We start from the raw sequence: 258790 nt of genomic DNA, 5'->3' as shown, positions 1-258790 counted from the left end.
CAACCACCTTTCTTAGCACTTTCAGACACTAATTTCAGTTTGATTTCAGTGCACCAAGGTCAACGCATAATCTTGACATGAAATAAATGTGAACTACTACCTCAAAGAAATAGGAATTAAAAAGTTGCCTGATTTGATGGAAAAAACGTTTCGATTACAACTTCTTTTTTTTCCAAGGTGGTTTATTTCAAAGTATTGAAATATGGTTATTAAAGTCAACATTCAACTAGAGAAAAAAGTCACATTTTAACAAATAAATTTAAGGCAACTATTAATTTTCTAAATAATAAAAACAATTGTACGTTGTTCGAGCCAGGATGTCAGCTTTATGTGATGATACGTCAACCAAATCAGAGCTGTCAATTGCCCCCATGCTAAAATAGGAGGAGTAATAGTTTTAGTGTATTTGTTTTATAAACATTCCAGTCCGCCAATGTAGTTTTGCGTTTTTACCCTAAATACTACGACAGAACTTTTGCTAAATGTTTTGGTCCCCGGGTTTGAGAACCACAAACTTAAATCACCCCCATCCCGGGTGTGGCTTGCCTGCTATCTCGTCAAAACCAAAAGGTAAGCACAACTGCATTGGATTTTGTAGGATACACAGATAAGCACCAGCTAACAGTGTTTGCTCCTGATAAGCAGCACATAATTTATTGTACTATATAAATAAAGTTGTTGGTTGTTGTACAGTGAAGTTGTTGACGTGGTGACGGTCATGGGTTATTTGCTTTTTTGCTGCACATACACAAAGTGTAGTGTATAAACTACTGTCTCCAGGAGTAACTTAACTTGTATTGTCTTTATGGGAAATTGTTCTTTTTCCACTCTGGGCTTTACTTATTTGATTGGTTTTAGCATATTTGATTAATTAAAGTTGACAAATTTCAAAGTGGCTCTTGCATGCATCCATTTTTTCTAAGTGCGACAAAAAACAACAGATATGGAGCAATAGACTAAAAACGAGTGGGTTGCATGCCAGCAGACAGAGGCTGATAACAGTCTCAGATGAGGTCCCGGATTGTAGTCAGCCGCAGACGCTATATTTACCAGTCTTGTCTGAATCTATGCGTGCTACCATCGTGGCGATGGTGCCGTCGCTGCATTACGTCTGCAAGTGCGAGATTGGTGCACCAGGTGTGAAATTGAGATGAAATATTGATTCGGAATGCCTTCCCTTAAGCGGGGGAAATGGGACGCAGAAGTGAGAAGGGATTCATGCATCAGATTACTCCATCGGGCAGCAGATGTTTGGTTGAAATGTAGATTTATCCAGTTTTAAGGGAACCTAACTTCTGGATGGAAGATGGAATCACTTGCACACTTGAGGCAATTTTTTTTTATTCTTTTTGCTCATTAAAGCTGTCACTTTGGAAGTTAAAGTCTTTATACTGAGCTTCAAAATGTTCTTTGTATAAATGAGTAGTAAGAATGGAAATGCCTATTAAAGTGAGTCATAGTTTTGATTTAAAAAGGTCTTGAATTCCACTTTCTTCCAGACGTACTTTTTGGTCTTACTACTTGTCATCACTGGAATTAAATCATATTTTCTCATTAAAAGTGAACGTAAAGGCCATTAATCTGTTCAAGCTATTAAGCCTTTCAAGCTTTTTCTCCATTGCGCTCTATAATACTGTACGTTATAAAAACAGTGCAATGACATCATTAAATGAGACACAAATAAATTAACAATTTTTGCATTATGATTTACTGCTGCACTTCATTTCATTGTGCTTTTCCCTCGTGTGTGCACGTCTTGGCCACCGCGATGCAATATAATACAGTCATGCAGACATACATGAAGAAGAATAGTCTTCTACTAAAACTGTAAGTAACTTAGTAAGATGCTGTAATATTACCAATTTTTCATAGAGGATAAAGAATATATGCTTGTGAGTATTGTTATATTATCTGACCATGAGTGTTGCTATGGATTCTAACTATTTGCAAGGCATTTTCCATTTGTTAGCATTAAAGTGGTGGACTGTTAAGGAATTAATTGTTTGGTTGTTTTAAAGACACAACTTGTAATTTTTCTTTGTTTAATGTTTATTTTACCAATAAACCTCAAACGAGAGTTGCATTAAACAGCTTGAAATGTCACAATGCCAGTCAAAATGGGAGCTCATAGCTCAAAGAACTCAAAGTTCAGATCACTCGTATCTCAAGGCACAATTATGTAATCTCGGTTCGAAATTCTGCCGTTAATTCCCCACTACGGTCGTCCAAACGTACAGGTTATGTATTAATGAATGCAAAGCATGATACACACTTATGAATTAGCAAATGTGTTCCACTTGCCTTCAATTATATTTATTTAATTTACATTGTTGTTATTATTATTGTGCCGGAGCTTAGAGGACTGTATGTGTTTCACCTTAGGGGTGTTGCGGATGCCTTTACTACTTACTTGAATCTCCCAAATTACTCAAACCGAATTAACTCAATCCAACTGTGGTGTAGAGAGAGCAAGAGGAAACCAGATTCAACACTTAACACAATTTATTACAACCAAATAATTGAATAATCTTCACTTTATATGACTAAATATAGCAACATAAATTTAGTTGGGCGCCCAAATTAATTTTACTAAATGTTCTGGCCAACGTTGCCGCGGTTACTGATATTGAGGAGGAGAAACTGCTCCTCCGCTGGCGAGTGAGCGAGTGCACCTGCTTGTCGAATGGTCGGGAGGAGTCCAAATGGCGAGGGTGGGTGGCTGCCGCGATGACGGTGGATCCGGAAGACGCTGCCCAGTCCAGTTAATGCTCACAGTCCACCGCTGTTGACTGCGACACACCGTTAATGGCTTCGGGTGTCCTCTCTTCTCCGTCGTGTGAGCCAGCCTAGCTTGCCAACTCACGCTCGATGTCTCGACCGGCTGCCGTGCTGAGAACGCGCTTTCTCCTCTCGAAGCGTGTTCACGGTCTCCTGATTGCGGTCACACACTCGCCGTGGTCTCGCCGACCAACTCCTCACTTAAACTTTATCCGTGTCGTCTCACTCAACTGCTCCGTACTCGTAAAATGTCTCTCAAAAGTTTAACTCGCCGCGCGCGCAGTAACATTCTGTGCACTGTACACTCTCGCGAGACATACGGGAAACACAATCACAGTAAACTGCCGCAAAACAAACTAGTGCCTATTTAAACAGGTGAATTAAAGGCAGTAAACAAAATACAGGAAATTATATTAAACAAACTCCCATATATTAAACAAACATGCCCTCTTAACCCCTTACAAATCGCAGACCCTTCAGTACAGCCGCCCCCTGATTTGCGGTGCAAATCAGCAACTCCTAAATGAGGGTCTGCAGTCGAGTTGTCAGTCAGTCAAGTCAGGCGCGTCAGAGTCAGAGTAATGGGGTAGCTGGATGAGACGTGCCACTGGTCTGTGGTAAGTTCTTCCTCCAATGTCTACGACCGCTGAGCGTACTCTCCCGTCGTCGCCTTTCATTACTTTCTTCACCCGTCCGATGAGCCAGCGAGCACGGGGGAGTGCCTGATCCACGAGCATGACCGGGGTTCCTGGTTCTAGGTTGCCTCTTTCCTTGAGCCACTTGCGACGGCTTTGCAGTGATGGGAGATACTCCGTAGTGAACCTCTTCCAAAATTGGTCGGCTAAGGCCTGACTATACCTCCATTGTCTCCTGCCGATGATCTCAGTGGAGGCATAGACCGCAAGGGGGAGGGCTGCGTCTCGCCGCCCCATCAGAAGGCTGTTTGGGGTTATGGGGTCGAGATCGGCCACATCGCTGTTGACGTACCCCAGTGGCTTGGAGTTCAGTATTGCTTCGATTTCTACCAGCACGGTGTTGAAGACTTCTGATTTGGGAACCTGAGCTCCGAGCACTGCGTTGAGGGCAGACTTTACGGACCTAACTTCTCTCTCCCACGCTCCACCAAAGTGGGGTGCATTTGGAGGGTTGTAACAGAAATTGACCTGCTGGCTGGCCAACTCCTTCTTCAACTCCTCACTCATCTGGTTGTAGCTCTTGAGGAGCTCAGCTTCTCCTCCACGGAAATTCGTTCCGTGATCAGACCAGAGGGTATGGGGTCGCCCTCTCCTTCCAGTGAATCGACGAAACGACTGGAGGAAACTGTCTGCTGTCATTTCAGCTAACACCTCGAGATGGACAGCTCTCGTGGTGAGGCATTTGAAAACGATTCCCCATCTTTTAGCAGTTCCTCTCCCAACTTCCGCTCTGACGGAAAATGGCCCGAAACAGTCCATGCCCGTGTTGTAGAAGGGCGCTTCATGGAGGCGGAGGCGGCACGGTGGAAGGTCAGCCATCCGTGGCATGATAGGCTGAGCTCTCAGCTTCTGGCAGCCTGTACATGACCGTTGGTATCGTCGCACAGCCTCCCGGCCACGAAGAATCCAAAACCTCCTCCTGATCTCAGCAAAGAGCCGCTCTGCTCCAGGATGAAACAGCTTGGTGTCATAGTGGCGGATCACCAGGTGGGTCACTGGATGTTTCAAAGGGAGTAGGATGGGGTGTTTACTGTCCTCTGTGAGGCCCTGAGCCCGTCGCAGACGGCCTCCGACACGTATAACGGCGTCATTGTCTAGCTCAGGGGCCAGTAGTCTCAGCTTACTATCTCGTGGGAGCTCTACTTTGCGTTCGAGGCATGCCATCTCTATCGAGAAAACTTGCTGTTGCACCCTCTGCAGCAACATAATCTCGGCGGCGGCGTAGTCGTCCGCGCTGAGTGGGGTTGCGTCTCCCATGTCTGGGTTCCTATGGTGGAAGGTGCGTTCTTGAAGCTCCTCTAAGGTATGGCAGTCTTCAACCTTTGGACCATCGGTTGGAGTGTCTTGGAGTCCGGTGAGACCACAGAAGATGGGTTTCTTTAATTCCGCCTCGACCTCTGCGGTATCCGGATTTGGGGGAGGAGGCCACTCGCTTTCTGGCTCTCGGAGGAAATCCGGTCCTCGGTGGAAGATGTTGGGACAGGCCAATTGCTCGAGAGTTGCACCTCTGGTGATGAGGTCCGCCGGGTTCACATTGGTTCCTACATAACGCCAGCAGCTGGTGCCCACAAGTTCTTGGATCTCCGTCACGCGAGTCCCTACAAAGACTTTATATTTACATGAGGTCGACTGAATCCAGTGGATGACGGTTGTGGAATCGGACCACATCCAAACCTCATACAGTGGCAGGTGAAGCTCGTCCTTTAGCAATTTTCCCATCTGAGCTCCACTTAGAGCAGCGCAGAGCTCCAGTCTGGGGATTGATTGTTGCCTTTTGGGCGCAACTCTTGAGCGCGCGAGAATGAAGGAGACGTGAACTGTACCATCAAGCTCTTCCACGCGCAGATATGCCACGGCACCGTATGCCATCTCGGATGCATCACAGAACACGTGGAGGGAGATCTTGCTGCTGGTCAGACTCACGCTCTGTGGAAAGTAGCTCCTGGTAAACTCAATCCGTTGGAGGGTGGGGAGCTCTTCCGCCCATTCCTTCCACTTCGCCCCAAGCGGTTCAGGTAGGGGGTCATCCCATCCCCTCTTCTCTGTCCAAAGCTCTCTGACCAGAATCTTGGCACGGGTTGTGTAGGGGTTGATGTGACCTAACGGGTCATATTGACTTGCCAGTGTACTATAGATTGACCTCATGGTGACGTAATGACGAGGTTCGATCTTCTTGAGTCGGTAGCACAGGGTGTCGGATTTGAAGCGCCATAGGAGACCCAGCGTCATCTCTTGGGCATTGTCACTGGACTGAGACACCCATGTCTCACTACTGTCGGACTTCGCTTCTTCTGGGAGGTCTCGGATGACCTCAGGGTCATTACTGGCCCACTGGCGGACATCAAAGCCAGCAGTGGCCAGGAAGGTGCGCAGTTCATGCACCAGCTGGCGGGCCTCTTCTGCAGTCTCCACGCTATGGAGGCAGTTATCCACATAAAAGCTGTGGTGGACAACATCTGAGACCCCAAGGGGTGCGGTGCTGCTGTCGACGTGACGCTGCAGGGCATAGGTGGCGCAACATGGGCTACAGGTTGTCCCGAAGGGCAGCACCTCCCATTGATAGATGGACGGTTCTGAGTCGTCTGGGTTTGTTCTCCACAGGAACCTCATGAGTGGTTTGTCTTCGTCGAGCAGACAGACCTGGTGAAACATACGCTTTATGTCACCACTGACTGCGGTCTTGTGCCTTCGGAAGCGCACCATGACGCCAAGGAGAGGAGGGGTTAGAGTAGGGCCAGGCAGGAGGTGGAGATTCAGGTTTTGCTGGCGTACTTGGAAGCTGCAGTTGAAAACCACTCTGTTCTTTCCATTGTGTTCAACATTGTGGTGGGGAAGGTACCATGACTCAGCACTCCTTTCTGCCTCAGCAGGTTCCAACTTTCTGACCAGTCCCGACTCAATGAGCTGGTGCATCTCCTCAGCATAGGCGGTAGCTGTGACAGGGTCCCTTTTTAGTCTTCGTTCGGTGCTAAGCAGGCACGGCATTACTATGCTGGGGGGAACCTTGAAGATTGGCATGGGCTCTCTTCTCAAGAGCGGCGTAGCAAATCTAAGGACACCACGCACACAAACACGCTTGGTTTTCGATTGGAGAAGATCCATAGCGCTCTTGTCTTCCTTGGAGCGAGTGTGCATTTTCTCATTCTAGTATGGAGTGACGTCCATCTGCCACAATCTCTGGACGTTCTCCAGCAGTGCCCCGTCTTCATGTCTGGCTCCTATGTAGAGGCAGTGGGTCTGACGGGTCTTCCTATTTTTCAGGCTGATGGGACCCTGGAGTGTCCAACCCAAAGGGGTCTGCAGAGCAACTGGACATCCAGGTGGACCCTTAATGATGTGCTTGGGTAATGTGAGATGCACGTTATCAGAGCCGAGCAGGAGGGTGGGCTTCACCTCTTTTGTAGAGTCAATCCCCAGGTTACAGAGATGAGGGTACCTCTTCATTAGGACCTCCATGGGGTAGCCGTACTGGGAGAGGCACAACTGGGCTGCAGTAAACACGTGACTCACTTTGTAGGCATCCTTCGGTCGTCCGACCGGTGAGATGGTAAGGGCCACACTCTCTCCACTAATGGTTGTGTGCCCTGGTTGGACGGTGAGGAGACCCATCTCCTCTGTGTGGCCCCTGAGTCCTAACGCGATGGCAGCCTCATGCATTAGCAGAGTGCGCTCTGAGCCATCATCAATAATCGCGTAGGTCTCCAGGGTCTTGTCACGGTGTCGAATGACCACTGGCACCATTTTCAACAGCACGCGGGGATTGCAACCCCTGGTGGGGCCCACATAGTAGGTGCGGATCCCTTCTGGTGGCTCACTTTGGGCTTCCACGACGTCAGGGTTAGCTTTGACCTCTCTGATGTTGAGGTCGTGGAGGGCTGTGAGGTGGGTCTTTCCACATCCGGTCCGTCTGCAGGGTCCCTTCAGGGTGCAGTCCTTCGCAAGGTGTTCACGGGCGCACTTCCAGCACCGTTTATTGTCTAATATCCACTGTTTCTTCTCCTCCGTAGTCTTCTCCTTGAATACGGGACAGTTGTCTAGCCAGTGGGTCTCGGTACAGCACTGACACTGGGGAGGAGGTTTCTTCCCTCCTTTCTTTGAGGAGCCACCCTGTTTTGCTTTCAAGGGCTCTTGTTGCACCTTAACTGGGGTTTCAGCGATGGTCGTTAGTACGTGGGTGGATCGTCCCCTTTTGCTTGAGTTTCGGTCAGACTTGTCTCGTCCACTGCACTTCTCACCTTCACGCTTGGGGAGGCGGATGTGCCTCATCTCAGATTTCAGGAAGTCAGAGAACTCTACTAGGTTAGAGAGTGGTTGGTTGGGGTAGAGACGTTCATGTTCCCGCCGGAACCTTTCTTCCCTCTCCTTTGGAATCTTCCTCACAAAGCGTTCAACATTGGAGCCTGCATGTAGTTCTCTATGACCAGCGGCTCCCTGGAACTTCAGCATGCTCACCAGAGCCTGTATCTTCAGGGAGTATGCGTCCAGGGCCTGGTCATCCTTAATGTCTGCCATTTCTCCCAGCTCATAGAGCTCATCCAATATGTGGTCCCACGGGCGTCCCCAACGCTCGTCTAGAGCCTGAATGGAGGAAGTGTAGGGAGTGGGGGAGTAGGCATTGGCTGTGCAAATGAGCTTTGCTGCTGGTAACTTGCAGTGCATGGACAGCTCAAGGAACTTCTGCTGCTCACTCTGGTTGGCGCCACCCAAGAGGAACTCAAGGCACATTCTCATGTCGTGATACTGGCTTCTAGAATCATCTTTAAAGAATGGGATGGCGCTCCCTGGAGGGCGTTGTGGGAGTGGGTCATAACTGAGGGCCACTGGGGGATTGAGCTGGCCAGAGGTCTGATGAGGATCTACTGGTGGTGATGAGGGGATGGCACCGTGACTTGATGCCTGACACGCTTCTCGCAGGTGAACCAGTCGGCTTTCTAGGTCTTCTGAGTCAACCTGGACCTTTGTTAGGGGTCTGTGAGTCCTCACAGGCAACTCCTCTCTTCTATGCTGGCAGCGCGTGGGTGAGTTATCCCTGCTGGATGCTCTTGACGTTTGCCTGGAGGTAGAAGCAAATTGTAGTTGTGCGGCTGCGAGCCGAGTGTTCTCCAAGGTTTGGGCTGCTGCTCGATCGCGCTCCCTCTCCAATGCTTCCGCAGCTCTCCTTTCTCGATCGAGTGCATCCTGCCTGAATCGCTCCTCTCTTATGAGTGCGTCTGCCCGTTGTTGTTGCAGGAGTTGGGCTAGGAATTCCGAGCCTGTGCTCCGAATACTTGATTTGCTTGAGTGATGGCTGCCACGGCTTCGTTGGGATGAGCAGGAACCTCTGCTGGGGGGCCTACCATTTTTGTGGGTGTCTTGGAAGAACTCGCCTGGTTGGAAGTGATTGAAATCTTCCCCTTTGTGTGGCTTTACACAGTGAGATGGGTTGGATGATTGGCTGGATTCTGAATCGGTGTCTTCTGAGTCACTCTCCTCCCTTTCTTCCTTCCTAGACCTACTTTGGTTGGCAGTATTCAGTGGCAAAGGATCAGTAGAGGTTAGTCTGGGGTTACTAGTCTGGCCTGCCATCTTTTGTTGCCCATCCTCTTCAGGCAGCAGGGAAGCGTCAGCTAATTTTGCATTAGTAGTCGTATCTGCCTGCGGTGAGGCTGTAGCACCCTCTACTAACTGGGGTGTGTCTACAGTCGGTGTGGTATTAAAGTCCACTACTGTCTGGTCAGCTGGTGTGTTTAGCACATGCCGATTGCTGTCTGGTGTACTAATGACATAGTCATCTAGTCTCAAGGGCTTTCTACGCTCTCTAACAGCACGTGTCTTCACTTCAGCAGGGTAAATAAGACTTTTTGCTGGAGACCTTTCGCTCTCTCTAGACATCCTTAAGTCTGATCGAATCCGGCTCGAAGGGCCAGATTTTGTGCCGGAGCTTAGAGGACTGTATGTGTTTCACCTTAGGGGTGTTGCGGATGCCTTTACTACTTACTTGAATCTCCCAAATTACTCAAACCGAATTAACTCAATCCAACTGTGGTGTAGAGAGAGCAAGAGGAAACCAGATTCAACACTTAACACAATTTATTACAACCAAATAATTGAATAATCTTCACTTTATATGACTAAATATAGCAACATAAATTTAGTTGGGCGCCCAAATTAATTTTACTAAATGTTCTGGCCAACGTTGCCGCGGTTACTGATATTGAGGAGGAGAAACTGCTCCTCCGCTGGCGAGTGAGCGAGTGCACCTGCTTGTCGAATGGTCGGGAGGAGTCCAAATGGCGAGGGTGGGTGGCTGCCGCGATGACGGTGGATCCGGAAGACGCTGCCCAGTCCAGTTAATGCTCACAGTCCACCGCTGTTGACTGCGACACACCGTTAATGGCTTCGGGTGTCCTCTCTTCTCCGTCGTGTGAGCCAGCCTAGCTTGCCAACTCACGCTCGATGTCTCGACCGGCTGCCGTGCTGAGAACGCGCTTTCTCCTCTCGAAGCGTGTTCACGGTCTCCTGATTGCGGTCACACACTCGCCGTGGTCTCGCCGACCAACTCCTCACTTAAACTTTATCCGTGTCGTCTCACTCAACTGCTCCGTACTCGTAAAATGTCTCTCAAAAGTTTAACTCGCCGCGCGCGCAGTAACATTCTGTGCACTGTACACTCTCGCGAGACATACGGGAAACACAATCACAGTAAACTGCCGCAAAACAAACTAGTGCCTATTTAAACAGGTGAATTAAAGGCAGTAAACAAAATACAGGAAATTATATTAAACAAACTCCCATATATTAAACAAACATGCCCTCTTAACCCCTTACAAATCGCAGACCCTTCAGTACAATTATCATTATTATTAAATTAATCATAGTCATCTATGAGAAGACACTGATCATGTGAATAATTTCACAAAGAAATGCGAAAAGATTATTCATCCATGTGTAATAAATGCAACACTCTATAAATCTTGAACATATTTACATTTACACTTTTACTACAACATTCCTAGGAAATTACAATGTTCCATCACGTTCGAGTGTTTAGAACAGGCCCAAAGGCAACTCATATGGTACCTGTGGGCATCATGTTGGAGACCCCTGCTGGAGACAAACTCACATTCAGCCTAATGGAGTTTAAAGGCCTTCAATGAACATGCAAACATGTTTTGGGGGATTTGTAACTCCATTATTGTGCTGATCATCATGTGGACTGTATTTTTTTTTTTTTTGCGCACGGACATTTTAATGATTATGTAACTTTACACGTCCATTTTCACTAATGTAATGTAACCTCTATGTGTTCTCCTGGTGAGATACTACGACTCTGAGTAAAAACATGCAAGTGTTGCCCTCTACTGGCGACTCTTAACTCTCTTTCAACTGTTGTGCTGCTCTCAAATGACTTTTTTAAGGCAAAATTAGAGAAATTATGTCGCATTACATTAGTGGCTCAGCTGCATAATAGCCACGACATAACGGATGTCAAATCCAAGCGCTCAAACCTCTGTACATCTATGATTTGCCAGGTGAGATCACAATTTTTTTCAATACTTTATTTCCTCCACAAATACAGATGACTTCAGACTCGCTGTTGTGTCTCAAGGAGGCATAAGTTCCTTTTTACAGACTATTTTTAAATAATTGGACATTCAGGCGTGACTGGCATTGGGTTTTAAAGTTTTATATGCCATGCAATTCTATAAACATTACATCATCCGTCCGTCCTTTTTTTAGGACCTCGTTAGGGTTGTGGGTGAACTGGAGCCTTCCCGAGAGAAATCGGGTATACGCTGCATTGGTTGCCTAATTGCCAGTCATCACAAGTCACATGCAGCCATTTGTCTATACAGCTTGTCCTCATTAGGGTGATCTGGAGATTATCCCGGTTGGCTTTTGGCGACAGAAGCGGGATACTGATTGGAATGGCCAACAATTAGTTGACAGGCATGTCCATCCATCTACTTATTTTCTATGTGGTTTGTCCTCATTTGGGTCTTGTTTGAGCTTCAGCCTTCAGCGAGCGGAGTTGGGTACCCTGGGCTGGTCACCGGTGCCGCCAAGACAAACATCCAGTCACACTCACATTCGCAACGACAGACTTCGTTTTCAATCACCTTTTTTTTGCAAGAAGGGACGAAGTTGGAGAAAATTCCACACTGGAGGGCCTGAGCTGAGAATCTCTCCACTGTGAGGCTGGACACGAACACACTTAGACGCCCATTGCATTACATGTTAACATGAATTTACACGTTATTCACGTTTTGTTGTGGATTGTATTGTATCTGATGAGTGCAAGTGTACCTAATGTTGTGGCCGGTGGGTTTTCGATACTGTGCAGTCGTTGCCATATGAAGTCATGCTTTTCTCCAAAAGTACGCCCAATGCACTCAAGTGTTTAAATACTTTCATTACATTTCCAAATAATCGTCTGAATTGTTATTTTATTTTTTTAAGAATCTCCGAGGAGCTCTCAAGAATGCCAAACAAAGAACTCCAACCAAATCCAAGGGGGCAGGACGTTATTGTTCCCGCCCATTTTCCCTTAGCTCGTCTCTCATTTGTCATTTCCCACCGCTTCGTTTCCCCTATTGGCCAGCGTGGATGCCTGTTCAACGATCCTTCCATCCAGCTTCAGGGTTCCGCTCGCTTCGGATCAAGACGACTCAACTCAGGGAAAAAAGGAGGAGAAAAGTTCATGTTGGACTTTTTCAAGGAGCTCTAAGGACCACATGAAGGTAAACCGATGTTTAAATGTCGCCGCAGGGGTCCAGCGCGTGTGTTTTATCGCGTGTTCTCTTCGATTCATTTGGTAAAAACTACTTTAAAATTTAGGCGAATTTGTGAAGTTTAGTAACGAGGCAGGCCGAAACCGTTTGTCGGCGTTTGCAGCAAATTTCATCCGGAAAAGCCGATTCCAACGACAACAACAAAATGTTGAATTGGACAACGTGTCACGATAAGTACGGCCAATTGTGTCCAGTTTCTCCATGTGGACGTCAACAAGTAGCCGTGAGAGAGTATAAGTCAATTATATTGTCTAAATCCAATTGAGCATGCAAACATCTGCTCAGGCCTGCTGCACACAAACAACAACAAATAATAACAACAACACGAATGTAATGTATGAAAATAACAAAGAAAAGTCAGACCTGAATTTATCAAACGTTATTACAATGTTACAAACAAAAATGGCATAAAGGCTTCTAGCAAAGTTGAACATTGCTTATTCTTTGTACCAGCATCAAATACTTACCGCCAAAATTACTTAAAAATTGTTAACATAAGAGGGAAAATAATAACATTGCCCCCTTGCCTGAGGTAATCACTTCATAAAACTCATTGGGAGGTGATTATGCCCCTGTTATGCAATTTTTCCTGAATGTGCCAAATGCAGAGGGCACCATGGTGAAATATTGGTTTAAGTGTGGTTGGGAATTTCTGTGATTGAATTGTTGGAATTGGCTCTTTCCTCTTGGGCGTGCATGGGTTTTCTCCAGGTACTCCACTACTTTGTCCCACCCACATCCCCAAAATATGCATTTTCAGTGAATACTGTAAAATGTCACATCGGTGCGAATGTGAATGGCTGTTTGTCATTATCTAAGATTGACTGGTGGTGGACCCTGGTTCTCTTACCAAAAGTCAGATGGGATAGGCTCCATTTTTTAAGGTGCATCACCATGTGCTGATTTGCAGTCAAAGCTGTTGTGTGTGTTGTCAGTGACCCGGCCTCAAACAACCCTCCGATTAAAAGATTAAGAGTAACTTGGTGAGGGCTGGTCGGGCGGAAGTGAAAGCTGAGAACACAATGCAATATTTGTGTTGATCTGTTAAAAAGAAAATCACGAGATTGCCTGTCATGACCAGGGAGGCCAGTGAAATTAGCAATCGGGACCTGTAAAAGTCAAAGCCAGGGGCCGACGTGCAAGCTGTGGTTTAATTACCATTTTGCCCTGCGGTTGAGCCTGAGTGATGGCAAGAACACTATGGGCCTTCTTTGGTATGTGGGATCAGCCTTTATGGCGCAAAAGACGACAGGGAGACGGCGTGTCACTCATCGTTTTAAAGCAACTATATGCAGTCATCCGATCTTTAAACTAACAGCTGGCTAATCATCTCCATGCTGTGCTTGGCTTGTAATTAGGAGCAGCTCTGTCATTGACATGGTGGTCATGGATTGCTCAGAAAATGAGTGGGTTAGCTCAGACACCTCGTGATTGCGTAAAATGCCGAAGATTTGGGCATGAAAAATTTTAAAAAAGTGGAAAATGTCACAAAAATGTGTGAATGTGTGGGATTAAAAATACAATTTAACTGAACTCAACTTAATTTAAGTTGAAAAAAAAAAGAATACATTTTTGGGAGGAAAATAAAAGGACTCACAGGGTTGACAAAAAACAGAACATGTTTCTGATTTTTTGTGGATGAAAAGAAAACACATTTATATGCATTTGATTTTGAAGTATGAACACTTTAAAACGTTTTAGACGGGTTTTGGCATGCCCATTTTTTTTTTAAGTTAAAAAAAGAATTGACAAAAAATCGATATTTTTAAATGTATTACACTTTGAGGAAAAACAATTTTAAGAAAAAAACTGAAACAAAAAATGTAGCGATTTGAAGAAATTACTACAAACATGTTTAAGTTGTTTTGTGAATGTTTCAGGTTAAATTATGATTTAAAATGGTTTCAGAACATTTTGGGACAAGAAGAAAACATTATTTTCGTATATTTTTGGGGAACAAAGATTTTTTTTTTTAATTGTTTGAAAATTTATGCTGATGAAAAGTCAAATGATTGAACTGGGGCTGTGCAAGAATCGGCGGGAACTCGAAGTGAGTTGACAATTGGCTGTTGAAAACAATCATCAAATAAGAATCTTCTGATTGGAGTCACAACGTGTCGTAGCATAACATCTCCAGAGAGGAACATTTGAATGACACTCATGTCTCCGTTTCTGTGATTTACCTACGTGGAGCGTTTACATGCGTGAAAGCTACTTACGCGCTTACGCTTGAGTGGACGCCTGTAAGTATTTGCGTGTATAAAGGAATATTTGGCCAGCTAAAGAGCATTAAAATCAGCTGTTAAGAAGTCATTCAGTAAAGCACAGCACTTTGCTGTTGCCTCTCTGGTCTTAGCAACAAATGAAAGAGATTTTTGAAAACTTGGACGCTGGGCTTGAAAGACGAACCAGCTTGGACGAGACTAGTAAAGGAATGGAAATGGAACCAAAGAGGAATAAAACATCCTCGGTTCTGCAGTTGAGGTTAGGGTAAGTTATTTGCAACTAAAAAGGAAAACCTTTCCAGGGGTTGATACGCTGTCTTAAGACGCTGTTTTAAACTACATTCTGATACTTTTGTGAACATGGATTTGAAACCTAAGATAAAGCACCATATAAAGGTACTACGTTTCCCATTAAGTTTTCATTTTTTGGACTATGATGATTTTTTTTTGGCAAAGGTACAATGAGGAACCCATACCAGCTAATTCCGGACTCATTGGTCAATGTCAACGTGAATAGCAAACACAGATTGATTGATACTGTGTCGTTATAAAATATGCCTGGGAAATCTTGCAGCTTTTGTCTGAAGCGAGGCCGGTTGCCGCTGCTGTCTCTCATTATTCAACCGCCCCCTCCCACCTACTTCAGATGACTTCATGATGTGGAAAGTTGTGGAGAAAGGCCTCGGCCCCAATCTTTGCCTGTCATCCATGCGGATCCGTCTCAAGTGCCATTCAATGATGTTTTGAACCCAAGCCACCTGTTACAGGTGTCACGTACAGTCAGCGGTCAGGTAGTTGTCATCGGAGAAGACGCAGCTTTCATGGATGGTCTTTAGAGGGGAAAAAAATGTCAGCCCGCACATGTTTGACAGGCCTGGAAGCCCGGCGGGACGTTTGGTCTGCAGAGGCAACACAGCTGCGAGATTACAGCGCGGCCACGCTACAAAGAGACCACACGGCATTTTCACACACGCACACAAAATTGTTACTATAACCATTTTGAATGGGCCAGACAAACCAAAACGATGTGATTTACAGTATTTTCTCATACAGTGGTTGTGGGACGTTTATTTACACTACTGCACATTGTGCCAGGCATCTGTTTGAGTCAAGTTGGAGGCCAGCTATAAGACATTGTTAATGTATCACACGATTGAAAAATTTGTCAAGGCAATGTGTGTTGTGAAAATGGTGGTAATGGCATATTGGAAGTTAATTTCAGCACCACCTGTTACTTCATTTACCCACAAGGGCCACAGGGAGCGTCTATTTGTGGTACAGTGTGTATTTATTCAAGTGGATGACACATCAGGCAATTAATCGGTGCAGTTCGTCTATCAAAACTGTTTTGCCGTGGCGGTCACGTCGATCTGTCAGTCATCATGCCGTCATTGCTTCAGGCCGGCCCTGTCGAGTCGTAGCTGGTACTTACTACTTTACCGGTACTGTGCCGCACGTATGTGCGGCGCAAGCAGAAACCTAGCCATATGAATAAAAAAATCAAAATAAAACTGTTTTTCATTTCACGAATCACTACAGTGAGTGTTGTTGCTTTTCCATTTTTCTGTATTTGCTGCATGTTTGTTTGTTAGGCACGGCACGGTCGACTGGTTGGCACATTGGCCTCACAGTTCAGAGGTTGTGGGTTTGATTCCGGCTCCGGTCTGCATGTTCTCCCTGTGTCTACGTGGGTTTCCTCCGGGTACTACAGCTTCCTCCCACATTCCAAAAACACGCATGGTAGGTTGATTGGACACCCTGAATTTCTGAGCGCAAATGGTTGTTCATCTTTGTGTGCCCTGCGATTGGCTGGCAACCAGTTCAGGGTGTCCCCTACCTACTGCCTGAAGAAGAGACGCTGGGATTGATTCCAGCACGCTCGTGACCCTTGTGAGGAGAAACGGCTGATATAATGGATTGTCTGTTTGTGCGGCGCCTGCATGTGTTGTAATGAGCATATTCTCGATGCCGATTGGCTATCGCTGATGAGGTACGAACTGAAGTGGCGTGATCCGTCCTGAAATAATGAAGGCATGCTGACTGACAAATTGACGTGCCTACCACTACCGTTCACCGTATTTTCTCAGAAAGTGTCTCGCGACTGATTGATTCTATGTGAGTGGTTTATTTACTCAACTGCAGAGAAGGCCAAATGTCTGGTGTACAGTGCGAGTCCAAAATCTTGGGTTGCCGATAGTCATGGACCTGACTTTTAGCAATCATATCAAATCAATCACTAAAACAGACTTTTACCAGCTGAAAAACATTCAGATGGAGGGATTGAATGTCCAAAGCAGATCGGGACAAACGTATCCATCGAGACTTAATTATTGTAACGATCTTCTTCCTGGACTCCCTCAAAAGAGTTTCAAACAACTGCAGATAATTCAGAACGCCGCAGGACCAGAACAAAAAGATCGTAACATATTAATGCAGTCCTAAAGGCTTTTAACTGGCTCCCAATCAGCTGTTGAATAGATTTCAAAATACCGACTGGTTTTGCTCCTGAATACATCTTGATTGAATATAAACTAGGGCTGGGCGATATGACCTAAAATCAATATCGCGATAAATTGGGTAATTTTACCTCGATAACGATAAATGCACGATAAATTCCCCCTGAGGACCAAAATCTAAATAAATGCAGGAAATGCATATTAACTGCTTTTTTTATTGACCAACTGGTACACATTACTTTCAATGAAAAATAAAAGTACAAAAATAATTTGAATAAACATTCAAAATAGCTTGCTTTGCATGACTTGAACAATGTCACAAAGAACAGGAGAAAAAGGGTACCTCTCACAAAATCTTTTTCTGCAAATATATTGTGCCGAGATGCTATAATGCCATTTGCAAAGGCCTAGATTTGTGTAAAGGTATCTTGTAAACAATATAAATAATGCCATGTGCAAAGGAGCTAGTCGCCTGTAAACAAAATGCTAAATAAAATGAAAAAAAATGTCAATGGAATGCCAATGCCAAATAAACAAGTGTGCATGATCAGGAAAATGTGCCGTCTTGAGTACTCCGGTGCGCGGTCGCCACTTGTCGTCTATGTACTGCACATTCAGGCTCAAACAGGTATCCATGTTGCGACTCGACCACAAGTCGGACGTGGCTGCAAAATGCTCGACATGTCTCCGCTCCCGTCCCGATGTTGTCCAAGTGCTGTTTGCGAAATATTTTCGTACCTCTTGTTGGCTACGTTCATGAGGCGTTTAAATCCTGTGCGCTCCACTGTAACTAGAGGTGCTCTATCTTTAGCTATGTGCTAGGCTATCGCGTCCAGTTCTGAGACGTTCTCTCGTATGATGTCGCCTCCGTTATGGGCTGTAGTCACTTGTCGAACCTTGCTTCTCACTTTGAACTTTTAGTACAAGCTCCAAGTCAACAGCATGGTTGTGTTGTGGGTGGTGAAAAAGAAAAGGTTGGACGCGCTGTTTCAGGTGCTTACGAAGCACTTTGTAGTTCATGTTCTTTTGCTCAAACATCGTCTTTATGGAACCCAAAACATTTACAAACGACAGATGTCGAATTTCTTTTCGGGACAAGCGCGACAGGAACAATTTCGACTTCGTCTGCAGCCGTGTCAGCCGCTTCAGGATTTGAATCGCCAGCTACGAACGCGTCTTCTGTTTCCATTCTTCTACAGCGCATGAGTCACGTGACTACATGCGCTGTAGCCGTCTTAAAGGGGCATGAACATCGCCGTAGACAGAAAAGACTTTTCTTTTTCTTTTCTTTTTTTTTTAGACACCGAATTTACCGACATGGGCAAAATGATGTCGGTCATTGTAATACATTTCGGTAACGGTAAATTTTCGGTTTATCGCCCAGCTCTAATATATACCCAATACGGCTCTAAAATCTACGGACCTGGGTTAATTAGTGGAGCGCAGAGTTCAAAATGAACATGTAAGCTGCATTTTGTTATTATGCTGCACACAAATGGAATAAGCTGCCAAGAGAAGTGAAGTCAGCCCAGAGTATAAATGTGAATTTTAATATTAAATAAATTCACCATATGTCCTAATTGTGATTCTTTTTCCCCAATGGTGAGAGGAGTGCATCTACTGGTGGCGCGGTGTTTATCTGTTTGAGTGAATGACATGTCTGGTGACTAATTGTGGCACAGCTACAAACTGAATGAAGCAGTAAAATTATTTTTCAAAGTAAAATGACGTAAAAAAAACCCAAACAAACCCAAGTGTCTTTTTCCTTGCTAACAGTCCAAGCTGAACATGGAGAGTTTGACCAAGCCGGAGCTGCTGATGCTCTTTAGCATCCTGGAGGGAGAGCTGGAAGCACGAGACATGGTCATTGACACTCTTAAGGTATTCACGCCCGCTTACATCATGACGACCAGAGGTGTGCCTGAAGTAAAATCCTTTCCTACAAAACTATTGTTTTAAAATGAACAATTGTTGTATTTTATTGCGCAACATTTATTGAGATATGAATCGTCTTTTATGAGATTTGCACCAGCTATAAATTGTTATATATCGGTTTGATGTTGCTGATGTTCACGAACATATTGCATTTACTGCGTGTAGATTATATTATGCATACTAGAGAAGTCAAGTGAAATTTGTATAAAGTATTTATTTTAGTATTTATAGGTAGTTTCACAGAATTAGTGCAACTCAGCATAGTCTATTGTTTTTGGTTCAGTTTAAAATAGACAAAACCTTTACACGTCAATGCGAATTGATTTTGTGGATGGCTGCAGCACCACATTCGCACGCAGAGATAAGCATGGCAGCGATTTTAAAAAAAATTGAATCGATATCGGGTACTGAAAATCAAATCGAATCGAGGCTCGATTGAAAAATACTCTCTCCAAAGTACAAACGTTTATTTTAAAACTTTTTACAATCCAAAATGCAGAGGTTTTTGGCAACAAAAAAAACCTCACAAAATCACAATTTGGAGATGAATGTTTTTCAACAGACAGTGGTGGCATGATTATTTTACTTCCAGTGAGTGCCAGTTGAAGTTGAAGCAGCGTGCTTTTAATAGGCCCATTTCAAAGACTCTGAATGCCTGTTTAAATACGTTTCAACACCCGCGTCCGGTTTATGCTCAGCTCCAGCCAAGACAATTAGGCTAAGTAGCCGTACAAACTGCCCCCACTTCCTGCTGTTCCCTATGCATCGCAATGAGAAGCTTGTCCAATCAAACCTGTGTGTGTATGTGTGCATCCTTTGGGATTTTGTCTCATAACCGCATAAATCCGCCTTCTTATGAGCTTTAATGAGCAAACACAGTCCAGCTGAGTTCAACAAAGCCTCTGTCATGTCTGACGCATAGCGGCCCGCCCTGACCTTGCTGTGTCGTACTTGAGCGGGATTAATGCTGTGTTTCAATTAAAGGATTCTCTGGTTATTTCCCACAGTCCTTTGCTGTGCCGTAGGCTCACACGCTTGTGTATTTAAGAGGTTTTGTTACCTAATAAAAAGGAGAGAGAGAGAGAAAGTGCGATGGAAATTCCGCAAAATAGTGCCCACACCTCTGCGGAAACGTTTATTCTAATCCACCGTGCTCTGCGAAAGTGTTTGAAGCGTTCCAAAGTGTTATGTCTAGACCTCCAGACCACATTCCTGCCTCACTCCTGGGACGTGGCCATCTAAGGCAAGAAGAGATCCAGCGCACCGGGTGTCCGATGACTCCAAGTGAGCAAATAAACATCAGCAAAACTGTTAACCCATTCAGGCCCGGACTGGCATCAATGCGCCACTGTTGACTCTATGGAGGGTCTAATCACTCCCAAGAAATGCTCTCTTGAGGAAACATAGTCACCACTTAGCCTGCTGCGTGGCTCTTTAGCATGGCGTTGGCGCTCGACTGAAACCAGGTTTCGACTCCTGTCAAAGCCATAAACCCAGTGATTTTTAATCATAGTAAAAATATGGGAGCTGTATGTTATATAGCTGCCAGGTGACCTAACATGGACTCCAGACATTATCAGGGGCCACTTAAGTAGTTATAAAGTCATACATGTGTTTATAAATATGTTATGACTGTGTAGGGTAAATTGCTTGGTTCCCAAACACTACTTCACTGGCAAATTTGGAATTTGTGATTGCTGAGTTAGTCTACAACAAGGTCAGAGGCGGGTAGAGTATCCAAAAATTGGACTAAAAAAGGCTAGATAAGGGTTCTCAGTGATTTTTCTTTTGTTGTTACAAGTTTAAAAACAATTTCAATCACTTCAAACACAACACACAAAAAAATCTTACATGATTACTGCTCCCCCTCCTGCTTATCATCCCGAACTTCCCCTCCTTGTTGCTTTTCGTGTTTGTGACAGCCAAAATCCGCTTCCGTTGGCGCTTTTTAAAGTTACTGCCAGTCGTCAGAATGCCAGCGAAACCGTGAGTCCGTCAGTGATTTGGATGCCTTTTGTCAGTACTGACCAACAGGTGACGACAGTTGTAAATCTCCACCTCTGACTGCACGCCCGTTCTCCAGAAGAAGAAAGGTCGAAGATTGAGCGGTTGTCTGGAGGTTGTGGGTCTTTTTAAGCAATGACGTCGCTCCCAAGTGACGTTGTGTCTTATGGCTCCCCTGCCTTTGTCATTCAAATCAGCTCAAAATGCAATGCTAGGTAACAAGTGCTCTCCTTTTTTGCTTCATATACCTGTAAGCGAAAAATAGCACATTGCACAACATACCTTAGCTGCAATCCTAATAGTGAAACTGTGTCAAGGGATCTTTAAAAACTTTGCACAAGTGCGACCAGAAAATTAGGGGACTGTACAATACATCTTGAGGATAAAAAATGCTTGTGAAGGACATTTTTGGAGGGGTTGTATTATATTCGAGAGGGTATTATCCATCCATCCATTTTCCGAACCACTTATATTTGAGGATTTACTGGACTTATAATAATACTTAACTGATTCATTGCCAGTCCTTTTAAAAAAGATCTTTGACGTCTATAGCTGTCAAAGGCAGTGACGGAGTTCATTTAAGTATTCAGTGAAAAAAAAAATACTTGAACACTGAGTATGTGGTAACATTTTTTTAATCAGTATACGAACATCAAATAGATGAAAATATAAACCAGGAACTTAAATAATCAGATAATTTTCAATAATATGACAAACTAAAACATATTTTTTAAATATAAAACATAAACATAAAGCCTTTTTAAATTCAGGAAAATTAAGCCCCAATAAATGTTCTTTTAGTAACTTATATAATATGAATAAAAGTAGGACGCCGTATGTAGCTCTGGCTAAAGTAAAAACTATCTTGCATTAAAACGACCCTGACAAGACCATTTTTTCCAAACAGTTGCTCAAGGACCTGTATTTGCATTCACCTTGTTGTCTCTATAATTCATATTTTTCCTCTCCTGATTTAATGTTTGTGTGGAGATTTAAAAAAAAGGAAATGAAAACAAACTTCCTGCCTTTTTTCTGCTTAAGTGCCATTAAGGAATGCTTGGTGCTCATTGTGCTCACAAGGATGACTATCAGGAGAACAACATCAGCCCAAATTCTTTTAGGCCGTCCCACACAGTCACAAAGTACTTTGCTGAAAGCCAGCGTAGGCTATGTGAGAAATTTAATCCACAAATCACCACAATGACAACGGCTTCTTTTAGCTGTTCTCTTCTTTCAACATAAACAAAATATCCAGGATGCACTGAAAATAGTGAGGTTTGTGTAAAAAAAATGCCCATCATTTTGCACAACTATTAATGGAATTGTAAAACTATGGCTTGCTTTTTCTTTCCCCTTTTCATGAGTCACTCCTGCAGCTGCTCGTCTTTGAAAGGGAAGTTGTTGTTTTTTGTTCCTCCTCCTGGCAAAGCTCGTCTTTGGCCCACTGATCTGCAGTAGCCACCGGGAGGGAATATTGGACTCATTTTTGCAAAATCCCAAACACGCAGATGAAATTTCACATGTCAGCTATTGCTATGAGGGATCCAGTGATGAATTACTGCGAAGCTGTCTATTAAAAAAGCACTGAAGTGCAATATATAGTCAGCTTTGTAGTTAATTCCTTGTGAGATTCCAAGAGCAGACGCACAGAATGCAGAAGCATGCCAGCTGCTTTCACTCTTCAACAAAACACGAGGAGGAGGAGGAGGTGCTCATGAACCAGCCAATCAAGCACTCCATTAAATAATTTTTAACGATACCTGGCACAAGATTACCCAAGATTTTAAATTTCAAGGCTCGAATGGGTTGGTCCACATCATGCTTTTCAAACACATCGATTGAGTTAGAATCGAGCAAATTAATGGAGACGAGTGCAGACAAGGCATTGATTTAGTCACTTTTTAATTTTTTTTTTTTTGGGGTTTGTTTTTTCTAACCAAAGCCGCCACCGCCGGAGTGATGAACACCGGGAATGACTAAGTGTGTCCTTGTGCAACACAAGCACCCAGAATGGAAATTCTGATCTAAGCGCTTTGCTAAAGTTGACACATAAGCACACTGACGGGAACGAGAACGGGATGTGGGCCGTGTTTGCAGAAAATCAGTAAATTAGTCATCTAGCTTTTTTGAAGTGACCTCCCTGACTAATTGAAAGGAAAAAAAAAAATGACGTACTCACCCTGCACTTTGTCGGATCTATAGAAAACGAGGAAGGAGTGCTGCATGTACCTGAGAGGTGAGACTCTTCACAGTAGGCTAGCACAAGGTTCATGTTCAGTCATTGGATTCTTCAATCAGTGGCGCATTTCTGTTGCCATGTCACACAAAAAGTAATCCTTCAGATCCGCAAAGCTTCTTCAGTTGTGTGACATCACGGATAGAATTTTTTGTGCGCCTTTTTTAAAACATATTAGGCACCAAGCCTTGTCGGAAATAGTGAAAATCAGAAAGAGGGCGTCAAAGAACTGCTTTTGTCTAGTTAAAACCCTCCACTCACTCACAATCAAAGCAATAGTACACATTACACAATATGTTTTGTAGAGTAAAGTTTACTCTAAAAAAGCCAATATTTGGTCCCAGTAAATAGAGTTAAATTTGAGAGTAAAATATTCAGCGTAAAATTTACTCCGAGAATTTTACCCTGAATATTTTACTCTCAAATTTTAAATATTTGTCTTTTTGGGGTAAAATGTACTCTTGGAAATGTAGCACAAAGAGGGGGAAAATGAACATTTGTCAGCAAATAATGGACGATAGGTTCCCAAAAAATAGACAAATGCCAAACAGAGGATATGCAGGGTTCACTGTAGTTGTATGGTAAGAGCGGCAATAGCAAACTAGGTTATACTTAGTCTTTTTAGGTATAATTATAAGCATTAAACGAGTCATCACCAGCGAAATGCCTAACCTCAGATGCGCCACCCACCGTCCTGACGACGCTGTGCACTTATCGAATAATCTGGCTATCAGTCGTCAGGCGCTCTGTCGGTACGCTGCCAAAGAGGATGGCGTTCTCTCTAATCTCTTGATCCTCTTTTGTTGAACCTCCCCACACTCGCTCGCCCTTCCTTTTCACGCCACAAACCATCTTGGCGCTGCGTCACCTGCTTTAAAACATCTCCCCTGGCTCTCAGCCCAGAAACAGGCCCTCGCCATCTGTTGCGTCTTCCACGTGTCACGGGTGCTGTTGTGCGACGTGTCAGAACTGAAATCATCCTCTTGTGTGGTCATCATCAGGCTCAGCGCAAGGAGTTCTTCGTGCAGGAGCGCTACGGCCGCTACGACCTCAGCGATCCCTTCCTAGCTCTGCAGAGAGACGGCGAGGTCGTGGGGGCCCACCGGGGCAAGGAGCACCCGGCAACCTCCAACCCGCTGGTGGTGCTCAAGTTGGTGGTGAGCCACTGCAGGAGGATGCAGGAGAAGATGCTGGCACAGCTGGCGGCAGCGGAAAGCAGGCACAGAACGGTGGGTCTGTCTTCATCAAAAGTACTCTGCACTTGACAGCAAATTGGTCGCTTCTGTTTAGTGAGAATCACGTTGCCACTGTCGTCACGAAACACCCTTGTAGACCAAGACGAATAGCTTAGAACATTCCCCTTACAATTTTCATTATGACACATGCAGAAAACACAATTTTGTTGTTTTTATTATACAGAAAAAAAAAACCCAAATAAGTCATCCAGTCCTGTAGGTGGCGATAATGTCTAGCACAAAGTAATTCACAACTGCAAAAGTTGATAAATGCCTGGTTCTAAAACGGACAGCAACAAAAAAAAATACGTAACAGAAAACAGCATAAAAATTAGTTGCATGTTTGAGTTAGTTGTGAGCTTCAGCTACAACGCTGCTATGATAGCAGTGAACATCACAACACACACCTGCGTAAGGACACAGTCGCACTGAGCCAGTTCGGGATGGTGTTCATGACAGAGTTGTTCTCGCCTCTCTCCTTCTTTTTAGGTGATCATGGACCTGGAGGAGGAAAAGAGAAAACACGCTGAAGACACGGCTGAAGGTGACGATGTCACCTACATCCTGGAGAAGGAACGGGAACGTTTACAACAGCAGGTGAGAGCTTTCTCACATCACTTGCTGGGAAATACCATCCTGTCCGTCTTAAAAGAGGTATCCGGCCAACTTTTTTTCCCTCCATATTAAACCATCTTAACAAAGGTTTTCTGACATTCTTCACTCCAAAAACACATAGGATGAAGAATTATATTATAGTGAAAGCTGTTATTAACGGTGGTTATAAACTTGTAATGCCTCCCACTAAAATCAGAATAATTTCCTTTATTAATAATTTAAACTAGGGCTGAGCAATTAATCAATTTCACATTCCAAAGGATGCAAGCCAGGAAGTTTCCACAAAGTGAGAGGCTGCTCATTACTAATTTGCTGACTTTGTGGCGATATTTGGGAACTTTTAATACCCCTCTTTAAAGAAGCAACTAGCTACTAATCTTACCTCATTTAGTGGTTTTATTAAAGACTCCGAGACTCCCTCCAGAGCGAGAAATATTCACCTGTCCAGCCTGCAAATTAATTGCACTTTTACTTGCCCAAAACCTCCATTGGCTAATTTAACCATGTCGCCGGATAAGAAAAGACTGACTTGGTGGTTTAATTTCACACTTGATGGTAATTTGTATCCAAGCAATTAAAAAGTCAATTTACCATCTTATGTCCCCTTTAACAATTTGGATCATTCCGTGTGGTTACGCTTCTCTCCATGTAGCTGGAATTTGAGCGTGGGCAGGTGCGGCGCTTGGAAAAAGAGCAGCGGCGTGTCACGGATCAGTTGGAGGAGGAGCGAGCGCAGCACAAGCAGCTCTCTTGCGCCCTGGCCAAAGAGTGCAAGTGGGCCAGTGCCAGAGCTCTGGAAGAAGGCCACCGTCTCACAGAGGCCGGCCGCAAGCTGGATAAGGTGGCTATCATTTTCAATATTTTATGAAGGGCCCAACCGAGCCATCTGTTGGCCGATTTTATTGGCCCATATTAGCCCTTTTGAAAAAAAATCATAATCCAGCAGAGTTGTGCTGATGAAAAGCGCATATATTCTTACTTTCTCACGAACAGTAAAAGCTCTTAAGTATTGGAGTCACGCAGAATGATGCCCTTGCATACGCATCCACTAGATAGCGCTCTGACTCAATTCAATGCAATCATCATCTTGACGTGGTTGTAGCAGTTATCACCTAGCTGGGTGTAAACCTCGCCAACATCTACAACAATGTGGCGGATTATCAAGATCCCGAGCTGAATGTTACTTTGACAGAAAAGTATTTTGCTTCTCACCATCAGCAACATGTGGTGGAGATGGAAAATAGTATAACGCGTTCTTAAATCCACCACATATCACATCCAGAAGAGCAAGAGGAGAAAATTGTGGATGTTTCCGCTTTTGTGTGATTGTGGAAGGACATTTCTCCATGGAAAACTTTTAAAAAACAAAAAAGATTGGCTTTCGCTTCAGTTGAACCCTCGCTCTCTGTACGACATAAATTTAAAATGCAACTCTGTCAAAGATGACGTTTTGACCTCTGAGAAAGGCATTTCTGATTGCTCTTTTGAAGTATTCAATTCACGGCAAAGAAAAACAAAATGGAGTAGAAGAATTGTTATTTAACATTAAAGGTGATCATGCAGGCATTATTACCACTTTGGGTGTCGCTCAGGAGCGGGAGGCCTGCCAGGCGCTGAAGGAAGAGTTGGAAGAGGAGAGGAGGCGAACGCTGAGAATGGAGGCCAGGGTGGAGGAGCAGTTGGCCGAGTTTGATACGGAGCGAGAGCAGCTACGTTCGCGACTCAAGAAGGAGGAGGCGCACTGCGCTAGACTGCAACAGCAGGTGGGTTGCGCACATTTCGTATGTCAGCAATCGCTCACAATTACATTTATTTTAGCGTAAGCCTAACCTAATAAGACCAAGACGTTTATGATGAAAAAGAATCTCATATTAAATCATCTTTGTTGTTTGTTTGGAGGTGGAGGAGCTCCAGAGGAAGCTGAGTGATAGCAGCGTGGTGGCAGACGTTCGCGAGGAAGGTGAGCAGTGGGCCACAAAGGTTCCTTTAATAAAGAAGATGACAGAAGCAAAACTGGAACACAATGAGGAAGAAGGTCACCAGGGAGCCGTAGAGACAAAAGTCAACGGGCACAATTTTGTGACGGAGGCCGACGATCCTCCTAATGGTGAACACCCAAATGGGAATCCGACTCAGCAGACTCTAAGTTCCTCCCCATGCGCTTCTCCCGTCCTCACCAAACGTCCCAGCGCGCCGGCAGCTGGCAGGTCTTCCTACCAGGCTGGAATCAACCAGCGCTTCCACGCCGCCCGCCACAAGTTCCAAGCGGCCCCCACAGACCCCGAGCCAGCCCAGCCGGCCTCCAGCACCTCCCCCACTCCTCCTGCAGCCGATTCCAGCAAGCAGATGGCCCGCAGTACTGTCACCCAAGCCCTGTCGCGCTTCACCACGCAGCAGGCACCTAAACTCTCCGCAGCCAGCCATTCGCCCTTCGGGACCGACTACCGCTGCTTGGCGGCCCCCTTGTCCCCAGTCGCGGGCCGGGCGGCAGGCGTCCGCTCGCCCACAATCCCCAGGGCAGACAGGGGAAACCCACCGCCCATTCCGCCCAAAAAACCTGGCCTGGCTCAAGCTCCGCTTTCGCCAGCCGCCGTCCCGAGGTCAGGCAGCCATTTTAACGACGGCCCCCTCTCAGGAAGTTGCGGCCTCACGTCCGCCCAAGATGGCGTCAAGGAATTGGATGTGGTGCTTTCGTCTAATTAACATCAAACACTGTTATACGTTAGGATTTGAGTATTTATTACGGTTGTTATAGAAATATGCATCGGTTGTTCAAAGAGCAATACAATAATCCCTCACTGTTTTTGGAGTTAGGGTCCGAGCCACGAAATATCGGCAAAACAGTTTATGCCACAAGACGGCGTAGGCAAACTGCTACAATGAAGCTTCTCAACTTACTTCAACATAGTTTCTGGTGCCAACGCAATACTTTTCTATTTAGATGAAACAGTGCTTTGGCCTGAGCACAAAGAAGACTATACTTTCACTAAGGTTCTACTCCCTGACTTAACAAAGCTTCATATTCAGTCTGAATGTCTTCAATATGCATCCTTGGACCAATTAGTGTGCTATTTTTTAAGGTTTCTCAGTGCATTCCGAAATTTGTTAGTTTTAGCAAACCTCTGAGGATAGACTCCACGGACAAAAACAGGATTAAATTAATTTAAATTTAAATCATGAACCTTGAATAGCTGTGGGATTTCTGTATTGTATGTTCTATTAATATCTGTCATAATGTATTTGTACTCATTTTATTATTTGGAAACTTGTATAGTTGACTTTTTTTCTGATAAATGTTCCTTACCTGCTATATTATAGAAATTATAGTTTTCTACTACGACTTTAATGTACATATAGTTATGAAGATCACATTATTATACGCAGTCACGAGTACAGTACAATTATCCGTTGTATATGTATTTTGAAGAGATTAATATTATCGCCAAGTTGCTATTTTTGTGCTCTCATTTTATCACATTCCTCTTCTGTATCTGCTGGAAGGTTTATTAATAAATGAAACACAACAATGGTGAGTGTTTAGTTCAATGTGGTCTACATATAAAAATGTTTAAAATAATATTTAGAAAAGCTGCTGCTACTGAATAATATACACTTTTGTCACATTAAATCACGAGTAACACCATACGGTCCGTCATAGAAGTGAAATAATTTCTACATTTGCAAATGTAATTTATGCCTCTCATCCATCCATTATCTGTACCACTTCTCACAATGGCCGCGGGCGAGCTGGAGCCTATCCCAGCCATCTGTGTGCAGTAGGCTTGGTGCACCCTAAACAGGTTGCCAGCCAATCGCAGGGCAGACGTAGAAGAACAACCATCCACACTCACACTCATACCTAGGGGCTATTTATAGTGTCCTATCAACCTACCTTGCATGTCTTGGGAATGAAACCGGCGTACCCGGAGAAAACCCACACAAGCACGGGGAGAACATGCATTCTCCACACAGGAAGGTTGGAATCGAACCCTGCACCTCTGAAATGTGAGGCGGACGTGCTAACCAGTCGACCGTGCCGCTCTTTCCACTTATATAAATACAAATAATGTTCGAAAGAAATATCTCGTGTCCAGTCAGCTTGAGTACATTTTAGCTGCACCTCTAAAGAATGTCCTCTAGGAGTCAGTATTGTATTTTTTTTAAGTGATGATACCCATTTTCAACAAGGACACTACTTGCCCTAAAAGGTCACGGATCAACAGGAGCCAACTGGACTGGTCTCACCTTCAGACAAAAAAAAAAATCATAATAACAAACAAAAAAAAATTGAATCTATCTATGTTTTGAGAACGTAGGAGGGCGGAGTGCTCTCACCACGCTGCCGAAATACACTTGGATTTTAAAATTCTAATCAAATAATCTAATTATTGTATGGCTTGGTAATATTTCATTATTCTGGATATTGGCAGGAACTAGAACTGCATATTTTAGAGTGGATTTTAATTATGGGCAGCCAAAAGACACCTATTCAATAATCAGAACATCTTATCACCTGCTTAAAATGGCAGGACTGTGAGGTGGATTGATTACTTTGGCAAGGGAAAAGTGCTCACTCAAACATTTTTGAGGGGAATAGACATTTGGTCAATAGAAAAATTCTGTCAGCTTATGAAAAATGGGGGCAAAAATAAATCTCGTGCATTCATATTTTATTCAGAATACTCCTTCGAATCTTGTTGCAATACTATGGCGCCAGTCTGGGAATAGGTGATTTTCTTTTTTTTTTAACAAGATATTGAGTCCAAAGTTCCCACAGAGATTGTACCCTACTTTTTGTAAAAAATTATACTACAGTATATGATCTAAAGAACACAGTCATTTTTTCCCCACGTAAAATGGATAGGAAAAAAGTCTACACACCCCTGCCACCATCACGTTTCACTGTAAGCCAATATGGTGTTCTTTTGAGCAGTGTTGTGCTTGCGTCATTGATACCTTTTGAGATTATGGCCAAAAAGTCTCCTCATTGTTTGACAACACACTTGAGATGCCCCAAACGCATGCAGGAAAATGTGGATGGTTCAATGCTTTGGGGCTGTGTCCCTCCATCTGGAACCAGGGCCTTAGTCATGGAGGTGGGAGTTATGAACAGTTCCTGATAGCAGTCAGTGATAGCATAAAACTATGAGGCTTCAAGAAAAACTAAAACATTAGATAGGGAAAGCCTACTAGAACATCTGAACTTCTGCATGTAATCACCAGCACTTTAAATGGAGTCGGATGATCTCAGTTGTTTATTTTTATTTTGCCTTTCAAATAGATTTCTTTTTCTTTAATGAGTTACAAATGGAAAAATTATTTTGAGAAAGTATCTCTGTCTTTTTTTTTTTTTTTTAATTACAAACCCTGACATTTCAAGAGGGATGTGTACACTTTACATCCGCTGTAGAAAAATTCCCCTTGCGGTCATGGGAGGCAGTGTTATAAATCAAGACCCTTGAAGAAGACCACCGTTGTCACCATTTTGCTTTCCGTCTCTGCACAATGACTGGCCTACAATGAAGATACACGATCGCACGGCGGTGAGTTCAAGGGGGGGCTTGTCATTACTGTCCCCCACCCTCCACCCCTGTCTGACATTCCCAACATCCGACGGGTCTCCCTCCGCCCTCAAATTTAGCTCAGGGCCATGAGAGCAGCCCAGAATAGGAACTGTGGACCCCCCACCCGCCTCTGGGAGCCCCTACAAGAGCGCAGCTGGCGGGCGGAATGAACCAAAGATAGACATCACGACGTCACATCATGTCAGTGACATCACGAAACGTTGGGACAACAAAATTGGGATTGCAGAAATGGGAAACTAATTATCTATATATTTGTTAGGTTAAAACAATGGTTAGCTTTTAATGTATACTCACATTATTTATTTTATATCATTAATATATAGTTTTTCGTTTTGCGTTGTTTTGATTTTATCTTGCTTATTTAATTTCCATTACTATTGGAACACAATATAAAATATGTGAGAGAAAATTCTATCAAGTTTTTTTTTATCCATTTTAAAATGTTACATTCCAAATGTAATTTTTAATAATACAAATTTTTCATTATCAAACACTTTTCATTCATTGATATTTAGGTTTTTGATTATTTTTATTTGGGATGGGCAAGTACCGACTTTTGCAATTATTTGTCACTGTTTTGTTTCAAAAGTTAATCAGAAATGTAAAAACTGACAGTATTGTAAAAACACACTATCGGTCGGAGAAAAGTTGGAATAAATTTTTTTAATCAGAATTTAAAATAATTTTAGCTTTTAACTTCTTATGATTGTCATTTTAAAATATTTTTGTCATCAATTCCGACTGAGATTTTTTTTAATTAAAGATAATCACTTGTGCAGTATTAATTGTTTGGTCCCAACACTTTGAAAAATATAATTTGTTTTTTTATTACTTTGTTTTGTTTTGGAATTTTTTATCTTAATGATAGTTGCATTTTTTAAATTCTCCATTCATAAAACGGACAGACGGACGGACGGACAGACAGACAGGCAGGCAGGCAGACAGACAGACAGACAGACAGACAGATAGATAGATAGATAGAGTTGAACTAAAAATAGCCAGATGATTTCTTACTTGTACCATTCAAACTATTAAAAAAAGGAGGAGATGGGTGGTGGGCTTGGTTCTCATGTGGGGTGGTCGTAGGGGGAGGAGGAGAAGGTGGGTGTGTCACATCCCATCACACACGTTTTGACGCGCAGGACGAGCGCGTGCGTGCATGCGGAGTGTTTGCGCATCTTCAGTCGCGCAAAACGGATTATATTTTTGAATATTTTCCCCTCGGTTTTCTATATTTCTGCTAACAAATCGGATAACTTTCATGAATGAATTTCGCTGTCGTGATGATTTGACTCGGACGTGAATTACGCGGCACCCTACCTGAGACTACTCAATCGAGCGGAGGCGCAGGAGACACTGGGACTCACTGATGGAGCTTGACCAGAGCGCTTAAAAGTATATATATATTTTTTTTATCATTAACGATGGACGCCGGACAAGGACCGAGTCGCGACCAAACATGAAAGCGCAATCTCCGGACTCTACGATGGCCATGAGGACGTTGCGTGGAAACTCCAAAGCCAAAGTATACTTGCTCATTTGGCTGCTGCTCGTCTGCACGCCAAGAGTGGATTCATCCTGGTGGTGAGGGAATATTCACGTCTAGTTCACGTTGAACGGGGTTTCATAGCATCCAGTATACATTTTAGATGCATTAGAACAACGACTTGACACTTTTCCCGCTGCACGGGGACCTGAAACTGTACAGGAACACTTACGTCATTGTATTTGCATGCTGAGAAGACAAACACATGTGGGAAGTGAATTAAATTATATAATAATGACTTCTAGTATAGAAAGGAATAATTAAAAAGAAAAAAAAAGAAATATATTCAATCATTCAAAAAGCAAGACTTAATTGATTTGATTTTGATTAAACTATAAAAACGGTTCTAACATACATGATACCAAATAAATTATAAAAAAATAAGGTGTCCAAAATATAAAACAAATTAAAAAAAATAGACTAAGGAAAATGAAATACAATTTTGATTTATGTGGAATAAAAATGTATCTTAATAAAGCAAATTCAATATTTAACCAGAAAAAATAAATATTTTCTAAAGCAAATTATTACAATTACAAATTAAAGAACTGATAATAATAATGAATCATAATTTATTTTATGAATAATACAAATTAAATAATCAAACTAATAAAAATACTAATTGCTAAATTATTATTGCAAATAATAAAAAGTAAATATGAATGAATAAATAATGGTGATGAACCAATTAATTTTCATATATGTTCCCATCAAATATAATTCAAAAAGCACACATGAAGACAAATCAGAGCGTAATGCTATTTTAAATCATTTAACATAAAACTAAAAAAAAAAAAATCAAATTAAATAACAGACAAGACAAAATGATACAACATAAATTAATTGTAAACGAGAAATATCGGAGGCATCAAGCCGAATCTCACAATTTGGTAAAGTCTCTATTTTATTTTAACAAATGTATACTACATTGCTCAGTCCACACAGGTGGGTGTAATTTTCATAAATTAATGACCAATCGAAAGTGTTGAATAAGGCTTGGATGCTAGGATTTTTTTTGGATCTCCTTGAAAGTGATGAACTTGGAGGTGGAAGGACTCTGCCAGGCGCAGGCGGGATATACATAATGAAAAATGAACATTATGACCCACAAATAATAGTTGAAAAACTATGCAAATCAATTATATCCCAACAAAAATTATATTTAAAAATAAAACTGAAACTGAGGGCTGTTCCGAATATTTTTCGTATCTCATTGAGTCCCATGAGACTCAATAATAAACACATTCATAAATGTTAGTAAGAGATTGTTCAGGTGTACCTAATATTTTGGCCCATGTCTTGATGAAGATGAATGGGTTGGTGGGAGGGTGTACATCATCTCCCCTATCCTGTCCCATCCATCTTTAACGGGGACTTAAGTGTCAGGTGTGGGCGCTGGTGCGTGAACAAATGAGCCTTGAATCAGTTCTCTTTAACGGCCTGCAAGGAAGGCAAAAATGCACAACAGTTCAGCGAGCATCAAAGCTAGCTGCAACTCTCTTTGTTCTTTGACTTTTTGTCCACATTTACTGCCAAATGATCAACCGCCGGCGCCATGTGTGGCGTACTGCCACACTTTGGACCGAAGGAAAAATTTGGAGGTGAAATATCACAAAATGACACATCAGTGTTTGGCTTTTTCTTTGGCATACGATAACCAGGAGTGAAAATACTTGCCAAACACTGAGTCAAAACAAGAGACTTCATTTATAGTAATAGCGAGCATTTGTACGCGTGGAGGCAGCACTTCATCACTAAGCCACCAAATTTATATATATAAAAGTTAATGTGCTAACTTTGGAGATTCATTTAAAATTTCTATGTTAAGGTTAGTTACGGCTGAATGCAATGTATGAAAATATACCAAAACTAAGAAAAAGAAAAAAAAAATGATAAAAACAGCTTTTTCCACACCCTGGCAACCATGCGTGGCGACTGAGCCCAGCGTGAGGAGGGCAGGGGAGAAAGCGAGCTTCCTGTAAAGTCAATAAAGTAATTTACACTCATGGAGGTCACACTTCAGACACGACAATTTGTGTATACCGAGCGATCAAGTATGTGTTACTATCGCTGTTGGTAAACGCCATTATGTGCATCTAGTAAAATTCAATGCAGCTCTGCTTACCTTGTGACTTTGACATGCTGGCAGGAGAGTCGCACCCACATAAATGGACGATTCGGACAATGTACAGTCACTTGAAAGTGGCTCTGGATCTTCACTCATTTGAGCTGTCCAAGTCATAGGCAGAGAAACTCATTTTGAGGGCTTTTTCAGATCGTGTATAACGATTTACTCGGTTGTTTAATTTCACACTTGGATGGTGGGCAGGCACTTGTATACAAGCTATCCACCCAGTCATTTGTCACCACCATTAGGCGCCTCTCTCTGTCTAAGTGTGCGTCCTAAAGTGTCTTTTGGCTCAGCTGCTGTGAACAAGACAATAAACACAAGTAGCGCCCCTGCTCAGCTTATAGCTCTCTGCCACACCGCTACACTCCAAGGAGCCACGGCCATAACGGGAGTGGAAACTGGGCGACGCACAGCGATTACAGGGACTCTTGTGAGGATGTAGAATTTTGAAATGGTTACGCATACCGTCTATGTGATCGGCCTCCTTCAAGCACTGCAATAAAGTGAGCGAGTGAGTGAATGAGTGAGAGTGTGATTCGAGTAAGAGGCCTGTCACAACCAACTTCCAAGGGCAAGGAAACACAAGTGCAAGATTCCAGTATAAAGTCGGCGATAAAATAGTTTGTGTTCGTTTTAATGTAAAATTTGTTAGTGTTTTAGCACTAACTTTTAAAGGGAGATACAATGGGAGCTATTTATGACAATGTTTAAATGTTCCAGCTGTTCTGACCTCCCCGCCCACGTCACAAAACTAATTTGCAGTTTTGTCCATTTTTGATTTGGCTGGGTGAAGATCCAGAGGCACTTTTGAGAAACATCTATAGGCCCATGAGTGTGATGGCGGATAGAGGGGTGAATGAAGGCGGGGCGGTACAAGTCATCCAACTTGAGGCAGGTGGGAATTCAGTGCCCCTGCCGCCGTTGACGATTGGTAAAAGTTTGTTCGCATAAGCCATTGATGATTGGCCTCTGATTGTTACTCATGGGTGCCGAATAAATTTGTGAACATATATATATATATATATATATATATATTTTTTTTTTAATTACAGAAATTGTCATAAATTGTTTTTCAAATGGAAACATTTCAATGCTTTTTGCAATAACGTCTAATAATGACCCCGGCCCGCGCAGGTATATCGGCGCCCTGGGTGCTCGGGTGATCTGCGACAACATACCGGGTCTGATCAACAAGCAGCGGCAGCTGTGCCAGCGCCACCCGGACCTGATGCAGTCCATCGGCGAGGGCGCCAAGGAGTGGATCAAGGAGTGCCAGCACCAGTTCCGCCACCAGCGCTGGAACTGCAGCACGCTGGAGCGTGACCACACCGTGTTTGGCAGGGTGATGCTGCGAAGTGAGTCGGCACAACTGGGATGGGGAATGTGGCTATTTTCCAATCTGTGTGAGACACTCCAGTTAATCACCCCTGTAAATGTCTCCACCGCCATCAGATAAGCACATAATGAATGGATGTCTCATGAATAATTCTGCCGTACAAACACAATGTGGTGTTTTTTTTCTCCTACACGGGGATAAGGGAAAGTGAGAAAATGGATTTTGTCTTGGTAAAAAACAAGCTGCGCAATTGAGACATCCACAGTGGTGATGTATAAACAGTAATAGGAGATGTAAATATTTGGGGAGATGTTTCTGGCAGCCGGACAAAGCTTGACGGCCTGACATATCGCCTGTGTTCTGCTTGGTTGCGTGAGCGGGAATGAGGACAGGAGGTGGAGGTGTGTGTGTGGTGGGGGCCCAAATAACCCCCCAAATCTCCACATCTCTCTCAAACAAAAACAAGGGCCAGTGTCTGAGAAAGCCTCAAATGTGTACATGAGGAAAAAGGTGAAAGGAGAGTCGGCCGGGCTGCGATGTCATGGCTGACGTGCCGCTATGCCTCCACCATACATGGACCGATCTCTCCTCCATGTACTGGACAAAAGCTGCTCGAAAGACCTATGGCGAAAAATGTACTAAACCATCTAAATCTGATATTTTAACCATTCTGACGACTCTTATCATCTGTATAACGTCTCAAGGCCCGGGGGCCAGATCCGACCCGCCACATCAGTTTACGTGGCCCACCAAGGAAAAGCATGCACGTTTCTTAGCAAAATAGCCAAATTGCAAATTGTGTTCACATTGATTAACACCGAGATATTGCAAGCATTTTTTGTTTACAAAAATTTGAAAAGTACTGGTAGCAGTTTTTTACTGGCTAACAGTAGTTATGCATTAATTTGTTGTGTAGATGTGATATTACAAGACAATCATACATTTTTATGGGTTCACAGTCATAATGGCCCTGCAAAGGAAAACGAAACCATGTTGTGGCCCGTGACAAAACATGAGTTTAACTTCACACCACATTTACACCATACAAACTTACGATCCATACTTTCTCATCCAAAGAATCCAAACAACTTGACCATTTTTAGTTGATTTTGATGACTACTTCAGCTACAGTCCTCTCTCCATCTCATCCATTGAAAAGGTACAAAACCAATCAAACAGCAAGCTCATGAAGACCCCTTTGACAACTATTTACTTAAAAAGGTACTCACAGGTAGATCTCCTGCTTTGAGTCACACTTGTTCTTCCTCTCACCAGGCAGCAGAGAAGCAGCATTCGTGTACGCCATCTCGTCGGCCGGGGTCGTCTACGCTATTACCCGAGCGTGCAGTCAGGGCGACGTCAAAATCTGCAATTGCGACGGGCACAAACGTGGCCAAGCCAGCGACCACCGGGGCAACTTCGACTGGGGCGGATGCAGTGACAACATCAATTACGGCATCAAATTTGCCAAGGACTTTGTCGACGCCCCAGAGAGGATGGTGAAAGATGGCCGGGCACTCATGAATCTGCACAACAATCGCTGCGGAAGAATGGTGAGTTGCCGTATGGTTCTGATATACCGCTGCTATGTTTGGCGCCTTCAATAGTAGTCCTCCAAGTCAGGGGCTGGACACTTAGAAGAATCAATCTGCGTGGTCTACGCAGATGACACTGCATGTCGACAGTCGTTAAACGGATCGGGTCAGAGTTGTTGTCCAGTTTGGTTTTAAGGTTGCATAAACATAACTGGGAGTACAGGTAGACAAGCCTTGACCCTTGTTCATCTTGTGGGTCTCGTGCTTTGGAGAGTGCCAAGAGTTCCCGGTCCCGTTTACCCTCGCGCTCTCATGTATATGCCCCAAAGACCATAGTTTCCTCTCGAAAGAGGATCCCTAAAAGAAGAAGTGACCTACCTCCCAGGGTCATTCACACCTTGGCCACGGGCCAACATGGCAGGCTTAACGCCCCGTCAACTCTGACCTCTGCTGCAGGCCGTCAAGCGCTTCATGAAGCTGGAGTGCAAATGTCACGGTGTCAGCGGCTCCTGCTCCCTGAGGACCTGCTGGCTGGCTATGTCAGACTTCAGGAGGACGGGTGACTACCTCCGCAAGAAATACAACACGGCCGTGGAGGTGACAATGAACCAGGACGGCACCGGCTTCATGGTGACGGAGCATGACTTCAAAGGGAGTGCCAAGAATGAGCTGGTGTATGTGGAGAACTCGCCGGACTACTGCCTCATGGACCGAGCGGCAGGTATAAAAAAAAATGCTGCATACACTTCATTGGGCACATTAAGAAAACAGATGATATTGTTTGAGGTGGGCTATTCTGATGCTAATGAAGAATAGCGGCTTGAGAGTGGAGGCGTGTTTGGAGGCGTATTTGAATAGTAAACTAGTTATGCGTGAGATGAAGAGTAGCAGCTCGAGCAAAACAACCAATGTGGATGGCCTGTAAGCTGATTTGATTAACGGTATCTCAGAAAGAAGAGTTGCTCGAGTGCTGCACAACAAACGGTGTGGATGAATAGGGAGCTCATTTAAGTAGGGGTACCCCAGGAAATTGGAGCTGATTTAAGTACCTCGAGAAGCAGACTTGTTTGGTAGCAAAACCTCATGAGTTGCTTGAGTTCTGCGCAACAATCAGTCAACGAATGGTGAGTCGATTTAAGTCGGGCTACCGCAAGAAGGTGGAGATAATTTTAATAGGGGGGGGGGACCTCCAAGGAGTTTCCATTGAGTTTGTCAATATTGAACAAGATAGTTTTCAGGAATGCATTTTGAGCTTTAGATTGATATCTGGATGTATTTTTCGCAGTTCACCATTGATCAAAAAAAAAAAAAAAGACTCGCTGGATGCCACGTCACCTTCGAAAACAAAATGAAAACCAGAGGCGTCAAGTGAAGGTTCGCATTCCATCACAGCTTAAAGTCCACCGATTTGCCCTTTCCCATCCGCTTTAATTCCCGCCGTTTGCTTTGCCTTGTTAAGGATCCGTCTCCCTGCTCACATCCAGCCTCTTCAACAGAGCGTGAAGGCGCTCGCCAGTTCTTTTTTAGATGACGAGGTGCCGTTTTAAACCGAATACCTTCGCTCCTCCTTGGCTTTGGGCTGATACCTGATGTAATAACTCAGAGGACAGGTTGTTAAAAAGTGATCTTAAAAGGAGCTTATGATGCCTCCTCGCTGCTAATCTTCATTGTGTAGGAATTCACGGCCCGGGGATACATGCCGGCTTATTTTTCAAATCCTTCCTTTGGTCATTTTTAAGCAGTGATCCCTCTCAGCCTGAGGGAAATATCTTCTCTTATCCCTTCTCTTCACATCAGGGACGCTCTGTCATTATTGGGGGCATCTGATCTTCACACCTGAGCACAGCTTTGGATTCGGGTCGGAGAGTATTCAAATGAGCAGTCTGGGAATGTAACCTCTGTGGGAGAGCAGATAGCTCATTTGAGTCATCAGATGGTAGAACGTTACGTCATTCTTTCATAAATTCACAAACAGTTTGAAGGAGATGTTGACAAAATTCACTGTAAAATGGACAGAGTTGAAACAAATATGTGAGATAAATCCATGAAAGAAAACGCAGAAATTTTAAGTTCCCTTCCTGGTCTGTCTTGCGTAATAAATCATTTAAAATATGTAGAGTTCTTCAAATGACACGGTGAAATAAAAATTTGACGCAAGTCAGAAACAGACTTTGACTGTAGACCTCAACAACATGAGCTGTCTGGTGTAAAATAGTTTCAAATATAAACAGAAATTCCATGACATTTTGAAGTTGAGGATGGTGACTACTAGTGATGGGTAAATGAAGCTTCAAATTAGCTTCATGAACCAGTTGTAGTATTTTTCGACTCCAGTAGATGGCGCTTTCTGTTCAACATTGAGCTGGAAGCACACTGACCATTTTTTAACCCGATATTTAAACAAAGAGTGCCATCTACAGGACTCAAAAATACAACAACTGGTTCATGAAGCAAATTTGAAGCTTCGTTTTCCCATCACTCGTGACTACCAGAGCGCCGACTAGACTCACGACCTACTTTTTGGGTTACCTGGTTTGAAAGCTCTTCCAACGTACGGTGAATAGGATTCTTGATATGACATAGTATGACAACTCCCTGACATTCTGAGGAAGATTAGGTGAGAAATGCGACTGAGCTGACTCGAAACAGGCATATGAGAAACACAGTCAAATGAGAAATCTCACGTGACACATGAACTTCCCAAGCTGGCATGTCATGTATGACATTTAAAAAAAAAATTCAGGGCTTGGTGTGATAAATTAAGATATTCCCATTCGAGTTTAAAGAAATTTAAGAATGATGACGGCTACAGTGCCAACTACAAATACAGACTCTGAACGTTGACCTCAAGTGACTGGGATATCTGGTGGAACATATCTTCCAGCATAAATAAGATTCTTGATTTGACGTAGTGATTTGATTCGACTAAACTCTGAAGAGGTTGAGAAAGAAGACTGGTAGAGAGCCAGCTAGAAACAAGCGCTGATTATTTCTTGGGCTGTCTGGTGTGAACTGTCTTACAATGTAAATAGGTATCTTAGTTGGACAGTAAGTAGTTCCACAAACAGCTGAGGAAGATCAGTTGAGACTCGTGTGCTGACTCGGAGATAAACACGCAAAACTGTAAATTGACAAAACTGAGTGTTCAAGTGTTCACAATAAATTCTGAACTCCTCAACCTGCTCTGTCTTGCGTAATAAATCATTCAGACGTAAGCCGTCCTGGTATGGCTCAGAGAGATAATATCGATAAGCATCAACTGGAAACACTTGCAGACTGTCTGTTCACTAAAACAATCGTTATCACATTTATTTCCGTATAAACAAGATCGTTGGTCTGACAATTCCGCCTGGGAACAATGACAGGCACAGTGCCAAAAAGAAACACTCGCTGATAGTTATTTTAAAACGTCAAGCTGGAGATGAGAGGATACGTCGCCACGATATTAATCAACACATTTTGTCTCGGTAGGCTCCCTGGGCACGGCGGGCCGCGTTTGCAACAAATCGTCAGGGGCCACCGACGGCTGCGAAGTGATGTGCTGTGGCCGAGGCTACGACACCACGCGCGTCAAACGCCTCAGCCAGTGCGAGTGCAAGTTCCATTGGTGCTGCACGGTCCAGTGCAACCACTGCGAGGACACGGTGGACATTCACACCTGTAAGCCCCACATAAGCCCCACAAGCGACCCGACTGGCTGGACCTGACCTAAGGCCGTCCCCGCTGTGGTGTATTGTGGGACATTTGGCCAAGGATGACTGGTTGACTGATGGTAAAACTGGAAAATATGTCCAGGTGGTGATCATGAGCTTCTGGAATGTTTCTGGGACGTTTGTCGAAAATCTTATAGCACATACTCCAGCAGAGACAGTACGGTGAACACCCAGACTACGAAAAGCATTTTTTTTTTTTTCAATGAAGACAATTGGAAATACTGTCTAGATTAACATGCTAACAAACAGTGTCTCTCTTTGTAAAATAAGAACATTTGTAAGTGTCCGAACAGATTTGAATGGTCGTCTGGTTTATTGCAAATGCCCATCTGTAGATGGGCTCTTCTGTACCTTATATTGAGGCGCTAGCTAGCAGCTACTCAAATGGTAAATTTCACCACTTCCAATAGCAATCTGTCACTTTCTCCGCATCATCTGGAGAGTTTTAACACCCTGCTTTCTTCGATGTCAACCCCACAAGGAGCCTCACTTGCTCGTAAGACCTCGACTGGAACCTTCCGTCGCACTGCTGCACAGTCAAGCCAACTAGCTATCAGTCACAAAAATGCATTTTTCAGTGAATAGTTGTTTGGTTCGACAGAAAAAAATGCAAATAGTGACTCGGGAACAGGCGAGATTTCACTTCACTCATAATTGAACTGATGTTTAGCAAATCTTTTTTTAGATAAACACTGACAGACTTTCCATTTAATAAGCAATAGAAAGCTTCTGAAAATGGCTGCAATTGTATCTCCAACAAACGAGGACTTTTCTTGGCAAAAATCCCCAGAGGAGAGAGCGAAAAAAAAGCACTTGTGTTGACGTTGGACACTTGTTGTTTTCGCACATTCACTTCTGCCGCCTCATTGAAAACCTTGTTCATTTCTACCTCGGGTCCCTTGTCTTTGTTTCCATCTTTGCTTGTTTTGATTCGCACACACAACCTCAAGCTCCATTTTTTTTTTTTTTTTTGCTCCCTCTCCATATTTGAATGTTTTCGTTGTGGTCACAAACTAAATTTCCAAATATTCAGAGTATTCAGGTTGAGAAAAAACTGCAAAACCTTGGCAGATGGCTAAGTGTCCGACGATGCAATTTCTGCATCGCAGTGAGAAAAAACAGCTACTTTTGTATCCAGTAGAGACAGAATGGTTGGGACACTGGTGTGAAAGAAAGCCACAACGGGACTGAAATAACTTGAAACTGACAAAACTTGAATTTGACAAAATTCGTTATGACAAACCACAAAGCTTCTGGGAGTATGTCATCTGGACAAATGGGCCAGAACTGGAGCGTTTTTGGCAAATGGCTTTTCTGGGGCTGCGTTGCTACATCTGGCACAGAGAAATCTCAAAAGACTCCCAAAGTATCCTTCTGGAGCAAAGTTTTGCTGCCCAGTTTCAGTTAAGTTTTGTATCTGCTTTGCTGCATCAAACACATTGCGTCTTCAGACTATTCCAGGTACGACAAAAACTTGAGATTAGCAACGTATTTCGAAGCAACAATGTGCTGCCTGGTGTCAAAGCTTGGTCTGGATTTTGTCCTGGGGCTGCTTTGCTACATCAGGCGCAGGGTGTACAACGACATGTCAAGACTATCTAAGCATTCTGGAGTGAAATTGTGCTGTCTAATGTCAGAAATCTTATTCACAGTCACGTTCTGGAGCTGCTTTGCCCCATTTTACACTTGGTGTACATTGAGATGCCAAGAATATCAAGGCATGCTGGGAGGAAATTGTCCCCCAGTAGTCGACAATCCTACGCTCAGCCACAAATCATCCATCATCATAATTTTCATTCAATTTTTATTTATTATAAATTTGTCATTTTCAAATTATTTTAGTGACCATTGTGGGTTTCTCATTTTTGAACATTAGGGTATGAACACATTTGTACATATAAATAAACACCTTTATCTCATATATATATATATATATATATATATATATATATATATATATATATATATATATATATATATATATATATATATATATATATAGTGTTAAGTAGTTATTTCTATTAAATTAAAAACATTCATGTGCTATGTAATGACCCGTCATTTAGCCTAACCTGAAATAGTCAATAAATGTACATTTTATCATTTGATGTTGACCCTCAACTACCATCTTGTGCAAAGCAAAAATCAAATCGACCTCTCAATGTAGAACGATTATTGTCACAGTTTGAACGTTAATTGGTTTTAGAAGAAAATGACGAACAAATGAACAATAATTAGGTCCTTTTGTTGATGCAGTGTACAAAACCAATGTGCCAACCAAAAATAATAATAATATAAAAAAAAGACGATTATGACTCACTATTTGCCGGAATGTTTTACAGACGGCACATTCCTACTGGATTACTTTGGTTAAATGTGACCACTCATCTGGCAAAGGAGAAGCCATCTGAACTACTTTCTGTCAAGCATGAAAGCCTTTGCCCATTTCAGGATTGAAGACAAAAAGCAAGTCATTCATATAAAAATATATGGGTTTTTTGCTCTCAAATATATTCAGTATTATTATTATTATTATGGCCTGAAATTGGTAGTTATTGGCAAAATCTTGCATTTTTGTGGTAAATGTGCCTTTTTGGGGGGGAAATACATAATTTTTAGCGCAAAATATTTTCTAGTTGAGTATAAAGATGAATGTAGTTGTACAATGTCATTTGGATTGCGTAATCTATTTTTAAAATTATTTACTTTTAAATGTGGCACTTTGGTTTTCTCGGCTGAATATAAATCTCGTGTTTGAGACTAAATATGTCCATTTCAGCAATAATAATGCATATCTACTGCAATGCTTTCGTGAAGAAAAATACAGATTTTAGTGTAGAATGTGTTATCTTGCGAAATCTAGTGTTTATGTAGAAAAATATGTAGTTTTCAACAACAAAGTCGTTGAAAACCGTCCCCCAGGACAGTGCATCGGAGCATACATTCCTCACTCTCTAAATAGTGTAGAAGAAATGAAGTATCACCTGAAAGTGAGCCAAGACGGAGCCTCAAATTGGGACTTTTCAACATCTGGTTAATGCAGCCAGAAGTCATGTTAAGCCCAACGGATATTTAATCTCTCAAGGGGTTTTGACAAGGGTAACTAAATGAATGTGACAAAAAAGCGGCAAAATGTGGAGCGTCGACAATTTTTCCGGTGAACAAGAGCCAATGTAAAGTGTTTTCTTTTTTTTTTTTTTTTTAAGGAAGCCAAAACGAAGAGAAGAGCATGGGTTGTGTTTTTTTTTTGTATAATAGGAAGGCAAACTCCATCTTCAAATATAAAAAAAAAAATAATAAATTTGTTATGGTATAATGGGGTTCGACAGAATCACTCATTGGAAAATAAACAGTCGCCAGGATATATAAAAACAATAATACTCTGTTGACGGTGTTTGACGAGACAATTTAAAAAGATTAACTGTCATGCAAGCGTGAAAATAATCTAACTTTAAAAACAAATGAAAACGACAAAACGTCATCTCATAGTCAAGACATTTTTAAGTGTGAAAATGGGCAAACCGCTAATAGAATTAGGATGTAATGCCACAAGTTCTTAATTTTAGGATGAAAAAAAAAACAAAAACATGATTCTAATGATTCCCCCAAAAAATGACATTTGAATGGTTGATAAACAAATAATCGGGTCTTTGGAGTGCCTGCCCACCCCTCAAGTGTGAAACTACACAACGAAGGTCTGCATATTGTTTGTAAGCTGTCTGTTTCTTAAAAAGTGTCCATGAGCAAGCCTTTCTGAATTTTAAGAATTGCGACATCACAAGTTGGCTTATATATGGACTGAATCACTGAAGGCAAAGGCCACGTGGCGGCCAATAAAAATCCATAAATATTAAAGGTGTGAAATTTAATGAGCCTGTAAATCCTTATTGAGCATTCTAAAAACACGTCTATAAAGCCCGTATCCCACTGAGACGACTATTGTGAGTGTTGGCGAAGGTAGCAAATGTCGGGTTCTCGTCGGGGCTTGTTGAAGGTCACAAACGTTTGCCAAACATATTGAAAATTTCCTTGAAATACGAAAAAGCATTATAATTGTTGGAGATCGTCTGGACAACGTTAGGCGACCTTCAACGAACCCTGACGTTGAACGCATTATTTACGACCTTTGTAAAGAGTTGGAAACGTTCGCCCCTCAGTGGGTTACGAGCTTAAGCGAGAAGTTTTGCACTTTTGCCCCACTGCTCCGCACCTAATTTACATAAGCATCACCACACCAACTTCCTTCATCTATGACAGAGGATCCAGAGCCCCTTTCAAGTGACAGCTGGAGTCCACATTAACTGAGAGACACCAAAATACACAAACAACCACACCCCTGCTATTTTTACAGAAAAACTAATAGGTAAGCAGAGCTGCTTTTGAGTTTAGTTTGACGTAAACATCAGCATTAGCCAATAACTTCAGCTTGCAAAAGGGGCACAGGCTTGGGTAACATCACTTGCCCGACATGCCGACATCTCGCTTGCTGCCATTTTTACGGCTCAAGAAAGCTTCGACTGCACTTCAAAGCTCCCACTGTGCATTAATAACGCTGATGAATATGTTTCATATTTTGATGGCGTGACACTGGCTCACAGCCTTTTGGCGGTGCTGGCTGCCGTCCGGGGAGGTATTTTCACCTCGGCAATGCAGACCTTCCTGCGTCTATATTAAACCTTGTTGATCCATCCTGTGTCACTCCTATTGGGAGCGTCTGCCCCCCTCTCCTCCCACTCAGCTACTACATGCCATGAATGGGATGGGGACAATGCGAGCACCTACAGTAGGTCGGGCCGTGCTAAATAAGTTCAGCGGGTTCAGTGTCAGGTGACTTTCCAGCGACATAGTCGACAGACGCCGCATAGCAACAGCGTGACAAAGTCAAGTGAATGACTGGCACCTTCAAACTTGGTTCTTAACTGTTGCGCAAGTGTTTCAAAAAGTTAACCACTGCTGAAAATAATACGTTACTTACCCATATCTTTGAGGATGTGCCACGAACACTTGAAAGAACCGTCTAATTTGACGTCATCGTTGGTGTTGGTGAGTTAGGCTTATTTTACTGAGCAGCCTGGACAGAAATGAGTGTACAGAGCAAAAGACGGACTGAGGAACTCATTTGCTGTGCTTCGTAGTCACCATGGGAACAATTTGTAGCTTTTATGCTAAAAAAAAATTAATAAATCAAGATTTCAGTGGGAAAAACATTATCAGCCAACAAGCACACCTACCCAAGTAAATTTTTTTAAGCTTTCCTAAAACAAGAAAACCCCTCACAATTTTAGCAACATTGTTGATTTATTTATTTATTTATTGATTTGGTAACAGTAAGTTAGATGATTTAAGCAATTATGCTATTAGGCTAACGATATGGAGTTCGCAAAGATGGGCATTTCGTCCCTGGGAGGGAAGGGTCTGACCGGCTGTCCCGCACAGACAGCCATTTTTGGGGCGAAGGTTGCAGGAAGACAAATTTTGTAAAAAGGATGGATTAAGCAAGGTGTGTTTTCGTTCGACCCGTTAAAGCACCATGTGCATTGAATTGAAAGATTTGCACTTTGAGTTGAATGAAATCTGTAATGTTCTCTCTCTCTCTCTATCTCTCTCTCTCTCTCTCGCATGCGCAGGCTACAGCGAGTGAGCAGCAGAGGGGGTGTGTGAAGAAGCAATTGAGAGCCAAAGTAAGCATAAAAAGTTGCGTTTAAATTGAGCAAAGTGTGACCCCGGTCGAAGCTCATCAGTGAATTTTCCTCATGTGACAACAAAAGTCTAGAAACGTACAATGCAGTCTCAGCATGCTTTGCGGCACAAAGGTGTGTTTTTTCATGTGAGTATGCTATTCAATTTGCTTTTGTGTAACAATTTTAGTTTTGATGTGACACCGTCATCCACAAAAGCGCGTTAACAAGTAACTTCCATCCATCTTGTGATTGAATGAATGTAGCTAAATGTAAGCTTCATCTGTTGCTTACAATAATAGAAGTGCAAATGTCCCTCACTGAAACGTAAGCATCACAATATAGCAGCTAAGGTAAGTACAAATTCTTTTCTGTGGCTTAAAATAGCCACAGTGGATTTTATTCAGAATTTTACATGCACGGACATTTTATTTTTATTTCAACTATATAATTTTTTTTTTTTACTTTTAAGATTAACAAGACTCCCACACACCCACTGAGCTGAAGCCTTGCTTGGCATCACCAAGGATGACGGCTCAACATTTTGAAGTGACATTTTTCCGAAAATTCACTTCAAATCAAACCACTATCGTGTATTTGCAGTGAAAGCAGTAAAATGAAATAATCTGACTCTTCTAAATCACACAGCGATTTAAATGAGGGCTCTATGTGATATCATGGGTGTTTCGAAGTTCAAGAAAACTAAATTCACTCCCAGTAGACTTTATAAAGAAGTATCTGGAATATTTCTTCTTACTAAGCAAATGTTTAAAAAAATAAGTGATTTAGCGTGTCACAATAAAACCTAAAACGAACATGTCCAAAGAGCCGAAACTACAACTCTATCACATGATAAATAGCTACCGGACAGTATATACTAACTTGGAACAGCATTGTAAAATAAAGAAATGTATATACAGGAAATGGAGAAATACCAGGACGCAAATCGGCAAAAACTTGTTATTCTTGAAGGTGCAGGAGGCCCATGTGACCAAGCACTAATGAAGACATTCATTTCAGCTGTAATGTAAGTTATACAAGTGACTGATGGTGAAGGTATTGACCAATCATTGCCATGACGCACAATGAATGAGCAAGGTGGCGTTCTGTGAGTTCGTAGCATGTGTGGCTGTGCGGAATGAGTGAAGGTTGCTGCTTCCTTTGTTTGCTCATCTCACTTTGTTGGTTGCCGTGTTTGCCGCAGTGTTACTTTGTTTGCGTTTGTATTTTTGTAGTTTTGTGTTGTTGCGGCGTGACGGCTAGCGCTGTAGTGTTTCGTCGACAGTCAACCTTGATGTGGTCATTCTGGACTCAGAACTGTAATCATATAACTGTCGTTTTCATCGCACTATACAGTGTTTGGTAAGACAAAATTGAGATTTTCTACAAATGATTTAATGCTGCAATCCAATTCGTGGTGGGTTGCTTCTAAAACTAGAGCTATTGATGCTAACCACTAGCAGGTCAATGACATTTTGCATTTTATTTTTTTTTTGCATGAAGCTGTGTGTGACAGTGAGCCTAAATTGGCGTGAAATAGTTAGGTTCTTTTTTGATGAATTGTTCAACATTTGCCTATTGTGAAGTGAGTTCAATTGAGTGTATTGTTTTCATAACAAAATCTAAAGTCGTCATGCTAATAGAAAGCGAGACTTTTGTCTAGCAGAAGAGAGGACATGAAGCCGTTTGCTATTCTTAGCAGTTTTTTGAGTAGGTCTAATCACGGAGGTGATGGAGTGACACAGATTTCACACACTTTGACAACAAGCACAAACACTCAGACGGCCCTCGAAGGCAGCCCAGTGTGAACACAGCAGCGATAAGTTGGTTGAAAAACATCGGCTGATGGTTCTAAAGTGGTATAATCAAAATGATGAGCCCGTGCTGGCGGCAACTGGGCTGCACAGCAAAAAGGAAGTCTTCGAACGCAAAAAACAAATCTCCCGTCAAAAGATTTGTTGATTCCGACTAGTAGATAAATGTGGCGTCATGTGGATGAAAAACAAAAGGAAGCCCAGAACAACACCAGCATAATAAAAACACCCCAAAACAAATATTCGACTTTCACAGGAGTCATTTTATTGGGAGTTTCGTTTCAAACGCTTTTCAAACATGAGAATAGTCTCCTGTCTTCAGCATAAGGTTTCACATTTCTTCTTTTTTTTTTCACAACGAAGCTTTAACATATAGGCCTCATTTTTGTGTTTTGTCGTTTATCAACACCGATCAACAACAATAAAATTAAATTAGTCTTCGATGGACACTAACAATGCCAGGTTAAGATTGTTTTAAGAGGAGATTAAAAAAGGCACTTACCACTTTTGATTGTAACCAGCTATGAAATGATACAATAGTACTGAATGGTCATGGACACCTTACGTCGATTACAACCTGCAAATGTAATTCATTTTTGCAATTCAAAATGTGCTCCAAATGCCCACCGTGGTGTCTGAGACACTCCTGGATTCGGTGTGGGAACCACAAATCACAGACAAAGTCCAAGTTGACATCAATTTTCTGAAATCATCCAATTTGGACCCATTCAACTATAAGAGCAAAGTTCATTTGGGCCTGATCTCGTTGACCCATCAGGAAATCTGAGTTTTGTTCGGGTCACAACTGGAACCGACCAGCCACCAAAGGCTCTAAGCAGTAATATTTTCGCGGCTCAAACGTGTAGTTATTTGGAGGCATAGGAAAGTCGTAGTATTAATTCCTCAGGTCGTACTCGTGATATTTGATCGACAGTTAACAGTTGAGCGTGGCGAGGTTTCAGCAGACATTCACAGAGGTTTGAGAGCAAAGACAATGGAATGATTTTTCACCATTTCCAAGCCTCATATTAAATACATGATTTTGCTTTTTCAATTCTTTCAAATTCTCTGCATCGTGTTGAATTTATATTTATTTCCAATTTGCATGGACTTTGCATTTAAGTCATCTTTAATTAAATGGGAGGCATTTTTTCGGGGGGACCAGTATGTGTGTGTTGGGGCGTGCAATCAATTACTCAAGTAATTGATGGAATAATCAATCGGATTATCGACTCTAAAATTATTTGTTAGTGACAGCTTTAAATTCCAGGGCCAATCGGTTGTTTTTCCCGTTTTTCCTTATTTGTCTTAGCGGATGATAACCAATTGGGGCACTTTTTAAAGCAATTGAGTCATAAATCAATATTGGGATGTAAATGCTGTAGATAAATTATCATTATTAATATACTACCATTCTTACCCCTACCGATGACGACACAGTTTATTACTGTGCCAAATAAATCATTTTGAGACTCCATTTTTGGCTACATATGACATAGTGTACAACAACCATTAGCTCAAATAAAACGCCCCAAACCATTTCAAATTCCCCTTGTAACAAATAAATGTAAATGTCGAGTTCTTGGACTCGCAGCAGGCAGCTGGAAGAGCGAGCGTCTTAAGAGTGGTACTGACTGCTTTGTTGATACGACCCGGGCCAATATAATCAGAAACAAAGCAGCAAGTAGACAGTAATGCTGAGGACAGGAGAGCAACTTTGTTTTTCCCACTGTGTGTGCGTGTGTTGGGGTCAGATCCGAGTCAGTTGGTGCCAAAAACTGGACGGCATGAAGCTTTCCATCTTGTCCGCGAAGAATCCCAGTGGCGCGAAGAGTGTGCTGAAAAACTGGAAAGGGAGGGAAGCTGAGACAGTGACATTCTAACCACTGTTGGATGTCCAAGTGCCTAAGTCCGAATTAATATCTATGGAATTTCACAAACCTATGTACCAGTACACCACGCATATTTGTATAAATATTTGATTGCAAGATTTCATAAGACAACACTGAAGAAATGCCACTTTGCTAGAGTGTAGTCAGTATACACATTTTATGAGGTTCCATCTAGCGACCATTCAAAGAAAACCTGAGAGCAATCACACCAAATTTAGCACATTTGCTCCCTGTCACACCTGAGACCTTGGTTTTAACACAATACATCACATGTCACCAGGGTGGGAAAACTGGGACATTTGGACATTCTCACTTAGGGGTGCACCCACTTTTGTTGCTAGCGGATTAATTGGCTGCATGTTGATTTCTTTAGAAATGTACACTGTTCTACAAGCTGTACAGCGACTAATTTACATTTCACATATTACAACATTTTTTGGAAGAATAAATCAATCCCAAAGGATGTGGCTATTTTAAGGTTTTTAAATAGAACTGACAGTTATCAAATTAAGTCAACAATAAATAAAAAAAAAAAATCTACTACTGAGCTTCAAAAAAATAATTATGACAATAGAAGTGTTAGATATGAAATTATAAACATGGTTAAATATTGTTTTATAACACAATATACGTGTACTGCATATAGTGTATTTTTACAGCTTGACAGCACACGGCTGTGTCTCGCTCGCTTTGGACAGTGAAATGCGTGCTTGCTGCACGTCTGCATTGTGTGCGTGCGCGCGCAGGTGTGTGTCCCACTCATTTACTCCCGTCATCAGATGATTGTCATTGGCTGACTTTAGCTGTAGATCAACGACAAAGGAGGAATGTTGTTGTGGTTGGCCTGAGCTGCACATGCACCGCGAGCATGGAAAGTCCACATGACTGATATCGTCTTCATTTTCAAGATTAATATCCATTAGGGCTGCACAATATATCGAACAAAAATCAATATCACAATCATGGCCTATGCAATATGCATATCGCAAAGACTTGCAATAACTGTTATATGGAATTGTATGCTTTAATCTGAATTTGATAAGCCAGATACTTAAATGCACATCGCCAACAAATATTTGGATATTATCTAGGGGAATTGGAATTAATTAGCACATTGAGATTGGTTATTTTGTCGCATGAAAAAAACAAAATTATTTCATTAGATAATAAAAATGACAGTTCTTAAGGTACACAGTGAATATTGCAATATTGATATAGTTTATACAGTCAACATCCATCCATGTTTTTCCAATAGCATGCAGCTCTAATATCTATTCAGATATCAATATTGCAACATTAGCCCAGCCCTAGTGGCAAAGTATAATTTCATCATTGTTCTTCAAAAAACACGATTAATAGTTAACAAAAATGTGAGTGGTGCAGTGGCTTTAGTGGGATCCTGCCAATTATTTTTTTTTTCTCTTGCCATTTATGACATAACCCATATTTGAACAAGTCGGAACTTACTGTAGCCTCTCACTATTTATACACTAATTCATTAGTAAAGTCAAAATTAGTATAAATATTGATACAAAAAATACTTTTGGCCATGAATAGAAAAACAATCAAATGAAAAAATAGCAAGTTTGGCAGTAACTGGTTGTGCGTTCTTTTACCATCGCAGCGCCGCACACTATTGCATGCAATCTTGATAAAAACCTTTTACTGTGACGACATAATGTTAAAAAAGTAGTTGAGGGGACAGGATACAGAAATTTCAATCTCACATTAACAGGCTGACGTGGAGTATTATAGATGGATAACGTTTGAATCCAAACGGATTAAACCCAGAATTAGCATTATCAAGTAGTGTGATAACTAAGGGTTGCAAATCAGTGGATAATATCTGGTAAATTTCCAAGGGAAATTAAAGCAGGGGGATTTGGGGAAATATTTCAAATTGAAAATTTTCCATGGGAATTGAGAGTAATTTAATGGGAATATATCCGAATGAACAAAATGTATTCACAGAAGATCCAGCTCATTTTGATGGAAAATTTCGAACTTTAAAACTTTCAAAAATGAAACAAGTGAGATTACAAGCAACTTCTGCCCTCACTTGGATGTTCTCGACAGGAGTATCTGAAGAAAAATGTGTTTTCGCTCAAAAAGACCTCATGTCTTTCCCAACCTTGCCGTCCCCCTTTGGTGGTTTTCATGTACTCCATCTGAACATTTACACAAAAGTCTGCTTGCCAAACTTGAAATCCCATCTGCGCTATCTTTTCTCAAAACAAAACAAAACAAAAAAAAGGAGTACTCGATGTTCTCGGGGACCACGTTTTCGGTCTCATGACGGTCAGACTAATAAACATGACAGCCGTGAAGTGAGGTGCTCGCCAAACAACACCTTAGCTGTAAATAAACAGCACACGGAAGTCACGCACGCACGCACGCAGGCTATCATGCGACTGTGTTTGCAATTGTCCGGCAGCGATACCTTCGCTGGACTCGAGCTTGTGTTGGCGGGGGAAACGCTTTACACTTTACGGGCCTACGACTCCCATGAGCCTGACAGTAATGCAAGGCGGTAATTACCGCAGGAGGCTCACATTGCAAATAAGATTATTTAAACACTTAACAGAAAAAAAAAAGTGGGAGGGGGGGTCAAGCGCAGATAACTTGAAGTGGTCGGGAGTCGCGCTGGAGGAACCTTTTAAGGTGAAGAAAGTAAGACGTGAGGATACTTACTGCTTTGGCGAAGACGCCCATGAGCTCGGGGAACTGATGTGTGAGCATGGCCAGCATGGCGGTGAAGGAGCAAAGGCCCGCGGTGAAGAGAATGAAGAAAGGAAGCTCTTTCTTTGGGTACACAGACACCTCGTGGAATGCTGGAGGGTGACAAGAAGGAGCCGTGGTGTAAAAAAGCCACAAAACACAGAAGGTTCCATGGAGACATGGTGGTAACTTGACTTTCTACCAAGCTTGCAAATCAATTTTACCCGTCTGTCAAATACATTTTCCGTAAAATTAACTGAAATGCTGTTAATCCATTTCAGCCCACACAAGAACCACCACATACACACCAACAGAACATTGTTATGTTATTGAGTGCCTTTAAGGGGTGTGGCCTAGTGAGTGCCTAAGAAGCCTGGAGTCACTCAGTTGGTATTTGAGCATGTTTCGGTTAGTAGAAGTTAACTGATAACGTGTAGACACCGCAGCTCCACTTGCAACAATTATGTTTTGCTGTAATCTGACAGTGATTTGGAAATGACGGCTCTTCGCCCAGTTTAGCTGCCAAGTCATCGGCCGGGAAACTATTATGTGAATTATCCGCGCTGTTACTTCGATCTGTCAAAATCCAGAATGACACGCATTTTTGAAAAATGGCAGCTTATTCGCTCAGTTGTGTAATATCGCACTTAAGGGTTGGGCAGACATGCCAAAGACACAACTATTTGCATACAAACAAATTAACAGTGTCAATACGTCCGTGTTATGTCCTCTATCATGGTGCTTCTGGCTTTTGCTTACATGGTAACAGCTCCCGATCTGCCGTTTCTGTGCATCCTGGGTAAGGGTAGAACAGGTGACCCTTTTCCAGTGGGTAGGGAATTATCCGGAAGGCTGCAAATACATACAGTTTCAATAATTCACATTCTATAGCTCAATTGTGAAAAACATTTTTACACTGAGAAAGAACCGAAAAAAGAAAGAGGTACTTACTGCCCTCCCATGTGCAGTGGAGAAGGTTTAAGGCTCCTTCTGCCCTCTTCCAGTGCTGCAGGTGGAAGAATGCGTACGCCACCGCTTCGCTGTCACCCCTCTTCAGGATGTGCTCCGGCGGCAGTATCAGGCTCTTCATTTCTAATAAGTACTAAACAAGAGGAAGATGACACCAAATATATTAAACATTGCTGTTTCGATACACAAAAAAAAACTCTTGAAACATCCACATGAGAAATGCTTCTCATCTTTTAAAACTCCTCACTTGTATTCAATATTTTGTTGTCAAGCCATTTTGTCCATTTCGAATATAGTGCATATTGGTCAAATTGGCCAAAGAATGTTAAAAAAAAAATAATAATAAAAGTCCCCATAGCAACATACAGTTATTATTTCAGTAGTGACACACCCTTGTGGAAAACACTAAAAGCTGTGAAATTATGCTCCAAGATTTGAATGTGAACTAAGTAGTGGTTTTTTTGGACGAATTGAAAACTGGTAGTCACAATTAAACTTTTAACATAAAAGCTTAACATAAATGGATGAGCGGCACGGTGGTCGACTAGTTAGCACGATGGATTCACAATGCAGTGGTCGTGGGTTAGATTCCGGCTTGGGCTTTCCTGTGTGGAGGTTGCACGTTCTCCCTGTGCCTGCGTGGATTTCCTCCAGGTACTCTGGTTTCCTCCCACATTCCAAAAACATGCCTGGCAAGTTGATTGGACACTCTAAATTGCCCCTAGGTATGAGTCTGAGCACGGATGGTTGTTCGTCCCTGCGAGCTCTGCGATTGCGTGTGTGCATTTAGGTCTGAAGTAGTGTTGAAATATAGACGCAACATTTTGGATTGCGACAGGTCCTAAGGAGAACCGCACTTCATTTCATAAAATGAATACTGTAAAGCATCAAATCATTCTTGATGAAGGATCCCTCCATCGTCCCCAAATGGGTTTCTCTTAGTTTTCCTTGCATTTGGGACCAAACTAAGACAACCAATACCTCGTTTTGATATCACTACCGGAGCACACATAAACTAGCAATAAAAATGATTTAAAAAGCACACACAGAGGAATCCGGTTTGTACAGTGTTTTAAAAAGCAAAGCACCCGACTGTGAAAGTCTACATTCTTTTGGTGGCCTCCATTGAGATGATGCAATGTGGTTCCATATCACGCTGATGTGACTTAGCTTCATAAAAGAAAAAAAAAAAAATGAAAAAAATCTTCTCTTTGTGGTCAAATCAATCTCTTTCGTTTATTCCACCCCCCACTTCTTTTCTTTCGCCTCACTGACTATATCCTATTGTGCAATTCCCTCTGGCAAACTCCCAGCAGACTAAAAACATACTTTGCTCATGTGAGGTATTTAGCAAGAGCCTCCTTTTTTGCAAGGCGGGAGGGTGAGGGTGAGAGAGGTGTGTTATTGTTCCACTACAGAACAGTGACTTGGTGCACGTGTAACTTCCCACCCAGCCACCTTGTTGTAACTTAGTCCTAGTGACACAGTCGGCTCACCAGGCTGACAAACGTAAAGCCAATTCTTCATGTAGACCTTCAGCCCATCTTTGATGAACACGCCAGGCTCGATCTCTCATGTCTGTGGTTTCCAGAGTGGCAGGACTCCATGTCAAACAAAAGCCGCATTGCAAGCCCCCCCCCTTCCCAGCCGACGCCATCTCAGCCCAGCCCACCCCGGGGCTAGATTCCCGGGCGGCCAGCTTCACAGCGCTCCGGATCTCAGACACTTTGGGAAGGTTGCCCCCCTCGCCCCTTCCCGAGCTAATCCTGTCTAATCCCCTCCCATGGTCACAGGCTCATCCAGCCAACCAGCCAACCCGGGCGACCGTGCGGCCAACGCTTGGTCATCTCCTCCTCCGTTTACCATCTGACTCTCGTTCATCCATGTCAGATGCGTCCATTCGCCTTGATTTATCCCCTAGAGGAATCCCATGTCAGAAGAACCAAAGCGGCAAAGAAGAGCCTCCGAAGTCCAACCCAAAATAAATTGGAAAATAAATAAATAAATAAATCCAACAACGCTTGAGTTCAACGGGGAAACTTGGCCTCAAAATAAACCATCATCAGGTTACGGCAGCAAATTTCGGAAGAGAAGTTGCAACTTCAAAAACATTTTGCTTTTCATTTGACTTTTTCATGTTTTTTTGTGATGCCTCCACGGGAGAGTTAGAGAAAAGTATGGCTGAAATTGAGAGTGAGATGACGTATTACATTCTATTTAGTTATCTGTTCATTTTTTTAAAATAAAATATTTAACAAAAAAGTTCCATACCCAAAAATAGTCATACATTTGCAAAATTTTGTGTTTTCCAAATGTACCCGTGGTTATCGTTTTTGTTTTTTTTTTTAATGGTGCAAAGGTTCTCAAAATTCTCAGACGAGACCAAACATAAGAATCATCCTCAAGAAGAAAATGGCCAATCATTTGTGTGGAGTTTACATGTTTCCCTCCAGGCACTCCGGTTGATGTTCGATTCATGGTCTCCTCTAAAATGTCCACAGGCGTGATTACGAATGTGAATAATTATACATGTGCCCTGTGATTGGCTTGTGACCAGTCCAATGTGTACCCCACTTCTCTCACCAACAGTGAGAATGGATAAACTCCATCTCACCGGCTAACGAGGAAAGGTGCAAAAAAAAAAAAAAATTATGACCGGATGACGGGTAACACTACACATATGCAAGTTATGTGACCTAAGCACACACAAACACATAAACAAAGAACATGCATACATGTTCACTGATTTATGTGTTATTTTGTGCAGGCTTTGTGTATTAGAGTGACAGGGGTGTTGTTTCTAGTTGCATATTATTACTACATTTGGTACTAAATTATTGTGACTTCTGCTGACACCATCAGTCACAATGACCTGCTTAAATTACCGTCCAAGATAAGTAGGTGTAGCTGTAATGAAGAGGAATGTCAGTATTAATCCATGTAGCATTCATTCATTTGATTTTCGAAACAAAGCAGAAATTGAAAAAAAAAACTTGTTTTCTCAATATTGTATATGTAACCACACGTGAATTATGTTTTTTTTTTTTTTTTTTTAAATGTGCTCATGCCTGTAAGACTCAATAGAAATGTGAAGTTCCTGTTCATTCTGGATCACGTGACTTGCGTCAGATGAAATATATCAGAATTTAATGAAACGTTATTTGTTTTTTCCATTTTCCATTTGTAGAAAAAATGTGAAATTGGAAAATGAATCATTTTCGTTTTGTTTTTTTTTTATTTTGTTTTTTTGGAACGAATTCTGTGAAAACAAGTCAGATTTTTTTTTTGCTGTTTTGTTTTGAAAAACAAAGGAACGAATGATATACAGATTAGTATTAACATAGGCGCTTTCTTTGCTGATTTAAAAACGAAACTGGCGAGCAGTTTGAGATGCAGAAACAGGCTGTTACAGCGGTAATGATAAATTAAAAAACAAAAAACAAACATATCATTCAATGCAGTGCACACCAAACCGTAACCACTGCACCGAACGATTTAATACAAACATGTATCGCTGCAGCCCTTCATTTATTTATGTATTTAGTGCCTCGATATGTTTAGTGCTTAAGAAGTGAAGTCCACGTTTACATATCATTTCATGTAGCATAATAATTGCTGTAATCTGATTTGATTTACTGATTGATGTTTACATCTCAAGAATGCACATCTATGTGATTTTAAAATTAGCAAAGAAGAAAAACTGTCTTTCATATTAAATTCAGGTGTCAGTTGCCTTTATTTTAGCACAAGCCTAACCTATGACCTCTTATTCCTTTACTTTTAAATGTTCTGAAAGTTTTCTGTTAATGTGCTTAAATTGTGTCAATGTACGTTCTTTAAGAAATCTTTGTAAGTTTTTGTTTTCTGTGCTTTGCTTCAGAATGTCGTTAATTTATGCGTTTGCAAATGCTTGTAGGTGTTGCATCTTTGCTTTTGTGAAACGCAGTGAGTTGCCTTGTGCATGAACTGCACTAAATAAATTCAGATGCCTTGCCCAAGATCAAAACAATGTATAACACTTCAGATATTGTTTATTGTAATACGGATAAATGTATTGTTTGATTTAACAGTCATACATCATAATATATTGGAAGTGCACCTTGAAAGAATAATTGTAAATTAAATTGCAATTGCAATATTGGAAAAATTTCAAATAAAATCACAATTTGTAGACTATTTTTCAAAACCGTTCAGCCCGAGCCAAAACGCGGAGAAGAAAAAAAGCCCACCACGCTCAATGCACATGGCCCAAGATTGATCATCGAGAGAGGCTCAGCTGTCCCTGCTTGCATTCCGCAGCATTAAACCTGGTGACACCTCAGTTCTCTGCACTGGCCTGCACCCCCGCCCTCCCTCGCTTCTCTTGTTCTCAGATCTGCCTCTTCGCTCACTGTCGCCTCTTTGATGAAGGGATTGAGTTTCATGTGCTCTCCTTTTATCCCTGGGCACTTCTAAGCCCGGAGCATAACTCATAAGCCGCCTTCTGACTCTAATCTGCAGCCTCTTTTACAATAGAACACGCTGAGGAACAATGGCATCAGGGCATGTAATTGGCTCTTTATGACTCGGAATACACACGCAAAAGTGAATTTTGTAGATTGAGTAAACACCTTGATGTAACGTGCCAGAGAACTGTCCTAAACCAAAAACCCTTTGGTTTTAACTCGATCCGTCTTTATCCTGAGCGCCGGCCTGTTACTCCGTGTCCGTTTACAAGTGAAGAAAAAGCCAATCTTCTGGCGGTAAACACATCTCAGCTCTTGAATCCGGACGGGAGACTGTCAGCTGCAATGAGGTGACATGAGAAACTGTCAACCAAAGTGGAGCAAACTAGCGAGGTAGACGGGGGCTAAATTGCAACGGCTTTGGAGGCCAGTGTAATGTAAAGCAGAGTGGTGTAGCCACGACACTTTATCAGCTAAACCAGCAAGCTGCGGGATGTCAGCTTCCAAACCACGCAGACAAACAGTGGCTGATTGAAATGGTTGGAGGGAAGAAAAGATGAAGGGAAACCGCGTCCTTTAGAAGATGAGTACTTTTTGCGGTGTGACCCGGCCGGTTAAGGCGATTGAGACAGCCTTTAAAATCATTACATTTCTCGCGATTACGTCAAACAATTGGGTGTTTAAAGTCCAGAATTTATTCCCAGTTGTCTAAATAACACGTCTGTGACATGCTTTTCGTCCAAAAACTCCAAGGAGCAAGAATGACTTTGTTACCATGATAACTGGGAGCAGCACTAGGGAGATGGCAAGAGGAAAACGGCAACTACTGTAATTGGGAAAAGCATTATTGTATTTTCACTCACATCGGTAGCACATAAATCACCCAACCACCGAATTACAAATGTCAATTAGCATGCACATGGCTGTGCCCTGCGATTGACTGGCGACCAGCGCAGGGTAGATGGATCCTGCTCCTCTCAACTCAATTCAGCTGGGACAGGCTTCAGTTACCCGAGAAGGTAATGGGCGTAAGTGGCGTGCTGCAGAAACTGGACGGATGGGCCCTGTGATTAATTGGTACCCAGTTCAGGGTGCACCCCCTCCTCAGGCCAAACAACAGAAGCTCCAAGTCATTCACAACTCAAATGAGGACAAGCAGAACAGAATACTCATGGTTCTGACCTGAACGGGATGTCCCTGAGTGTTCTGTTCCCAGTCAATTTGAGCAGAATCAAGTTGGGGCTGTACATTATGAAAAATCATCAAATTGCAAATCTTTGCCGCAATATTGCGATTGCAATTTAAAATTATTTTAGAGTTGCTCTTTCCCATGTATTTGAATTATCATATATTATTATAAATATTTCAAAAAAAATGTGTTACAGAAAAATTCATCAGATTTATTATACATATTTAGAACCATAAATTAATACGGAAGGCATCTAGTGAAATTAGAGTTGTTAACTCACAAGACGCTTTGTTTTGCAGTCTGTAATGCATTCTCTACGGCAACTCACAAAATTGTACCAAACGAGAGAGGCATAAGTAAATCATAAATCAGATTAGATCGGTAGCTCTGCTTTATCACTTCAACTTTTCAAGTTTTGGGAAAAATGACATGGAAACATGTGGATTGTGCTTCTTAAGCGCTCACATTATCTAGACACGATATAGATTTTATCCAGCACATATCTACAAAAAATAAAACACAACCAACTTATGGAAATAAAGTGGTTATCTGCTTAATTTATCAAGACACTATATAATTATTTAATCAAATATACATGTATAAAATAATATAAAGCCTACGAACTGCTCCAAAAAAAAATTTTTGCGATTTGAAAATGCATGATACTACACTGCGTTGTCGATTTGAATAATTGTTCCGCCCTACTATATGTTATCCTCATCTGAAATGCATCCCTTTTGTTATGCAGTTCCACAGCTAAAAGATGCCAAAGGGGTCAGTTTGTAAAGCCGACACGGTTCTGGTAGTTCAGTCTGTCGTGCTTGAGCAGGTGACGAGTGGGGGGATGAGGGAACATGAGAGGCCAAGAAACGAGATGAGGGTGTCTGATGAGAGGCCTGTGGGCTCACAGTGCTACGGGGTGGAAAGATGATGAAGATGAGGGTCCTCACACTAAAATCAAACGTTGGATCAAAGCGCCACAGTGATGTCGCCAATCCCCCAAAGCGCCCTCACCCAAGGCACACTAATACACCGATTACCTTTCTCTCACTCAGATATGACATCCGACCGATGAAACCACGCCTTGCTGCGCTAACGAGATCATTCGCCATTTTATGCGAAAGACAGGAAAAGATTCCGTTTTATGACTCATGTGCACGTCCGATAAAAGTCTAATCAGTCAACAGTGACGTTTTGTCCCAAACACGATTATGCTTTAGTCATCAACAGCCAGAGCTGTGCAAGTGTGAACCCAAGTGGCGTCACACTGCCCTCTGCTGGAGTGAGAGTTCAGTTCCAACAGCGTTGACTTGCTAGAATGTCACTGTAGCTATAAATGTATTTATTACGACATTAGTGATTGACTACAGCCCTTAATAATATTTTTGTTATACTCTGGTCATGTTGCCACCACAGAAATGGAACTCAGTCACAAATTGAAGACCACAAATAGCGTATTGACTGGACTACATCTCAGTGCAGAGACGACTGACCTTGGGCACATGTGGATTGAACTCCACAGCTCTGTGAATGGCCTCTACGGCGTTCATCTCGGCGGTACTAAGCCCCCGCCGCGATGCTGCCTCTGGGGAGAATCTGATGAAACAAAAGTATGCATATGACGCAAAACGGTCTTTGATATTTTTACTCCTCGCAGTGAGAGGGAAGGAGACGTACTTATCTGACACGGCCCGCGCTTTCAGCAGGGCAGACGTGTAGCATATGGTGGCCGATTTCGGGAGGCTGATGTCTACGGTGGAAGGAGAGAGGACATAAAAGGATGTAAGAGAAAACGGAGGTGCCGCTCGAGTGCATAGCGGTCGTACCGTCGTATTTGGCGAGGACAGCCTGGACATCGGCATATGCCTGCAGCTCAAGGAGCGCCTCCAGGAGGTTTTCATGTATATTTAACATCCCTAACAACGGGAACTCCTTCATTAACTGTCGAGGGGATACAAATGAACCAAAACAGTCAGCATTCTTTGATACAGCTCTTGTATTGGATGTCTTTTACACTTCATAATGTTGTGAATGTTGTGTTGTCCATTTACATCTCTCATCATTTTCACAGCTTCTTTGATGCGTCCGAGCTTGCGCGCGCACATGGCCAGTCGGCGCTTTATGTAGACCAGCAAGTTGATATCTTTACCTGCTACAAAACACAACAGATCAGTCGATAAAACATGGCAGTCCGCACGGCCAGGTGAAAGCACTGAATGCAACGGTTGGTTGCAATTCCCGTGATTCATGTTCAATGCCATATTTTGGTGAAACAACTTGAAAGGGACACATCTACGGAATCGGACTTTTACTGCAGATCAACTGATCCTCTTCAGTAAATTGACAAGTCAAATTCACCAAATTGGTAATTAAGTGGTGCGCCCATGAGTGAAAAATATAAATGATGCTTTTACTCTGTCCACGGCTCATGTTTCTTCTCAGACTGTGGGATTACTTAAGAACTCGCCTGGTTGGACAAAAGTCTGGGGTGAGCAATGGCTTTTTCGAATAAGACCGAAGTGCCCTCCTCAAATAATTTCAATAACAATTTCAAATTGAATGTGGTGTTGATAAAAGGAAAATGGAACAAAGCAGCGCAATCCATTCAAATGATGATGAAAGAACTGGATAACTCCATGCGTTATAATTCTACACACAGTACACCATTTGTTCACATCCGTTTCTTACCTATGCTTAGAGCTTTTTTAAAGAGGCGCTCGGCTTCTGTGATTGTTGTGGCTTCTTCCTCGGCAAGAAGCACGTAGGCTGCGGCACATCTGCAGGAAAAGAAAAGGATTCTGCTGAACACTTTTTAAAAATGTTTTTTTTAAGATGACTGCATTTCCTCAAATAGTGCCCGTCCCTCAAACAATTGCAGTGCCACTCACCCACAGCAAACAAACGCCCATTTTAATTGCATTGCTAACTAGAACAGTTGCAAAAAAAAAAAAAAACACCTGAAGGGCATCCTCAGATTAATTCAGGTGTGGGGTTGGAAGCAAGAGTTCAAAAGATGACCCTACATAATAATGAGTAGAAAGTGCTTGCATGTGGTCCCTCTACAATGTTGTGTGATTCCGCCCTGTCTGTCTTTCTCCAAAATAGTCCACTTTCACTTCAAATCCAATGTAATATATCGTGTATAATATTTAATGTGATTCCAAAAAATGCTTTCACACAAATTAAAGGACACCCCCGCCCCAGCTACAGTACATACAATACAATTTAGGAGTAGGTAGGACTCACTCGTGGTTCAACTCTATAGCCTGGTAAGCTGCTCTAATCCTGGCTTGAGGATTTCGCTCCCTCCAGGCCTTCTGCATGACTGTAGGGACAAAAAGAAATTCATATCGCGGCACATTCAATGAGTCACTTGTGGGTGTGCTAAAGAATGACTTGACACACACCCGAATCCTCAGGCCTGAACTGCTGTGTGTCTCCTGTGAAAAAGGTCTGATGGTCTTGGGCCGACAAGTTCATGTCGTAGTACGTCAGCGGTTCTTTTCCCGTCACCCACGTGTACCTGAAAAACCCAGAAAAATGTTATTAAATAATTAATTCTGGATCACTCCGTAATAGCTATCATATGTGAGGTGTTGTTTTTCTTTACCTGTTGTATTCTGCTCCTCGGAACAGGTTTAAAGGATTCCTCCAGACTTTACACTCTATGAAGAAGAACGCATCAATAATATGAGTGGGGTTAGTATTACAGATGTTACTGTTTAAATGTGTGTCTGCTTGTTACCTGACACGCTGGGTCTAGGCTCGGCCTCCCCATTGACAGACGAGAAGAGGCCAGTGCTGGAGGTGCTCTCCACTCCGCCGAGGAGGGGACGCAGGTGGCTCACAGAGACCTGCTCGATGAAGGACGTTCCGTACTTTCGGAAGTACCACCACTCAAATATCTGCGACGGGGAACATTTATAAAATTATCAGGTCGATGAGTATCCCAATTTTGCAGTTTTCTTAACCTATGGTTGGTGATTCGCTGAATCAGGCCAAAGCAATTCAAGTATTTTCCTCAACATCCAGTGGCAGCTTGGTGTTGTTGTTCAGTTAAAGTGTTTTTCTTCTTCTGCGTTTGCGATGCAATTTGCGTGGATTTCCTAACATGTATGAAAGGTCAGTTTAATGACCTAAGGCCACTGTACACAGCAACAAGCCTAAACACAAATGAACTTGACAATCACACGCACACTCATAAAAAAAAAAATAAATAAATACAGACACACATACCTAACAATTTTTTTGATAGGTTTGTAGTAATGCAAAAAGCAGAAACGTCTGAGAAATAGAAATAATGGAGAAATGTAGATATTGAAAAAAGTAAAGTAAAGAAACTTTTTACAACAGTTCTGGCATGTATCCACCCAGAAAAAAGGCTTAAAATGAAGGTTGGTATACAAATGCAACAAGGCATTATGTCGGGTTTAAAAGTTTTGACAAAAAGAAAAACAAAAAGTCTAGTATGATCTATGAAGTACGTATATAGTGGTAAACACGCATCACATAATATATATTGAAAACTCTGTTTGGCTGTATACTGCTTCAAATTTCCCCATTGTGGGACTAATAAAGGACATCTTTATCTTTATCTTTATCTTTACCCTACTATGTATACCCATTAAAAAAGTAATAACATTTTTTAACTCACAAGGATGAGTCCAGAGATGAGGGAAGAGGTCCCAGTGAGAGCTACGTAGAACTTTGGGGTCAGCGTATTCAAAAACAGCGACGCTGAAACAGCAAGTTCATATATAGGTCACATTAGTGACAAAAACACACACGCACACAATTAGACAGCTGGGCAGACAGAAAAACAGGTCAACAGAAAGAAAGCTATGACAGACAAATATAATAACACCATTCATAATACATGATAAAAAAGTTCCATATTCAAATACCTACAGAGGTAATAATAATCAACAACATGTCTGTTATTAGGGTTCAATCATTACGCATACAGATAAATTGCACATTATGGAGTGCCAGCAAAGTGTCACGAAATTCGTGACATGCTGTCTTCAAAGCGAAAGTAAGCACTTAAAGCAAACCAGAAAACAAGAGCGAAAGTACCAAAAGTGTTAAACAAGCAGGTGTCAAAATCCTGCAACGTCTGATTGAAGGAAGCTAGCACTGGCTAGCGGAAGGCTAACAAAAGCTAACGAGCAGAGGCGTCCATTCACCCGAAGTGAAGCTCTCCTGCAGTTTGAGGGGGCTCCACAGCACGTAGATCATGATGAGCACCATGCCGAACCACACGAAGCACACGTACGTCCACGACCACGAGAGCCACGACTTTAACTTGTCTGTGAAACCGGGAGATTGGGGATTACTGCCAGTGGAGTCCTCCATGTTTTGTCCCCCCTCCCTCCCCGGATGTCTGTAAACACAACACTCACGTGACCAGAAATAAAGACGGTCTTTCGGTTCTTTGGGTTTTGTTTTCAAATTTTATTTTTGTTTTTGTTTTATTTAATTGGCCACACACAATTTATTGCAACAAAAACTACGTTATATTTAAAGAGGATCTATCCTATTTATAGATTTTAAAACAAACAATTTAAACGACCAAAAACGGATAGAAAATACATTGATTCAGTCCCAATATCTCATTTTAAAATCTAGATCCCAAGAATAATAAAAATAAAAGAAAAATATAAAAATATGCAGTTATGATTGCAAATGTCCCACCATTTTTTATTTTTTTAATTAAATAAACAATTTAATAATGACACATTGCACATGTGATGAGTAACAAATACAAATAAATGGATACAAAACACACTGATGTGATAATAAGATATCACATCAAATATAAATATATGTAATAACAATATTTGCTGTAGAAATATATTTGCATATTTTCTTTCTTGTGTTAAAAATGTTCAGAATGTTTCCAAATATTCTTTCTTGTATGTAAAATTAAAAGTTTTAATTAAAAAGACTTGCCCCCGCCCCAAAATAACCCAGCAATATTGCACACAAAATCCCAAAAGAATACAATCAAACAAAAGGACATAATATAAATTGCGCTCAATATGAAAAATAACTTTGTTTAAACATACATATTTGCAGTCCCATAAATCCCATATAAACTAAAACAATCCATCCATCCATTATCTGTACCGCTTCTCACAAGGGTCGCGGGGGGTGCTGGAGTCTATCCCAGCTATCTTCGGGCAGTATGTGGTGTACACCCTGAACTGGTTGCCAGCCAATCGCAGTAAACTAAAATAAAAGCTTTAAAAATGTAATCGATAAACAAATTCGGATTACCTTGTATAAATATTCGCATTTAAAGAATAAGAATTTTTAAAAATGAAAACATACATTATTAAAATGCAAATAAAATATTGAACATTTTAATTATCCAGGTATTTATTGTTGTTCGCCCAGAAATTAGATTAAAACCCCCAAACGCATTTAATTATTAGGTTGATTCTTGTTTTACTCTATTTGCATTGCATTTGGATGAACGTGTGAAATGTATAAGCCCATTGAGGTTGATACTTCCTGAAATACTGTCCCCCAGGAAATTTCACGAGGATGTGCTGTTACTTACTGCCAGCAGGTGAGGCTATTGCATCTTCATAACATTCACTCGGAGTGCAGTTGTTTGAGTTAAATGTCTCTCTCCCCAAATGCCCCAACCCTTCCATTTGCTTGCTGTATATAGTCACAGATGAAAATTATCTTAAGAGATCATACAAATGGAGCACAATTTGGGGAGGATTAATTACTTGATCCCCTATTGAGTAAGTAAATTTCCCCTCTTACAAAAAAAAATCTCATTCTCTCTTTAGCTTACTTTATATGGTTGTTTGTTCATCACTGTAATAGACAGAATATCAGTCAAGAATCCATGAGTATTTGATCCCCAAAGAAAACATAAATAAACACATCGTGGAATAACCCTTTTCAGCAAGCAAGGCAATGAAATGAGTATTTGGCCATGAGCTCTTAAAATCCTTCAATTTCTCTGCTGCTATTTGGAAACTCAAAACTTCATCTCCCACCACACCACAGGTTTTCTGGTGGGTTGAGGTCTGGAGACGGACTAGACTGCTCCGTGACCTTAATATTCTTCTTCTTAAGCCACTCTTTTCCCCGGCAGTGTGTTTGTGTCTTGGGGGTGCTGAAAAACCAATTCACAATTCATTTTAAGTGTTCTTGCAGAGGGAAACAGGTTTACATTAAAAGATTTCCATTTATTGCCCAAAACATCACATTTCTCCCTCTATTCCTTATTGTGAGGATAGTCTTCATTTAGGTCATACTCTTTTTTTCCCCCCTCCAAACCTGGTGGGTGGAGTTGATGCCAAATAGCTCAACTTATGTTTCATCTGACCACAGTACTTCCACCCAGTCTCTGGGGCATTTGGATGTTCTCTTTCTAACTTATGATGAGAAGGTGGGCCTTGTGTGAACTGCAAGATTTCAGTCCACTGTCTTACCAACTGATGTGCCAAGGCCTTCAAATCATTCATTCCTTCCTGTTGTCACCTTCTCACTAAGCCTTTTGCTGATGGTTTTGTGAGTCATTCAAGCATGGTGCACTTTTACAATCTTGTCCCCGACATCTTTCGATGACTTTTCCATGGTGGCTTTATATACATGATGAATTGAGATCAGGAGTATTGCATTGTGGGGGCCAGAATTCTGGCTGGCTTGTACGGGATCAAATATTTCTTGTAACACTGTTAAACTGTTATTGGCTGAGGGTGGTGGAATTATGTGCCCAAAGGTGCAAAGTGTATTTGTATTTAAATGTATTATGTATTTAATATTTAATTTTCATTATTTTATGAATTATTCAGCTTGACGGAAGGGCAGCGCCCTTGCACTTTCAATGAATGAGCCACCACGACTTCTTTGACACTATTCTCTTTGACCTATCATGATTCAAATAGGTGTATTCAAGAATAGGCGGAGGCTCAAATAGATCTTTAATATCAATAAGAACACTGCTTAGGTAGCATTGTGAATTGTGCGCTCGTAAGAATAAAAGGCCAACTTAGAAAATGTGGAGCAAAAATGAAAGCTACTACCCGAGCACACGTTCTGTTCCAAGTCACAAGCAATTTGGTCAACATTCGCCCGCTCACCTGTGTGCTTAAGGTTCATTTACGATTTTCACATCTGGTATCTATCTAGCAGTTTAAGTCGTTTCTCATAGCTTTTAAGAGTCCTCCTCTAAGCATTCATAATTGATCAGGGTTTGCACTTGAATGCATTCACTACTTAAGAGGCCGTCTCTTCAAGGTAATAAAAAAACAAGGCAGCATTGTCCAATAGAGATGTGCATAAATACATACTGTGACTCAAGCAGTGACGTTAACACTTGAGGTCCATTTTGTTGAGATTACAGGCCAAGTGTGTATCCACATGCCCATATGTTTGCTGGCCTACTGCAGAAGGAAGGGCAAGGGGGTGGGGGCACTTGGGGGAATCAAACTTTCTGAAACTGCTTCTCGTCTCTCGCAGCATTTCCACTCAGCAAGTTTACAAGATTGGTCCCTCCCCCCTCCATTACATCCACCACACAACTCATTTCTCTCAAAACACTTCATTTAAAAAAAAAGAGAGAAAACAAATGTGTGCTTTTTTTCTATATTCACCCCCTTCTTTTTAGTTTTGACCACATCTGAGTGGAATGGTGCTGCAGAAAAATGACTTGTCTCCAGGGCCTCTTTCTCTGTAAAGCTGTAAAAAAAAAGAAAAAAAGAAAATGCAAGTTTATATATTGCCATATTGCTTATAATTGAGCACAAGGGACGCTCCAAAAAGCAGCCAATACCAGTTCTTCAAAAAACAAAACTTGTCTTTTTATATAAGTGTATGTATAAACACATATATTATTATTCTTCTTCTTCTTCTTATTATTATTATTATTAGTTATTAGTAGTACTAGTAGTAGTAGTAGTAGTAGAAGTAAAAGTAGTCACAGTAGTAGTAATTTTGTGAATGCCTCTATTTTTACATTATATTTGATATTTTTATAAACCCATTATATAGTGACATTAAATAGTATTAAATACATCATATTTGATGCAACCAATCAATACACACTTAGCACCTATTTCCTTATTATACTGTTTATTTACTCAAATGCACCAGGTGTCTATTATGTAAACTGTCGGGCATATGTGGTGAAGCCCTTATTTTTACAAATTCATTTGAAAGCAACATTTTAATGCATGTTTTAACTCACAATAATATGAATTATAAGCAGGAGACCTTTATTTTCTGTAAATGCCTTTATAGTCATCTTTAATGACATTCCACATATTTCATACACATTCATTTATTTACTCAACTGACCGTTTCTTTTAAACTCTACTGTAAACATCAGCTTTACAGATGCCATGTCTGCCGTGTAGTGTGAGGACGTCTTCCGTAACATGTGGTAGAATCATTCACTGGGGCGCGGCATCTATTGGTGAAAAGATGGTTTTACATACCTTTTTACATACCTTTTGATGTGTTTATTTTTTTTGGGTGTAGGGTAATTATGCATCATGCTGCAGTAATGTATGGGTAGCAATGCAGCACGGAGCATGCTGTCACTGCATACAGTGTCCGCTAAGCATAAACGGCTGAGGCAGAAATGATGAATTATACATATGCTTTACCTTTATGCAGTCAAGAGTTCTTTTTTCCTTTCTTTATTTTTTTGCACTTGCCCAAACCCTTCTGGAGAACATTCCGACTAACAATAGAACACAAAAGATAAAGACAAGTCAACAGGAAGGATTTCAGAGTAAACTGCTGCATTAGTAGTGGTATTAAAAAAAAGGGTGTCAGAATTCTTTCCAGGGGTGTTAAAATTGTTGCACACACAAACACACGCCCACACATGCACACGCGCACACACACTCGCACAAACTCGCCTTTATAATGTTAATGAGGCGGCTAATGTTGTCACTGCGTCTGGGATGCGGTTGATGCGCATTAAATGTTTAACATGGTTTGCTTTGAAAGGCCAAAAGGCAACACATGCGCATAGAGATGTTTGTCATGCATTTTTCCATAACAAAATCAAAAGTATACACCTAAGAGTGAAAATATGTCTGCAACTATGGACCTCCATTTCTTTTATTTATTAAACATCAGTATGTTCATTTACATCTAAATAATAACCAGCAGGATTACATTGATTCATTTGCTTTCAATACGGTATCTTTGTCGTTGGCATGGAGACCCTGGATAGTGGTCCTTATATACTCGGAGTACAGTTGGGCAGTCTTTACTCTGATCCACCAGAACACACGGAACACAGAACATAAATTGAGAGCGTCTCCATTTGGCTCAGCTCCTTCATGAACAAGTACTACCGCAGCATCCCCCCACAGAACTCCTCAAGTGGGACAAAAGCCTGCTCCAAGACAACAAAACGCATGTAGACTGGGTGGGTGAACTCCCATGCACGCACAAGGGGTCGAGGTAGCTGAGACCATCCTGACCATAATGTTCCACCTGAATCTGTGATTCAACCTCCCGGCAGACCATCCTTTGCACAACACTTGAATAAACCTTACCAGGAAGACTGAAGAATGTGATCCCTCTGTAGTTGGAACATATCCTAGTGTCCCCCTTCTAAAAAGGGGTACCACCATCTTGGTGAGCCAATCCAGAGGTACTGGCCCCAATGTACGTGCGGTTGTTCTAAAAGCATGTCACCCGGGACAGACCCATAACATCCAGAGCTTTTCAACTTCAACCCCAGTGATTGGAAGATTGTCCAACGTTTCTCAAGAAGACTGGTTGCAGAGTCCAGGCTGTGTGTGGCGCATGCCCATCTATGTCTCGTCGGAACTTCTCTGCCCCGCCCACAAGTGCAGGCTTCCCGCAAGAAAAGTGACATTCCATGTCCCAAGAACTATTTTCTGTAGCTGCTGATTGGACCACCAAGATTCTTGCCTTTTGCCACCGCTTAGCTCACAGGGCACCCGACCACATTGACCCCATCGTCAGTTATGAGCCCATGGGCAGTGCGACCCATGTTGCCACCATCGTCATAAACTGTGCTTTGTCTCGTACCTGTTTACCATGGGTGACTCTGCCAGGGCATAAAGCTCCAACTTAACTTCCTGGCTCATTGACACATATAAAACGGTGACGTAAGAGGAAAAGGTAACGTAAGAGGACCTATATACATGTCTGTAAATATTTTCATCCTTCCAGGTTATTTCATTCTCTGGGAATTTCATGAATATTCTGGTTGTGTTAGATGTTTCACCTCTCATATGAACAGGCTTCATCAGTTCATTAAAAATGACTTGGTTAGAACAAGACAATCCTGGGTTGGTGTGGAAAAAGCATACCAAGTATACCAACTTCAAAAACAGACCTATATGTGTACATAACACAGCCAATGGTCTGAAGGGTTCCCGTCTAATTAAACCAAAAAAGTGAGTAAATGTAAGTAATTAAGTACCACCGAATGCTATCAATATTTACAGTACAAGGACAAGCTTTAAGCCCCGAAAAGATTGGTACAGTAAGTCTATGATTTATGACCCACTTGAGTAATAATAAAAAAAAAGCCACCGACACACGCACACACGCACGCCCACACCCGCACACACACAACTTCTATACCTTACTGCAGATATTGTATTGTTCAAAACGCAACCATCCACATCCATCATGAAAAACACAAATATTGCACCTCTCTGATTGATGAGCCAAGAACACACGCATGACTTACACGCAGTGCAAGATTTATAGCATGCATGTGAACAAAAAAACAAACGATATATGGGATTTAACCTACAGTATGTAATCACATAGGCAGGTGATAACAAGCATTGTTTTTGTTTGTTTGTTTTTTTCCTTTAATTTTTTTTACTCTAAATTTATCAATTTTCCAGTGAGCATACATTTGCAGTCAATGTTGCACAATCTGAGAAATTTTGTGAAATAAATACATATTTCAATTTATTTTATATTTTAAAAAACACATCTAATCTGATTTTAATCTCATTTCCTCTCCTACTTCAAATACTCTAGAGGAGCAAACCTGGTGCAATTGCTGGCGTGTTTGATAAAAATAATGCACTGCATCTGTTTTACAGACAAAGGATCGGTCATGATATAAATTGTAGCTAGTCTTTGTTGTGCAATTTGCATGATGGAATATGAGGAGTTGAATGGATTTGTGGATTATATCAAACATTGCTTCCATGTCTGCTACATAGTACCCAGGGAAAGATTTTGCTTTGGCACGGATAGCTAGGAATTCTATAAAGCCATATAAGTAGTTTTTGCGCATACAAGAATATGGAAATCATATTTCTATTCTTGTTTTTTTTCTTTTTTTTTATTAATAGAGATTTATTGCTTATTAATCGAGTTATTAAAATTAATTAAACAGATATAGTGTATAACAGAATACAAATAATACAATTACTTATCTGGATTCTGGAAAGTTCCCTTTAACAATAACAAATTAGACTATAAGAACCTTTAAAAATAAATAAATGAACGCTAAAATTATTATCATTGAATTCAACCTGATCATTGACAGTAACGGGGCCTCACATTCAAAGTATAAGATTAGCATCATAGTGCTAACAACATCATACTTTTATTCTAATAATATGTTAGTCAATCAATGGCATGCATGTTGATTCTTTTTTCAAAGATTCAAACAAGTACCGTCTAAGTTTTATACATAAGATGAATTTATTCGTGGTAGTTTTAGCCTATCTGGTTAATTCATCGCACAATAAAACATTTTATTAATGCTTTAGATAGGGTTTATGAACTAGCTTATTACTATTTGCCGAATGAGTTGTCCGTGTGGCGGTGCTAGCTGTTGTTAGCATGCCTGATACTGACTTTCATGGGAGTTTCCATTGGGGCCAGTCTGGAGTGAGTGGATGTCTGTTGCGGTTAGATCATCACTGAGGTCAGTCCAGTGAACATTACTGCATGGCTGACTTACATCCTCTCATCAGTGCACAGCCAACTAACTGTGCTCTGACACTAATGTGTGTGCATAGTGTGCGCAGGCATGGACAATAAATCCTTATTTGAATAGAAATGAGCTGCCTGATTTAAAAAAAAAAAAAAAAAAACTTGAGTGGGCTCATTGGATTCTGGAAGGAGATTCTGTTCTTCATATTTAGGACTCAAGTAAGGAACTTTAGGAATTAATGCTTCTACTTAATATAACATTTTTCTTTATTAAGAACAAAATAAAAATGGTATTTTGGGGCAATGCTAATGATTAATAACATTTTAATTAATCCCAATGGTTAAAAATGTACTAGAATTGAAATAAATGAAACAAATCAACACAATGAGCACACTCAAGCAGGACTTCCCGTCTACCACAGCACACGCCTAGTAGACATTCCAGGACTGGCTTATGTAAAAAAAAAAAAACAAACACTCCACTAGGCCCCGCCTCTTAAAGGCACTAAGGCATCTAACACCTAGATACAAATACATAGAGTATTTTGGGTGCACTTTATGCTTGCAATTTGTTTTGTGTGTACTCAAAATGGGTTTTTATTAAGGTTAAGTATACGCGTGTTTAAAACATGTGAGTGGGATAAAATAGCGTTTGTAAAACTGTATACCCTCCTCCACTCTAGTGACGGATGCGCAACTTAGATGTCGTGGAAAACAGCTTTTTTAACACTTTCTACTTTAGTGATTAGTTTTGTATTATTATTCAGAATTGGTAGGGCCTGACTTCTCCTGACAAACGTTGTTGCTAGGCAGCATGTTTATTATGCTACAAACCATCACGTGAACTTTGTCCCAGTATGCTGCTACTAAAGGAAAAGTGCACAAACTAACATACGATTTGGACTTTTTCCAAACTACACCTCATTTATGCATCGCGGTACAGTATACGTGCCCTATAGTTGCCGCACATGTGCTGACCTCTTTGCTCTAAACACAAGCCCGTGTGTGTTCGTGTGTGCGTGTACCGCATGCCCATGAGTGGACGTAATGGATTTCATTTATCATCATCCGAGCAGCAGAAATTATGTTAAACAAGCCGCATACTGTGTCAGTATTGGAAGAGTTGAAGCAACATCTACCTGAGCGCATTAGCTGGAATTTCGTCTCAATCCTGCTTGTGAAATTACATTTGAACGCCACTAACTGTCATTTTATAATAATTCTCTTTTTTCCACACAAGGAGAATAATGGCCTGGCTAATTAATCCTTATTTTGTGTCTTGATACAAAACAGAGAAACACTTGTATTGTGTGGGTCTTTTGTGAGAGTGACAGCAAAGAGAATGGAGGCGACCCCTCAGAATAGACAAGCTAAAACGTTATTGTGTATAAAAACATGCGAGGCAGCAACTTTAATGTTCTAGTGTGTATAGCCCGACTGTTGTGACTGGTGCACAACTTTCAACTCCACATCACTCACTACAATGTATATCGCGACAGATATTGCTTCCCTTCCTTACCATCTTGCTTTTTTGCATTTCGAAATTCTGACCAGCCTCATTAAAATCATGAATATAGAAAATAAAAAAAAAGCACTTGAATCACTGTCTGCTGTAGTGGATGAGGCACAATGTTGACCTTCAAGACTGTAAAACAAAACTGATTTGGAATTGCTGCATTCTGTTGTGATTTATGTAACTCACAGATATCAAGACTCATGCACGTTTTTGGAAAACCGCCTTTGCGTTCATGATATTGACGCTAATACACAAATGGAAAAAAAAATGTTTTTGCATTATTGTCTGCTGTTGCCACTGATGTGTAATTTGGACAGCATGAATGACACATGCGGAAAAAAACGATTTGAGTTGCTCTCTCCTATGGTGACTGATGTGTAACTTTCACACCAACACTCACACATGCAGTCAACCCACGTGATTTGCAGGGGATAAGGACCGGGCCATACCGTGATTAGCGAAAAACTGCATATAAATGACGGCCTGTTTGAATGCATTAGAAAATCAAAACAATCAAAAATGGAAAAACAAACAAAAAAAAACTTAAATGTTGAAAAAATATTGAAAAAAAAACCGCTTCCATTGGCTGGGAAGCAAGTCGACGTGTTACTCCCACAGTGGCGCAAACACCCGTTTCTAACTGCGAAAATGCCAAAAGAAAGAAAACTCCACCCATGCGCAAAGTTAGAGTGCGCTTTGCGCTACAATTTTGCTGGGCAGGAAAATAGGGCCTCAATAAGACTCAGACATATGGGAAAAAAAGTATCTTGAATCCTGTTATGACAATTTTTTTTTTTTTTTAATTATACAGATAAGGCCTTGACTTGGACTGACAATGCTATTGACATTTCAGTGGCCTTTGCCAGGGTTCCTGATCTGCGCGACAGGGTCGACTCTCCCCTCTCGCGTCTCACATAGAAGAAGTGAGGGAACGGTTGGGAGGAAGTGATGTGACCACAAAGACATGTAAGAGATGTAACAAGCGAAAACACCAAACACTGCGGTACCCTGACCTCAAACGAAGACGAGCAAGTTTTCGCAACACTCTAAATGTCAGCTTGGGACAATTAGAGCACATTTTAAGTAACATAGCAGTTTTAAAAATAGTCTGTATAAATACTAATAGTAATCCAATGCCAGTTTGCCTCGGGCGCTGTAATAAAGGCCGCTCAAGCAAAGCTAAGCATTTTTGACGGTTTTTCCCTCGTCCTGAATGAACTGTCACAGTAGAGGGAGGAAAGCAACCATCTTGTCAGATTGACTTTATTTCAGGATTCTCCTGTCGTCCGGCTCATGTCCGCAAAAGCTCACCCAAATTTAACTGCGCTCGTGTTCCAAGATGAGTGCGTGACACCTTGGAAAGTGTGACCCAGGAAGACCTGAATCTTTGGGTCTCAACTCAGGTTGCTATATTGCGTTAGCATTCGAACTGTTTTCATGTTTTCAACTCACATTTGATACAGCAACCGACAAAACAATTACTCTGTTGCCGTATTGCCATATGTTGCTATATAGCATGCCAACTGTTAGTAAATTAGCTCATTTTTCATCGAGAACGGCTCTCATCAAAAGAGCAAGATTTAAAATCCTTATCAATTTGTTTTCGCATTTTCTGTATGCAGGGTGCTTTCTCGGCAGTTGTTGGCCAACCAACTGATACAATTTTAGAATTTAATCAACTTTTATTCTAAATATTAGTACTCGACAGCATGATTTAAAATCTTCTTTTATCAAGCTCTCTTGGTGTCGTATTTTCCCAGATTATTATCTTTGGTAGTCATACCAACTGATAGCAATTTAGCATGTTATGAAACATAAATATATGGGCAAGACGCAAACATTCTTTTTGATATTCCTTATCATTCAGTTTGCTATCTTCATCAATTCTCATTTGAAATAGCACCTAAAGGAAAGTCGTTCTTATGAATCTCCTTCGGTGCTGCTAATAACGCTGCTCTTTTGCTTTATGTTAGATTACAGAATGTTAGCATGTCTGCACGTCATCAGTTCTCATTTGATATTCCGCCCAATTGTTCCCAAATTATCATCAATCTCTCATTGCCATTGCGCTATGTTAGCATGTCTAATCCCACACTCAAGGATGCTACATTGCTATATGTTTAAATAATTGATCAAATTCTAACATACTACCAATTATTATAAAGTCCGTAAAAGCCTGATTTGATTTCAGTACTCAGGTTGCACTTTTGATGTTAGCATACTGACTATTAGCATGTTAGCATTTGAGGCATTCTCTATAAATAATACTGCCTACCAGACATGATTTTAAATTGTGGTGAGGAGGAAGTGATATAGCCATAAATATATGAATCTGCAGTTTGTAGTGTTTGGGTGATGTTATCTGACTATGATGTGCTGATAATTGTATCATCTCAAGTATGGACCTCAAATAATAGTGTTGTGACTTAGCCTTTCAGATGATAACATTTCACTTAGAATTTGATTTGACCTTTTCTATCTAGAACATTCACAAATGTATGTGATGTGATATATAAATTTAGAAATTCAGCTTGCCGGCTTCTTCTCACATTGCAAACACATGCCTGTTAGATGTTTGTTTTCGGGTGAATCTTAATTTTCTCGCTGAAACAGCTGGGATAGGATCCACAGAACCTGTGACTAATAAGGACAAGCACTATAGAAAAGAAATGGATGTGTGTGCCTTGTGATTAACTGGCAGACAACCCAGGGTGCCAAACGGTTCCCTCATAAGTCAGCTGGGATAGACTGTATGTAGCTCACCTGCAGCCCTAATGAGGACAAGTGGTATAAAAAAATTGAAAATTGAAAATGGATGAATGGATAATCTTTTAATCCCCATGTCTTTGGCACATGGTTTTCAATGCCCCCTAAAAATGCAATGCCAGCAAATTTTCCAGTTGCACACATACTGTCATTTTATATAACACCATCATTTTCTTTTGGATGTGGCAACTGTGTGAAATATTTGAATATTTGGAATAATACATAATATTATATTTTTATGTTTTTTAAATATTTCTTCTTAGTGCTACTTGATTGGTACCAACAAAACGAAAACAATAAGCGTCAAGTGCAAAATGAAACACTTCTGTTGAACAATCAGACAATTTTAGAGGCTTTTTAGACCGCCCACACAAATTAGTCATCTTGCAAATAAGGGAGCCATTTTAACTAAGTTTCGCTTTATCGAGAAGACTGACTTTTTCAGTCACTTTGCGGTTGCGATGTGCTGATCCAGGGTTACGGCAAAATAATAGCAGACAAAACTCTTCATGTCTATGACAACTAGAACTCCCTCCTGGTGAATATGCATTAAAAGGAGATACAGTTTGTATTTCTTTCACAACTTGAAAACAGTTCCCAGGTGGCTCAATCTGCTAAAATGCACAAAGGTTAAAGAATTGGGGCACACTTAATATCAAGTCTCCACACTCTGGTTCAAAGCAGTTCTGTCTCATGTAAATGCGGAGTACGGTTGCCATGATGATCTGGCAGCAATTTAGCTACTTTACCGAATCCTCTACAGTCCAGGCGTGGGCAAACTATGGCCCGGGGGCCACATACGGCCTCTTAAATGTTTTAATCCGGCCCACCGAACTTGAAAAAAATTAAATGAATAAACGTCGTTAATGTTTTATATTTACTTATTTATCGTTGTAATGCTTTTGTTCACTTTCATTTAAATTTTTTTTTTTTTCTCTGATGAGGTGAGGTGACCAAAACACTCCATCCATCTGCTCCTGGTACGGCCCCTCTGTCAAACTTTAGAACCCATTGTGGCCCGCCAATCAAAAACTTTGCCCACCCCTGCTCTACACTGTAAAAAAAAATGGGGAGTGATATTTACTTGAAAAAAATCTAGTACGTTTTTTTTCACTCAGTAAGTAAATTTTACAAGGAGAGTTTCTGAGTAAATATCACTAGTATATTGAATTAAAAAGAAGTCACTCAATGGAAATTACCTCTTACTTTTGTAATGTGATTGAGGATTGAACTGACAACAACTGCTCTACACCTGAGCTATGGATCCGCACCTTGGGATGAATATTTTGATGGTATTTCCAACAGGAGGCCAAAAAAACGTCGATTTTGAGGTAGGATTTTGGTTTGCACTTGACATCAATCTACTTACAGACCAGAGCAGAGTCACGTCTCAGGTGTCGAGTGGCCTTCTCCCTGTCTTGAAGTCGTCGGTACGATCCTCTACCGCATCTTGTGAAATTTGCTTACAATTTCTGAGTTAAAAAACTTTACTAGGATTTTTCAAGTAAATAACACTCCCCATTTTTTACAGTGATAAATATAGACTATTTAAAATAAAAAAAGCGACAAGCAACAAATCAACACGTTGTGGTGTAGACTCAGACCCCCCTCTGCGTCCACACTCGTGTTTGGCTGACGCGACCTTTTTTTTTTCTTTTTTGCTACATTTATGCGTCTATGTACTTGCAAGCTGGCCCAAAACATTTTCAGCATTTGTTGCACTGTAAGGTAACATGCTAACATGCGATTAGAATTTGTTTAAGTTATGACATCATTTCTCAAAGTGAACGTTCATCTTTCTTTTCTGTACATTAGCGTTATTTTTGTTCCTTCGATGCAACTGCAAACAGAAAAAACATTGTCAGGAGCTAAAGCAGTCAAGAAAGTGCTAATATTCTCACGTCATTTTGTGTTTGAGTGTCTAGCTTTGAAACAAATATTGTAAACAATGGAGCGCTTGCAAACACTGCACACAACTCTGAATTGTGTCCGGGCTTGTCCACCCTTATGACCAGCCCCTAAAATAGGTGGCTGATGGATTTCACAATAAAAACACATGCATTCCATTTGTTGCAAGTCAGCCATTTTATTATATTTCTTTTTTTTTCTTAGAGGGCAGATGTCCAAAGCAGCAATAGTGTGGCATATGGCTTGATTTTTCTCGATTTTGCAGACTCACTTTATAACCATTCCCTGTGGGGTGTCATACTTACAGAAACATTTATTTTCACTCTGCAAGGACTTTAATCATTTTTAATCCATATAGAGTGGAAAAAATAATGGACTTCGAGGGTTAAATTTGCACAGTCACGCTGGAATACAAAATGAGAGGGTTGAAAATGAGAAGAAAACCTGTCAATCACGTCACTCCTCTTTGAATAGTGCGATAATCCCATGCTGAAAGCTACCACATGCAGTCGACCTGTTGCAGTCAGCCGTGGCGGAAGTGAATGATAATCTATTTTCCAGTGACTGAAAGGTTGGAAAAAGAAATAACAGTATTTGCGACTACGATTCATCCGTGTTGAACATTAAAAGTCTTTTTCAAAGAAGTGCTTTTGACCGACCGAATTAAGCGATATTTGAAAATAAACAAAACAAAGCAAAAAAACCCCCACAAGAGCCAAATATTGTGACTGTTAACATAATACAACAAGGATCTTATGTAAGGCAGTCGTCGCCATGGAGACAAGCCAGAGATTTGTGTATGGCCACGGTGATGTGGTCCATTTGAATTAGGCTGCACCTGTACACATTGTGCATGGAAATAATGGGCTGAAAGTGGATGACGCACAATGAATGTAACTACGCTTCAGTACTATGCTTTCACATTACTAATTATATCAGCTCAACATAGAAAACAGGCAATTATTTTCTTATTACATATGATGTATTTTAAAAGCTCATTGTAATCTAAAATTATTTATTAAAATGGTTAAATATTTGCAGCACGCAGCACCCAAAGTCAGTGTGACATTTTTTCAAGCATTTTTTTGCAAGAGTTTAACGGGAACACTGGTCAACAATTGTTTTCCTACATTTTTTAATCAGGGATACAACCAAACCTATTTCAATTAATTTTCGTCTGAATCTGAATCTGCAATTTTTTTTACGACTAACAAAATAGTGGTATATTTAGTATTTTTTATGAATTAATGTTTAATTTTGTTGCTCAACCTAAGGTGCAATTTTCTTCTCAACATTATAACGATAAATTAGAGCGCAAGGTAAAATCTGTATTGTATAAGTTTTTATTGGGCAAACATAAAAATGAAAAACATTATAGTATTTTTAAAACCTATTGTTTTAGAAAACAGTAAAGACATTTTTTAAATCAGTTAATACTACGTTTCGGTAGACATTAAGCCATCTCTGATTAAAACATCCTTGACCAGTGTAATTATCGCACAAATGAAAAAAGTATTTAGATTCTTTCTTCTTTTTCTTGAAATTATTAAATGTTATTTTTTTGTTGAAAGTTTCAAGTTAGAATTTGTTTAATAAATAAAAAGAGATCAAGAGACGAGAACTGCAACTGTAAGATGAAGCTATACTCACACAAACAGGGTGATTTATGGCATTGCCAGAACTGCCAATACATTTCTTCAGAGCATATAATCATTGCGCCAAATTAATATTTATGTCGTATACTATAATTTATCTTAAATATTTAATGTTACCTTACTCAAAAAGGTTCAAAAACTTTGGACTTTTTTTTTAATTCAAAGTGTTGATGTTTCTGCTCGCTACCGCATGTACGATATGTTGAATGGCATATCACTTAAATTAACTGTCGCGTCCAGTGTAATCATTTCTCAGGCGTGAATATTTGAATTGTTCTTTGTGTACTATGCATGTACTGACCACATATAAAGTCGCTTCAAAAGTGAGCCATTTCTTTTATTTTCAGATAGACTGAAAGCTTTGGGGGGGTTTACATAATACCCATTTTCTTCTTTAGTCAGTAAAGTGCATGCTCTATCGGGTTTGAGTCCGGAAATTACCTTGTCTAAAATATTTGTTGTTTTGGGATCTCCTTACTGATTTGCTTGTCTCTTCATTCAAATTGTTGAGCAAATGGTTTCTTTGGACATTCTTTGCTCCTGAAACTTTCCTTTTGTATCTTTTTTTTTGGGTTAGGCAAAATACATCATCTACAAGGTTGGATGTAGTCACTTGCACAGTCTTAAACTTTCCAACTCTTGACGAACTAGTTTGCTGTTGAAATGATCAAAAACTGTTTAACACACTCATAAATTTTCTAGTACTACATGTACCGGAAATGTTTTCTAAACCAATGTAAGATTTCACTTTACAGGGTCTTTAAATTACCAGACAAAATGTTTCTCCAGTCATCTAAGTACATTTTAACGCTGCCGGTGACACCAACAAATTTTTGCATTCTTATTTTGTGATGCCATTCTTTCCGTTTTTGTTTGCTTTGGTGCCCTGCAATTGGCTGGCAACCAGTTCAGGGTGTCCCCCGCCTACTGCCCGAAGATAGCTGGGATAGGGTCCAGCACCCCCCGCGACCCTAGTGAGGAGAAGCGGTACAGATGATGGATGGATGGATGTTTGCTTTGGGGAGGTTAAACCCCTTTAGGATCCTCACCAGCAGGAAAAGTGACAGGAAAAGTTACATTTTGAGTTTTGTGAGAATGAAAGACAAAAAACATCAAGGGCTATCTGCCTGTTCTGTGCGTTGTACTTAACATGACCAACAAAGCACACCCATCCTCAATTGTAGGACTCGGTATTGCGATTGTTGGTCCTGTCTTCTGGCCAGGTGATCTGAAAAAGTACGCTTAGACAGCAGACAATCAGACCGACCATGAGTTGTTCACTTTGATTAAAATGTTAAAACTCTGTGCCAACGACACTCGTAGGGATTGCCATTGCATATAACATTTCGATATTAAGCCCAATCGGTTTCCGAACAGTCAGGAAGGAAAATTAACTGGTCAGAAGATAGGTAAAATGCTCATATGCGGGCTGATTGTATATCTACACCCAAGAGATAATCAGGCTTTTTCTGTATTTGGGAGGAAAAATGTTGTTGTTCTTACACACTTAAGAATTTGCTGTCATAAATATTGCACAAGTTTATTATTTCAGATTCGTAGCCTTTTCTGTGCTGATCAGGAAGACAAAAAAAATCACTCAACCCACCACACCCAACAGGACAATCACTCAGAACCATTTGGAGATATTTGCCAATTGGGCTTTTGCTGACTTAGAACGAGAAAACGCTCAAATTCAGCCTGATTATCGCTCCATGTGTACCCTGCTTAAATTGTGCATCCTCATCGTGGATCTTCGGCGAGCAGTAAAACATGGGGGTGAGGTGGTGGGGATAAAAGCAAAAGCCTGTAATGTGCGGCGACACAAGGCTTTACATGTGCAGCGGAGAAAAGTCATCGTGAAAAAAATCTTGCTCTGATAGAAAAAAAAGCCATGTTGGCTGTCAAATATTAATGACCCCGTGAAAGGCTTTGCAGTGCGTTTGAATTTATAAACAGAAAAAGCACTAAATTACTTTCCCATCTCCTTACGACCACACCCGAGATCATACTCATTCACTCACACACACACACACACACACGCACACACGCACCCCCACACGCAGTTTCAGAAACTATGTGAGTGCGCGTGGCCGTGCACGCTTTGTGTTTGTGCAGCGCTTATTATTCACTTTTCCACTTCCTGACGTGAGTCACCATCAGTGGAGGAAATTCTTTACAGCTGTACCTTTATGTTTTTTTTTTTTTTTAACATTTCAAAACATATCATCAAGCATGCCCAGGACAAAAGCAGGAATGTGTGAGTGTGTGTGTGTGTTTTGCTTGACTAGTAGATTCCTTCATTTGCTTTGTTACTAAAGCTGCATTATGGAGCAGTTACATAAGCACCTTGCTTGTTTAAGTGTGTCATGAGCTGAGTGGCTTATGCAACGTTACAAGACAACGATCAAATGCGACACGCCTTTGTTCCCGCTTATCTTCAAATCCAAGATGTGTCGTTTGCGCTGATTAAAATTGCTCTCCGTGGGGGAGGATCTTAAAGAGACTGTCCGTGATTGCGGCGCATAAGAAGTGGCTCGCATCTCATCAGACGGTCAATGTGATACAGTCTAAGTGTTAGTAGTGAAAATCAAGTCGGAAATACACAGAATTAGCAAAGAAACAGATCCATGATGGCATGGAAACGCATGTCGTTTAGACCATGTAGAATTTACACATGGCACTTATATGTGACAATTCCAGTGGATATTAAGAACATATTTTACTAAATACATATCTTACTTCCTAATGTGTATCTGGATTACCATATTTTACTAACTATAAACCGCTACTTTTTTCCGGGATTTTGAACCATGCGGCTAATACAAGGGTGCAGCTTTTCTTTGGATTTTTCTTTCAATGGTAAGGACGCTCTTTAGTTCCGAAAATACGCTAAATAAATCTTGATTTTTTTTTCTCTTGGGTCTGTTTTTTTTTAATTAGCAAAGTTGTTGCCGTGTTATATGGCTCTGTTTTAAAAATCTGTTCATGTACCTTTATGTGCATTCACAGAACAAAATCGTTGTGTACATGTAGTAAACAACATTTTTTTTTCAACATAGAAAACTGCGGCTTATAGCCTGGTACGGCTTCTATATATATATATTTTTTTTTTTATCAATTTTTTTTTCCTCCAAAAAAGTGTTGGCGCAGCATATCTACGGGTGCACCTTATAGTCCGGAAAATACGGTACCAACTTGTTTGGTCTGTAATGCGAGTGTGAAAGCCAGGACTTCCCCACTTGCTAAAGTAATCAAATCAATGACTCGGTAGATAAAAGTATATTTAAAGTATATAGTAACTCTCAAAATGTGACTTAGTTCTAGTACAATTATCTTTTTTTTTCTCGGCAGGATACCTAATTTATTATGAAAATATTGAAAATGTTCCTTTCATGTGTCGTACATTCTGAATCTATTTAGGTATATTGCAAAATGAAATCTTTCCATCGATGACTAACTCATTTGTCGATGACACGGCAACCAGCATTTTGCTCAGCATGAGAGCCAGCGATCATGTTGTTGGAGTGCTGAGTTGCCGAGGACTAAGCGTAGCCTCAGGAGGGATCGTGCCTTTTCTGTTGCCGGTCCTTCCCTATGGAATGAGCTTCCATTAAATGTTAGGCAAGCCCCCTCACTGTCAACTTTTAAAACCCGTTTGAAGACACATTTTTATTCTTCAGCTTTCGACTCAGCATGAGACTGACGCTGTTCTGCTGTTCTTTTGGTATCCATTGTTTATGTGTTTCTGTGTTTTAATTTGTGCTCTAATTTCCCGCAAATTTATATGACACCATATGGAAAGCGATTTGATAGCGCACCAGCGGTTGTTAAATGCGCTATAAATAAAGATATATTCTATTGTATTTGACTTGATATGACTCGAGTCAGACTCAAGTTGCTAGTTTTAGGAATTGCAACTTGCTTGCCAAAAACTTGATTCACACTTAAACTACATTTCTTGACTTTGTCATCTTGTTGATAGTTTGAAATCTGCATTTGAACACAATTGACCTCTTTAGTAAGGAAAGCAAGAAAGAAAAGTGTTTGTTTAATTCATGCCAACCTGGCAAGCGAGTCAGCATCACTTGATGGTCTGAAGTGGCAACATAAACACCAACAGCATCGGAGCCACAGATTAATAATTTGAATTAGTGGGAGACTTGTTTGATGACATTGAGATACATCGGATGGCAAAAGTCATGGTTTGCACCTCACGAAATAAATACACAATCACGACAATGTCGAACTTCATTAGTCATTCCAAAAAAAATCAGAATACCTTTTAGACCAGTGGGGGCAATCGAACTGTCAGACAATATTAAAAATAAGTTAACCATTATTTGTGAGAAATGTATTTAAGAAAAGGTATTGATCAAAAAGAGCTTTTGAAAACATACAGGATGTACAGTATATCATAGTTTTAGGTCATGTTCAAAGTGACTTTCAGTGGAGCTTGTTAAAAAAAAAAACAACAACAGGATGGACATGACAAACGTATAGAAAAAAGTTTACTGATCTCTTTTTGTCAGGAAAGTGCAGCATTAATAGTTCACTAATTTCTAACTTTGAATTACTGCATGCTGGTACCATCGTAAATGCTGCACCACTTTACTTTTCCACAACCTGTCTACAACTCAGTTGAGTCATTGTTCTAATTTGCGTTAGCCACTGTAACGGTATTCAGTCACAAATCAAGGACGCCCTGTGCAAGCAATTCAGTTGGATAGCCGCAACATGTTGTCCGTCCCAGGCCTCAGCATGCTCCCCGCTCCTGCGCCGTACCACCACTTCCATGCTGGTGACCTTTTCTATTTTATACAGCATGTTGGATAAAGGTCATTACTGTTTTTGCGATTGGAAACTGTACTAGCTTTCGCTTCCTGACGTATATGTTCCCATTACGCTTGAAAACGAACATGCAAATAGAATGACCGAGAAGAAGACATGGTTCTGTCGGAACACAAGGGGACCAGCCTGGACATCGCTGCTTTGCACAAGCATACTCAGCCTTTTACTGTCACTTGGATTAAAGGTTGACTCTGATTTGTCAGGAAAAAGCCAAGAAGAAGAAAGACTAATAATAGAAGAAGTAGGTCAAACTAGGCTCAAGGTTCGCTTTGCTCTGGTCCAAACTCTTCTTGACCTCTCTGAAAGGTAATCCAGACCAATTATTCTGGAGTGTAAGGTAAATAGCCAGAATTGTTCCCTCTTTGCTCTGCTTGGAAAATTGTAATTACAATTTTCGATATTTATGATTGCAAATCATTGTGTATGTACAGGGATGTGCAGCCAGGGTAGGCAAGGGAGGCAGTGCCGCCCCTTGGAAGTGAAGAGTAAAAAGAAGATAAAAAAATAAATAAATAAATACATAAATAACTTATTAACTCATGTCCCATTTTAATTATATTGTCCGAGTAAGCATCTAAAAGGAAGTCAAAATTCTTTTTTTAAAATTTTATTGCACGTCACTGCATGTGTGTAAAGTCCCGTTTATTGGATCCACCCATCCATTATCTGAGCCGCTTTTCCACTCAAGGGTCGCAGGCATGCTGGAGCCGATCCCAACTGACACCGGGTTCACCTTGGACTGGTTGCCAGCCAATAGCAGTGCATACAAAGACGAACAACCACTCGTGCCCACATTTGCACCTGGGCCAATTTAGCTCACCACGCATGTCTTTGGAGTCTAGCAAATGGGAGTGGCCGTAGAAAACCCAGGCAGGCACTGGGAGAACATGCAAACTCCACACAGGAAGGCCGAACCGGAATCGAACCCACAACCACTGCACTTTGAGGCGATCGTGCTAACCAATAGTCCACAGTGCCACCCGTTTATTGGATGTCCAAGGCCGACAATTGTTCGTTACTACGACTCTTAACAATACTTGAAGGATATTTTCTTTATATTTGGTACGTTCGCTTTGCACCGAGAGAAAATTGGATAATCATGCCGAGAGTGAATCGCTCAGCTGCTACATTAGTAGCAACGGAGCTAACCCACTGTGTAAATGACGTCAGCTTGTGCTGCGTCAGCGTACGTGATTAATCCTCACTCGTCAGAGACTTCAAAGCTACAGACTATGCGGCCCGAGCTCGGTGACGGTGACCCGAAGCAGTGGTGTGAGATGGCTCGCCTCTGATTGTGAACATGCATCGTAGATGACTGTATTAATTTTTATTGTTAATTAGAAAAGAGAACAAAGAAAATAATGTTCATATTGCCTAAATCAATGGCAAATTTGATTAATTTCACTCAGACCGTTAACAGAACCGTTGAGGGTGTAGCTTATCAATACTGCAGTTTTTCATAACTCAGCCCCAGAGCGGTGGGCCGGTTTAATACCTGATCTCGGTACCCAGCGTACTTAAACCTGCTCAATATTTACGATCAAAAACACGTGTAACAAAATGGCCATTTAGGAAGAGCAGAAGCAGGTTTAGTATAATGTGCCTCACAAGTCATTCACCTCAATAAAAAAATATGACAATCGGGGCCTTTCCTGCCTTTGATTGCAAGGGAGGGAAATTCTTACAATTTGCCCAATAGAAAGTTTTCCCTTGAGATCAACTACGACCACGCTGGCGGTGGACACATTGGTTTGTTCCAGTTTTTATTATGTGTTTGAACTGAGGCTGACTAACAATTCATTACATGATTGAAAGAGTAGTAATAGCGGAAGCTCAGCTAAATGATAGGTTTTCTCGTAACTATATTTGATTGCTCCTCTCCTATTCCCGTTGAGCTTCAGGTCCCTCAATCAATGAACTGGTCATTTTCGATTGTTTATTTTCTAAGCAGGTCGGGAAGGAAAAAACAAATGACAATTAACACACCCCATCGCTCATTTTTTAAAAAAATTGAGACATCTGATAATTAGGTCCTTGTTTATCCATATAGCAACAGTATGAAGAACAGGTTCAACATTTCGGATTGTTGGCATTGTGCACTGACACAAAAAACTAAATAAACATTCATTACACAGGCCACATGTCAGGATCGCCGTACGGCGAGAAGGAGGTGGAGTCGCGATCGCCGTACGGCGAGGAGGAGGTAGGACCCAAAATGCGAGGAAGCAGTGAAATGGGTAACGTAAGGGGAATTTATTAAGGAATCAAACAAGGAAAAACAACGTGGCCGGGAGCAAGATAACAAAAGGGGTAACCAAAACGAAACTTGCAGGATCGGAGGGCGAGGAACAAAGACAGGGACAAATACTGGGGGAACGTAAACGAGAACGAGAACGAGAACGAGAACGAGAACGAGAACGAGAACGAGAACGAGAACGAGAACGAGAACGAGAACGAGAACGAGAACAAAACGCGGTCGTGATAGTCCATAAGGAGCGGCAATGACCCGACACTGTGTTGTCGGCATGGGAAGCTTAAATAGTCCAGTAATTAGGCGGCAGATGGGGATCAGGTGTGTGATGGTTCACGTGAAACAGGTGCGTGGCTGGTGAGGACGAATGCTGAGGGGGAACGCCCCCACTCAGCTGACAAAACAATAACACAAAAACATGAAAACGTAAAAATAATAACAAAAACCCTGCCATGCCCGACACGGATCATGACACCACATCACAGAGTAATTGCTCAAGATAATCAGAAGAGAGAGAAAAAAAATGTCCTTACATTGTCAGCACGTATTTAGCTAGCTTTTGAAATGATTTCATCACTTTTGTTTATATTAGAATGATCTGCGACCTTCAACTGATTTATTCAATTTACTGCAATGTAATACTTTATTTCATTTCAATCTTCTATCTTTCATTCTGTCATGCCTATCTCGGTGTGTGTGTGTGTGACTCTTCTCTTTTTAAGTCTTGGGCAAAGGGGATGAGAAAGGACTCCAGTTAAGCTGCCCTCCCCCTCGCCTCCCCCTCACAATGAGATGGAAACATTAATCAATTAGGTGGCTCTGAAAGGAGATGAAGCTGCCTCTGCTCTGGAAATGAAATACCGTAGACTTTTAAATCCAGTCAAAGGGTGTCCCCCATGATTCACCAACCATCCACCCCCCCACCCCCCCGATCTCGTTCGTTTCTTCCAAAGAACCACCCCCACTTTCATTCTCCAGTCCCATACAAGTAGGTCGGCCAATGAGAATATGATGAAGACGAGAGGGGTTTATTTACATGTCAAATTGAAGCGCCGTGACCTTGGAGTGAAAACATTTTAAAAAGGCATCTGTTGTAATTTTCTCTGTCGGAAACATGACTTTACTGGTGGACTTGTGCATGGTCGTAATCGAATCAAACACACATATTGTTGGTGGCAAAGCAGCTCATTGACAGCACGGAATATGGGGTCAGAGGAGGAGGGAGGGCCCTTGTTTGAATAGAGCATTGTGCAGTGGAACAAGAGGCAACATAGTGTCATTATGGGAGGTCAGCAGCTAGAAAAGGTTGGCAAAGGTTCACAACTGAGCTTGCTGTGCTCACTGCACCTCTGCTAAAAATAAAAAAAGAACTATCATTTTACAGTACATGATCAATGAAACCATGACATAGTCAGTATCGCCACCTCTCAACTTAACATAAACTATTCAAAAAGAAGTTGGGGATATTGGGCTTTAGAGTGACATTTCAGGATGAACTTAAAACGTACTATAACCTTTAAAGGTGAATTTACGTTGACCTTCTTTGAATGTTTCAATGTTTCAGTACTTTTTGCACAAATTAATAGCAGGTGTTTATTCCATGAAAATTTCCAGCCACGTCCACTTCTCTTCACCATTTTGACGGAAATACTCACCTATTGTATTTTTTGTTTTTAATAACTCTTAATATTTATTTTTCATGGCACATTACTGTCTCTAGTATGTTTCTAAACTTCTCCTAAGTCTTTTGTAATCAATTTGTGGTAAATTTAAACTACTTATATAAACAGTTATAATCACTTGATCAATTATTCCATTGGAACTTTGGGTCTGTTGAACACTTGAAGAAATTTTAGAACTAGTGGCCTTTACGCATGAAAGTAAAAGTTTGAATGATATTTTAGAATGCACAGTTATTTATTACAATTATTATAACAATTGGTAAAATGCCAATCTACAATGACTGAATATTTAATATGGACTGTCTCTTCAAATTGGGGCAGGAAATGTGATGGTAAAAGCGTTCAATATTAAAATCATCTTGTTTTAAAAAGGAACAAATCACCTCATAAACCACAGGGGCTGGGGATCAAATTTGCTTTCTAAGTTATGTTGGCCTTTAAAAGTGCTGCACAAAGCGATTATAGCAGGCTGTCTAATGTGCTTCACCTGTCACCACAATTTTTAGCATTATCTATGACGATCATGGTTTTTGCAGAAGAAGAAATGCAAGCGTCAAAATTGCATTGTTGTAAATACTGTTTAAATGATCTCCCTTATACCATTAGCGTCTCCCCTCATCTGTGGCAAACATGTAGAGTTATGCAAGTATTATTTAATGTCACTTACAGTCCTGCATATGACTTTGGGGAAATGAAGCTGCCAAGGAGTGCTGTAAAGTTCAAAGTTCGGACATGTGCATACAAAATGAATCCCTTTGCGGTTCATGATGCAGGTCCAAGCTTTTACTTAATTTACTTTAATAACTTTACAATTAGTCACTGATGGTGTAGTGGTACACTCGCCCGAGTTGTGTGCGGGCAGCGTGGGTTCAGTTCCCACTCAGTGACGGTGTCTATGTCTGCCCTGTGACTGGCTGGCGACCAGTTCAGGGTGTAGTGTGCCTTTCGCCCGTAGTCTGCTGGGATAGGCTCCAGCACCCTCCCGCGACCCTATACAGTAGAGGTATTCAATTAAAAGTCACAGAGGTCCACGACTAAAATTTCTTCCAATGAAAAGGTCTGAACTAAAGTCCAACTTTCCTTAATGTCTAGCCTATGTTTACATTTTTAGTTTCAATATTTAGTCATTTTCAACTGAGCGCACTTATATACTAAATATTTAGCAATGTTCACATTAAACACCTTTGCCAGTCAATCAAATATAAGGCGTGTATTTCACATTCAAGAAAATGTGGCTCCAGAAACTTAAGTTTGCCACTTCCAGAAAAAAAACAGTCAAATATCTCCTGCAGAAATATATCAAGTGCTAAGCATTGAGTTAACATCTTTTACCTTTTTTTTTTTTTAAATCAAAGAGTTATCAGCCTAAAAAAAACGGAAAGCCTAATTATCCAAGTAAAACAGGTCAACATGTTCAGTACACAATCAATAAAAATGGCTGTCCTCATGAAAAACTAATTCAAAATGAGCTTTGACACCACCTTTTTTTTTTGAATATTTTTTTAACATCTCTTAATGAGAAAAATGAGTTTGTGACTGCCCTGCCAGTGACTTAATTCTGGTTTGGAACGGAGTCAGGGCCATTGGGATTTGGTAGATTATTTCTCACATCTGGGCTTTGTGTTTTCCTTTATAAATAATGTTTGTGCAACCGCATTTAAGCACTCCTTCACAACTTCCCCATCACTGAATGTTTTTTTATGTTTCCCCAAAATCCATGATACTTTTAGTGAACATTCGTTTGCATGCCGCTGGGCTGTAAACGAAAATGTAAAAATCTGTTATACTGCACTCGAAGTTCGATGTTTTTGCGTGCGCTCACCTCAAACTTCAGCGGATAACTTTGCAAAAAAGGGCGGTGCTTTGTTTCGTAGTGGCGCTTCGCAATGTTGCGACGGTTTCGGAGCACACTGGTTTCGAATCGGCAGGAGCCAGAACAAAACTAAATTTCTCCATCCATTCATTTAAAACAACACGCATCGACCTTGCTAACTTTTTAGCAAGGCATACTGTCAGCAGCACTCTCTTCCGATCTGCTGCGCAATTGGCAGTGGATCGTAAACAAAAGATTTGAATGGCTCAAATCAGTGATGCCTTTTCCGTATTAACTAGAATTGCAGAACCAACGTTTGCGAATGCGCCCTGAAAAAAATTCATCGTAGAGCGGGTCCGCCATTTGGTGATGCCTGCTGTACAGGATAATGACATGACTTTATAATTATGCTAAACGAGGATCTCAATATTCAGATGCTGATGAACGCAAACGCTAAAAAAACGTCAGCCTCAGCGCTGCGCAAAACTTTGAACTTCAGTGCTTGTAGTGTCCTGCCTGGTACACCAAAAATGTAGCCCAGGAAATTTGCAGGTTTATAGATGTCGTTATTCTAATCCAAACACCTTTACATGTTGCACCTGGGTTCCACCTACATTTGTGGAGTACAAATGTAAGCCTCTATGGGAAACGCAACAACTGGTAAACTTATATAGTGCAGAGTATGGTCAGATGCTAATGTATGCTAATGCTAGGAGGGCTGTTTCTTTAAAAAAAATGTCTTTCAATTCATCGAAAGCAAAAATGGGTGGTAAACGTACATTTTCTGTGCGTAATGGGTGAGCTAGATATGGTCAGATGCTAATGAATGCCAACAACGTAACCGCTAATACAATGTGTGCTGTAACATAACATGGCTCTTCTGACAATAGTTGCAAAGTTAGTACTAGCTAGTTTGTCATTAGCTCGAACACGTGTCCTGGTCGACCACCAAAATTGTAGCCCAGTACAAGAGAAGATGGCTAGCAATAATAAATTATTATTAAGGCCAATCTAGCAGAAATATATTGTTATACTAATGTAGTTAGAAAATATTATTTTTAAAAACTGATTTTTATTTTTGTCATCCAGAGTAAAAGGAAACAGAAAATGGTAAACAGTAGAAAGATGACTCATTCATGACCATAATTTAGACAAAACATAATCATTCACAGTGGTTCCAAATATGCCCCCAAAAGACTCACTTTTTGCCTTTTAGCCATTAAGGCTCATGAGTTGCCACAACAGCAAAGAGGCTCATCAAATGCTTTCTGCCTTTTTTATATGAATGACTTTGCTTTTGACTTTCTCCGCCAACGAATTTCTCTTTATATCCGTTTAAGCTCAATCAGAAGGCCATTCAGCTCTCTTTAAGTTTTCACTTTCGCATTTCCAAGCGACTCTGGTGAGCTAAATGAAAAGCACTTTCACTTGCTGAAGCCGCTCGTTTTATTCTCAACCGAGCATTTTAGTTATTTTGACTCCGAAGTCCAAGCGATGACAAATGGGAGAGACAAAGTGGATTTAAATGCTAAAGGTATTGCGCAAAGACCAATGAACTGAATGTGACCTATAAGAGGGTTTTAATGACTTTCCATTCCAGTTACCAGGAAGCAGAGAGGCTACTTCTTTGTAATGCCGAAAATACACACGCAAAGCACACTTTAACAGGATATAATTGCGTGTTGTGTGTTTCGCACCACTCTTCAGATGTAATTTGAGACTATGATGTTCTTGTAAGGCGTACATTTTGCGCCTTTTTTCCTCTCCCTTGCATCAATTATTGTGTGTGAAGCAGTCGTAGAGTGGTCCTTCCAGAAACGTACATTTTCAAATTCATATTTATTCAGCTCCAACCGCCTGAATTTGTTACTCCCCTGGTAACAATGTTCCCAATTCTGACAAGCTTTACCCTTACCTCAATGATCTCGTCGATATGGCTGACAACATTTTGGACAACAATATATCAGTGCTGAAGTTTAAAATGTTCAGAAGATTTCAAGCGCCCTACTGTGTCGCTTTGGGTATGCTCTGCAAATATTTTCTTATACCACATGGTGCTCTTATATGGCATTTAACTGAGTTGTAAATTTTAAATCATGACTGCAGCTAAGCCAAGTTGTGGTATTTGATTGCTCAGACTGAAGACACACCTGGCTCTCAACTTTCCTTTGAGGAAGAAGTACTGGGACTTTTGATCTCCCAAATTGAGCAAAACAAGAAGTAGGAGGCAGGGAATGATGTACTCAACGTTGTGATTGACCATTCCAATGAAGTGACACAATCCACGTAAAGAGAGAAAAGCTCCACAAGGAGTTCAGGAATGTCAAATGAGACAAGGGGTGAGGAGCTGCTCAGGCCATTTGTGAGCAAGCCTTTTTGATGTCAACGCTGCCAACGCCTTGAACAAATGAGGAGGATTAGGCACTTCTCTTAGTTCAACGTGAGCCCGGACATTTGAGGAATATAATCAGGAATTTAATCAACTCAGGATAACGAGCTACTACAATTTCTCCCTCAAGTTGCTTCATGACATACAAAATTCCCAGACTCCAAAACGAAGACATCACAGTCACATTTTCAGTTTAACAGACATTTTAATAGTTTTGATGTTAACACTTTCATTTTATACAAATTTTATTTGTCATATGTCACTTTTACAACTGGACAAAAACCGGGCGGTCCTCGGGGCAAGGTTCATTGAGGCAGGGGTGAGGTTTCACCAGGAACATTTTTTATTTGTAGTATTCCAACAGACGTAAGGGGGTTTGCGTTTAGAATGTGCAACTTTTATTTTAAAGGTCCAACACAGACCCAAGACTTTTACACAGTGTATCCCAAATGATTTGGCGTCATACAAGTGTAAGGGCAAAGGCAGAAATTCATTGCGGAAGATTGTTGTCACATGTGGTTGTCATAAATTCACAGCAAACATGTTGATGAATTCAAACAGTAAGAAACAATTAATTAAAAAAGATAGTATGGGAGATTGTTGTCACGTATAGGGCATTGCCAGTATTTGGCAGAAATTTGAAGCAGACACTTTGACATGGTAAAAGTAGGACAAAATATATAATATGGGAGATTGCTGTCAAATGTAGGACACAACTAGTGATTGTCAAGTTGATGTGATAAAAAGAGTGCAGTACACACCTAGACATTTTAAGTTGTCATGTCAATATGATAAGAGTGAAAAGTGCGACAGAAATATAGTATGGGTGGTTGTTGTCACATGGATGGCATAGCCAGAAATAGCCAGAAATCCCTTCAGCTCTTTAATTGCTGTATTCAATATTTTCGCCACTTGATGATGATTGATGATGAAAGCAGCTAAACAGAATATATGAATAAACTATCCAAAATATAGGAGACTGTTGTCACATGTAGGACTTATATTGCTGCATGCCGTACTTTCACCACTGATAACAATACTGTGCGCAAGTCAAGTGGTCATGTTGACATGGCAAAACTTAAAAGCAAGACGGAAATACAGGATGGGCCATTGTCACATGCAGGACACGAGCAGTACTTGCCAGAAATTCCTGAAACCCTTTTGATGTTGTCTTTGCCGTATATAGTGTTCTATTTGACAACAACTTTCTTCTATTGTAAAAGTTGTACACAAAGGTGAAGCAGTGTGTCTATAATGTGAAATACTAAAAAGTTGCACGCCAATTAAATATAAAGAACACAGTAGATTGCTGTCACCTCACCTTTAATCGTGCCATCTGCCGCATTGTCTCCACTTGATGATGATTGTCATTACTGACAACAGAACTGTGCAACGGTCATGCAGTTTTGTTGAAATGGAAAGAGTAAAAGATAGGACCGAAATAAAAGTTGACTAATTGTTCTCCCATGGTGGACACTTCCTGTATTCCTACAGCTACCTTAATGATGCTGTCATTTTGTCTCTCAAAATCTGTCTTCACTGATTACTTTGCAAAAGCAGTTATATTGCAGTGAGTAATAAGCATTACATAAATAGGATCTGAAGAAAAAGGGAGATTGTTGGCATGTCAAGACAACATCCAACACTGGCCAGAAATCGCTGCATCTCCTTTGACATTGCCATGAGTGACATTTTAAAGTATTTCTATGTGTGTAACAATGTAAAAGTGTGAGGTCAACATCAGGACAGCTGGACTATGGCCCGAAGTGTGTCGCCCCCCGTGTTGTGTAACATGTATGATGTGCAACAAAAGTGTCATGGAAAAATATTTTGGCCGTAAGCATGTTATTTTCCTTCTTGGGCTCTGCTTGGACATTGTTCTGCACTTACATCCTGTTGTGTCCACCACTGTGTGTGTGTGTGAGTCTGAGCTCTGTGTGTGTGTGCGTTTGTGTGTGAGCAGTCAAGATTGAAGCAATGTGTGTAACATTGAAGCCACCAGAGGTCAACTATGTCAAGCACGCTGGTTAACTCTTTATAGGGCGGGGAGGCAAGTTAGTGTCTAAAACGGATGCCGAATTCCTCAACTGTAAAAGTCTGATTACAATTAATTTCACAATGTCACACCAAAAATATTGACGAAAGCATGTCTGTAGTTTATAATAAACGTAGTCCCCTATTCAAGTTAACTGCGAGTTGATGCATAAACATGGACTGGATTTGGGGTATTCTTTTCAGTGGGCTCAGAGGGAAACTGAGCTCATTAAAATGAACGAAGTGTTACTTTGATGATGCAAATACAATTGTTGTATTCAAACCTTAAATTATGGAATAATATATTTTACACAGTTGCAGTGCAAATTGTTCAATCCCCATTGTGAATGATATTTATTTGCAAAGGTTACAATGAGCCAATAAATCAAGGACAATAAAAAAAACTGTAATATTTCAATTTCATTTTTAAAGTAGTCATCTATTGAAAGTTTGCACAAATCGCAAATGCAAGTTTTCCTACACATATATATTAAAATGCAAATAATTAAAAAAAAGCAACACAGATATACATACATGAATATGAACATGAATGACAATGACATATTTCCCCATTTCCCCAATTTAGCTATTCTTTGAAGTACAATATTTGATTATTATCTCTCAATTATTTACTGCTATTAATTTCTATAAGGGAATTGTACATTTTGATTCATCATTTTTCATAATTTAAATTTGGAATAAAAATGCTTATATGGTTACATTTTTTAAATGTTGTTCTGCATTATTCAACCTATTTTGCTATTGTCTTATAATACAATTACGTTTTAGCCCTCAAATTGGCTCATTTCTGTCTCGATTCAAATGAAGAGACGAATTCCCAATTTTGCCGCACGAGGTCGCAGTTCTTCCAGGATCGTCGAGGAGGAAGGCGCGCTCGCTCCAACTGCATCAGTTCAGAAAGAGAGAGAGAGAAGAAGAAAGAGAAAGAGAGAGCGAGAGAGAGAGAGAGAGAGAGAGAGAGAGAGAGAGAGAGAGGTGCACATTCGACTGGATCTCGACTCTCGCCAGTCCCGCGGACCCTGCTATGGACGTCAGGTTCTATCCGGCTCCCCCCTCCAGCGTGGGTGCGTGCACGTTAGCGCCTGACTCCACTTTGGACTATTACCACTCCAACAAGGTAAAAAAACAAAACAACTCTTTTCACTTTCCGCCTCTTTATGCGTGGCATCCATCGCAACCGTGACAAGTGCTCCACTTTTATTTCTCCAAGAAACAACTGCGAAGGGCTTGCATTGGCGCCATAACTTTGTATTTAGTAGAAGGTTAAGTAAAAAAAAGCCTTCATGCACCTGTTTTTAAGCGTTTTATCCGCTGTGAAGTGTTTCAGGGATCACGCAACCAGCTGCATTCAATTTTCCGTTACGATCCCGAATGCATCTCTTCGTATGATTTTTAGTTCAAGTACTGAAATGCATTAAAAAGTGCACAATTTCTTGCTTTTCTAACTAACTTGGAAGTTTATTAGCCAACCATTTGTGCAATTAGTTCTGACTGAGGGACACGAACGTAAGCACTCCCACTTTGTGCTCCAGGGTGGGCAACCTGAAGCTCGAGGGTCATACAGTATCTGGAATTACTTTAAAAGACACAGAAATAAATGTTCAGTGGTGCCTTGAGATACGAGTGACTTACCCGGAGAATCTTTCAAGGTGCCATCATTCAACCATTCAACCAATTTCCCATTTGAAGTTAATTTTCAAACTAAACGACACAAAGAGAATTACTCACTGTGTATTTGAAACAAACTCCCCAAAGAAAGGTCCTGCTCGCTTATCCGCCATTAACATGTTGCAGTTCTTTTAACCTTTAAGCAATAAGTAATTAAATCTTTAAGCAAGGCGACTCCTGACAATATATTCTTCAATCTCAGCATAGAACCAATGATATGAGTGCCGTACTGATGATCTGAGAGAGGAATTGAGATGATATAATGAATTCTACTTGAGTTTTAAACAGGAAACGCCCAACTGCAATATATGTGCCTCAAACTGGTGGGATTCATCATAACGCCTGAATGAACAATAAAGTCGCCTGTCTGTCTTATACTGTCCCCAAGTGGCCAAGGCAGGCACACCACATTCTATTTAACGATGTCATTACCGGTTGCTTTTATAAAGCAAGATATTATGGAGTGCATTTTTTTCTTAATAAAATACACATTTCAACAATTTGTTGTTTGTTTGACGGCTGGAATATATTACAGATTTTCCATTGATTACAATTGGAAAATATGATATAAGATACAATCGTTTTGAGTTGCAAACGTGTTTATAGAAGATACTTAAATTGTATCTCAGGGCACCACTGTCTAATTTTTATCGCTGCGTTTTTTTGTAGTGGACCCTCTGATAGGAGAACAGTTGCTTTTGATTGTGTCTCATCTGGTGTCACGTGGTTCATGTATTACAAGCCAGTAAACAGGGATTGACTCCTATAGATATTGTTTTACAGTTTATGTTATTTGTTATCCCGTTTGTTACTTTCACAATATACTTTTGCGTGATCGTTTACTAATGAGACCTGAAAGCATGATAACATTTTTTTTATGCCCCGTTGTGCAATATGTTATTGATTGAGGCACACAATAATTAAGATTTATATTTATTGTTGCATCATATTTTACATTGATTTGGTACGTCACTCAGAGGATCTTTTAAGTGACCCGTGGTTTAAGCATTCTCTATGCATGCAACCAATCGCTTCTAGAACCAGTAAACATGACCATTACACCTCGAGATATTTTTGTCGGGCTTTTGTTGCTCCTTTGATACTTTGGACAAAAAAAAAAAAAAAAAAAGATGAGTGTTTCATAGTATTTGTCTTCATATAAACACAAATAGAAGGTGTGCTTTTTTATTTATTATTGCACTTTGATGACGCACAGAAGCAGAACATTTACTTTACAGGGCCCTCCGGATGCCATCTTGAGTGGTACTGACAATCACAGTATGTGTAAAGGTGATTTAAAGCACCCTGGGGATGACGGATTGCTTATCCCTCAATGGCAAATACAGTTTTTGTAGGAGGCATCAAAAAGTAAATGCATGGTGCTCTTCCTTGCATGATGGTTCTGAGCCATTCTTGTATTTAAAAAAATAATAGTAAAAAGAAAAAAATAATTCATTATTTTTTTTTTTTCTGTACTGGTGTAGTTACATAACAACCTGTGCAGTTGCTGTTATGAGGGAGGCAGGCAGGTACACGGCAGTGTCGTATTACTTGAAGTAACAGCTGTGACTGTGCCTACAACTGCGTAACTGTTGAATAACGATGCGCCCCGGCTTGTTGTGACCTTTCACTGAGCGGAGATCCTCTATGCAGAGGGGATGATGTTGCATCAGGTTGAATTGAGTGGAGTCAATTGATAGGATTTATTAGAATAACATTTTTTTTTTCAATAACGATGGGACAAACAGGCAACATGAGGATGAGTCGTGAGCTTCACTGTTCTCAGGTTGTGAGTTCAAATCCTGGCTCAGTCATTCCATGCATGGAGTTTGCACATTCTCCTCTTTCTTGTCGTAGTGAGCGCTTAAAACTACAATTGAAAGCGTTTAGTCCGTTCACAATTCAAATTAAATGACATAAATAAAGTGGTGAATTTGCCTTTGTTTGAAATGTAAAACTAACCGACAAAACCTAAAGATGTGTAACAAATCCGATTTGCTTACTAATACAAATTAATTTACTGTTAGTGTTTACGAAAAAAATGGACCTTGAAAAAAAAAAATAAAGGCATTAAATTGTAATCGTAATATTGAGGGGAAACAAAAAAATCACGATTACATTATTTTTCAAAATCGTCAACCCTATTATAGGTCGTGGTAGTGTATCTAATGCTGTGTATGTCGTGTCTGTCAACCAGGATGTGAGCATGATAAGGTCCACATTCCATATGTCTCCATGCATGTCATAATGCAGCCATAAAAGCCCACAATTTCTTTTGCACTTTCTTTTTACACTCACACATTGTGTTTCATGAAGGTGGGCATAAAAGGAATGGGAGTGCATGATTTCTTGATTGACAATGGTGATAATCAATATGCACTCGGCCTTACTATTTTATGCCCGTAAAATTCTTTTATTTTTAACCAGAGGGTTTTCTAAGCTCCTCTCAGTTGCGTCCAACTTGTTCGCTGCTGCTCACACAATCACCGTGAGTCATCTTTACATCGGGCTCTGAGATCCCTCCTAATCTTTGTGAAGCCCCCGCGTGTCCTCCCCGAGTGGGAGGCTTGTTTGCCAGCGCTGAAGGCCACTTTCTCTATAAAAATGCCTGTTTTAGCAGCGGGGCTGACTATTTGTCAAATGCATTATGACTTGTGCATATACCCCCCCATACACACTTCCCCCCCCCAGGCTCAATCATTCGACTGCGATGTGAAGTTGGATAGATTACAGGAGCTACTGCACCCTCGTTCTCTTGCTCTCTCCAACCCCCAACCTTCTTCTCTCCAAGAGAACGAGGCCCTCTGTAATTACACCGCTGTGCAAATGTGTGTGCATAATTGAGTGTATATATATATATATATATATATATATATATATATATATATATATGCGTGTAAATATATGTGTGTAAATATATATATATATGTATGTGTATGTATGTATTTGCTGTAGCTAATTGTATCAATATCTACAATATTTACGATAAAAGTGCAAATGCTCAAATTTTTTTTGCGTTGCCCGTTTGTCCTCACTGAGTCTGGAAGTAGCCTGCTTCCTTTTTTAAAGATTCCTCTGTGCTAGCAATACATTATGTGACCATTTTAACGTTACAATGACAACTATTATTTTGGATTGTGCTTAATTTTTCTTTTTAATGTGTGCAAATATTTATTGTATCGAGCCTTGTAAGAGAAAGTGCTAGTGTTTGCCTTTAAAATAAAAACAAGGAATAATGAAGTATTTTGTTGTTCAGAAACAAACAGGGTTAGTAGGTAAAAGACTATTTATGTGAATGTGTGTGCTAACGTGTGAACAGACGTCATCTGTGTTTATAGTCATGACTTGAAATAAACAGAATTCAAACCAGTTGAAAAAACACTGTGCACAACTCTGAAAGCTAACGTTAACATTGATGCTCGTGCTAACAATGTGAGACATGTCCTGTACACTATTCAATGAGACGTCTAAACTCCTCTCAGCTCATCAGTACGGCTAATATTGTTTGTTCTCTGCAGAGGAGAAAGAATATTCTACTTCATATTGTTAATGTCGTTTCACATGTGTTGCTGCACCTTTTGTGTTCAATCCATTGCTTGAAGGATTATAGCACCGTAACATAGATGGTCATTAGCAGCCCTATTTTGAGGCAAACTTTTTACATACAGTATCATTGCTTTTAAAGCTCTGTATCCACCAGTCTCTGTATCACTGCATTAGTCATGCTTTACCGGAGATTATGGCCCAAGCCAAGTCTATATATGCCCATTTAATGTGTGTGTGTTATGTTTGGAGCCCAAACATGACTGCAACAGAAACAGAAAATTCCCAGCAGCGCCTCGTCGTGTTCTCACAGATGAAGAAGTTAATTACACGAAGGCGAGCATTCTTCCGTCGGCAGCCTTGGACACAGACGTTTTGGGGGTTTTTACATTGTGCCCATTCATAACATTCTGCTGACTGTCCACAACTGACTCTACTGGCTGAATGTTAACCCATGCGTGGATGGGTGCGGAAATGACAATGTGGTGCGTTTGCGGAGGCGTATAACGATGCGTTGATTATAGTGTTTAGGATTTGTAAAAGCTTTCTAGCAATCGGGTGCGTTTATCTTTTACGTTGCCAGATATAATGTGAAAAGGTCATGTGGACAAGCTGCTTGGTCCTGAGGCTCACAGTTAGTTTTAGTTCATAGGTAGTTGCACAAAATGTGAAGCAACACATGCAGACAGATAATATAATGTTCGTGTTAACGAACATTGAGCGCAACATTCATCTTAAGGCTAACAAACGATGCTGATTCGCAATGATTGTCAATGACGTAGTAGGGCTTACATAGCACTGTAACCACATTGTTCCTTAGTGCAACAATACTAGCGCTAAGATTTAATGTCCTGATTGGTCCACCACAATATTAAACAGAATGATCTACTGTATGGTCACCATGGCAATGCTAAAAGTATCATTCACTTAATTAGAGGCCTGCGTATGGTTACACTAGGAGTGTATAATTGCTGCATACATTGCTTTAACGATAACACTACCGTGTGTTAAATTATAAGAACACAGGTTGTGTTGAAACATGTTGGCATAGTTGAAGAAAAGGAACACTGTAATTTGTAACAACAATCGCTAGTGCTTTGCATGTGGACGAGTAATGATTGAAATCTTGTTGGTCACACCCTCTGTTTGTGATTGGTAGTTTTTCCTAGGGCGATTTGGTTTCTTAAGCATCAAATTATAGGTATGTTTTATATATTTTTCACAGATCATTTTGCTCTACTATTAGATCATGCTCACAAATATGACAAAAACTGATTCTTTTGAAAAGTACAGAAGTACCTCTTAATGAATTCGCCAAACAATAGCGTTTTAAAATAGATATTTAACAACAATGCCAGTGTTAAAAAGAGAGGTCCTGGCTGCTCCACAAATATTCTGAAACAATAAATTAGGTGATGAGGGCTGCTGCTGACCACAACAAAGGCCATTGTGCCATCCATATGGCTTTGCCGTTCTTATTTTAGAATACAACTGTTACATTGTTGCTTTGAAATGTCTCCAGCCACTTCGGTGACTTGGAGGCTCGCAGACTCACAGGACAACCTACCGCATGCAAAAGCAACACGGCCACATCGCATCACATCCTCGAACGTCGGCGTAATTACAGTTTTGACGCTGATTGCGAGTGGGAGCCTGCCCTGGCTGGCCTGACTGGTGGACCTCATTAAATCACATTAACCCTAATTACCATCGCTGACCCCTCCCTCGAAGCCCACGTGGTACAGTCGGCCTTGATTCTGGCGTCCACGGTGCCAGGGCTGCTCTTTTACAGTATATGTTTCTGGGCCGTAGTGAGTCGGGAGAATGGCATGGTATATAATGTCATTCATCGACGTGGAAACGAAAAAAATAAATACAACAACCACGGCCGCCAGATGTGTTCCAGCCTCGATAAGGTCTTGAAAGACAGACGTTTATTATTCTGCTGCCTTTGGTGTGGTTCGAACCCGACTTGCGGGAAACGCTGAGTGATGCCTTTCACTTAGCAATGAAAAACAAATAGGAGAAGTACAGTGTGCATGCTTCGCTGGAGATAAGTGCTGCGAGGCTATACACAGAGGCAAGAGACTATATACATTTGTAATGACAACATATTCAAAGTGCTCTCAATTTGTGTTAAGTAACTTTATGGCCAGTGCAGGATGGCTGACCGCAGAAGTTATTGTCGACATTTAACATGCTCATAGGTCAGGAAACTTTATTATAATGTTTAAAGCAGGCTTTTTCAACCCTTTTTTTCAGCTCAAATTAGAAGTGGATCCTCCCTGGGACCAGAACGACGACAATATCTCATGTATTGCCATAACAGTGACATGTACTTTACATGAACTAATTCTAAACACAACAGGCACAAACCACAAAGTCTTTTGCCAAGAAATTGTTGCAGCATGAAAAAAAAAAATCATTTTGTGGTTAATCCCACACTGGCGCAAGCGTGGATGGAACCAAACATGATAAAGATGCTGACATATATTTGGAGTCACCTATGGGGATAGAGGTGATAATGAAACCTTAGAACCTTGGAAAAAAAACACAACTAGAAATAAGTTACAGTCATAAAAGTTGCACTCTGATGCTTGATGATTCAAAAGCAAAAAGTGCCAAATGGTTACTGTCTCTTAACACTAAGAAAAACTCACCATCAAAAATTGTCAATGGCACGGTCAGTTTGGTCACACCTGACCATATCTGATAGATATTACATCATGTATAAAAACGGTGATTAAAATCCTATTAATAGGTGCAGTAAGAATGCACCCGGCGGGTGTATTAGGCGTGGCAATCGCAAGCCTGGGCAAACGCCAGCGGTTGGCTTAGCGTCCTCAGGCATGCCCTGTGCAAACAAATCTGATTCATGATCATGCCGGGTGCACACTCACTCACTCACTCACTCGCTCGCTCACTCGCTCACTCACTCGCTCGCTCACTCACTCACTCACTCACTCACTCACTCATAGTTGTGTACAGTTTCTCACAGGTAGGCCTAAAGTAGATGCAACTTGTCTGCACATGTGTGATAAAAATTAACCATTCCCATGTCATTGTGGAGCTGGAATTCAACAGGTTTAATGGTTAACACATTTTTGTCAATAAATGAACTGGGACGTTTTTGCGTCTGCCTTTCTGTGATTGTGTATGCGTGTGTGGGTGTGTGTGTGGGGGGGTGTGTGTGTGTGTGAGGGAGTGCATACCATCCCTAAACCACAGCCCCTTGCCCCAGGGCCCTGTAGCGCCCGCCTCAGTCTACCAACCGCACCACTCCGGGCACTTTTGGGCTTTTGTTCACCAGGTTTTTCGCCGTGGCTTCGCTGCATGACTCTCTTGGAATTCCATTTGTTGTGTGCTGATAGTCGCTGAGCCGCAAAGTCGGCGTGATTCACAGTAATAGCATCAGGAGAAGGCAAATTCAAGCGCTTTTGAATTTTTATCTGGAACTTTATGCATGTTTGTTTCATAGCCCAAGTGTCTTTTTGTTATTTTCTCAACTTAGTGGTCACATGATGATATTGTTGTAAATAATGACTGATGGCAAATTTTGTATTTTAAATGTTTTTTTGACATTGAAACAATTTTTGTTGCTTACATTATTATTTACCTTTATTTATGCCTTGCTGGTAACCACTTAGCTGTGATGGGTCAAGGAATTGAAGGGAAAAAAATGATGCATTGATAAATCAACTTACGTTAGAATTTAATTACATTTTTTTAAAGTCGAAATTAAAAAAAATAATAAATAATTAGGATAATCCAGTTCAAGTGGGACTTGGCCAATAGAGACAGCAACACAAACTGAATAACCAGTAAAGCAGAACAATAGGACTACTGTATAGACTGTAAACACAGTAGTTCTGTATGCGCTATATGCTGACCACATATTTCCAGATGATCCATAAAGATGCCTTCATATGAATGTTTGCTTTCACAAATGTGTAGCAGTGCTGGAAGTGCGTTGAAAATCACCCCCCATTTCCCGTATTGATCATGGACGCATAAAAAAAGGCTTTGTCTGACGACGCGATGTGTTCCGCGTCCTCACTGTGCAAACATAGCACACGGCATTGACACACAGCCTCTGCACAGGCATGTGGCCGTGTGAGCTAAGTGTACATAAACAGTGGGGTAATTGTCCAAATGGTACATACAGTGGAGCGTGGTGGCCTCTCTGACATTTTTTTCTTTAGCTGGAACTTGTGCTTTAGTTAAAGTGGAGGAATTTATGATGAGTTCCAACGAGCGGTTAATGTTAGCACAAAACCATGAGCCTTCTGATAGAAAAAGCAAAAAATGTGAGGAAAGGGCGAGCAGAACAGCTGAACTTTATTTGGGGTTAATCAGAGGCTCGTTAAATGGTGGCCGGTGTGCGCTGACTCACATTTCTGATTTGTTCATTATTTACAGTTTTAAGAGGGCGTGCACAGTTATACAAACATTTTCTTAATTTACTTACAGTGCTACATCCCCTCATGATGAATTTTTTTCCATTTGAGTTGTATTGCTTCTAGGTCACATTAACTGCAGAGAAATTAGTCTATTTTTTTATATCACAGTTTTTAACATTTTGGCATTTGAACAAGGGTGTGTAGACTTTTTAAATCCACTGTAGCTATAGTTCACTCAATGGTTAGATATTACGTTAAAATTGCTGGCTGTGATGTCTGCTCGCCAGAGGAAGAGCTACATTTTGTTTGTTTGCAGAGCAGTGTGGTGAGCCACGATCTCTTTTTCCTCCAAGCTTCCATCTTGGCACTTGATTTTGGAAAGTTATAACGTTGAGATGCAGATGCACATTTTGAGGACTATCACACGCATCAAATGAAGCACTTGCATGTTTTTGGACGGCGAGAGGAGACTCAGTCGTAGCTAATCAGCAGCTTTTTTTTTTTTTTTTTTTGGCGCAAGTTAATTCTTTTTCGGTATGTATCACCTAATACTCTTTTAATGGACTTCACAGGAAGTGCTGATGGAGTTACAAATTGGCCAAAGTGGCTCATTTGCACGGCCCTGTCAGGTTTGCTCGCCGGTGGGCGAGGAGGAGGTGGACCCAAAGGTGCGAGGAAGCAGGGAAAAGGGTAAACTAAAGGGAATTTATTAAATTAATCAAATGAGGACAAACAACATGGCGTGGACAAACAAACGTGGCAGGGTGCAAAATGACCAAGACGAACTAAACGTGACTAAACAGAACAAAAGCCGAGGAACGAAGACAGTGACAAAAACTAGGGACAAGAGCGGGAGCAAGAACGGGAGCGAAGCGAGAACATGAGCGTGAACGAGATCAGGGAGCGGTTGTGACAGTCCAAACAGAGTAGCAGGAGTAATGTTCCGACAATGAGTTGTTGGGATGAGGTGTTTATATAGTCCAGTCAATAGGGGAGCAGATGGGAATCAGGTGTGTTGATCGTTAATGGGGAGCAGGTGCGTGGCTGGTGAGGGCGAGGTGCTGAGGGGAAACGCCCCTACTCGGCTGATCAAAACAAAAACAAAGTGCACATGGCAGGGAGGTGACGAAAACAATAACAAAAACACATGCAGACGAAAACAATGACAAAAACCCCTGTCATGCCCGACGCGGATCATGACAGTACCCCCCCCTCAAGGGACGGATTCCAGACGTCCCACAAAAAGAAAACCATGTCCAAAAACGAGGGTGGGCGGAAGGGGTCGGGCGGTGGGTCAACGACCCGTGATCGAAACCGGTCTGGCGGATGTCCGGGAGGCCAGACCAGCGAGTCCTTTCGTGGCCATTCAGGCGGCCGTCCGGGTGGCCGAACCCGCAAGTCCAGTCGTGGCCATTCGGGCGGGCGTCCGGGAGGCCAAACCAGGGAGTCCGACTGTGGCCATTCAGGCGGGCGTCCGGGAGGCCCAGATCGCCACATCGAGTGCGCCGCCGAGGCTGAGACGTGAAGCGGCGGTGGGTCGAGGGGCTCAGCCGAGGCAGAGGCTTGGAGCGGCGGCGGACCGGACGCAGCCGAGACAGGAACTTGGAGCGACGGCTGGTCGTCCAGCCCCGCCGAGTCAGGAACGTGGAGCGGCGGCGGGTCGTCGAATCCCGCCGAGGCAGGAACGTGGAGCGGCGGCGGGTCCTCGAGCCCCGCCGAGGCAGGAACGTGGAGCGGCGGCTGGTCCTCGAGCCCCGCCGAGGCAGGAACGTGGAGCGGCGGCTGGTCCTCGAGCCCCGCCGAGACAGGAACGTGGAGCGGCGGTGGACCGTCGGACGCCGCGACGAGAAGCGGCGGCGCATCGTCGAAGGCCGCCGAGGCAGAGTCGAGAGGCGGCGGCGTGTCGTCGTCCACCACCGAGGCAGGAGCCAGGAGCGACCGTGGGTCGTCGAGCGCTGCCGGGGCAGGCCTTTGCAACGGGCGCAGGACAGGCGCCGTCGGATCCTTGACCGGAAGCGGACGCGGGACAGGCTCCGCCGGAACGTGAACCTGGGGCGGACGCACAACGTGCTCCGCCGGAACGTGAACCTGGGGCGGACGCACAACGTGCTCCGCCGGAACGTGAACCTGGGGCGGACGCACAACGTGCTCCGCCGGAACGTGAACCTGGGGCGGACGCACAACGTGCTCCGCCGGAACGTGAACCTGGGGCGGACGCACAACGTGCTCCGCCGGAACGTGAACCTGGGGCGGACGCACAACGTGCTCCGCCGGAACGTGAACCTGGGGCGGACGCACAACGTGCTCCGCCGGAACGTGAACCTGGGACGGACGCACAACGTGCTCCGCCTGAACGTGAACCTGGGACGGACGCACAACGTGCTCCGCCTGAACGTGAACCTGGGACGGACGCACAACGTGCTCCGCCTGAACGTGAACCTGGGACGGACGCACAACGTGCTCCGCCTGAACGTGAACCTGGGACGGACGCACAACGTGCTCCGCCTGAACGTGAACCTGGGACGGACGCACAACGTGCTCCGCCTGAACGTGAACCTGGGACGGACGCACAACGTGCTCCGCCTGAACGTGAACCTGGGAGGGACGCACAACGTGCTCCGCCTGAACGTGAACCTGGGAGGGACGCACAACGTGCTCCGCCTGAACGTGAACCTGGGACGGACGCACAACGTGCTCCGCCTGAACGTGAGCCTGGGACGGACGCACAACGTGCTCCGCCGCCACATGGACTTGGGCCATCGGCAGGGCGCCGGAACGGGGCTCAGCAGCTGACGAGGAGCCGAGACGGGGCTCAGCAGCTGACGAGGAGCCGAGACGGGGCTCAGCAGCTGACGAGGAGCCGAGACGGGGCTCAGCAGCTGACGAGGAGCCGAGACGGGGCTCAGCAGCTGACGAGGAGCCGAGACGGGGCTCAGCAGCTGACGAGGAGCCGGGACGGGGCTCAGCAGCTGACGAGGAGCCGGGACGGGGCTCAGCAGCTGACGAGGAGCCGGGACGGGGCTCAGCAGCTGACGAGGAGCCTGAACGGGGCTCAGCAGCTGGCGGGGAGCCTGAACGGGGCTCAGCAGCTGGCGGGGAGCCTGAACGGGGCTCAGCAGCTGACGGGGAGCCTGAGTGGGACTCTGGAGGCTGCAGCGGACGAGGAACCGGCACGGGGGGCTGCAGCGGACGAGGAACCGGCACGGGGGGCTGCAGCGGACGAGGAACCGGCACGGGGGGCTGCCGCGAACGGGGAGCCGGCACTGGAGGCTGCAGCTGACGAGGAGCCGGCACTGGAGGCTGCATCGGACGAGGAGGCGGCACTGGAGGCTGCAGCGGACGAGGAGGCGGCACTGGAGGCTGCAGCGGACGAGGAGGCGGCACTGGAGGCTGCAGCGGACGAGGAGGCGGCACTGGAGGCTGCAGCGGACGAGGAGGCGGCACTGGAGGCTGCAGCGGACGAGGAGGCGGCACTGGAGGCTGCAGCGGACGAGGAGGCGGCACTGGAGGCTGCAGCGGACGAGGAGGCGGCACTGGAGGCTGCAGCGGACGAGGAGGCGGCGTTGGTTGCTGCAGCTGACGTGGAGGCGGCATGGGTTGCTGCAGCTGACGTGGAGGCGGCATGGGTTGCTGCAGCTGACGTGGAGGCGGCGTGGGTTGCGCAGCTGACGTGGAGGCTGCAGCGGGCCGGGCGCAGCAGCCGGGCCGGGCGCAGCCGAAACGGGGGAACTGATCCCTATCAGCCTGCCGCCATAGGGAGTCAGGGGAACGGGAAACATGAGGGACCGTGACTACTGGTGCTGGTGAACGTGAGCTATGAAACGCGAGGGGAACGTGACTAGGAGCGGAAACAGACTGTGGACGAGGTGAACGACGCGAGGTAACGTGGGAGGTGGTCTCAAAACGGTCAAAAGAAAAAGGTGACGGAAATTGTTCGGGGGGAGGAAAGTGACGGATCCTAACGGAATCTGTGTCATGCTGGGCATACAACTGGTCATAAATGTATTCAAAGTCATCCTCGTGATCTGAGTCTACTATAATGTGAGGTGGTGTAATTGCATTGCGCTCAAAATCTTCTTGGTAATCTGAATCTATAATAAAATGGGGAGGTATGACAGGTGGGTAATCCTTAACATTATCATGAAACGCAGGGGAGAAAACCGGTGGGGAACGAAAAATAGAACCTACGTGAAGGACGCGGGATTGGTCGGCAGGCTGAGGGGGGTAGTCCGAGCGGCGACGACGATGACGTCGCCGAGAGCTTCCCGCTGGGTCAGTGGTTGGTCGGAACATTCTGTCAGGTTTGCTCGCCGGTGGGCGAGGAGGAGGTGGACCCAAAGGTGCGAGGAAGCAGGGAAAAGGGTAAACTAAAGGGAATTTATTAAATTAATCAAATGAGGACAAACAACATGGCGTGGACAAACAAACGTGGCAGGGTGCAAAATGACCAAGACGAACTAAACGTGACTAAACAGAACAAAAGCCGAGGAACGAAGACAGTGACAAAAACTAGGGACAAGAGCGGGAGCAAGAACGGGAGCGAAGCGAGAACATGAGCGTGAACGAGATCAGGGAGCGGTTGTGACAGTCCAAACAGAGTAGCAGGAGTAATGTTCCGACAATGAGTTGTTGGGATGAGGTGTTTATATAGTCCAGTCAATAGGGGAGCAGATGGGAATCAGGTGTGTTGATCGTTAATGGGGAGCAGGTGCGTGGCTGGTGAGGGCGAGGTGCTGAGGGGAAACGCCCCTACTCGGCTGATCAAAACAAAAACAAAGTGCACATGGCAGGGAGGTGACGAAAACAATAACAAAAACACATGCAGACGAAAACAATGACAAAAACCCCTGTCATGCCCGACGCGGATCATGACAGGCCCGGCTCTGCCCGTTGGCTCTTCTTATTTGTTTTTGTGGGGAGATTTCAATAAGCGATCCGTAGAAGTGTTGTTGAAAGCTGTTGTGAAGACTGCACCTATTTGAATTGTTGTTGAATTTGTTCAGCTGCTTGCCAATCAGTTGTTTGGTTGCGCTTTACCTGGAGGCTGGGTGTGGAATATTTTTAATGTGATGCATGCCATCAATCCATTTATTATCTATTTTGACTTTTGGCAAGCAAACCTCTTAAATGATCCAAACATGTATGTTTGTGGAATGCGGGAAGAAATCAGAGTATCCTCTCTTCTGACGGTGAAGCATACGTGCTCACCACCAGTCTACCATGCTGCCAATATGGTGCGGCTTGAAATGAGTTTTGATGTGACTTTTGTGTTGCGGTTTACCCCCGTTTGACATTTGAAAGCTACACCGCTTTTGAAGATTTACTGCAGTTTTTTTTTTTTTAGGTGGGGTTATATAGCATCAATTGGCTTCCCTACCGTAGGCTTGACTGGCGGAGCGAAAAATGCTTTGCAATAATATTTTTATAGAAATCTTGTTGTGGGGTGTACAAACTTGCACAAAGTTTATACGTATGCATGAAAGAAAATGCTTTCAAATGTTCTCGAAACAGTCGACAGCAGTGAAATCAAACCCGCCAGTTTGCACATCAAACGTTTCGCAGAGAATGTTTTCACAGACATCAGCCAAAAATGAGCTTCTCTGGCAAAATAATTACAAGATGAGAAATGTGCATTTGCGATTTAAAAAGGGTGAAGGTGTGTCTTCAATAAAACACAAAAATTTCTTGTAAATAAAGTACAGTTACATCAAAATAGATTTTCAAGCCAAGTTTAGGATTTGGAGTTAAAGGTAGGCACTGCTTCCTCCACCATATCTTTTTGTATTGACACAATCAATGGTCCGCTTAGGTGAAAGCTAAAAGGTATTTGTAACTCTTAACCGACTCAATTCGAAACAGAAATTATTATTGATCCTGGAATTAACATTAAAAACAATCTTGTTAATAGTTTAAGCACTCGAGCTGTGCGGGTACTCATGCCATTAACTTAATTTTAAGAGGCCAAGCACATTTATTGTTCAATCGCCCCTGACCGGACACACCGGAAATCACACACACAGACCCATTCTCATACTTGTCCATAAGCCAGCATCAACCATCTTATACCAGCAAAGAATCCATACAGGTTGATGCTGTTTTTGTTTTTTTAAGCAGAGTAGGCCTAAATAGTTATTTAAGAACCAGATTTATTGAATCAAGACAGCTAGCAAGTTATCTACTGAGCGCATGTCAATGTAAGCTAATGATCTTGTTAGCTAGCTATCTGATTGATGGATGGATTTTGACATGGACAGAAACAAATGCCTTTTCAATCTATTTCTACTGTAAAATACCAACTAAAGCTAGCTAGCTTGTTAGCTGGCAAGTTTCTAGATGGGAGATAGCAGAAGTTAAAATTGTTTGTCGAAATAAACTATGTAGCAAATCCGTGATAAGTGGCTATAAACTGATGGATTACGGATAGATAAAATGAAAAAAAAACCCTAAAACCAAAAACTCCCTTGTAGTTATTCTTTGACGCTAATTACAGCATCATGTCGCCAATTGCTGGTTTGGAATGCTCACTACAATGCTGGTTCCCTGCGTTCAGTCCAATGCCTATAAAAACAATGATGTGATAAAAGATTTCTAAAAAAGGACAAATCCAACGTAGGACCACATATTGCATGCCAAGCCCAACCAACCCGGACGTAATTACTGTTGTCGTGATCGTAATGTGCCGTCAAATGCCAGCTCCGGATTTCTTCTGATTCGTTTTTGACTTCCTCCTCGTGTAGCTCGGTGGGATTCTCCCTCTCTTCATCCTTGTTCTCCCGGGGCTGCTACTCGTCAACTCGCGTTAGTCGCCCGCGTACAACTAAGTGGCTATGACAATACTCTCTGATGTTCCAGCTGCCGCAGATTTATAGCGTTATTAAAGCACATGTCGTGTGATTAAAAATGCTAATTCTTCCCCTCAGTCTCACGCCGTTTTCATGTTTCTTCTTTTGGCGGCGCATTAATTTACAAGGAAAACTAAACAAGGACGGATTATTCAATCTTTGCAGTAACCATAATTAAGAAGATTGTTTGGGCGAGGGGGGAAAAAATGACTCTTTATGCAATAGAGGACAACAAACCTGTTTATTATGAAGTTTCACCCACCTAAAAAAAAGATTGATTGTACCTCATTGCTTGGATTTGATTGTTGATTATGCTCCAACCATCAGAGTTGGTTCCATTCATGCTGTCAGAAAAAAAGTTGTAGTTTAAAGGGACCCCAGTAGCTTGGCAAAAATTGCCTCAGAACGCGTCAAAAGCACCACTATTAACTGTTTGTGTGTGAAGAAACGTGAGACAGCAGTGAGCGTACAAGTGTGCTTGTATTTCCGCCTGCCTGCTTCTGGGGCATACCATTACAAGGGGCGGGGGCAATACCACAGAAAGAGCGAACAGACGGGAAGTCAAACCGTTAACCCACGTCGATTTGGCGAAACACCACCATAATAAGTTAAGCGGATTTGAATAGTAAATGAGCCAGCTAATGATTGTTGTCGGGATTGCGGGGGCGTAACGGGGTCAGTGGCCAACAATTTTTATGAATAAGGCCGTAGGGTTGAGGCTGGATGGGTACAGAGATAGGGTCAAGTGCCCAGCTTTGTTTCAGACGCACATTCAACAAACTATGAGCATCCTATGACAATAATGATCAACGAAAAAAAAAGGTTTTGCATGACGCAATCCATCAAACAAGAACCATTGTCAGTTGGTTTAAAGTGCACAAAGTGCAATAAATTTCCCATCCCTGGTTTTGATTTACTTCTCGGAACTGCTTATTTCTTAAAATTGCTCTCCTACAATGGTGGGCTTCTTCGAAACACATTCACACAGGCCAAGTGCTTGTTCGTACCCTCACATGCAGACATAAAGGCGCAGAAAATGTCCCTTAGCTTTTGACCATTTGTGTACCTTCTCTAACCATAAACAGTACCAAGAGGTTCAAATGAAAAAATTTAATAAAATAAAAAATGTACCGTGGAGAAAAATGGTCCTCGACAGTAGTCCTTTTTTTCTGAGCGTGCATTATTTTGCTCACCAACCATGCAGGACATTCAAACACTTTGTATTAATAACTACTTTCCTCCAATTTCCTTCCTCCAAATTTCAGGTATGATTTGTTTTCCAAGCAAGAGCAAATATAAATTCAGTCAACTAGACAGTGCTTGAGCCACCCAAACCGTAAAGTAGTTTTTCCATCAAGTAAACAAAAAAAAAATCTTATTAAAATGTGTTTATTTTAATTGTAAATGTAGCCACATAGCCGGCTTTCTTTGACATTACCATAACTAATGAATTGTTTCCTCTCCTCAATAGTTCTCTTTCTCCCAAATGAATGTGTTCTGGGTGCTTTCATTGGCTCACTCGTTATGAATTCGTTTATGTAAAGATAACACAGCAGCCTCGTTGGACCGATCTCCTTCGCTAAGAATCTGTTTTCTCAGATGCTTCGCCCATTCCAAACAGGCTATTGCAGTGGAATTCTGCACACAAGTACGCTTGGCCTGAGTTGAACCTCCCTGGCTGGAAATTATTCTAGCGCAAAAGTAATTCTCATTAAAATAATGAGAGAGAACTTTTTCCCCCCTTGATCGCTTGATCTTTTTGAAGAACTCTTCTGCTGAACAAGCTGCGGCGAGATGACCAGCATGCGGTATTTCTCTATGTACTTTTAGTGGCTTCTTCATGGTCTCTGCCCGGGATTTAGGAGAAAAAAAAAATATGCATTGATGTACGTTGTAGTAGCTCAATTTGGATAAATCTGTAAAATTTGGAGTGAATCACAAGGTGTCGCATAAATGAACTGATTCGCATCATGCCGTAATTTGAGGGACACACATCATAAGTGGGATTCATTGAATTTTAGCGTAATTGTGATGAATCATGTCGTAATTAAAGGGATTGCTATCGATATCGGGCTCGATTGCAGATTGAGTGATTGTATTGCGATTGAGAATAGTATTTCATCGTAATATATTGAGTGATTTATATCGTAATTAAAGATCATTTAAATTTGTAGTCCAATGAATCACATTCCGTTGCATGGGGAGTGCTTTTTTAAGCATTGTTGACAAATCCTCAAGATTCGCAGTGCATTAGCTTCAGTGCACATCCGTCCATCGGGTTATGGCATGGCAGTTTCCAGATGTTGGATCATTTCACAAATGGGTCCCCCTCACTGGCATCACCACATCCCAGCATGTCAGCCGTAACAAAAGTGCCGTGTTTGCAAACATATGGACACAAGGCTGATGTTTGATTGGAAAGCTGTATTTCAACCTCAAAAAGTTGCCCCATCCCCCTCCCATTTCTTGTACTTGTCTAAGTGATGACTTTATAGCTCTGAGTGGCTTTTAAAAACGCACAGCACAGCATAAATTTCACAAGCAGCAGCTTTCATGAACATCTTGAAGGAGCGCAGTGATCTGTTGAAGACTTTTTTTTGAAGATTTTTTTTCGCAAGCTCTGATAACGCGAAACACATTTTTCCATTGATCTGCTATTTTATTTGCTGGTAGAGCAAGATCTGCAAGAAGATCTACAGAATCTGTAGACTAATGTAGTGTCAAATTGACCATCTGAAACATATTAGCTCGACAAGCAAGTTTTAAAGTTTCATTTTAGCATTTGTAATGTAAACTAACGGGTAGCCTAGCTTCTTCTACTTCATCTTCCACAACCTTCGCTTTATTCTAGAGGCCCTTTGCTGCCACTCACTGGTCAGGCTTGGTACTACTATTATTACGATTGTTGGTAGCAATATTGTTCTGTGTGCTGCACTATACCACATTCTATAAGTGCAATTAGAACAAGTTTTGGGAAAAAACTGAACTCTCACATTGTCCAGGATGCTAAATTTGAGGCTTCAAAATGAAACAATTAATCAACAACAAATTGACTAATTATCAAATTAATGGAAAACTATTTTAATAATCATCATTGCAAAGTAAAACTTCATCCAATTATTCAATTGAATGAGCGGATTCTAAAAACATTTGATTATGTCATCTCTAACACCCAAAATTGTTGTTGGGCAAGTTAGCCAATCTGTTGATTTTTTTTCCTTCGTCATGTGCAGTTAAGAGGTTATCATGTGCAGTGCTTTGGGTCTTGCAATAATGATCATTTGGACTATAAAAAGACAAATTCAAAACCACATGCCCGGAGTTAATTCTTTTCTCATTAAGGCATCGCAAGATTCTCTAATGTTAGTGGTCAATGTTTACCCAACACCGAAGCACATTTAATGCCTCACATTGATGTTTCACTATTTTTCTTCACGCCAGTCTGCCTTTTGCCACAGCGGATGCTCTTTAATAATGGACCTCAGACTGAGAGAAGGGATCCACAAGCGTAAACTATTCAGACAGACCTGATCAGAATCCAATAATCAGCCTGTTAGAATGATTGAGAGGCCAAAACAGCACCGTGTGCCGCAGCCGCGGCTACAAGTCGAAGAGCTGCATTCCATTAACAGTGTCGGGAGTGATTAGACCTTGGCGACGTCCGTGTTCCCGAGTGGCATCAATCCGACTGCTTTCTCGGAGCATGCTCGCGTACGAATGTGATGGCGAGTCACAGTGCCGTGTCTCTAAGTGTTACTCACCGGGCTTCACAGTCGATGCGTTCACCTTGTCAATCAGCCCGATTATGTAAGGCTTCGAGTGAGGTGGAAAACATGTCAAAAGACCACACTTGATGTGTAACTCGCGACAACAGAGAAGCGCTGATAGCTTCATCGAACCATCTCGTTTTGAATGTCTGCACGAAGGTGGCTGAAATAGTATTGCCGTGTTCTCAGGGCAAAGATGCGATCGGGTGATGAATGGAACGTGACGTGTCAGGTGGTTTGAACCCCAACATCAATTTCACTCATCAACAAGAAGTTGTGTGCTCATGTCCATCATAACATGATGTCTTAAGGACTCATGTGGGAAACTGATCAAGAAGCCTGCCATTTTGGTTAGAAGCAACAATTTTGGGGCGAATTCCAAGGTTTTGTACCAACTCCTACTAGGAAATTAGCTGAAATGAGCCCCAGGCAGAAGCTTATACTTAGAGAAATGTGAGATGCGAAGGCTGTCTATATATTCTATGTATATTTGCGATAAATAATTGAAAAACCACCAGGTGCCTATACTTGTGAAAATGTACGCATATTAGCGATCCAAAACCTAAGCAAATGAAAAAAAAAATCATCAGCCACCTAGAAAGTTAGAAAAAACTAGCCATTGCACCATTTCTCCAATCAAGAAGAAATAGGGTGGACATGTCCATCATAACAGGACTCATATTAAAGCCAAAGTGAGAACACTTTAGCCACCAACACAAATATCATGACATCATCAAATTTGGTGACCATGTCTACAATGACAGGATGCACAGATGTCTCAATACCCATGCCAAAATGTAGCAAGAATATTACCAGCATTGATTTTGGGCGTATCCAGGAACCTTTAGGGAATATGCTCAAAAGAGGCAAAATCAGAATCAGGTCAACTTAAGAAAATATAAATCATTTCTTGCCATCTATTGTGGGAAGAGCATGGCATCTTAATTTGATTATTTGTAGGATTTGCCATGAAAAACGTGGCACGGGAATCTTTTTTATTATTACTACTCAGCGGTGGTTGGTAACCTCACACCTAATTAAGCGTCTTGTAGGGGTAAATTACTTATAGCTCTGCCAATAACTTGAAGAAAAATGAACTTATCCAAGGTTTAACGATTTGCTTTTCATTTCCCTTCTGCACTTTCATCTGACACCGTGGATGACACAATCAGTTCAAAGCATAATATCAGACAGGCTAACTACTCCCTGACTAACCTCAAGTCAAATTTGAATTTGAACACCCCCGACCGGAAAGGTTATGACCTGCATAGAGGGGTACCGACCCGAGCCGGGGGAGAAATATCAGTGGGAGAATGGCAGGAAACATGTTGGTGACAAGGGAAAAAGCTGCCCGTGGTATTCGAGAGCCCCGAAGAGTATAAATAGGGCATTGGGCAAGAAGGCAGGAAACCAGCAGAGCGAGGCCTCAAGTCGGAATTTCTTCTGGGGAGCAGAGATAAGGGACTTAACTCCCTCCTGTCTGGGCCGCCTGACTGCAACATGCCACATGTGATCACTCGTCATGCGCATAGCCATTGACAGAGGAAGACCCGATTGAGGGATTGGATACACTGATTTGAGTGTACAGTACATTTGATGTGTGTTTTCGGGTCCAGTAACGACGACCAAAGAGCTTCAGCAGCAAGTTGGTTTTTTGGTACTTAACTGCACCCGTCACCGCGCTGGAACTAGTTTAAATATAGGCCAAGTTTCTTTTAGGGGTGGCCGCATGTTGGTGTAGTGGTTAGCATGTCTACCGTCAGTCGAGCGGTCTTGTGTTTGAATCTCTGCTCAGGCGCTCACGAGAGGAGTTTGGCTTTGTTTCCCTCGGCTTCCGACTCCTTCCCAAATTTCGAATAATTGGTCGAGTTCCATTATGGTTGTTTCATTGAGACCCAAAATACCTGAAACCATTTACAACCTAATGCTTCTGCTGGAACAACTTTAGAAACTAAAACTGGAAGTTCTATTGTTTCACTTTAAGATACAATGTGAGCATGACTAATAAACTTTTTTGTTTGTCCCAAGACATCCGAGTATCTTGCAGGTCGCCCCTAAAATGTCGAGTTTCATTGAAAGTGAAAGTCTATTTTCATCAAAGCCCATGCGTTTTGGGAAGTGTTACACTTGAAATGCATTACCCAGTGAAGATAGATAATAACACTAAACAAACAAGACAGTGTGTGAGCCCCATTGCCACGGGGCCAAATACAGCCCCAAATTGTGAAAATGGAAATGTTTGCGTAACGGTCATGTGAAGACAAAATTTCGTTTTGCGTCTTGCAAAACAGCTTTGCGTCTTGAAGTGACCATACACGGTTCCGAAAGTGAAACTTGGGAAACTGGAGTATTTAAATGCTTGTTTGTCTACCTATGCCCTGTGGTTGGCTGGCGACCAGTCCAGGGTGTACCTTGCCTCTTGCCCAAAGTCAACTGTGATATGCTGCAGATCACCCCTGACACTGTAGAATCTAATTGAATGGGCAATTTCATTTGGTCAGGTGTGAACGTAGTGAACAAGGGTGTGCAGTCGCGGTGGGACTGCATGATAACTCAAAATGTTGCAATATTTTAAGAACAGCATTAAATTCAACAAAGTAAAAAGATTTTTGACTACAAAATAATACAAGAATTTTGGCACATGATGGTACTCTAGTCGTAAGAATAAGCGGATTCCTTGCTGCTGCTCAGTCAAACCGGACAAACTGCCGCAGCTTGCCACACTTTCTGGTCTGAATGAGGACAACTTGAAGTTCTTTTTGACCTTTTTGAAGAGAAACTTGCGATCAGTTTCAAGTGGGAGGTGACTCACCAGTTTCACAGGAAGTCTTGGAACTGACAAAATGTTCACTCTCAAACAGTTGCGCTGAAGCGGCCCAACAATGACTGCAGGACCTGAGAAAAAAAAATCACAAACAATGGACACCAGTAGCATTGATATTCGAAAGAATTTTTTTTTGTCCCAAGATGGTCCACATCACCAAAACTAAATACTGTACATCCCACCCCCTCACTCCCCACCAACGCTTGTATTTCTGCATGATTGTGCCTTGTGTACTCCTTCGAAAGTGGCTCTGAATATTCCCCCTGCATAGCTGACATGGGTGAAAAAACTCAGTGTGAGGACGGTTATTATGTAAATTTGCCCCACTGTTAAGTCACGGGAGGGCTGAAGCACTCGCTCACAGACACATTTTCAGAAATAGGCAGTAAAACAAAAGCTTTATTTACTCAGTTGTTTCCTTTGACAGTTGACGGGTGGGGAGCCACACCTGAGAACCAACCCTTTGTATACAAGATAGTCAAAAGTCAATTTTCTTTTTCTTCAATTTAATTTCTGAGCATTCATTTCCTGTGATCATTGAGGTGGAAAATTTCATTCAGAAGCCCTTCAAAATCACTATTGGTTCCTCTCGTCTGTATTTGGGATGGTTTTCCACCTCTTAAATAGTAATAATAGGAGTAGTAATGATAATTTACAACACTTGGATCTCAAATTATCATTCCCAATTGAAATGAATTGTATTGTCATTAATCCGTTCCAGCCTCGCCCCCGCAAAATCATTTTAAAATGTGTTTTTAATATGAAAAACAGCACTTTATTACATTGTATTATAAAAACAGACAGTAATGGCATAATTAAACAGAATGTAAAGACTGAGCATCATCACTATAATTCAGTGAGCGACATATATGAAGAGTTTCACAACTAATTCAGTCAGATGCAATCATATAGTTGTGTTTTTGAAGGATAAAGATTATACGTCAGACAATGTTGTTAAATTGTCAATCTACATGTGTTGCTCTGCCGTTTGTGTTCAAATATCTGTCACTTGAAGGATAACATAAAGTGTTAACAACATGGCGTTCCATAGATTGTGTCCAGTCAGTGGCGGGCCGTGCATTTCACACGCAGGTCTTCAGTGAAGTCCTACTTAGCCCGACTGGAATAACTCCCTCTCAAAACGCAGTCATTTATGACACAACGGCTGGAGGAATAAGATATAGAAAGATATCTCACAACACTCACTCACTACTGAATGAGTGTTGGGCGACCTAGCTTCTCTTGAAAGGTCCTTCTTGAAAATGGCCGCGCCAGTGTATCTGCAATTAAATCCACACTTTTCCCTCCTTTGGCCATTGTGGTTTAAAAGAGCGAGAATATATTTTAGACTTCCGAACGTCGCCAGTTAGGACGTTCTGGTGTGTTGATTCGGCATAGTGTTGACCCTTCACGAGTGAGTATCCAATCACAAGACACGTTCATCACCTTCATCGTAAAGCCTGCGAGAAGGCCTTACTGTCATCAACTCGTGATCTGATTGGCTATCAACTGTAAAAGCTCCCTGAGACACAGTACAGACGCTTGCACGATTCTATCTGAAGGCCTCAGACGAACAGTGTGTGCAACTGGAATTATGAAATCTGCCTGGCAACACGAGCTTGCTGAATTCCCATTGGATAAAAACTCTAACCTACAAATTCAACACTAGGATATAATATGACATCAATGTGAAGAATATGATCATGATTTCTTGATTATGTTATCCCAGCAGAGAAGGCCTTGAAGGCCTTGACCATCCACCACTGTGTACAGTTGGTGCATCCCGTGTAAGTGGTTATTTGGTTGCGTCAGTGTAAAAATAAATAAATAAATGAAATAAATCAGTGTGAGGCCGGCCATTTAATGCTCACATTCACACAATTTTCTGCCTCAATCTTATGCCCACAAATAAGCACTCACCGCCTACCCAGGCCTTGGTCACTCTCTTAAGTGATTGCTGATTTCATCATCCCCCATTGAGGTATCATTATACAAATGATGGGCAATTCCGTTTCACTTGGCTGTATGAGGAGGAGGGTGATTCTAATTAGGGCGAGGCACTCGAGATGGGGAGAAACACTGGGAATAGAAAGAAATAGAGATGTAAATGGATGGAAGAAAAGCTGAAGTGCTCCTTTAAGAAATTGCAATTTCAGCCATCTTGTAGCAGATTTCACAGAAAACCAATTGCAGTCTTGCTCTGAAAAAATAAATCATTCGTGAAATTTTGATGATTATTTGATTTTTTTGAGAAAGCTATTTTGCTGGCAGGCGCAGGATATCACGTTGTAACCTCAGAAAAAAGCAAACTGAAGACGGTGATGTTATGAGCGTTGTCAGATATTTTTGGAGAATTTCTGTATCTTTAAAAAGTGAGTGAATAAATATCATGTCATCAATATAAATGTCAAGATAGCTTGGACTTAAACTTTTTCTTTTTAAATTACCTTAAAAAAGAAATATTTTTTAGCTCTCTGATTTAGGTATTCATGTCAGTTTTTGGAGATATAATGTTGAAAAAAAAAATTTTTTTTCACTTGAAAATACAACTCAATTGTCATAATATAATGAGTTAATTTTTAACACGTACTTTCTTCAGTGGGCATAATACGACAAGGAAGTCATATTTTTGAAATAAAAATTGTTCAATAAGATGAAAAGTTATTTAAATGAATTGAATGTAAATGTATTTTTTTACATTAAAATAATTTCATTTGGAGATTTTTAAAAACGGTACTATAACCTTGAAAATATATAAAAAAAATACGACTATTGTCATTATATTAAGTGATATTAAGTTTAATGTTATGGTGTATATTTTTCAGTTTCTTTCACTAAAAAAAGATGATTTAACATATTCATATTTCTTTTATTTTTCATTTATCTGCACTACGTACTGCATGTGAGAATAATATAAGAGATGAAGCGTGCACGTCCGCACGTGCTCTCGCAGAGAGAGCAAAGAGGATTCAGCTGAGCTCAGCGGCTCCAGTCAAATCTCACAATTGGACTCTTTAATTCAAAGCGGCGTAACAGTTCTCTGTGAAACCAAATCAAGTGACTGCCGTCAGCACATCAACTCTTCCTCCTCCACGTCGTCTCTTCCTCCTGCTTGTTATCCTCACCTCAATCACTCCGGCTTCTCAACATCGCTTCCTCTCTTTATATATGCAATTTCAATTACCAATGCCCGCCACCAGCAGTAATGTAGGGCAAGTGTTAAAGTCACCATGTATAGAAATTGTCATTAAATATCTGAATGTCTGTATGACGCCATGCAGATGGTGTGCGATGTGTTCAAGGAAATGAGATAACATTACAGTCACAGGATTTCCTATTCAAGTCATTTTCTCCAAGATTCATTCTCTCCAGATGCTGCAGGTAGTTAAAAAGAAGAAACGTCTAAATCTCCTGGCAGCCATCTGCTGTCTTTCGGCGCCGCCCGCCCGCTAACCCGCCAGCCAGCCAGCGGCCGAGGTTTTGTTTGGCTGTGCTGGGCGGTTGTTGCGCTGTTGTAACGGCGTTGTCGGCAAACCGCCTTGTGAAAAACAGACGAGCGGTTTTCAACGCCACACAAGTGAAAATGAAAAGTCTAGCTTCTTCTCTTTAGACTGTGTGGGAGAGACTTGGGCAACAAGTAGAATGATATTCAGTTGAGAGCCTAACTTGACTCCTAAAACGTGTCCGTTTGACGGAAAAAAAATTGTCTAGTTCCGCTCCAGTCCTGTAGGTATCGGTAAAGCGCAGTAGAAAGCGGAGTTTCACCTCGAACACGCTGCAAGCTTTTTTTCACCCTAGCTGCATTGCTTGATCGCTGGATTTTCCAGGATGCTAACTAGCTAACAAACTAGCTAACTATCTAAACTCATGAGGCGTTTCCTCTCCAGTGCTGTAGGAGGCAGTAATGCAACACTGAAAGTTTTTTCCATCTGCTGGACCTGGTCTGTCACTACACTTGACCTTTTGGGGCCCAATGCATGTGCGCTAATATCACTCTGCTCTGATTTATGTACTTTGTTTGCAAAGTACTAATAAGCGATGCCATTCTACTCCAGTCCCGAAGGTGGTGATAGTGCCACACCATAAGTTTTTTTTCCCTGCACCTCCATCTGCTGGATCTGGTGGGTCACTATGTCCCGTGGTCCCCAATGCAAGCGGACTGTAACTAACTAAGCAACTCGCAATGCTGTTGCTTGTGAGGGCTGTAGTTGGCAACGTTTAACATTATTAAGTGGCAAATGTCACCTGTAGCACACCTTTTTCACCATAGTTCCCTGCATTTGCCACTTGATCGCAATGCAAGCAGACATCAGAAAAAAATCAATATCTTAACTGCAACTATTTTCTCTTGCTATGTTTCATTTAGTCCGCTTGAAGTAAAATGGTCAATTATAGAGGTGGAGTGACATCTTTTCACATTGACGTCTTGCTAATATTGTAACATAGGTATCCTATGGCCACCATTCTGCATGTCTTTATGACATGTATGGTGGAAACCCTTGGCCCTCAATCTGTTCTATAGCAACTGCACAACATCCTCTGTTTTATTTTCTCACATGGCATCATAACATCTGGTTACATTTAAGAACTGACAGCACTCAACATAGGAAATGTATTAATAAAGTGTGTAAGTGCTTGTTGTTGTAAATATGTAGATATGCATGCATAAAAAGCGAATTCTTTTTATCTCACGCACATATATATATATATATATATATATATATATAATGCTATTATACTGGAATAATTTATTTAAAATGCATGTTGCATTTTTTTCTACCAGTCTCTTTAGGATGATATGTACATACAAACAAAATAAAAGAAAATGCAAAGTACATGTATATAAGTAAGTAATAACAATAATGCATTCATATAGCATATAACACCTAAAACAATAATATATTATTTTAAAATAAATTAATTAATCATTTGAGTTTTAACAAAGCCAATTTCTTCACATTTCATAAACTCGTGCTGTTACATTCTGCAATGTAACTAGCAGGGTAATGTGATTTATTTTCATAAATATCAGCAATGTTTTCTACTCTTGCGCTAATGTCATTCATTGGTCATGCATTGCTCAGTTTATACTGTGCATACAGAGCAGTCTCCATAATGTATACACACAGCATGTATACAATCGCTGAGTGATGGGATTTCCCCTTGTCTGGGGCAGCACATTCCTCTCATCAGTCCAGTGTGATGTGTGTGAGATTTTTTCTTTTAGTTAAGCCGGGAAGAATGTTGCCTAAAGAAAACACATGTGTTGCATTAAGTGCGCCACATCTGCGTGGCGCGCACTATAATGTGAAACGGCTAACGTTACAGGTAACTATATCCCCTCAGCTGTGCCTGGCGGCTTTACAGTGCGAGGCGCAGCCATTGTTGGAATTGTTAAAGCGTTACACTGCTTACTATATGTTCAGAGAAATGATTTTTGTATGCAGCATTACAGTGAGAAGAATTCATTTATTAAGTTCTAACCAGAATTTATCAAGAAAGTGTACAAAATCCACGCGTTCACAAATCATCAAACATGCTGCTGGTTAAAAGAGCAAAATACTGTCGTTACAAATGTAAAGAAAATTCAAGATCAAGGCCGACGGCTCAGCCCTAGCGAAGCCTGTGATGGCTGCTAAAAGGCAAGCGTGGACAGTTCGCCAACACGCCATCAATGTGGTATGCCAAACATGCAAGGAAATCTTTCATTGTCGTAAGTCCACTTGTAGTGTACGATGGTTGAGCTCAGCTCCATTAGATCAGCACATCCTTTTAATATGCACATTATTCCATCATTGCTAATAGGTTAGTGTATATAGCATGCTGTTGCTTTTATCCCCTGGCCCATTATCTTCCATGCATGGTATGGGAAATAAGCTTTGGCATACATTGCTTGTGGGTTTTGCTGCACAGTAATTGCATGGTAATCACTGTGCATTCACAGCAGGGCCATAAACACAATCTGTTTATAGCACATATAATATATACTGCCAGTGTGGCTGCTTATGCTTGTGTGTGGACTTTATTCTCTCTGAAAAGCAATCTCAATGCATGTGTGTTTATTTTATTTTATTTTTTATTTTTTGTGTGAAACATCCTGTATGTTTTTGTCGTATAAGTTAAAGTGTTTGCGATCCACATAACGATTGCATTAATCAAGAACAAGCAAGCTGCTTCTGTGCAAGTGCAGGATGCAGCTCGTTTGAAATGAATGTATTCAGTTGTGTTTACAGTCACTTGCCTGTGTTCCGTGCAGGCTGTTTGGTTTGGTTCTCCCACTCAGTGACAGCATGAGTATGAATGCTTCTCAGCTTCTTTATGTGCCGCTTGATTGACTGGTGATCAGTCCAGGTTGTAGTCGACCTTTGTGGGATAGGCTCCAGTGACCCATGACCCTAAAAAGGACAAGCTGGTTTGGATAGATTTAAATTGTATTTATTTTGATTTTATTCATGTTATTTCATGTATTTATTAAAAAAACATCATTTACATTATTTTTTTATTTTTATGTATTTATTTTGTAATTTCATTCATATTTTAGTTTTTAAAATTAAAAGTTTCTTTTAATTTTCATGTATTTATTTTTTTTATCAGTATTTGTTATTTAATTCTATTCAGATTCTGTTACTAATTCGTGTTCTGTTACTTCTGTATTTGTTTTTTGTATTTTAATCAATTGTTTTAAAAAATATATAATTTATGTAGTTTTTATTGGTGTTTCTATATTTCATTTATTTCATTTGATTCACACACAAAACAACTTATTTGTTCAACTAATTGTTATGCTAGCTTTCGGCGCATACGCACAAAGCCTGGATAACCTTCTGTGTTTGGTCACGTGACGTTCCACATATAGTGGGTTAGCCTCTGCGTATGCTAGCAACCTCTTGCACCCAACAACATGTAGCATTGGCTAGCCATCTTAGCGTCATTGCTATATCTGTCTATGCCCCTCCTGTACTGAAACCTTTTTAGCATGCAATCAATCAAACCTCACTTCCCGGTAGCAAGCCACTGAAGGCAGTATGCATGGATTTGAACTCACTGCTCTTTAAACTACAGAAAGAAGACAAAAATGAACAAATAGCGCCATGTTCTACAGAGGTCCTGAATCAGGAAGGGTTTCCTGTTCTTCCTTTTTCAGCTTGATACTGTGAGCAAAATAGTAGCCTTCGCAGAACTTAACAAGGACTTCACATAAGGTGTTGTAACAAGTGTCGGACCTCAATTGTTGGTTGATGAAAGCTGTGATACTGAAAACGTATTGTCTGTTGTCTTGTTCTCTCAGAGCAGATACGGCGGTGCAGATCGAGGCGTGAGGTTCTACAGTTCTCTGCCCATGCGCCCCAACCCTGACGGCAAGAGACTGCCATCCTCAGGGGTAAGTCTTGACGTATGCTGCAGTTTTCATATCGTCTATTTGTAGACTTGAGATCCTGACATGGGCCAAGAACTGTGAACAGATTCTTCAATTTTGGTGTTAAATTTGGAAATGTTTCCCTTTATAGATGTGAATACAAAAGTCAATTTAAAATACATGGGAAATAAGACTCAAAGTATTTTACTAAAATCCAGGTTAAAATCACAAACCAATTTTGGGAAAAATGTGCATTGAAGATCAAACATTTCAGCCACCAGGAAACTGGACCTCAAGGTTAAAATATTAATCATCTGAGTCAAATGTCAACCACAATTGAGGAATAAACAGTAAAATGATCGAATAAATACACCTTGAAGTAAGAAAAACAAAGTCAAAAACACATTTAGAAAGATACGCCAGAATTCAAACCAAAATTGTGGTAAACATCTACCCAAACGTTGGAATTGGGGTGGTATGGCGGAATTGGGGCGGTTCGGCACGAGCCATTTCCTGGCCAACTATGGCGGCAACACTCATTTACAATAAAATTCAATCAATCAAATAGACCAATATCATGTTACACCACTTGCACTGCACCATAGCTCTCCTTTTAGCTAGTCTCAAATTGGGTCAACTTTTTGTAACCAAATTGTGAGATGTCTACCAAATTCACAAACGAGGAGATCATTGCCGCTGGCACAAACATGACAATGCAGCCAATTTTACACCGGCGATACACTAGACTACTTTCTGTGACCAAATTGTCAAATGAGTTGTTAGCGAGGCAACTCCGTGTGCCAGAATGCCCAAACACAACCAAGTCTAGATTTGCGCTGGCAGGAAAATTAAGTTCCGCCCATTTTGCACGGGTGCCAATCTACCAAAACAGGACCCACAATGTTCAAGAACATGTTTTTAAAGTCAAGCAAAATTTCAGAATATAATGTCCTTTAACCAAAATTCTTGAGAAAGTGATTATTCAAAATAATCAAAATAAATATTCTGAAATATTTGTTGCCTAAATAGATGATACCTCACTGGCAGTTGCTTCAAGAAACACGCTTGGCCTCAATTCAAAGGAAATTTGCATTGACCTTGTCTGATAAGCTGCGGTGTATCTTGCAATCGTCAGCCAATTTTCTTTCTGTGGCATTTTCTGTGAGGGAATTGCAATTTATCGCATTTTCAGAGAAAATCCGACAAAATTCTCATGGAACAAGCTGCCAATCCCGTAGCATATTTAATCCATTAACAAACTAGTGAAGCCGCATTTAAAATGTTCAACTTTGTGAACTTTCAGCACCGCGAACTTCCCCCTTGCTCGGTCGGGCTTCCCATGGTCCGCCGCAAGCTGCCATCTCGACTTCTCTTTGGGTTTGTGTGGTGTCTTGCTTGTTGGCAGCTTTGCATAGGTGTGAAGCCAAGAGGCCACCAACTGTTATGTAGTCTATTTTTTTTCGATCCCAGCTGTTTTGAGGGCATCGAAGCGTGAAATATTTCATTACAGAGTTTTTCCAAAATGGATTGTACTGCCTCTCATTGAAGTTTTAGTGATGCTGCACTTGCAAATACTTTGACTTTGACAAAGTGCTGCTGCACTACTTTCCGCTCTAAACACCACCACTCTCTTTAGGACATCTTTTAGTATTGCGTGCAAATCATAATTACCATCTAGCTTGCCTTGCTTTTATGTGACAAAGGAGAGACAATGGCAGGAACAATAGAGCAAAAAGAGACAATTTAATTTCATCTAGCGTTGCACTCGTCGCGAGCGCTTTTTGAATTATCTGCCGGCTGCTTCGGGGAATGTGGGGCGGGGGGGCTGTGACTGCATCAATACAGATTGTTAGTGCCCACCTTTTTTTTTTTTTTAATTACAGAAGAAATCGTATTGATGTTTCATGCCCTACATTATTTATGAAGCGCGAGAGAGCAGGAGTGCTAACAAAGCATTTCTAGGAAAGCAACCTGCTCCATATCTAAAGTGAATTCTGTTAGTCGTTAAGACCGGGAGAGTCGCTCGCAAATCACGACGATGAGTTCTGTGTCAAAGACATGCGCGATGTTGTAAAGATGTATTTCCGCTCGCAGCGGATTCTCAAATCCTCAAAGTCCGCATGCAAATCAAGCGCACGAGTGAATCATAACGCAATGCATCTTCAAATCTTAAACATTGACAGATACAAATTTAGTGCAAGGTTAAAGACATGGCATTGGTGCTCTTGTTTAAAGCCTCCCAGATGTTTTTGTTTCCAGGGGCCAAAGTTATATTAAATGCAACACAGATTGGGGGAAAAATGCTGACATCAAAACATGCCCCCAAAAAAATATGCACCAAAAGTCAAGCTATTTCAATTCGTCAAAATGAGAAGAAGCACTGAGGCAAAAATATCCAGATAAGCTTAAAAATTAAAGAAAAAAAAAAGGAAACAGAAATTTTAGGAATATAATAAGTTAAACACTTTCAACCAAATTTCTGGAAAAAATATCTACCAACAATTTCAACCAAATTTGGGGTAAAAATAATTTTTTTATTACCACCCAGTCAATTTCGACCCAAAAAGATCCCACAAACTATTTTTTTTTTTTTTACAAAATGAATGACTGATTTTAAAGCAAAAATATATTTATATATTTGTGATAATAATTATTTTTCCAAAGTCCTCTTCCCTTGTATTTATATTATATTTATATTTTTCTGTATGCATCTTAAGCCACCAGTCTGTCCCCCAAAAGTCAATGTAAATGAGAACTTAAGCCCAATATACCTCCAAAATCAAACAATTTAACCCAAAATTTCTGGAAAAAAATGTCATGAGCCTGGAACAAATGAATTTACTTTACATTAGTATTTCCCCTACCACGAATATGTATTTTGAATTCAGAACAACTTGGAAGTCAACCAGCCTCACATAATGACGTTAGTCGATTAAGTCAGCAAAGTATCAACTTGCGTGGCGTCCGCTTGCAGAGCAATGCAAAACTCTTAACATGCAAAAGGAAGCGCAGACGTTTTTCCATTGCACTTAACTGTCGCTGCAGAGAGAGCCAGTTTCAAGGTGCACTCGCTGCACTAGGTTCCTGCGCCCGCCACCCCTTCTCTGTCCTCCATTGAGCCCCCTCCTTCCTTCCCCTTTTGTATTTCCTTGATCTGGATCTCTTTCCACAACCACCAGCGCGAACACCAACCACCACCAGTTCAGTTAAAAGTGGGCTCGGCACTTCCGCCGCAGCCGCCTACTTCGTTTCGAAAACCTCCATCTCCAACACCTCCTCATTTCCTGTCAAAGTGGGTGAAACCAACCCTCACCCACTGAGTGCAGATGCTTGACCTCGATGTTTCCTCGTGAGAAAATAAGAACAGATGGATTTGAATCTGTGTTAAATACAATGCAACCTTCAAAGTCAAACTGGATTCTTTCTGGGACGCTGGTCCACCTCCTCCTGATCAGAAGAAATTACAATTTTTTTTTTATTGGAAATAATGGCTTTTGAATAAATCAGTTACATTGTCTGTCACCATCTGAGAAAAAATGGAACTGTCCATTCACTCCAATTACATTAAAAATTCCTTTTGTGACAATACATCCATCCATCCATTATCTGTACCGCTTCTCCTCACAAGGGTCACGGGGGGGGGGGGGGTGCGTAGGGGGGGGGGGGGGGCGCTGGCCAATCACAGGGCACACATAGATGAACAACCTTCCGCGCTCACACTCACACCTAGAGGCAATTTGGAGTGTCCAATCAACCTGCCATGCATGTTTTGGGAATGTGGGAGGAAACCGGAGTACCCGGAGGAAACCCACGCAGGCACGCGGAGAACATGCAAACTGGAATTGAACCCACGACCTCTGTACTATGAGGCCATCGTGCTAACCATTCGGCTACCGTGACACCCATTACAAGTCAATTATGATTTTCAATTACGATAATATATGAATGACCTCAATTACAAAGGGATTCCCTCAGATAACAATATATGGTTTACTTTCATTACAATACGATTCCTTTTAATTCCAATAGCCTTCACTCTATCGATGTTGGGTCTGCTTTTCCGGCAGAAAGTGGACTCTAAAAACGCAGACTCAGAGAAGAGAGATTCGTGATCAAGGAATTTATTACTCCAGTAGCAAAATCTATATACAAAAACAGATCTATACAAACAATCACGCGGTACCGAAAGTGTACCATAAATTGCTGGTGGAAAAATCACACCAGGAAAACAACGCGGAAAACAGAAAACGCTTGCAAAAGGCAAGGAACAAAAACCGAACGAAAATCGCTTACCACCAAAGGGTAAGATGAGCCAATTGGCGCGCAAACACGGCCGTGAAGGACAAAAGCTGGGTGCATAGTCAATGGGCGGAAACGAGGTCGAGAAACACGTAAAGCAGTTAACAAGACTGGCGGGAGTAAACACTTGGAACATGGACATGAGCACAAGGGAATAATCCGACGCTGAGACGTCAGCGCGGCGCGTTTAAATAGCAAGGTAATCATGGGATCAATGGGCAACAGGTGCGTGGCAGGTGAGCGCGTCTCTCCAGCCGTGACGACAAGACAGGAAGCAGGTGCTGGAGTGAACGCCCCCACGTCAGCTGAGCAGATAACAACAAAAACATGAAGCATGACAGAAACGGATCATGACAATCGATGATATGATACTACAATTGCAGTAAGATATATTTCATGCTATGACATGAATTAATGTAATGCCAATGTGATTCCACTTCAGTTGCTTTCCATTGGATGGCCGAGGCGTCCAATACCGGTTTTTGTGGTTGTTGTTTTTTGTTGCTGTGTGTTTTGAAAACAACTTCTTCGTGCACAGGTTGATTGTTCATATACTGTTGTTGTTGTTGTTTGGGCACATTTGATACGCGGGGGTGAAAGTTCGCAATGTGCTGCAGCGATAAGAGGACGGGATCATCTAAGGATTGCTTTTCTTGCATTGAATCCTACATATGCCGCTCTCTTGCTGTCTCTTTCCAAGATGATTTGGAGCCTTGCATAGTCAATTATGTCGAGGGAGAACGAGAGCGAGAGAGACAGTTGGGGCACCGTATTCCATATTTTGGTGGGATATTAATATTGCATGAGAGCTGTTCTGTAGCGAATATCTAAGAGAGAGAGCCTATTAAGGAGGCTGGAAAAATGTGACACACATACACGCTTTGCTGGAAGTGCATTTCTCCATAGCACCCATAAGCAGGTTGTTTTAATTAGTCTATACCAGATTAGAATAGGACGTGCCTCAATTTTCCTTTTACTCGGCCAACCCGGCTGAGTTATGTACTGCTTTAATTGCGCTAAGAATGGAGTATTTCAAGCAGTTAACTGTATAAACAAACAAGGCAAAAAGAAGACAATCCACCATATTAAATGATTTTACGGTGGCCGAGAAAGGTCAAAATAATTGCAAACTGTGCAACACAACAACATTGAACAAGCCACAACCAAAGTCACCGACACTCCTGCGGGATGAGAAAAGACGCAAAGCTGAAATAGCAATGTTAACCCTTAACAATTAGAACGTTAAACCTAACATTAACTCAACATTAGCAACATCTAAAACGTGGCTGGCAAGTGGCAGCTGCCTTTTCATACAAGATGAACCTGTCGTATACCAACCTGGAAAAACCACGGGAATATCCCAAATAAAAAATTTGAAAAACACAGAAGAAGTCATTTCTAATATTGCTCCAGTAACACAAGTTTCAACAATAAAACAACAACTTTATTTTTCTTACTTTTCCAGCTTTGATTCTTTTCCCCTCTCACGTCCGTTGTGGCTTTTGCAATCGCACTGTAGTTGTGTTGTTGTGCTGTGGAGTTTGCAATTGTTGTGACCTGAATGTTTTGTGCACTACAACAAATAAATCAAGTTAAAAATAATTCTGCAAAAAAATTTGTCATACCGATGTGAAAATGACCCAAATTTTGTGGGGAATTGCGCTTCAAATGTCAAACAAAAAAACATTGTGGCGAAATTATGCCCCATGAATTCATTTAAAAAAAAATTAATAAAAGAAACACAGCTTTATGAAAAATATGTTTTATCTTATTTGTCACATAAAACTCGCAAAAAAATGAAACCTTTTCACGTAACATTTTATTGTTTACATATTTTATCGTATTTTTATTTCTTATTTTACAAAATAATTTCCTATCTTTCAAACAATATGAAAAACATTTACTCTTGTTTTCACAAAAAAATATTAGGGAACACATTTTGGTGCTTTTCATTGGTGTGCAAGGTTTTTTTTTCTCTTCACCACAAAATGGATTTTTTAAAATTTTTTTGACAGATAACAGAAAAAAAGTGCTATAAATATTTTTTTATGTTAAAAATGTTTTATTTAATTAAATTATTTTATTTCATTTGATTTAGTTGCAATATAGTTTGATAAAAAGGTTTTTTGATTTTAACGGTATGGAGGGTGATCTTCATATTCATTGAAATATATTTTTAAATTCATTTTTTACAATTCATTATTTTATTAAATTTTAGTTCATGCATGGTTTTACTCATTATAAATGCATATTGACATATTTTTATTGGGTAAAAAGAAAATAGTGATAAATAAATTGCCGGCCTAAAGGCAATCCCAATCGGCAAATGATATATTTCCCACGGCAAACACCAAAGATCTGTTCCTTCACGCTCTTTTCCCGTCTCAAGGCAGCCTTATAACCAGCTGAAAACACCCCCCGAGAGCCTGGCCTGAAGTCGACACAGTCAGTTAGCCCTGGCACTCGGAGGGGGGGGGACACACTGGGCCTCCGACACTGAACAAGTGCATGGTGACCTCACAGCACCAGCTGGGCCTTGAAGACTTATTTAAACGGCCAATTCTCTGCGGTGGTATCATCGGCCATGCTGCAAATAGGGCCCTGCGAAATACTGCATGGAGGAAGCCAATGAGCATAAAGGATGAGGGGGGGAGCAAAAATGAACACACTACACACACACACACATCCACACAGTCCCTGCCATATCAATATAGTTGGCTCGCTCTGAAATTCAAATGGCAAGAAGCGAGAGAGGGAGGGAGGGTGAAGAAAAAGAGCCAAAGATGATGAAAAAGGAGAAAGAAACCTCTGGCTTAGAAGGGGAGGGGCCTTCCCCAGAAAAAGAAAAGCCGCCATCTATGTATTAGTGCTCTGTAAATATTACATGAGCTCTGCATTCGCTCACTTGTTTGGCATTACTTCCACTGGATGGCTATATTATTTTAGAAACCATGCCTTGTTTATGGAGAGGCATGACCTACTTCCACTTTCCTCTCTCTCTCTCTCTCTCTGTGTAGTGCCTTTCACTTCCTCTCGTCTCCAATCTGAGAAAATCTGCGCCGCTCGTCCCCGCTGAACAATTACAAGGCAGCGAGACTCAAATGGAGATGTTTGTAGAAAACAACATGTGTATAATTACGCTTTAATGAGCTCTTGTCAGGGCCAGCGTGCGCAATTAGATTGGTAATAGAATATTCCGGCTGGATGCGAGCGTGGCAGTGATGGAGAGAACGTCGAATGTATCCTGAATGCCGGAATGTATTCTGTTGACACAATGGAATGCGGCGTTTAGACTACACAGACATATTGTAATTGCACTTGTAGAATAACTTATTTATGGCTTCAGTCAATGCAGAATTTGTATCCAAATGAAAATGGATACGTTTTAAGGATATGGGAAACAAACCCCGAAAATTCATTCAGTTGCACTCCGTGGAAAAGTTTGTCCTGAGTTAACATGAGCGGACAACAGGATGGATGAAAAAGTCTGAAGGATCTATTTATTAATTATTATAATCTTTTAATACATTAACAAAAATAATGATGTTCAAACATCCCCTCGTCCCAAGAAAGGAAATTGTCAAATAAATTAAATGATTTTGCCCGATTTCACTGTTGTAAAGCTAAATATGCAAATGACAGTACAAAGTACTTTAATAGTCATATTTTACACCTATAATTCATATTTTAATTGGTGTAAGCGTTAAAGGACCAAAAAAGAATTTACTTTTGTGTGTCATGTCATCATCAACAAGGTCGCGGGAGCCTATCCCAGCTGACTTTGGGCGAAAGGCACACTATACACTGAACTGGTCGCCGGCCAGGCGCGGGGCACATAAAGACACCGTCACTAAGTGGGAACCGATCAACGCTGGTCGCGCACAAGTCAGCCGAGTGTACCACTTACTACACCATCAGTGACCTCGTTGCTTTAGTCATTATGTTTTTTTTTACCCAATTTATCAGTCATTTCAATTTTATTCGACCAAATAACTGAATCATCATTGGCCTAAAGAAACAACAACATATCGGTCGGGCCCTAATGAGAATAAAATCAAAATCAAGCAAAAATAAAATATATTTTCTAATTGAAATGTACCAGAGCGTTGATTTACCATACAAGAGGTGCAGATATTACCAGTTGTTGTACATGTTGATTTTAAAGACGAGAAAAGCAAGATTGAAGTCTGCCGCAACCAGTAGAGGGCGCCAGGATCACAGATGTCGATAACCAGGACACTGAAATGATCTAATCTTACGGTCACACTGTGCATGATGTCGCTTACATTTGCTACCATTTTAAACGTAAACAAGCAACTGTAATGTTTTCTAACATTAGGTAGTTCATAGTGTCGGCTTCAGATCCACAATGAAGCACGAAAAAAAACTCACAGTAATAGTGTATGGTTGAATATAGTTACGGGTCGCTTTCTTCATTCTAGCTTAACAGAAGCAAATGTCGTCATCGTATCCAGCGAGTCTTTGTTAATCAGGTTGTTGTTTAGCTATGTCTTCTGTCAAACAAAGCACTGAACAACTCCTTATCTGAAGTAAGTCCAATTTATTATCCAGTGAGCGAACGTTGGCTTGGAAGAGTGACTGTAACGGTGGCTTGCTAGCATGTAGCTGAGCTAGCTATCAGCCATTTTGTAAATTGGCTTAAACCTACACGGTCCCATTTTGTAACATACAGTAAAGTATTCACAAAAGCAGAACGCAATGTAATTAAAACTGTATCCTGAGTTCTGCACACACAATTCAGGTTATTAGCAATGCTTCAAAGGCAAATTCAATGATGGCCTAAGACTTCTGCACAGTACTGGACATTTAAATGAATGACAAATAACCCAAGTGCCTTGAATTTATTACGGTTTAAACCGAGCCAAGAAAACGTGCGCCTGCTGGACAATCAATAAAACAACATTCAGCGTTTTATTCCGACAGCGGACAAGCAAATAAAAAGTGACCCCAGGTTTGTGGAAAGCACACATGAATAATGGAGCTGCGAGCTCAAATTCCACGCGTGACTGTGACTTCTCATTTCAATTTCTCCGTCTTGCGCTCACGTGACGACTTGAGCCCATGTTTCATTAAATCCATCCAATCCACTTGCATATATCTTCACATCGGGCACACAATGGGAACCTTTCAAGGGTCGCCCCCCCCCCCATTCCCCAGGAGGATGCCGACAAAGCCCCCCCACACCACACCACCCATTTCTCTCTTCCCCAGTGAAGTCCACTAATTCACCCAGAGCCCCCCACGTCATTTTTTGTTTGACTGTGTGCGGATCAGTGTGCAATCAAGTCGAGATGAAACCAAAGCAGAATAAGAGAAGATGTCATGTTTCTTTTCTCTCTCTCTCTCTCTCTCTCTCTCTCTCTCTTTCTCAAGGTCTAGTGATGTAAAAGAATTCGTCTTCAGGATGAAAGAGCACAGACGTAGAAAGAAATGGCATTAGGAGGGAGTAAATGAGGGCACCTCACATTCAATAAATACACTTGTTTGTGTGCCTTTCTGTTTCTTTGCTACACCAGCATGGTGAACTGTGATGTTATGTTACAAATCGACGTCTTATGAACAAAAAAGAAGGCATAAATTCGAGTATGGGGTTCCACGGTTTACGGTTTTCTAACGCCACTCACAAATTAAGTTTGGAGAATAACATTAACATTCTGGTGAGTAGGAGCATCGCATTTTTCTTTATAAAATACATTGCTTATCTTGGTGGGCTTGTGATTAAGAACATCAGCCTCACCTTCAGCAGATTCAGGGTTTGAATTTTTAGGAACACCAGCTTGCTACCAGACGCCAAAAATGTGAACGTTAGGTTCATTTATGACTTTACATTGTCTAAAGTTGTGAATGTGAGTATGAATGCTTGTTCAGGGGTCACTAACGTGGACCACATGATTAGGATGCGAGCCTGTTCTAACAATAGTTGAACAGTGATTGGTCATTGTGATTTTCTAGGAATGTTCTTGATGTGATCGTTTGGACATGTAAACATTGGAAGGGATTTGTGGAAATAAGTATTGCATATTGTCGCCGTCATTTTTTCAGCTTTTTCCAAGAAAAAAATAATACTGATTGTATTATGATTATTAAAAATTTTAATTTTCGTGGGGGATTTGAATGATCGGTTTAACTAAGGATGCATCCGATTTTAGCAGAAGTGGTCAGCATTCTGAGCTGTTCGGGCATAAATAATGTTTTTGGTAGAGGGTGAAGATAATCTGTTTCCTAATCTTTGTGAGAACTTTGAGCAATTATATGAAATAAATCACTAAAACAACCTTTTACCAGCTGAACAAATCCAGACTGATGGCTTTCATGCTCAAAAGAGACCAGGAGAAATGTCTCCGTGGTTTTACCTTGTCTCCATTTGACTTGATTATTATAATGATCTACTTACTGGACCCCCTCAAATGAGCATCAAACAGCTGCAGTTCATTCAGAATGCTGCAGCTCAGTTTCTGACCAGAACAAAGAGATCAGAACTTATTACTAAAAATAGGCTTCAAAGTCCTGCCCCTGGTCTATAAATCACTGAATGGCTTAGGTCCTTAATACACGGTACCGTAATTTAATTTAAACCCAGTGGGACTCAGAGGGCTGCAGACTTGGGTCAATTAGTGAAACCCAGAGTTCAAAGTAAACATGGTGAAGCAGAATTTTGCTGTTATGCTGTATGCAAATGGGATAGGCGGCCAACAGAAGTGAAGTAAATCCAGGTTAATTATTTATTTATTTTTTTATATTTCCCCATGTCTTTGAGTAAGGTCTTTTAAACATTTTAAATACATTTCACAGGACAGGCTTTAATTAATTTAAAAAAATGCATCTATCTTAACATTTATGACTGAAATGTTTTTAAAGTCTTCCTTTAATGTGTTTGTTGTCAATGAACGAACAAATTTGTATTTCGCTACTTTGCTTATAAATGTCTTAAATTTGTTTGCCTTAAGATGTTGTATATTGAATAGAAATTTAGCTTTTAAATATTGTTTTGTAACTATTTGAAGCACATCGAGTTACCTTGTGTATGAAATATGTGATATAAATAATATATTACGATATAAATTGTGCCTATATGGGGTATGCTAAATTAGGTTTCGGACTAACGCTATCCTGTGCACTGTAACGCAGTCATGCAGACACCAACGAAGAAGAATAATACTTCCTCTGCTAAGAATGTAAATGAATTAGCAAGATGCTCCTATCATTTTTCGTAGAGGATGAAGATCATTTGTTTTCAAATGCCTCTAAAACTGCGACTATCCATGCTAATGTTAGCATATCAGCGACGTTTTGCAATGTTTGCGATCATTAAGCTAAGGTGACGTCGCAACGTAAAGCATGCTGTTGTTTTTAAATGGAATGAAGGTGAAGCAGAAGGCATGTTGAATGAGAGAACTTTGGAGAAAACCTGCACCTGAGTCAAGGTTATGCATGAATGCGGGGACGGTGGAGGGTGGGGCGCTAGCTTATTTTCAGCCGTGCGTTAGCTTTGTTTCCATTATGTTAACTGCAGCACAATGGCACGATTGTGCGACCACGTGAAACACTACACCGAGCCCAGCCCGGGGGGGTCACCGTTGTGGGGGACGCGCACGCCTCTTAGTTGAAAGAGCCAGAAAGCGTCAACTCGTCCATCAAAACAATGTTACCTAGCCTACTCTGATTCCTTAAATATAATACACAAGCCCCCCCTACCGCCCCCGTTCCCTTCTTTGGCTCTGTAACCTGCCTCATTATGTCAAGGCGTCATTTGCTGCCTCTTGAAAGCCCCCTCGACGTGATGGACAAGACCATAAAGCCCGGCAATAAAGCGAAGACGAATGTTACATCTTAACACTGATAGAGGCAATTAAGTCCATCATAAGCAAGAGGGGGGAAGGCGACTTCTCCGGGGAGTCGTTCACTCGCTTGCCTTCTTTTCATTTCTCCTCTCAGCTCTCAGCTGACAGTCCAGTACAAATGGAGCTCATGTTATTGTTTGATTTCCTGTTTGCTTGCGTCTCCCTCCCTCCTTTCTTAATTTTACGACCTCTACTTGCCGAGTGACACGTTTCAAAGCCATTTTATTAACTGTCCTTTGTTAAATTATTTTTTTACTGAGAGACAGAAATTGGAATTATTTACTGATAGAAGCTATGTATACATTTTTCACATCTGCTTCTCTTTACAATTTTTGTCTCGTAAAATATAGGATTAATACGACCCCCAAAAAAATCATCTTATTTGTTTGGATTATTTAATAAATTGTATTTGTTTATTAGCAGAGGCAAGTTATACAAATCACTCTTTTTGTACAAATTACTATCTCTTGACAATATCTGGCATATGAACTATTGGAGGACTATTTTGTTTAAATTATTTTAAGTTTTTCCTTTTAAAATAATCATCATCATCATTATTTTAGATTTTTGGGGATTGTTGTTATTATTTCCCTCTTTTTTTATTTTTTTTTTTTACTGTTTTCTGTAATCATTTATGTAATTACTCTTGATATTTCCCCCCTCTGGTTTAAAAACTAATGAAGACCATATTTCTCTGCGCTCCGTAAGATCTGTGGGTGCGGTTTTGGCTTTGGGGAAAAAAATAAATATCATAGGAAGTGTTATCTTCATCTGGCAGGGATCAGCGCTGTGTATTATTGGTCAGGTCCTATTACACAAACAGTGCGGTGGTGTTTGCAGAGAATATATCACATTGAACATGAACATGAGGCACACACACACACACACACACACACATGGAAGTGAAATGCAGCAGTGGATATATTCACAAAGGCAATCCATATCTACTGTGCAGTGCACCATCCCCCATTACTCTCTCTGTTTGGTTATGTATGCATTTGTGTATGCGTGTGCGTGTGTGTGTGTGTGTGTGTGAGTGTGTACAGACCATCACTGTGAATGCGTTCATGACCACAATCCTGACACAGGTATTTGGACTACAGTCACTTTTCATCATATTGTCAAGTAACGGCAGTACCGCATTTTGGGGGGGGGGGGGGCAGATGGGGTACACATGCCGTTCTTGGCCAAGAGATTACTGACCAAGCCCACTTTCAAATGACAATTACGGTTGCCGGTGTATTTTTCTTCAATTTCAGCTCAGTTTTTACTCCCCTAATCAACATTTTGTCATCAACCTCTCTAGATTTTTTTTGTCGTTCACAAATCACACATCTGCCATTTTATTATTTTGCGCTCCCTCACATGTATTTGCACTGCTACTATGCAAACAAGCATCTGCGGTGTCGTTTGTTCATGGCCTCGCTTTAAATGTCTTCACTGGAGCGTTTCACCTCCATCCATCCATCCGTCTATCTATTCAGCCATCCATCCTTCACCGCATGCCTGTTTTCTTCCCCTCCATTGTGTTGAACGCTGTGATTGATGATCTCTAAGCCCGAGGAAGGCAAACACACAAAGAAACGACGAACTGTGCCATTCGCTCGTTGCCGTGCGTCAACAGGTTCACAGCGAGTATGTTGGGACGACTGGAGAAAATATTTTTATGCTACAGTTTTGGGAAAGATACATAAGACACATTACTCTGTAAATTAGTATCAATTATTGAGGTCATCCAGTCACCGATATGATTCAGTCTTTTGTTGAGGAATAATATTGTGAATGGATAAGAGTTAGAATTTTTGCGTAAAAAGTTTCATTTGCTTTACATTTTTTTTCTAAAAAACAAGACAAAGTGTAAATAAAGTTAGAACGTGAGGAACTCTAAGTTATCTCATAAGTCAAAAATATTGCAAGGAAAAACTTTTTATTTTATTTTAAAGTCTCTGTAATTTTATTATAGATAGACAGTTTTGTAATGAATAAAGTTTTTATATTACTAGGAAAAAAATCCCAAATAATATTTATTAATTGTTAAACTTTTTTTTTGGTTAAAAAAAAACAAAAAACTTTTTCATAATATTCCAACATCTCCTGGGCCCTATTTTCCTAGACAGGCACCTGTGTATGGGTGCATCTTCATTTTCATGCCAGCACTAGTCAAGTTTATCGTGTTGGGGACCGTGTTGCGGCTCACTGGGCGTTCCGGCGGATGGAGCTAGCAAATTGGGGACAGAAAGTCGACTAGATTTTCCGCTTGGAAAAAGCAGGTCTAAGTGGTGGTGCATTTGATGTAACACAATTTTGGTGCATTTGATGGAGGCGCAGGCGGACACATTCTGAGATGTGTGGTGGATGTCATCATATTTCATTCATAATTATGCCAACAGCATGAACAAATTTTGATCATAACCATTTTAAAACTATTTTAATAGCACCCCTTGACTGCACAGCACAATTATGAAGTGGGAGGCAGTGTCAGACATGGATGCGCAATCATGCGTGCAAGAGGGTCTCCAATTATACACGTCACAAGCGCAGCTGAAAACATCTTCTTGCAGTTTACCTGTATAACCGCACTTTTCGCCCACCAATCTCATGCAGTGACCCCAGCAAGTCAATTTATGCTTCCACAATGTCAAGCACTGAGTGCGCTTTGATCACCGTGATTTTAAAGGGAGCCATTTGATTTGGCCGAGAGTCGGCTGCGTTCCATCCCACAACGGCGCACAATGCCGCACACTCCCTCTTCCAACAATAATACACTTGCTTTCTCAGATATTTTCATATAATTATTTTTTTCCATCAAAAATATCATACTTTTCTCAATGGAAAAGAAATATTTTCACATTCTGCTCTGATCATCCACAGCCCTTTTTTATTGGATCTCTGGATGCCATGTCATGTCTCGGCCAAGCCTTTTTGGAATTTTTTTGTTTTCTGCGTTAATGCTCAGCTAAGCTACTTTGTACTTGGAGCATGTGGAAATAAGAGAATAAGCCATTGGCCTCATTGACGTCAGACTATTAAATTCAATTTAGCAGCGGGTAAACACGACTAACCTGCGCAGCTTTCATTCCACGCAGAGATCCCGACTGTATCCGTACTGTAACATAATTACAGCCCACTTAGCCCAAATGACCGCTTTATGACCACAGAGAGGCAGGCACATTTTTTGGACCCCTCAATGTAGATATTGTGTGTTATTCTGCCCTCGGTGACTCCACTTTGCTCTTTGCCGTGCTGTATAATTATCTGCTACAATTTTATTTTTTTTTGTGCATTGCCCATCGAGCGCCGATTCGCAGGTGTGAAAATAGGCCATTCACAGACACTGTTGGCTCCATGGCCACGCATTAAGGACGCTGTGTGAAGTCGTTTTTCGAGAGCAACAAAAGAAGTGATTTCCTTTTTTTTTTCCAAACCCAATGCAGAATGTGATGATTGCTCCTGCCGCCAACGAGCGGTGCTCTCAGAATGAAACCATTCGCTGTTCACGGAACACTTCCATCACAGGACCAATGATAACATGGAAATGAAATTGGGGATTTAATTTGAATAATGTTGCAAGAAACTGGGCTGCTTGTTTGTGGCTCTGACTGCCTTTGTAGCTTGGCATCACATTTCCTTGTAATATTACAATAGAAATTATTCAAAGCAAACAAACCACCTTCATATCAGGCCCTTCAGAAGGATTAGGCAGCGTGTTAGCCTAAATACTCCGTCATAAAATGACACACGGGCAACCAAATATGCGAACTGGCACGTAGTCATTGTGATGTACAATTATTGTTCTTAAAAAAAAAATACATCTTGATTCTTGTAAGGTCATGATGCATGCACTTTTTGGTTTTATTCAACGTTATTTTGTTTTGTTGCATGTAGAGGAGTTTTTCATGAAAAAAGCCCTTTTTGTAATATTACAACATGCACAGGGTTCTTTTGTCGAAAATCAAACTTTTTTTGTGTAATTTTACAATAAATCATCTTAACTTCTTCCTGTAATTTTGCAATTCATTCCATCTAGTTTCTTTTTCTCGAAATATTGACTTTTTTCGACAAAATGTTTTCCCTCGTATCACTCATGGAAAAAAATTTTTAAAAAATTTCCCCACTAGTGTAGTCACATTTTCCTTAAAATATGTTTTGGACTTTGTGGGTACAAACAAATTCTGCTTTTTTAATTTTTTACAAATAGATTTCTCATTAATGTTGTTTTTTTTTTAAAGGGTTTTGGTCTCCTCTTAAAATTACAAAAAATTATATTAATTCCAAAAAGATTACTTTACTTCACACATTTTTTTTTTATTGTATGATTAATTTCTCATAGCAAGGAGCTTTTTTTATGTACACAAAAATACTTAATAACATTAAACCCTTTTTCTCATAAATTTCCCACTTAATTCTTGGGAGCTTTGTCTTTTTCTCCTTTTTAAAAGAGCTTCTTTCTTGTATTGCCATTTTGGATTATTTTCACAGGAAGTGAGCACAAGCACCTCCAAACCTTTTCCAACTCGCCATCTAGCCAAAAAAATGTGCGAGCAAGCCTGAAACAATTTTTGCACTTTGACATGCGGATGACAAAAGGCCAATGCTGCTGATTCACAGCTCCCGATCAAACATAACTGAGCTTTTAGGTCTTACAGAGAAGACAGAGGTTTACCCCTGAGCTAAATGAAAAACCAGCGAGTAGGTGAATGTTTAAGTGGGTGTGCTGCGTCAACGGAGCGGAGACGAAAGTGGCGACGGTGCCCTGCGGTTTATTTGGCTATTGCACGATTAACGCCGAGGTCGCAGCCAGAGGCACGCAGCTTGAAAGACAGACGCAGCAATACAAGGCAGACATTGGACCAGATGTCCGTCCGTGTGTCTGTGTCACAATTTTTGGCAGCCGCCACTTACAAAGAAACAAAACGCAACGCCCGTGAAGGCTTGTAGGGGCTGAAATGAAATACAGCTGCTACTGTTTTGAATACTACGTGTTTGACTCAACCACAAACACTTGCAGAGGCATTTTTGGAAAATAAAAAGCACTGCATTTAAGCTGTCGAGCCATGTTGAAGGAAAAGGTGGCGCTATAAGTGATTGGTCAGTTTCGCCAAACGGATACAAGAAGAAAATCATTTTGTGGGATTTTTTTCCCCTGCCATTTTAATATTTTATATTTTTTCAAGGACTACTTCTCATGTATTTCCTAACAAACTCAAGCAGTAAAATAATCTGTATTACAATAATCAAGATTCAGATTGATTATAAGTGAACGTTTTGCTCATATAGATTAGTTAATGCTTCATGAAACACGGGGAGTGCTTTGCTTGAACATCAAACTTTTCTGGACACTATATAAGTACATATTTAAATAATATTATGTATGAAAAAGACTTCATAAACTTAAATACTAAGCAAAAGTGTTTTTTTGTTGATCATTTTATAATAACAAACTTGTTTTTTATAATAAGACAAAAAAGTTATTTTTTTATAGTTGTCTTTTTTTGGAGAAAAAGAAATCATGAGAAATAAGTTTATTTGTTGGAGAAAAAAGCTGTCTCAAAGAATAAAAACTTTAAATAAATATTTAATATTAGAATAAAAATGTTTTATATTTCATATTACAACAATTAAATCTTAGTTTTTTTTAGTTGTCGTATTTATAGAAAGTGTCATTTTTGTAATGAAATGTCATGTGAGAATAAAAACACATTTCAGATCAAAATGTTGAGAATAAAGTCATAAGGTCTCATTTTATATTTTGTAAAAAATACAAATATAATAATAATGATAATGATAATAATATTAATCATAAAATCAGTAATATTATGCAAAAAATCATACAAGTTAAATTAAAAAAAAGACCTGTATTTTTCCCCATCAGAATGTTATTTTACTTTTTTTAAAGTGAAAGTTTTACTGGACTAAAGTTTTTTTAAGAAGTTTCACAGAATGGAGTTATACAGTATGTATTTTTTGTACCCATAAAGGGGCAAAAACTGTATCATGTGAGAGGGGAAAAAAATCTGTATTTTTTTGGTGAAATACGTGACACGTTTTCTCTAGAAATTTGTTTTTGTGGTATGCGCTCAAAGTAACTTCAAATCCTTTATTGAGAAATGAAGCTGAAGTGAGAAAACACTGCAAGCGGAGTGAAACTCGATTTGAAAGCTTATCACTCTGTTATGCCTTTGTCACTTTGTAACGAACACACACGCACACGCGCACTTACACGCACACACACGCAGTTTGAAGCTTGAGGGCACACTGAGAGGAAAAGTGTGAGTTACACAAGCTTTGACAAGGCCTAATTACGCGTGTCTCTAATGAACTGTAATTACTGCCACGCACCAGAGCGGCGAGGTCCGTAAGCCGACGACTTGTAGTCATTAGGCTGCTGTGTCGCCATTGTTTCTCCGCTGACTGACTGGGGAGATGTTTGTCACTCCCTGTTGGATGCCTCAGCCTCCCGCTTGTCTAATTGTTTCTTCCTCTCTTTGCAGTTTGATGGTGACAACATGTACATGAATGAAAACAGCCATGAGTTCCTCCCGCCCGGCCAGGTGAGTTCCCGCACGTCTCGTCGTCTGCTACAACATTGGGAACAGCTGCACATGATGAGTGGGAAATAGTAATTGGTGTCAAGGAAGTATGTGGAGGTGATACTTCTGGATGACAGGAATCGGCTATGGAGAGTCTTCACCACCTGTGTGTGTTCTTGCTGCTGCATTTTTTTCAATCAAATTGTCCGTGAAGTCCGTATCTCACTGAGCAGAGATTTGCGAGTGTTTGCACATGTAATGAATCTTTTTTTTTTCCCGGCATGGTTTGTCTGGTTGCAAAAGGTTGCAAAGGTGCTCACAAGCCATTCGCAAACGGTTTTAATGGTCGCAAACAGTTTTTCTTGTCACAAAGAAATTTTTCCAAACTTGTTCTACTCAGACGACAATAAATACCTTTGCTGCATTCGCTAACACTAGCAAGGCTTTGCCGCTCAGTGAGGTACATGTTTAAGACATTTATTCAGAAAACACTTGTATCTCCAAATACAAGTGACATTATGCTTCACCTGGAGAGAGTTTTACACCGAATGCTATATTCACAATTCAGAACAAATCAAATTGTTTGGCCCATATGTGACCCATACTAATTATTTAATGGAGTTCAAACAGTACAATTTTGAATGTTTCAAATCCAAACCTGGGCCTCTTTCATGTATGTGCGCGCATCTCTTCAAATCTGACATGTATGTCATGAAAAGCCCAATAAGTGTGCAACACGGGCGGGAGAAACCGTTTGAGAGGGAGTCTACTGACAATTGTCCATTTTTACAAAATATCTCTACCTCCTCCCACTTCGCTACCTTGACGATGTGAGATAATGAAAAAATTTGCTCCTACACGTAGGACCATATTTACTTCTGTAAATGTTTTTATGTGCACATAAGATGACGTCGTGCTTTGTGTGCTCGCGTGTCACATTAGGAGTTGCATTTGTTTTTGTAATGTGGACACGTAGATAAAATGATGGGATTTAAAAAACAAAATGTGAATTGGGCATCACGTCTTGCAGTGTGAAGGTAAGATGCAGGAACATTAGTCGTTTTTCACAGAGGATAAAGAAGACATACCTCTGAGTGTCCCATGTGCATCCATATGAAAAATCCTTAGGAAATCGCAATGTCACATCACCGCTAAGATATTTTTACATGTTATTGCATTTGTCCTTGGGGGGCTACGTGTTGCTTGTGGCTACCATGTTGGTAATAGTTTAGTAATATACCACGGATTAGCATTTTACAGCTGACTTTTGTTAGGTAAATAAATAGCCAATTGCACGTTATGAGTAAACAGCATTTTGCGTTATATCACTTTTGCTGTATTGTCTTTTAATTCATTTTTTTCAGAACCCCAAGCAGCAGTCACTTCAACACACAAAAACACAAAATACGAGCGGCAACCATGGCTCTAACGCTGACTCTCACATTCACTTCATTTGAATTGTTTCGTCGTCCTGAAGCATGGCTTCGCTTTTGAGTGATTCGGCCCTTATTGCAGTGGCAGTTACAGTGGAGGGGGGTAGCGGGGGGCGGTGGATGGGTGTTTATGTGCATGGCAACCCTGCTTGGCTAGAATCTCTGCAGCAGCACAGCTGGTCCCGAACAACTGGGTGAGCATATGGTTGTGTTTGGACAGGCAGATTTGTCGGCGTTTGGGAAATAAGCCCATCTGACATCCACGGGGAGTTGGGAATTTGTCTCTGTCAATTGTAATTACCGCAGCCGACTCGCGGCCTCCACGAGTTGTACGTTTCTGTTGAATTTACTGCTTTTTTGGATGGTTAATTTCTTAATGCGACGCTTTATTAAAAGCATGGCTCAGAGCCCGGAATGAGACAAGAGAGTTGATTGCGCTGCTTCATTTTTTTTCATTGCATATGATTTATAAAGTCAATTTGGAGATCCCTTGTAATAAATAGACGGATGTCAGAGTGTGATTTTTTTTAACGCTGTTATCCGACACATTTCCCTGGCTGTCAAAGAACTCTTTGGATCCGCAGCTTTTATTATCCATTTGGAATTCAGCTTCTTACAGCACTTGCCACTGAGTGATTACAAGATGTGCTGATGTGCACTCTGCGTTTTTTTTTGCCATCTTACTGGTGAACAGATAAAAGCCTTGCAAATGTGGCGCAGATGATTGACAGAGACAGAAAAGTGGGGGGGTTCACCCAGCGAGTCAAACGGCGTGAAACCGACGACTTCGCTCTGCCGCGTGTTATTCTCTGTTTACTCCCAATGACCTCATATTTGACATATGCCTTGCTCTGTTTGCTATTTGGCCAAGTTCTAGCCCTTTCCTTCCAGCTGACAGCTCAAACCGGAGCGGGCCTTTTGAGAGGCAAATTGCGAAGAATCCCTGACATGTAATCCACTTGCTACTGCGTATATTTTTTTGCCCAGGTGTGATGTGACGTCAGTTTGGGCAAACATGCTATTCACACTAGCTAATACTATTTAGGAGCTACACGTGAAGGTGGTTTGTTTGTGTTGAATAATGTAACTACTGAATCCAGTTGTTCATGTAACTTTGGTTCATTATTGTGAACATGCTAGATCGGGGGTGGGCAAACCTTTTGATTGGCGGGCCACAATGGGTTCTAAAATTTGACTGAGGGGCCGAACCAGGAGTCTCATCTCATTGGAGAAAAGAAATACATTTGATTTGAAATGAAAGTGAACAAAATCATTACAACAATATATATGTCTTTGAAAAACCACAGTATTTTGAAAATAAAACATTAACAAAGTTTATTCATTTAATTTTTTTTAAGTTTGGCAGGCCGGATTAAATCGTTTAACGGGCCACATGTGGCCCCCGGGCCGTAGTTTGCCCACGCCTGTGCTAGATGCATTGCTGTTGATGCTTTGCTGATTATTCTTCTTTGCCTGTGTTGTTAGACACCACAGTAAATAAAACAATCCAAACATTTTAAGTGCTTTGCCCCACCCTGTAGCATCTGTAAGTAATTAATAAAGCTTTCTGGATTTGCCCACAAGGCACCTAAAATAAAATAAAAGGCTAGATTGTGTTTTCATTCACTATGGCAGCACTTCATCCTCAAACCATCAAATAACACTTGTCAATTAGTGTGTGCAATGATTACTTGCAAAGTTGTAACAGTTTAAAACAGTTGTCTGTCTCTTATCAAATATTTGTGACGTGCTTTTGTCACAATACCACAAGTATCAATAATTAGACAATTTGTGTGACCCTCATTTTTGCCCCGAGCCGTTGTTGAACCAAACAATCAAGTATGCGTCGCTTAGTTTTTCCCCCCAAAATGTTGTGATAGGTTCAGACCAAACACGGAATATCGCATCGCCCTGTCCGTCTAGTGTGCTTTTGAATGCGTGGAAACTACACAGGGTTTGCTTCAAACAGTGAAGAGGAGGGTCTCCTCCGACAGAAAATAACAAGTTTGAAGATTGCTAGTCAAGATGGTGGGATGGTACTTGTGCTACTTTGGCTACAAAATGCTATCTTGATTCACTGTTCAACAGCTGTAAACAAGTCAATATACTCACCACCAGGTAGGCCAACTCCCTCACTCCCCATTTCTGCTCCTTTTTGGCTTGGTCCCGGCCGCTATCGGAAGCTAACTGTGTTATATATCTCTCGGTGCCCACAGACTAAATGATTATATGGTCATGCATTGTTTATTTCACCATGCTGTGGGTGTGCACGTTGTGTGTGACATAGAAAGTGCATTCTGGACGCCAATTGGCTGATTGGCTATCAGTGATGCAATGGGGTGAAAAGTCACATTTTGAAATGGTAGCGACCACCCTTGTGTTTTGTGGAAAATGCGCCATCAATACCACCTGGCGCCGGGTTCTGCTTATCCGCGTGAACGGCATTGACTTCATATGGAATTGCAAGAAGCGCTCAACTCAACATTTTGTATGTGATCTGTGATATGGTTAATAATAGTTTGGATTTTGCGTTAGCTCCTTGCTTAAAATCGCTTGACTCCACCCACCCTAGCTACCGATCCATGGGTGGAGGGCGGGATTATGTAGATTAGCTGCAAAAATCAGAATAGCTATTTCACCCCCCCAAAAAATTTAGATTAGCAGCTCACAAACGATTGACGTGTGTGATTTCACATTAGATGTGTGGGCCAACACTCAGATCCAATGATTATTTTACAAGCCATAAAAAAAAAAAAAAAATCCTGAATATGCCTCTTAATTTCGTTAGTTCCTTTGCTATTTTTTTTTTTAAAGTATGCATGTCTGTATAAAAACATGACCATGTAGTGCAAGTTAGCATGCTGAAAAAATGAGAGAGCTGCGGGGATCAGAATCAGAATCAGAAATCCCTTTATTTCTATATACTCTATATACTCATTTAATTTGAGAGAAAAACACTACTGCATGCACAGCAACTGTATTCCTGACATGCAGCGGCTGAAAACAACAACAACAAAACCAAAATCATAGCGCCTAAAGCTCACTTTCCTGTGTTTGCTGCTTTATCTTCTTCTAGTTCTTTGACTCCCCCTCATTTGCTCATTTTTTTTTCACTAGTTCCTCTCTTTCTCCTTCACACCTCATTGCATTGAAATGCATTTGGGTCAGCAGCTCGGCGTGCACATTGTGTAGAAAATGTGAATGCGAATATGCGCTTTCGCGCAGGATGTTCAAAGCTGCACCCCACTTCGTGAATCTGGCCACGCCTTTCTTTAGTTTTTCATTCGTTTTATCTACGTTGGCGTTTGCTGTATTTTGAACATGGGTGGGCAAAGTATGGGTCGTGGGCCGCAACCTGGCCCACATGTTATTTATTACCTTGTAGTCCTATAATATTTGTTGATTTCAATTCACCAATTTTTCTTCCTAAAATTGGTCCATAAAAATATACGTTTTGTCATTATATTAGTATTTATTCATCATTTGTTTACTCTTTATTATTATTGATCTCATTAAACACCGCTGCACGCCACTACCCTGCTTTTCTCACTAAAAGTCAGATAGAATTTAAGAAGTCAATTCTTCGTAGATGTGAATAGATTGTGTTTTCCATGCCCTGCGATTGACTGGCAACCGGGCCAAGGTTTACTTGTTTCTCTTGTCAAAAGTCAGCTGGAGTCAGGGCCAGTTACCCTCAAAACTAACGAGGCCAAGCCCTATTTAAAAAAAAAAAAAAAAATGGGTGGATGGATGGAACAAACCTGTAACTGGATTCCAATCCCCCTTCACCCTATCACAATGTGAAGACCAAGTGGAAAGCAAAAATGGTCGGACATTCTGCGTATTCTATGTCGGGTATTTTCCTCAAGTTCATTCCCTCTCATGGGCATGGGGTGACAAACAAATTCATGGATCCGTTCTTTGTCTTCCCTTGTGATCATTCAGCCTCTCCAGACAAGCAGGAAAATCCCATCCCCCAAACCCTTAAACATAAAAACCTCATAGTTGACGGTTTAATATGAGCAATGAATTTGGAGTGCCTCTTTTTCCCTCCTTGCGAGACCTTCGACTGAAGTGGGATTTCACTTGCTGATTGTGAGCAGAACAGCAGGCACATTCAACGGTTGCGTTCTCATGGAATCGCCGGGCCAACTGGAAAAGAAACTTCATCAGCACTTTACCTTGACGATTCTTCGCTTTGATGTCTTCCTCCCTGACTTATGAATCCGTTTAACAAGACGGCCGTTTGAGAGGAATATGTCATAAGGGGTGGGGGAGGTGGAGGAAAATGAGCAAATGGAAGGGAGGAGGCTGAGCGAGTCGGATGAACTGCACGTGGGAATAATTCCGCTAATGGAGTGACTGTTTGGATATTCAGCTGAAGTAGGAATCGGAGATTATGATCTTGCAATTAGTGTAACAAGGTTTTATTGATTGGCTGCCGCCGTTGTGTCTTTGCAGCCAAAAAACGCCGCATGTGGTTTTAACATGCACTACATGTGGCGTGTTTAGCGCAGCCAGCCAACCAGCTCACTGGTTTGGAGTTAGCATCCGGCTCGCGGCATAAAAGCTTGAACATTATGGATTGCCGAGTTGAAAGGATTGCATTTGCATATTTCTTTCACTTTTAAGTTAATGCGTTGCCCTCCAAGTAAAACACAGGTACAAAAAGGAAACATCTGGTTGTGAAGGAATGAATTTATGTTTTAGTGGTTCGTTTGCTTTGATTTTTGTCTTTAATTACTGCGGCAGTAAGCAGATGTGGCATCTCTCAGTGATGCTTTCATGTATATTAAAAGACCCGGTAAGGAATCATTTTGGTCATATGGAACAGTAATCGGCGGACGTATAGCTGCCTTTAGCGATGTTTTCGCGTTTTAGTTGTAACGAATCCTGCTGGTTTTGATACCGAGACTAGTCCTAGTTTGGTGAAACCATTGTGATGTCAAGCAGACATGGGCACCACCATCTTGTCGCTTCCTCTGATTGCCATTCACATTTGTGCATTTGTAATTGGATGAGTGGACCGGACTTCAACATTCACACACGCCAACCTCCTGGCTTCCGGAATTTGGGTTGAGTGGCACAAGTTTGTTTTTTGGACGTTTACAGCCGTCAGTTACCGTTGTTTGTTTGACGCCTCAATAAAATGAATATCATTCATACTGGATAGAGCATTTTGCCATGAAGATAAAAGAAATTGCAGAAAATCATGAACTAGCTATGAAGAATTTAGGACAGCTTCCAAAAGAAATACCGAACCGTGAGTATGTTGGGGTCCACTGTACAGGAAACACATTTTGGAACATTTGCTTTTTAATTGTTTGAATACCAATATTACGGGACTCATCCGTTACTCAGACAGTTCAATCAAAATGGGATTGATCACATAAACTATTGATGGCTCGGAGAAAAACTAATCAGAACATGTGTCACCACAATGTGAGGTGAACGGCAGCAGTGGCTTAATAATTAATCGTGATTTAATAGGCGGCTGCATGGTGGTCAAGTGGCAAGCACGCCTGCCTTACCGTTAAGACGTCCTGAGTTTGAAACTCAGCTCAGGACCTTCTGTGAGGCAATGGCATGCACAAACGTGCATATGAGATTCATTGAAGACTCTTACTCGTGAGTGTGAATGGTTGTTTGTCGATATGGACCCTGGACTAGTCCAGAGTTTTACCCAGCTTTTCTCACCAAAAGTCAGGTCGGCCCAGCTCATCCTCAACCCAATTGCAGACAAGCAGTGAATAGATGGATGAATTTAACAAGCATAGCGTGTCTAACTAACATGTCGAACATTGCGGGTACACACAAGCCAATAGGATGCGAGGTCCTGCACAAACACATTAAGGTTGCCATTCGTTTCATCTCATCACCGGGGTTGCAGAGGGGAGGGTTCGAGAAGAGGACCTTACACAAATATAAGCCCATGTATGGTGCCATGCAGGACCAGTATATTTTTTTTAAGGGGACCTTTTAAATGAACATGATGCATTGAAAGGGGGCTTGTAAATGACTGCACCAAGGCCACGGAAAAATGAGAGTGAGAGAGAGTGCTTTCCATCTCTCTGCTGCTGCCACAAATATGCCTGCGCATCTTTTTGCTTTGTCTCCCTGTCCCTGCATTGTCAGCACGCGGGCTATAGAAATATTTTGGCAGGCTGCTGGTTGTTTTCATTTTCACAAAAGATGTATCTGAGGGGGAAGAGATGCGGAGGGAAGGCAGGGGAGGGAAGGTGCAGTCGCCGTCGGTGGGAAACGGTGTGGCGAACGCGTCAAGTCAGGCGGACGTGAGCGAAAGTGGGATGGAAAGGGGACAGAATTGGTTGTGGGCAGGGTGAAAATGAAAACCAGTAGATGGGGAGGTAAGAGATCAATGTGCAGATGAGGTGAGTCAGGTGAAGGGAGGAATTCGGCTGAGGTATCACTGAAAAAGAGACGGGGGCAACCACTCCAGATCTCCCCCCTTTCCAATCTAAACAGCAGGAGGAAGCTGTAAATCAACCTAATGTGGCCGAGCTGTAATTCAGACCAGCAGGGCCCGGATGCTGGTGCGGGGCGCCGAATGGCGGGAGTTTACAAAACGCAAGCGCTTTAATCAGCACGCCGATCCAAAGATACCAGCGCCCCCCTGCTCCAATCACTTCGCTTCCTGTCAGTCACACACGGCTGAAGCTGGACCAATCGCGGCACATGGACGTATCCAGACGTCCCCGGCTTTTTTGGGACTCTGGGCGGCTGCCAACGAGAGTATTACTCATCACTACTGGAAAGGTTGGAATGGGACTTTAATTCGGAACATGGAGGCACAAATGTGATAGATTTGTTAAAGGTTGGACATAAAAGAGTTCAGGGATCATGTTCTACAATGGCTCATCAGAAACATATGGTGGGAAGATGAGACACACACGGGGGAGGGGAGACCTTAACCAACACTGCGAGGGCAGAAAAACTGTGAGAAACTACCAAGTCAGCTAACAATTGTTCCTTGTCTTCTAAATCAGACATTGCTGGGAAATTCTGAGGGCGAAAACTGTGAAAAGGATAACCGCAACATATTAAAATAATTCTATAGACAGGAAGTCAGGAAAGGAAAAACCGAGCGATGAATCTGAAGCTTTGTTGAGTGTCATTTGAAATGACTTCCAATTGACAAATTTACAAATATTTATTTTGATTTGTTTGGCTGCATATAACTGGTTTGGGTTGTAAATATTCCACAAAATGTTTAAAAAAAAAACAAAAAAAACTGATTGAGGATGAAGAACAAAGTGGATTTTCCAAATCAAATCACAAGACTATGTGGTGCCAAGTGGTAGGGTTGTCTTTGAGTAATTTTGCAAAACATAATTACTAGCCTGCTCGTAGATGACAGTGCGCTATCCATTTCATCGTCAAAAAAGGTCAGAACTGTGCCGTTAATCCGAGCAACAGAAGTCATTTAATTAGACAGTCCCGCAATGATCGTGTTCACCATGTCGGAATTGTCACCACATGTGATTTTTTTTTTTTTTTATCAGTTGAAGTAGGACGTACTGCGTTTTATGGACAAACGCTCGATATCATCATCAATATTGCTGAGATAACCAAGCGAAAGACTCATTTAGATTCACAGCAGCACAAAACCAAAACGACTTCACCAAAATACACGTAACACGGTTCACATATGATCACACACTACAGTAAAATAAGAATGCGATTACATGATTACACACCACAATCACAAAATCCGATTCTTCTTATTTCTCTGGCTTTTTTTATTTGCCTTTAATAACCCTAGACATGTCATTTGCGAGTTCTTCTGCACATCACTCCAGGCAACAAAATTTGAATCCCTTTCAGTTCTAACTCTTGGGACCTGCACGATGATGTCCTGTGAACCGAGGCCATATCACCTGATGTTTTTGCACTGGAACACAAATCTAGTCATCAGAAGAATACTTATATAAATAAGTCAGCCAAAGTTGACGAACATACGTGGAGGGTTCACCCGATCGCGATGTTATCGTCTTCAGTGATAGGGATCAATCGTGTGCGTGTCTGTCAAAACACGCAAACAGGGGAGTTCATTGACACCACCGGCGAGCTGTCCCCTCCGCTCTCCGCCAGCCCCGCGGCCAACAATGACAACCAACAGCACAAGGGCACAGATGTTAGCGTCCTGCTGGCACCAGCTCCGCCAGCCTCTAATACACAGCTTCATGGACTCTCATCCTCAGAAGGGGGAGTGGGGGGGGGGGGCACTTAAGCTCACAGTGACACCAGAAAATCAGCCAAACACTGCAAGTTAGACGTATACCAGAAGAGGGGAAAAGAAATTCCGGCATATGTATGAAATGTGCATGCACAAAAGCCTTTCAAAGGCTATTACGCTCACAGGAACGGGCTGAGGATTTAACACCCCTCCGTTTGTTTAAAGCACAGTTATTTGTGGGTGACAGGATCCTAACAATTCTGCGAATAATGCCGGTTTGTCTGCGTGACTGCACCATCAGCGCTCCCTTTGTTATTCTCCACATTGTTCCAGTCACTCAGTCCACACGCAGTAGGCTTTTTTTTTTGTATATTTTTTTGTATTCTCCATTTACCTTTTCTGGCAACAATAATTTGTTTTGTCATGCACACACAGTAGCGCTATTGTGCGCATTCTAAAAGCCAGTTAGGCGGTGGGAGGAAGAAAAGCAGATGACTGAACTTGCTTAAAAAGAGTCGCAGTGATTTTTATTATTTTATTTGGGTTGTATATTTGAGCGCTAAGTTAAAGAAATAGAAGAGGAGTAGAAGGAAAGGGGGAATCAAATTGTACGTCTGCCAGTGTAATCCTAAATGCGCCATGTCAGGCAGTGACTGTGATTATGCTCCTCATTTGAAACACTTCCTTCCTGTGCCTGCCCGCTAAACACACCGCAGCCTCAAACATGACCGTCACTCTGCACGACAGAGCCCACTCCTGGTTTGCTTTCATCACAGTTAGGTTTAATAATGGGAACACTTTCCCATAATCAAGCCAAATTTGAGCTTTTTCACCCTTTCCGATCAAATTCATCAAAGGTCTTATCCGGAGCTATTATCTTGTCATGCCGAATATGTTAATAATGATTATTCAGAAAACAGACAAAGGTCCTAATTAGCAAGAATCTCTAAAAGATCATTCGTGGTGATTATGTTGTGGTGTGTTGTGCGTGAGCATGTATTTCTCCTCCACGGAGAGGTCAGAAAACGGTTGGGCTGACAATCATAACCCAGGGAAGTCTTTGAGCATTTTTCCAGCCCATACGGTTAAAGTCAGTAAAGGCCCGATTGACAAATGTCGCTGATCTTGTGATAGGGGTTGTGTGAGTTATTTTTCATTTCTGCTCTGATTGGAAAATAGTCAGGAACATCTCCACAAATAGTAAATGTGTTCAATATTTCTGATTAAAAACCGTTGCGTGTGGTCAGACCTAAGGACTACCACCTAGAAGTGTTGTTGCATTTTTAGTCGGTCTTGTCTCAGTCTCAGGCGAGACTTTGGATTTTTGATCAAGAGTATTACTGCAACCAGTGAGTGACTAACAATGCAGGTGACAGGTGTTGCACCTCCTTCAAGGTGAGAATAGATTGGTGTGGAGAATGAATGGATGCATATTATAAATGTCTGTTTTACTGCTATCCACTAATCACTCAAAGAGAGAGGAAGCTAGAGCAGCAACAGAAGTACAGTTTGTGTTTATTATTTGATAAGGCCTCTCTCGTAACCTCGGCACATGTTGGGCAATCGCCCTGGCTCGGCTTCAGCTCGGCTGCGTGCCACTTTAGATTACTTGCTGGCGCAGCGAGAGATGGCCCGCCCTCATCTTTTCGCAACATGCATTAGTACGCCACTCAGAGCCTCGTACCGCCCGAGGTTAAACACAAATTATATCATTTCTGTCATCCAATCAAATCACGCCGACCCCTCCTGACTCGCCGGACGCATAATGAAATATGACATGGCGCAAACGCAGCTGACGCTAATCTGCCCTGACGCGCCATCAGATGGCGGTGACCCCGTGAACCTGTCTGACAAGTGAGTCGAGCGGTGGGAACAGGATACGTCACCCAGAAGACGAAAAGAAGTCGTAAAACACAAAAAAAATAGGTGACGGAAGATATATGAAATCAGAAGAACTTCTTTTTTGTCACAGGGACCTAACTGCGGTATTCATATCCAAAAATCTTGTGCTTCTCATCACAAGTTAGAAAAAAGCGCGATTGTCAGGTGTCTAGAAAAGATTACCTGGAGTGAATATGTACTCTGAGATGTGGTGCATTAAGAGTGATTTTTCCTCCCGTTCACGGTTGTCAATCGTAAATGTTAAGCCTTTTCACTATTTACCGTTCCAATCCTTACTGGTGTAGTGAACACCAAGTTCACATGATTGGCTCCGTGATGGTGACAAAGCTGAACGTTATCCAATTAAACAGGGTACTCCCGGATAGGTGATGGGGCCGAATTTAAGCATTTTCCCTTACGATCAAAGTCAGCAATGGTTAGATCCTCGCATGTCGCTAAGAAACTATCCTGAAGATCACATTGCCGGACAGAAAAAGAGGAGCAACTAGTTGCTTTAATTCAAAATTTGAAAAAGCGGTTTCACATCACAGTTTGTGGGATAAAATTTGCATTTTGCACCTCATTTAAACAAATTAAATAGCAAAATTGGGAAGTGATTTTTAAGTTTTCCTGTCTGTGGAAATTGTCCCCAATACTTTTGATGGGTTGAGAAAATAAAGTTAACTAATTTAATCCAAGAAATTTTCACGAGAGGAAACCCCTCAATTCCAGGGTTTTTCTGGATTTTGACTGATTTTGCGAGGCCAACAGAATATTGTTTTCTGCTGCTATAAAAACACAGAGCTATGACGCAAAAAAAAATAAAAAAAAGGCTAAGACGTAAAAATACGTCTTTGGGAGGTGGGGGCTACACTTTTGAAAAGGTATATCTATGTTTTATGGATTGAATGAGTTAAGAAGTAAAAACTCTTGAATTTATATATATATATATATATATATATATATATATATAAAAGTTGACTTATTGCTCATTTGTCCTATTCTTATTGTGTAATAAAACCCTTGCTTCAGGTCCCTTGGATTAACCTGCAAAAAAATAAATAAATGAAAATAAATAAATAAATAAATTCGCAAAAAAGTCAAAGTCGCTCCTCCAATGAAGTCATTGCTTTGCAAAACAGCTCCCCAAAGAAAAATTATTATTTTACGCCTTGTAATTATTTGTATCAGGCAGCTCCCCAGTTATTCACCACAGTAATAATGACATGCAACCAAAATGTACTTTCCAGATAACAGACCAATTTGCCAAGCTTCTTCTCTTCCTATTTTTCCTTAATTAGTATGCGAAGGAGTGAACGTGGACATCTGCATACTTGGATCGTTCCCTTTAATTATTGCACCATTATTGCCTTCACATGCTCCCTCTTATGAAACCACTCAAGCTACGGGGCCACATCACTTCTTCATGAGGCCCTCGTGGCCAGCGTTGGAGCGATAGCGGCATTTCCGTGTACAACAGGCACCAGAAGGGAAGCAGGAGAAGCAAGGAAGGTATAGAGAAGCCGTAAGCGGACGCCTGGCGCTCGTCACCCGTTGCTGTACTCCTGCCAGGACAGCCTTTGTAGTGCCTCTGACATGATCGCGTGGCAGAAGATCAGCTCTGGCATTAATTAAGCCCGACTTGACAGCGTACGGAGATGGATGGTGTTGTAGAATGGGCCTCTCTGTGTTCCATGTAAAGTGGGACTCTCGGAACACTATAAACAAGACCATTTGTAAATAAACGGCAAAAAAAAAAAAAAAGAAAAGATGAGATAAAGAGTGCCCGACTTTGTCTGGTTGCCGCTTTGGAAGCTGGTAGCGTAGCATCAGAGGTAATGGAAGCGTGAGTGGGGTTTGAAGTGTAATTCAGCAGTGTGACGAAGCCTTTCAATAGGCAGAAAAGTGCGCACGAGGGTTAAGGCAGATCTGTCCCACTCCCGGCACAAGTAATGAAGGGTACTTTATTTTGTCAAATGTAAAGTGGAGAGCAAAATCTGTTGTGTGCATGGAACCTAAACGCAAAGACAGAGCTTGCTTGTGTTGCCACCTCGGTCAAGGGAAGCAGCTGGAAGAGCCGTAAGATCGTAAAACATGTATGGATAATCGGGATCATTTTGATCCTGTCATGATTCTGTTTTGTTTGTTTAGATGCGTTTTATTTCCTCGTGTGCTTTTGTCTTCCTCGTTAAGTTTTGCCTCCACCTGTTCTCATCATTTTGGTCTGGTGCGTTAATCAATCAGCTCCCGCCAACTCTTTGTGCCTTGTCCAGGTGTTCCTTTTTGTTATCAGTTTGCTTCCTTTCAGTTTTGTCGAGTCATTGTAACTTTTGGTGCCCCTGTCACTTCCTGTTCATGAGTCCATTTTCGTGTTTTCAGACTCCTATTAATTTCGTATTTTTTGACCCTATATGCCTTTCTTAACTTTGTGTTTTATCTTTGAAAAATAAATACATTTTGTTTTGAGTTCGTCCTGCATTGCCTCCCTGCGTTCGGGTCCAACCTTTTGCAAACACCACAAATAGTGATGGATGCCGATTCACCGTTCCCATCAAAGTCAGCAAATGCCCAATTAACGAATTTGATGAGCCTGTGTTAGGATGTGTTAAGACTAACTGTCAATACCTGTGTTAAGGTAAAAATTCTGATACCTTCAACATTCGGAATATCCCGTTTACCCATGCTTGAGCGGACAGTTACTCCAGCATTTGAATAACTCGATTTAAACAGCGATGCACGGACATTGTGACGCAAATTGACGTCATTTCCGCTTGTTACTTTCTACCACAAATAAATAAATTATATTCATGCCAGTCACCACAGAAATAAAGCAGCCAGCTTTCTCCTCACTCCAAAAGTGTGCTGCTGGGCTGCGTCTCTGAGATTCGCCATGATTGTTTACCTCTGCTTGTGTATTTCTGCCGAGTTGCACGTGTGTTTGTATGTGTTTCTATATACGCACTGTGCTTTTACAAACCCAAATAAGAGCACAGTTGGGTTTTTGTGCACATTTCCATGGCCTTTAGAAACCCGAATATTGTCAATAGGTTTTAAAAGGGTTAAAAGGGTTATTGACAGCATGTAAACGTGTCTGTCTGTCTGTCTGTCACTCAAGCTCTCTATCGCTCTAGTGCTGTGCTCCTTTTCGCTATCTGTATCGCTGCCTCTCTATCACGCTAATACTTTGTATCTCTCAAGTTTTCTCACTGTCTCTCTTTCATTCTCTCGGTCTATCCCACTCGCTTTCTCTATTGCCCCATTTCTGTCTGTCTCTATCATTCCATCCCTGTCTATCTCTCTTTTACTATCTCTAAATCTCACTGTCTCTATTGCTCTTTCGATCTCTTTTTGCTTTTTCTGTCCCGATATTTAAGCTCTCTCTCGCTCACTATCTGTCCCTCTTTTTCTCACTCCCTATCGCTATCTATTCCTCTCTCAATCTTTCCATCATTTCCTCTATCAGCTCCCTCTATCCTTTCCTCCCTCAATTGCTCCATCATGAATTCTATCTATCTATCTATCTAGCCAGCCATTTGTACAGCACTTGACAGATACAGTTCAAGATTTTTATTTTGCTTGTGCCAACATGTAAATCTATTTTCAACTCAATCTTTATACATTATTGCTGTAAATATAATTAGATATAATTATTAGACGGTGTAATCGCATTTTGTCCTGGCTGCCGGTACGTGCAAGCATCCTAACAATAATCTAATACGAAAAAAAAGTGCAGCTAATGAGCCATTAGCCACAGTCAATATCATCTCCAGAAGGCCTTGACTGCGCAGGCAAGGCTACAAAGGGAGGATTAGACGTGTGCCAAAATAAAAAGACAAGCTGGAGCGCTCCCCAATCAATGATATTTCCTCGCTAGGTCCCACGCCAACTGTCTCTTCATCTGTTTCCCTCCGATGGAAGGTGCGCTGCAATGCTACTGTTACGGTCCAGAGACGCGGCGCTTAATTAAAATGTTACAAGCGGCCACTGCAGCTCCCACTGTGGTAGCCAAGTTCCCCAGTCTGCAGTCAAATATTAACCCATATCGTATATAAGTGAACTGTGCAGGAATTCTTTATTAATTCTTATTTTCATGTGGGGAAGCAGACATAATGACTTTAAACTCACCGTTATAAGGCTTACTCAATTAGCAATCCTGGTTTTATCATTAAAAACGACGTCCAAAACGATTTTAATTCTTCTTTTATTTGTGGAGTTTGCATGTTCTCCCCGTGCCTGCGTGGGTTTCCTCCGAGTACTCCGGTTTCCTCCCACATTTCAAAAACATGCATGGTAGGTTGATTGGACACGCAACATTATTTTTTATATATATATATATATATATATATATATATATATATATATATATATATATATATGCCTTTCTATATTTATTTCTTTTGGTTTTATTAATGTCCGTAATTTTTATTTGAAATATATATATAGACATATAGAGATAGATATATAAACATATTTCTGTGACCTACTAAAGTTGAGAATTATTTACGATTTCAATATAATTCATTTTCGTATTAAAACACTTCTGAATTGAATTTGTATGTATTATATTTATTTTATTTATGTAAACCGATATCTTCATTGAATATTTTTCTTTTTTGTATTATTGTATTTTTTATTTATGTCATATTCTTTTTTTTTTTTTTAAAAACTGGATATTCACCCTGCTGCAGATCTTTAAATCAATAATTTCATCCTGAATCCGTATCATTCCTTCCTGAACCTCAAATAGAATTTTATTTAATTTAATTTATCTTAATTCCATTGCAAAATAAAAATAATGACTTTCAGAATAAAGCCATGACATATCCAAATGCCTTTCTTTTGTTTGCCGTATAGCAAGCTCCTTCTGTACACTGTACAGTCTAGTATTTGCATTAGAGTGCAATGTTTTATGCAAAACAAAAAGAACATACATGCACAATGGAAACGTATGAATGATTTATCCAGCCACAATCCAACTGGAGCTGTCCTCGGCATATTTACGTTTTATCATCAAGGGCAATAGATGATACTTTGTGGTGGTCCCCATCTAAAGCAGGAAACTATCGCTGGTTTTGAGGATACACACATTGACAAACGGCAAACATAGAGGTTGGTGAACATGCTCCGTGATCATTCAAAGACGAGGGACACACACAATGGCTTGAATGTTTACAGCGGACAATCCCATTTCCTTCCAACAATTATGAGGAACGTTGAATCTCAGGAAATGTTGCTTTTCTCTTCCATTAGACCAAACAATAACACAAGTAATCCCCAAAGGTTTGTACTAAAAAAAGAAACATCTTTCTTCAAAGGACGGCGGCCGAAAACTCATGTCAACCTTTCTAGAGACTAGAGGTGATCACCTTGTTTCTTACTCATTAAGTGTCCAATTAAAAGGTTGCTTCAAAGGATTTCATTTGTGCTGAAAGCGACAACATGCTCTCTCTGTCGTGTGTGGAAAAAGATGCGGCTGTTCTATTGGCTGTGTTTTTGTTTTTTCATTTTATGGCCAATGAAACATAACCGAGTGTGCAATCACTGTTGGAACGCTCACCTTTATTTGTGTTTTTTCATATTATTTGAATACAAGAGTGCAATGATTTCATTTTTTTAAATTTAATGTATATTGTGGCACTATTTCAAACCAACCAAATAACAAGCCTTCGAAGTCTCTCCGAGGCTATTTTTTGTTTTGTGACACGTTGAATAAATCAAAATCAACTGAAAATAAAATTTAAAGTGTTGAATTCCAGTCTAATTTGAACAGTAATACTGTAGTTCAACATAACTCAAATAAACTTGTGACTTATGAACGTAAAACAACGGTCAGCAGAAAATGTGCCTTGAGCCAGCTATCGCCCTCTAAATATGTACCTGACTTGGTTCCCTCAGCTATGTTTGTGAAATGCCCCAAAACCTGAATATACTGGATTCATGTTTTAGAATAAATGAAAAATCTCATCTCATACATATATTATGAACATTATTTTGATTTTATTTGTGTTGATGTTTTTTTTTTATTTGATCTTATTTATTTATTGTTTATTTTTATGTTATATTTATTTATTTACTTAGTAATATTTTTTTCTGAAAAACTTTCATGAGAGGTATTATATATAGATATATATATATATATATAGAGAGAGAGAGAGAGAGAGAGAATTTTAATTTTACATTAAATTTCAATGTATTACATTGTGGAACAGTTGAACCTGGTGAACAATGCGCTCACCTTGAGAAAAGAAAATGACAACACATCACATTGCCCTCTCTCTCTCTCTCTCTCTCTCTCACTCACTCACAACCATCTTCTTCTTCTTCTCCTAAAACTATCTGCCGCAGAGATAAATGACCACTCTGCCGCCGAGCATGACAGGCTACACAAAGATGATATTGAATTGATTTGAGAAATGTTGCTGGACTGACTGTTTGATGTATGCCGCATGACGTGAATCATAAAAATTCTATTAAAAAACCCTTGAATGGCTGACACCGGAATATTATTTGTGATGATTAATTTGACACAGTCATTACAATGGGAGTCGTTTCAGCTCGAGATTGCTTTTTCGCTCCCTGTTGACTCCCCTGGCTATTTTTTCTCTCCGGGTCTCTTTGTGGAGCTGATTGGATACACCGTGTTAGCATTCAAATACGTTTTGTTTTTTTTTTGCTTTGTTTTTTTGCGACAAATGACATGAAACAAAATTTTAAAAAGAGTGACCAAAGGTTTTTGCAAAAGTGCAGCAGTTTTCAAAATACCCCAGAGGAAGTTGTACGGGACCATGCAAGACTGATGAATAACTGAAAGAGTTAATTGATTGCATACCGATAATCTGAACAAATCTGAGCAATTCCCATCAAAGTCAACCAATGCCTGATGAGCAGATGTCTCTAAAAGATTATCCTGACCAATTATCTTGTAGTGTTGCGTGTGTTAACAGTGATTTTTTCCCCTACTTTATCTGCTCGTAAAACCGGCACAGCAGACATCCATAGATGGTAAAACGGTTCAATATTTAACCGCAAATCCTTATTAGTCTGGTCAACACAGAGGAGGCACATTATGTGTGTGGTGTGTTGCGTTGGCCATCTTGAGTAAATCACGCGATTAGAGCAGAAGTCACACACTTGCCAATAAAAAAATCCCGTCATGAGTGAGGTCTCTTACATTTTGAAAATGGTACTCACGTTCCGATAATTACACCGAATTTGATCCTCTTCCTGATCTGGTGGAAAAAAAGGTCGGTGGATATACCGTCAAGTGTGTGGTGTGCTATCCTGGTAAGTATCGAGTGCGATGAGAAAAATATCTGATCTTTTCCCTCAAATATCATTAGCCTTGTAGCATAGTTGCCGAAATCCTAGGTGTGTGCATCATTCCCAAAAAGGTGATTTGATAGCTTACGCGACATGGGTAGCGAAACAATTCAACGATGGTTACATTTGAAACGATTCGACTCCATTCGACATGACATAGGGTATGATGTAATGAGCCGTTTTGTTGTCATTTTAAATACATTTGGATGAACTATAACGAAAATGTGGCATTCCTTTCAAGATATACATCTCCAATAAAAAATAATTCTCTACGCATTAATTTGGTTCCATTCAATGTACTCGCATTGTTTGAAATAGAAAAATGTTCTGATTCAAACCGTTTTTTGTTACACTCCTGCTAAAGCATATTGAATCTTTATGGAAAACGACAACAACAAAAACTTTAGCTCTCATGGAGTTACTTTTTATTAGACAGTCCATTTCTCTTGATTTGATTTTCTGAAATCTGCAGTCCATATTGGTTAGTTGAGGGGCCGTTTAGACTTTTCTTAACTTAAAACGGATGAAATAGAGTTTATTTTTGTCATAGAGTTGAGGGAAAACTGGAAACATTCAAAAATATCTTATCTTTAAAGGTTGCATTTCCATTTACGCCAGGTGGTTAGCAACTCTGCCTCCCAATTTGGGTTACGATTCAGAAAACTCATCTCATCTCAGCTTCTGCCTACTTTCAAAGAACTTGCATGTCTGGTTCATTGAAGACTCTAAATTGCCCAAAAGTGTGAATTTATATGTGCCCCGATATTGATTAGGGAGCAGTCCAGGGTGGATCCAGGTTCTTAAATACGGTCCAATTACACGCAACCCAAATTTCACGAGGACATGTGGATTTGAGTGGAGTTTGTTGTCATGTATGAGTGTTTTCTCCGGGTACTGCGATTCCATATTAACATCTTGCATAGATTCTAGCGAACAGTCCACTGTAAACACCGCTTATATCGCCAAAAGTCAGCTGGAAAAGGTTCCAGCTCATCTCTTACCCATCTCTAGGTAAAAAAAAGTCTCAAATGTGTTTCTGTCTTTCTCAGAACTACACAGCTCAGACTGGTGGCGGTAGTGGCAGCAACCCCGGAGGAGCGGGAGGCGGCGGCGGAGGCAGCGGTGGCGGTGGTGGCGGAACGTCCAGTGGCAACGGCGCAGGGGACGAAGACTACGAGATCCCCCCCATCACTCCGCCCAACCACCCGGAGCCTCCTCTCTTACACCTGATGGAGCACGACTCCACGGGCTACCTCTGCCACTCGCTGTCGCACAACGGCCTCATCAACCCTTATTCCTACCCGGAGCTGCCCACCCTCATGATGTCCAACATGCTGGCGCAAGACGGCCAGCTGGTCTCCGGCCAGATGCCCTCGGTGAGTACAGCGACATGGACTCAGACGCCGGATATACCAGTAATACCCAACCTCAATGCATCGGGAAACTGACCAAACTTTCACACTTAGTCTAATTATATATTTCTTACTACTCACGGCTAAATTCAACTATCTATGGAAGGAACTTATAGAAACAAGTTGAAAAAATGGATTTCTCTTCTGAGCCAGGGTATCCACGTGTTGCCATTCATGCAATGAAATAATGTGCTCTGTGGTCAAATCAACAGATTTGTCAAAGTTGTGAGTAAATTGAGACAAGGTCATTTTTATTTAAGTATATATACTTTTTCCAACATTTTGTGTCTTGGCTCATTACAGGTTGAGAAACACTGGGCTAGACGGTTCAATTGCAGCGATCACATTTAAAACTTCTTTTGATCTCATGCAAATGAGCAACTGCCCATCCAATCACCCTCGGGTGCAACTAGTGGTTTGAGACAAGCCAAACATTTGAGCATGTTCTTTTTAAAGCTGCTAAAGTTAAGATATGCTTCCAACCACACTTGCTGCAGCTCTTATTAGCTTTTGTTTCTTATTGTCCAGTCGTGGTTTGGGATCTTACCCAAGCTTAGCTGCCAAGTCATGGGTAGGCAGTGCTCTGTTTACATTCTTAGAAATAACACTTTCCTATTCTTAATAGACCTTTCGCGAAGCAAAATCACAGAAGTGCAGTGGCCACATTTAGTGTAAAGTTTTGGTTGTATTTCCGTTATTTGTGACTCAGTCGCCCATTAAAATTCCAAGGATGTCCACATCTACTGTATGCCTTTCTGTTACTCTTACAGTCTCTCTGCAACTCAACTCTGTTGCAATCTGCTGATGACACTAGGTGAAAAAACACTTATTGCAAGTGTTTTTCTGGGCATACCCTTCTGTATAGACAATTTTGCTTAAATTCCACTTCTGTGGTATCTTCACATTTTTTCATCACTGACCACCTACTTTGATGGGATCCCTTAAAAAAAAAAAAGCCACACACACTGTTTTGGCATTGCATCAAGAGTGGATCTGTACCACCAGGATTGACCGGGAGTAAAAAAAAATAAATAAATAAATCTTATATGATGACGCTTGATTCTCAGGCTGTGCTATCAGTTTATTGGTTTAAAGGTGCTTCATATTATCCCAGGCAGCATATTGTTTGGAGTGAGCAGCCTGTTAATGAAAAGAAAAGAAGATATATTGTACAGTATATATACACAGATTCACATCAAGGTCAAGCAGAATGTATTGGCGCGTTTATCACGAGCAGATGCGATATAGGGCCAAACAACAGTCAGCACATGGCTTGATATACATCTGAAATATAACTACTGGGCTGTAGATTGTGTGAAATATCGGTAAATAGCCCCCTCTACCACCTGGGGAATTGGATTCATGTCATTTATCTTCATGGACAATTCACATTTTGGTCATGACCTTTACCACAGAGGCAGTGCTTGATCAGCCACTCAGGGTATTTTTTTAACGCCCCGAAATACGTCGTGCAGGCTTTTGCACTAAAGCTCCGCTTCATGAATAATGTTAAGATTGCATTTATTAGTAGGAATAAACCACAAAATTGGCTTTGTAGCACCCACTGGATTTTTTTTTTTTTTTTTAATCCAGCCCCTGGACCCAGTTTCACAAGCGACATGAAATTGGGTATGCATATTTATCATGAGTAGATGCATAATAAATCTCAAGGAGCTATGCCTAAACAGATATCTGCAATTTTGGTTTGTAGCGGTCATCATAGGGTGGACATTTCCAAGTTTGATGACTTGCCATTCAGCTCAAAACGTCACGCTTCACTTCCAAATTCCGCTCCCCAAGCCAAATTCTCTGAGCGACATGAACTTTTGTAGTCATATCTAACAGGAGTAGATCTACAAAAAGATCTCAAGAAGCCCGGAAGTCTTCCGTTGTGGTTTGAAGCGGCCAATTATAAGGTCATTTTGGCCATTTCCGAAAAAATAAATTTACCCTAGAGAATTTTTCCGTTTGGAGATACATTTGAAACATGCATAGCAGATAGGTGCTCAAGGCTGAATTGGGAATTACAAGAATTGTCGTCATTGCATAGAGACAACGCTTGTCATAAAATACAAATCTCTAATAATGTCACTCCAAAATTAGGTTCAGCAGGATTCACTTGTTTATCAAGAGTAGATACAAAAAAAGGAAAAAAAAATATCAAAAGAAGCCGAATATAAAAAGAAACAAGCCGGCAGTTTGGTTTGATTTGGTCATTATAAAAAGTCATCTTGACCATTTCCAGGCATCTTTTAAAGACAAATCCTTCCGAGCGATTTAGTCCGATTTCCGTTAATTATGAACCATGCACACTGGTCTCGCGGGCAATTGCAAAGAATTTGAATTTGACACCGAAATACACTCAAACATCATTCCAAAATGTAACCTTTGGAACCAGTTTAGATACCGTGCTCCAGACTTCCCTCAAATGGTGGCATTTTACTCCTGGATGTTTTATAATTTAAAATGTGACCATTAAGTTTGTAGTTTATTATGATTATTTTTTTTTTTTGGATAATGTTGCTGGCAAATTTCTGCTCCACACCATTCATATGGTGAGAATCATTAAAATGTGTTTTTATATTTACTTTGTAAGTACATTTCTAATTCATCGGCACCCGTATAATTTTAGGTTATTGACGACTGAACTACAAGTAAAAAAAAAACAATTGGTCTGGAGCGCTGTCGTGACATGAAATTGGACAGGCATGTCTATCATGCGTAGACATAAAAAGTCTCAAGAAGTCATGCTTAAAAAGATTCATGAAATCTGCCATTTTAGTTTGAGGGTCATTTGCAACATTTCCATGTGTCATCATGTATGTCGTCAGTTGGTTTCCGTTTAGAATTCAGTTTGTTTTCCCTGTCTTTCTTTCCCTGTTTGTCTCATTATGTTATTGGGTCCACCTGTGCTTGTCATGCCAGTCCCGAGTGTTAGCCAATCAGCTCCCTCCAAGCCTCTGCATCTTGTCCAGGTGTTCCTCGTTGGTTCGTTGATTTGTCTGTATTTAGTTCTCTGCTTTCTCTCATTCCTTGTCGGTTTGTTGTCAAATGTCATCTGTCCTTCGTCTGCGCCACATCTTGTTGCTTTTGTTTACCTGCAGTCCAAGTTGAGTCATTTTTTTCCCCCTTGTGTTTTATCCCAGTTCCATGTGAGCCTTGTTGTTTTCTTTAAATTAAATTAGTCCACTCTGCACTCCTGCTTCCTTACATTTGGGTCCACAAACACCTTGAGTCCTTCTAATGAATGTGATTGCTACCAAAACTTAATGTAAATTGGACACATGCAATGCTCAACTACGAGAATTAGATTTTTTTTTTCTTTCTTTTTTTTCTTGAAGTGAGGGCGGAGCATAGGAGGGATTGATGACTCGCCATCAAACACAAAGCTCCAAGTTCGTAATCCAAAATTCAGCCCCTAAAAGTAGTTTGATCATGGAATTTGTTGTGGATGCACAAAAAGTCTCAAGAAGCTTCCTCTAAAAAGAAATAGTTTTTTTGCCATTCCAAGTGCCCTTGAAGAATGAGCTCCTCATTTTGACTGATTGCTACCAAATTTCCAACACGGATACTAGATAAATGGCTGATGCTAACTTGCGAGACGTTTAGATTTTTGTCATGGTCTGTGGGCAACTCATCGCTGTAACTGTAAGTATCTAGATACAAATAAAAAAATCCAAATTAATTTCCGTATGTTTACGGCATCTGCGGATTTGTCATTCTCATATCCAGTGGTAACCATCATTTGTTTGGCATTTTTAGAGATGGATTCATCCAAATGAGAGGACGGTATAGCTGACAGCAATTTAGATACTTTAAATAGCTTCTCTATGTTTCCTCGGCGTACACTTTTTTTTTTTTTTTTTTTTTTGCTCTTTCAAGCTTCGCTGCTGAAAATCAGAAAGGTCTAAATCAAATAGTCTGCTGCCTGGCGAAGTTACCAAAGCGTAGCAGAGCAAGGTTCATTTGCGCGCAGAAGGAATTTCTATTAAATCTCTGCCTCACCTTGACACACTCTGTCGACCGGAGTAATTAAGCAAACTCCGAAGTTCAAACACAAGACGCCGTCGATACGAATCGCACGACGGACAGTAAAGAGGGTTAATTCTTAATTTCGGTCTCTCTGAGATGAGATCATTTCATTTTGCGGAGGTGGATGCTGCTATGCGCCCTGGGTGTGCGTGTGCGTGTGTGTGTACACTATAAACAATATCTCTGCTGTTGAAATACATCTGGAGGTCAGGGGCTTATATTCAATCTTGAGCACGTTGAAAAAAATCCATTAGGGTTCATCTTTCCTGCATCAGCCATTCTATTGTGGTGCTGCAGTGAGATCTGTTTTCATCAGGCAGATTCAATACGTGAGCTGGGCAATGAAAAGAAGAGTGCAATAGACTTGGATGGAGAGAGTGGAGATGGAAGGGCGGAGGGGGGTGGGGGGAAGAAGAAATTGCAAAGAGGTGACTCTAAATGAGCATACGTGGATTTCATCATTGTGTATTTTAGAAGTAATTCACTTGAGTGAAATAACATCTAGCTCGGTGCGATCTATGTACAAGGGCGAGGAGAGTGTTTCGGCGCAGGTGCTCGCATAAAAGCATAAAGTAAATGGGCTAATTATGCGGAGAAACGAGTGGAGGAATGAGTGGAGACCTATTGCGGTGATAGGTAAACATATTCAGGGGGCTATTTGGTACACAAGAGGCAGCGCGTGTTTAGTTTGCTCAACTAAACAGACTTGAGATTGAGTTTTCTCTGGCTGGATTTACACTCCCTGGTTTATGACACAATCACATTTTTTGGACTCTCAAGGGGCACTATTCGGATATGCGTTAATGGTGAATGGGTGAAATGAGATATCTTCAGACTGGAATCTAGCCTCTCCCAAATATGGAGAAACAATGTGTATCGGATGCCTGCCAAACAAAGTGCAGGGTGAAACATCGCACAGGATATATGACAGTAATGTTAGCATAGCGGCTAACACACAAGCCCTGGTGAAAATGTATGTGTTTTAGTAGTTCAGTAAATGATCCCCTAAAAACTTACTCAGTACTGCTCAGTGGAAAGTTAGGGAAAAAATATCACACAGTTTGACCTATCAACACAAAAATGGTTGGACATAACCAATTGTACAACATGGTCATCTCTATTATCCCGCTTTTGCTAACGCTCATAAACAAATGCAAAACAACAAATGCCTTCATTTTGTTAATAGTTAATTTTATTTTTTGGGGGGGTTAGAAGCTGATATGTGGTCTGCTTCACCGTGTCGCTCCGCTGCCCTCAACGGGGGCCTCTCTGTCCATGCCCCACTGTCATTGCATCTGCAGATTCCAAAACACATTAGACATTTAATAGCCATGCTCAGGTTGCACTGATCTTATCAGAGCAGTCGGAGATGCTCATCTCTGCCGGACTCACCGAGCGGCCTTGTTTTTTGGCTGTTATTCCGGACTTTGCCAACAACAACAAAAAAAAGAGAACACAACTCATATACATGCCGTATGGATTTGCATAACCTCACAATTGTGCTGGCCACCATCAATTTGAATGGGAGCGCTTCATTTTCTATTAGGCGTTATTGAAAAAGACGCCACTGAAATTTAAACGACCTCGGCCTCTTTTGCTCAATGGCGCGTGAGATATTAGCTCTCGTCAGAGTGCCTCCAGTGTGCTCGTTTGAATACGGAGCAGATGATGAATGTATAATCATACTGGGAGACGTCCACACATAACCTGCTACATATTAGCAGACGCCATCTATGCAGCGCTGTTGAGTTCATGAGCGTCATCATGTTTTGTTTATTTGACTTTCAACAGAGATGCCAAGTGTTCCAGTTTGGCCATATTTGTTATAGGTTGCTGCCATTTGTTCAAAAATAGCCTGAAAATGACAAGACTACATACATGTGGTAGATGTCGGTAACGTGCAGTTCACAAGTGAGTTTGTAAGCATCACAACTCGCAATTGGCGGACTTTTTGACTCCGCCAACCAACCAGTTGCGATCACATTTCTTGACGTCGTCGCATCTTTTCACAAGCCTGGCTGGCTACCGTTGCAGCTATACAGCAGCCACTTCTCCCAAAGACCCTAATTACCGCCTCTATAGTGGCAAATTAGCGACAGGCAAGTATTGTTTACACGAAAGCAGAACAAGTAATGTTTAACAGGAGAAATGCCAACACGAAGTAGGATTTTATGATTGTAAATGGCCTCAAATCTAAAAATTAATTAACATTCTTTAAAAAAAATTATTGTTGTGGTAACACAATCTCAACTGTGGAACCAACAAAAGAGGGGACTCTGAAGATGACACTCTGTCATTAATGCAGTGCTTCTAAATTATTTTCTGTTACGCCCCCCCCCACCCCAGCAAGACGAAAAAAAATTGTGCCCCCACACCGCCACCCACTCTCCACCGCAACTATAAATCATAGCATTTTCGTTGCAAAACAAACTTACACCGTAGAGTTAATACTTGCTGCGCACAATGGGCAAGGAGAATGCCACTGCCAACTACTGGAGAGGAAGGGCAATTACACTTTTTTTTTATTTTTTATTACGGCCTAAGAAAAGCACATTACACCAGGCTCACACACGCCCCCCCCCACTATTTGATTTGAGAAGCACTGCATTTATGTCTAAACGTAACAACTTAGGACAACGTGGGACATTGGGAACATTGGGAAGTTAGAATTCAATTGAATTTCAAATGGAATCAAAAATGGTTATATTGTCTTTACGGGCTCTCACTTTTGTTGCCCTGCACTCTCAGAACTTTCCCGCATTAGCACGCCGCTCTAAGACGCTGTCCCCAGTTGTCATGGTAGCAAAAGCTAGACTTGCTGTGGGCTTGGTGGCTCATATGTTGATGTTAGCAAGACAAAAATAGGATGTGTAAAATATGCTGTAATGCTTCATCATTGTGTATTTTGCAAAGGTTTCCATACAGACATCATATCGGGACAACTTGAAACTCTTTTTCTGGGCTTCGGTGGAGGGCGTCACATAATATGTCACTTTTATATGTCACAATTTGTCTTTGTTTGACCGTGAGAAATAGTTCAGTGACGGAGGTCACTCATCATAATTAATCCGGTCTTGATTGTCGTGCCAAATTGGCCCGTGTTTTTTTTTTTTTTTTCTCTTCACCACAATGGCTTTGTTTTTCCTAGTGAGCAATGAAGTGATCCTGGCAGGTGTTGGCGGCTCAGATGAGCCGGCGCGAATGAAATTTGAGCGGCGATGTCAAGTGAGCTTGTCACAGACAAGCTGCTGTGAATTAATGAGCAAAAAAAAAAATGGACAGAGGTGTGAAACAGTTTCTCCTTCACTATAAATGTTTCTGCAAACAAGAAACATGGTGGATTGAAGAGAAGCTTATGACATAAAAGTGAGAATTGCATGTGAACATTTCCAATTTCAAAGTACAATATTACTTGTTGGACTTTCTGCTTTTTGAATCTTCTTTTTCTTTTTATGGACTTTCTTTTCCCTCCTTTCAAATGGGAAATGGAAAAAAAAGATTCTTTGAAGTCATTTGGTGTTGGGGATTAGTGAGCATATGCAGAAAAATGATGGTGAACGTCTGCTGCTTTTCTGTACAGTTCACCGAGTCTCTGCGTCAGAATGGAACTTTATTAGTTATTCCAATGTTGATTCTTCTCTTGGAATAACCCACGTCTGGGCCACTCCTGGAGAACAGTTGTTGTATATATAAATACTTTTGATATTGTGCAAACCCCCCAAATAGCAACATAAACTAAGCAAAATATTTTTAAAGGTATTATTTAAATATTGGGAGAAATGTTGCATGTGTCGAGTTTGCGCGTGTCAAAAAATATCAAATTATATATACTGGAATTTTATTGCATTATATTATATATGATATATATATATACATATATATATATATATATAACAGATTCTTAGATTGAAGATTAGATGAGATAACATATATATATAAATGTATGGTTACAGTACATCTGTATCTCTATCTTTGTTTTATCATATGTTATTGTATTAGAGATTATATTGTATGATGTATTAAATATATTCTATATCATATGTATGCATAATCCTAAATATTGTATTATTTATTGTTGCGTGTCCCTCCCCCATAAATGAAGCTTGAGTGGCCAAACATCGAAATTGTACAAACTGTGAAAGGTTCCCTGGATTTATGTAACACATTCATGTTTTCCACTTCCTCATTTTAGTACTGCGCTGGTAAAGCCTGGCTAATAAAAGGCTCCTATTAATATGTCCTGTTGCCTAGCGACGGCAGGCAGCGAGTAATAGCATTCTGTGGAAAAATAGATGACCGATAAGGAAGAATTCAATTCTTTTCTCATCTCCCGGGAGAAAGTGGCTTATTTTTTTTTCTTCTTCTTCTTCTTCCCGGCAGTGTGATATGAAACTGTAGTTGTACATTAAGAAATAGCGGTTATTTTCCATTCTCATCATTTTAAAGGGATATTTATTGCCGCTTAGGTTGGCGGCTCATCTTTTTTTGTGTTATAAAAGTCAATTAATGTCTTAAGGCAATCAGAGGCTATGGGCCCTGACTTCATTTCTTCCATTTTAATCAGAAATTCTAAAGAGACCGTATTAAATTACGCAGGAAGCCAACTTTTAAATTGCATTTCCTTCACATCACAGGTGTAATTTCGACCTATGTACAAACACGGGCTCCAATATGGAAGCGCCACTCCGAAAAGAGCACTTGCAATAATGTTGCTTATCTGGGCCATCGCGGATAATCTCTGTGGAAGAAAATGTTCAATTTAGATAATTCATCACCTCACATTTCAAAAACAACAGTGCGAAAGATGAGCTACCGCACACCTGTTGTTGTTGTTTTTGTCGTCGTCGTCGTCATCGTCATTCCGTGCCGCAGATGTGATCAACGGCGGCACTCAAGTGAAGAAGAAACAGATGCGGCCGCGGCAGATCGCCGGCATTATGAGGCAGATACATGCCGCAGATAAGACGTCTCATATTGGAGCCCGTCAAGGGCCCCCGCTGGGCGTTATCATGCCATGAAATCATGTCCATATTGCACTGTGGCCTATCGCCTCATTCCGCTTTCATCAGCGGGAATATTCTGCCCCCGGTGGCGGCCAATAGCCGGCCCATGTCATTTCACTCAGAAATGAGCGACCCGCTGCCCACCCCACCAACCTCTAACTGCTAACTTCCGCTACCCCCGACTGTGCCACCAAACCTTCTCACGCACACACTCAGTCTGCCCCAAGGTACAGCATAATTCAAGATGTACATTTAGGAGAAATCTTCTGAATGGCTTTGATGGCCTCATGGCTCAGTCCGTACTCGTACTGACTAAGAATTTGGGGTACTGTGCCTCAAATCCCTGTCAGACTAATAAACTAATACGAAGAGGCAAAACGTATGTCTGATGAGGCTCGTCGTCTTTTGTTGTGTTCATTGAACTCTGCTTAGTGAGTTTTAAAAAAAAAAAAAGAATTTGCAAGTTGACCCCCACAGAGCCGAGAATGGACAGAGAGCTAATTGGCTGTAACTAATAATGTAATTAAAATAATAAATAAAAAAATAAATAATAAATAAAAATAATAAAAATTTAATTTGAATCATAAATATACATTCTTGTCTGTGTCCAAAGATGCATCACATCAGCCCTTCTGTTTACATGAAAGATTTTCTGCTTATTTTTTTTGTTTTGTTTTGTTTTTGTTTTCCCTGTTCATTACTTCTGCATCGATGCTCACTTTTGTTTTCTTCGTTTATATCTGAGGGGTGATGGTGGGAGCGTGTCAAACTCAAAGTGCGTTTGACACGGCAGTGAGGAGCCTCATTATCCGAGCATCCTTTTTTTTTTTGCCGTCTGCTTGTCAGGGCTGCTGCGTCCTCCTCACAACTGTCATGTAAGACGGGACATACGATTCTCTGCGGGAGGCGCGCCCCGCTTTTTTGCGAGGTGAGTGTCGAGACACGCCCTAGGCTGGGGGAGGGGTTTGGGGGGCACAGAAGAAAGGAAGCGAGGAAGAGGGGAGAGAAATAAAAGCTAAGGAGGTTCTAACATGAGCTGTAATGAGCATCATGGAGGATGTTGCCGAGGGGGACATCATGACATTACTACCTGCCTTGTTGTCACGTTGCCCCAGAGCATTTTCTTTTTTCCTCCCTTCTAAAGTCTTTAGTGGCAAAGATGGTTGGATACAATCACCTGAAGACATATTCTACTTCAATCAACATATTTAGAGGGGACATATTATGCATTTCTACAATTTAAAATGGGTCCCAAGTGTGTTAATAACATTTCTGGGACGTAACGTCATCAAAAGAACCCATGGATCAAGAAACATAGTACGCTTTACACACTTATTTTTGTCAGGTTGAAATTAGGCTTCTTTTAGGGGTTGCTGGCTCCTCCAAGTCAGCGACTTCATACAATGGCTTTTGTTGTCATGATGACCTGGAGCTGAGCTCGAGTTTTGCGAGTGGAGTGGCATCAACAATACTTACAGGAGCAGAGCCTAGAATGAGGAGAAAAAAACGAGTATTTTCACTTAAAGAGGCAGCGCTTCAGTCGCTACACTACGCCAAACACAAATATTGTCTAACGTGGCATGTTGACAACTCACCGAGAAATCCAGTACGTTTGACTTATCAGAAGCTAATGCTCCTAGATAACGGTATTCTGTGTGCATCCAACAAAAAAAAAATCAATAATTGCAGCTTTGCTTACCTTTTGTCTTTGACGTGAGCGCAAGGGTATCACACCAGTGGGGGATTTGGGTGTTTCTTCATGATAGTATTTCTTACAGTTGAAAATGACTCCGGATCTTCACCCAGTCTAACTGGGGGAACTTTGGGGGCAGTTGCAAATGAGCGCCTCTGTTACATAACAGTGTCACATTTGATGGGTGGCAGGCACTGCATAGGTCCAACTATTTACTTCCTAGCCTGCGTAGAACAACGTGACAATTTAACAAACGGGATTTTTTTTTTTGTCAGTGGTACCAGGTCCTTTGTGACTGATATCAAAACAAAAAAACACAATAATATAAAGGTTTACGTCCAAATTCATGCCAAAATGTAAATGTTTTGAATGTCAGTCTTTCTTGTTGTTACACTGCTTGACAGAGGAAATAAAATCATTTAACAATAACAAAATTGCATCGTGATGAAACAAGCCATTCATCACAGCCGTGACCAACAGCCTCCTGTACAAAAACAGCACAACAGACACAACACTGAAATAACCACCAGTACAATAGCTAGTAAAAATAAAAAAAAAAAGAAAAGGGAAAGAAAGAAAAAAAAAAGTCAGCGTTTGGGTGTCTGGCACATCTTTAAAGCCAGCCGTCCTCTACAAAATGTTGGCATGTTATCGACTTGGCTGTGACTACTGTTGTGTCAAGGTCCATTTCAGCAGTGTGGCTAGTTGGAGATATACTTGGACTAAATTGCCTTTTCGGTCCAGTTTTCGCTCGTTTGCAAGGTATTTCTGTTTGCCTGCCAGGATGATGTCATGTGATCACATTTGAGCATGAGTAAAAGAAGTGTTTTATTGCATTTTGCTCTTGGCTGTTTAACTGAACTGCAGTCCACATGTAGGAAGCTGATTTGAAAAAAAAAAAAAGAAAAGCCCAAATCATGAATATTTTCTGTCCACGTTGACAGACCGCCAATGCAGTACAATACAACTTTATTTATATAGCGCATTTCACAACAGCTGGAGCTGTTACAAAGCGCTTTCCATATGGTGTCATGTAAATTAGCTGGAAATTAGAACACGTGCATGACGCCCACGCAGGAGGGATGCTAACAGCAGAGTTTTATTTTAACATCATTAGATAGCTAATTTACTATTCAAATCTATTTTGTTTACTTTTTCTTTTTCGTCTTCTTCCTCGTCTCATTCTTCTTCTTTCTTCTCCATGAAAGTGCTCAATGCAAGTATGTACGTGCTGTTGATGTGATAGAGATTGTGCTTTTGCCCCCCTCCCCTCCAGTATCAGGTGGGAGGTGCAGATTACGTTATGTCCGAATAAGGAAATACAGGCACACTTGAACGCACACTGCTGTCTCACGTCTCTTCATACACAAATAGTTGGTAGTGGCGCTTTTGACACGTTCTGAGGCAATTTTTGTCGTTTGCCCATTTCACGAGCAGGATCATCACGTATGAGGGCCTTTGTTAAATGAACTTTTTTTTTTTAATTCGTCACCCCCACGCCCCAAAAATGGGCGATTGGCCGGGCCGCACTGTTCCGCCCCCAGGACGGACTGTCCAGCTCTGTGTATATATTGTGCAACTCTCCTATTTACTGTCCAGGAAGAAAATGGAAGTCCACTTGTCTGAAACCTGCACCATATTCAATGCTGAATGGCCTAATATATACAGTGAGAGTGAAATCTATCTTCAAATGGCCTCCAATTAAGCAACCAGCATGTGCTTCCGATGCTTTTCTTGACTCAGCATCTGCGTGATGTCACATGGAAAGCGGCATTCGCTTCCAATGATGATTCATAAACGGGCTGGCGGATTAATTTAGTGTAAATGACCCCCCCGGGCATGCAAAGCTTGATAAAGCAAAGACACGATGGGGAGAGGGCGGGCGAGGAGGCGGCGGTGGCGACTTGCTGTCGTTAGCGCGCCGTGCCCTCGGGGCGAACGACGAGTAGCTTTGAGGAGGTTGCGAGGGACCCCCCTAACACACACACACACAGCTTCCCCTCTACAACCCCTCAGCCTGCAGGCTTGTGTTTACTGCGCTTTTTGAAGGATGGCTCCCGAGCGCGCCTCTAATTAAAGCCGTCACGGCTGGGTGCCTGCAGGGATAATGTTCTATTATTATAGTCATTTGTTTCAATTAAACGCTGGCTGATTTTACAATAGCGGCCGTGAACCTGCGCGAGTGAGCCATCACTCTAAACAAGATGGCTCCAGTCAAGCAGCCAGGAGGAGGCGGAGGACGCGTTTGTGTGTGTGTGCAGTCATATGATCCCCATGTATTTAAAAAAAACAACACGCGGGATGGGACGGACTTATTAAAACCGTCCAAACAGTGAATAACGTGCAGTTTTATCATGAATGGACTTCATTTTATTCTCTCCATTGATTGGTCGTAGCTTAATATCGGTGCACTGACCGGGAATCAAATACGCGCCAATTGCATGAAAGGCAACAGCATGTACAGTGCTGACTATTTGCTGATTTCTGTGTTTTCACATATTTATCACTCACAATGGTTTAATTTTATCAAACCAATTTTATTATCACATTGAGACAACCCACGGATATATAAAATGCAGTTTTTAAATGATTTTATTTACCAAGGGGGGAAAACAATGCAAACCAATCTGGCCCTATCTGCCCCCTCAACATAATAGCGAGTTCTGCCAACTTGGGCAGCAATAACTGATAACAAACGTTTGCAATAATTGGTGATGAGTCTTTCACGCCGCTGTGGAGGGATTTTGGACCACTCTTCTTTGCAGAATAGTTTCAACACTGCCATATTGGCAGGTTTTTACAATTTCCGTGTTGATTTTTAATCCTCTCGGCTACCTGTGGACAGGCTCCTCCCGTGTTTATTTTATATTTTGTTCCTAACTGGAGGTGGATATTCCACCACAATTTCAGCAAAGCTCGGCAAGCCAAAAGTAACCGGTATCAGAGCGAGGCTGCGGGATTGTGCACACTGCGCGTGGACACTCAGGTTCATGGGAATGATTGACACCTTGTCACAGACACGTTCTGACTCTGACTGGTTGTTTTTCCTTGTGCACCTTTTTTCATTTTTTAAAAATTTTGGTGAAACTACTCCAGGAACATCCAAGGAAATGGTTAAATCAGCACCATGTAATAAAAACCCTCACAAAATTGGACAGAGCTTATTAAAACAGCCCAAACAGTGAATAATTTTCAGTTTTATCATTAATAGACTTCATTTTCTGCTCCCATTTTACAGTTAAATGCGGAATAAAATGATTGATTGAGGCGCGACAGAAGGGACTCCAGTCAGTAATGAATAAAAAGTATATGACGCTAATAAGTTGGAGGGGGATAAAGAGAAGAAGCGACTCCTCAGGAGGACACGCCAAGGTGAGGTGTTTTAGCCTCTGCTTTAAATCTCTCAGCCTCTTGTATCTGAATGGCGCCCTGCACCCCGCCATCTCATCTCAGTGCTGCTGGTCAAATCCCCTTAGCTAAATCAAATGGTGCAGGCAATTGGAGGTGAGGTCGGGCGCGCGGCAAAAGGGAACAATGCTTCTGTGATATTCCATCTCGGGCCTCCAATGTGCTGCACATAATTGGAAAGCCTTTTGTTATTTGACTCCCATTTGACTGTGATGTACAAGGCAAGAATGCAAACACGACAGGCGTAAAGACGGCGGCGGCGGGCGGAGGAGGAGGAGGAGAAGTGCGCTCACCGCCCGTTTCCTGCCTTTACATCACACGTTTAGCCGCACCAGGACGTTCGACATCGCAATCTCCAAACGATGGGGATGGATTTGACGTCATGTGGTCTTTTTTTCTGTCATTTTTCTGAGAACTTTGTCGACTCTCTCTTCCATTGAATGAAACCACTGTGAAGGAAGTTAGGTTTTGGTTGTGGGTTTCTTTGTGTCTCGTCTTTCGGTTATATGAACTTGTGTTGTAGGATACTAGCTACTTTCCCAAGGATCACATTTGGGTAAAAAGAAGAAAAGATATATATTGAATATACCGTAAAGGGCTATAAAGACAGTCTTAGTCTAATCTTAGTTTTATTCCTAGTTAGTTGATCGTCTTCAATCGTTTTAGGTAATTAAAGAACTACTTTATTATTTTTGCAAATTTCCGCAATCAAAATGTCTATCATGAATTTGATACTTTAAAAATAAAATGTATATCTTTAAAAACACTTTTTTTTCACTTGTTGTCGACTGAAAATGAGATCACGTGTTGAGGGCTCAGGTTACAACCAATGTACGCCCCACCGAACTTTCACAAGCAGAGACGTGAGTGGTTGATACCAAAGACGGCAAGTGGAAAAATGCAGTGGATTGTACAAGAAAATAATGAAGCAAACAAATTCATTATTGACACAATATTCACATGTTACTGGTAAAAATTGCAAAATTAGTAAAGTATCACTTTAGGTAGGTTTTTAAAAAGTGTTTTAAAATCAGTTTAGATATCTTAAATCTATTTGGAAAATTCCAAGTTTTCTACTTGTTGGTTCCTCATTCCAATGTAACATGCTTAATTTAATACTTAATCAGATCAGGTTTTAACATGTTGTGTAGCAATGTTTTCCATGCTGCCAGTAATTATTTTGATAATCGATTAATGTGTCAATTAGTTTCCCGATTAACTAAAGAATCAAATAATCCAGGTTGCTCCCACATTCCAAAAACATGCATGCTAGGTTGATTGGATCTAAATTGGCCCTAGGTGTGAGTGTGAGCGCAACGATGGTTGTTCGTCTTTGTGTGCTCTGCGATTGGATGACCAATTCTGCATCCGAATTAAACTTCCACTCCTTATTCTAGCCATTCACCGAGTGATTTTACAGTAGCTCGAGCCTTTGCAGAGTGCTGCTCATGGATTTTTATTTGATGTATGTCAATAGAAATGTATTCAAAGCACTGCTGAAAGGGGCCAGCTTCATTGTGGGATGTTTGCTTCCGCTATGAGCGAAATCATCTCAGTGCCAGAGAGTCATTCATGCTAAAAGCCGAGAGCGCGCTGACCGATAAATTCCTGTAACTCAATGTTCTCCCTCGTCTCCTCGCTCAGAAATAAAACCATGCCATTATGAATTAGCATACAGTACCTATGGCAACCGGCAACCTCTGTCTCAGTCTTTCATAATGTTTGTACAGTCGTCTGTGACTGGCTTGAAATCACTGCCGCTCAATGCCACGTTTTATAATGATGCACCCTTCAGTCAAAAGTAATTAAATGCGGATTATTTTAATTAATTACACTGTGACAGTGATTTTTTTTATTTTTTTATTCTTGTCTCTGACTTGTGATGATGTATTACACGAAAACGGACTACTGTCGTCTTGTCTTCTAAATTGGCATTGACCCAACGCACCTAAAAGCAACAAACAACTTCGCAGGCAGAGTTGAGTTGAAAAATGAGGAATTCCACAAGGCTCCTATTATGAGCATGTGTGTTTATACCCTCAAATTTAACATAGTATTTCCATAACGTCATGATTCTGAGCATGTATTGCAAATGGAATTTTGCTGGCTGCTTGCCATGTTTGCAAAATAAAGACTGGAAGTTTTCTGTAAAAACATCAACTTAATTAGCCATCCACCAGATCTATCAGGCAATTACATGACCCGATGGTAGGTTGTTGGAACTTTGAGGTGTCTGTGTACGAATGTTTCCATGCTGGAAGCAAACCATACCTTCTTTCTTATCGGAGGGGGAAAAGCCAGTCAAGTCAAATTGATTTATATAGCCCTTAATCACAACGAACACCTGATCTTAACCGCCCCAGGTAAAAAGTAGTAGTGCAAGGTTTTTTTTTGGCTTCTTTGCTTTGCCCAACTGAAATATTTTTCCAAGAAACGTCCCATATATCAAACAATCGAGACGCACCGCCAATGCCCGTTTGTGTCGAAAGCAATTGTCAGCACCTCAGATGATGATGTCACGTGCGTCTAATTATATGAATGTCAGAAGCCTCAACAGCTGTGGTGCAGGCTTTTTGATAGTCGTAACAGCAACACTAATTGCCAGCATAGCAAACATGGCGTCTGTAAAGCTGACATTTACAATGGCGTTTCAAGAGTAGAAAAATGCCTTGAAAAAAACCTCACCCCTGTTTCTTACTCCAGAACGTTAACGCTACTCCGTTACTCCGCAGTTGAGCGAATCAACACCCAACCAGGTAGCAAGCTACATACCACAGTTTCTCGCCTCCACCTTAAGGGAAGCCGCAATTAAAGGCCAGGTGCATTATCCTGCTGAATAATTAAACGCCAGATCTCAAATAAAGGCAATTTTACAATTATAACAATGACCTTAACAATAGCGATTTTCACACTGGTCATCAAACCAGAATTTGTCTGTCTACTTATTTTTATTTTTTTTATCTTTACCAGAACACAAAACAGCTGCGCTACAGATGTGGCATCTGTAAAGCTGTCATTTTCAGTGTATATATATATATATATATAGTGTGTGTGTGTGTGTGTGTGCCGTACCTGAAATAAGCAGTTTCCTTTACTTTTGCGCCTCTCAAAGTGGCCGTCGCAGCTGACCTTTTTTTGCTCCTCGTTTCCACAACACAAACCATCTGCACAGCATACATGACACCTGTAAAGCTGACGCCTACAGTGAAATTAAAAGAGAAAATGCAGCTGCATGCAGTTGTTGCGTTCTGTTTTATTCCTCTACCTGTATTTGACTCGCAGGCCTGTGACACACACACACACACACACAGAGTCTTGTTTTTCGGTTCCACGGCGACTAACCGCTTCATTAGTCGTGGTGCACGACTCTCAACTGGAATGTAAAAACAGTGTTTGCTGTGAGCTATGAGGACCAGCATGAATGATGATAGCGGGGGGGAGGGGAAATAAATGTATGTACGATTCACAAACCAGCAGCAGCACAGTGAACGGGTGTGTTCTGCTTTCAGTGTGGAAAAAATATTGAAGCCAATCAAACGTAATCCCACGTCAAACATGCTTGATGAAGACGGTGATGAAAAGAACAATTATGCCGCCGTGAATATGCGGTAACGCTGGTTTGTCCTATTACAAGTAGCTGCTTCCCATGTTGTTTACATTAAACATGGTGGCTCCCATTAAAGGGTGACCATTTTTTCTGTGTGCGCCAGGAGGCTGTTGCTATGGAAATAGAAGCACAGCGGCAATGATAGGCCATTCATGTTTGATTAATTGGTTTTTCAACACTTCTTGGCTTGTGAGGACCCATAAAGAGCAAGCCCGTGAAAAATGGAAAATTAATGGGTTTCTATTTCCTACTCCCCCTTTACTCTTTTATTCACTTATTTTCATGAGGCTATTTCGCCTTGGTGAAAAAAAGTGTTTTGAATTATGATTGGAAGTTATTCGAAATGCAAAAGGAATGTCTTTGTTCATGGCAGCAAACACAGAAAATGATGAGTTTGAGCCTCGTGCAGCATCACTTTGTTATTGTGCTTTTCTTTTTTCTCCTTTTTTTTTTTTAACTCAGGCAATCCGCTGGAGGCCTATTATGATTAGAGAGCCTTCATCTCTAAACCTCTACTCGTGTTTATCAAGACCTCATACATGCCGCGGCCCTTTCGATTTGATCTTTTCCAGCTCTGGCACTAATGTGTAATGTATTATTTAAGTCATAAATGTTTAAAAAAATGTAAGAAGTGCAAACAAATGCTGGGTCATCACTTTCTGATCGAGTAAATTGCCAAACGTTTCCCCATTTACGGCCGCATTAAAAGCATCCCTCTCCCCTTCTGTCTCGACGCATCTCGGAGAAACGCTTTTGATGTGCTTATTGTTCGGGGTCTTTTATAGGGGTCTTTTAACTCATTCATGACCTGCCGAGTAAAAAAAAAAAATCTTTGACGTCTTTAGCCGTCAATGGCACTCAATGAGTTAAAAGCGCTAAGAGCACGACGCGATGAGAGTCTTCCGTGAGCACCCTTGAGGGGAAAGTGGAGACTGAAGAATCTTCTCCGTTGCGCTTAAGTTCAAGCTGTGGACTGAGCGATCCTGCCGAAAACGATGCTCACTCTGCGGGGAGTCTATCAGCATGCTGGTTTTGCTGCAATTCAAAATTTTACTCGCTAGTGAACAGCGATGACACAGCCAATCAAAAATGCACTTGAGCTTCCTCCACCCTGCCCCAAAAAAACAACTTTCTCAGGTTTTAAGTAAATTGAGACCCATCAACCATACCTTTACAATATACTGTAGCTCAATAATTTGTTTTACAGTAATATACTGAATTTTCATTTAGAATTTTATGTGGACTTGTGGTTAGAAAGCAAAGCGCAGAGAGTCTCCGTCTCCAAAAAGCACGAGTGCAGTCTGTGAATGAGGTGATGAATCATTGTCGACAGCTTCTCAAAATATTTAATCTGCTTCTTCCTAACAATCACGTCATGTTTTTGCGGTTCATTGAAAAGTAGTTCAATCCATTTGATTGTATGCGGAACCTCGAAACCCGGTCCTGGGTTTTTTGGCCTTATGTGAAGGTCAATGAAGAAAAACATTGCGATAGCAGCGCACAGCCTCTGTTCAGCGACACTTAGAGTATCGTAAGGGGGTTTCTTCCCTCTATACGCTCACATTATTTGATCATATTCACCATCGAGCCTCTCACAAATTGACAAATGCCATCTCCTCGTTCATTTGCATATTTGGCTGATTGGCATTTGCATATTCTTGGGCTGCAGAGAAGATGATACTGTAGTAAAGCTGGTCTTCTTCTCTCACCCCAGATGCACGAGATGGCTTTGCACCACCACCACCACCACCTCCATCAACAACAGCAACAACAACACCATCACCACCACCAGCAGCACCACCCGGACGGCGTTCGTTACGACCCCGCCCGTAACCACCCGCTGATTAACCGCTCGCCTCCAATACTGGCCAACCCAATGAGCGCGCTGTCCCAGCTGAACCCTCAGGTGGGCCGGAGCACGCTTCCACACGGTTCCCCCTCGCCTCCCGGAAGCAAATCGGCCACGCCCTCCCCCTCCAGCTCCAATCAGGAGGAGGAGACTGATCCTCATTCAAAGGTACTGACGTGGCAAACCAAAAGATGTCCTCGGGACTTTTTGTCCAATTCCATTTTTTTGGGCCGGGTCGGTTCAACGCATTTTGGATCTGTCGAATGAATAAAGGTCCAGTTCGCCGGAGGTTATTCATTTTCTATTATCGGTAGAATTGGCCAAGGCTACACTCCCAAAAAAAAAAAACATCACACTGAAAATGACATTTTGGCTCCTGCATTTATCTTTAACATAAACTTGTACAATCCTTTTTTGTGAAGATTTTGGTTATTTTCACTTCTTCAATAGTCAACTATCAACTTCATGTATTCATCAATTCACAGCTTTTACTGTTGAGTGCAAGGTGCATTGCTGCTGAAATGGTAACCTCGTGTCACTACGGATGTTTGATAATGGTGTGTTTGGAAAAAGTGAGTGGATGTGTATCAGATAGAAACATGGACGTACACGCGATGCAATGTTGTAGCGTTTCGCACTTCTGGCCCGTTGTCGGAAATTGTGTGTTTGAGTTTGCATGGTTTCTTAATTCACCGCCAGTCCGCCACTTCTCACTTGCAACGACAGCTCAGCCGTAACATTAATGAGGAAAAGTAGTATAAAAAAAAAAAGGATTGATGGATGGATATGCCTTGTGATTGATTGTCAACCACTCCAAGTTGTTCTCTGCTTCTCTTGCTAAAAAGGAATCTGGGCTGGACTCCATCTTGACGGATGATGCAAATTCTGATCATATATTAATGGGCCCAGATGAAGAACTTGAAATGTATTTTGCATAACCTCGAAGGCTGATTTTTTTTTTTTAGCATTTATTACAATGCAAAATTGTAAAGCTGATGTCGTAAATTGCCTGTTGGCCAACATGTGTGAGTGAAAGTGCTTTGTTTTCTTCCGAGAACACACTGAGCTTCACATACATGGCCGGATGCAAATGAGCGCTTTGGCGCTCTTAAAACTATTAGATATTAGAAGAGCAGACTATCCCGGAATATTTCCCCTTCTCGCGTGTGCGAATAAAAATGATTAGCATCTCTCTCGCTCTCTCTATCGGTAAGTAATTCCATTTGCACTCTCCACTCCGCTTGTGAGACCACTATCAAAGCTGGAGAAGATCCAGTAGGTGATTTAAAATTCCTCTTGCCCAGAAATGTCCAATTTTTTTTTTTATAACTTGTTCAAAAAGATTTAATGGATTCAGTTATTGCGTCATGCTGGTATAGCAATAGGAAAGTGCTTCTCTTCAGAGTTCTTCAGAATGTTTTTTTTTTTTTTAACTGCGCTTTCAATTGCCTTGTCTTCCTGCTTTTTTCCAGATGACTGGTGAAAAACGGCCATCCTCCGAGATGATGAAGCCCAAGCCTAAACCGCAGAAGAAGAAGAAGAAGAAGGACCCCAACGAACCCACCAAGCCCGTGTCGGCCTACGCCCTCTTCTTCAGGGACACCCAGGCGGCTATCAAGGGGCAGAATCCCAACGCTACCTTTGGGGACGTGTCCAAGATCGTCGCTTCCATGTGGGACGGCCTCGGAGAGGAGCAGAAACAAGTACGTTGTCTTAGAACAATAAAGCATCGTGTCGCATTCCAGAATTGGTTTGGTAGCAACATCTTGGAATTATTTTGGAAAATCTATCCACCTATTCAGCAGCCGGAAATTTGGTACGCATATATGAATGGACAAACAAAAAAGTGTCAAGAAGTCGTGCCCGAAAAGACAAAGGAAGTCGGCCATTTTGGTTTGCAGCGTCCATTTCAAGGGGGATTCTGGCCTTTTCAATGGATCTTTTAAAAACAGCCTTAAGCGAGCCACTTGCTATCTATTGAAGCACAATTGGTGCCCAATATAGGGCGAAACTTGTTTTTCATTGGATGTTTGATGACACATAAAACACAATTGTTTTGAATATTCAACCCCCAAATCACTTGTCACTAGCCGACCCACAAAAAAAATCAGGTTTGAAAACACATTGAAAGTTTTCCATTTTGACAATATCCAGGTTCCAAATTTGAACCTTGCATCACGAGTAGACCCACAAAAAAGTCTCAAGACTCATGCTAGATAAAACATGGGAAATTCTGTTGAAAGTGACCATATTAAGGTTCTGTTGGCCATTTCCGTGTAAATACGAAGTTGGTGACTCTACATAAATCATAAATATGCCTTTGAAACATGCATCCTTGAGCACATTAAATTCAGTTGGCAGGACTATCATGAGTGAACCCACAAAAAAAGTATCAAGAGGGCAAGTCCAAAAACCCCCAAAAAACTAAAAACATGTTTCCATTCGATGCTCACTGAGATGAAATCCTGTCCAAAATGATGATTTGACTTGTGGGCGCATATTTGTTATTGGCAGTTTGGGTAAAAGCTCTCACCTGGCTAACAAAAGGCATCAAGTTGGCTGTGTGTTAGCGTAGCACCAAACACATTGGAGGTGCTGGACTTGGGAGGCTGGCCGTCACTTTTATTCGCAGTTAATTTTTGCCACCTCCACCGCTTCTCCTTGCCATGAATCTTCATTTGGGCGTCTGACACCCCTGAATGTGAATTCCTCATTTCCTGTCCTTTTATTTATATGTGTTGCTGGGTGATTTGATCACGCCGAGGGAATACAAGATTAGCAATTGCATCCGCGTCCTTGCTTTGGCCTCAAGGACATCTGCTGCTGAAATGTTATTGTTTGCCACCATGCTTAACCCACCACATGCCGGATGCTTCCAAAACATTCACGGCATTACCTGGCAAGAGAGAGAGGAAAAAAAGGACAAACATGTCATTTAGCTGATAGGTTGTTTTTTTTTTTTGTTCCCATTTTGTTTGCTCATTTGTCAGTTTAATCAAATGTGTCACCTCGTCGTTGAGTTAATGGTGTTGTTCTGGTGAGAAAGCGCTCTGGCCAAAGTTGCGCTGATTGCTCTCTTTGCAGAATTGACTAATGGTTAAAATCATTTGAATTAATAAATCGCAAAAAGGAGCATAAAAATTTCTGTCCAGTGGTGCGACATGACAAATGATTATGGCATGAGCCATTCAAGCTAAAATGTACACCCACAAATGATGCTTATTGAATTTATTTATAGGTAGGTAGGTAGTTAAGTAGATAGATAAAATTTTCTCAGTTTAATCAAAAAGAAAAAATAGCTACTGTAATAAATAAAAACAAAGTCAATAAATCAACGGCATATAATTAAGTACATAAGATTTGCTAGCAATGTAGCTCTTTGGTGCGTTCAAGGACACTGTCAATTGCTCTGTGTTAACAGCCCTTTCCAATTAGCTGCATTGTGCGGTTATTTTCATTCAACCACGACAAATGTTTCTTTGTTGTGGCCTTTTTCTATTTGCAATTGTGTAGTCGACAGTGTTGTCCTTGAGTTTTCTTTTAAGCATGTTTATGTTTATACCTGCCTTTTTATTATTGTTAAAACATCATTTCCTTCCCTTTAATTCCCCGAGGCTTTGCAGTGCGAGATCAATGCTTTATTTGGGCTGTTTTTGTCCTCAAGGTGACATCATGTTAAAGCCGCCCCAGAAACACGAAAGCACTTTCTTTTGTTTTGGGTTGAGCTTAAGATATGTTTTTTTTTTAATTATTATTAGTAGTAGTAGTAGTATATTTGAAGCACAGGAAAGAACACAGCTAGTGAAGTCTTATGAAAGTTAAGAACCAATTTACAGAACACAGATATTAAACGTCTCCTCACTGGATTTGTCTCCTATAACTACTTTCCCTGTTTATGTCAAGTTATGTTATTTATATTTATAAGATCATCAGATCATCGGCATTTAATTGGCTAAACTCATTTCTAATATTGGCCGATATAATTGGCCAGTCTATTAATCAATCAGGTCCTGTTCGATTCTTTGACTAACTCCAAAGTGAGACCCAAATGGAAGCAGACATCCTAGACAGATGGAATGTGCTAAATTCTGAAGTTTTGAAAGTATCACTTGATGATTCGCCAAGCAAAAGCGGGTGCAAGGGCCTTTTCGTCGCAGCTTTACTCGTCAGTTGAAGTTGTTTCTTCTTCACGCCCAGGGCTCATCACTCAGCTGGCTGTCAGCAGGGTGCAGCGTTATTGTCTCCTGTAATTAAGTGCTTATCAAACAAGCACATTTCATTAAGCTACAAATAAGGGGCTAATTCGAGCGGCGCACCTCTGTGTCGGGGTGGCGACGGTGGCGTACGTTCGCCTCTCGCCGCTTTAATTCGCGCTGACCTGCAGCCTCCCGACATCGGTTAATGAATCCGCTCTTTTTGTGTTAATTAGACATCCTTAGGCAAGGGTAATTCATTTCAAAAGTCAGTGTCGCTGTGCAAATCGTTAGCGCGGCTGAAATTAATTTGAAACGAAAGCTGCTGGGAGTTGTTTGAGACGTTCGTCTTAAGTGGCTGCAGCAACATTTTTTTTCCACTACTACGGTCCACCTACAAATCTGAAGTGTCATTTTCATTGAAGGCAATGTGGTAAATATAAATGAACACGCCATGCCTGTACAGTAACTTTAATATAATTTCAATTAACATTAACACTGACGCTTTATATATATATATATATATATATATATATATGCAGAGTTTGCATGTTCTCCCCGTGCCTGCGTGGGTTTTCTCCGGGTAGTCCGGTCTCCTCCCACATTCCAAAAACATGCATGGTAGGTTGATTGAACACTCTAAATTGCCCCAAGGTGTGAGTGTGAGAGTGGATGGCCGTTTGTCTCGGTGTGCCCTGGCGATTGGCTGGCAATCCCGTCCAGGGTGTACCCTGCCTAACGGCCAAAGTCAGCTGGGATAGGCACCAGCACCTCCGCAACACTTGTGAGGAAAAAGGGTTACGGATAATGGATGGATGGATGTTACTCTTTTCTTTATCAATTTTTTTCTCAAAAATATTCATTCCATGCGTATGTCATGGAAGGCAAAGAGTCATGTTATAAATAGAGCCGAGTGAGAGGATAAACATCAGGTTCGGGCGGGAGATTGTATCCACCTTGTTTGTCGGAGTGTGTCCGTGCGTGTTTGTTTCCGTGTTAGTAGTGGCTGACAGCCTACACGACGTGCAGTCGTAGCGCATGAATGCTTAATGGTTATTCGAGACCACCTCTTGGATAGAAAATGACCCCCCGCCGCTTGCAGAGCTCCAGAAGAGGATCACTACTTACCTCTGACAAGTTCACTTCATGGAACCATCCTGAAAAAAAATACATTTGGGTGCAAATCTGATCAAAAAGGTTTTCATTTACCACTATTGCTAACGTGATGTAAATCATTTTGTGACAATTCTCAGTAGATAAGGCAGGAATCTTAAGAATGACAGAAATGCTTCATGCAGGAAGTGAGAAACTTAAAGCCGCAGTCATTCAGGAAGTGTTCGCTGATTAGTTTGACCCGTTCAAGCCAAATGTGGCATTATGATACATTTGTAACACTGTGATCGCGTTGACCTCCCGATGAGTGCCCACCTTGTAATCAGCCGTCGCTGTTGTTGTTTGTTCTCGCAGAACTACAAGAGAAAAACTGAGGCAGCGAAAAAGGAGTACCTGAAAGCCTTGGCTGCCTACAGAGCCAGTCTGGTTTCCAAGGTAACCGTGTGTGTGCATGCGTGTCAACGTGGAGGTCACGTCTTTGATATACATGGGTCGGCAGTGATATAAAGGATGACAAATTAGACCGCAAGAAGGAAAAGGAAGCTTTTGCTGCCATGTTGTATTTGTATTTGTGTGTGATGGGACATTCGGGTGTTTGTTCGTATCTTCTGCTCGCCACACTTCATTTGAGTCCAGAAAACAAGAATGTCTTTCTCCATGTTTCCATGCGATATTTAGCGAGTTAGTTAAATAAATGTCAAATAAAGACGGAATATACAAAATATTTAATAAACATAAATATACACAATTATTTTAATATATAGCTTACTCATTTTTTTAATCATTCCCGAAAATTATCACATGCCAGGCATGATAATGCGTTTGTTTGTTGTTTTTTTTTTTTAATCTGCGTTTCCATGTGTGACTTCCTCACGTAACATCTTCAAACCTTTCCTTCCGAAGCGCATTCATTTCTCCACGTTCCTCCTGCATTGTTTCCTTTTCAAACACGACTCCAAGTAACATTTCCATGTTAAGCCCCACCCGTCTGCGCCGCGCCTCATTTCCTCTCCCCGAAACAAGCACCTTGATTGAAACATGAATAGTTCATTCATCAGCCTCTTGACGGCGGGCGCGCTTTCGACTCAAAGCTGCTTGTCTAAGCTCAATTACGCCTTGATTGACGCTATACATTGACGAGATTGCCAGTCAAAAATAAAAACTTTGTCAGCCAATCAAATGGCGGGATGATTGAAATGAGACTTTTGACTCTAAGTGGATAGTGAGGTAATCGGGGCTGCGCATCCTCGCCGTGCACCTGTTGCCTTCTTTTTTGTTTCGTCAACAAATGTCGCTAACTACTTTCTGGCGTGAGCAATCTGGAGAAAGAGTCCTTTCACCATCACTGCTTTAAAAATGAGTCTGAACCTCGGATGGTTTTCCTCGGATAAATCAGATATCGATTGAATGACCGATCCTCCTTTAAGTAAAAAAAATCCTCTCTCCATATTTCTAAAGCAACTATTTCATTTTGCATTTGGCCCGACTATCACCTCTCCATCCATCCATCCAGCCCTTCATCCCTTTGCATTGATTATTCCAAGCGAAGGGAGTAGGGGGTGTACATCACTCCACCCCATTTGACATTTAATGAGAAGGAGCGCTTGTCTGTCACACACACACACACGCACGCACGCACACACACCCACGGAAGGTTTGAAGGAATACATCAGAATGGACCTACATTTGCGTGTGTTTGTAGAGCTGTTCATTCATTCCTCTCTCAGTGGAAAGACAGCTTTGCGTCTTTTGGTCATTGCATTTCCAAACAATCTTCCTATGATCACAAATTTATTGTACCATTAGAACGATTTAAAATGTTTGGGGGGGGGGGGGACATGAGTTCCGGATTATAAATATGATAATTATTGATACTCTGTATTAGCCCTAATTGTGAATAGCATTTCATATTAATATTATTATTACCGTATTATTACCGCATTTTTCCTAGATTTTGAACCATGTAACCAATACAACGGTGCGGCTTGTCTGTGGATTTTTTTTTCACCGTAGGGGCGCTCTATAGTTAAGAAAATATGCTAAATAAATCTCGATTTTTTTTTTTTTTCTTTTGGGTCTGTTCTCTGTTTTAATTAGCCAAGTTGTTGCCGTGTTAAAAGGCACTGTTTTAAGAATCTGTTTATGTGCCTTTATGTGCATTCACAGTCCAAAATCGTTTCATTTTCATAATTTCTTTTTAATTAATTTTTTTTTCAAAAAGAGTTTCTGCGGCTAATATGCATGTGCACCTTATAACCCGGAAATTCACTATTATATATTCAATATTATTCACTAATATTGTCTATTATTGTAATTGTTTAATAGTAATAGTGCTTTGTTTCAAAGTTTTCATATTAATGATACAGTATAGCTTCCGAATGGATCTTCTTTAACTACATTACTTGAGCGAAAATTTGCAAATGAAATATATTATGATTTCATTATTTGAACATGTCTTTATTGGGGCCATATTCAGCTCCATTACCAGGCACACCATTGCAAAGTAAATATATTACTAATGTTTCATCCAGTGAGTGAATGTGGGCGTTGTATGATTAGTTAGGTGTATATATAGAAAGGAGAAAAAAAAGGGGGGGGGGGGGGCGAGCAGCAATAGCGCTGGCAGAGAGACGTGATTGTTTGTTGGAACAATGGAGCGTGCTGTTGGTCGCGCTTAGTCGCCTTATGCTGGCACGCCGCCTCGCGCTAGCATATTTCACACCATTGAAACTTTGCTGTTACAATATCACACACTCGGGCCGTTTTGGCTCGCATGAAGCAAGTCAAGTCAAGACAATTCGCTCATCAGCTAACTTGGACTTTGAACGGGTTGTGTAGAAGAAGCCAGAGCTGCAGAATGCTCTTAAAGACAATATGCAGAGTAGGAAGGAAATCTGTGCACCAGATGCAGAATTTTAACATCAACACTTTGTAAGGGGGCGAGACACAAAAGTCATTTGGTCAAGTGCTCACCTTGTGGAGTTGAGGTATTAGAATTTTTGTCGCATCATCAAACTTCAAGGAGAAGTTCGTCGTTGAGGTATGCGTGGAAAATGTCTCGAATTTTTTTTTTCTGTGTGACTGTGAGATGTTTCATTGGATCTGAAGGTGACTAGTTGACTAATTGACTAGTTGACGACTCAACTTTACCACTGCGGTTGATTCATTGCCAGTCACATTTTTGTTGGTGCAGCAAACCAGCAATTTTTTTACTAAACACAAAATCAAAGTTCTTTGAACGGCCTTCTGAAGAAAAAAAAGCCATAATGGAAGGGTGCAACAAAGCAATATACTCCAGCATCTGCTTACACAATGAAACAGATTTGATTGCAAATCACCTTTTTACTGCACAAATGAACAACAATGAAAAAAAAAACCTTTCGATTTCAACAAGAAAGCATAGAATAAATAAGAAAATCGGTAAAGCCTACTAGAACATGTGAAATATATCCGGAGTAAGTCAGCCGGAACTGAAGCTGCAGTCAAAGAGGAAGGAATTATGAACAGTGTGAAATAGCAGTCAAAGTTAGCACAAATCCCAAAGCGTTAAAATAGCGTTTCATGTTCTATGGTGAGTCATCAAATTTCTTTTCCATGCTCCGCCAACATCCACTGTCAAAGTGACAATTATTTGCACTAACAACTAACACTAACTTATAATGTGAAATGCCATAAACTGGCTGACGGAAATTTGCATACAAGTTGCAAATGCTTAAACACACATGCTGCAGCAATGCTTGCTGATTACTTGCACTTATGAGGAAGAAAAGCAAGCAATTCCAAGTGTTATCGTTGTTGTCCTCCGCAGACGTACAACGACCCCGTGGAGCCCAAAAGTGCACAAACAAGCCAAGCGTCTCCTCACATGCTGCCCGCCAACCCCTCCCTGTACAGCGTGCCACCCGCTCCCCAGCCTTCGTCCCCCTACCTGGGACCGGGGGCCTTCCCCCTTGCCGACCTGCAGAGTTACGCCGGCCACGCCCCCCGCCACGCCCTCTCGCAGACGCTCAGCCAATCGCAGATGCTGCCCAGCATTAGTGCCTCTCCGCCCTCCTCCTTCCAGATAAGCCCGCCGCTCCACCCCCACCAGCAGCTTTCCCTGCACCAGAGCTCGCTGCTCAACCAGCCAATTCGCATGCAGCAGGTCCAGTCCCAGCCAATCATCTCTCACCAGATGGGCCTGCAAGCCTCCCTTCACTCCCCGCCACCAGGCCAGCAGGTAGCGTTCACCTCCTCGCCGACATTCCTAAAATCTTTTTTTTTAGTTCAATGGGCTCATTTAGCAGAATATAATTTCGATAAGCAATTAATTGGCCATTTTTTTTAATATATAATGAGCAAACTATATTATTTTTTGTTCATGTAACACAACAGTAAAAACACGAATTACAGGAAGGTCATATAAGTGTACTGAGTCCTATAGTATTTGGTGGAGAGAAAAAGTACAAAAATCCACCAATTTTTGTGGAGGCCAATGTCTTTCGTTGTAATGTGTAAAAAAAAAAAATCTGCATCAATTTGGCTAATTTCAACCGATTGATTAATCAGTTGGCTCCTAACTAAAATGTCCCCAGACATATATTCAGCAAGTTCCTCCATCATTATTCTTTAGGGCTTTCCTCACCTCCAGTCCGAGTATCAGAAGAGCATTGGGGGGCCGCAGTCTCCAGGAGGGTCTGGGGGTCCGGGTCCAGGTCCGGGTCCGGGTGTTGCTCCGGGCCACGAATGGGATGGGGAATACTGCAATCGGGAGTGTGGCAACCACTGCAGGTAAGTGGACATGGGCGAAACACTTTGGGAGAATTCCTCATTTGTTGTGGGGGTGCCGTCCCGACTTCTTGATCTGATTATAGCCAATAGTGAATATCCACGAGTAATTGATGCCCCCCCCCAAAAAAAAAGGGTTAATACAATTTTCTGCCAGTCTACAGTGGTGCCTTGAGATACAAATTAAATTTACTTCAACTCACTGAACATTGGGCCGCCCCTACTGGTGTACGTGCCTTGGCCACCTGGGGGCAGTATAGCACAAACATGTGCATATACGGAGACAGTTTCAGCTTCTCTTTAGTAAGCTGCAGTAATATTAGTCAGTCCACACAGAGGATCAAGAAAATATACTTGTAAGTATTAATCCTGGACAATCCCAAATCGCTTGTATTCTTGCCGTTGTTTTCTCGAGATTTGTTTTGCTTCTGTTTCTGCTTCTCCGTCTCATTTTTTGCTTATGATGTCTTTTGCAGCGGCAGCATGATAGGCAGGGACAAGCCCCTCTACCTCACCTGAGCCCCCATCGGGACGTTAAAAGCGGCCTCCCGTCGGCTCAACCGACCGTCTCCTCTCTCCCTTCCCTCCTTCCTTACATACGTGTACATACGTGTACTTAAAACATACAAACATGCCGCTCCACACCATCGTTTCCTCTCGTGATGGGACTTTTTGGGAGGGACCGGGTGAGGGGGCGGGGCAAGCGTGTGGGGGCAACTTCATGTATAAGCACTTACGAGGCCCCCGTCGCCCATTTTCGGTTGCTGCGTGGCAGGCGAGGACGGGTTGTGGAGCGCTCGTCCTTTTTGTCCCCTCAGGGACCCCATCCAGCTTTAATTCGAGAAACTTTGTTCTTGTTGTTGATGTTACTCGTTTTATTTATTTCTGCCTTGCTCCCCCTCCACACCTCTGCTCTCAGAATATATTAATCCCACTTCTATGTTTGTTATTGCTTAAAGGGGACATATTGCAGCCATATTTGACTTTTTAATGGTTGTATACAAATAGTTGGGCCTGTGCTCCCACTAAGTGTGAAATGAAACGAACAAGTGAATCTTAATTACCTCCCTATTTTCCAAAATGTGCATGGGCGAGGCCCAGTGTGATGTCACAAAAGGGCCAATTTGCATAAAAAAAAAAAAACACCCAAACTTTACCACCAATAAAGTAGTAGATTGGCATTAGCACACTTTAGCGTTTTACACACTAAAAAAATGCTGGATTGTTTCCTAACCTGCTCGCTGGATAGCTGTGAATTTTGAGCTGGTTGAGTTCATTCATTTGACTCATCTGATTGGGTTGAGGAATCGATTTGGTTTAACTTTAACCCAGCAGTTTTAAGAGTGTACATAGCATGGCAAGGAATATGCTGTAAAAAATTGTATAAATCTGTAATTAAAGATTTAAAGAAATGTTTAGACTTCTCAATTCTTGGGGTTAACCTGAGAACCATTTAAAATTGTCGGGGAGGGTGGGATGCATAATATGTCTCCTTTAAGGGCCTGCAAATTGTTACAAAAAAAAGGATCGTCTTTTTTTTTCTATTTTTATCATTATTTTTAAATATTAAAGACCCGTGGAGGTCCAATGAGCTGTCACACAGTGTGATTGTAAATACAACTTTTATGGGATCAAATGAGGAAGTTCACGTAGGGTTCCTTGTCTTTAAAAAAAAAAATACAAAAAAATAAATGTGTAAGTCTTTGAGAGCGCGCGTGTGTGTTTATTTTATTTTTAATTTTTTTAAACAGAATTCAAAACGCATTTCATTTAATGGAAGGACATGAAAAAAAATTAACAATATCAATAATAATATTAACTTAATAATGCATTGCCTCAAGTAATTCATATGAAAAAAAATATTATTTTGTCTCCCGTGAAGTCAATTCTAGAATTTACAGTATTGTTAATTTCTTTTATTTCTTGATGGGTTTTTTTTTGTTTTGTTTTGTTTTGAGTTTGTTTGTCTTTTTTTTTTATATATAGGTTTCTGGTTGTGTGAATATTTTTATCGCCTGTGTGATGGTCATAAAATGCATTTTACTGAATAACCTTTTTTTAAATCTCCTGAGCATTATAAGTTCTGTAAAAAAATAATGAAATAAAAATAAAGACAAAAAAGCCAATTGTGGATATATTATTTGTAAAGTCAGTAATGATAAATATTTTAAATGGTCAACGTTACTTGCCAATTGCCCATCAGCCAATTCCAAATTTTATTTATGAACAAATTCAATGACTTATTTTTTTCTATTGTAAAATAGGTATCATTTTGTTTTCAATATGCTTTTTGTTCTTTTCAATGGTTTTATTTTGTTTTGCTTTACTTTGATTTTTTTTCTTATTTTGTAGTCTTTTATTAGCTTTATTTTATATCAGTGCTTTCTTCATTGTTTTATTGCTGTTTTTGTTTTTAGTTTATTTAGTTTTTTTGTGTTTAATTTTGTTTTGTTTTACTTTATTTTTGTTGTTTTAAATGTATTTTCCACTCTACGTTTTATTTTGTTGTTTTTTTTGTTTGCTTTATTATATTTGTTTTGTATTTTATTAGTTTCATTTTTGTTTTAAAGTTCAACCTTTTGTTTTGTATTTTTATTTTACATTGTTTTGTTTTTTTTTGGTTGTTTTATTTTGTTTCAATGTAATATGCATTACATTGTTTTTTTAATTAACTTTATTTTCCAAGTTGTTTTTTGTTTGATTGTGTTTTCATTTTCTTTTTGTTAGATATTTTTTTTCATGCCCCGCACTTGGGGTCTACCCAAAGCGAAATGTTTCTTTTTCTTTCTTTTGTACATTTGTAGCTGCTGCCGCATCTCTTTTGTGTCACAATACTTCTTATTTTCCCAACCTGCATTATGAAGATGATGATAATAATAAAAAAAAAATGTGAAAAACGAGCATGAGATCGCCTTGGCATCTTTTCATTTATGTACTTGATTACGGCATATTTAGTGCTGTGTGGACACAGCTCATCCAAAAAGCCCCCCCAAAAATGTCGGCTTGTATTCTTCCATTTTCCTCTGACTCAGGTTGCCCTTTAGGTGGTAGGTGCCTGACTGTCATTGAATGACAGCTTACTCAATATTCAATCAAGTGATTGGGAAATCAGCATGCCAATATGGCTGATAACCTCGATAGGTCACACTTGTTTGATAAAATTTTGTCAAGTGGTCATTGTGAAAGCTTCATAGACTGCAAGTCAAAGTGTTTCGTAGGTTACCATCTCAAACGGAAGTCGATCCGAGGTGGGCAACTTGGCCCAAATTGTGGAGGGGGTTACCGGAGGGCTACGGAGGACGAAGCAATTTCGAACCTGATGTATGACTTAAACAGATGTATGAAAAAAATCACTATTCAAGGAAGGCACAAAACTGTTAACCAGAACACTAGCTTAATTTTAGCATGTTTGTGCTTAATTTATAGTATTAGACTGTGCATTTTGTATGATTAGGAAATACTATTCTTATATAATTTTTCGTTTGAAGGCTACCGAAAAACATATAATTTGTCTTCTTTTTTCATTCAGTTTGTTTTCAATCAAATTGGCCTACTCTTCCTGCTTTGATGATGAAACATTTTCAATTTGCATTCGCGATATGTCCCTCTTCTAAAATTATTTTTCTTTAACCTTTGTTCAGTAGATTCTCTTAGCTTGTTTTTCCGGGAAGAGAGAGCAACATCATGCCTAAAACAGCATTTTTCACATTTAATTAATCATCAAGCATTAGGGTCTAATTAAATTTCAAATATCCTGAACTTTGTAACACTCTGCAATTATGATCTGATCACAATTTATTTTTGATATTGAAGTCACTTTATTTATCAAGGTGTATGATACCCCCAAATACTCTAAATGACAATATGACAAGTATATATTTTATTTCAGGTCATTCATACCTGCATTTATTTTGTCCAATGCAGGTCAAACAGTAACTACTGTATATGAAATTCACTTAAAAATCAATTAAAGCGTGAGTTGAGAAAAAGTTTACACTGGCGTCGCCTTGAAGGACTGCAAGCAGGCAAAACTGTTCCGGTTGCAAAGTTGGTGCCACAGTGGTGAGAATGTCATGCACACAGACAGAAATACTGGCAGCTTTGACAAGAATTCAGGTTGCACTTTCGTGTGCATGATAAGTTTTGAGCAAATCATCAAGTAAACACCATTAGCTAATTTAATATATTCTACCACAGCAAGTTTGAACAAATTATCACGGGTAGTCTTAGCCACAATTGGTTGTAAAATAATAACAAACATTTAACAAGTACGTTTGCTGGCTAGGCTAGCTTTGCTTATTAGCTAACAAGTAGATCTTTAACAACACCACTGAAGTAAACAATGAATAAAAATAAACTATTACACAATCTAAATACATTCATTCAAAAGTCAATAAAAAAAAAAAAAAATCAAAATCCTGACCACGCGCCTTTTGGGTACTTTTATTACCAGTACTTTACAAAGCAAAGTAAACACATGCGCTGCTGTGGAAATATTTGATGCATTTATACATCATCAACCGTAATCCATCCGTTTACTGCCACTTCCATATAACTGTTTGTGTGCGTCAAATATGTTTTTCAACAGGCAGACTTCTGACGCAGCTTTCTGAAAAATTCAGGTTTGTAAACTACTGTCATGACGAACAGATCCCTGGAGATGGTGGCAGTGCATCGCTTTCAGATCAGCCGAGCGAGAGTAGAAAGTAAACATTTGGGGTGAATCTCGGCTTGTCAGGTTGATTATAAGCGAGAGAAATGCCAACATGTTGAAAGTTGAAAATGACTTTAGCCTACCATCTTTAGTTGACATGAAAACAAATGATTGTTAATCAGTGCTTCATTCATTGCTAAAGTTTAAAAGTGAAAGGCTTGCTTATGTTGAGAGCGATTACATCTAAAGTACTGCTACGTAAAACAGCGGATCCACAAAAGAAATGAACTGTCAGTCTATTGAAACGATCTTACTGGCCTCCCTTACGGCAGAATGCTGCATTTTCTTTCAAGCTCCGATGCTAACAGTAAAAGCGGCGCTGTGATAAACTCTTCACAGCATTAGCATCAACCCAAATCAATCCAATCGCTCATTAGTGCACTAATTGCTTTCGTTAACCGCTCGTCGCTAATGACTGAAATCCCGTTTTCCTCTCACGCCCACGCTGACTTTGTTTCGGCGCTTGTCACTGTCAAACATTCTGGAGAAGGCCCATTTAGATTTTTTCTATTTTTTTGGGGGGGGGAGGGGGTGTCACATTTTGATTTTATTTGCGGATTAATCAAATGAATGGAAACGGCACTGAGGAATGTCTATTCCTGTCTAATTGAATTAGTGTCTGTGGCGTGTGTTATTTTCTGTGTTTGTGTTTGGCAGCTGCCATCTGTTTGCCTGAGAGCGGCTCTATTAATAAGCCATTCACATTGAGATGGGCCTCTGTTTTTCACCCCTCTCTCTCTCTATCTATCTTATTACCATGGAAATTGTCAGAAGCTGCCAAAAGCCCAGAAAACAGAGACAAAAGAAGGCCGTTTTCAAATTACACCTGAGCCAAAAAGAACAGAACTGCGGTCTAATTACGAAGGCGAACAATTAACGCTGCGCATATTTATTGAAGGGGGAATTCACAGGGGAACATATGCTCATGAATAGCCTGGGATAGAAACAGAAAGCAAAGTGTGAATATATCTCAATGTGGCTATGATGTTATGCAAAGTTAAGTAAGTATGAAAGTATGCAGGAGAGGCGTGAAATGGGCTTTGCTTTGGCCCTTTAAAACGCCCCCTCACTCGCTCGTTTCTTTAACCGCTTCCTTTTTAATCACGGGCGCACATCAAGGTGATTTACATTGATTTACATGACACAAATAGCGGAAAATTTAAAGTTAAAAACAATGGAATGCATTCTAACAGCTTTGCAGAGGATAATGTAACTAACGATGCGCTTTTACGGTTGTCATTCCTTCCTAATCTTTCAAGCAAAAGGCATTCCGACACAAATGGTGGAGCAACCCATGGAGACATATAACGATATTCACAGGCATGCATTCATTATCATCTGAAAACAACAACAAACAACAAATAAATTCATGTTCAGCGACTAACTTTTGTTTTTCCAGTCCCTTGGCCTGGTGGATGGGCGGAGCCTCCAGTACACACCTGGTTGTTATCCTAATCAGCTGGGTAGAAAGGTGCAGGAGAAGTGCAAGTTAGTCGCCGGAATATTGTTGCTGCTTGCTTAGTTTTGTTAGTCAATCGTGTGCTTCTGTCATCCGCCAGATATCTTAGTCTCGCAAAAATAAATTCCGGTTTTAGTATTTACTGTCTTCTTTGTTGTTGTTCACTGTGCTTCCGTTACATTCATTTCCGCTAGTTTTGTTTTCACATCACCCTTGTGTCACTGTTTTTTGTCACTTATTCCGGCGTCAAACTTCCACTGTGAGCCACTGTGTTAGTTTTGTTTTTGCTTCAGCCTTATGCTGATGCAGTTATTGTTTTGATTAATTTGCATTTATTTCTTGCTCAAGTTCTCTCGTTTGAGTAAAGTTTTGTATTTGCTCACGATGGTTTTTGGGTTTGAAATTCTGTGTGCATGATCGTGACAGTTTCAAGAAATAAAAAGCACACATCTCATGTTGAAGAGAAAAGCAACATTTTTCTGATCTTAATTTGCAACATAAAGCAAATTTCTTTGCTGTTTATTGGTTGAGGTTGCCGTCTGGATTGTAAATGGTTGAATGGGCTGCTCCCTTTAAATTGGAGGTCGGTCTCCGGGGGAAAATGGAGGAAAATATTAATTAATTTGCACCACATCAGCCTCATTTATCCATGGATTGACTATTCCAAGTCATTTTGATACCCATTCAAAAATTTTCATCAATGGGGGAGTGGATACGCCCACCTCAGGTACATGCCTTAGTGCCCGCCCCCTCGCCCATCTTTTCTCAACACTGCCTGTACTTACACACCAATAACTGTAAAACTTTGCCTCCTTGTCGGAAGTAGGAACAACAAAATAGTGTTCTTGTCATCCTGGCAGCCAATATTAACCTCCGCCCTTTTTCTTCCTCCACCTTCCTTGTTGACAGCCCCCCACTCCCAGCCCCTTTAAAGCCGCCCCAAGAACAAGGAATTCCAATCTGGCGCTTTGTGCTCAGTATTCCGATCACACACACACACACACACACACACACACACACACACACACACACCTCTCTCCTGCAGTAATACAAGTCTACTTTAAAATTCATAACTACATTTAGAGGGGGGCGGGGTGGGGGGGGCATATGGGGGTGCCCTGATGGAATATTTCCAAGGAGCTTACTTGTGCGAAAATACAATTTGCTTTGGCATATTTAACAAGCCGCTCCCCATAAGACACACAGGAGTAGCAACAAACCTTAAGGAATAGTCTAGTGGGGACAGGAAAAAATGGCAAGCTTCAGTCTGTAATTATGGGGTACAGAAAGTTAGCCTCAGCATTCATTTTATGCATTTTCCCCCTTTCCTCCTGTGCTCGATCCCATCCACACATTTGACACGCTTTTTGGGGAAGGTAATGGGAACGTGCACCTCACTCACGTTCCACCTGCACATAAATGCCATCTCTATTGTTGTTCCTGGAAAGTTCCCCACAATCCTGCTTTGAAGGGGGAACAAAAAATGTCAGTATGGAAGAGCGCATGTGTGTGTGTGTGTGTGTGTAAAAAAAATAGATAACATGCTCTTTGAATTGGAATATGAATTGCTCATCTCATGCTTTGGTATTAATCCCGCGGCCTCTTTATTCGCTCCAGTCCTTTTGTGTTCAAGAAGGAAAAGAAAGGAAAAAGTGGGGGAGGGAAAGGAGGAATATTGGATATTGTAGAATGTCCTGTTCGGAATTAGGTCAGCTCCAATCAAATCTTAAATGTTATCAGCCCCCCCCCCCGTCCAATCTACCGCCCGCCCCCCTTCCATTCTTGCTACACTTCCACTTGAAGGAATAGTCATGTCTTTCTTTGTGCTTCCTCTCAATGGAGGCACAGAGACCCCTACTGACTACCACCACATACTGACATGCCACTCACGCGGCACACGACTGCCCTCTGTCGGCCACATTAATAAATTACTCAACTTGAATTATAAATGGAAAATATTCGAACAAATAAATACATGAATAGAAGTACAATTAAAAATAAAAAGATAATTAGAAATAAAATATTAATTAAAATAAATAAGAATAGCAAAGTATTGGTAACAAAAGCAAAATACAAATGGCTGGAATAATTTTTTTAATTTGTCTTATTTGTATCTGGCTGGCGCCTATCCCAGCTGCCTTTGGGAAAGAGGTTGGGTATCCCCTAGACTGGTCGCCAGCCAATCACAAGGCACATAAAGTAAAACAAACAATTGCATTCACATCTATGGACAAATAAAAGGCTTCAATGAACCCTGTCATGTTTTAAGAATGTGAGGAGGAGCCGGAGTGCACACAGAAAACAAACAACAACAAAAAGTACAGGGAGAACATGCAAACTAAATGAGAATTTATTTGTAACCTTAAAGTAAACTTTAAAATTAATTCAAAGATTTAATAGCAATGTTCTCGATGAAAAAAAAATCCAATATGTGAAGCCCCTTGGGAGTAAAATGTACTTCAGCTAAATATTAAGTCAACTTTTTACCTTTATAAATGTTTCAAAACAGACTTTTTAAAGTTCAAATGCAAATGCTTTCAGCATAAAAGTTAAATACAACAGAAATGTACTTAGTGATTCGTTCATGCACCACTAGAGGGCGCATCGGTCTACAATTTTGGATTACTGTGCTCAGTGAGCGTACATAACTACATATGTGGGTGTATGTGAAACATTTATTAAGTTTGCGCTACAAAAAAAAAGTCTTTGCACACACGTATCCTAAATGTAATTTTGATTCAAATGAAATTACTTGACAAAGTTTTTAATAAAGCAGCAATGTCAAACTCAAGGCCCGGGGGCCAGATCTGGGCCTCCACATCATTATCATGTAGCCCGTACATTGACTTGATGTTTCTTGCGAAAATCACAATTTATAATTGTCTTGACTTCAGTTATATCTCAATTTCTTGAAAATATACTAGGCAATCATACATGCAACAACTCTCTGAAGGAAGCCGTAAATACAACGTAGCCTGCGCCAACAATGAATTTGACATCCCTGCTCTACAGTAATGGTAAATTTGTACAACCGTACTTTCTTTCAGTACCGCTTTCTTAGACACACTTTGGCATCTTGCAAAAAGTCTTCTTGTAGGACAGTGGATGATAGCCGCATTTTCTTCCATTGTAACTTCCTGTTGGCATCCCAAAACCTTTGTCCACAGCCCGCATGTATTATTTGGCTGTCATCTAAAGAAGAGAAATCACATGAAGCACACAAATGGAGGCCTGCTCCCTGAGGACTTCTTCTTTTATGTATCATTTTATGTGTTGTTATATCACATGTATGTCTTTATTTATTTATTCGGTGGCTGTCCTTTGAGGATTCACAATTACGGAGAATTGTAAGTTGATTGTGGCCATGGATTTAATTTGTATTAAAAAGGACAATGCAGTCTTTCTTTTTAGTCAGCATACAGCCATTAACACTAAGTGGCAATTTGTGTGTGTGGGGGTGTGTGGGTGTGTGTGTGTGTGTGTGTGTATAAATAAATATATATATATATATATTTTTTTTTTTTTTAACATTTGAAACAAAATGGATACCACGATGTCTCTCTCTCTCTCTCTCTCTCTAGCGCTCTGTAATTCTCAACATATAGTAATAAATTATACACTATATAACTTATTGATAGAAAATATGACATCTGATTTTTTCACCTACTAAACAGAATTAAAAAAAAAACAAAAAAAACAATGGTTACATATTTCCCTAAACAAGGTTAAAAAAAAAAGCATTTTTGGTGAGGTCCTCTATCATGGCTATTATGTCATTAATGCAGAAATTGAATTTAAACACACTAAAACATTGAAACATTTCCATTAAAATAGATGTCTTGTTTTTGCTTTTTCGCCTTACACAAAAAATGTTTTCCCCACACCTTGTTCCACATTCCTCTCCAGCCCAACATACATTGTCTCCACTGCTCCTTGTTCATCAAAATATATTCAACCGCTGTGCACACACAACCCCCCCCCCCCCCCACCCCTTCAGCAGATCTGACAGACTGATTGCCAATTTCACCGGAGTTCAGCAGAAGCCAATGTGAGAGGACCCCTGCCGTTGCCACGGTAACGCTGCAACAAGAGGAGGGCGAGCAGAAAGGAGGGGGAGAAAGATGTGATCAAATGTGATGGTTTTGATATATGCGCAGCTCGCATTATGCTACCACAGATACACACGCAAATGCACGCGCACACACAGACGCACACACACACAAAGCATCTGTTCCATGCTTGATAACACATCCTTGTTGCAGTAAAAGCATGTAAGAGGGAAAACAGTTGGCGAGCAGCAGGCCTAATTGCCTCCATCACACACCACGCTGACTTAACGCGGCCTACCATCATCATCATTGTACACATCTGTGCGCATGTCATAAATGCCCGCTTGTTGAATAAAGGCCGCACGACAGGAGCTTTTGTTTTTGCATGTTTACGATGATGAGATGGGGCATTAAAGCTTACCACTGTTGCATGAGAGGAGCATTTGTTGATGCGAGACCGCAGGAACCCTTCGAGGTGCTCGACTGACCGCCAGGCCGATGCAATATGTTCTGATAGTCACAGGCTGGCAAAAAAGTCCGTGAAAAAAGTGGGAGACTTTTGCATGGGAATTGTAGGAGAATGTTTCGAATCATCTTTCCCCATTGAAATGAATAACAGATGAGTTCCAGCCTGCCTCGCCAAAAAATTAAATCTTAAGGTTTGTGTTTTAAATAAGGAAAAATATCACTCTATAATATTGAACTAAAGAATTAACGACAATTTAATGCTGCAAATCAATTCATAGTGCTGCCCCTGACCACAAGGAGGCAGTATAATAGTCATGCAGATAAAAAAAAAGAATAGAACTTGTTCTATGTCTCTTTAAAACGCTGTAAAATTAGTCAATATTTGGCGAGGATAACATGCCTGTGAATATTGCTTTATTACTCGTCTACATGTGTGCCTCCAATGTATGTATTCAAATATACGTTGCTTAAAGGCCAATAAAACAGCGACTATCACTGCTGTTAGCATGTTAACAGCGTTTTGCATTATGTGTTAGCATTAAGCTAGCCAGACATTTTTAAGCCAATGTTTGGTTGTTTTAAATACACAAGGTCAGAATCATTTTAGTGTACATAATTTTTTTTTGGGGTGGTGTTAAAGTGGCTCAATAAAACTTTGAATTTTCAGCTGTGTCAACTCAATAACATTTTTAGTAATATATTCAGTAAAATGTCAAATATATTTTTAAAACTTTGCACCCACTATTTATTTGTATTAATTTTTAAATTGTGACATTATAACTTCACTGCATTAAAAAATATTTTTTTTTTTAAAAGTTTCTATTTAGTGGGGTGAGGGGACACCCCCTTAAATGTGAATCAGTCTCCATCCATCCATTTTCTTTAACCCTCGTCCTCATGAGGGTCACAGGCAATTTAGAGGTTTAATTAAGATGAATTATTCACTCCAAACGTTAGAACGGTGATACGTGCCAATTCGATAAAGAAAACAGCCGGGCAACGTATGTTAAAAGTTACCAAAGTTTATTACATGGTTATGTACAAACAACCCTTAAAAGGCACACCTTTGCTTTTTTTTTTTAAATAAGAATACACATTTTATTTTGGAGAGCGTTGATGCATATATTATGAATACAAGTCCATTTTTAGTGTTGCAAAAGATGACATTTTAACATGACAGGTTCATATCTTGTGTGAATACAACAAGTATTTTGTGATGAAGGCCATTTGTGTGCTCCAGTGATTAAATACGTGTAAGTGAATTAAAAAAGTTCATGAATACAGATTAGAAACATACGTCAAACAGGTTACACACATACCGATTTTTAAGAGAGGACCCACATATCAATCCATCCATTTTCTATACGGCTTACATAACAAGGGAAAAAAAAAATCTTGCTGCTCTTATTGGATGGTGTACTGAGGTTGACACACAACACGCAAATGATCTCCTCTGTGATTTTCTTTCCTAAACCAGATGTCTGTCATAGTACCAAGACTAACCTGTGAGGGGCACCAAACCACCGAAAAATACACAGGAGAAAAAAACTGTGAAAAAGGAGGATTTGAAGATGCTTGAGGTCGAGTTCGGGGCTCATCCTAACTCTGTGTTGACCGTTCAAATGACGATTTGCCAATGGCAATATTGAGCTGCTTTAACATTTCCCATTGTCGGTCCTGATGCAAGTCTGGAAGGCAAAATCCCTCTTAACACGTCCCGCACAATAGCACAATCACTCAAGATCAGTGATACATTTGACAATTGGCCCTTCGCTGACTTCACTCGTAACGCTCAAATTAGGTCTGATTATTGCTGTGTGAGGGACACACTCTCGATCAGGGGTGGTCAAACTTTTTGATTGGCGGGCCACAATGGGCTCTAAAATTTGACAGAGGGGCTGGACTAAGTAGCAAATGGATGGAGCGTTTTGGTAGCCTCACCTCATCAGAGAAAATAAATACATTTGATTTTAAATGTAAGTGAACAAAAGCATTACAACAATGTATATGTCTTTGAAAAACCACAGTATTTAGAAACTAAAACATTAACAAGGTTTGTTTGTTTAAATTTTTTCAAGTTCGGCGGGCCGGATTAAAATGTTTAACAGGCCGCATGTGGCCCCCGGGCCGTAGTTTGGCCAAGCTTGCTCTAAATGTTCAATGTGAGCGACGCCTACTCATGAAAAGTAAAACATTGTTTTTTGCTTACACTCTTATAGCGTGTGGTGTCATCAAGATGACAAAAACGTCATTCTCACACATTAAGGGCATTCTTTTGGTAGACTGGCTCCGGCGTAAAATCAGACGTAACTTCATTTTCGGGCCAGCACAAATCTAGTCTAACGTGTTTGGCATCGTGTTGCGCTCGTCTGGGTGTGCCGGTGCACGAAGCAGCCCCGCCCTTGACACACCTGATAAATTTGTGATACAAAGTAGTCTGCGCTTGGCGTTAAAGACGGTGCATTGCCATTAAGTTAAAGATAAAGATAAAGATAAAGATAAAGATGTCCTTTATTAGTCCCACAATGGGGAAATTTAAGCCTCACTGGGTGTTTCAGGCTCGTCCCCCAGGGCTTCTGCAAAAAAAAAAAAACAGCGTGGGCCAATCCCTCTGAATTATTGAATGGATCATAAGCATCATCAGCATCTTATATAGGAAATCAGCGAGCCAGCCGATGGATCCACAAGCTATTTTTTTCCCCTGCAATGTTAGGCACGGCGTACTCGACTTTGTGCTTTGGCCACCCTGATATTGTTACAAAAGAGGGACGACACACGGGTTGGCTCGGAAAAGTGTACTTCCATCCCATAACAGCACAAATGCCCCGTTACGTCCTAATTCGGTCGAGCAAAATTTACTTATGCGCACAGTTGTGTTAGACTTGCACCCGGAATAAAAATAGAAGGCTATGTCTGTCCAAGGTGTTGACCAAACAAGGATTTGACATTGTAAATAGAAACAAGTTTAACCTTTTCCCCGAAGAAGATTTAGCAGGAAACATCTCTCTTAACATCCCCCCCCCCCACCACCACAGAATCGGTCAGGACAATCTTTCAGCGACTTCCAATAAAATGATGATCCTACCTTTGATTGGAATGGGTGGAAAAATGTCTCAAATTCAATTTGATTATTGGCATGTGTGTATCCTTTATCAGTTGAAGTCCATCTATTTACGAGATCCTCTTTGTTAGTAGCCTTAAATTGTTTTAATTGAAATCTGCAACTAAAATTATGAATCATTTTTTGTCATATAAGCTTCTTATTTAGTATTATCGTAAAAATGGGACGATTTTTCTATTTTATATATAAAAATGTTTTGTTTTGTGAGAAGGCAACTTGGACATCCACAAGTTTATCACTTAATGAATCCTTACATTCATTTTTGATCACGCAGTGATCAGTCTCCCGTCATTCTGCTAAAGCTGTCTTCTTTTAATTAAATAGAAATTTGTCCAACATCAACCATCAAGACATTCATCAAGCAGAGATACTGAACAATGAATCAAAAAAAGGTGATGGGTTGCTTACCAAAACTGGGGGGAAAATGCCAGCGGCTGCTGCATATTCAATGTGTGAATCATGAGCTCTGCATTTGTGAAAAAACCTCAAACGCCCAAATGTCCGCCGGCCCTCCGTCAGAGACCAGGACGAGACGGAAGAGCTGAGAAGACGTTTAGTCATCACTTGCTGCTCTCAAGTCAGTCTGGGTTGTTGTTTTTGTCAATTTGTCAAATATTCCTAATACAAATGTCGCAGACGTCATCATGCCAGGAGGCCGAGTCGCTTGACCTTAGCAGAGAGAAACGAGTGGATGATGAACACAATCGTCTTCGGGCAAGAATGAAGGTCCAGTTGCTGAGAACAAAAACGGAGTGATTAGTTTTACAATAAACCTTTTCAGAAGTTTACCTAAATATTATATATTATATACTAAATTGTAAGAATTTATTGGGATTATTTACTTTATGATTTTCTTTTTAAAACAATATTCCAAAGACTTAATTCTTAGTATTTCCTGTGTAATTAACATGATTAAATTTGCACATTTATTAGATTAATGTATAATGTCTAATCGTTATGAAAAGTATTAATCGTAAAAGAAAATGCATTTGCACAAAAAAAAAGCTCTGATGTCTAATATTATATCACTTACTGTTATTTAGAACAGTTATGTCAATGTAAATTGTGTACTTTAGGAGTGTCAAATTCATTTAAAAAAAAAAATACAATTAAAAACTTACTCTAATTAATAACTTACTATTAACGTAAGATTAGGAGTTAATTATTTTGTACTCAATTGAGAAACAATTTTCTTTTACAATGATGAGTTTGTCAAGGGGCAGCTACGGACAAAGCAGAGACATTAATAGTCACCTTGTACTCTCTTCAGTTGAGTAAATAAAACACCTGGCGACTAAAAGAGGTGAGGAAATACAGTTCAAGCAATTTGCGTGCTTGACTCACAATTTCGGCCTCGGGCCCTCCAAAGTCGAGGAACATCATGCGGATGCCGTCGTCAGATGACATCCTCAATCGCTCGAAGGGATGCTGCAGCAGGACGCTCTTGCGGACGCCCAACTCTTCTGTGAATAGCGTGAAGCCCTCGTCGATGTGCACACCAAGGGTGCACTCCTTTCCGTTCCAGCTGCAGGCTACCGAGATGGGAGGTACAGAGTGTTCACACCCGTTAGAGCCACACTGCTTTTATTCTATGCTTTTTAAGTACAGCAGACTGTTAAATAAAAAAATAAATCAAAGTTGAATCTAGAAAGGCCTACTAGAACATCTGAACTTCATTTGATGACAAGCAGAGGCACTTTAAATCGTGACAGTTGTGTGATGACTTCCATTTATCTTGGGTTTATATGTCAACACCGCCGCATCCACAACATTAGAACAGGGAAGTAAACTTTATACACATTTTATAGGCATTGTATATGAAGCTACTGTTGTCCAAGTAATGAGATGCAATTCAAAAGTCATTCATCCATTTTCTAGACAGCTTGTCTGTTGCTTGTGAGCCGAAACCTATCCAAGCTGAATTGGGTGACACAACCTATCAGTTGATCACATGGAGACATTTACATTCCCCCTTACAAGCAATTTAGAATTTTCAATCAACCCAACGTACATGTTTTTGAGATGTGGAAGGAAGGAGGTGGAAACGGAGAAATCCTATGGCAGTGAGCGTGTTGCAGTACCACATATAACCACTAGAGGACACCTTAAGACAACAAAAGTGAGTTTCCATGAATTTACAAAAAGCTTTACGTAGAGTCGTAGACTCTTCTTCATAGTCACTTAAAACCAAGGGAACTACTGTGTTATTTTTTTGCTCTAAATCTTTTATTATTCTCTGCAATATAATGTCAACAACTTCTTGACGTCAGTATCTCTTTGACCGATTCATAACGCTGGCTGGTTGTTTATGTTTCCCAAGATGGCATGTGGGCTGTGTCAACAGCAAACACGATATGGATCATTTTAAACATTTAATGTAAAAACTGAAAGTAATAATCAAATGTATGTGAATGACATTTTCCACCTTACTACAGTGATAGCATCATCGTTATCCACACCGCTTATCCTGTACAGGGTCGCGGACAACGGGCGAAAGGCTCACAACACCCTAAAAAGGTCGCCAGCCAGTCACAGGGTAGACATAGACATCGTCACTGAGTGGGAACTGAACCCACGCTGCCCGCACAAGTCAGGCGGATCTTCCACTACACCATCGGCAACACACCACAGTGACACTTTTAAACGTAAACTGAAATTATGTTTCTCCATGTAGCACTGCGGCTACTAATGACAGCCTGCTTGCTTTGATAATTTGCCCATGTTCCAAGACATGTATTAATGTGCGTAAGTGCCAATAAGTAGTTGAAACAGGATATTCTGATTGAGATTTGTTTAAGGAATATGAATAAAGCAGAAAAATCCCAAAATGGCCGCTCCACAAGATATATTAAAAAAAAATACTTAATTCAGATTCCACAAATTCAATATTAATCAGAGTGACACATTTAAAATTTTTGGGGCGCATAAAACATTGTTCGGACAATTTTTGACTTGACTTCTCCTTTAAATATAAAATGCAGATGTTTATGTAACATTGGTTCAGGATTGTGTTTATAAAATATGGTGTTGGTGCTTTACAATCCTCTCCGTTTTAAGCTCTTTGTTTCCATCTTGTGGCACCTATATGCAATTCCAAGCCCATTTTGGAGGGCGTCATTTATTTGTGGATTTTTGGGTATTTGCGGCAGGGATTCACAGCAGTGTGTGAACTGCTGCACACACGTGCTAAATTACTTTTATTGTCTTTATGTGTGCTGCCTAATGCTTGTCACTTATGATGAAAATGGACAGTTGTGTGTGTTATGTTTTAATAGTTGATTTCATTTTAGTTAATATAAACTAGGCTGCTGCAAGAATGGCTATACTAGAATTAATAATACATTTTCTTTACAGGCACCTTTGACGACAATGTTACTATTATGTACCTGTCGTGACCTCTTTGATGAGCTCGGCTGCATTGTGGCAGCCATCAACTAGGAGGTGAGTCCACGCCGACAGCTCCTTGGACGAATCCACCCGGAACACGTGGGTCTCCACACCTTGTTTGGTGCCCGAACGCAGGCCAAATGAAAGCTCCGATTCCAGCAGAGGAGATGTTTTGCCAGGGCCAGAGTGGACCAGCCTAGGGCAAGATATGTAGATTGCGGAGACAAGCACAACAAGGACATACCGGGTTAAAAGGATAAAAAGGGTGGAACTATAAGCAGTATGACTCATAGGTTCTCATCTCACGCATGTTTTCCGAATGAAACATCTGCTGAGGGAGACATGGAAAGAGTGAGAATTTGACTCCATCAATCACTGAATTGGACTCGGTGTGGCAATATTTTTATATTATAGTGATACGCCAACATTTGTCTTTTTAATGTATTCCTTGCAAAAAGAGAATTGTACAGTGCAGATGCACTGAATGCAGTCTATAATGTCTTTAGCCTAAGTAGACAGCTCATAATCATAAACATATGGTTGTTTACAGTTTCCTATACTGTATGTATACCTGGTGGTGATGAGAGGGTGACTCTTAGCGGGGCTGCAGATGGCGTCTTTGCTTTCGGGCAATGCGGGGTAGAGAAGCAGCTCTCTGTCAGTCAGCACAGCGAGGATGGGCCTCTCGGGTCCCTGCACCGCCTGCACACATCACACATTTGTAGACAGCCTCTTAAGGAATCAGCAGGCACAACGCAAGGATGACAGCAGGGATAATAGAGCTTATCCAGTTTTTGATACAAGTTGCATATACATTGGCCAAACAATCAATTTGCATTGCAACCAAAGTAGACACTTCCATCTACTTTCTGAATTTGCATGTTTTTTCCTATTCAAACTTTGATGTTAAATGTGCCGTAATTATTTATCCTGACTGTATTTTCACGTAGGAATGCCGGAGACCTTTTATTAAGACTCAAGAGAATGGCTTTAAAGTGGGAGGAAATCACATGTCACCTTTAAATAGTTCTAAAGGGATTCTATTCACGAACAAACAAATGGTCATAAAAACTCCTGATAGAGGAAAGAGGAGCAGGTGATCCTATCCTTACCTGTTCTACAATCCAGCCCAAGTGTTTGACTTCCATACCCGGCTGCAAGATCTTCATCTCCTCCTTGACTTGTGGTAAAAGGTTGGCAGCACCGGCCTGGATGGCGTTGTACCAGGACTGGGCCATGGCTGGGTCTTTGGCCCGCAAGAACACAGAGTTCTTCCTGTTGGGCGAAACCACCTCGAAGTACCTAAGTAGGGTGACGTGAGGGGTCCTTGAGTCTTCTCTCCAATTAAAACTGACCAAACGGAAGGATCCACTTGCGTGCGGTACGTACCTGTTTTCTGTGTCGGGGGGGCATTGCTTGCGGGACACCTGGCACATTTTAAGCGGAATGCTGCGAGGTTCCTTCGCCTCGGCGGACAAGAAATCTGCGCCTTTTTGAGGAGTTGGAGGAGGCGAGTCCCACGGGAGCGCTCCGCCAGGGGATCCCGAGCTCTTGAAGAAGGCCGACATCTCCTTGATGTACTTGACTGAAACACATTCAGGGGAGTGGTTCTTAAAAAAAAATGCACTATTTAGCTTTTATGAAGAGCGAAGAATGCCATTTTGCTTTAGGTACGGCGATATTGGACTTTCAGGTGAAATTACAGGATGAGCTCAAATTGGACTATAATTAGAGCCTAACCAATAAATCAACCGTACGATTTAATACACATTACAACGTAAGACAAAAATAATGACCTGTTTTTCTCCCTTGTGTACATAATATGCAATTAAATATACATAAATAATTTTAAGGGCAAACTATTGTACAACAATCAAATATTCTGCCTGTACTTTACATTTCCTTTGTTATAAGCATTAAGGGAAATGTCAAAATTCACATGTGACAATGTGCCTTTGTATGAATGATGTGTAACAAGATTTTTCTTTTTAAATAAAACGCTATCCCTTCTTCAGTTACGTCCATATTGTGATACATCCCATACATGGATAATTGGAAAAATCAGTGTATCATAACGCTGGATCGGTGTGGCAGGCAAACCACATCTAAATACCATTCTATTTAGAGCTACTTTTCGACCACACCCTTCGTTTCCAACTGTCACCAATGGAATCGTTCAAAAGAGAAATTCACGATGAGGGAGCTCCACTGCATTACTGACAGTGAAGACAAATGGCTTCTGCGTATCCATAATTACAGGGAAAAATCGATGTTAAAGTGGCCATAACTACACGATGTGGGCATTGGCCTTATACTCATTTGCACAGACTTTCCCAGGAAGTCTTGATGCTGTCTTCCTCCAAGAGCAATTATTCTTGACTCATGTACTTATTCCACATAAACCTCAATTGAAAACGTGTTATCTAGATTAGTCCAACATTTCCCCATTTGAACTCTTCTTGCAGCTCCTATTTCTTTGTTGTGTAGTGAACTTGAAATGACCAACACTACACACCAGACCAGCAACGGCAAGAACTCAAGTTGCTTCATAATTGGCTACCGTCAGTCACGGTGGCCATCTCGGCCAACAGAACACCGCAAACGAAATATCGCTTTGATCACACCCCACACCAGAGGATAATCGCTAAGGATCATTTTTTCCTCACATCCAATGCATCCTTGGATATCAGTAAGTGCTTGTATTCAGATTGCTAAAGGAAGACCTCTCTCATACTATCAATAATCAAAGCTGAGCATCTCTGAAAAGACGACATTTTTTGATACAGCAACACAAGATTCGTCTTAAGAGTTATTTAGAGTTACGCTGAACCTGAGGCAACTTTTACTCTTTAACAGACAGAAACACGTTTGTACACATGTACAACACACACAGGGTAAGCTCTTGTGCAGCAGGCCAAGTTCTGGGATATGAGTTTGGCAGCAAGTAAAAATAGCCCGCGGACTAAATAAGAAGGCTGAAGGTAGAGATCTGGTTTCACTGAAGAAGTGTGAAAGCGCTCTCGTCTTGCCGAGGATAAAAAGTCATGTAGCTCGGAGCAAAAGAACCCCCAGGATAGGACAACGGGAGCGCGCGAGGGGGGGCTTCCACCGTTCCCAAAATAGATTGCATTCCTGACGCTCAGTCGACCAGGCAGCCTCTCATTAAGCTATTTTGTTTAAAAAAAACATTAAGCTGGAGGGCAAATGTCGACAACAAATTCAGCTGGTTATAATATGAAGGCGCAGCTCGAATGGCTTGGCTGACCACTGGTTTCGACCAAGTTCACAAACTCAATTCAGTCACAGAGGAGATGTCTTGATACTACAAACAAGGAAGGCTAGGAAAGTATCTCAGGAAGTTGTCTATCGTGTGCAAGGTCCAACTTTATGTGTTGTCTTTGGCATGGAAGAGGAACAGTTAGAGTTACATCGCTGCACTCAACCAGTCACGTTGGACATGGCACTACCTGGACACGGATGAGCTGCTGAAAACAAGATTTCTGAATTTTCGACCACACATCTCAAGTCCAACAATTCGGATTTCTAGACCAAAATATTCTGGATGAGAATATTATGCCTTTGAAGTCACACAACACCTCAGCGTTTGAATTGAACAATTGTAATAACATGAATGAAGTGTAGTATTCACTCATTCTCCAAATTCCTGTTTTGCTGGAATCATCCATGTCATTCCTTATAGAAGACTCTCACATTCATTCTTGTCTCGACACTGTGCAGGCATGCAGGGGTCGGAAGGTTGTGAGATAAGTGGCAAAAGACTAACAGGTACCTGCTACATTTCTCAAGTAGCTATCAACTTGTGTACTTAATGTCTCAGAAATGACCTTCTGTCAATTTACCCTGGTGCCAAACGATGAATGTTTGCTGTGTGCGGCAGCCAACATTGCGGGGGGAAAAAAACACTCGGCTTTAATGTATGAGGTTAAACAAGAGTGGATTTAAGTGGACTTTTATTTTATTTCACAAAGCGGCAGTTAGGCCAGATTTGTTCATCATTTACATTCCTCCAATACGTGATGGCGCCATGTAGCCAGACATCAAGGCTGGCGCTTTGCTTGGTGAGGTTTGGCAAAATGTAACAAGTAAATAGGGCTCGTCAAAACGAAGGAGCTGGAAGATCTGCAGGGGGGCAGGGCCATTGGTTTTGTGACATATGTGCATGGACATACAAAGAGCCATGAATTCAAATTTTATACGGCTCTAAAGAAGAGGAAATTGAAAGTAAGAGAATAAGAAAACAAGACGTGGTACATCCAGCAAAGCCCAGCCAGAAATGTTGCCATGAATTCCAGGGGCGGCACATTCAATACAGAAGCTAAAATTAGCTGAGATGGCACTGTTATTACTTCAGCTTATCTGGCAGCCAGTGAGACCACTTTTGTACAGTATTTGTGTGTGTGTGTGTGTCCAAGTGCGAGCGTATACGAGTTGCTTCTTCCACTCCCACTTCCAATCCCTCTCTAAGCTTTCCTGGAGAAATCATGACCAGACATTTTTCAGCCACTGCAGTTTAGACACACTCACTTAAAACAAAAAAAAATATTTTTGGGGGGGGAAAGCTTTTATGTTTCTCGGAAAGCACCATCTCCAAAATGCTCGTAGCAATGGAAAAGTAAGAGAAGATTTGCGTTTGAATTATAATTATAAACACATGCAATCAATTCCCCCACCAAGATGTCAGTCACAGGTGACGACATGACAGAATAAATACTGCTTGCTACTTTGACTTGATAAATGTCAGTGCATGAAAGAATGTGTGATCGCATTGGTCTGGCAGAAAAATGAAAATAAAAACAAGGGCACACAATGAGCAACGTGGTTGTTCAAAAAGAATACTTCTCAAAGCTCTTTTAGTTTCAGGCAACAAGGGGCTGAGCTATATCTGAGCAGCATTTTTTTCTCTTTTCTGACTTGGTCAATCTCTAATTAAAACAAACAGAAACAACTATGCCCGCTGACCCAAAACCAAGTCAACAGTTTAATCTGTTAATTATGAAGCAAGTCAGAACTCATAAGTGAGACATCTTTGATTTATATCCTGTTGATAATCGTGTTTTGAAATCCAAACAAACTGCAGGTTGACAGGCGACTACAACCAATTGTTTGACATTAGAGTTTTGAGGTGGAATAAGACATCAGTATAGTAAGTAAATTTGCTGAAAGAGCAGCTATTCATCCCCTCCACTGGTAACCATGGGAACGGCTGGAATGTCATTGGTCAGCCAGCGACCTCAGAAGCATGCGGTTCTGTAAAGCATGCCAGGAAAACAATGTCCCAATGTTGTAGCACCAACAAGACAAAAAAAAATCCTATATCTCAGGCCAAAAAAACATCGTGAATCACAAGCATTTGCCATGGCCCATTCAGAGTGCTCGATGAAATCAAGGTGAAACAAGCGACAATAAGTCTTGAGGTTTTGAAAAAGTGGACTTCTTAAAACAAAGTGGAATATAAAAGAGATGTAGCACGTGCACATCACCTGTACATCATTATCACACCATTCCTGGACCATGTCCCAAGGTGGGATTTCTGCAGGCGGGTAACATTTCTTACAGTATAAAGGCTGAAAATTAGAGCTTTTATTGGACGCTAAATCTGCCTATTGAACTAATTTAAGATGACTCTCAATTTGGGGCATTTTGTTAGCTGAGAATTTCTGTTGTCTCAGTTAGTTGTCTTGGCATTGAAAAAAACTTGCTTGACAAATATTTAGTTGTCCTGTACATATTCTACTTTACAAGATTTTTGTATGTCAGGGTGGTGTTAAGTTTAGCCTGGGTTGTTAGTGGAAGGAACATAGAGTCTTCGTGAGCATGTACATGCTTCCAGTGGTGACTTGCGATGCACGTTATCTCACAGGTTTTTGATGTAAGCCTTCTTTTGGATGACTTTTCTGCGTTAACTTGCAAGCAGAAATCTCAGATAGGAGCCCTGCATGGTCGCAGTGAAGCCAACTCACTTCACAACAAGCAGCAGTTTGTCAGATAAAGAAATAAACTTCAAAAAACAGGCTTCAAGTAGTTTAATGTCAAACCAAACATCAAACGAAGAGAATTAAACCTTGCCTTGAAGTCTGCTAGCTTGCTACTAACACAATGAAGAACACCATAAAGTACAGGTGTGGGCAAACTACGGCCCGAGGGCCACATGCGGCCCGTTAAACGTTTTCATCCGGCCCGCCGAACTTGAAAAAAATTAAATGAATAAACCTTGTTTATGTCATAAATAGATATAGACATATATATTGTTGTGATGCTTTTGTTCACTTTCATTTCAAATTAAATGTATTTTTTTTTCTCCGATGAGGTGAGGTTACCAAAACTCTCCATCCATCTGCTCCGGTCCAGCCCCTCTGTCAATCAAAAAGTTTGCCCACCCCTGATAGAGTAGACAGGCAATGTTAGGAATTGCACCTATGTGACTGATATCATCCTTTAAGCAACTGATATTCAAACACAAACGGTGCAGCAACACATACTGGCTTTCTTGAAACCCCAAGCAACGTTTGTGCACCATGCAAGCCCAGTAATGCCTCGACACAGTGTGCGCGAACATACACAGTTAATGAATAACGTACTGCCCGTGTGTTTGACTGCTTAAGGTGTGCTTCATTCAGGCTTTGTCAGTCATCTGTCAAGGGCTTCTCTTCTCTCGAATGATTTAGGTAAGTTCATTATTCCCATAGCCCATCTCATTAAGATCATGGCTTACGGCCAGCTTCGTGAAAGTGCGGGAGCGAGACAGAGAACACAGAATCAGACGAGTAAACTCATTCACATTCTGCCAAAGCATCGATGTGATTACTTTGCATGGAGTGTCAGGAGAGTTCATTTTACAAATTCCGCAAAGTGAAAGTGAAGCAAACTTGAACAGGACCTGGCCTGAGGACAAGAAGCGAGTGTAAAGGAGGTCTCGTGCTGCAGACATCTCTAACATTCCGTCTGGAGAGTCAAGATGAATCCACACACGCACACAAACACAGTATGTATTCATGCATCATGTAGCGAGATGGTTCAGCCAAGTCCACGATGACAAAGGCCCGGCCGCTAATTTATCGGGGCCCTGGAACAGCCAGCGGGGTGCAGAAGGGGTCCTGCTAAGCAAACGTCACGCTACAGAGGAAGATGGCCCTACGGGCAAGAGTTGCAATTTGATCAGGCTTTGTTATTTTGTGAGATAATCCATCCCCCTGCTGTGCGTAAGCGCAATTTGCTCACGGGCCAGCAGATCCAAAGGAAAATGAACCGAGCTTTGTGTCCAGAGGGTCAGAGCTTTCGCAGCAGGGATAATACCGCACGTAGACTTGGGACAGGACCAGAGTTGGACTGCGACATGAGATGGTCGGGGTGCCGGATAACTGCTCTGTGACTGTGACCGTTGGCAAGCTTTTAATGAGATGACAAGAAAGGCACAGCGGAACCTCTTCTGTCGTCTCGATTCACAGTTGACTTACAATTCTTTCATTTTTTGAAGGAATTTCTGGAAAGTAATTTGTTATTTCATCAAATCTTTTGCCATAAAAGGAACTGTAGATTTATAAATGTCAACTACTGTAAATTAAAACAGTTCTCAGGTGTCAATCACATATTTCTGTCAAAATACCACAAGGCTCAAGAGTTATACTACCCTCGTGGTTGTCTTGCTGAAATTAGCCCTTTGGAGAAGGAGGCTCTGTCTTATGCAAGTAAGTATGTAGCGACTGGACACACTGCCCAATAACCTTCTGGGCCAATAATAAGAGCAGTTTTATATATATATATATATATATACAGTGAAACCCCGGTTATCGCGGTTAATGGGGACCGACACCACCCGCGAAAACTGAAAATCCGCAAAGTAGCGGCGCACCTTCAAAAATGCTTAAAAAAACCTATACAGGTATACAGTATACCCCCCTGTATACAGTACACCATATAGAATACGGGTAGAGAGAGAGAGAGAGTGAAATTCATGTGATAACAAAAAATACCAAATTATTATTAAAACTTATTATTTTTTTATTCCCCAGTCATTATTTTTGTATTTATTCAATTACTTACTTCGACTTTTACCTGCTGGTACGCCGTCCGCTGTGCCCTGTGAAATGAAAGGTGGCATTCTTCATTTTTTTATTTATTCATTTATTCATTCATAACTGACAGCCTCGCGCTCCGCTCGTGCCCGGGCGGAAGAGGTGCTCCTCTTCGGCTTAATTGTCACGCACGCCGGACCTGCTCCCCCGAAGCGTGTCTCCGTTCGGTTGAACTCGGTTTCATTTTGCCCCGCTTGTGCCCGGGCGGAAGGTGCTCTTATTCGGCTTAACTGTGACCCACGCCCGCCCTCCTCCCCCGGAGCTTCCATTCGGTTAAACTTAGGGGCCGCTTAGCACCGCCCGTGCCCGGGGAAGGTGCTCCTCTACGGCTTAACTGCCACGCACGCCGGCCGGAACTCTGGTACGGTCCGAACCCCGCGAAACGTCGCCCCCGATCGTGTCCGGGGTAACGTGCTCTTCTTCGTCCACTCTCCTCTTCGCCCACGCTCTTCTTCGGCGCCGCCGGCCGTCTAACCGCTTCAGCGCCCCGCCGTGCCGCTCGGCGAAACTACAATGCCCCCGCGGAGCGGAGCGAATGGAGAGCCCCGATCGTGCCCGGGCAAAAAAGTTTTTAATTTTTGAATATTTTTTAGACCCGCGAAGCACTGAACCCGCGAAAGGTGAACCGCGAAGTAGCGGGGTTTCACTGTATATATATATATATATATATATGTCATGTCATTATCCACACCGCTTATCCTGTACAGTCGCGAGAGGGTGCGGAAGCCGATCCCAACTGACTACGGGCGAATGGCGCGCTACACCCTGAACTGGTCGCCAGCCAGTTACAGGGCAGACATAGACACCGTCACTGAGTGGGAACTGAACCCACGCTGCCCGCACACAACTCGGGCGTGTGTACCACTACACCATCAGTGGCTATTATATACTTAACATTGCTAATATTAATTAGGCATTTTTTTCAATCGCACATGAAAATCTAACACCAGGAATTGAAGTAAAATGTGTTCAACTTAAACAGAGACTCAACCGCCAGTTGCAGACCTTTTTAATTAAGTTCTAGGAGGAAGGGATGAGGGTGAAGTGAGGGGCAAGAATGATGATCTCAGTGATAGAAAGAATGAAGAGATGCATCCTCTGGGATGCTTTAAGACTAAAAATCATTTGGTCTGATCCGGAAGCAGAATGGCTTCATTGGATGTCAAACAGCATCACATCACTGCATCAGCTACATAGGCAATGTATGGGCAGTTGTGATGTCACAAAGTCAAGCTGTCCATATTAATAATATAAATGAAGACAAAACTTCTGATCATAATACAGCTTTCCCCTACACAGCTGCTGTACTTATGTGAGTATTCATATTTCTGACGTGGCATCAGCCTGGAGACACCCACCTGAGGAGTCTGCACGCATGGACTTCGGCGTGCAGCAGGTCATCTTCGGACTATATTGCATGTAGCCCCTTGGAATGGATTCCATTCAGAATTACTGTACATAATGAAGCTGGAATTTGAAAAGGTCAGAACACCTATAGCCAATTTCCAATAAATGACCACATATGCAGACAAGCAGCAACAGTTATTATTATCTTTGATTAATTTAATTGATATAATAAATTAAATTATTTATTATATTTGCTCTGGAGAGGGGAGCTCGCCAATCTCGTTGTACAGTGAGTACAATGACAATAAAGGGCATTCTGATTCAGATTCTGATTCTGATATTGCATTCGTTATTAAGATAAACATCTTAATTTCAAACAAAAATATCTCCGAATACTCGAGTATTCTGTGGAATTCTCAATCAGGTACTCAGTTACTACAATAATCAATATCTGCAGCCGAAAAAAAATACAAGCACATACGGTAGGTAACTGCTCTTGCCTTCAAGTGCCGTGCCGCATGACAACATATTCTCAACCACCTTTATCTGGTAATGTCAGTGGAAAGTGTCATGAGCAAGGACATCTGTGGTGAGCCGAGTCGTTGAAGTGAAACCGTGTATGTCTTGTTATAAACAGGCACATCACAGGAAGAAAGAAACCAAACTGTGACTTATTTCACAGGACCACAATGATTTTCTTACATGCCATATTTCCAGAAGTTAAGGCATGGCTATATTGCAGCCAGTGGAAAGATCAGAAGCAGGTGTGCAAGTGTGTGTGTGTGCGTGTGTGTGGCAAAAAAAAAAAAAAAAAAAAAACAGACTGCAAGAGATTAGATTTGGGGTTAGCGCCTGTTGAGAGTGCTGACAAAGCGTCACAGGCACAGACGAACGGCCTCAAAATCTAATCGCACCCCAGGAATTGGCCAAACACATCAATGATTGCGCACATGGAATTTTCACACTCTTGTAAAATGGTATTTATGTGCTTAATGATCACAGTTGGTGAAATTTTGTTTGCAATCCATCTGCTCCGTGATATGACACTGTCAGCAGAGTAAAATTAAGCAGAACATGGCTCAAGGCCAAGCACTTAGGATGTAACAAAGCTGCCATTTGTTTTCTCGTGCAGGCGTCCCTTCGAAACTGACCAACAAATTGGGTTGTTTCCTCTCACAAAAGGCCTCTGCTGCTGATTGAATATGCTCAATTAGCCACTGACAAGAGCCAAAAAAGGACAATAGAGTGCCAATGTGCACAAAAACATGAAAAGATCCTCCAGTGATTAACGGAGCGCCTGAATATCCACACATTCGTGCTTAACTAACAGAGAAAGTAAAATGGGTTGCGGTTATTTTGAAAATGGCATAATTTAACCACCATTTCCATCAAAGTCAGTAAGAGGCACATTATTGTATGACTAAAAGATGATCCTTAGCATCCCTATCAAGAATAAGTGATTCAACAAATGGATGGATGGATTATCCTGTGGTGTGTCAAGAATGATAACAATAATTACAAACGTTAAATTTGTTCAACATTGATGATTGATAATTAACACCGAGTCCAGGCAAGAAAATGTATCCATGATTGTTAAATGGACTGGAAAGATAACCACAAATAACCACTTGCATATTTTACAGACATATGAGCTGCTTCGATAATGAATGGACGGACGGATGGTGCACAAAGTAAGCTATGATCTTGTTACAAAAGTACGAGTGCCGTGATGAGCAGCAGTCCAAATGCGCTCTACAATGTTGGTGGCGCATTGAAAAAAAAATTAGAACTAGTATCATATCGCCACCAATTTTCATGAAGCTTGTTTTTTTTTTTTTTGTGCTATCTTTTTGGTTTCTGTGATGTCCACGTAAAGGGAACACAGTAACACTTTGTCCGAACGAGCTTTAATGTCGCCATAAAATCTATTGTAGTGATGGTAAAGATGGTAAACAAAATGCTTTGCGTGGCGCAATACATTAGATTATTAGTTATAACTCCACATTACTCCTCAAATAAGTGTGTTTGCGTTACTAGTAGTTGGATGTTACATTTGTTTGACTGCATATGTCGCACAGTTTTTAGTTTTAAACACAAACTATGGCTTTAGGTTGAGTCTAAAATAGTGACACAGAGGTTAATTCTCGCAAAGCATCAAAATATATCTTATTAGGGGCATATGTGCGGATTGACATGACCTGGACTCAGCATACTGAGGAAAAACATTCTGTGATTTGTGATTGTGCATGCTGATTAGTTCCTGTTAGTAAAATGGCCAAAAGAAGGCGGCCGACACTGATATCAACCACCATTGTGAGACTGGTATCGGCCCGATACCGGTGTCAAAACGTGCCCTTCCTTACTTAAATTGGTATTGAAAATTATACTTTTTGATGAAAATGTGGGTGTTCCGTACTGTATTTTAATGTTGAGAATGATGGTGGTACATTGAGAGCAAGTATTTTCACTATTAAGTACTTGGTGTAAAATGTTTGAAAACCACTCATTTAGAGTTTCCACTTCACACGAATGAATTTGGAATGTGGGGAAAAACCAGAATGCATAAAATCATGGTGAGAACATGCAAACAACTTACAGGCAGGCCGAAGCTGAGACCTTGTGCACTAATTCCACCCTGAATGTTTTTCCACTCCATTTTGGTTGAACTCCAAAACTATGACTTTTGGGGCGGTTCCACGGAACATTTTTTCCCCCTTCTCTTGGCCTTACAACTATTTTGCCAAATGCATGCGACAATAGATGATGTCATTTGGGCAACAGTTCAAGATGACACAGTGAGCAGCAGCCTAATTGCTATTGCACAGGCTTGACAGCCCAATGCAGCTGACATAACATCTAAAACACGTCCCCTGCCTGCCAGTAAAAGTTACTATAACAATGGAAAGACTGCCACTGAGGCGCTTCAATAACTAAGTCTGCTTAATCCATGTGTGTGTTAGTGTGTGCGCAGCGAGTCACGGACCAGTGATGAAAAGGACATGGGAGAGAAAACCAGCTGTGTCCAGAAATGTCCTGGCACAGGGAAGCAGCTCTGCAAACTCTGCACAAGTAACTTGGAGCTGAGCTTAAGTCCACGCCGGAGTTGTGTACACAATGTAAAAATCGTTTTTATGACTCTGTTTTAGCACCTAAATGAATGCATGCTGGTGCAGCTGTGTTTGAAAATACAAACCACTAGACAACAGAAACCAATTTGACAGGAAGGCAAAACACGTGGTGTGCAAAGTGAAACCAACAGTAAGGTAATGTTGCTGCACGGAGCTTCCTTTTCGCAGTCTTGACTCTGGAATGAAATATTTTTTTAAAATATCATTTCTACCCATTGAAAATGGTGGCAATACAGATTTGTGGTCTCAAAATTGGGTTTTAAAGTAGCGTTTTAAATTAGGTTCAGGAATTAAAAGTACAGAGACAAATCCATGTTATGGGTTTGTAAGAAGAGTTTTAGACAAAGGATGTGGTTTTAATAGGGGACTTAAAAGTACGGTTTCAAAACCAGGTTGGAGTTTCAAAGTAGGGCATCACAGCCAGCATCGGAGGCTTTCAAGCTAGGGTTTCATGGGTGGGTGTTTCACGGTGAGAATTCATGCCAGGGCAAAGTAGAGTTTCAAGTTCGGGTTGGAGTTTCAAAGTCTGCTTTCAAGGTAGGCTTACAAGCCAGGACTGGGCTTCTAAGTAGGGTCTCAAGTTAGGGGTGGGAATACAAAGAAGGGTGTCACAGTCAAGATCAGCTATTCCAAGAAGGGTTCCATGCTAGCCTAGGGGTGTCAAGGCAAACAAAGGTTTTAAACCAGGGTTGCTATATTCAAGTTTGGGTTTCAAGCCAAGGTGAGAGATTTAAAGTAGGGATTTAAAATCAGTGTTACTAGCTCAAAGTACGGTTTAAACCAGGGTAAGGATTTCAAGGTAGGGTTGGGTCTTAAGTCCGGGTTCGAAGTCACACTTCTTCACTACATATGTTCTTGTCTACGGCGTAAGAAACGTGCACAGCTACAATCTGTCATTTGCGCACCTTCCCGCAAATTACACACTGGGTGTCACAAACTTATTTTTTAGTTCACAAACACTTAAGAAATTTGTTGGCGTGTTTTTTGGAGCTGTAGCAATCTATTCAATCTTCCTGTCCTGCACATAAATAAATCTTTGGAAATACAATCTTCGGAGGACTGAAAGTGCCAAAATTAAATTAATAAACATACCATGAAGTGTTGAATTAAAATTGTCATTAATTAATTAAATGTTTCATTCATGTATTAAATATGGAATGAAATTAATACCTGCATCATTAATTCATTAAATTACCAATGATCACATTTAAAACAAATCTATATAATTATTTTGGTATTTAATTAATTATTTCAGTTTTAATTATTTTGGTATTTAATTAATTATTTCAGATACAATTAATTCCTGAAACACTGCAACGCCGGACCATGGAATAATTGAACATATAAATAATTAATTTAATACATAAATAATTAATTAAATATATAAATGATTAATTAAATACAGAAATAATTATATATATTCTTTACATATAAGCATTAATAATTTAATGAATGATACATTTATTTAGTCAATTCTACATTTAATTGATAAATGAAACAATTAATTAATTAATGACAATTTTAATTAAACATTTCATTGTGTAGTGATTTATGTAATTTTGGCACTTTCAGTCCTGCATAACAATCATGCAACTCAAGTCAAAATAAAAGAGGGCCATTAAAAAAATGAGGTTGTGCGCACCCATGCACACTTTTTCACTGTGCGCATGTTGCTCTCTTTGGTCTCCAAGCTGCTCTACTGAAGGGGGAGCCTCCCCGAAAAGAATCCTGACTTGACGGATCACAGAACAGCACCGCTTGAGCTGTCCGCTATCAACACTTTTCTGCTCGACTGTGGACAAGTAAGGCTGAAGCACTGAGCTCCCTCGTCTGCAGCCCTGCTCCTCTGGCTCAAGTCAACAAAACCCGGCAGCAGGGTTGCTAATAAGCACACAAACATGAGTGAATTTACACCATCTAGTCATTGTAGCTTAGGCCAGTGGTTCGCAAATGTTTCACATCAAGTGCCACCTAAAAAAAAATTTAGTCGTCCAAGTATCCATAACAACCAACATTAAAATACAGCAACATGGAAGTGATGATAAAAAAAAAAAAACGAGGTAGCGTTTTTATTCGTCAACAGTCAATTTAATATTATTGCGAGCCATTGTAAGAACACACCCCCCAATCAATCACGTTTCGTTGCGTGATGTCTGACCACACGCCACCGCCGTCAAAGATTTGTTGTCGGCATGTGACAGCAGCCGGCCATGGTCAACAATATGTATTTATTCGTCTACAGTCAGACGTAAAAGTGAGAACTTCAAACAAATGACTAAGTTTAGTTTAAATGATGGAGCATTCATGAATATTTGAGTCCTTTTTTTGCTTTTGATCCCGATACTTAAAATTCTACAAAGTGTGTCACTTTCCCATTCCTTTTCAAACCGCACTTCACGAGCTCTGGTGGCACAAATAATTTTAAAAAAGAAACATTCCACGGCATAGCAGGTGTTTCATTGAAGTGCAGCACAGCACGCTCGCACACTACTTTACATCCTCCATACAGCAACTCATCTCTCCATTGGTATTCTTTTTAATTCGTTAGTCGGATTTCACGGAAGGTCATTATTTGAATGTATCACGATAAGTGTGATCAAAGCATGAGTTAATGGAAATTTTCATACTTGAACCTAACCAACATTATGGAAAAGGTATGAAATCATATTAAAGAGTATGGACAAGGTCAGAAGAAGAACTTTGGCATTGTTTAACTCCATCAGAATTGTTTGTGTAAATCTCGTGTGTAAACGTCTTACCTTCAAGGATGACTTCCTTGCCAGTCTTCTTCAGGGCCTGCACGGCCTCGTCGTGCGTGGCCTCCCGTAAGTCGCAGCCGTTGACAGACAATATGGCGTCGCCCACATAAAGCGCCTCCGTTTGGTCAGCGGCCAGGCCCTTAAAAATCTTGGAGATGAGAATGGGCATCTTGTTCTCTTTCCCACCTGCACGACACGAGGCGCAACATCATTTGGTTTGTAAGAACCTGATGTCAACAGATGTGACAATGGTTGCCTGTATGGCACACTTCAAGAAATTTAATTAACAAGAAACTGCTGTACATATTTTGTGAATGCTAAAAGAGGAATCCATCATATTAAATTACCCTCTTTTTTTAATTTGTTATTTCACAAAAACATTGGGGGGAGGAATGCCTAAAAATTTAATGAAAATACAGTCTCATCTCATCTTGTGGGACATCAGATTTACTCAAGATTCTCTTACAACACAATAATATAAATGATCAGTAGGTTGAGGACATTACCAGTCAGAACCTTCCAATCTTAAAATGTGGATGGTTGAGACAACCTAATTGCTGCAATATTTTCCAGGTTATTTTGTTTTATAATTTAAAATTGTGTCAGAACATGTACAAGACATGCTTGCATCAAACCTACCTAAAAAAATGAAGAATTGCAGCACACTTGCAAGTTTTAAAGGAGCATGTCCACCTCTACAAACCTCATCATGAAAACTGTTATTTCACATCTTACAAAAAAATGGTGACTCCCCGCTTCATTTGCAGTGCTGTCAATGTTCAGTACTGCAGCACTAATTACGTAATTATTCTCTGTACTACTGTGGGACGTCTGAAACGTTATTTTTTTGTCAAAGATGCTTGTTCCTGTAATAAAACTATCAGCAACAAATCTTTGTCTGTTTTTACATGCTTGGCCAAAATAGATGTTTCTGATACTGTCGAGCTACATTCCACACCCTAATTTAGTTTTAGACCCATTAATGCTTGAGCAAACGATTTTTTTTGTAAGAACCAGTTGGCCAGAGAGCATTCTGCCTTAACCAATCAAATTGAACATCTGTTGTTTCAATGTTGATTTCAGGCCAGGACCCGCCTTTTAAAACCACACACATCCAAAGGCACAATTACGAGTGCAGAGTGTTAGGATGTTGACGCCCAATTCAATGAAAAAAAAAAATAATACCTGCAACTCACATGCATACTTTGTATTGGTATTATGCATAAACAATTAAAATTGAAGAATGTTTTTGGGATGAGCTTGGGAAGCTGTGTAGCTGAAGAAAACCCATCAAAATGGTTTATTGGGGCCAGCACAAACAGAGGACTCTTCATACTATCTCCTTCGTGTTTCTCTTCCAAAGTAGTCACATAAAACTGAGCAGGTGAGCCACTCGAGAAGTACGGTCACTAATGTCGGACGGCGATTGAACTCAGATTTCGCAGCGAGACAGTCATAATCTCAGATTATGATTTGGTCTGCGGGCCGAATACAGCTTAATTTGAGATCAAGCGGGCCGGACCAGTAAACTCATTGCAAAATTACATAGAACTAACAATAAGCCCACTTTTTTCCTTTGTATTAGTCACTGATACTAATAATCAGTGCAAAGAATAAGTAAATTATCAAAATGTTTATTTACAGAATTTTCCTTTTACATTATGAACAATATATTATGAACAAGAGAACAACATAAGAACATAAATAAAGTATGTGCAATTTTAACAACACCTTTACACAGTTAAACATATATTTGAGTGTGTTGTGCATAAAACTGATCACAGGGATAGTAACAATGTTCCAAAAACATTTAGTAACAGCCTTGTGGAACTTAAAGGTGGTCCTAGTTCCGCCGCAGTGTTGCTTTCATGTTGTCTACACGAACTAAAACACTGCGCCCCCTAGCGGATAATACAAGAACTACAGATTTTAAAGAAAATTCATATTTTTTTATACAATGCAGCTTTCTTCCCCGGGCCGTACCAAACCACCAGACGGGCCGGATCCGGCCCGCGGGCCGTATGTTTGACACCCCCAATAGATTCTATTGTAAAAGACATTCAATTAATTTTAAATACGTCTTGCGGAAGTTTGCTCCACGCGGGATTTACAAGTCAATGGCATCTCTCCTCCTATGCATGTCGAGCACATTCCCAATCGAGTTTTGGACTGAATGGTTTCCGTATCTTTTGACCTCTGTGGCATCAGACGAGTCGTTTGTTGCATGACTAAGTATTAGAAATGAGGCAATGCCCAGAGGAGCAGCGTCAGTAAGTCAATGCTAGGTGCTTTTAGGGGGGATGTAAGGACAATTATTTTCCCCGCATCACCCCCCCCCCGCCCCCAAAAAACAAATCAAAACTAAACTAATATAATTGTGGTTACAATTATAATATGGAATGCTTTACAAGTCATTGGTAGAGTTCAGAAATGAATATACTGCCATCTTATGTGGTTGGCCTTTGTCGTATGCGTTTAAATCTTTGAAGGCATACTACACCAAGTGCACAATTATTATTTCCTCCCATAACTGTCAGTCGAACACTTAATCCCCACTTATTCCTTCATCATCCCACCCTGTCTTCTTATGTCACGTACACGTCTCCACCTCCAAGCTGGCAAAGTGTCGCTTGGACGGATGTGGGATAGCGAGGGAGGGGGTGTTAGTGACGCAAATGGTGACACAGGTAAATTAGTGCTAGCGGTTCAAACAACACTGACAAGTTGCAATATTTAGCAGTAAATGCAATAAAAAGCACATTGGAACGTCCAATGTCAAACATAATACTTATTTGTTCTGGCATTGGTTTGCATTTTGAATGAAACAAGACTCAAAATGCATACTTGTAGCAATCTGGACTCTTGCATCACTTCTGGAGTCTGGACTGTATCATTCATTACATTTTTGGTTCAATTCTCAGTTGAACACCTGCTGAACTAGTTCAGTTTCAATTTCAGAGGCTCTGTTTTGAGCAAGGCATTGTTAGCGATTTGGGGATCCAAGTAAAGTTAATTCGGTGTACAAGAATTTCCGGTGTGTTATAATTTTAAATTGATGAACAGGATTCACAGTTAGACACGATTAATAAGGGAAGCATATTGCGTATTTGTTAGCTTTGCTTTTAGCATTAGCCTTGTCTGTCCACAGACTGGATCGGTCTGTACAGTGCGAGCGCTCCAATGGTTAGTTTTAACTTTGATTCTTATATTGATTCCTTTAACCTATTAAAAAACAATTCCTGTACATCATGTCGTGTAATGTGCAGTTTGTCCAACTACCCCAAAGCAGTGTTGTTGATACACTTACAGTACTTTAGCTATTATTATCTGTTCATACAATGTAAGTGTAGTGAACTAATACACTCTCTCTAGTGCATGCATCACATTGAGGACTCATTTATTTTTTTTAGCGGACTCATTATTACTACAGTCCATTCATAGTTTACTTGCCTGATTTGGAAATGGTTAAGACTGACACTAGCACATAAGACATAGGGAACTCTTTTACTTGTAGACCACGTCTCCCTCCAGTGTTGTTTAGGAATGCATAAGATGAGGTTATTGTAAGAGTCGACAGGTCATTTATTAGATTGTTTTTTTTCATTGGTTTAGCAGCTATTTTTTATTTTTTTTATTTTAATGAAATAAGTACAATCTAACTGTTGTTGTGCAATGTTGATTTATATACTTCTGCAAAGTATTGTTCTTTGATTGTCTCAAAAAACAAAAAAAACAACTGCTTCCATCATTAAACCTAATTTCGTACAAAATACAAATGATTAAATGTTAACCCAGGCCTACAGTGACGAGACTTCTCTCTGATCAGACACTGTCTGGAGACATGGAACTTTGCGCTCTGCTTAAATTAGACAGAGCAGAGTGAAGGTTGACTGCCTCCACACTTTCTACAAGCCAGGGTGGGCTCACTAAAATTAACACAGGCGGTCCACTCCCTGATACATAGCTTTCATCTTTGACCAATGACAACTGCCTGCTGCTCCTCTCAGCTGTTCACTCGCTGTGGTGTCAGCAGAACCTCATCTTGCCACTTATCTTATTCAATTTTTTCTTTCTGTTGTGTCCCAGCCTTCTTCATCTTTGCAAGCCGCATCGTAACACCAACATCAAGCCAGGAGGGTGCCGGCAATTATTTAAGTTTTAATAAAAAGCTGTGTGGCTCTACAGGCCACCCATGTTCACAGAAGTTTTGCCAGTAGAGGCTCCAATGTTGTCAGGGTGATAGAAGGATGCGGAGTTAAAATCAACATGTTAGTGTCAGCTATAATGAGGAGCAACAACTACCAATGACTTGTCATCATGTGGATGCGGCAGACTAAAAAAAGATACAGGCACCTTTTGCACCGTGTAGAAAAGCTGACATTTTGTGCCTTTTTTCTGCGTTGCAGGCGCAAAGTCAACCTGGCAAAATTCCCGCCACTTGAGGTGGTATCTGGCCCATGACAGAGACACCAGACAACTAAATCTCAAGTCTGACACCAGTTGGTGACATCACGCATCTAATTATCTGATTGCGAGATGCCGAGTTCGGTATTCAAGACTAAGACATCCACTGGGTCATCTGTTGCAGTTATAATGGACAGGAATCCCGTGTAAATACGCAGTTCACTATTCACAAATACATCAACAGCATTCAGATTTTTTCACCTATCCGCATTTATTTGCCCGAAACATTACCAATTCAAATTTTTTGTGCTTGTTGTAAAATACAATGGTACCACAAGGTGGTTCAAACGCCCTATCTAAATAAGAAAGTAGTGCAGTTGGTTCAATGAACGGCATTGAAGTGATACATCTTGACTGAAAGACAAGCTTTGTGTGATGTAATGGAGCTAAGTTTAACCTGGGTTGTTACGGAGAGTCTTTGTTGCATGTGCATAGAGTATATTTATTTATTTTCAATTTCTGCGTAAACGACCTGGTCATAAATTTCGACACCAATTTACATGATGTAGTTTTGCGAGTCAACCTGGTATTTTTGCCACTTTCTAATTTAGAATTAGTGTCAGAACAGAAATTCCTGTGTGGAAAGGGAAAGTTTGAAAGGTGTGAAATATAGCATCTAAATCTTATCTCCCAGATAAATGAGCTCACGCTTCATTTTTTTTTTTTGTTGCATAGTTGAGGGAATATCCCGCCTTTTGTTGAAGTTCTGTCATCAGTCACGACTGTGATTTTACAAGATCTCTGTGTAAAATAGGTGAAACCCTTCTTGTCCCACCTTCACATGTCTGGTACATTTCCAGAAAATGTTCAATACATTTCTATGGGGAATTAAGATGGGGAATTTTGAAAATATTCCAAATTGGAAACTTTTTCTGGGAATTAACTGGCAATTAAATGAAAAGGTATGACATTCAAGCATAATTACAAATGTTCAACGTAAAGATACAGTAGCTCTCCTTGCCTACTTGTGAGGGCTTTACATGACCTTAATTGTTTTGTTTTGTTTTTTTCTTGATTTTGTCCCAAGCGACAACTAATACCTTGAAAAACACATACGGTGGATAATCATAAGTTTCAGTACCACTGAATGAACTTGCATGAAGTCCGATTGTTTTAGTTAGCATCTTGATATTTTTTTAAGTTCCTGTGTATTCCTATTAAGTCCCCAAATGTGTCATTAAATCTCATGGAAACTTTCCATCTTTAACTTTGGAGAAATTATGTCACACATCTCTCACTCCACACCCTAACACACATTTGCATGTTGTAGATGGGTATTAATAAAAATTGTCATGCAATACTCCTGAGAAAAAGTTCTGGTTTTAAAGTTAACCATATTTGTAGTGATGGAACTGGAACACACATTATCAAACAATTTGGGCATCCGAAAAGTCTGGCTAGAGTCCCAACTACTTTCAAATGTTGTTTCTTTTTCAAAAAATCCAAACACAGCATGATCTCTATCCATTTTATTTACAAAACTTTAACTAGCCAACAAACTGTCCTTCCTACTGAGATCCCAGCTGAGGTCATGTAAACAGGATTGCAAAAGGCTTTCAAATAGCCGACACACTGTTGTGAGTACACATCACAGTTATGTAAGATTGATGTTAGATATGGGGAGGTTGCCGTCGTGTCCCATTGGGAGCACATATAGCTTTAATAAGCACTGCACCATTTTTAAAGTGATAGACTACTATCGTAGTCATCATTCATTCATAACTGGTATAGATAATCTGTACAGATGGACAGAGAGGTTTGTCAATCTAGATTGAGCAAAGGGGCAGGGGTTAATGTTTAAAAGGTCTTGTAATAAGTGTAATCAACTCCTCAAAGGTCTTTCCTACGGAGCCCCTTGGGGCACATGGAAGAGAAAAAAAAATAATTTGCGTTCCCTCGCAAAATCTTTGCGTTCCCTTGCAAACTTTGCGAGGGAACGCAAAGTTGTTTTTTTTTCGAGTGAATGTTTATTTATTTATTTTTTTAATGCGCGTTTATGTACTTCCGGGTCAGTTTGACTACCCTTGCCTCGAATGCGCTGCTGTTCAAGAGACGACAGCACGTTGGAGGCGGCACTAATCATGGAGGAGGGCTTGGAACTGTCTTTCACTTATTTGAAAACCGTGCTTAATATCCAGAACTGATTTTATTTCTTTGTATTTCAAGACAATTTCAAAGTAAAATTCAATTAAACTCGCCCACGGGTGAACACACTCCATCTTTGCTGCGTTTGTTTACACGGAAGATGACCCGGAAGTACATAAACGCGCATTAAAAAAAATAAACATTCACTCAAAAAAAAAAAAAACAACAACTTTGCATTCCCTTCCAAAGTTTGCAAGGGAACGCAAAGTTGTTGTTTTTTCTCTTCCGTGTCCCCTAAGGGGCTTCGTACTTTCCTTACTATAGCCAAACAAAAAAAAGTGACAGGTGTCAAAAAGTCAAACTAACATTTAGGGTAACATAAAGCTATTATACACATACCTTAGCTATTCTAAAATGAAGACCTTATATATGGATAGATAATCAATGGTAACATGTTAGCTAAAACATTTGTACGGGTTAATGTTTAAAATTGAGCAAAATTTGGTTGTTTAGATTTAAATCTAGTTCTTTAGCCTCAAAGCAAAAAAAAAAAGGGTTACATTTCAGCATGTTATGCTAACATTAAAATTTCCTTCAACTGTACAAATTTAGGCAAAGCTAAGCTAAGGTCGGGAATTAATGTTTAAACATTAATGGAATGAATTTAGTTTTGATTTAAAAAATGTCTATGGTCCCAACAGCAAAATTTGAATAAATACATAAATTAATATAAAAAAATAAATAAGTGTCAGACATTTAGGTTTAGCTTAGATACTCCAAGCTAATTCAAAGATAGATAGATAGATAGATAGATAGATAGATAGATAGATAGATAGATAGATAGATAGATAGATAGATAGATAGAAAAAAATAATTTAAACCCGTGAATCGTTTCCGAGTTACCAGATCTAGTTAATGACACTAATCGGGCTCCCCGCTGACGTAAATGAAGCATGGCGGCTGTCAACGTTTGGGCCACACAACAAGTTCGTTAAACATTCCCAAATGTGCCAAAAACGAGCTGCTTTCATTCGAAACACCAGCGACGCTGCATTCAAAAGTTATCAATCAAGTTTTCCAAGCTCGGTGACAACAAGTTGAACTCCAACTCAACTCGCGGCATTTTGAACGGCGCTGCCACGCCACGTTTGAGTCCGTCATGAAAAAAGTTGATCTCACCTTTAATACTAATCCCGAGTCCTCCGACATCTTGCTTGGTGACTCGCACTGTGCGCTTCACGTTGGTGATGGTCTCCGGGACGGGACAAGCGCTGAGGTTCGGGGGGTCTCCGTTGATCGCCCCCGCGGGATTCGGGTTGGGTTTGGCCGTCTCGTCGGCGCCTTCACCGGGGTTGACCATCAGCGTGTCCTCGGTGAGCGTGGCCAGCACTCGGGTCCAGCGATCCACGGTCAGCCGGAGCTCCAGCAGCCCCGTTTTCTGCGCCTTCATCGCGGCCGCCATGTTCATCGCATTCCTGGAATAACTCTAGACGGGGCTGGCGGTCCTGTGGAGAGATATGGAGGGCTGGGGTAGGGGGCACACACACGCATACACACACGCACACGCATACACGCGCAGGCGCGCGCGCACACATGCACGCATGCATGTTCACACAACTCCCTCATGCACAGTTGTACACCCTCCCAGTATGTTGTCCTCCAAAGAGGCTTATCCACGAGTAATAAGAATTAAAGTTAATTGAGAGTGACACCATTTTACACTGACTGTAACACAGCCTAGTTCAAATTTAGTGCTTCTTGCTCACACACTGTGTAAATACAAAATGCAAATCCCGAGGAAGCGCTGCTAAGATCTGCTACAGCCCAAATGCCAATGAAGAAACACATTTTAATCAGCAGCACAACAATACACCCTGCTATGTTTCCATTGTATCGTTAGATAGGTTTTTCCAAACCCTTTGTTGGGAAAAGGCACATATTTAATATTGGAAAAAACTCACGTCACACCACCAAACAAAATTGTCACAAAAAAATGTAACAAAGCAATGCTGAAAAAGTAACCCCCCCCCCCAAAAAAAAGGTTACATTGTACTCTCTATAGATGCCCCAAGATAGTGACAAAGTCCTACGTTTGTAAAAAATGAAGCACCTCACTTCACTTCAACAGTCCCTTGGCACCAATAAATCAGTTACATGGCATAAAAACGTCTTAATGTGTTTTTCAGTGAATAACAGAGGACAGTTTTAAGAACATATCTGTCTTCAGGCAATAGGCGGTGTACACCCTGAACTGGTTGCCAACCAATCGCAGGACACACAAAGACAACCTACCATGTGTGTTTTTGGAATGCGGGAGGAAACCGGAGTACCCGGAGAAAACCCACGCAACCACGGGGAGAACATACTAACTCCGTACAGGAAGGTCGGAGCCAGAATTGAACCCTGCACCTCTGCACTGTGAGGCCATCATGCTAACCAGTCACCCACCGTGCTGCGCCTCCTCGCTGTGCACATATTACAGTAATTTTGTACCTTCTACCCAACTCCAGTGAAATAGCATTTCATTGTTCTGCCGGTTACTACGTTATTAGCATAGATATTTGAGTAAAGAGATACATAATTTGTAGTATATAAATAGTTTTCAGAGTTCAGTCCAATCAAGTGAAATTGGGTAATATCCCACGGCGCTCTGGCTAGTAGAATCAGGCCTCCTCCAAATGTCGTGTGGACCAAAATCAGATCGGTATTGGATATCTGCCAATGTAAGTGCAGTGTAAACAAGCAGATCAGAGTAAACCCACTCCAACAAAAAAAATATATGCTGTTGTGACTTTTGACTTCTTTCGTGAAGGTTCACTGCTTCGCGTTGTACTGTTGTTCTTTATGACTTGCTGTGAGCTGGTCAGAGAAATCTTACTGTAGAAAATTGACTTTTGAATTGGTTTTATACAAATACTTGTGTCTCAAACTGATTTTGGAATCACACCACAAAGTCAACCTTTTATAAGCTACCTGCTTCCAAAAATTGTACTTGTGTTAGATGACGTTTACACTGCATGCGCAACATGCACTGATCTGCACTCTAATTTAGTATGAACTCTTGACTTGGTCATGAAGTGCTGTCTCTACAAATATAAATTCAACTGTGAAAATAACTGTCTGTTTCTACACACGCTGGGCTGCAGCTCCATCATGGAAATGAAAGCTTTGCCTGATGTTGGCCCTGCAGTAGAGGGGGCAGGGTTAACAGTGGCTCTTTTGCTTGAGACAGGACTACCCACTCAAAACAGACTAAAAAATGTGTTAAGTGGATTCCTTTGTACATTTTGACAACACTTAAATTGGGAAAAAATGCTTAGAACGTCTTCTGTAAAGTAAGTGCGATGATCACCGGGGAGGACCAACAATTCCAACATTACAGCTTGTGTTGAGCAGTGAGAAGCCTCGTGACTGAAAGACACCATTGTTGTCACAATCCATTCACGTCTTCGTAAAGGTCAAAAGTCATTCATGATGATGAAATTGTCCTCTGGCATGTATGATGCATCAGAGTGTGGCAGCTGGTGTTGCATCTGTTTCACAGCAGGTGAAAGAGCAACAAAAGTTGCAACACCCAATAGTTGTGGGTGGCCTGTGGAAGAACCCTTGCTCGAGTTTAGAAAACTAATTATGAAGAATATAAGATAGTGTAGTTGCTGATTGAGCAAATTCCAATTCATATTTTGTATCAATACAAAACTGCCCAGAATTCGTGAGCTCACGCAGGCATGTTCAGAGAGACAACTAATACTTTGCTGCCATCTGGTGGTTGAAATGCTGCACTACTTCACAATAAACATGAATTATGGTCCTTCCTCCTAAGAAGTTTTGCTTTTTGGTTCACGCCCTCCTCAGTGAGTTTACATGATCTCAACGTGCTTGCGACTCCTGTGCAAGTGCTCTCTCCCTCTCTCTATCTCTCTCTCTCTCTTTCTCTCTCTCTCTCTCTCACCCCCCTCTCTCTCTCTCTATATATATATATACATATATATATATATATATAGAAAATAAAACTAGATGGATGGCTAAAATACAGCAAGCAATAAGAAAGACAATATAACTAACACTTCAGCATGAACATACAATATGAGCAGACTGAGTTTAATCTATCTGACCATCTATGTTTTACATTACATGGAATAATCTCTTCAAGATTAGATAAAATTAAATTTGCATTTAATGTGCCTTGAAAAATATTCCGCCGCAATCTGTCCCAGGATTAAACGCACCAGTGTTTACCCTAAAATCGTGTTATTTCCAACATATGGTGCTTGAAAGTGACGTATTAGAATTTATTCAGGTCAAGTGGATTGTAAACAAATGCAGTGACACGTTGGTGGTTTGGATTTTAAGACAAATTCTCCCCATTGGATATCATGGGAGTGCTGTAAAACAAATTTGTTTCAGAGTCAAGATGTGGCCATCATAATCCTGTTTCTTACTGTACAGCCAATGTTTTTCCTTTTATCTTATGCCAGTGTAAAAACAAGTCCACCAAAATTAGGGCGATACGTTGCAGACCACCCCTGCAACAGATGAAATCGCCACTAAATATTATTTATGAATAATTTAAAGCTTCACGCATGTTATACCAGCATATATGCATGTGCGGTGCAGGTATTATAGTTCTCTCACTTGTAACACCTCTTGTTGAGACCAAAACGGGCCAATCCTCATCTTCTGAGCTCACTGATCTGAGCTCTAGTGAGTATTAATGTTGGGGGTGGCGTGTGTCTGCGTGATGATGTTGAGCATCATGACAAAGTGCGCCATCTGACCTCCAGTCTGTACATCTGTCAGTCTTGTTCGCCTTTGTGGTGTTGAGCGGCAGGTGGCCAGCAGCCTATCCCTCACACCAGACCATCCTTTTTTTTTTTTTTATTTCAACAAAGCTGGCATGAATGTAAGGCACAAAGAATACGATGTCCGCTCATGGAAAACACATTTCTACTTAGTCAATAGGACGTTAGTGGTGTTATGGTGGTGGCGTGTGCCTGCCATTAACATGTGGTCGTTGTTCCAGGGACTGACTTTTGACTTTTTTTTTATTGCCTTTGTCCATTCAATCTCAATCCAATGTGTGTATTATATGTGTGTTCATCATAACTATTCATAAATTCAGACCGCAGTGGTGTAGAACTCATTTCTGTGTGGTGTTTGTAATATTTTGACTCATGCAGGGAAATTTTCGAAACATTTAATTAAAGCTGAGTTGAGACTGTAAATTACAATTGCAATAATACAAATGCATGTTGAATTGAATTGCCTTGTTATATTGTCAGGAAGAAAAAAAAGATTATCACTCCAAGAGACGAATTTTTAAATTAAATGTTTTGGAAAAAGTCAAACAGTATATGGTAGGTTTTTTTTGTTTTTAAATTATATCTTTCTTTTTTTAGGGCAAAGGTAGTTTTTTTTTAATAATAAGACTAATGTAGGACCTGGTATTGGTATATTAAAGTTGTAAAGAAGAAAATCTTGTATTTTTGAGATTACAATATTGTCCAATTTCCAGATTGAAACTATATTTTTAAGATTTCACTTTATTAATCAATGCATTTTTTAAGCTCAACTTAACTTTATTCACAGAGCACTTAAAAAAACAAAAAACAAACACAGCTGCATACAAAGAGCAAAAGAAAACACAACAACACACTCAAACAATGCAGAGTCTCATCCTGAGTCGAAAGCCAAAGAATAAAAATGTATTTTAAGACGAGTTTTAAAGCTGTATCGATAGAGACGAGATTTTCCATAATGTTTAACGAGTCATTCCAAAGGGAGCGACCAGCAACTGAAATAGCTTGATCGCCACTTAGTGCTCGGTACCTCAAGACTCAAGTAGTGTATTTTGTATCCACAATTCTTTATTTTAAATAAACATATATTTTTTTGTACCCTGTGATTGATTGTTTGGCAACCGGTCAGCTGCACCCAGTCCCTCACCTGAAGTCAGATAAGCTATATAGAAAATGAATGGACGGATATTGATTTATTTTTGCATTTCTACCACCTAAATGTTCAAAAATTTACGACACTATTGTGTTTTTGTCCAAAATATACAACATTATTTTCCGAATAATGCAACATGTATCTAATAGTGCATTCTTGTTTCTTGTGTGGTCCTACTACATCTTGGTTTTAGTTTTTCCTCTCTCAAGTGCAACAATAACAACAATAATAAAGAGCGCGAACCCATCGGTCGAACATCCCGCAGCTCAATTCAATCAGCCACATATATGCATGTCTCAATTCCCCAAAGACAGCGGACAGTTGGGGTGGCCCACCCCCACATTCACCCCCATATCCACCCCCACCGACCCCGCTTCCCTCTGCTGCCTCCTGCTCCTGCGGCCTTCTCCGCATCTCTCGCCGATCTGTTGAGGGCAACAGCTCCAGAGGTCTACCATATGGGCCCGTGTCTGAGCCCTGTTTTTTGTGTGTGTGTGTGTGCGCGTGTAGTATACGTGTGTGTGCTGTGACTGTTAGCCAGCTCCACCTGTTCGACTATGACAGCAGAGTCCACGGCTCTGCTGCAGGCTCGTGGCTGCAGATGACACGCTGATGACAATAAGGCAAAAAAAAAGATACAAATTATGCAGCGCATAATTTCAGATATACACAGTTTTGAGGTTTATTTTGTGCAATGATATAAGAACACTGTATGTAACTCAAAACAGTTGCATGTCAAATCATCTTTCCACATTGAAATGAATGCAAATGTAGTTAATCCATTCCAGCCTTCCCCCAAAAAACACAAACAAACGTTTTGTAATGTTAAAAACAAAGCAAGCACTTGAATATACCATTCATGAAACATATACAAATTGTTTTGAATAATGATTAAATAATTGTGACTTCCTCTGGTGGATGTGACTTGACCACTTGAGCAACTCTGATGTCATTTTCAGTCGCCAGCAAGTGCCAAAATGGACGCCCCCTAAGATGGTTAAAAATGGATTAATTTTGCTGCTGAATTCATATTCCACAATTGCAATATTAATGAATACAGAGTGTAGACTATTGGGAACCAATTTCTGACTCCCCCACACACGGACGCACGACCGGGAGGTGCAAGGTGATCTCCAATTGCACGTCACACACACAGCCGACTACGTCACCCGGAAGGGTAAATATTGCCGTCGTCGTGCCAATGTCATGCACGAACTCCAGCGAGTCGAATGTTCAAGCACACTCGGGCGTGCGCTTCGTACCGCCCTAATTTCGTTGCAAATGAAGGATGCTGAGAGGATTCGCTGGGAAAAAACTACGTAGGATCCCACAAAGGCGCAAACGCCCCAAGTAAACAACTGGGAGATGCACAGTCCGATATACTTTGATGCTCTCTGACCATGCACATTAAGCTTCCTCTTGATCCCTGATAGACTCGGTTCATCTCCGTAGTTCCTCATGTGGTCTCAGACAGCTGACACACCAGACCGTATCGGGTGCTGACACTTAACCCCCGCTCACCCACCCCGAGCCAGGTCCAAGTGGGAGCCAGTCCCCTGGCCAAGGCCAGGGCTCCTGCTTTGAGAGGTGGGGGTGATGTGCGCGAGTTACCGAAAGGCTAGCAAGATGGCCCTAGTCATCGTAATCATTAATTGCATGCTGGTCCTTCTGTCCACCTGCCCCCCCCACCCTCCTCCTCATTGACCTCCCGCTTGTCATGTCTGAGGGTGTGGGGCACACGGCACGCGTATCAGCTGAGCCCAGGATGCTTTTTGAGTCATTGGGGTCATGCGGCAGACGCCTGGTTAATTCTCATGAGGATCCCCAGCACTCAGGTCAGCTCCAGGCTGCGGTCGGACCGGCATTGTACGCTCGAAGGCCACAACTTTAGGAACACCTGCTTCAGCCTAATGAGATCCACTACAAGCGTTGTATCAACACTGACATGCAAATATTTATATACTTTCACGCCTCCCACATGTTTAAAAGTCAAATGTATTAAAGCACACTTTACAAACACGTGTCATCCATTCAGAACCTGTAATAATACCAATTTTTAAGCATTAAAGAGGCATCTGTTTTTTTATTAATTAGCTTAGTAGCTTATTTGTAGCCACCCTGGCTAAAGTGCCCTCTGCTCCAGCATACAAAGATCATACAACAGTGGAGATGTAATGATGTTGTTCAGACGTTCAATAAACGGATGTAAAGTGTGACTGTTCGTAAGTACTACAGCCCGATCGATGTAAATTTTTTGAGATGATGATGCAGATTTTGATATGTGTAAAATTCTCAGCCGATTAATTAAAATAAATCAATAAAGTAAGTGCAACTTTTGTGTGCCCTAATGCTTGCCACAAAAACATCCAAATTACTAGCGGAACATTTGACTGTTTTATAATAGTGTCTTTTAACTCTACCACAAAGAAAATATTTATTTTTGGGGGAATGGGGGAGGTGTACTTGAATGGGAACGATGACAAACAAATGACCAGATGGAGGGAGAGATCGCCCTATTATGTAGATCCCTCCGTCCCCTCAGCCGCACGTCCCTTCATGCATATATACCTTTACATTATTCAGAAGGCTGTAATGAGAGTAACTGAACGCGGGGGTCTCGGTAGCAGAAGGTGGGCCACAGGTGTGCAAGACTGACACGTATTCTTCTGTCTGACCTCTCATTATCACCCCCTCTTTCAGATCCTTTAGAGGACGGCATTTGACGGTCTGTCGTTCACATATAAATTATTCCATATTTTAATTTTAAAATCTCTTATTGTCTGCTCATCTGTTGGTCCACTGTTATCGTTGACATCTGTGTTTTCTTTGTTGCTCACCATTCCTGATCACTCGACTCCTGCCTTCCACTACTCAGCTGATATGGCTCATTGGATGGATAATTTATGGTCACTTGCCAACAGGGCCACTTGCAGTCTAAAATGATAAAAAGCACTCTTGGGCTCCGTAAAACGTGACATTGTGTACAGTACACCCCCGCTATTTGCCAATCTCAAGAAAGAGCAAATGTGCAATGTTGCCCTCTAAATGTTAATAATTTTCTATTTTATGAATTTAAACCCTAAGTATACCTCCAACATGACTCCAAAACACCCATCTTATAATAATTACATTTGAATGTTTGACAGATTATTTGATTTTGAGAAAAGAAATGCACAAATGCAATACCAATTACTACTTTCCTATTAGCCATTATTTTTGGGGGACTCATAGAGAGATACTCTCCATTTTTAAAATACATATATCATCAACACCTGTTTATTTGCGGTTCGCGATTCACAATATCCCCTAATTCTTCTCTAAAAACTCCCTTATTCCTTGTTTTAGGCTATTTTTTGCAAGGACCTGAAATGCAACAAGATGGATAATGGGAAAGTACTAACTATGTTCAAGTGACACATGTCCACTGTTCTGAGATAAAGTATTTGTATGTCTGGGAGTACCAAAATTTTACTCGGGTTGTTAGTGTAAGTCACAGTGAGTTTAGTTTTTTTTTTGTTTTTTTTTTGCTGCATGTTTATGTTTTTAAAAAGAAATAAGCAATGGGTGATTTATTTATTTGATCATTATTTTTAGCCCTACTTTAAACTTGCTTTGTTACAGCTGCAGCTCTTGCGAAAGCACTATAAAAATGTGACGTATTGTGTTGTATTGTATTAATATAGTAATTAGAAAGCAAAAGATTGCAAGTAATGATTCAGGGTTAACTGTATTAGGCTTTTTTTTCACATTTCACAACAGTTCCCAGCTTTATTAATAGGACATTGTCATCAAAATACCCCAAAAAATACAGCACACTGATTTTAAGCCGCACTGAACTCAGCCTGTTTTGATGGGCAGTCTTGTCATATGCAAATGAGCATCAATGAGAATTTCCACTTAGGAAGTCCGCTCATAATTCGAGAAAATATGCTTCGACGCAAAATCTAAAAAGTAAAAGAAGAAGGAAGAAAAACAGTAAGTAACCTCAAAACATCATGCCGGTTCTCGGATCTCGTGTGTTTCTAACACGTTCAAACAACATATGAAGCAAAACTGTATCGGTTTTATGGAGGTGGGCCAGCAGGCGAAGCACCTGCAGTGCTCACACAGATGGCACGACTGCTGAGATAGTCGGCTAAACATTCCCTACCAATGACCCGGCAAGTACACCCAAGTGAACCAGCAAATAAGAGTGAGAGAAGGTTTCCTCCTAGAGTGGTGGGCGTTTTTAGAGTCTGCCAAGACAGACACTGACTGCACTGTGGAGGGAACATCAAAGGTCATCTGTGTGTGGTGCTGTCAGATCACAGAGTCATCACGACAGCAGGGGTTCTCAAATAAAAGTGAAAGAGGTCCGGTTTATAAAAATGTCTTCAAGTCAAGATTCAGAGTATCGGAAATGTTTTGGATACCATACATAATGTTTAAGTCCCACATGCAGATGAAAATGATGAAATAAATATATTAAATTAAATACATAAATGCATCATTTCTTTTTTTTAAGTTGTCGCTGTACACGCTTGTCACATCTCTTGTCTCAGTCATACGATATATAAATAATGTCAAGTTAGACCACAAGTTGGCAAAAATTTGTACAAAAAAAAAAACAAACACCAAATGGTGAGACAGAAGAAAGATCTACGAAAGGTACCATCCGATTAATTTAAGCAGTCCAACTTAAAATGCGGGTTTATTGCTACAGGTTAGAAAAGTATTTGACCATAAAAATATAATGGAGTAGAGTGTATGGAATACGATTGTGTCTTTATTTGTCATTACGCCAAGATGGGAAGACAAAAAAAAAAAAAAAAAAAGAAAAAGGGCAGCACTCTCATTAATGACAACAACTACATTCCATGTAATGGTAGGTTGTATTTTAATTACTTTTTTTTTTTTTTAATTTGCTAATATGCCATTCCATCTAAAAATTGCATCACGTGAAACCCGTCAGTGTCGGGAAAAAAATGTTTGTGGGCCGCTGAGTTCAATTACAATTGTGAAAATACTCCCAACCATCACTCCAGAGACACGAAAAAAGCTTGCAGATTAGTTGGGTTTTGTAGGCTATAAAATTGGCTCAATCAGCAGATGGATGTCATGTCACCCAGAAATTTGGCATAGGCGCTTGCGTTCTGTGTAGGATCAACTCCACGGCTGCAGTCAAACTGGTTGCACCTTATCCTGACGCTCAGCTGGCCAGCAGGTCATGTCAGCTGATTTACTCTATAACAGTCCTGCTGGTGTGATTAAAGCGGATGCGACAAAGACGCTGAAAGGCGAAGGAAGGAGACGCGGGAGTGCGGGGGCCGTGGGCGGGGGGTGATACTGGGGTGGCCAGCTGTCACACAGAGGGGCCATAATGACCACAGCAAATCCCAGCGCTCGTCTGAGCCTCCTTCTACTCTGACTCGGGCCTCCTGCGAACAGACCAGTCATCCCTTTGTTAAGCTGTCAAGTAGCTGCTTGACAAGATGAGTTAGACAGCACATTGTTGTCACAATCAAAGGTTTAGTCTGGATTGATGCATTGTTTGGGTTGCTCACGGAATACATGCTTGGTTTGAAGTTGCAGCGATTGATGAGGTGTATTTGGAAATAATGACTGAATGTGACAATATTGATCTATGTAACTTTTGATGCATGAATTTACATGATTACTGGTACACAGATTCATCACATCCTGTGCCGGGTGTAGCAAAGCAGCACCAGAACATAATTGAGAGCAAGCTTACTGTCATCGGGCAGCACATTTCACTCCAAAATGCCATGATAGTGTTAAGATTTTCTTTTTTAACCCCGCACAGTTTAGGAGCGTGAACCTATGCCGGGTGTAGCAAAGCAGCCCCAGAATCAAACTTTCTCATACAGTCGCAGCACATTTTGCGCTAGAATTCCTTGATAGTCTTGAAATTTCAACTTAATAATGCAAAGCAGCTCCAGAACACAACCCAGTGTAATCATTCATTACAATAAAAATGCACATTTTTATCCAGAGTGTCTTGGTCATCTTGAGACAACATCGTGTCTTGATCAAATACTTGACACCTGTGCCGGATGCAGCAAAATATAACTGATCATCTTCCATGTCTCTCTGTCGGGATAATGTTTTGATTTCAGTGACCATTATGGGTTTCCCCGTTGTTTAACGGAAAACTAGCGTCAATTGTGTCTATAAAGTGCATCTTTTTGCTTCGTGAGATGCAGCTGAAAATAACCTTTTCTACAACTGATATGACTTCCCAGAAATTGCGAAATGAAACGTGTATCTGTGGCCGACTTATCAAGGGAGGTTGGCTGTTGTAATCATTTGATGACATACATTCATCATCTGCATCCACTTACACTTTTAAATATCATCTGCTCACTCTGATGCAATGGCAATCATTTGTCTATGCAACTCTGTTTAAAATAATGTCTCCACATGGAATCCAAGCTTGTAAGAGCTGACGTTATTACCGCAGTTGCAGTGAGGCTCATTCCTCAAAGTATTAACGCCGCTGCTTTGTCCGGACAACTGTTTACAGCGTGCACCTGCCAATAACTAGATGGGTGGCTGCTCTATAGAACTGCTAAACACTCTCCATTAAGGCCAGAGGCCAAAGGCTTTGCAGCTACTACTCTCCTTAAATTGATTTACATACACATGTCCCTGCAGGACACACATTTGAAATCTGCAATTTATGAGATTGATGTTTTTTGTTTTTGTTTCTTGAGCAAGGTAATGTAACAGGCATAAAAAAAATCTTTCCATGGCCTTTATGAGGAAATTAAGGCCTTCAACATAGTTTGAAGAGTTGTTGAGGTTCATCGTCTCTGTGTGCCCTGCGATTGGCAGGGAACCAGTTCTGGGTGTACCCGCCGACTGCCCAAAGATAGCTGGGATAGGCTCCAGCACCCCCGCGACCCTCTTGAGGAGTAGCGGTACAGATAATGGATGGATAATATGTTCACAAATAGGAACTTGAGATCGCAGAAAACTGAGAAGACCATTTGTGTTGATGAAAATGAATTATACATGTCCACCAACGCATTATTAAAATTAAATATTTCTATTTCAGTTGTAAATAATTTCTCTGCATCTTATCATATGTAAAAAATCTCTTAATAGAACCATTTTTTTCTCGATGCACCCTTTTCACTGAGGCCTATGTGATTTATTGATTAATTATTTTACAAACAATTATTTTGTGTATCTAAGCAGTTTATATTGTAACAATTAATCCAGTTCTAAAGTCATCCATTTGACCTCAATTGAGGACAATTTTTGGCCTTTGGGTCGACTTCAAGCTCCGCACATCTGAATAATTTACAAACACACACCCACACACACATACGTGTTTTCAGGACTTTTCGGGACGCATGACAAAAATGTCCCCATTTTTCTTCGAGTCCTCAGATTGAAGGTGTGTTGTCATAAAAATGTCCTGATATGTCATCAAAACAAGAGCACCCACAGGCACACGCACGCACACGCATACACACTCACACACACCCCCACACACACACACGCAAGCCTACACTTTAAAGCCTGACTCCGCAGCTTGTGCACGCAGTAGCCGACGCTTTCCTCCGAGGCAAGAGCGCTAGGTAATGACTCCTGCCACGGTGGAACTTAATTTGTTATTGTAGCGGAGCAGCTGTGCAGCATGCTGCAGAGAGCAGGTGGCCGCCTGGCAGGAGGAGGAGGGGATGGAGGGGCAGGCTGGGGGGGGTTGTAGGACGAGAGCGTGTGGCATATGTGGGTGGCTGTAGGGGGGTGGGATGATGATGATGATGATGGTGATGGTGGTGGTGGTGGTGGTGATGGTTGTGTGTGTCCTTGAGATAGGGGTGGTGTAACTCACAGCTCTGTCAGCCAACACCCAAATATTATGCTTGTGAAGAGCACTAATTCGAGAGATTCTGGATGGAGGCCAGATCTGCTCTCACTTTGTTGATTTTTGGGCGGGGGGGAGTCAGGAGAGTTGTCGCTCAACAGTTGGTGCACTGCATATTGAACATTTTGTCCTCGTTTTCACGTTTTGGTTTGTTAAGGCTTTAATTGTTTGACAAGTACAAGCTGGCCATTTATTTCATTTCAGTGGCGCATAAAGCTGACAGGAGGGAATGGTCTCAATACTTCAACAAGCTGAGTTGGTGCTGAGCTCATGTGACCAGATTTTCATGTGCTATTGAACAAATAAAAGAGTATTGTTCTAAACTGTAGTCAAGATGGACGGCATATTTGATCCATTTTTGGGCGTTTCTTTGGGATTTGTGTTGTTCAAAGTGCGAAAGAAAAATCAAAAGGCATGTGCGCCCGACCTTTGAATAATTAATTATTCCCCTTTTGATGACTTTTTCTCCAAGACTGACTTCTCAATGGCTCTCATTCTTAACAGATGTGCTTTGGGAGTGAAGTGTCTAGCCCCCCCCTGTCCTTTACAGTCTAGTATATATCAAGGTCAGAATGCAACTTGCTTAAATGTACTGCAACATTCAGTGAAAAAGAATGAAAGGAACCTAAATTGCGTCAATAGTCTTCAGTTACACAGAGTGGGATGTAATCCTGGGATAAGAATGCATAAACCCATTTTTACAACGTCTATATGAGGGTTTAATTAGTGCAAAGCTGCCCTGAAAATTAAAATTCAAAAACTATAATAACACTGGTATCAGCATAAAACAGTTTATGGCATTAAAAATTTAAATTTAAAAGAATTTAAAGTTTAAATTTAAATTTGAACAACACACACAAAGATAAGGTATCGTTTTTCATTTGTTTTCTTTTAACTAATGTAGCAAATTAGCAAATACATATAAAGCTCTCTACTCCTACTTTTCCAAGTTTCTACTTTATTACTATTACTTAAGTACAAGAGTTGACTGAATTTTACCAGACTCTTACATATTCTGGTTTATTACGGCCCTGGATGAGGACCCACTCCACTGAAGTCATCTTCCTGCAGCACTTCATTCAATTGACTCTTATATTATCTCATCTATTATTGCATAGCATCATTGTATGTGCCAAATGTTGCCCAGTTGGCATCCATTGCAGCCTGGTCATCCTGGAAGGGGGATTCCCCCATCTGTGGTCCCTTCTCAAGGTTTCTCACTTTTCCCCTAATGAGGTTTTGTGAGTTTTTCCTTGCCCTCCTGGGGGTTAAGATCGGGGATGTCGATTGTGGCTATGTAAAGCCCTTTGAGACTGTCTGTGATTAAGGGCTATACAAATAAAATTGACTTGACTTGACTTGACTTGACACACACTTTGTACCGACGTTTGTCAACATATTTTGACTCTTATGACTGAAAGCTATCACATATCTTCAGGTGTGAAGGCTCCAAGCTGCACACTCCGACCTAAAACAAATGCCTCCCATGTCCTTGGTGGTTTGTTTCTTTCCTACCCTGAATCAAAAGGGTCATGAAAATGCTCAACTGACTAATAACCAGAGTGTTCTTTTTTTTTTTATAGTCTGTGCTTGAATGTGCCACAAAACAAAACACTGCCGTCCTATTGTCAGCCGAGATCTTACGCCCATTAGGCTCCATTAAAGAGTGAGAATAAACTATGCATAACACATACTCAATTGCATTATCCAATATGTGACCCCCCCTCGCTCTCACGACAGCTATTATGCTCCCATTTGTTTGAGTAGCAGCTTTTCGGTCTATGTGTCTTTTCAGCCAAGGATTTGGAAAGCCTTAATCCACCAGGCAAAGTTTTTTTTTCTTTCCACCATCTGGAGTTTAAAGCTTTTCAAGAGAAAAACACCAGGCGGGGGAGAAACCAGGCTGGAGCTTCTGCTTGATGCAAGAAAGACTTTTCTTTCGCCTCACTTTTTTTTTTCTTGTTGTTTATGCCATCTTTCATATCGGGCTTTGGTAGTACAGTGCTGCAATGCCAGCTGGGTCTGTTTGGGTACAAGGGCATGACTGCAAGGCCCTCCCTCTGTGTCGCTGTGACCCCCGCTGAGGACTTCAGTCAGTGTTAGCACACTAACAAGACGACATGAATACAGTAGCATTGAAGATGCGGATGATGTTGATGACGGGGTGACAGTGGCCACCAGGGTGCAGCAGAGAGTCTAACTGTAAATGGCCAATGGGTTGGATTTGTCTTCATTGTTTTGTGTGGCTCCAGGGTGTAAGTGGGGTCGTGAAAGGGTGGAAAGTGCATGGTCAATTCCCAGAAACATTCCATGGGAAAGTTTTTGAGGAATGTTGGCGGAGTCCAAAGAGATTAGGGCGGCGGCTAACATAACAGTTTTATCAGAACCGGACATTTGTTCGTAGAATGAGGATGAGAAATTAAATGATTTTGCTAAATTATTTTGGAAGTAAATGTATAAATTGAAAAGGTTGAAGTTGAATTGTTGAGAATATATGTTTTTTTTTTATTTTAATTAATGTACAGGTTTCACAATGTATTTAAAATCTGTTAAAATGTAGCGGTATTTCATATCTATTTGATCCAATAAATTACTTAAATTTAAAAATGAATTGACACTTTTGAAATAGTCCCCCTAATTGGTGACAAGCATGCAAATTACTCTACATACAAAAAATGCTTCAGTCTAATTCGATACATACGTGCATTTGTCATATTCTGCTGACAAACTCATTAGTTTACAGTAGATTTTTTTATTCCATCCATTCATTATCCCATCCGCTTCTCCTCACGAGGGTTGCACAGTTGCTGGAGCCGATCCCAGCTGTCTTTTATTATTTAAAAAAAAATAAATAAATAAATCAATGAAGTCAATGATTCATTAATTTTAAAGAAAAATATAGAAAATTTTACCCATCGTCCCTTTAACTGATACTTTATTATTTTTGTTTAATTTATTGCAATATACCTGTCTTATTGTTTTTAAATGCATGGTTGTCGTTCTTATGATTATGTTTTTATTTTTATTATTATGGTTGCAGCCTTTTTTTACTTGAATTTATTTGTCGGTAGTACTTTGAACACTATCATTAAACAACAACAAAAGTAAAAACTGACTATCATACACCAATTTTAGTGGGGCCACTGTTATCGAATAACCTTCAATCAAGCACATTTTCAGCTTTATTCCCAAAAATCTATTCTTATATGATCCTGTTACTTCCCATGGAAAGTGTCCAATTTGTATAAATGTGCAGCCCACAGCGCAAAAACTGTCTCTGTATATTAGCCGCACATGACGCCAATATCAACGCGTCAACTTGTCCCAAAGCCACTAACGTGACGCTATGCAGAAAGCTAAACGAGCCCGTGGGAAAAAAAAAGTGTATTTTGCGAGTGAGCATGAAGGCGCGCCATCTCGCACACTCGTCAATCATTCCCATGTATATCCCTTTGATTCAATTAGCCTCTCTTGGAAACATGTGGATCGTTTTGGATGGAAGCCCCTCCGATCATTTTTCCCATTCGCCTTTTATTTTTTGGGCTGAGTCGGATTCCAATCGCCTGACGTGAAAAAGGGGAAATAAACGAAAAGAGGCCCTGCAGGTTTCCATTAGAGTTCTAATTGGTTTTGGCTTTAGCTGGGCGGTCAGCGCCGGTGCCAGACGTCGGCCTTTTGTGTTTTGCCATGTGGGGAGAATGTTCCGGAGGTAGACAGCGGTACCTGCAGTCATCTCCTTCAACTCCTCTGAGCTCCAGTCGGTTGTTTTGCACGAGTGAGTGTCGTTTCTGTCATGATTTGTGTCTTTTCTGCTGTCGGCCAATGTGTGTTACGGCGTGCGTCATTTGCCTGGTTGCTTGTGTTCTGTTTTGTTTTTGTGCTGTGTGTGTGTGAGAGAGGGTTTGTGAGCCGACCAAGTATCACTCTCACTCCTCCTGGTCACCGCGTGGGTCTTTTCCACCGGGACCGCCACCTGTTAATGTTTTACTCCGGGGCCCCTCGAGGCTACACTGACTCCAGAACCTTCCAGACATGCTCATCGTGGTCCATCAGACCGCTCAAATCTGGCTCACATTTACCATCACAGGACCCAATCTGGGTTGGATTTTGCACTTCAGCTGAGTCAAGATGCTGATCCAACTTTGATTAATGACTCACCGGCAACAATTTTGTTGGGCGAGCTTGCCCGGCTGGATTCCCGTTTTAAGATGTTTGTGTGTAAGAGCCGCTCTCGTGAGAATGGAGCGAATTTATGGGGTCATTTTGTTGCCCAATTCTCCTTGTGAGATCACCACAACAAAGGAATCTGGCTACTTCTGTTCAAACAATAAAGTGGCGATGCTAACCGGCAAATTAGACAGAACTTGCCATGGGTTTGTCACGCATGTCTTTTTAAACCCTATGCAAACATTCCCAGGTAGTTGTGTAGCACGAGTTGCCAGAAATAGGCTGAGTTGGATTATTTGTTAAAAAATGTGGATTTCATGTTTTTGTTGTCAAGAAGCCACGTAAAAAAATATTAAAACAATTTTTTGGAGCAATTCAATTGTGTTTTCAATTGGTCTGGTTTAAATTTTTACCTAAATGTCTTCCAGTTGTTAGTGACCGAGGAATGTCCTACATGACTACTTCAGACAAAATGGTGGCATTAAATCAGAATGGCAGACTCCCCCTCTTTTTCTTAAAATGTTTTTTCTGGGTCTAATCATGAAAGATTTAACGACCAAGTATCATGTCAATAAGTGAAACTAACACTGGGGCCAGAATTAACAATAACTTAATACAGTGATGGGCCATCAAGGCCTTCTCTGCTGGCTTAGCTAACATAATCAAGAAATCCTGATCATATTCTTCACATTGATATCCAATTATATCCTAGCGTTGTATTTTTCCTGAGAGTTTTTATCCAATTAGAATTCAACTACCTCGTGTTGCTAGGCAGATTTCACAATACCATGAGCAAGCACTATTCGTCCGAGGCCTTCAGATACAATCATCCGGACGTCTTTTCTGTGTCTCACGGGGGCTTTTACAGGTGATAGACAGTTGCGATCGCCAATCAGATCACGAGTTGATGACAGTAAGGCCTTCTCGTTAGCCTTACGCTGAAGGTGATGAACGCCTCTTGTGATTGGATACCCACTCGTGAGGGCGCAGCGCTATGCAGAATCAACACACCAGAAAGTCGTAACTGGCAACCGTTTGGAAATCTAAAATAGATTCTTGCTTTTTTTCACCCATAATGGCCGAAGGAGGGAAAAGTGTGGATTTCATTGCACTTGCGAGGCTATTTTCAGGACGGACCTTTCGAGAGAAGCTAGGTCGTCCAACACTCAGTAGTGTGTACGTGTCTTTCTGTATATTATTTCTCCAGTTGAAGTGTCATAAATGATGGCAATATGAGGGGGATTTTTTCAAGTCGGACTAAGTACGACCCCACTTAAGGCCAATGTGTGAAATGCATGGCCCGCCACTGACTAAATACAATATTGACGATCCACTTTATCAAGCCATTTTTTTTAAAATTTGCAGTCATCTCAACACACATTAATAAGACCACAACTCCCAAACAATTGTTCGACTGGATTTTCTTCCGGCTGAAGGCTGTGCAGTAAATATCAAAATAAATATATTTAAAAATCACGCCCAAAGGCTTGTGTAATACATAAATTGCCGAAGACGAAAACCAAGGACATTTTTGCTACAATTATAGTTACTTTTAGTCGGTTTTACAAACGTAAAATATAGTTTCATTTAATTACCGTTTTTTAAAAAGTATTTTTGTTTTTATTTTATTTTGTTAGTTTTCGTTCACTAAAATAACCTTTATTAGGGCTATTTGCCAGTACCCTTGCCCTCCTTGTCGATTACTTAGTTTCCAATCTCAAACATTCATCAACCACAACAAAACCAACTCTGTTATGATAAACATGTTCAACTAGTTTTGTCATCACTTAAACTTGTGTCAGGCATTGAGTTTTTTTTTTTGCAACATTTTGTAACTTTTCAAGAGTGACTTAGCAAAAATGAACAACTTTTCAGGCATGTTGAGACACTAAAAAAAACAATTCTCGCTCCGCACTGTTGCAGAGCTCCCTGGTGTTTCGCAAAAAAACTCGCATCAGCCTTGTCAACTCGAAAGGAAATGTCGAGTTGCGTGTTTCATGAGATCTAGCGCACTCTCTCCGCCGACGTCTGCTTCCAATTGAGCCCTCTCTCTCCCCCTCCTCGTCGATGACTGCAGACAGTGTGGCAACTCCAAGCGAGCGAGCAGTTAAAAGTGTGGGGTAGGTGCTGGGTCGAGGGAGGAGAAAAAAAAAAAGAACGGTGAGAGAAACGAGTCGAAAGGGATTAGCTGTCAGGGAGAATGTGAGGCTAATTGAAGCCAGTTCTCGCACAGCTGCTTCTTGTTGCCGCGCGGCGCTACGACGGAGGATGGGATCCAGATGTGATCCCGCGCCGAGGTATCGCCCGCCAACAACAATCCTCACAAATACCAGCCTTGCTTACAGGAGTTCAGGGCTATTTAGGGTGCCCTGACAAAACATAACTTCTTCCCTGGCGGAACAAAACCCGACTCCTTCCTTATGTGCTTGATTGCGGGGTCTCCCGGCTCTGCTAACGCTATCATTTTGTGGCTTAAACATCGCCTTGACGCATGCTACCATTCCTCACAAACTTTTATTTAAAGGTGGCGCACAGCATTTAGCGTGTTTTCACGTGGCGTTTAGAAATATTTTACGGATTAAGCCTGACTTCACTGGCTGTCTGTCAGATGTATAATAGATTTTAAGATTCTGCTACTGGTGGTTACATCTCTGAATGGTTCGGGTTCTTAAAGGCCTTCACTTGCCAATCCGATGTCGGCTGTCATGGCCGACTGTCAAGTCGGCCTAGAAGTCGGCACGTCCGACCGGAAAATGTACACGCCACAAAAGCCGACGGAGACGCCAACTACTCCAGCCCTATTTTGCAAGCGTGAGAAGTAGTACCCCTCCGTGCCATTTGCAGCAATATTCGGTGTGTAGCCTTTGACGGTAATGTCTAATAATGGTGATCGTTCGTGCTCTTCTGTCCAACCAGCCCTGATATCCAGATAGGAGATGTGAAAATGCGCAAAGCTCATTTAGTTCTTGAGAAATAGCTTCAATTTTCAGTTTTTGCGTTTTCGCCACTTCCGGTTCTTGTCCAGTGCACTGATTTGCAAGTTAACAGCCAACCACAAGTGCTCATTTAACTCGACAGCCCGACACAATTCTACATGTTGATTCGGCTGAACACGCCGTTAATAAATGAAGGAAATGCTAATTAAACATAAGCCCAGTCAGGCTCTGAGGTCGGAAAACTGCTCAATTAGTGGATCCCAGATTTCAGAGTAAACATGGTGAAGCAGCATTTAGCTGTTATGTTGCATGCAAATTGATGAACTGAATCCATCCCCAAGTATAAAGCCTTTAAAAGCTTTTGTTTGTATCTGCGAATAAATGTTGTCTATGAATGTTCTGTTCGTAATTTGAATGCGCTTCTTTTGCTTTGCCTTTCTTGTCTTCAGCTGTTCTGTTTGTAGATGCTCTCAGACGTTGTGTTTTTGGTTGTGCGAATCACTGTGAGTTGTCCCGTGAGCAGTGTTTAAATACATTTTGCTTTGTCTTTTCGTCTGTGTGCCCATTTGTTTCAAAGTATTTCTTTTACTTCCAGGCCCCAACCCAGCTAACTTTTGGTGTTTAGCCACCAGTCTCCAACTAAGTGGCGCTACAATTTAACGTGAGACAGATTGGTCAAGTGAAATCAACTTATGGTCATATTGTGCTTTTTTAATATCCCCTATCACACTTGGTTCCCCGTCTTCATGGGTTTCTGCCTCCATCTATGATTTGCACCTAAACCTCGACAAAAGACGGCCCTGTGGCACTTTCTTTTTTTTTTATCCCATTTGACCATGCTACTTCCTTCCCTCCATATATTTTTGTCTCAACTTTTCATTTTCTAGAGTGCATGTCCTTCAGGTTCCACGTGAAATTGAGTTTTTCCCTGTCCTGAATTCTACGAAAACGGTCCTTTACTGGACACTTTATTAGGTACGCCTTCACATATCCTTCGATTCCTTTCCTTGAACTTCCTTTGTTTATGATTTTTAATTGCCTGTGTTAATTGTATTAACATACATAAATATATAAGCATTTAAGGTACAAATGTTTTTGTTCTGAATTGTCTGAATCATTTTTGAGAAAAGTGCTCTTATTTTATTTATTTATTTATTTTTTTAAATTGAGCACCTGCCCCCAAAATGTGTGTGAACATGCGAGTCGCTAGCTTTTATCCAGTGCAGTTCTGCAAAGTCCAACCACAATAATGTTCATATTATATTGGCTCTTATTAGAATTGAGTATTCAGTGTACATCACTGCTCATCTGTTCTCGATTCCAATCTTCAGCATTAAAGAACTTGAGCAGGGACCTTCGCTGTATGATTGAAAGGTCCACCGTGATAACTTGACAGAAACCTTCACCTTGAAAGGTCTCAAACTCTCAAGCCCACCACCTTTCTTTCAAGCCAGTGTTTTACGGCTTTGCTGCTTGTCAAAAGTTGCCATTTATCATCTTCATCGTCTTGGCCCAATGGGAAGCACATGCAATGATAAGAATCTCCGGCAGAAAAAAAAGAAACGTGACAAGCTAATGACTAGGATGACACGTATGCTCATCAAGCATGCGAACCACAAAGGAGTTGGACTACTTCCGGGCTTGTTTGACGACCCCCCCCCCCCACCATCCCCCACCACCCGGCCAGCCAGCCTATGAGGAGATTTATGACTTGTGTCAAGTTCACCTCATGTCATAGTGCTTCTCTCTTCACTCCTGCTGTGTTTTATGGAGTCTGTCACAAAGTCTGGATTTACACTAGAGGCCCACTTCACATTTAATGCCTATATCCTTTTTTCCTGATATCCTATTTTTATTTTCATGTGCAGTACATTCAAGTGACGTAAATCCAATATGGCTGCGTAAACACCGAGGTTACGCATGAAACTACGTGCGCAGACTCAAATTGCATGAGCCAAAAATGCCAACCCTGCCAGCAAGCGCTAACAGACATAACATCTAAGCAAAACAATGAATATGATGGAAGTTCATTAGAAAATCTCCGTTTGTTTACACCGCCGTTCTGCATATCCTGTGCCAAATCATGATTTTGTCACTTGTGGTGCATGGAGTTTAAATGCCGCCAAAGTTTCTGTGTGGCTCAGAACGGAGTTGAGCTCCGTATCTTCCTCCCACGGGTGGAATGTGTTCTGGCCGCCGTTGTTTATGAGCCTTGTCTGTTTGTGTCTCTGCTTCTTGTCCTTGCTCGGGGGTCCTTGTTGAGTTCTGGAGCGAGATGTCACCGTGGGGGCCGCAACAACAGCCAAGCAAGGGGTTGCTACAGTCCGCCGCTGGAGACATTTGTGCAGTATAAAACCTGAAGGATATGCTGCCTCGCGCCTGTAATAATAAAGTAATCAGTTCTAAATATTATTGTGTTTGAATTGTCATGCGTTACAATCGGAGTGTGATGATGAACCTTCCCGCCCAGGTGAGAATGTTCATTTGGGGCACATAGCTACAATAAAATAGAGACTTTCTATGCATATTTTTGGAAGGTCATTGGTGACAATTTTAATTCAGGGTGAGACGATTCAAACAGATTCAACCATCTTTGAATATATTCAATGAAAATGTTACTAAACTGACAGGAAGTGCGGTAAAAATAACTTGTTGGCTTGAAAAAATGACAGACTGACGATGACGGGACGCTGCCCTTGCCGCTGACGAATGACAAATCTAGTAAATTGCCCAACTCTGTATTTTTTAATCAGAGCTGTTCACTACCAAGTGACTCACGGATCAGTACCGGGCTGCCGACCGCAACAGCTACGTAGCCAATACAACGAGCAAAAGGAGTTGGAGTTTGTCTATGAATAAGTATTTCTGGGAAGAACAATGTATTTATTGGAAGTCTTTTTTTTTGTTGTCATAGTATTGGATAAGTACGGATTGTGAACTGCTATGCTGAAGTGACGAGATTTAGAGTTGATTATTGTAAAAGATAAACAGTTGAAGATTTTTGGTCATCAGACAGTGTGGCACCTGGTTTCACAGTTACAATAGACACTCAGCATTTTGACGAGCCACAATTTCATATTGTCAGTTTCTCCCATGCGAAATACATTTGTAAATGCGGAGCTCTCGGCCGAATGGCACCGCCGCCCGCCACTGATTTCATCCTAATACTCACACTTCTGAGACTGTAACGGACAAAACAGCAACGACATTTTATTTCGTAACAATACTGAACGTTACATTGTTGCAGCAAAAAGTCATCCTTAGTCCCACCACTGGGGATATTATGGGTACTCGGGGGAGCGAAAACAGTGCAAGTCAAACTGTAAATACTTCTCTTGCATAGACAGAGGATTGGATTGCAACACTGACAAGTCCAAACATCCCCGAGGCTCAACCTTGGGAAATACCAACACTTTCCTGTGTGTGTGGGGGTGTGTGTGCGCGTGAGGCTTATCTTCCCCCGGGTTTAATTGAGCCCTTCACAAACCCCGCTCAAACTTACACAAGCGCACACAAACAGAGTGACAGCGTAAAGCCCGCAGGCTCTATCTGCTGCCAGGCCAGGTGTCCCCGTGTTCGCTGCCAGATGAGCCACCTGTACATCACAGGTGCGACGGCCGCCGGGGAAGTGAGCAACACAGCTGCTGTGATGGCCTCAGGGACAACCCAAAAAAAAAAAAAAAAACAAGATGGAAAGTTTATACGGAATGGTAGCAGGAAGTATAGGATAACGCGGTGTTGTCAACGCCTGACTTTCTCCTCTTGGCAAAAGACAGAAAGTATGTGTTGTGGTTCAGACCAGAGTGTTATGACTCTTGACGCTGCATGTAAGTACATTTATTACTGATACTTAGGAAAAGGTGATATATTTGGCTTGGGTTTCCTATCCTTTAAGATTAATTGAATTGCCAAGAAGATTAACAAAACAGATGGAAGATAGTTTTTTTTTCTTTTTTTATAAAATGAGTTTAGGAAAATTGGCCGATGCACCAGGATTGGATTCCTTATAATTTTTGTCCAATATGTTCAAAACATTCTGGATTGGCTGGCTACCAGTCCTGGCTGCATCCCGCTTCTCAAGCCGAATATCCACTAGGACAAGGTGAAACTGTCCCATGACTTTAATGAGGACAAACACACACACACACACACACACACACACACATATATATATATATATATATGCACGAGGTGAACCGTAACCTTAAATCCAGGGTATGTACCAAGCCGAGATTTACGTCTGCTAGTGCCGACATAAACAAACTTACATAAAATTACAGTTCCAGTTTCCCAAACCAGGCACACCTCCAGCACGAGGCGAGGTGAGTGGATTTACTCACTGTATGTGTTATGACTGTGTGTGGGCCCCGGCCAAGCGTTCTCCCTCCCCAAACATGGACTTGTTTAGAGAAGTGTCCGTGTTTACGTGCCAACGCGGCCATGACGCCAGCGGCACGCAGCACGTTTCTGCTATCCT

The 258790-nt window shown here is 41.1% G+C and overlaps 5 protein-coding genes across 10 annotated transcripts; 3 read left to right on the top strand and 2 right to left on the bottom strand.

The window, feature by feature from the left end:
• Positions 1 to 12054: 12054 nt before the first annotated feature.
• Positions 12055 to 28483, top strand: LOC148327631 (CTTNBP2 N-terminal-like protein). Of its 3 annotated transcripts, XM_088309635.1 has the most exons (8): positions 12088 to 12193; positions 16062 to 16209; positions 18702 to 18806; positions 24102 to 24329; positions 24825 to 24932; positions 25603 to 25791; positions 26543 to 26713; positions 26850 to 28483. In XM_088309635.1, the coding sequence occupies exons 2-8, from the start codon at positions 16138 to 16140 to the stop codon at positions 27651 to 27653; spliced, it is 1677 nt and encodes a 558-aa protein (XP_088165761.1). In that variant the 5' UTR covers positions 12088 to 12193; positions 16062 to 16137; the 3' UTR covers positions 27654 to 28483. The 3 variants fall into 3 exon arrangements, with proteins under 3 accessions (XP_088165762.1, XP_088165761.1, XP_088165763.1); XM_088309636.1 differs by lacking the exon at positions 16062 to 16209 and having other exon boundaries at positions 12055 to 12193; XM_088309637.1 differs by lacking the exons at positions 12088 to 12193; positions 16062 to 16209; positions 18702 to 18806 and adding an exon at positions 18821 to 20144.
• A 3194-nt stretch (positions 28484 to 31677) lies between these two features.
• LOC148327630 (protein Wnt-2b-A-like) lies at positions 31678 to 41586 on the top strand. The gene is given in 6 exon segments (XM_088308019.1): positions 31678 to 32119; positions 35347 to 35567; positions 36824 to 37101; positions 37540 to 37804; positions 40555 to 40754; positions 40757 to 41586. Coding segments are annotated over 6 exon segments (1128 nt in total). The 5' UTR covers positions 31678 to 31994; the 3' UTR covers positions 40796 to 41586.
• Positions 41587 to 48530: 6944 nt separating this feature from the next.
• On the bottom strand, positions 48531 to 64885 carry st7l (suppression of tumorigenicity 7 like). Of its 2 annotated transcripts, none has more exons than XM_088309055.1 (15): positions 64688 to 64885; positions 64156 to 64238; positions 63247 to 63406; positions 63112 to 63166; positions 62909 to 63024; positions 62748 to 62826; positions 62190 to 62278; positions 61553 to 61653; positions 61328 to 61442; positions 61179 to 61251; positions 60995 to 61097; positions 53850 to 54000; positions 53658 to 53750; positions 52872 to 53011; positions 48531 to 50151 (listed from the first exon to the last, which is right to left on the bottom strand). In XM_088309055.1, the coding sequence occupies exons 1-15, from the start codon at positions 64854 to 64856 to the stop codon at positions 50050 to 50052; spliced, it is 1629 nt and encodes a 542-aa protein (XP_088165181.1). In that variant the 5' UTR covers positions 64857 to 64885; the 3' UTR covers positions 48531 to 50049. The 2 variants fall into 2 exon arrangements, with proteins under 2 accessions (XP_088165181.1, XP_088165179.1); XM_088309053.1 differs by having other exon boundaries at positions 48531 to 50134.
• Positions 64886 to 96288: 31403 nt separating this feature from the next.
• Positions 96289 to 197209, top strand: tox2 (TOX high mobility group box family member 2). 3 transcript variants are annotated; one of them, XM_088309888.1, is made up of 10 exons: positions 96289 to 96425; positions 125641 to 125733; positions 144362 to 144421; positions 164281 to 164607; positions 184101 to 184292; positions 185708 to 185938; positions 189896 to 189976; positions 193350 to 193760; positions 194154 to 194311; positions 194785 to 197209. In XM_088309888.1, exons 1-10 carry the CDS (start codon positions 96333 to 96335, stop codon positions 194825 to 194827), a joined length of 1689 nt encoding a protein of 562 aa, XP_088166014.1. In that variant the 5' UTR covers positions 96289 to 96332; the 3' UTR covers positions 194828 to 197209. The 3 variants fall into 3 exon arrangements, with proteins under 3 accessions (XP_088166014.1, XP_088166013.1, XP_088166015.1); XM_088309887.1 differs by having other exon boundaries at positions 184101 to 184403; XM_088309889.1 differs by lacking the exon at positions 184101 to 184292.
• A 10825-nt stretch (positions 197210 to 208034) lies between these two features.
• snta1 (syntrophin, alpha 1) lies at positions 208035 to 235024 on the bottom strand. Its single transcript, XM_088309918.1, has 8 exons — positions 234562 to 235024; positions 226834 to 227019; positions 212896 to 213091; positions 212619 to 212808; positions 212078 to 212208; positions 211506 to 211702; positions 209464 to 209651; positions 208035 to 208854 (listed from the first exon to the last, which is right to left on the bottom strand). Exons 1-8 carry the CDS (start codon positions 234848 to 234850, stop codon positions 208762 to 208764), a joined length of 1470 nt encoding a protein of 489 aa, XP_088166044.1. The 5' UTR covers positions 234851 to 235024; the 3' UTR covers positions 208035 to 208761.
• Between the last annotated feature and the right edge of the window lie 23766 nt (positions 235025 to 258790).

The sequence above is a fragment of the Idiotropiscis lumnitzeri genome, chromosome 11 (assembly GCF_059441095.1).
Source record: "Idiotropiscis lumnitzeri isolate Australia: NSW breed Sydney's pygmy pipehorse chromosome 11, RoL_Ilum_1.0, whole genome shotgun sequence".
In the NCBI taxonomy this organism is placed as follows: Eukaryota; Metazoa; Chordata; class Actinopteri; order Syngnathiformes; family Syngnathidae; genus Idiotropiscis; species Idiotropiscis lumnitzeri.
This window is presented reverse-complemented; position numbering and strand designations above follow the sequence as displayed.

Bases quoted from the DNA above. Each gene is read 5' to 3' on its own strand.
- LOC148327631 (XM_088309635.1), top strand. From the start codon at position 16,138: ATGTTCTCCCTGTGTCTACGTGGGTTTCCTCCGGGTACTACAGCTTCC. The intron at 18,807-24,101 runs GTATTCACGCCC...GGTCATCATCAG, and splicing joins TGGTCATTGACACTCTTAAG to GCTCAGCGCAAGGAGTTCTT. The intron at 24,330-24,824 runs GTGGGTCTGTCT...CCTTCTTTTTAG, and splicing joins CGGAAAGCAGGCACAGAACG to GTGATCATGGACCTGGAGGA.
- st7l (XM_088309055.1), bottom strand. From the start codon at position 64,856: ATGGAGGACTCCACTGGCAGTAATCCCCAATCTCCCGGTTTCACAGAC. The intron at 62,827-62,908 runs GTGTGTGTCAAG...TTGTCCCTACAG, and splicing joins GTTCAGGCCTGAGGATTCGG to TCATGCAGAAGGCCTGGAGG. The intron at 61,654-62,189 runs GTAAGAAACGGA...TGTGTTTTGTAG, and splicing joins TAAAAAAGCTCTAAGCATAG to CAGGTAAAGATATCAACTTG.
- tox2 (XM_088309887.1), top strand. From the start codon at position 96,333: ATGGACGTCAGGTTCTATCCGGCTCCCCCCTCCAGCGTGGGTGCGTGC. The intron at 96,426-125,640 runs GTAAAAAAACAA...TTGTTCTCTCAG, and splicing joins ACTATTACCACTCCAACAAG to AGCAGATACGGCGGTGCAGA. The intron at 125,734-144,361 runs GTAAGTCTTGAC...CTCTCTTTGCAG, and splicing joins AGAGACTGCCATCCTCAGGG to TTTGATGGTGACAACATGTA.
- snta1 (XM_088309918.1), bottom strand. From the start codon at position 234,850: ATGAACATGGCGGCCGCGATGAAGGCGCAGAAAACGGGGCTGCTGGAG. The intron at 212,809-212,895 runs GTACGTACCGCA...CACCCTACTTAG, and splicing joins CCCCCCGACACAGAAAACAG to GTACTTCGAGGTGGTTTCGC. The intron at 208,855-209,463 runs GTGAGTCAAGCA...TTTTGTTCTCAG, and splicing joins GAGGGCCCGAGGCCGAAATT to CAACTGGACCTTCATTCTTG.